Here is a 279,679-nt window from a genome sequence, read left to right on the forward strand (position 1 = left end):
CTGTGGGAGCACACTGACCACCAGGGGGCAGCTCCTGCATTGAACGTCTGCCCCTTGGTGGTCAGTGCATGTCATAGTGACCAGTTGTTCCACTGTTTGATTTGCATACTAGCCTTTTTTGGTATAGGATATACTAGAGACCTGGTGCACAGATTCATGCAACGGTGGTGTCCCTTAGCCTGGCCTGTGGCTCTCCGACATACCCAAAGGGGTCCCGGATTATGAGAGGGCGCAGGCCAGGCCGAGGGATCCTACCGGTGCACAATTGGGGCTGGGAAGGGACTGTGGGATGGCTCCAGGATGTGTCCAGCCCGTCTCACCCAGTCCCAATTGGCTGGACCCAAGCAGCAAGGTAACCTACCAGTTGGAGTGTCTACTGTCAGGTGTGGTCAGTGCACATCACAGCTACTGGTCAAACAGTTGCTTAGGCTTATATATATACTAGAGGCCCGGTGCACAAAAATTTCTGCACTCGGGGGGGAGGGGGGTCCCTCAGCCCGGCCTGTGCCCTCTCGCAGTCTGGGACCCCTCGGGAGATAACGACCTGCTGGCTTAGGCCTGCTCCCGGGTGGCAGAGGGCAGGCCCAATCCCTAGGCGAAGCCCCTGGTCGGGCTCAGAGCAGGGCCGATTGGGGAGTTGAGGCGCCGCCCCTGTCATGCACAGAGCAGGGCCCAACAGGGGGTTGGGGAGCTCCCCCTGTCACGCACAGAGTAGGGCCGATAGGGGAGTTGGGGTACCGCCCCCTGTCACACACAGAGCAGGGCAGATCAGGGGGTTTGGGTGCTGCCCCCTGTCACGCTGATCCCGGTGCCAGGAGGCCTCGCGGCTCCGCTGATCCCGGTGCTGGAAGGCATATTACCCTTTTACTATATAGGATAGAGGCCTGGTGCACGTGTGGGGGCCGGCTGGTTTGCCCTGAAGGGTGTCCTGGATCAGGGTGGGGTTCCCACTGGGGTGCCTGGCCAGCCTGGGTGAGGGGATGATGTCTGTTTGCAGCTGGTCACACACCCTTCAGGGTGGGGGTCCCCACTGGGGTGCCTGGCCAGTCTGGGTGAGGGGCTGAGGGCTGTTTTCAGGCTGGCGGGTGACGGAAGCTCCCAACCGCTCCTTTTTTTCTTTTTTTTTTTTTAATTCTGGGCCAGCTTTAGCTCTGAGGCTCCAGCTCTTAGGCCTCCGCTCCTGAAAGCAGGTATCTGGTTTGTTTCGGTTCTATAATCGAAACAATGTATACCTCCAGCTCTGAGATCCCGGCTCGCTGAAAGCAGGTTTCTGGGGTTTTGTTTAGCTTCTATATTTGTTACAATGTTTCAAACTGCAGGCTCAGAGGCCGGCAAGGCAGGCGGGGAACATTGGTTTCCTCCGTCACTGAAGCAAGGAAGCCTCATGTTAGTTTCAAGCTGCCTGGATACTGGCCGCCATCTTGGCTGGCAGTTAATTTGCATATCGCCCTGATTAGCCGATGGGAAGGGTAGCGGTCGTACGCTAATTACGTTTCTCTTTTATTAGATAGGATACACATACGTGTGTGTATGTGTGTATGTGTGTGTATATATATATATACATATACATATACATATACATATACATATACATATATATACACATATACATATATATATATGCTATATAATAAAAGGCAAATCGACCAAAGGGTGGAATAACTGGTCTCTATGACGCACACTGACCACTAGGGGGCAGATGCTCAATGCAGGAGCTGCCCCCTGGTGATCAGTGCACTCCCACAGGGGGATTGCTGCTCAGCCAGAAGTTGGGCTCATGGCTGGTGAGCGCAGTGGTGGTGGTGGGAGCCTCTCCTGCCTCCGCAGCAGCGCTAAGGATGTCCGACTGCTGGCTTAGGCCTACTCCCACACCTAAGCTGTCAGTCAGACATCCCCCGAGGGCTCCTGGACTGTGAGAGGGTACAGGCTGGGCTGAGGGACGCCACCCCCCCCAGTACATGAATTTTGTGCACCAGGCCTTTAGTATATATCTATGTCTACTATATACTATATATATCTATAAAGATTATTTATTTTTAGAGAGAGGAAGGGAGAGAGAGACAGAAACAATGAAAGATGTGTGAGCAAAACATCTGGGAGTTAACTGGTACCCTTCTGGTGCACAGACCAATGCTCAACCAACTGAGACACACTGGCGAGGGTGCCACTTATATTTGAGCTTCAGTTTCCTTTTTTGAAAGTTGGGAATAATAAAATAAATAATAAATAGGAATAATAATGGCACAAAGCAATGCATAGTGGGGGTGGGGGTGGGGGTGGGAGTGGTCCTTTTAAGTCCTTAATCCTCTATGACCAGAGAGCATTTTACAATGTATTCTCCGCCTGCTTTTCCTGGTGCTCACACTGTGCCAGGTACATGGGGACTGAGGCCGGAGTGTAGTAACCACGTCACTTCTCAGCCCACAATGAATGCCTCCAGACATGAACTTGTTGACTAGAAAGGCAGATGGGAGCCTGCATTTTTAAGAACTTTGATACATTTTAAAAGGTGGAATTCACAATAAAATCACCCAATTTTAAAGGGAATGGTTCAGTGTGGCATTTAGTATTCACAATGTTGTGCAACCATTATCTCTAGTTCTAAAACATTCCCATCACTCCAAAACGAGCCACTTACTAGTTTTCCCATCACTCTTCTCCCAGCCTCCACCAACCACCAATCTGCTTTCTATTTTCTTCAGTATTTGTGAAAATTAAGACTAATTTACATTCGGTAAAATGCACACTTTTCGTTCTTGGCCGTGAGTTTTGACAAATGCGAACAGTTGTATAAACACCACCGCAATCACAATATAAAGTTCCCTCCTCCCCGGTGTTCCCGCAGCTTCCTTTGTGGTCCACCCAGCTCCTGGGAACCATCCATCTATTCCTACAGGTTTGCCTTTTCCAAAATGTTGTAAATAGAATCATATAATATTTAGCCTTTTGAATCTGGATTCTTAACATTGCAACTGAATGTGGGGGTTCATCTAACTAAATTTACATAAGTTGACTACGTGTCTGAAGAGAGGGACTTAGCTGGAATCTGTGCGGGGACGCCCCTTCCCAAGGCCAGTCCAGCGGCCCCAGGGGCTCTGTGCAGTTCCTAAGAGAGTCAACAGAGGGCGCTGCGGACCCGGAACACCTGGTTCCGTGGCTACAGGCCAGAGGCGGGGCTTAGGATGGGGCCAGGAAAGGCCTCCTCCCCGGACTTGCCTGGAGGCCGCAGGCGGTCTCACCAGCGGGCAGCGGAAGTCGGGGTACCGCCCCTGGCCCCGCCTCCTCGCCTCGCCCCGCTGGGCGCTTCGGTGCGCATGCTCTTTGGCACCCTGGCCGGCTAGCGCGCTGGTCGGCCCCGCCTCCGCACCCGCGACGGACGGACGGCGCGCGCTCACGCACGCCCGGAGCCCAAGTGCCGCAGAAGTGCGGCTCCGGCGTGTCTTCCGCGCGGAGGCGCTCGCCGACTTCCTTCCGCAGCTGCCAGCCCACCCGGAAGATGTGCTGTGTAGCGCCGGCCGGTGGGGCCTGCGCTGTGGGACGGAAGTCCGGCGCACACGTGACTTACCACGGTTTTAGAGGCCGCGGAATAAGTGACAATTTCAGTAACTGTTAGGGTTGCCGAAAGGGGAATGCAGGAGGCCGAAGGTGGTAAAGAATTATAAATTTACTTCTAAGAACAGAAGGGCTGAGATCAAAATGGCATCAACGGGGCAGAGCAGGGGAGCGGGATATCTATGTCTCTTGCAAAGGTCGGTCAGACTAACCGGTGGGTCCCGGTGCAGGTGGGGCCCGGGTGCAGGTGGGGGCCCAGGTGCAGGTGGGGGCCCAGGTGCAGGTGGGGGCCCAGGTGCAGGTGGGGGCCCAGGTGCAGGTGGGGCCCAGGTGGAGGTGGGGGCCCAGGTGCAGGTGGGGCCCAGGTGCAGGTGGGGGCCCAGGTGCAGGTGGGGCCCAGGTGCAGGTGGGGACCGGTGCAGGTGGGGCCCAGGTGGAGGTGGGGGCCGGTGCAGGTGGGGCCCAGGTGCAGGTGGGGGCCCAGGTGCAGGTGGGGCCCAGGTGCAGGTGGGGGCCCAGGTGCAGGTGGGGCCCAGGTGCAGGTGGGGGCCCAGGTGGAGGTGGGGGCCAGGTGCAGGTGGGGGCCCAGGTGCAGGTGGGGGCCGGTGCAGGTGGGGGCCGGTGCAGGTGGGGCCCAGGTGCAGGTGGGGGCCCAGGTGCAGGTGGGGCCCAGGTGGAGGTGGGGGCCGGTGCAGGTGGGGCCCAGGTGCAGGTGGGGGCCCAGGTGCAGGTGGGGCCCAGGTGCAGGTGGGGGCCCAGGTGCAGGTGGGGGCCGGTGCAGGTGGGGGCCGGTGCAGGTGGTCCATGGAAACTGGGAGAGGCGGTTTACTGGAAACTGAAGACCGTTAACCATGAAACAAATCTTTGGGAGTGGCAAGAGCCCCAAGTAGGGCATAATGGAGCACAAGAAGGAGCCTAGTAGTAACATTCCTTTTAACCCACACTATCGGAAACATTGTCATATCAGGACAGGTGAGGAACGTAAGAAACTACGCACAAGGTGTGTCACAAGGTGTGTCGGAGTGCGTCTTGCCCAGGCCACACCTGTCATAGGTCCAGGGTCAGGAGCCTGGTCCAGGTCAGCGGCTGCACGTGGACTAGTGCAGGTCCAGCCCTGGGAGCAAGTGGTGGTGAGAAAGTGCAGCAGTGGCCTGTAGCAGTGCAGACACTGGCCTGGGAGGAGGAAGAATGGAGAAGATGTGGGAATGTTACCAAACTCAAGGGGTTTGCTGCTTGGGTTGCGATAGTCAAAAAGGAGATGTAGTTGTCACAAGGTAGTTTTACTTGCAGCAAGTAAAGGAGACAGGAGGTTCTGCCTTCTAAAAGAGAGGCTTAGCTATTCTTATGTACACGATTTGGTCAATTACATGTTGGGTTCTTTATACTTGGCTACTTTTAATTTTAAGTTTTTAAATATATTTTTGTTGATTTCAGAGAGGAAAGGAGAGAGAGAGAGAGAGAGAGAGAGAGAGAGATGATGAGAGTGAATCATTGATTGGGTCCCTCCTGCATGCCTCACACTGGGGATTGAGCCCACAACCCAGGCATGTGCCCTGACCGGGAATCGAACTGGGACTTCCTGTTTCATAGGTTGATGCTCAATCACTGAGCCATGCCAGCTGGGCTGTACTTGGCTACTTTACTTTTTATTTTTTAAAACATATTTTATTGATTTTTTACAGAGAGGAAGGGAGAGGGATAGAGAGTTAGAAACATCGATGAGAGAGAAACACTGATCAGCTGCCTCCTGCACACTCCTCACTAGGGATGTGCCTGCAACCAAGGTACATGCCCTTGACTGGAATTGAACCTGGGACCCTTCAGTCTGCAGGCCGACGCTCTATCCACTGAGCTAAACCGGTTAAGGCATGTACTTGGCTACTTTAAAAAAAATTATTAAGTATATACTTTTATTGATTTCAGAGAGGAAGGGAGAGGGAGAGAGAGAGAAACATTAATGAATGATGAGAGAGAGTCAAGCATCAGCTGTCCCCTGCACGTTCCACACTGGAGATCGAGCCCACAACCTGGATATGTGCCCTGACCAGGAATTGAACCGTGATCTACTGGTTTATAGGTTGATGCTCAACCACTGAGCCATGCTGGCCAAGCTATACTTGGTTACTTTCATTCCTTGATTTCCTGTCAGCTCATCCAGTTTACAGCTGGATCTACAAAATACTGTGCTACATTTTAACATTTAGCAAGAAAAAACATTTAGAACCGCCCTGACCTTGAGACTCTTGTCCTATCTAACAGGAAGGGGATCAGAGAGGACTTCCAAGTCATACTAAGAAGCTTGGGCTTTATTGTTCGTTAAAGGGAGGGGGGTCTAGGAGAGACATGATCAACCCAACATTTAACAAAACCCCATTTTAAAAGCCTTTTTTTGAAGTATCTACTGTATGAAGGACACTCAGAAGAATGGGCTGTAGTTTGTGTTTAGTCCCGTGAATTTTCACCAACTGAGTACACAACCATGTAGCCAGCATCCCACCAAGCCCTCAAGTGGTTTTGCTACCGGAAAGGGGACCTGCCCTGGCGGGTCTGCCTAGGGCCGGCCGGTAATGTGTGGGTTCTTGGCTTGGTGCAGGAAAAACTTCACAACACGAGTCCAGGAGACCATGAAAGTGCTGCGCACGGTAAAAGCTGGACACAGTAAAACAAGAAAGGGCTTAGCATAGAAGCAGCAACAGGAGAGCCGAGGCTGGGCTGCCCTAGCTCTCTGGGAAGTCAGGGAAAAGGGGGCCTTGGGAACAGGTCCCGGGGTGAGCCTGAGGTGAGTTGCCGCTGCCTATTGCTCCCCTGCTTGTGAGTCTCCGTTGATTAACTGGCCTCAGACCAGCATGTAAAGCACATGCAAATCCTCCAGCTGCCTCTTAGAGCTGGCTGGCCACATGGTCCTTAGCCTCGTATTTTTGATGGCTCTGGCTTCCACCCTGTCCCACCCGAGTCCATCTCACTGCCCCTTCTTTTTTTTTTTTTTTTTTAAAAATATATTTTATTGATTTTTTACAGAGAGGAAGGGAGAGGAATAGATAGTTAGAAACATCGATGAGAGAGAAACATCGACCAGCTGCCTTCTGCACACCCCCTACTAGGGATGTGCCTGCAACCAAGGTACATGCCCTTGACCGGAATCGAACCTGGGACTCTTGCGTTCGCAGGCCGACGCTCTATCCACTGAGCCAAACCAGTCAGGGCTCATTGCCCCTTCTTGATCCAGCAGCCCCTCTGTGCTTTCCTGGATGCTCCTGTCCCTGTGTCATTTGTCTTTTTCCTCTTTTTGTTGTTAATCTTCACTTGAGGCTATTTTTTCCCCTTGATTTCTAGAGAGTGGAAGGGTGAGAGGAGGGGCGGGAGAGAGAGAGAGAAACATCTATGTGAGAGAGACACAATGATTGGTTGCCTCCTGCATGCACTCCCCACTGGGGCTGGGGAAACTGAGGTATGTCCCCTTGACCAGGAATCAAACCCACAAGCCTTCAGTCCACGGGCCGATGCTCTAACCACTGAGCCACCGGCCAGAGCCAGGAGGGTGTCTTTTTCATTTGAGTTCTGCATGCCCTCCTGTGCCCTAAAAGTCCTGGGCTGGGGTGGGGTTAGCACCAGCCCCTGCCTTGTTTCCCTCTCCTCTACTGCCCTGCTGAGTTGCAAGTTTCTTCTGTTGATTGACAAGAGCGCCTGCTGACTAGAGGAAGACCTAGGACTGGGGGCTGCAGGCCAGGACCAGCCCTAAATCTCTGTACAAAGAGAATGAGTTCCCAAACCTGCGGTCCCCTCCACGCTCCTGGTGTTAAAGGAGCTAAGAGGAGGCACAAGTCACAGGCCTCCCCGGGTGTAGCCTGTCTCGGTGATCACCCTCAGAATCAAATGAAAGAGGAAAAGGAAAGTGATTTGAGACGACTGCACGAGTACCAGAGATTAGCTTGTTGATACTTGTCTCTTTCACATTGCCTCTTGCCCTGTGAGAGATACAGATGATGCTCTGAAATATCCGGTCGCAAAGAAGATGGATGGGAATTTCATTTGCTTGTAGGTAGACGGAAATGTCAGTGGGTCTGGCCAGGCACTAGAGGTTAGTGGGGGGCTGCTTCTTTGAGATTAAGGGAGAGATGGTCTCCGTTCACCATGGGATCCTCATGGTGCGAGTCCCTGACTGTGGGAGGCAAGTTGAGGGGGCAGGTGGGGAGATCTGGAGCACTGTGGCTTGTTCTAGATGTCACATGATATTCAAAACAGTGGAGTTGGTGCTCTCTGGTAGTGAGTTCCCTGTCACTGAAGATATTCAAGCAGAGGCTGGTTATATATATCTGTCAGAGTTACCAGGGAGGAGATTCCTGCTGTGAGCGGGAATTTGGGTCCTTCTATGGTAGGTGACCTATACTTACTAAGATAAATGGAAAATGCTCTCCAAAGCGTTGCTTCATGCACTGTGTCAGTGTTGAGTGTGGGGTGGATGCAGACAGAGGCCTGCATTGTCAGGGTCCCACTTGGTTTCCCCAGCCCCTTGAGGAACTGTTTCAGGCATGGATTAATCTAGCAAGTCACTTGCCAAATGAAGGATCAAACTATAGGAACCATGTGAAGGTGGGGACCCTTAGGCTGAGGGCTCTGGCAGCTTTTATGTATGTACTAGCATGTATGTATGTATGTATGTATTCATGTATGCATGCATGCAGGAACACAGTCCCCCACTACCACAAAGTATGCAGTGGAGTTTCCCACATTGGGGGAAATCGCAGGAGGCAGCACGTCCATAGTGCAATGGATCAGCCTTGCCCCGGGAAAACGATCTTCGTGGTCATGGTAGCTCTCCTGCCAGGTAAGTGTGGCAGCTTCTGTTTATTACTGAGCCGGGGCAGGGGAGGCCTTTGCCCTGGAAGGTGGTGTGGTGGTGGTGGCTGATGTGGGATGAAACCAGCGTGGAGGTTTCATAGGCTAAGTGAGGTCTGTGTAAGAATTCATGACTTGTGTCCTGCCTGATGTTCCCAGTGGTTAGAGAATTGGCCTGCACACCAAAGGGCCGTGGATTGGATTCTGGTCAAGGGTTGCAGGTTTGATCCTCGGTCCCAGTTGGGGCGCATGTGGGGAGGCAACCAATTAATGTTTCTCTCACGTTGATGTTTCTCTCTGTCTCTCCCCCTCCCTTCCACGCTCTAAACTCAATGGCGAAAATTTCCTCAGGTGAGGATTAACAAAAATAAAAAAGTATTTATGATCTGAGGGTTTATCTTTAGTTGTGTCTACCCTCATTTTTTTTTAAAAAAATGTATTTTATTGATTTTTTACAGAGAGGAAGGGAGAGAGATAGAGAGTTAGAAACATCGATGAGAGAGAAACATCGATCAGCTGCCTCCTGCACATCTCCCACTGGGGATGTGCCCGCAACCCAGGTACATGCCCTTGACCGGAATCGAACCTGGGACCCTTCAGTCCACAGGTTGATGCTCTATCCACTGAGCCAAACCGGTTTCGGCTACCTTCATTTTTAATCTCTCTTATTTTCCTAACAGTCTTTGTTTATTCATTTAAAAATTATTATAAAAATACATATATATATAACATAAACTTTACCATTTTAACAATTTTTAATGTACAATTCAGTGTCATTAAGTATATTCACAGTGTTGTGCAACCATCACTACTTACATTCATCTTCAGAACTTTTTCATCATTCTTAGTAGAAACTCTACCCACTATACAATAACTCCTGTGACCCTTGCCCTCCAGCCCCTGGCAGCCACTGTTCTACTTTGTGTCTCTCTGAATTTGCTTATTCTAGGTACTTAATACAAATAACATAATATTTATCTACTATAGGCTGAGTTGTGTCTCCCCCAAATCCTTATGTTGAAGTCCTAATCCCCAGTACCTCGGAATGTGACTGTGCTTGGAGATAGGGTCTTCACAGAGGTACTTAAGATAAAATGAGCTCATATATATGGGTCCTAATCTGATATGACGGGTATCCATATAAGAAGAGGAGATTAGGACACACAATACAGACAGAGATAAACATGTCCGGATATAGTGAGAAGGTGGCATCTGCAAGCCAAGGAGAGCTGCTCTCCTCGGGAAAAAATAAATCTGTCCATACCTTGATCTTGGACTCCCAGCCTTCAGAGCTGTGAGAAGATAAATTTCTGCTGTTTAAGCCCACCAATCTGTGGTGTTTTGTTATGGCAGCTTGAGCCAGCTAATACCTTGTCCTTTCATAACTGGCTTTTTTTTTTTTTTTTCACTTAGCATAATATTTTCAAGGTTCATCCATCTTGTAGCATGTACTAAATTTTCTTTTTTTATTTTTTAAAGATGATCATTTTTAAAAAAACATTTTTTATTGATTTCAGAGAGGAAGGGAGAGGGAGAGAGAGAGATAGAAACTTCAATGATGAGAGAGAATCATTGATCGGCTGCCTCCTACATGCCCCACATTGGGGATCAAGCCCACAACCCGGGCATATGCCCTGACTGGGAATCAAACCGTGACCTCCTGGTTCATACATCAATGCTCAACCAAGGAGCCACGCCGGCTAGGCAACAATCATTTTTTTTTTTTAAATGGCGGAATGATACGCCACTGCATGGGTAGACCACATTCAGTTTACCCATTCATTTGCAGGTAGACACTTGGGTTCTTTCCACCTTTCCAGTCTTGTGAATAATGCTGTATTGACCACGAGTGCACGAGGATCTGTTGGAGCCCAAACAAGGTCTCTTTATTTATTTATTTTTAGAAGTCTATTTAAAAAAAATTGGGAGACCAGTGTAACAAACCTAGGCGTATTGAAAATGAAATCAGTCACTCCGACTCTGTAGCCCCATCCGGAGCCAGCACTGAGACCTCTGTTTGCCTGCCCCCTGTTCCTCACGCCCCCAAAAGGACAAGCGTGCGAGGGACCGGGGTCAGCTCAGGCCACTTTCCCACATTGTAACCACCTCCATCCCACCCTCAGCGGACACACACCCCTGGACCAGCAGGCTGGGCGTAGGCCCACGAGGGGAACAGAGAGGTTCTCCGGGTGGCAGGGAATCACAGCTACACCCCAACCGGCTCAAAATCCCAAGTTAGCAAAGGAAGGCACAGAGGGTACTGGCTGGCACTCCCCCTCCCCTCCCCCCAGCCTCCCCAGACAACAGCCTCACATCCTGGTCAGTGACGCTGTGATTCTGAGGTGCCCGTGGGGCTCCCAGTGGCTTCAACAGCCCCTAGGAGATGATTGCAGAAGGCGTGGGGCCCGGGGGGGGGGGCGCGGGGTGGCGCCGGCATTTGTCCTGCCACCTGCTCAGTATTAGCCAGATGAGCTGCTCCTCCCAGCTTGTGCCTGGGATGCGTGTGACCCCTCTCCCCTCCGGAACATCCGTGGCCGGGAACCAGCCCTCTTGCCAGAGAGAAAGCATATGTGTATACATTGAATTGTATAGGAATGTTCATAGCAGCTGATGGGTAATAGCTGAAACTGGAAAACAACCGAAATGTCTCTCAACAGTTGAACTGATAACAGTTTGTGGTACTGTAAGTCCTCAGTTACCATTGTCAATAGGTTCTGTGATTTTAAGCGAAATGACATAATGAAACCAGTTTTACCATAGGCTGTGTGTGTGTGTGTGTGAACACTGACTGGCTATTTTATAATATTAAGAAAGTAATTGGGCGGAGGGTAAGAGATCAACCAAAGGACTCGTATGCATGCATATGAACATAACCAGTGGACACAGACAGTAGGGGGGTGAGGGCATGTGCTGGGGGGTGGGAGCGGCTGGAAGAGGTCAATGGGGGAAAAAAGAGACTCATGTAATACTTTTTAATTTTTAATTTTTATTGATTTCAGAGAGGAAGGAGAGAGATAGAAACATCAGTGATAAGAAGGAGTCATTGATTGGCTGCCTCCTGCATGCTCCCTACTGGGGATCGAGTCCCCAACCTGGTATGTGCCCTTGACCGGAATCAAACCGGGGACCCTTCAGTCCATAGGCCAACACTCTATCCACTGAGCCAAACCAGCTAGGGCTGTAATACTTTAAACCAGTGGTCGCCAACCTTTTGGACCTCACGGACCACCAGTTGACGACCGCTGCTTTAAATAATAAAGAATTTAAATTAAAAAAAGTAAAAAAAAAAAAAAAAAAAAAAGAAGAAGAAATTGAGAGGCCCCAGCCCATGGCAGGGAGCAGGCTAGAAACCGTGGGCAGCATTTTTCTTTCGGACTCGGGACTTATTTGGGCTGGGATATTGAAGGAGAAGCCCTCTGGTTTGACATATGTGTAATGCTTTTACCCCCCTCGCTGAGGGTGCCAGCTGGAGGCCCTGCTTGAGGTATGGCAAAGCCAAAGCTCCCACCCCAGGACACCCTCCACCACTGGGATCGGATTAGAGTACCATAGGCTAATTGACACAAACAAGAGTTAAGTTCCTATGGCACCTCATCAACATTATAGGAGAACAACGTTGAACAAAACGACAGTATTTGCGGTTGTGCCGTATATCCACACCATGGAATACGACTCAGAACAAAAGGGAATGCACGATTAATATATGCTACAACATGAGCAAAGCTCAAAATAATTTTGCTGAGTGAAAGAAGTCAGATGAAAAGGAATCGTATGGGCATGATTCCATTTTTATAAAAATCCGCCGAAACCGGTTTGGCTCAGTGGATAGAGCGTTGGCCTGCGGACTGAAGGGTCCCGGGTTCGATTCCGGTCAAGGGCATGTACCTGGGTTGCGGGCACATCCCCCAGTGGGAGATGTGCGGGAGGCAGCTGATCGATGTTCCTCTCTCATCGATGTTTCTAACTCTCTCTCTCTCTCCCTTCCTCTCTGTGAAAAATCAATAAAATATATTTAAAAAAAAAAAAAAATCCAGGAAATGCAGACTAAGGGCAGTGACTGCAGATCGGTGGTTGCCTGGGGAGGGATACAGGGAGGGACTGTGAAGGGACAAAAGGAAAATGGGAGAGTGAGGAATCCGTTCGTTATTTTGATCGTATCCAATTAGACGTCATTAAAGCTGTTTTAGAGGAAAAGCACACAGTAGATACCTAATCGATTCTTGTTCCTTTCCAAGGTGCTGACTGCTACCCTCACAGTGACACCCTCCCCCAGACAGACGAGCCAGTGTCTGCTTTCCCTCGGCTTTATGGAACTGGCTCTCTGGGGCAGTCACATGCCCTTAGGAAAATTGCATCAAACAGCATTTGAGGAGGCGACAAAAGGCTTGGAACCCCTGCGCCACTGGAAATGGATCTCTGTCCCTCCACCCTCTGACTTACATCACATCGTCAGATGCGTCTCTTAGCTCCATCGGCATTCTGCCTCTTCCAGAGGTCTGGGAAGGTTAAACTCCGAGCCATTGACCTCAAAGGTCGGCCATAGAGGGCTTTCCTTAACTATGAGGGCTTTCTTCTCCTGACCTTTGGGGAGGGGCTGAAATGTATGTCTGTGATTCTCAAATAGGGTTCTTGTTGCTTGGCCCTGAAAACTCCCTCGTTCAGAAAACTGAGACATGTCAAGGTCATTGACTTGCTTCAGACTTTGGATCAAGTTAGTGCAAATACTGGGAAGACTCAGGTCCCAGACCTCACTCGAGGGCCGTCCCACTTCCCCCCCTGCCCTGCTGCTACCCCCGCTGCTACCCCTGCCTGTGACCCACATCATATGACCTCAGGGCCGCCGAGGGAGAGACAAGGCCCTGCCTGCTGGGGCCTGGCAGCTGGCACAGCAGCGGCAGAGCAGGCTCCCGTCAGCCTCGCAGGGTGGGTGCTGCTTCCCCATCACGCCCGCCCAGTTGCCCTAGTGACTGTGTGACCCTTCTCCCCCGCCCTCGCTGCCACCAGCCCTATAAATAGAGGCAGCGAGCAGCTGGGCTCTCTTGGCAGTCACCATGAGGGCGCTGGTTCTGCTCTGCTGCTTTGTGGCGTCTCTCCTGCTCCCAGGACAAGCAGGTATGACCCCACCCCCGTGGGCCAGGCCAGACTTCAGCTGTGCTGTGGGGGGCTTGGGCCGTAGCTGGAGAACAAGGCCTCCGTGATTCCTGGGGCTGATGGCTGGTCTCATCTTGTCCCCATTCTCTTCTCCCCCGGGGCCCAGGAGAAAGGAGTGGGTGGTGGAGAGAGCCTGATCACATTCAGGGGGCTCTCGGGGAAGTCAGAGGAAGCAGAAGCAGTGAGCTGAGAGGTACAGGCAGGGGTGAGCCTGAGCCAGCGCCAGAGAGACGGTCTGGCCAGTAGATGCTAGGGAAGAGGACCTTGAAATTCAAGACTAGAGGAGCCTCCTAATGGGACAAAATGAACCTATCTTAGAGCCGGAGGTGCCCCTGGAGGTCACTGAGTTGACCCCCCCCCCCGTGGAGATCTGGCAGGGGGCCTGGGTTGGCATGGCTGAGGACGGGGGACCATGCTGGGCAGAGGTGGGTTTGTCTGAGGAGCAGTGGGATAGAGTGGGGGTGAGTTTGGTTTAGGGCTGGAGATAGAGTTGGGGATGAGGTTGGAAACGGCATTGGACAGAGGAACAGGACTGGTCTGGAGTAGAGCTAGGCTTGGCTGGAGCTTTGTTAGAAGTGGCTGGGGTCCGGTGTGCCATGGTTTTCCTTTGACATCTCAGCACTGTGAGGCAGAGCGGCTCTGGTTACAGCACGGGGGTTATTTATAGGCGTGGAGGGGATACCAGAGCATTCTGCCACCTCTCTGTTCCCAAGATTCCTGGGGCTAGGTTCCCCCGGGGATGCTTCAGGGTGCTCTGGGGACCCCCTCAGGAATCCGGGACTCTGCTTTGTCTTTTGATGACTGCAGTCTCCATCCACACAGGGGATGTGGGGGCCAGAGCACTAGCCTTTCTGATCTCTGAGGTTCTGATTTTTGAGGGCCCAGTCTCAACCAGGAGAGCAGGTGGCTGGGGCAGCAGAAGCCATTATCTTGCAAGTTAGAGGCCAAGGTGGGGGGGCTGCAGCTTCGCATGTGCTGCTGGGCCCTGCCCTTGTCTGCCCTTGAGTTAATTTGGGCTCCGTGGGGCTGTAGCGGCTGGAGTGTCGAGGATTCCAAGCGGCTGTCAGGTGGCTAAGTATGGAAACAGCCGCGTAATTGGATCCTGAGCCCCGAGCCACTGCCACCCTCTCCCTTTCAAAACCCCTCCCCTGCTCCGCCCAGCCCCAGCTGCCACCTCTGCTTCCACACAACAGGCCCAGGAACTTTTAGCCTTTTAGGGACATCCTTTATCTTTTCTCCCAACGAGGGGTCTGGACATCTGGAATGTTCCATAGGCTTCTCAGGGGGAGTCTTGGGGTAGGGAAAGGCGGCAGTCAGGTGCTCTGTGCAAAGATCCTCTCTCTGCATGCTCCTTCCTTCCTGGACTCTGAGGTGTGCCCTGGCCCGGCTTCTAGGGAGGGGTTGTCCACCAGTGGGCAAGGTTCCCTCCTTCCTCACCCTGCTCGCACTTGGACTGTGGGTTCTTCCCCGTGTGGAATGGATCACTACTTCAGCTGTAGGTTGCATACCCCAAAAGATGGCTTCCTTCTGCACCCACTGGGAGGTTCCAACCATGAGGGTGGCTCCCCTCCACACCCATAATGACAATTTTTCCGACTGGTTGATTCTCTCCCGGAACTGTGCCACCCTGCCCAAGGCCACAGCTTTGCTCCTGGACTTCCCGCCTCACCCCTGGGGCCTCATTTCCATGCCCATGTTGTTTGCTCCTCACTGGGTGGCAGGTGTTCTCTACAACCCCCCGTTCCCGTGTCCTGGGGGAATCCTACAGAGTCTTCACGTTGCTCCCATGGCCCTCTGGGCCGGGGCAATGGCTCCACAGTCTCCTCTCCTCGTCTCTACGTGGGGGACCAAGTGCCCCTCCAGATGCCAGGACACTGATGGAGCCGCCAGGCCCCCTGACCCCAGTCCTTTGTAACCATCAGGGTCCTTCTCTTGTCTTGGGGACAGGCTTGCTCAAGGACGGGGAAAGCAACCTTGAATCGATTTACTCCGTCTCCTCATTTCTAGGTAAGGGAGCCAAAGCCAGAGGAATGAAGAGATGTGTTCAAGATTAGACAGTGAGTTAGTGACAGGCACTCCCAGCCTAGGGCTAGTCTCACCCTATCTGGGAGTTCCCGCCCTTTCTTGGCCTCCCAGAACGCCTCTGCCTGTCAGGGCACGTGAGGGTGGTGGAGAGGCTTCCCTCAGGATGCAGGACAAGAATGATGCCATTGGTCCGTTGACTTCTTGGAGGGCGGGGTGGGATGGGGGTGCTGGGTTTAAGCCGTTGGCATTTGTTAGGCTGAATATGGGACATCTTGCTTCCTGCTGCCTCCTGGAAGCAGAGAGAGATTGGGGACAGGCAGGGCGGTTTTCTGACTTGGTGCATCCCTTGTCCTCCAGCCCAGTCCTGGTTGCAGATGTGCACGTCTGCTCTGGTCTCCACCCTAAAATCCCAGGGGTTGGTGCATGCTGGGGCTGACCCACCCCTCCACGAGAGATGAGGGTCTATGGTCCCACCAGGAAGTATGCCCTCCCAAGACCCCCTCCTCACCCACCTCAGGCTGGTTATTTCTGGGGAGAAGCCCATTCACCTTCCCTCAACAGAGCCATGCAGCAGCAGCTATGATCCACCGTGGGGAGGTCTGCTGAGAGAGTCATGAGCTCGGGCATCCTGGGGAAAGAGCAGACCCCAAAGACTTTCCAGTCCCCTGCAAGCTGTGTCCCCAGTGGGCTCTCTGTTCCTAGCTCAGTGCAACTTGATGAGCCTCTAGGGAGCAGCTGGTCCACCACTTCCCTCACCGAGTCTGCGAAGTGCTAGTCTGGGATTTGCTAATGGATGCATCCTCCCAGATGTGGACGCCTTGCTCGGTGGCCTGTGAAATGGCATTTTGGAAATGCTGATTTTGCCCCATGTCTGGATGTGACGCTGAAGGTCACACAGCCTTCAGTGTTTGTGACAGGGCCAGGTCTGGAATTCAGGTTTCCTCGCTTGCCGTCCAGTGCTTTTGGCCACTTGTGCCCTCAGAAAGGAGGTCCCAGTGAGACCAGTTGCATCCACCTGGCTGTTTAGTGCTCAGTGAGGTGTAGTCGGCTGGGACAGAGCTAGACCCTGTGGACACAGGAGGAAGACGGCTGTTCCTCCTCTGACCCCGTCTGAGGGGCTGAGGACAGGGCCTAGTACTGTGCCTCCTGGCCTGGCACAGGGTGGTGACGGGGGGCGTGGGAAGGGGTGGGGTCTGCCACTGTGGGATGCTGGGCTTACCCCTCTGTTTTAGGCTCCTCCTTTGCTCCAAATTCAAATCCAGCCCGACTGATCACACAACCCCTTCATTTAAATATCGTTCGAGTATTAGAAGCCCATTCATTCAAACACCTTGCCACATTTCATCATTCATTTATCCCAGATTTATTACGTACCTTCTATCTTTTAAGTGTGGTACTGGGGGAATTCAGACAGGCCTTTTGCCCTTGGAGAGCTTACAGTTCGCTAGGGGAAACAGGGTGTCTTCTGCCTTAGGCCTGTACACGGGAAAAATCAGGCACACAGAGGTGTCATAGGGAGGAACAGATGAGTTGAGGTGGGATGCAGGGGAGTGGGGAGGTTATTTTTAACTGAGTGGATCAGGAAATGTTTTATAGATGAGGGGGCATTTGAGTTGGATCTTGAAGAAGATAGATTCAGACTGAAAAGATGGAAGGAAGAGAAGGCTAGGTTTGGGCCAAAGTGTGAAGGACCTTGAGTGTTGGGCTGAGGACCAGGACTTTGCCCTGTGGGCGGTGGATGACCACTGAGGGCTTTGGAAGAATCTATCTGGCAGTTGTTTGTAGGGAGGACTAGAACAAGGGGAGACTGATTAGATAACCGTGTCAGAAATGCAAGTGTGAAGGTGTGAGCTCAGGCGAGAGAGCGGGAGTGGAGAGGGGCGGACCCAGCAGCTGGGGCAGAATCACTGCTCAGCCTGGGAGCTGGGTGGGAAGCAGCCCTTGTGGGTTTAGTGCAGGTCATATGACCTCACCAGAAAAGGAAACCTGGAACATAAGAGAAAAGAACAGATTTTAAAGTTCAGTTTGGGTCATTTTGAATTCCAGGTGCCAGTTGGAGATATTTAGCTAGAAAGGTGGGGTTGGACTGCGGAGAGAAATCAGGCCAGGGATCCAGAAACGAGATTTGTTTGGGTAAAGGTGAGCGTGAGGCTGTGAGACTGCCGAGGGAGCTGTAGATTTGGGGAGTGGGAAGAGAAAGAAGATAAATGGACTTCAGGAAGGGACAGGGACCTGGAAGCCAAGGGAAAGGATGCTTCCTAGATGCTGAGGAAGGGGAGGCGATGGCTTTGACACGCAGGAGGTCACTGACAGATTATGGGGTGCCGTGTGTGTGTGTGTGTGTGTGTGTGTGTGTGTGTGTATATATATATATATATATATATATATATATATATATATATATATATATATTTTCAAGATTTTTAAATTGCTTTTTAGAGAGAGGGGAATGGAGAGGGAGAGAGAAAAAAAGAAACATCAGTGTAAGAGTGAAATATTGATTGGCTGCCTCCTGTACACCCTCTGCCCGGGATCGAGCCTGCAATCTGGGCAAGGGCCTGACAGAGAATCAAACTGGCAACCTTTCGGTGTACAGGATGATGCCCAACCAACTGGGCCACACTGGCCAGGGCAGGGGCCATGTGTGTTTAGTGAGGACGTGGAGGAGGCAGCATATTCAGAAGGTGAGACTTTTAACATTGAGTTTGGGAGGAATAGAGGACAGTAAGAATGAGTGGGGGTGGGTGAGTTTATGGAGGTAGAGAATTTTATTTTTAACACTAGCACAGACCAAGTGTGTTTGTGGGCCAATGGGGAAGGGTGAGGATGTGACTAAGACGCCAGATGCTTGGGGAGGGTGGATGAGGTCTGAAGGAGGTCTTCGGGGACACATGGCACAGCACTGCGGAGCCCTCAGAGAGGTACCACAAACTTGAGGTGAACTCAGTAGGCCTGGTACCAGCCAGGGACCTGACCTAGTGAGGGTCCTGGTCTACACTGGGGATTGCTACAGAGGGCCTGGAGGGCCGCAGAGGGGAGGGAACCAGACTGATCTTCCCAAGAACTCTGTGGGGTGGAAAGGGAGCCGGTTGCTCTGATTTGTTAGGTATTGAATGCAGGGCCAGGACCAGAGCCCGGCTCCCATGCTGGAGAAACACTGGGCCGAGTCTGAAAGACCTGAGGCCTGGAGATGAAGTTGGTGAGTCAGCAGTTTGGTCACAGTGAACGTTAGTCTTGTTGTTGGTGGCCTGCCCCACAAGCCAGGTGCTGCAGAGGAGAGGACAGAAGGCAGCTCAGGCATTCATTCAGCAAAGGTCCACTGGGCCTACAATGGGTAAGGTACTGGGTTTGGACTCTGTCAGGATTGGTGACTTCAGTGGAAGTTGGCGTGGAGGCAAGTGGCCCGAGTTTCCCGGGTGATGACCTCGGTTCTCCTTCCTAGTGGAATGGAAACTGCCCAGGCTCAGGTTCCCTCTGAGGTCTTTTCCTGGCTGTGAGGCCTCCCCGCACCCCCCCCCCCCCACCGGCCCCACGGCCCGTTGGAGTGGCTCATTTTGGGATGAGGGGACTGAACCAGAGGAGCAAGTTGAGTCGATGAGCTGGCTCGTGTTCTCTCACCACCTGCTCTGGGGATTCAGGCCCCTCAAAGCCTGCTCACCTGCCTTCTCAAGGGCCTTCTGAGACTTGAAAGCTAGAAGTCTGTCGTCAGGCTCCTGCATTCGCCCTGTTGGGTCCTTTTCTCCCTCTTGGCGATTCCCTTCTCTTCTTCCACACTGGCCCCCCTCCTAAGACATGCCATCAGCCAAGGCCCTGAAATTCGTTCTAATGAGGGCCAATGGCTCAACACTTAGACTGTCACTTTCCCAAATTACTTTTTTATTTTATTTTATTTTTAAGATATGAAGGGCTGTTTTTTAAAAATATGTTTTTATTGATTTCAGAGAGGAAAGGAGAGGGAGAGAGAGATAGAAACATCAATGATGAGAGAATCATAGATCGGCTGCTTCCTGCATGCCCCCTACTGGGGATCGAGCCCACAGCCTGGGCATGTGCCTTTGACTGGAATCGAACCTGGGACCCTTCAGTCCATAGGCTGACAACTCTGTCCACTGAGCACAACCGGCTAGGGCTACTTTTTATTTTAAAGGAGTCAGAATATTTTAGCTCAAAAGAATGCATATCTAAGGTGGAATGTCCCATTACTTTGATGGGCAAGGTCTTACCAAAGATCCCTAATGACAGCATTGAGGCAATAAATAGTCCACTCCATCTGAGCACAGCGGGGCTGAACTGTGGAGTGGGGCTTTCTCCATCTGTCCTGGAAGAGGGAGTAAGAGAATGAATGAACTGGAGCCATGGTGGGCACAGCTGTAGGCCTGCCAAACGACTTGCCCAGTGCTCTGGAGGCCCCAAACCTCTCTGCTGCCCCCCATCCCTGGAGTCCTCAGCAGGAGGCAAAGGGGGCAGATTTTTGGAAACTTCCCTGGTCTGCGTTGCCTGTGCTATCGTCTTTGTCTGGGATCAGGAAGTTCTGTCCTATTATTGGTTTCATACTTCTCTAGCCCCAAAGGTGGTTTTTTGCTCAGAATCAAGGTCCCAGTCACCCCTTTGCTCAAGAGACATGCCTGTGCTCTCTTCCAGAGGTCTCTGGAGCAGGAGCAGCCTTTCCGGAGCTGCCCAGCCCTCTCCAGCCTCAGGGGGAGGGCTCGGATGGCAGAATCGACACCTGCCTTTTAAGTTCCCCAGCTATTAGGAATTCAGCTATACACACCCTCATGGGCCTATAGCAGCCTCCTCTCCTCCAGCCTCCAGCTCTTCCCTAGTTGGAATAAATGGGAGGCTGCCACCCGCTGCCCAGGTGGTGCATGTGCCCAGAGGCCTGATTCTGAAGAAGACCATGAGGCTGTGGTGCTGGTGTCAGCTCCCATCTGGCCATCCCAGGAGCCTGTTTCCCCTGGGATTCTGTCATTGGGGCCACAGGGAAGCAGAGGTGCCACGGCTTCATCCAGCTCCAAATCCTGGGGCCCAGAAGGATTTGAGGTGGGATGTTGGCCCAGGTGGGACAGGCTCCCTAGGCTCATTGCAAGGGTGTTGAGGGATGACAAGAGGCTTTTCCCTCTCACTCTTGAGTGCCCCCTCCCCCCAGGTCCTTGTCTTTCACAACCTTGAGAGCCCTTGGTCCTCTAGTCCTCTGTCAGTTCAAGAGTGCCAAAGGGCACAGAATGAGTGTGGGCTGGAAGGAGGGCTCAGCACAGAGTCCTGGAGAAGTGGGAGATGTGGCCGTCCCTTGGGAGCCCTCCCTGGGTTGGGGAACCAGGATGGGGTCATGATTGGGGCAATATATGATCAGCAGGAGGCAACACAGATTGGGACGCTGCAGGATCTTAGAGGGAGAAGAGTGAGGTTGGTTAATCACACGAGGTGGGTGCTTGAAAAAAGAAGGAAAAATGAAAAGATGAGGGACCCTCTCTGAAAGGCCCAGCTCTTCAGCCCGAGGCCACACTGTGCCGCTGGCGAGGTCCTGGCCAGCCACACTGTGAGGTAGAATGGGCTATGTCTTTGCATCCAGGAGCTGACCTGCTATTTCGGGAGATGACACACGCTGAAAAAAATGTCACTAACACCCCAGCAGCTCTGGTTGGAGTTCAGAGGAGGGTTGGAAGGTCAGCCTCGTGGAGGGGCAGGGTTCCCTCTGGACTGGGTGGAAGGGGATGACCACTGGACTGTCAGCTCCAAGAGGACAGGGGCTGTGTGTTTAATTCACTTTCTGCTGCATCACCAACACTTAGCACACGCTCAGCTCATTGAATGCTCTTCACAATGTGGATGAATGAGTAGATGATTTGTGCAGGCGGAGCTGGAAGAGCATCTGAAATAGTCATCAAAGCCAGGAGTGGGGAATCACAGAGCACTGCACTGGTAGGGACAGGATGAGACCAGCTCTGGCTGGAATGCGGGGCTCCTGTTCAGGGGAGACCAAACTACCCTGACGGGTTGGGGCCCTTTGCAAAAGGTTTTGAATGCGGAGCCAAGCAGTTCTCCCCCTGGTTCTGTCCTGAGGACCTCAGCATACCTAGCCTGTTCCCCTTGTGGCTACCCCCACCCCCTTCTCCTCCCTCCTAGATATTTTTGGATCCTTCTAGAGGAGGGACTATATTCTGAGCTCAAACAGGTGCAGGCAAAGCCTGGCCTGGAGTCCTGGGCTGAAGGAAGTGGGTTGTGCTGGGAGTTCAGTCCCGAACCATGCCAGGGGAGAGCCCTGGGGCTTGGGAGCCCCCTCCCATCGTCACCTGGTCACTGCCAAAACGGTAGCCCCTAATCCTCCTTCAAGTGGCCATTCTGTTGTCAGCTCTGTTGTCTCCCATAGAATTTTCCCTGGATGGCAATAGGCAAAGACTTGACAAAGCTGTTGCTTTGGAAACGGTCTCTGATGTGCACCTGATTCCACAGCTGCCTTCGCTGGGCACCTGTATCCACCAGAGAGGCTTCTAGCCACTTTGGTGGTTACTTGTTTTCTTTTCTTTGCGTTTTCTCCTACCCCTTTATTCCAGATGTTAGGTTGTAGAAGATCACATTTCTCTACCTATCGCAGGAGGTCAAGACACCAGGGGTGCTCCCTGGGATCTGGGGAGGCACCTAGAAAAATTAGGGGAGGGTCACAGTGCTCACCGTGGCCTGGGGGAGCCCCTCCTGGCCTCAGGTGCCCAGCAGAGTGAGCTTGGATGCGAGTTGTGACAGGTGGTGAACCCACTGTCTTCCTGCCTCAGTTTCCTTTCTGAATTGGTGTTTAGGCCGCAGAGCCCCGCACTGGAGGCTGCCCATCAGGAGCAGAGCAGCCAGCAGGAGTGGGGCCAGCAGGCATACCGGGACTCCAGAACAGAGCAAGCTGGCTTTGTCATCTGTTTGCCACCAAGCCCCTTACCATCTTTGCACCTGTTTGTTCCCCTCTAAAATGGGATACGAATACGTTGTCCTATTTACAGCATGGGGTTGTTATGTGATGAAGATAAGCAAATGGCTATGGGATGCTTAAAATGTTTTCTGATATCAGATACTTTTTAAGGTTAAAAGGACTAGGACAGTAATTACAGGCTATCACTGCTGAGTACTGCTGTGGCTTGACAACTGCCACCAGTTTCCTCAAATATCATGAAATATGAACAACTGGGGGAATCTATCTACATAGCTGCGCCTTCGCAGGACTGTTGAATCCTCGGGTTTCTCTGTCCTCAAGGAGCTTACAAACCAGGAGGGGAGACAGTCGCCGCTCATAATATGAGGAGGGAACCATATAAGGCAGGTGTAATCAGGGGCTAAAAATAAGTAGCCTAAGAGTGCAGAGAAACGGGGAGCAGCTGGGGCAAGATGGGGCCTCGGCTAGTGAAAGCACCGCGTGCTTGGTGTGAGGTGGGTCGGGAAGACTCTGTAGGGCTGGCTTAGGCGTTACTTTCTATACTATTTTCTTGGCTCTGCCATAACAAATGACCACAAGCCAGGGGACTAAAACAACAGTGATTTATCCTCTCACAGTCTGGAGGCTGGAAGTCTGAAATTAAGGTGTTGGAAGGGTCACGTTTCTTTTGAAGGCTCCAGGGGAAGAGACTTCTCACCTCTTCCAGAGTCTGAGAGATCCTGGCAGTCCTTGGCTTGTAGATGTATCTCTACAATCTCTGTCCTCATGTCACCTCTTCTCTGTGTGTCGCTGTGTCCTCTCCTCTTTTCACAAGGACACCAGTCATTGGACTTAGGGCCCACCCTAACCCAGTATGACTTCATTTTAACTAATTGCATCTGCACAGAACCTATCTCCAAATAAAGCTACATTCTGAGGTTCTGGGTGTCTGTGAACCAGATATTTAAAAAAAATATTGGGGGGACACTCTTCATCCGTGATAGTTCCTTAGCCTTGGACCCAGATTGCTGAGCAGTTGCTGGCTCTGAGTATATAGCTCTCGTGTCTCTCCGGGGTGATAGTCTTCTACTGGGCACAGATGGCACCTGTTTCCTTGGTCAGCTCTGGCCCCATGGTCCATGCGATTGCCCCAGCAGCTAATTTGGAGTTCTGCTGATACACCCAGAGCAAGTGTGTTGAATGAATGGATGGACAGCTGGTCGGGGGCAGGGAATTCCAGGAGCAACCACCTAGTCTAGTGGTGAGGCTGGGGAGGACAGTGGGGAGAATTTTCCAGCTCCCTGTTGGGTGTGCTCAGGTGCAGATCGAGTTGGAGTTAGCACATCCTGAGGGCAAGGGTGTTTGGTTCCTGGCTGGTTGTGTGATGGAGAGAGCAGTGGTAAGAACCCAGAAACTCAGGCCTGGTTTTCTAGGCGACCTTAGCCCCAGCTCTCCCATGTGTGCCCTACACACCCAGCCCCAGCGCACACGGGAGGGTCAGCAGGGCACAGGTACCTCCTGAAGCTCTGCAGAAGCCGCTTGGAAGAACTTCCAAGTGAATCCTCTGCCGAGTTCATGAGAGGTTCACATCTTAGCATTGCTGCCTTTCTCTGCTCTCCTCTCCCGAAGCAGGAGCCCCCAACTGGAAGGGCAGTATGTGGGTCTCTTCATGGCAGAATTAGGGGTCCCCAACCTGGAGTCTGGGTGTTGAGGCAGCTGTGGAAGCTGGTGGCTGTGGCTTTGTGGCACACTCTGGTTTGTCCCAGTTCTAGAGGAGAACAGGGTGTCCAGGGGCTTCTAGCCTGTCCAGAAATGCTCACCAGTGAATCCAGTCTGTACTCCTTGGCCTGGTGTACACTCACTCTCCTAAGTCCGGCATGTCCCACCCTCCTGACTTCAGCCATTGTTCCCTGCATACACTTGGGTTGGCTCCTGCAGCCTCTGACCCCAAATGTCCTACATCCTCCCTGGTTCCACATCCTTGAGACTCTGCTCTTTGCTGCCAGGAGTGCTCTCTTCAGGCTGCTCCTGCCCAACCTCCAATTAGATGCTACTATCTTTAAGGAGAAGATCTTAAATGCAGGAATCCAGTTCATGATTATCACAGCAACCTTCTGAGCTGGTGGGGCAGCTACTTCTAACCCTTGGATCACATCACAAAGAAATAGGCCTGCCCTGACTGGTTTGGATCAGTGGATAGAGCGTTGGCCTGCGGACTGAAAGGTCCCAGGTTCGATTCCAGTCAAGGGCATTTACCTTGGTTGCGGGCACATCCCCAGTGGGAGGTGTGCAGGAGGCAGCTGACCGGTGTTTCTCTCTCATCGATGTTTCTAACTTTCTATCCCTCTCCCTTCCTCTCTGTAAAATATCAATAAAAATATATTTTTTAAAAAAAGAAATAGGCCTGAGCAGGTTAAGTGACTTGGCCCATGATTCTGAATCCTGGTCCTGAATCTCTTCTCTCCTGGAAAGAACTTTGCCATTAAGTTGAGAGAAGGCCTTATATTTGCCATCATCATCCATCCAGCCATCTATCCAATGGTTGTTCTGGATGCTGGGATACAAAATCCCTGATGGACAGGAAGCCAAATAAGTAAGTTGTCTAATTTATTAGATAGTTATGGGTGCAATGGAGAAAAAGACTAGGGAAGGGAGATGGAGAAGGCTTGTTGGAAGACAGCATCACCAGGTGGGTGGGGAAGGCCTGGCAGAGAAGGTTTTGGAGAAAGAAAAGAATTAAAGATACTTTGTGTGTGTGTGTGTGTGTGTGTGTGTGTGTGTTTAGCAGCTTTATTGAGATATAATTCACATACCATATAATTCATCCTTTGTAATAAGATTTAGAATATTGAGTACTGTACAATTCAATAATTTTTATTGTTTCACAAATATGTGCAATCGTCAGCAAAGTCAATTTTAGAACATTTTCATCACCTCAAAAAAGCAACCCTGTACCCACTTAGCAGTCACACCCATCCCACCCACTCCCATCCTCTAGCCCAGCCGTGGGCAAACTACGGCCCGCGAGCCGGATCCGGCCCGTTTGAAATGAATAAAACTAAAAAAAAAAAAAAAAAAAAAAAAAAAGACCGTACCCTTTTATGTAATGATGTTTACTTTGAATTTATATTAGTTCACACAAACACTCCATCCATGCTTTTGTTCCGGCCTCCGGTCCAGTTTAAGAACCCATTGTGGCCCTCGAGTCAAAAAGTTTGCCCACCCCTGGATTAGACCCTGGAAACCACTAATCTCTATAGATTTGCCTATTTTGGACATTTCATCCAAATGGAATCATCACTATGTGACCTTTTGTGACTAGCTTCTTTCACTTAACGTAATGTCTTCCAGGTTCATCCATGGTGTAGTATCAGAACTCCATTCCTCTTTATGGATGAATAATGTTCCATTGTACCACATTTTGTTTATCCATTCATCCCTTCATGGACAATCGCATTGTTTCCATCTTTGTCTATGTGAGTGGTGTTGCTGTGAACATCAGTGTATATGTTCTTTTATGTGAGATATGTTTTGGGGAGATTTTATCTATTTTTAAATTTTTATTGATTTCAGAGAGGAAGAGAAAGGGAGAGAGAGATTGAAACGTCAATGATGAGAATCACTGATTGGCTGTCACCTGCATGCCCCCTACTGGGGATAACGCTCACAATCCGGGCTTGTGCCCCAGCCAGGAATCCAACCCTGACCTGGTTCATGGGTCAACGCTCAACCACTGAGCCACGCTAGCTGGGTGGGGAGATTTTATCTTTTTTTTTTTTAAAGGATTTTTATTTTATTTTATTGATTTTTTTACAGAGAGGAAGGGAGAGGAATAGAGAGTTAGAAACATTGATGAAAGAGAACCATTGATCAGCTGCCTCCTGCACACCCCCCTACTGGGGATGTGCCCACAACTGAGGTACATGCCCTTGACCGGAATCGAACCTGGGACCCTTCAGTCCATAGGCCAACTCTCTATCCACTGAGCCAAACCGGTTAGGACAGGAGACTTTATCGTAACATTAGAAATACCTTATACTTTTCTAGGATTGTATGATTTCAGAATCCCGTCACATGTCATCTGAACATCCCACTATGTAGCACATAGTAGGTACTCCATCAATAGCAATGACATGCAGGCACAATAGACCTGGAGGTGGGCGCAGAGGGTATTTTTCTTATCTCTCCTTTTTTAAAAATATTTTTATTGATTTCAGAGAGGAATGGAGAGGAAGAGAGAGATAGAAACATCCATGATGAGAGAAAGCCATTGGTTGGCTGCCTCCTGCATGCCCCCCACTGGGGACTGAGCCCACAGTCCAGGCACGTGCCTTGACTGGGACCGACCCACGTCCTGGTTCATAGGTGGACAGACGCACAACCACTAAGCTGTGCCGGCTGGGCTCTTTCTTTTTATGTTGATGAAACAGGCACAGAAATGCTCAAGATCCCACTGCTGGTTAGGGAAACAAACTCAGATCCCTGACTCTGTTCTCCTTTTCCTTCCCCAGAGTCACAGGTCCCCAGGGCTGCCCCCTTCGGTGCCCCCAGGGCAGCTCTGCCTGACCACCAGGGGTCCATTCCATGGGCAGGTTCTGCATGGAACCAGGGCCTCCCACCACTGTCTACTCCTGTCTCTTTGTATTCTCCTTCTGGAATATCCCCTCGCAGGGTAGTAAGGCCAGCTAGACACCAGACCTATGATGTCCCTAGAGCCGATGGGCATAAGCCCCTGTTGGCTGCCTGTGGTCTTGGAGATGGACCATAGCCTGGGCTGGGGGAACTGGACCAGGCCTGGTACAGCCTCCTATGGGGTGGGGGTCCACCCTTTGCAACCAGTAGGTCTCTGGGGATGGGTAAAGTTTGACTCCATGGTCAAGGCCCAAGGATAGTGTTTCCCAGATACTAGTGTGTGTGAGAATCACTGGAGTGCTTGTTAAAAGGTCAGACTCTTGAGGCTCCACTCACCCTGAGTGTGATTACGAGGGTCTGTGGAAGGGAGCCAGGAATGGAACATTGTAAACTAAGCTCTTCTGTGATCTTTTTGCAAATGGCCTTGAGGCATACCTTGAGAAGAGATGACCCACAGTGGGAGGTTCATTACTGTCAAGTGCTCTCAGGGCATCCAGCAGATATTTCCTGTATAGGGATATTTGCCAGGCACATGCTGGACACCCTGGATCCCACTGGGGACAAGCCACAGACTCTAGACTCAGGGACCTTATTCTTCATGGGGACACAGGTTAAAAGAAAGGCTGTCATATAGGGTGATAGGTGTTGTGGGGACACAGAGCAGAAGTACCTCAGAACTGAGGGATCAGGATAGGCCCCACAGGGGATGGGCCTCAAAGCTGAGATCTGAACTAGGAGCCAGAATTAGGCCCAGGATGTGGGGGAAAGAAGAACAGAATGGTGTTGGTGCTCAAGAAAACTGATTGGAAATCCACACAGACTAATAGGATTTCTTTTTTTTTTTTTTTAAATATATTTTATTGACTTTTTACAGAGAGGAAGGGAGAGGGATAGAGAGTCAGAAACATCGATGAGAGAGAAACATCGACCAGCTGCCTCCTGCACACCACCCACTGGGGATGCGCCCGCAACCAAGGCACATGCCCCTGACTGGAATCGAACCTGGGACCCCCCCCAGTCCGCAGGCCGACGCTCTATCCACTTAGCCAAACCGGTTTGGCCTAATAGGATTTCTTAAAGAATTCTGCAGGTGATTGTCATGTGAGTTTGGATGCTCAGCATGTTGTTAGGCCCTCTGGGGACATAGAGAGGCATTGGTCCAACCTCTTGTCCTAGAGGAGATGCTGAGTTAGAAAGGAAGCTAGGACATAGGCACACCCCTCAGAAGGTCACAGCCACACAAGGCAGGGGCTGTGTCATTTGGCTCAGTGTGGAATAGTCACAGACGCTGAATCAGTGGAGGTCAGCAAGGGGACTCGTGTGACCTGGAGGTGTGAGAACCCGAAGGCATCACAAAAGGTGAGAGGGAACAGGTGAGGCTGGAGAAGCAGGAGGGCATCCTAATGCAGATGGTGGTGTGGGCCATCAGAAGGCCTGTTGTGGGTTGGATTGTGTCCCCCTAAAAGATATGTTGAAGTCCTAACCCCCAGAACCAAACCTCTGAATGTGATCTTATTGGAAATAGGGTCATCACAGATATAGTGAGCTAATCTGCTGGTGTCCTTCTGTGAAAAAGAGGAGATACAGAAAAGAGGCACAGGCCCGTCCGCTGTGGCTCAGTGGTTGAGTGTCAACCTATGAATCAGGAGGTCATGGTTCAATTCCCAGTCAGGGCACATGTCTGATTGTGGGATCGATCTCCAATGTGGGGCATGCATGAAGCAACTAACCAGTGATTCTCATCATTGAGTTTCTGTCTCTCTCTCCCTCTCCCTTCCTCTCTGAAATAAAAAATATGGTTAAAAACAAAACAAAAAAGGAAAGAGGAAAGAAAAGAAAAGAGGCATAGGGAGAAGGCCATCTACAATGGAGACAGAGATTGGAAGCATGCATTGACAAGCCAAGGATTGCTGGGAATGACCAGAAACTGGGAGAGGCAGGAGGCAGCCTTCTGGGGGGACTTGGCTCTGCTGACACCTTGATTTTGGACTTGCAGCACTCAGAACTGTCAGAGAAAATACCTTTATAGCTTTTAGTCACCAGGTTGTAATGCTTTGTTACAGCAGCCACAGGAAACTAATACCCCGCCAGGTTCAGGCTTTCATGCAAGGATTTGGGGCTCTGTCCAGCCTGGTGGTGGGGGACCCTTAGGGTAAGCGGCCTGTTGGAGCGCCTCAGATGCAGTCTGGCAGCAGCCTCTTAGGGCCCTCAGCACTGACCAGGGACGGTCACCCTGGGGACAGCAAGTGCAGAATGTACGCCTGCTCTGGCCCCACCCTCTGCCCTGCCCTTGGCTCTAACCTTCCTCTCCCCAAGGGAGCCCGTGGGAACTGAGGAGTAGATGCCTGCCCTGGCCTCTTGCGTGGCCACCAGGCTGCCAAAGGGAAAGAAAGTTCCCAGGTGTTATGAGCCTCAACTGGTTTCAGTGCTGAAGAGACAGGCAGAGAGCCCAGGCCCCAGGTCGCACTAAATTCACCCGAGAAGGAAGCTACTCTCAGTTTAATTGGTTGTAATGATTCTCCCTGGGGGTGGGGATGCCCAGAGGGGGAGCCCTCGGGCATATTTCCTGTTGTTCACCAGGGAAATGGTTGATCACATGCCTGAGGTTCAAGTGTCTAGGCTACTTGGGAATACAAACTGGAAGCAAGTCTGCCTCTAAGGGAGACATGAGCTTTCTAGAATGTTCCACTATAGAGTGGCCTGGGTGTTATAGACACTTTTGCCTGTAGCATTTTCCAAGCTTTGGAGTGATAATTGAGGGTAATGGATGGATTTGTTATGAGGCTTTGAGACTTTGTCCCGTTCATAGAGCAGCAGACAGGGAGGTGGTCTTTCATTTCTTTCATGATTCAGACTCTGAAAGGTTCTTCTGGTCCAGTCTTCTTGTGGCCTCTGCCTTCCTCAATTCAGGTAGCTAGCCGCTGATCTCACACAGGCTTAGGAACCAACTGTCCTTTGTTTCCTGGTGATGGAGACAGTGAGCCTCTCCTTGCATTCTTCTCCAGATGACACTGGGAGTACCGCAGACTAATGGCAAACTCAGGGCTGCTCGGTGCCGGTGATCTCTGGGAACTTAACCCCCATCCCAGTCTCCCCCAAATCTCTGTACAGAGCTCTGTTCAGGGACACAGCAGATGTCGGCCCTCGGCGGGCCATATTTTATAGGAACAACTAGGGGAATGGATGGGTGATCGATCCCAGGATTGCTGGGTTCCAGGGATAGGGCAAGATATGGGATAAAGCAGTGGTTCTCAACCTTCTGGCAGTTTAAATACAGTTCCTCATGTTGTGACCCAACCATAAAATTATTTTCGTGGCTACTTCATAACTGTAATGTTGCTACTGTTATGAGTCGTAATGTAAATATCTGATATGCAGGATGGTCTTAGGCGACCCCTGTGAAAGGGTCGTTCGACCACCGCCAAAGGAGTCGCGACTCACAGGTTGAGAACCGCTGGGATAAAGGATTAGAAATGTCAGGGAGAGAAGGAAGTCACGGCTGTTTGACACCCTGCACAAAAGACCAGGTGAGGGGGTCTGGAGACCTTGTGTTTTTGTCTGGTTTTGTCCCCAACTTTTGCTAGGTGACTTCCAGCACATTCTTTTTCTGCTCTGGGCCTCGGTCTCATCTGTGAAATGGAAAAGTTGAGCTAGTTAATTTCTAACTTTTTTCCCAGTTTTAAAAGAAGTCTCTAATGAAATGTAACTGTAGGGCTGCACTATAGACGAGGTTTGGGGTCAGAATGTCTGGGCCCAGAAGTGGAACCCATCTGCTGTGAACTTGGTGAAGCTCCCTGGGAGAGAAGGTGAAAAGACCTGGTGTTTTGGTGCCTGGACTGCAGTTTTTCCGGAAGGGTCTATGGATGGGAACACACAGGGCAAAATATTTGCTGTTGCTGCCTAGCCTCTGCCCTTGGCTAGACCTTCTCTGAGCAGACTTGGGGACGGGCGGCTTCTCCGGTCTTCTTGGCAGTTGGGGGTGAGATTTGCTAAGGACACCACACTGCTGACGGGTGTAGGGGGAGCTTTGTGCTGCTGACGGGGGTGAAGAGGCGCCTGGGGTTGTGCAGGCCTGTGTGTTAGGCCCTTTCAAGCCATGAAAACCTTCGCTCTGATGTCAGCCAAGCAGAGCTCCACTTGAATGGGAACTAGAGCCCCCCTCACTCCGTCTCTGTGGCGCGGTCAAAGCTCATTCTCGAGGCCCAGGTGGGTTCTGGGGGGTGTATTGTTTTGCTTCCTGTGCTCTCTTATCACAAGGACGTGAGGCCATGCTGGCACTGTGAGTGGCCTCTCTCGGGCAGTGTTGCCTTTTCTGAGAGTCGTGAAGGGCCCTCAGCGGCTCTGCCTCCAGCCAGGGCCTCTCATCCATTCTTACAGACGCCCGCTGACAGGTGGTCTGTTTAGATGTCCCCCTGAGTGTGCATTTGTGTTTGGGTGAAGTGCAGGGTCACCTCGCTTCAGTGGCCTGATGGAAGGGCTCTGGGAGGTAGAGGGGGTAGGGGAAACCATGTGAGGCCTTAGAAGTTTCTGGGTGAGTCAGTGCTGATTAAAACTGGGAGTCAGTGACTGCAGGAGTTAACTTGGGGCTCAGCAGAACAAGATCTGAGCCCGGGAGTGTTGACAGCTAAGGTCCATTTCTGTCTCAGGACAGCTGGAACCTCATGCAGGGAATAGGGCTACCCCCATGGTGCCACAGCTTCTTGTTTGAGCAGCTTCTGGCTGGGAGAAGGGGCGACAGAGTCCCAGCCAGAAAGACCTCTCTTGGCCTACTAACTGACCCTCCAGAATCAGGGGGGGTCAAAGGACTAAGAGAGGTGAGCCAGCTCGGCTTCTGTCCAAAGCTGGTTCTGTTTTGGTCCACTCAGTGAACTTGGGATTTGGCCTGGCATTGTTGCTCTTCTAGGAAATAATTATTATACCAGACATTCATAGAGTGCTTTTCAACATCGTTTGCTATTGAAAATACTCGAAGGGGATTGACCAAGCAGGTGCTATTATCTGCATTTTGTATGGGTGAGCAGAGTTGGGTATAGGAAGAGTGAAGAGCAACTCAAGGTCACATTGCTGGTTAGTAAGACAGTAAATGGGCAGGTCCCAGCTCTCCTGACTTTCAGCTGCACCCAGAAAGACCAGTTTGGCTCTGTGATGTATGGCAAAGGAAAGACCTGAGATGTGGCCCTGGCCCAGGCTGGGAAGGTGTCAGACCCATTTCCAAGCTTCCGAATCAAGCAGACTACCTCCAGCTTTCCTGGGTTGGGCATGAGATGGGTCTGGCCTCATGTTCCCTCCATCTGCTAAGCCCATGAGGGCTCTGACCTGAACCCAGGGTTGACTGGGATGTTAGGGACCAGACTTCTTTGGCTCCCGGTTGGGTCTCTCCTTGTCTGGTGCCCCAAAGTTAAACCATCAACCTCCCAGAGGGTCATCCTTGTAGAACCCAGGGAGATTCTATTTTTTGGGGGTGGGAGGCGGGAGAAAGCCAGCCACCTGCCTCAGTTTGTCTCAGAATCTAGCCTGAATCTCTCCCTACTTCCCATCCTCTCCTGCCAAGCTCAGCTCCTCTGAATGTAGGAAATACTGCCTAACAACTCCTGCAAGGATTTCTGTTCACTTGAGGCTGGTCTCTGGGAACACTTGGTGCTCCACAGGATGTCACTTTAATAATTGAGTCACACTGAGTGGTTAGGGCTTCACGTTTTGCTTCTTCCAAAGGCATTTGCCTTTTGAAAGCAATGTTCACTCTCAGTCATGAATCCCCCGGGCATCAGTGACAAGCCTGTGGATGCATAATGATGGTGGGATTGTGGGCGCTTTCTCTGTACCTCCTAAACCAAAGATTCCCAGAAATTAGAGGTGGGACAGGGAATAATCTGTCAATTCTTTAGACTTTGTGGATTGCAAACAATTGTCTTGAAGTCTTAAGCAATCCTTTTAAAGGGAGGTAGGAGAGGTTATATTAAGAAGCTACCATCCTTCTGAGGCTGACATCCCCCCCTCTTGTTTCTGGGGGGCAGTATCCTGTTGCCAGGAAAGCTCCCAGTTAGCGGTGAGCTGGGTTCTAGAACCAGCCTGCTGATAACTAACCTAGCTAGCCCTGTGGCTTTGGGACAATAATTTATCAGGGCGTTAGGATTCTCAGCATGGAAATAAAATAGTCTGTGAGGTGGTCCCTTTTGACTCAAAATCCCTTGGTTCTTTCTGATTGGTGCCTTTGTTGTTGTATCCTATCCCCTGGGTGAATCATTTTTGGGCTCGAGTCCAGCCAGGGACAAGCTGTCCTGGTGGTATGAGCCTTGGTTTTAGGAGCTTGGCCAGGAGGCCAAAGAACCTTTTGAGAGTAGCTGCCTTATTCATTGCACCTTTGTCTTCTTGTCTGGAGGAGAAGAGGTAAAGGCTAACGGAATGGTGAGAGAGAAGGTTTCAGGGGTCCTGGGAGGATGTGGGCAACCTTTGCCTCTTATACTTCCCTTCTACGGTCCTTTTTGGCATTGGCATCTGCAAAGCTGTCTGCAGGCTCATCCAAGAAGTGAAGGAACAAGGGACCCTGAGTGATGAGCATTTACTCTGTAAATAAGGTCAAGAAAAAATATGATGCCAGAAGAGGCCACTTACCATTTTCCCACTGCAGATAAGACCAGAAGTGTTCAGAGATAAGATCTAGAACATGCAAGGGTCAGTCTGCTCACTCCGGCTCTGTGAACACTGTTTCTGAGGTGTTGTCAGCTGCACTTGAGGCACAGCCGACGAGGTGTCCAAGTGTGGGTAGAGGACAGACTGGTGATAGATGTGGGGCTCCCTGAATGCCAAGACTGACTCCCTGGGACAGATATGTCCTCAGATAGAATTGGAAAGTGATTGTCCCCCTGGGACTTTATTACTAATGACTCATTTGCATAATTGTGTATGAGTAACGGTCAAACGTATTTTACTTGTGTTTGACTTTGGACTTGATAGTTTCAGTTCAAATGGATGAGAAGTAATGTGGAAGAATAACCTTGGCAGATCCTTAGAAGTACCTGCTAAGGAGACTGGGACAGGTTGGAATTGAGTTTATATTCTGTTCCTCCAGGGTGGAATAAATTCAGTGCTTAGAGGAGGACTCAAAACAGGTCAACAAAACTCTATTCTGAATAAACCTCTCTTCTCCTGACCTCAAGACAAATCCTCTGACACTTGGTACTGAGGTGGCTTAGAATCATGGTTCTCAAATGTTGGTGTTCGTTAGAATCACCTTGTGAAACACCAGACTCACACTGACCCACCTCTGGAGTCCGGGCATTTATGCTTGGAAAGCTCTCGGGTCTCAGATGCCACCTCCACGTGGGCCAGAGAGCTTTGTTTTGTTTCTTGACCTGCGTTCTAGCCCATTCTGGGAATGGCTTGTTGAGCTAATACCTTGACTCTCCTGTGTCTACTTCCTCATTTCAAGGGAGGTTAATAATCCTTGCTTTCTCTGCCTCAGAAGACTGCTAGGAAGATGAAAGAAGAACATGAAATAACTTTGGAAAGCGTGAAGTTCTATGTGGAGGCAAGACATCATCTAGCTCAATGCCTGACATGTTTGATTAAAATGAAAAGATGCTGTAAGGGGGAGCTCCTTGGAATGTTGGAGAAAATGATCAAGAGGAAGCTAGAGGACTTTTAGGGAATAAGTGGGGGAGCCAAGAGCAGTAGTTGTCAACCACCTACCCCTTCCTTAAATGGTGAGATAGACAGAGCCAGGGAGAGCTGCTGGGCAGGAAGTGCAAAGTGGGTGACTGAACCCCAGCTCCTTCTTCATCCCTCATCCTCTAGTCACTTCCATGGACCTCTCTCCCTTCATGGGACATGGTTTTCAAACTACCCGAGAGCAGAAAGAACTCTAGACTGAGAGCCATGAATTTGGGCTCTGTCTCAATTCTACCCCTGACCTTGGGCAAGTCTCCAAAGCTGCCTAGCCAGAGCTTCCTCTTCTACAGTTGGATCCACCAAGGCCTTTGGCAACTCCAGAGTTAGCTGAGTCCATGTGAAAAGTGCTTTGGAAGGAGTTAGAAGCTGGGAAATGATCAGATGTTTGGTTGGTAGAGGAAAGAGGAACTGAGCCTGAGGCTACTGGTGAGGCTATGGGTGGGGGCAGCGGCTGAGGCTGATCCCCCCAAAAGGCTGATGGCAGAAGGGGTGTTGGGAGAGAAAGCAGAACTGGTATATGCTGTGCTGTGTTCAGGGCACCAGCTTCTCAGGCATATGGACTTTCCCATGGTCTCCATGTACCTTGATGTAAGCACCCAGGTTTATGTGGAGCTGGGGCGGCAGCCTTGGCAGCAGCACATACAGTATGGTACTACATGTCCTGGGATAGACCAAGGCTCATCTTACCAGGCTCTTAACCCACCCAGGGTGTCCTGGGTCTTCTGTCCCCTACCTCCTCCTCCGGGGACCAGTGGGGGGGCTTCAGTGAGATGCTAGGGAGATCAGGGAGGGAGGGTAGGCACTGTTTGATTTTATAGCATTGAACTGAGCTTAATCAGAGACTCTTCATGCCTCTGACTGTGCCTCCCAGAGGAGAGATTGGGCCCAATGTCACAGCTGCTTCTTGGGGATCGAGCTCTGGGGTCCAATGGCACAGCTTGTTTCATTGAGAGACTTTGTGTCAGAGAAATTATTTTTAGCCCAGGAAGGAAGGTCACTGGGCATGAAGCCATCACCCTTGGCCTTTTTCATTCCAAATTGCTTAGCAGAAGGTCAGGGGCAGCTTGGCACTAAGTCATAAGAACGAGGGACGAGTCAAGTGTGTATATACATGCACACACTTGTCTTCTATTCCTGCTTAGGAATGAAAATACGCAGCAGTGTGAAGGTCATGGTAAAGTCCCAAAGTCTGGGGTCCTCATCTCCCTTGGGACTATACAGCCCTCTCATTCCCATCAGGTTCAGAGGATATTTTGAGAATATTAAAAATGTCACAAGTGGTCAGACTCATTCTTTTCTGCCCAACATCATCACGATTGCCGTCATTATCACCCTCACCACCAGCATTACCCTCACCATCACCATCATCACCACCACCACCATCACCACCACCATCATTATGGTCATTATCGTCATTGATAGGGGGCAACAGGGACCTGTGGAAAGGGATGTATTCCCCAGAGGAGAAGCCTTGACCATTGCTATTGGTCACATGCCAAGCCCCAGGCGACCCATCCAACTTGGGAGGCCCCAGTGTGCACATGAGTGGGGAGAGGCTGGGAGCAGAAGCCTCAGAGCCAAGGTTATTTGGCTGAGCAGTGGTTTACACCTTTGGCTGCACATTAGAATTACCCACGATCTTTTTTGTTAAAGTGCTGATGCTGGGGATATACCCTACTTCAATCAGAACATTTGAGGAAAGGGAGAGGAATAGGACCAAGAACCTGAGGATTTCAGTGCTGAGAACATTAGTTTAGAGGTAGTTTTACCAGGTGTTGTAGACCAGAGCTTCTCAAACTGTAATGTGAAAACTGATCGTTAAAATGCATTGGTTCAGTGGGTCTGGCTGGGGCCCGAGAGTCGGCATCTCTACCAGGCTCCCCAGGTGGTGCTGATGCTTTGAATGCTACCCTCTGAGCAGGGTCAGGCAATCTCCTCTGCAGCTCTGGAGTTAAATGGCCTCAGCCGGTTGCTAGCTGTGTAATGTTGGGCAAGGCATCCAGTGTCTCTGATTCCAGTCCTCTCATCTATAAAATGGTGCTAAGAGTAAGACTTGTTTTATGGGAGCAAGTAAGATTTAGTAAGTTGAGTAAGATCAAGTAAATTAATGTTTTGTATATAAAGTGCTTACTGCCCTGACCGGTTTGGCTCAGTGGATGGAGCGTCGGCCTGAGGACTGAAGGATCCAGGTTCGATTCTGGTCAGGGGCATGTACCTGGGTTGCGGGCACATCCCCAGTGGGGGGTGTGCAGGAGGCAGCTGATCGATGTTTCTTTCTCATCGATGTTTCTGACTCTCTATCCTTCTCTCTTCCTCTCTGTAAAAAAATCAATAAAATATATTAAAAAAAAAATAAAGTGCTTAAGCATTGCCCTAGCCGGTTTTGCTCAGTGGATAGAGCATCGGCCTGCAGACTGAAAGGTCCCGAGTTCGATTCTGGTCAAGGGCACGTGCCTCGGTTGCAGGCTCCTCCCCGGCCTGGGCCCTGGTCGGGGCTCATGTGGTTGGCAACCAGTCGATGTGTTCTCTCACATCCGTATTTCTCTCTGTCTTTCCCTCTCTCTAAAAATCAATGGAAAAATATCCTCAGGTGAGGATTAAAAAATAATAATATTAAAAATAAATAAGTAAGTGCTTAAGCATTGCCTGGTACATTGAATAGTTATACAAATGTATCTCATTTGATATATATCTTGCTGCTCAGAGACTTTCAGTCTCCTTGGGTTAAACCGAGTTCCTGCCATAGAGGGTGGTGGTGGGGGCATAGATATGCAGGTAAAGGAATCAGGATATATAGGATTTCAGGTGGTAATGAAGGAACATTTTAATGAGTAACCTTCAGGTCCCTCACTAAGGGATGAATTCTTCCTGTACCTAAATCTCACCTCTTCATAGCATTTTCCCTGGGTCAGGCAGGGTCCCAGCCTTGGGAACACAGGGAGGATTAAACCTTGCTTCCTGCAACCTAGGAGCCAGGAAGGGTCTGGAACAGCCGTGGGCAAACTACGGCCCGCGAAAAAAAAGACCGTACCCTTTTATGTAATGATGTTTACTTTGAATTTATATTAGTTCACACAAACACTCCACCCGTGCTTTTGTTCCGGCCCTCCGGTCCAGTTTAAGAACCCATTGTGGCCCTCGAGTCAAAAAGTTTGCCCACCCCTGGTCTGGAATGTGAGCCAGGAGAGAAGGTGCAGGCAGGGAAGGGTGAGATACCCGTGGGAAGGGGTAGCCCTGTGCTTCCCTACATACTGTGGCATACAAGGCCTGGACAAGGAGCAGCAGTTCTGGGTTCTAGTCACCCACTAGCCAGACACCTGGTGTCTTGGGCAAGTCAAAGTCTTTCTCTGGACCTTCGGCTCTGAAATGTGGCTGACAGTGATGAGGGAGGTTTGGATGCGGCCATCTATGTGAAAGTGCTTGGGGAAGTGTTATATCAATATATGGGGCTCCTTTATAATAAAAGGTGCCCAAACCTCCCATTCTTCTGAATTTGATAGCAGCATAGGTTGCATCTGTGGGGACTAATGAGAAAATATTTGTTCTTGGTCCCTGGAGGCTTCCCCAGCTTTCAGGGCACAAGGCGTGTGCATACCCCCAGGCAGAAGGGGTACCCCAAAAAGTGGCTTTTCTTTGTTGAGGCCAAGATGGGAAGACCAGGCTGTGGCCCAAGAGAGGGGGGTGTCTGTACTCAGCAGAGGAGAGGGGCTGCTTCCTCAGAAAGAACCTTGTGAGTCAAGGGAGCTCGGGGGCTGTCTCAGCTTCCCCAGGGCAGGGCCCCATGGTTCCTCGTCCCCACAAGCCAGCAGGGTCCCCCTACCGCAGGCCTTCTCCTTAAACAGGTCCAGTCTGGTTGGGAGGGGCAGAAGGAATAGGCTCGACCTTCACTTCTGACCCCATTTTCCACATAAATTAAACGTGTCCCTTGACAGAGGTCTTGGCAGCACAGACTAAGCCCCTACTTTGTTCTCTCCTGCTGGGTTTCCCCTGTGCCTCCAGCTTCCTGGGAAAGCTGTCAGCTTCAGAAGGGGATGCCCTCAGAAGAGGTTGGCTAAGGCCGCCGGGAAGCCCTGGCCCTTCTAGTTTTGGATATCGTCCTCTCCTCTGACCACGTCCTCTTTAATCTGAGGCAGCAAGGCCAGCAAATGCCTGCCCGTAAGGGGACAGGGTTGGATGTGTGACTTAATAAGGCTGAGAGCCACAAGTAATCCCCTAAGTACTCTGCCGTGTAACCTAAGATTATCTGGCCTGCACACACCTGTTTGCACTCCTTTGCTGATAGCAGTATAAAAAGCACGCTAGTTAATGACTCTAGGAACTGACAGGGCATCTGTCCTATCTTGGAAAGATCTCCTGGTGAGCCAGGCTACACGTGCCTTCGTGCCTGCGGCAAGGTTGAGGAAGGACTGGAAGGGCTCACCCAGTTTCCATCCCTACGCAGTCGTCAGGACCCAGCAGAGGCTGTCAGGGTCGGGGGAGGAGCTGGGGAACGGGTGTCAGCAGCTCAGTCCCGCAGTGACAGACAGTGGGGTCTGTAACTCCCCCAGCCACGGCCTCTATGTCTTGGGAGGGGGGCAGAGTAACACCCGCCCTGCTTGCTGCCCAGGGCAGTTGTGAAGACCTGGGAGGGAGATGCCACCGATACCAGGTCCACACCTCACTCCCGGAAGACAGGAGCTAGGTTGAGTTAGACTCTTTTGAGAAGTAAAGTGAGTGCCAACCCTGTGAAACTGACCAATCGTGTTCTAATCATTTAGAACTGCAAGTTTCTGCTTCGGGTGGCACAGAAGATGTTGGCAATTTGTTGGAGAATCATTTCTCTGCTGGAGATGCAAGTCTAGAGGAGAAGGAAAGGGCGCTTTATGCAGAGGCGGCCCCTCAAGAGAAGAACCTGCTCCTTCACTCCCCAGATGGCAGGGAGGCTGAGAGCTCGGAGAAGACTGCCACAGGGGCCTCCGCCACTGCCCCCAGCCCAGGCTCTGACCCTGAAGCCAGCCTTTCCAATGCCTCAGCCTCAGCTCCCCCCGGGGACCCTGTGGAGCTACCAGGAGCAAGCGCCCTCCCTCCAGAAGGGGAAGAGGGGACTGGGGAAGAAGGGAGGCCAGAGCTCAGTGCCAGAGAGGGCTCACCAGAGGAGGCGGAAGGACAGGCTGGGAATGGCGTGGTCACTGAGGAAGCCAAGGAGGTCCTAGGGGACAGCCCTACGCAGGGAGCAGCTGCGGGCACTGCAGAGCCTGAAGGCACAGGGGCCTTTCCGGTGGCAGTAGAGACAGCAGGCGAGGGCATCCCAGGGCCTGATCAGGGGCCAGAAGGGCCAGATGGAGTCATGGACGTGGACACAAAAGCCAGGGAAGGGCCTGAGGACCAGGGGGAGCCCGGCCCAGCTGTAGAGACAGGGGGCACCCAGGAGGACCGCCCCCTGGAGGGCCAGGCGCCAGGGATGTTGCAGGAGGATCTGGAAGCTGCGTCTTCTGAGGAAGAGGGTGGTGGCCTCAGCAGAGGCGAGGAAGGAGGAGTTCCATCCCAAGAAGAATCAGAAGAGGACAGCGGCTCTGGGGCTAGCTCAGAGGAATCGGGGGGCACCTCCGAGGAAGCGGGGGAGCCCCAGGAAGCAGCAGGAGCCCCAAGCCCTGGGGACGAGGGGGCCCAGCCGAGCTCGGAGGAACCGAATCCAGGGCCAGAGGGGGACGAGGCCCCGGAGGCCAAGGCAGAGGAGCCCGTGGAGGGGGCTCAGGGTAGGGGACCCCAGAATTGCTCCGGCACTTGGGCGGCTGCATTCTTCCTGGAAGTCTTGTATGTAGTGGGACAGGCAGGGACAGGGTGGGGCGGGAGAGCCCCAGCCAGTCCGGGTGTAGGGGGTGGAGGCCTGGTCCAGTGTCGCCGGCCCACGGGGTGCCTTCGGGCTGCTCATGCCTTCTTCCCAGTTTGGAGGGACTCGGTGAGAGGCCATGCCATGAAGGGCTCAGAGGAACCTGGTCGCTTCTGGGTTAGGTCCTTGGGATCCTGCCCTTTAGGATCCCTGATACAGTTTATCACCAACCAGTGCCTTAGCCTGGAGGACAAGGTGGCAGGGCTAGAGACCCTGCACAGGCTGGTGAAGAGATGTATGGGTGGGGATGTAGGTTGGGACCCCGCTCCCCACAGGGACCACATCAGTGGGCTAACACCTGGGGCCTGCCCTTGAAGACTAGGCCATGTCAGGTGGGGCTGGGGTCAGGATTGCAATAGAAATCTTAGGCTGCCGTGACACTGATGTCCCGCGGATGTCCCCCTGAAGCAGCAGCTGCTGTCTCCGGACCGGGGAATAGGGAAGGAGGAGGGCAGGGCCAAAGCCAATGGGCAACACGGAGCGGGTATCGAATCCTAGGCATGGCCAGGATGCCATGGCTGCATCCACCGGGGACGCTGGCCTGGACCAAGAGCTGGGCTTTTAGGATGGAGGAACTGGGATCAGTCTTCCCCTTCCATCCTTCCAGTGTGACTTCCCCCAGGCTTCCCTGCAGAATTCCGTTCTCATCTCTCATCAGCTGCTTGCACCCTCCATGGGGCCCTGGCAGTCAGCCAGCCCCTCCCTCATCCTGTCTTCCCTGTCCTGGGTCTGGGGTGGGGCTGCCTGGGTCCTGAGATGCTCCACAAGACACATCGATCTTCTCTGCTTCCATCCCGGGTGGGACTACTCTCCCTCTGCCCCACAGGCTCAAGGCCATCCCTCTTCATGGGCATCTCTTGCTTGGTCAGAAGCAACTGTTGAGCGCCTCTCCGCCCAGAGGCTCCTCTTGCCCATGCCTCATGGCAGCCTTATGTATCTGATCATGTGCTCATTTGATCAGGTTCTTTTGCTTAGAATCCCTCCCTGGCTTCCAGTACTTCTAGGAGGAAATGCAGACTCCCATGGTCCTCCAGGTTAGCCCAGCAGAGCTCTCCTGCCCCACAGCACGCACCCTTACCCACGGAGGCCCAGACACCCTTCCTGCTAAGCCCCTCCTGTCTCCTGTCCCTAGCTCCACCTGGTTAACTCCTCACACAGTGGAGTGTAGCTCATAAGTGGCCCTTCTGGGAAGTTATTTAATCCCCTGCTAAGACTTCCTAGACACACTTCTTAGGCCCTCACAGCTTCTGGAATCTTCCCTTCTATGGCCACATTGCTGTTTATGATGATTACATTACTTTTAAGATGATTTCTCTCCTGCCCCACTAGACTGTAGGAAATCGACACTCGGCCAGGAGCTGTGCCTGTTTTGGGCACCTCCGTATTCCCAGCACGATGCCCAGTGCTCGGCACATCACACCTGCCCAAGCGACATTTGCTGAATACATAAACTGGGCCACAGAGCTTCGCAGATGTTGAGTTGGGATTTTCAAAGTTCTTCCTAGAGACAGAACTCCATTCAGATGAACCTGGCAAACTTTCTGTCAGCACTTCCTCAGACCCCGCCCTTGTCCATGTCTAGGGGGCTTAGAGCCCAGCTGGCTCGTAGCTTTGCGCTCACCCTGCTCTCTGCTTCTGTCCGCAGAAGAGGCCGAGGATGTGAGTGAAGAAGCCCCACTGAGGGATCGCTCCCACATCGAGAAAACGCTGATGCTGGTCGAGGACAAGCCAGCGGACGATTACTCTGGTAACCAGAGGGAGAGGGCTCGGGGCCGGGGCTGGGGCTGGGAGGCCTTGGGGCGGGGGCTCTGAGGCCAGCAGGTCACCCCAGGGAGGAAAGCCTGGAGGTGGGGGGCTTCTGGAGGAGACTCTGCAAGCAGCGTCCAGGCCTGGGGGCTCTGGATTGGCAGGGAGGAGGGAAGGCAACCCAAGCAGTGGGATCAGCGAAAGGGTAAAGGATGAACCCCAGTGCCCTGTCTGAGATGGTGCGAGCTTCCACTGTGGCTGGGGAGGGGCGTTAATAGAGTTCATCACGTTTGCTTTGATTTTTTACAGTTTACAAAGCCCTTTCGTGCCCAGTATTTCATTTCACCCTCATAATAACCCAAGCTTTCCGCGGAGCTTACTGTCTCCTCTTAGTTGAGTTAGTGAAAGCTCAGAGCAGGCAGGGTCAGGCCCTCTTCCCCCGCTTTGTGCCTCACACCCCGCTTCACCACCTTTGAGCTCCCAGCCTCCCCCTGTGAGTCACCTCTCCCTGGAGTCATGGTCTTCCCAACACGGTGCTTGGGATGTCTGCATCCTCTGGGGGGAGGGTGGGGATGGGGTACTGTCCAAGGCCTTGGCGCTCTGGGTTGGCAGGAAGGAGGAAAGGCAACCCAAGCAGAGGGACCAGTGAAAGGGTAGAGGACAGGGTGGCTGTCCTGCCCTGCGGGCTGCTTAGCGCCATACCTCCCTGCCCTCTGAGTCTAAGGCAAACACAAGTAGAGGTGGAGGCAGAGAGGAGAGGGGCTCCTCTCTGCCATGGAAAGGGCCTTCAGTTACCTGAAGGCTGAGGTGGTGCTTCAGGGCACGGGACTGAAGAGGGAGGGAGGAGAGGGTTAGATTAAAACGAAAGGCAGCTCTAGGGGATGGGGAGGGCACGCCTTGGGTTTACAGATTTCTGAGGGTTGAGATGTGGACCAGCTCCTCCTTGAATGCTAATATATGGATAGTTGCTGGGCTGCAGACGTTCCCTGCTCCCCACTAGGCAGGGCTAGAGCTGCCCTGGGAAGGGACCTGGTCCACAGTGGCCAGCAGTCTGGAGTGCGCCCTACCTGACGTCCCCCTCCCTCACCCTCCTCTATCCACAGCGGTGCTGCAGCGGCTTCGAAAGATCTACCATTCGTCCATCAAGCCCCTGGAGCAGTCTTACAAATACAATGAGCTTCGGCAGCACGAGATCACAGGTACAGTGTCCCAAGTCCGGTCTGTACCTCCAGCCTGTCCACACTCCCCCATGAGGTTCCCAAGCTCTTGTGTGGCGGCTCGAGGACACTGGCCCTGAGCTCTCCTAAGATCTTCGAGACCCCAGGCATGTGACTCACCCTTTCCCTGCAAGAGTACCCCATAATTTGCCCTGACCGGTTTGGCTCAGTGGATAGAGCATCGGCCTATGGACTGAAGGGTCCCGGGCTCGATTCCAGTCAAGGGCATGTACCTTGGTTGCAGGCACATCTCCAGTAGGGGGTGTGCAGGAGGCAGCTGATCGATGTTTCTCTCTCATCGATGTTTCTCTCTCATCGATGTTTCTCTCTATCCCTCTCCCTTCCTCTCTGTAAAAAAATCAATCAAATATATTTAAAAAAGAAAAAAAAAAAGAGTACCCCATAATTTGCACAGAGTTTTCCGGAAACATTTCATTTGTAAGCACTCATGTTTCAGTAGTGCAGTTTTGGATTCCAAGGGCAGTGATGCCAGCTTCTACCCCTCATGTGCTCAAGGGCCCCCAAAGCTCCCTATTCACTTACTGAGCATGTCTTAAGTCCCCTGATTGGCCTGGAATCCTTCCCTCCTCCTGTTCACTCCTCCTGGTCAGCTTCCCTCAGGTCTGGATTATATTAAAAATTGATTTTCAAAATAATGAAATAGGGTATACTTGGTGCAAACAACAACAACAACAACTACTCCCCAAATTAAAATAGTGTAAAATAGTATACATTGAAAAACAAAATCCCTTTCTTGATTTCCAACACCTCTAATTCCACTCCCCGAAGCTCCCACTGTTATAGTTCCTCATGAATATAATTCCCTTGGATATGTGAGCATATATAAGCATGTCTTTTAAAGAAATATTTTTATTGATTTTAGAGAGGAAGGGAGAGGGGGAGAGAGATAGAAACATCAATGATGAGAAAGAATCATTGACCGGCTGCCTTCTGCATGCCCCCTACTGGGGATTGAGCTCGAAAACCTGGCATGTGCCCTGACTGGAATCAAACCGTGACCTCCTGGTTCATAGGTCGATACTCAATCACTGAGCCACACCAGCTGGATACAAGTATGTCTTTTCCTGTTTGTTTTACAAAGATGGGATCATCTCACAAAACTCTGTGTGTGTGTAGCTACTCTTGCCCTTCAGATAGTTGCATGGATGCACTGCACTGGCTGATGGAAAGCAGGGTATTTGACATTTTCAATTAAAAAAAAAATTCCAACCACTGCTATAATTGTTACATATTTCACGCAACTACATTTGTACGATAAATTTTTACAAGTAGAACAGTGGAAATTAAATATTTTGATAGTTGTTGCTAAATTGCCTTAGGTTGTACCAATTTGTACCCATAATGACAGGATATGAGAGCTCTTGTTCCCCCATAGCGATGTCTTTTTAAAGTGCTATGCATCTTTGAAAACTTTAATAATGATATCTACCTGTTGTCTCAATGGTGAGTGCCATTAAACATTTTTCTGTGTTAACTGGACACTTCTGTATATTATTAAAAAATATCTTTATTGATTTCAGAGAGGAAGGGAGAGGGAGAGAAACAGAAACATCAATGATGAGAGAGAATCATTGATCAGCTGCCTCCTGCCCGCCCCACTGGGGATCGAGCCCGCAACCCAGGCATGTGCCCTGACCTAGAACCAAACCATGACCTGCTGGTTCATAGGCTGACACTCAACCACTGAGTCATGCCTGCCGGGCTTGGCTGTTTCTGCATATGTCATGTGATGCTCTTGATGGTTATAAAGTGGATGTGATGTAGAGTATACCTTATTCCTGCTTTCCAGAAGAGGGACTGGATGCCCAGAGATCACATAGCTGGAACTAGGGGCTATAACTCTCTCCTTCTCCGAGAGAACGCCCTGTTTGCACAGTGATGTCTATTGTTTCTTTTTAAAAAATATGTTTTTTATTGCTTTTAGAGAGAGCGAGGGAGAGGAAGAGAGTGAAATATCAATCGATTGCTTCATGCACACCCCTACTGGGAATCGAACCTGAAACCTGGGAATGTGCCCTGACAGGGAATTGAACCCATGACCTGGAACATGGGACAATGCTCAACCAACTGAGCCACAATGGCCAGGCTCTATTGTTTCTTGCAAGCCTAAGAGCCAACCGATCGATCCTCTTTGGCTTCATAGAGAAAGTGCAGGTGTTGTGAGGTCACAGTCTCCCGGTTGCTTCCCTGCCCTCCACTCCTGCCTTCTCCTGCAGCCTTCAGAGCTGGCAGTTTGGCGCCCCTGCTGCCCCAGGAATAGCGCTCTGCAGGGAGGGCATCCTGACTCCTGAGCTCATTTTCCAGACTTGGCTCCCCTTCCCTCCTCTCCCACCAGGGCTGGGACTCCCCTGTGCCCCTGGGCAGTCTCCTGCACAACCTCTGCTCTCAGTGTCTCACCTGGAGCCTCCTTCATGTGCTAGTAATGCCCGCTGCTGCGGAGGGAGGGCTGAAACACCAGCCGGGGAGAGCCCTGGTGGTGGTTGGTCTCAGCTGCGGGCTGAAGGTCCCCGGCCTGGGCTGGGGTAAAATAGACTTTTTGTAGGATCTTAGGTTATCACTGGGGATTCCTGCCATCCCCTCAGCCTGCCTATCCCTTCCTGTCCCCAAGCCAGGGGTTGATGCCCACAAAGATGCCAGCAACTCATGGGGCAGGGCCATGGTGTTGCTTTCAGGCAATATATATGTGCCCACCACTTGCGAGGTACCATCTTGGTCTTCTAGGATTGGTTTCACCTTAGAGAAAGAAAACTAGTGCATCAGGTAGGAGAGGCAGCCCTGGCTGGGTGGCTCAGTTGGTAGGAGTGTCATACCACGCACCGAAAGTTTTTTTTTTTTTTTATATTTTATTGATTTTTTACAGAGAGGAAGGGAGAGAGATAGTCAGAAACATCGATGGGAGAGAAACATCGACCAGCTGCCTCCTGCACATCTCCCACTGGGGATGTGCCCGCAGCCCAGGTACATGCCCTTGACCGGAATCGAACCCGGGACCCCTCAGTCCGCAGGCCGACGCTCTATCCACTGAGCCAAACCGGTCTCGGCGCACCGAAAGTTTTTGATTTGATTTCTGGTCAGGGCGTGTATGGGAGGCAACCAATCGATGTTTCTCTCTCAAAATCAATGGAAATATATCCTCAAGTGAGAATTAAAAAAAAAAAAAGCAAGGTACAGAAAAAGAATACCCTACTCCTCTTTCTGTAAAAAAGATGAGGAATATGTTTTCTACTAGTATTGCTTATATAGGCAAGGAAATATCTGAAAGAGTATGTAAGGGGTCTAGGCCAGGGGTGGGGAACGTCTGGCCTGCGGGCCATATAAGGCCTGCAAAACAATTTGGTCTGGCCCTGCCAAGGCATTAGGGGTGAGTTAATTAAATGTTTGACCAAATATATGTAGCAGGCTGATTTTTTAAGTTGATAATTTTGTATGGCCCAAGATGATGTTATAAATATCCAAATGGCCCTTGGCAGAAAAAAGGTTCCCCACCCTGGTCTAGCCAGACTGGGGACAGGGATGTGAGACTTCTCACCTGTGTACCTTTTTATACTTTGATTTTTTAAAAAATCCTCACCTGAGGATATGCTTAGAGAGAGGAAGGAGAGAAAGAGAGAGAGAGAAAGAAAAAGAGAGAGAGAGAGAGAGAAAAAGAGAGAGAGAGGAAGAGAGAAACATTGATGTAAGAGAGAAACATCTTTTGCCTTCTGGGAATTGAACCAGCAGCCTTTTGGGGCATAGGACAATGCTCTACCAACTGAGCCACTCCAGTTGGGCTTTTTACTTTGATTTTTGAACCAAGACATTAAATAAATTAAAACAGAAAAAAATAAATGGAGTGCCTGCTGTTTGGAGGCCTATCTATCTGCAGGCTCAGGGAGATAAAGAAGTCTGGAGAATTTTAGGCACTAAATTATGCAGGGCTGACCCTCTTTGGTTCAGAGAAGGGTTGAAAGAGCTGGGGCTGGCACAGGGTGGCTGCATCCCCCGGTTTTGAAAGCATTGGAGAATTCTGCTTTTTCTTTTAGCGACTCTAATTAGAGTGGCCTGTGCAGAGTATTCTCTCCAACATCAGACACAGGACCCAAGAACCCAAGAATTGCCTAGTCAGTACTTGGTCTTGGGACCTGGCAAATATGTCATGAACTTTGGAGGCTAATATTTGAGACTGGCCCCAGAGCCCAGGGTGGGGCTGAGTCTGAGATGGGATTTCAAGAGGTGCAGCTAAAGGGAGGGAGGCTGGGGACAGGCAACGTCAGCGTCCAGGCCACCTAAGATTGTATGAACCTCTCTCATACCCTTTCTTTAAAAAAAAAATCTTTATTGTTCAGATTATTACAGTTGTTCCTCTTTTTTCCGCCCATAGCTCCCTCCACCCGGTTCCCACCCCACCCTCTGCCCTTACCGCCCCCCCCCCCAAACACACTGTCCTCATCCATAGGTGTATGATTTTTGTCCAGTCTCTTCCCGCACCTCCCACACCACTTTCCCCCTGAGAATTGTCAGTCCACTCCCTTTCTATGCCCTTGATTCTATTATATTCACCAGTTTATTCTGTTCATCAGATTATTTATTCACTTGATTTTTAGATTCACTTGTTGACAGATGTGTATTTGTTGTTCATAATTTGTATCTTTACCTTTTTCTTGTTCTTCCTCTTCTTAAAGGATACCTTTCAGCATTTCATATAATACTGGTTTAGTGGTGATGAATTCCTTTAGCTTTTCCTTATCTGTGAAGCTCTTTATCTGACCTTCAATTCAACATGATAGCTTTGCTGGGTAAAGTAATCTTGGTTGTAGGTTCTTGCTATTCATCACTTTGAATATTTCTTGCCACTCCCTTCTGGCCTGCATAGTTTCTGTTGAGAAATCAGCTGACAGTCATATGGGTACTCCATTGTAGGTAACTAATTGTTTTTCTCTTGCTGTTTTTAAGATTCTCTCTTTGTCTTTTGCTCTTGGCATTTTAATTATGATGTGTCTTGGCATGGTCCTCTTTGGATTCCTTTTGTTTGGGGTTCTCTGTGCTTCCTGGACTTGTAAGTCTATTTCTTTCACCAGGTAGAGGAAGTTTTCTGTCACTATTTCTTCAAATAGGTTTTCAATATCTTGCTCTCTCTCTTCTTCTGGCACCCCCATAATTTGGATGTTGGTACGCTTGAAGTTGTCCCAGAGGCTCCTTACACTATCTTCATATATTTGGATTCTTTTTGCTTTTCCAGTTGGGTGTTTTTTACTTCTTCATACTTCAAATCTTTGACTTGATTCTTGCGATCCTCTAGTCTGCTGTTGGATCTCTGTATAATATTCTTTATTTCAGTCAGTGTATGCTTAATTTCTAGTTGGTTCTTTTTCATGTCCTCAAAGGTCTCACTATATTGAGGGTCTCACTAAATTTATCGGTGGTTTCTAGAAAATTCTTGAAAAACCTTATAAATGTGGTTTTGAACTCTATATCCAGTAGTTTGCTTTCCTCCATTTCTGTCATTTGTGACCTGTTTCTTTGTCTCTGCATTTTGGCTGCTTCCCTGTGTTGACAGAGTGGCTTTCTGTGCGAGCTGTCCTATAGGGCCCAGTGGCTCAGCCCCCCCAATTACCTGTGGTAGACACTCTTGGTGCACCCCTTTGTGGGCTTTGTGCACAGTCTTGTTGTAGTTAAGCCTTGATTGTAGTTGGTATCACTGGGAGGAATTGACCTCCAGGCCAATTGGCTGTGAGAATCAGCTGTGTCTGCAGTGGGAGAACTTCTGTGCTAGAGACACCCTTCTGGGGCAAGACTTGCTTCAGTGGGGCTTTGGTGCTCACTGAGTCTGCCCCCTGAGTATGTCCCTTATGGATCTGAGGAGTTGTAATCTGATGGTTCCACTCTGACCACTTGGTACACTGGCTCTTGGATCTCTAAGGAGGTGCTGATTTAGCCTCTGCTTGAGGTTACCCAGCAGGAGCTCTGGAGAGATCTGCAGATTCCTCTTCTTTGTTTGGGGTTTGGAGGTGCCCAGATGAGGCCCAGCTGTGAAGCAATGCAAGTTGCTGTGGGGCTTTGGGCCTTCTTTTGGATATTCTGAGTCTCTCTGACCCAGCTGCAGTTTGTTAGGTAATTTTACATTGCAAAGGGCCCGGCCATTCATATGCAAAAGCCTCTGCACACAGCTTGGGTGGGCCGGGGTCTCAGGGAATCAACAGGGCAGAGCAAACAGCTATGGCTGATCCTCAGTCCTGCCTTAAGAGGCCCTGGGTCTCAGTGTCCCTCGGTAATTGTTGCAAGCACCTCTGAGAGAAAGCCTGATTCCAGACAGTCCAGTTTCTCCCTGTATGAGTCTGTGTCCCCAGAGACTCGCCCAGAACTGGAGTTCAGAGCCTTCGACCGTGTCCTCAGTTGCCAGCCCTTTCCACGTGTGCCTCCGTACTTCTGCACTTTACTTCCGTACCTCCTCTGAGTCTCAGTGTGCTTTTCTCTTTCCTTCTAGTTGTAGAATTTCCACTCAGCCAGCCTTCCTGTGGTTCTGGATGATGTCCGTTTTGTCTTTTAGTTGTATTTTTGAAGTGATTGTGCGAGGCAGCAATTTCAGGTGTTTACCTATGCCGCCGTCTTAGTTTCTCCTCTCATACCCTTTCTTCTGTTACCAATCCAGAGAGCAGAGTTTTCACAGCTCCCTGCTCTGTGGCAGCTCTCTGCTCTCCTTTTATGAACCCTTCTCTCCCAGACCGAAACCAGGAGGCCTCATGCAGAGTAAGCTCTGCGTCCGTGTCTGTTGACTTCACTTGGTGCCTCCTTCCGGTGCTAGTGCGCCAAGCATCTGGGCAAGGCCCAAATGGTATCTTCTGGTATCTTTTAACTGGGTGATTGCACTTACATAGCAAGCAATGTACTACTAATTGCTACATGCTGACTGGTCCAACGTAGAATTCCACAACCCAATTAGATGGACTGTCCGGGATGCAGTGTGAAGAACTGTGTTGCTCCTGTAGTGAGAAACTTGTTAGCTCACTTCCACCTCTAACTCCTGCTGCCCACAGATGGGGAAATCACTTCCAAACCAATGGTGCTGTTCTTGGGACCGTGGAGTGTTGGCAAATCCACCATGATAAACTACCTCCTCGGGTTGGAAGACACTCGCTACCAGCTTTATACAGGTGGGATTTTCTTGTGTGATTCTTGTATTTCAATGTCATATGTAAAATCGCTATGAAAACAAAACAAAATATTTGTATGTTTTTATGTGTCATCAGTAATAATGAAAATCACATACAAGAAACCAGCAGCTACACTCATGTTGGTAGCAGCATTATTCACAATACACAAGAGGTGGATACAACCAAATATCCATCGATGTATGAATGGATAAACAAAATGTTATTCAGCCTTAACAAATAATAAAGTTCTGATACATACTACAACATGGGTGAAACGTGGGGACCATTTTTTTATTAATATATTTTTATTGATACTAGAGAGAGAGGAAGGGAGAGGAAGAGAGAGAGAAAAACATCTGTGTGAAAGAGAAATGTTGATTAGTTGCCTCCCATACGTGTTCCAATGGGGAATTGCACCCACAACCTGGGTATGTGCCCTGACCAGGAATTGAACCCGTGACCCTTTGGTACATGGGACAACGCTCCAATCAACTGGGCCACACCAGCCAGGGCAAAATAAACCAAATTGTCATATAATTCCATTTAATGAGGCACCTAGAGTCATCAAATTCATAGAGACAGAAAGTAGAATGGTGGTTGTTGCCAGGGGCTGGGGAAGTTAAAAATGGGGAGTTAGTGTTTAATGGATACAGTTCAGTTTGGGGTAATGAAAAAGTTCTAGAGATAGATGGTGGTCATAATGCTACTGAACTGTACACGTAAAATGGTTAAAGTGGTAAATTTTAATATATATATCCATCCACATTTAACAAAAGGGAAGTCACTGGCTTAGTAAACATAGTAGCTGATTCTTGTGGCAAACCCTCCCTGAAATACCTTGCTTACCCACCTACTTTGCAGTAGGTCTCTTCCTAGGAGATGACTGTTCCTACTAACCTTGTGCCTATGTGTGCAGGTGCTGAGCCTACCACCTCTGAGTTCACGGTCATCATGCATGGGCCCAAGCTAAAAACCATTGAGGGTATTGTCATGGCAGCTGACAGTACCCGGTCCTTCTCACCCCTCGAGAAGTTTGGCCAGAATTTCCTGGAAAAGCTGATTGGCATCGAAGTTCCCCACAAACTTCTAGAGCGGGTCACTTTTGTGGATACACCAGGCATCATTGAGAACCGCAAACAGCAAGAAAGAGGTAATTCAGCACTCATTTCTGACACAGGGTGAGCCTTGGACAGTGGGTGGTAGGCAGGCAGAGGGGAGGAAATGTGGCCAGCATTGCCCAACACCAGGGGATGTGTTCTCTGCCTCCAGCCCCTACTTGTTTTACTGTGGTGCCACTTAGGTGTGGAGTACCTTGTCCTTTTACCTCCCCAAGGACTGCTCTGGTTTGGAGGTGATCATTATTTTCCCAAGAGGAAGCTGATCTTCTCTGTAAGTAGCTCCTCAAGGTCCATGCTGGGGCTGAGCTGTCATTTAGGAGGCCCGGGCTGTCCTGACTGATCAAGGGCCTGGATTAATTGGGTCTCAGTCCAGGTGTACTTGACCTCTGGCTAACCTGGGGCTGGGTTGAAACTGACCTTTAATTCTTCCTGCTTTACCAGGCCTGCTTCGACATAAGCCTGTATCAAAAGCCCTACCTACCTTCAAGTGACAGGGGAGTGCCACTTTGGGCCCAGCAGGCACTAGGCTGTACATAGGCCACTGAGTATCGTCATGACTCAGGGTTATCTGCAGAGATGAGTCATAACAGGCATTTGTAGAATATATGACCAGATGATAGATCTCAGTTTAAGGCTCTCACTCCTGTTTTGGTTATAACCAGACCCTGTTTTATGACTAGTAATAATATTATCACTAATATTGACCTTTATTTATTTTTTTTTGATTTTTTTTTGTTTGTTTTTTGACCTTTATTTTACTCCTAGTATATATTAGGTAATTTTATGCATTATTGGCTGATTGTTGTAAAATAATTTCAAGACAGGTATTCCTAGCCTCCTCATTTTGAAAATAAGAAGGTGAAGGAATGAAAAGATATTAAGCACCTACCTTGTGACTGGAAGTTTTAGTTAGGTGCTTTCCTGTATTTGTAGCACCATGGTACTCTTGAGATCAACCTAGGCTTCATAGTTCTTCTCATTTTATAGCTGAAATGCTAAAACTTGGAAGCATTTAATATTCAGCTGTCCAGTGACAAAGCCCCAATTATAGCCCAGGTCTTATGCCAGATTCACATTTCTTTCCACTAAATGATGGATCCTCTCTCTTTTTAATTTTTATTAATTAAAATTTTTTTTACAATTACAGTTGATATACAACATTATGCTAATTTCAGGTGTAGAACGTAGACATTTATATAACTTAAGAAGTGATCACCTCAATAAGTCTAGTACAGGTAGATCCTCTCTTTCACATCCTTCTAATTCCCTGACTTTTTTTTTCCTTCAACATCTTCGCCACTGCCCCCCGGATCTTTTTAGAGAGTAGGAAAATCTCCATTTCAAAAAGAGCATTTTGCTTCCCTGGAACCTTGGATTTCACTTAGATTAAAGCAAGAATCAGGCTGGTCTTGGTTGAAGGTTGACAAAGGGCAAGAGATACACAATTAATCCTTAAAAGCCTTCAGAAGGCCAGAAAATCCTTAATGCCGGGATTTCCTTCAACCTGTGGAATGGTTTGGTTCCGGCAAGAGGCACCAGGGGCTTGGGCTGATGCTTGCTCAGCCTGACTTCTCACTCCCTCTCCCAAAGGTTACCCCTTCAACGATGTGTGCCAGTGGTTCATTGACAGAGCTGACCTCATCTTTGTCGTCTTTGACCCAACCAAGCTGGATGTGGGTCTGGAACTGGAGACGCTGTTCCGCCAGCTGAAGGGGCGTGAATCCCAGATAAGGATCATCCTGAACAAGGCCGACAACCTGGCCACTCAGATGCTCATGCGGGTCTACGGGGCTCTCTTCTGGAGCTTGGCCCCGCTCATCAACGTCACGGAGCCCCCAAGGGTCTACGTCAGCTCCTTTTGGCCGCAAGACTACAAGCCCGATACTCACCGGGACCTGTTTCTCAAGGAAGAGATCTCCCTCCTGGAAGACCTGAACCAGGTGATCGAGAACAGATTGGAGAACAAGATTGCCTTCATCCGCCAGCATGCCATCCGGGTTCGCATCCACGCCCTTTTGGTCGACCGATACCTGCAGACGTACAAGGACAAAATGACCTTCTTCAGTGACGGAGAGATGGTCTTCAAGGACATTGTGGAAGATCCTGATAAATTCTATATCTTCAAGACCATCCTGGCAAAGACCAACGTCAGCAAATTTGACCTTCCCAACCGAGAGGCCTATAAGGACTTCTTTGGGATCAACCCCATTTCTAGTTTCAAGCTCCTGTCCCAGCAGTGCTCCTACATGGGGGGCTGCTTTCTGGAGAAGATTGAGCGGGCCATCACCCACGAGCTCCCCGGCCTCCTGGGAAGCCTGGGGCTGGGGAAGAATCCAGGTGCTCTCAACTGTGACAAAACAGGGTGTGCTGAAACCCCAAAGAATCGCTATAAGAAACACTAGGTTGTTGTGTGGCCATTCTCGGGTTCCTGTTGGTGAATGAGCTTGTGTTCTAACTGTCTGAGAAGTCCTGGTTTATTAGCCCTTTGAGCCACACTGGCAAAGAATCATCACACATTGGAGATTGGGGAGTTAATTGAGGCCAGTGGTGGGGGAAGGTGTGGGTCGAGGGAGGAGAGTGGAAACTGTGAATTATAGTTTGCTTGTCTCATTGCTTCAATTAGGAGGCCTGATTGAGGCAAGTCAGGCCATACCTGCTTTTCCTGGGTTCTATCTGGGAGGGACAGAGAGCAGCTAAATTCTAGGGTATACTGAATTGATGAGCATTAAATAAGCTAAAAGCAGCTGAAGTTCCTTTCCCCCCTGTAAGCTGGGAAAAGAGAAGACTTGAGTCAGTAGGACTGTCCTGGTCCTTTGTGGCTGCCTTCCACACAGTCTTCTGTGTCCCCCGCCAGTGCTCAGCTGTCTTTTAAACTTCGGTTGACTTCACTAGGGGATACTCTCTTGGGCCTGAATTAACCTGGGTTTTGAGCCCACCCCCAGGCTCTCTTCCCAGTTTCCTCCAGGGTTGGGAGGGATGGTTTAGGGTACCCGAACACTAAGAGAGAACAAGAGTTCCCAGGCTAAGAGAAGCATCTGCCTCCCCCATGCCATTTCTCTGACGTGGTGTTCTAAGCCAGCTGGGAAGCTGAGTCCCTTTATTGGCCCAAGAGAAGGGCCAGTGTTCTATGCATTCAGGTAATTCACTGGAAGTGACTTCAGTGAAAGTACAGCTCAGAGGGTTAATTGGTTTGCAGTGTGTCTTTGTTTATTGCATGTCTTGGAAAACTTGGACCCCAAAGTCTTTGGGTTTCAGAGGGGACAATGGAGACCCAGCTCCTTTTCGTTGGGGACTTCTCTGGGCAGCCCGCCTCTTCCAAATTTAAGAGGAGGCTGTTTCCACAACTTCTCTGTGGAGACACTCTGCAGAAGGGTCGTTCCTTCCTGATTTTCATCACCATGGCTTTCCCTTTCCCTTCTTCTCATTCCCTGATGTGCTAACACTCAAAACTCACAGGAGTCAGAACCAGCACCAGTCATCAATGTCAGTGGCAACCAAGGCTCAACCTTCAGTTTTCCACCTGAACTTGATGCTGATTCCCACTGGACATACCGCAGGAAAGCCTGGGCCTTCAGACACCAATAAGTGTGGATATGTGTGTTATTATGTTGTCCAAGAGAGATTAGGGAGATAACAGATGCCAGAGGGCATAGCGAAAGACCTTGTGAGAGTTCTGCCTGGCTGGTGTGCCACCCAGAAGGGCAGCGAGGGACTGAGGATGGGGGAAGGACCCTGGAGGGAAGGAGCCATTTGACAAAAGGTGGGTCAGGGAACAGTCTGTGCAAATCCTGGAGACTGGGCCCAGGGCTGCCTGAGGGGCTCCTGCCGAGTGAGCCAGCCTCTCTTGGGAGCTTTGCCAGGAGGCATGGGTCAGGACCTGCCAGCACCAGGAAGGCATCCTGGAGCAGAAGGAAAGTGAAGATGAAGGCAGTGGGAGCAGAGCGGCACTGAGATCGGCAGTGGAAGTGAACTGGCAATCAAACCATGCGGAGAACTGCAACTTCGGAATTCCTGTTTCTCAGAATTAGTAGCACTCTGGTGCGGCTGCAACAGAGGCTGCTTCCTTTGGCTTTGTGGAGGACCTGGAACCTCCCTCAAGAAAGCCAGAGGCCCCACAGCCTTCAGGACATTGTTTCTAAGGACAGAGCCAACCAGAGAAGAAAAAGGATCGCCTAGGGGTGTCCAAGGAGCCTGGTGACAGGGCCTGATGAGCTGCTTTTCTTCTCACCAAGAACCAACCCTTGCCTCATCTCTCTGTCATTTACCCTCTCGAGAGTCTGCCCTCCCACCTTGCTCCTTAATGCCCCTAATGCACTGGAGCTCCTCGTGGCATATCTGTGTTTCTCAGTGCAGTAGGGGAAATAAAATATGCAGAATTGTATGGGCATTGTCATAGCTACTACCACCATTGCTTTGGGGGAAGAAGGTGGAATGAGGCTAATACATTCATACAATATTTATATTTTCAGGGTGGTGACCTTGTCAGTGTGATCCCCCCTTTCTTTTCTCCATCCATTTTTCTTTTCTTATTCCTAATCCTATGCTCACTCCTTGACTTACCTTTTCTCGAACTGCCCGCAGGCTTGTCTATCAGTCAGCTATTTTGTGCCTCACTCTATGGAGGTGGATTTTAAGCAGAATTCTGACTTTTATCGTGGGGGTATAGGGGGGTGGGTTGAAGGCTGGGGGGCATTTAGGATCCAGAGATCCCACAAGAGGAGTATTTGTGAGTATTTGTGCCTGAACAGTAGCTGTTTCTCTCCAAAGTGGAACCTTTCCAGTGTTCTTTCCATTCTGATTTCATCAGGTAGAAAGTCTCAATAAAGTTCCAATCTCTCTTTAACACATTGTACTTTGATTGTATCCAACCAGTTCAATCTCTTTATCTTCCGTTAAATCTAGTAGAGTGTACTAATTTTCATTAAGACTGTGTTTTAGAGTTTTACGTTCACAGCAAAATTGAGAGTAAGGCAAGAGATTTCCTATATACTCCTCCCCGCAACATGCATAGCTTCCTTCACTATCAACACCCCCCCCCCCCAGAGTAATACATTTGTTACAATTGATGAACCTACACTGACCCGTCATAGTCACCCAAAGTTCATAGCTCACATTAGGGTTCACTCTTGGTGTTGTACGTTCTATGGGTTTGTACAAATGTTTGATGACGTGTACCCACCATTATAGTGTCATACAGAATAGTTTCACTGTCCTGAAAAATCCATGTGCTCCACCTATTCATTCCTCCTGTCTGCTCTCATTCCCATGTACCAATTTTTAAATCTTGGGAATAGGTTGAAAATTTATAATTGCATCTCCTTACCCCTCCCTGTCTTCTTTTCAAGCTTCCTTCTTCTAGCCTCCCAGTGTCAAAGATGACCTGTTCCCTCAGTTGGCTATGAAACTAAGGCCTGCTGTAGTGTAATGGTAAACCTGAAGAAACACTTCCCTGAAATTGTCATTCTCCCTGCTTCTGTGGCAGTCCCATTACTAGGAGTTATTGAAAACTAACCTAGTCTCTCACAGAGGCATTTGATCCACGCCCTCAGGCACACAGCTGCCCACTTGGTGCCTGAAGGCTCTGGTGGAGGGAGCAGAAGGGTCTGCCCTGAATGTAAGGATGGCATCTCCCTTGGCTTCTACAGGAAGTGGTGCCCCCATAGCATAGCCTGGGCCTCCTGCCAATTCTTGTCTTTAAAGAAACCTGAGCCCTAACTGGTTTGGCTAAGTGAATAGAGCGTCGGCCTGCGGACTGAAGGATCCTGGGTTCGATTCCGGTCAAGGGCATGTACCTTGGTTGCGGGCACATCCCCAGTGGGGAGTGTGCAGGAGACAGCTGATCGATGTTTCTCTCTCATTGATATGTCTAACTCTCTATTCCTCTCCCTTCCTCTCTGTAAAAAAATCAATAAAATATATTAAAAAAAAGAAAGAAACCTGAACCTGTCCATGTCTCCCCAAGCCTGTGCCCTTCAGAGCAGAGGTCCCCATCCCCCCTCCCCCCACCACACACACACTTGAGAGCATGTTTCTTTAAAAATATATTTTTTTATTGATTTCAGAGAGGAAGGGAGATGGGGAGAGTGACGGAAACATCAATGATGAGAGAGACGCATTGATCGGCTCCTGCATGCCCCACACCAGGAATCTAACCATGACCTCCTGGTTCATAGGTTGATGCTCAACCAGCCAGCCATGCTGGCCAGGTGAGAGCATGTTTCTTAAAAGGGCAAGACCTGGGTCCTCGGAGTTGGTGGGAGGTTGGACTGCCAGGCCAGGGAAGATGTGGGATTCAGCGGCTTAGCCACCTGCTCTGGGCTTTCCTGTCAGAAGGGGCTGATCTCAGGGCCTGATGAGTAGGGCAATGCAGTTCATTTCCTCCCTCTCCCTTGCTCTCCTCTTGATTAGGGTCCACAGTCCACAGTCTAAGTAACTGAGCAAGCTGACCTAAGACCACTGCTGCCTACCCACACCTGCCCCAGGTCACTTCTCCCACCCCTGATTGCAACCAGCATGTTCCCAAGACTGGGAGAAATAAGGAGCTTTTCCCTGGAAAAGGGAAGGTAGGTGAGATCTGTTTTGAAGATAAATATAACATGCCAGAAACTGCTGGAGTGACCAAACTGGACTATTTTACTAGCCTCACACCTTACCATCTTTAGGTTAAGTCTGCCATTTAGACAGTAGGTAAGCAAACACAAAATGGAGGAAGCAAAATCAAAGACCATTCTAAACATCGGCCAATGATGTGAGGGGCTGAATGAAGAGTGTTTTTACAGGTATGTGTACGTACCCTCTGCATATATGGGGGTTGCATGTGGTTATATATATATATAAGGGGTGTGCAGGGACCTTCATGTAATGTCTGTGTGTGGACAAACAGCTGCGTATGTGAGTTTTTGTGGCCAAATGATGCCCCGGTACCTAGCACAGTGCCTGGCACGTAAGACTCATCACCTATGTGGCAACAGAATGAAAGAAAGAATAACTGTTTTTTTGGGGGGAGGGGGCAAAGATGGGGTCTATGCATTGCATCTTGTGTGGAGAGGGTCCAGAGGAACAGGTATGTCTGGGGTGGTGGGTGGGCATGGCCGAGAAGAAGTCATTGTATGAACGATGTGGGAACAGATTAGGGGAGCATGCGTGAGTGGAGTGAACCCGAAGCCCAACCCAGTGTGGAGACCCAGGAAAATTTTAGCCATAGAGGACACCCTGCCAGACCCTGGGCTTTTCAGGAGTTGGATGCTACTCCAGGCAACTGCCTGAAAGTTAGAGCCTTCAGAAACTCACAAGTCCTGGCAACATTTCATGCCAATTCCACTTTCTACAGCATTAGGCTGGGGCTTTTCCCAATCCAGGGAAACCCTTTCTTTAGAACAGGGATGGAGAACCTTTTTTTCTGCCCAAGGCCATTTGTATATTTATAACATCATTTTCGGGCCCTACAAAATTATCCACTTAAAAATTAGCCTGTGACATTTGGTCAAACATTTGATTAATTCACCCCTAATGCCTTGGCAGGGCCAGACCAAATGACTTCACAGGCCTTCCTCGGCCCTCGGGCCAGATGTTCCCCACCCCTGCTTAAGAAGAACATAGAGGCAATAAAAACAGGAGTATAAGAAAAAAAGTAAGTGAGAGTAGAGACACAAATTTGCCTGTAGCAAAGGTGTGTTCAACAGATTCTTAGGAATTCCCTGTACCCACCTCTCACCCAAAGGATAAAATAACATGCGCAAATGAGCATTTTTACATGTCTGCCTGCACTGTGGAACATCTTCTCTGTTTTCACATAATGACAATGGGGAAGGGAATCGATTTCTAGAGTGCTCCTTCGTGCCAGGAACTGGGCTGTAGGCGTAGAGACATCATCACACTTATACCTTAAGATAATGGGACACTTTTAAGAGCTGTGCCCCAGGCCACACGCCGAGTGCTTTAGGTGCACTATTTCATTTAATCCTTCAAGAACCCCACAGGAAGGGGCCATCCAGCCCAGCATGCTGGAGTCACATTGCTTGGGATTCAGCCTGGGCTCCACCACGTACTAGCTGGGCAGCCTTAGACAAATGTCTTAACTTCTCGGTGCTTCAGTTTCCTCATTCATAAAATGGAGATATTAATAGTCCTCTCATGGAGCTGTCAGGATTAAATGACTTAATATTTGCACCGTGCTTGAGGTAGTACACAGCCCACAGAAAGCATTCAGTACATGTTATGACTATTATTCATATTTTACTGATGAGGAGACTGATGGTCAGAGTGGTTGAGATGATGGCATGTGTAAGTGATAGGGTCAAAATCCTAGCTGCTGCCTGACTCGCCCTACAGGTTATGCTAGGTTACTTGCTTAGGGTCACGTTAGGTGACACTGGCCGCCCTGGTCCCAAAGTGGAAAAAATTCAGAACTGCCTAGTTTTTTAAGTAGTCACTCAGCATCTTGAAGCTTGGTAGTAACAAAATTTAAACCATTTAAAAGTAATTTTCTTTAGAATTGTTATTGAGGATTATTTCCTGAACAAAAAAAATACTTAAAATTGAAAAACAACAACACACACCCACTTAACTCTCTATTTCATATTTTATTTTCACCACAATCATCTTATAAAATGGATAGGTATATATATATATTGTCCCCAAATCCAAAATAAACAGGAGGAAAGCAAATCTCCAGAGAAAATGGTAAAGTTCATACAGCTGGTACATGACAAATCAAACTAAAAGGCCAAATGTCTACCCATTTCACTATTTCTGCTATATTCAATCACATCAATTTGTGTTAAACCGGAGCCTAGACCAGTACATTTTTCTGACACACTAAAAAGAGTGATTTTGTATTTGTGAAGGGTGCAAAAATATGTTTTGGATATATTTCCATTTTCTTCAAACTTCTGGACCCCCCTCCCCCCAGCTTAAAAAGATTTGGAATTTTGACATATTTATTCAGCCATAATCCCTGCTCTAGGGGAGCTAAGCACTGAATCAGGGATACCAGGCATGGAACTGGAATGACTAGGGAGGGAAGTCTTCAGGGATAAAGTGACCACATTTTCATAAGTGGGGATACATGGTCTGACAGGGGGTTTTCTCTCTCGTTTGCAAAGGCAAATAGCTGAAAAGCCTGACCAATGCATGCAGACCGTGACATTTATTTAAACATTCAATAGATTCTCTTTGTGGAGGAGAACGCACTTCCACACCATCAGGGCTCTTCTGAGAACACCGCCACACGCGGGGGTTACCAAGCTTGGGAAGAGCGTGGGATTCTAGCTACACTTTGCAGGATGGGCAGGTTCGGAAGGTCAGGGATCCGGGGAAAGATCCAGGGCCCAGACTAAGAGAAAGGGAAATAGCGGTGTGTGGCAGTGGAGGAATCAAGGTGAGATGAGGTACGTGCGGGAAAACCAGCCTTTAAATGGAAGCCCGAGGAGTCTGGGCTCCAGGCCACCGCAAAGCTCTGATAGGAGGGAGCCATGAAGAAGCAGGGAAGGTCGGGCCGCCCTGGGCTGCTGGAGAGGTGAGGGCTGGAGGCCAGGGAGCCCATTTTCGCAACATGGATAGTATCCGTTGGGCAGTGTCCCTCGGACCCCTGATCCCCGGCCTGCTGGGCGGGGGGCACTGGGTTTCTGTCCTTCCCACCCCGAGGAGCTGGGGACCGACTGCTGGAGCCCCTTAAGGAGGAGGCGGGAAGAAGCCCCATTAGTCGGGCCCTGGGCAGACCAAATCTGTGTCTCTTCTTGGACCCTTGTGACATTTCGGTCACTCCATCCCAGATGACCAGGGACTGCGGACGCACGGACACGCAGCTGGTGCGCCCAGGGCAGATAAGGATGCGGGGCTGCTCCCGCCCCCACTCCCTCCCGCTGGCTCGGGCTCCCAGCGCGGCCCGGCCCGCGTCCTCACTGCGGCTGGCGGACCTCGGCGGGTCTCTGTCCGAGTCGTGAGGGTGGGGGAATCGGGAGCCTGGCCGACTTTGGATTCGTCCCTCAAACCCGCCTCCTCGCGCACGCACACATCGGCTAGTTCTGAGGGGGGCTCATCAGCGTGACCCTGCGGACCCACCGAGGGGCGGCACCCACGCCGAATCCCCGCAGGGTCTGGCCGGAGCCCACTCTACGCATGCGCCTCCACTCGCGGCCGCGGCCCGGCCCAGCCCCCTCCAGGCCGCGCGCCTCGGAGTCACGCGCAGGCGCTCACGCATGCGCAGACGCGCGGCGGAGCTCCCTGCGCGCGGGCTCGGCCGAGTTGGGTGGGCGGTGCCTCAGCGCCGGGGCAGGGGCGGCGGGTTCCCGTCCCCCGGGGCCGGCCTGCGAGCTTCGTCCCCTCGGCTTTCACCGCCCCCAGGGCGGAGGCGCCGCGATGGCCGCTGCGCCGTGGGCTCGCCGCTCCCCTCCCTCCCGCTCGGTGCGCTGTTCGCTCCCGAACCCCCGCAGGGTTTCGGCAGTTTTGATTTGGGCCGGGCGGGCTCTGGAACCTGCTCACGCTTGTGGTGTGAGGTCACGGAGTTCGGGAGGCATTTGAGGAACGTGGAGAATGCCGGAGACAGATCGGGGCTGGTGGTTATTCTGTTGTGGTTTTCTCCTGCGGCCAGCCCTCAGGTAAAACAGGAACTGAGACTTCAGAGGTTACCCCACCGCCTCCCTCAGCCTTCAGAAACTCAGAGGAACTTGAGTGCAGACCGCCCTCCCCTCCTGCTCCTGGGGACAGAGTCCCACTTACCTCGCCCACGTTCCCCTGCTTCTGTGCCGGGAAACTCCAGATAAAGGGGACGGGAAGGGTGCTGTTCTCACTCGGATGGAAGCATGGTGGCAACCATGCGTGGGTAAAATGTTTAATATTTTAATCCTGCGGATTTGGCTTCTGTCATTTGCTTGCTAAAATAATAGAAAAGTTATTTTGATTTTTCTGAATTATATAAATCATCCCATTCGATTGAATATGCCCTGTTGATTGTAATTGGAATTCCCCATGGGCTGTGCTTGTACTGGTTTTAGAAAACACGTTCCTCTGCACCTGGAGACCAGCAGCACAATTACTCTAAATTGCCTCAGTGGCTCCAGATAACGTTGTTTCTGCGTTGACCCAGTGGTCCCGAGACCCGATGGCTCCAGATAATGTGTTTCTGTCAACTCGGTGGCCCCAAGACCCAAAACTATAATTAGTCTTTGTAGATAACAAATCGGCTCAATCTAGCTTCTGTAACAGACTGCTTTGTGCAAACCAGGTCCCTCACTTCAAACCCAAAGATGTAATCAACACCTGTGTGATTTTTGCCTCTATAAATCTGGTGTTGCGGTCATTTAACCACCATGAGGTTTGGAGAGCAAATTGCCCCCTCGTAGTCCCAGCTTCGAAATAAAGGTGACTCCTTAATTCAACTTCTTGAGGCGTCCTTGAGTGATTCGCGGCGTACGTTACAACAGGATGTCTTGCTTGTGGCCCCTGGAGTTCCCCGAGTCACTCATTGCAGGAGCTAAAAAGCACGTCACAGGTTCTGTACTATCTCATCAAGTGGGCTTAACCTCCGTTTGAAACACACCCAGTGACGGGGATAACAGTCCAGGGTGTTTGGTGTCGCCCGACAGGATGCTGGTGTCCGTGGCTCCCTCTGCCCTGCTCACCACCCGTGAGGTGGCATCATTTCCCTGTGCAGCCCTGTGGAGGAAGCACTGGCATCAAGAACTTGTGTACCTGTTTCCCTGCTTGGACTTCCCCCTCTCCCATGCCCAGCTTCTGTCATAGGACCCAGGAAGGGGCCTCTGTGGCTAAACCAGGGTTGACCAGTTGGTTATTGAAAGTCATGGGACTTTGAATCTCCTGGGTTTTCATGGCTGTTGCGTTGGAGTAGAGGTCATTTGGGCATCTGGTACCCTGGTGGCATGAGGAAAAGGAATATTCTTGGAAGGGAGTTAGGTAATTCCTGACGTAAGGCTTGGGGAAAGAATGAGCTGATGTGGGGCTTGCGGAAAGCTGCTTGGTTGGCTAACCTGCTCTCTGCACTGAGAAGCTTTATTCCCTTACTAGAGGCCTTGGTGCATGAGATTCGTGCACTGGAGGGTCCCTCAGCCAGGCCTGTGCCCTCTTGCAGTCTGGGAGCCCTTGGGGGATGTCCAGCCGAAGGCTTAGGCCCGCTCCCCCTAAGCAGGCAGTCAGACATCCTTAGCACTGTGGAGGTGGGAGAGGCTCCTGCCACTGCCGCTGCGCTCGCCAGCTGTGAGAGGGGCTTCTGGCTGAGTGGTGCTCCCCGTGGGAGTGCGCTGACCACCAGGGGCAGCTCCTGTGTTGAGCATCTGCCCCCTGGTGGTCAGTGTGCATCATAGCGACCAGTTGTTCCACTGTTCGGTCGATTTGCATATCACCCTTTTATTATATAGGATAAGCATCCCTTTCCTGGGTTTAACTTCACAGCACTCTCAGTAATGGCAGGGAATTGTAGCACAAAAGAGCCATGTGGTTCAACTCATTCTTTTTACACAAGAAGAGGCCGAGGCTTAGAAAAGGAAAGAGATTGACCCAGGGTCATAGAGAGCCAGCTTGTGGCAGAGATGGGACTTGAATTTAGGTCTCCTGATTCCCAGGTCTGTTGTTATTCTCCTACACCATGTATATTAAGGGGGCAGCAAAAAACAGATGGCATAATTTCAGTTGGGTAAATTGAGGCAGGATGTAGGGAAGCAATATGGATGGTAAAATATTCTGGTGCCAGTAACAGGGATCTCACCATCTGTATCTGGAGGCAGAGAGACGGGAAGGGAGAGGGTCATCTTTCTAGAACTGGGACTTTGGGTCAAAGTGCTCAGGAATGCAGCTGAGAGTATAAAAACCTCTTCGCTTTCTCCCTTCAGATCTGTCCAGGCTCCCCAGGGACCAAACCCAATGGGAAGTCAGAGGGCAAGGAAGTCTTGATTAGTCCATATACGTCAATTCTAGAGCACAGCACAGTGTGGGAAATAAAGACTGTACTGGGAGGGACAAATGAGAGATACTCAACATGCAATCTCACTTGTAGTATAATAATGGTTTATATTTCTTGAGTGCTTAATATGTGTCAGATTTGTCCATTGTCTCATTGCATCTTCCCATAAACTTGTTTTCACCATTTAACAGATAAAGAAATGGACTAATCACACCACTTGAGAATGGAGGTGTGAACAACAAAGCTGCCACCTCTGTCTCTGGGATCTTATCTTGTGTATAGTCATTTCTTTGTGGATGTTTGTGGAATGAATGAATGAGGAACAAACACAAATAGAATTCATTGTTAAATTTCCCTGAAAATCCTTAGCGGAGAGGCTCAATTGTAGAGTCTGGAGGCTCTTTGCAGAGGTAAGTCCCATGCCTGCTGGTATCTCCTGCTTATTTGTAATAAGTCACGTTATTCAGGTTATTCAGGTTAAAAGAGTGGATATATAGATATGACTTTTAAAAAACCTTGGACTTCTTTATTTTCCCAGTGAAGGATAGCTTTTAGAATTAAAACATTTTCTCTCTGAAGTCACCCCCTGATTTCCGATGCCCCACAATCTGGGCAGGGGCTCAGGATGCTGCCTCTCTTCTCTGCTCAACTCCTCACTACTCCACCCACAAACTTAGTTCTGCTAATTGCATCGCTGGTGCAGCTCCTGGAACACAGTGTCTTCAGGGATGGACCAACAAGTTGTTGGTGAAGAGTTTTACCAGCACAGCTAACATGGCCTGCTGTATAGCAGAAGCCTCAGCTTAAAGGCACTGAGCTCTTTCCTCTATGCTTTCTCTTCCTTTACCCCCTCCTCTCTTCAGAATCCCCTTTCATTGGCCTCTTCCTTCCTAAAGTGTCCCACAAAATATTTCGTTTGTTGTTTATCGTTCAAGCTCCTCAAGCATGGAAAAGGAACCTAATGATCACATGCTATGTTCCCAACACTGTGCCGGATGCTTCATATCTGTTATTTCATAGTGATCTGCTAGGTAGGGACCCTGCAGATGAAAAAATCAAGGCTTCTGGCGAGGTGACTTGTTCACCCTTATACATTATTAAGAGCAGAGCTGGTATTCGAACTCTGATCTAACTCCAAGGCCCATCCCAGCACACTTCTCACCTAGAATAGACCCTGCTGCTTTAATCTTTGTGCTCCTCTTGTCCCTTTGCTATTCAGAGCCTTTTCCTTGTGCAATCGCCTGTGTTCCTGGGGCTTGGACATGTCGAATATGACTGTTTCAGCCCACCCTTGTGGATCTACTTAACATTTGATTCCATCCAAGTCTGTGTGTCCTCCTTCAGTCCTTTGCTGATGATATCTCCTCCATTGGGAAGGCCATTTTACCTATTTCCAATCCATTCTCTAAAGCCCAGCTCATATTCTGCCTCCCCCATGATGTCCCTCTAAAGTCATCTACTTTCAGAGTCTCAGATTTACTTTTGTGGGCCTCCCTTAAAGGATTTATCACATTATCTCCTGTATTTACAGTAATTTGGAAATGCAACTTCTTTTCTTTGTTGAGGCAGGGAGTATACTGTAATAGTATTTGTATCTCTTCATTTTCTTACAGAGGACCTTCCACATGGTAAGCCACCAGTGAATGAGTGCATCAGAGGAGTTCTTTGTGGTGAAAAGAGTTTGTAAAGTGTAGGTTTATCCCTCAACTTCACATGTTGACTTTGCTTAAAACAAGACTCAGCTGTGAGATAAATTTGTACTGGTTAAGTTTGGGGGATGGGCGGTGAAAGGCATCTTGTGGTTTCCTTGAGGCACTTCGAATTTGGGGAAATGAAGAGACACCAGTGAGGGCAGGCAGTGGAGAACAGGATGCTTAGGTGGAAGGTCCTACACATCTGTCTGTCCATATGGGTCCCAAAAAGAAGTGGACTGTGTCCCTTGACCTTTATCATGACTGCAGCTTTTCTGAGGCCCTTTCCTGTGTTCCCTGGTCCCTTTATGTTTGCTCCGATAGACAAAACCATCACATCTGCTTTCAACACCAGTGGCGAGGGAGACTTTGGCCCCAATGGCAGCTCTCCCTCCTTGGGACCTCTGTAAGCTCAGAGCACACATTTCCCATATCACTTAAGACTGACAGATGCTGGGGTCCTTTGGCAGAGAACGGTGTGAGAGAACGGGCGTGGGCTGGGATGATGACTCACCTTCCCTGTCACTGCCTACAGCTTGCTTCAAAGCCCTTCAGAATCAAAACACTTCCCTAGGAGAGGCATAGAAGGCTGTCCTTACAGATGGCAGCTTGGGTTCCTGCTACTGCAAAAATCTGCCACTGCCTCAATGTTTCAAAGTCTAGGTCAGTGAGCAGCCATCCAACTGCATGGTCACGGAAACAGGTAGAAGTAACCCAGAAAGAAATGCCCTGATTTGGGCATCAGACAACCTAGATTTTAATTGGGCTCTGCCAGGAGCTCCCTGTGTGTCTAAAGGTAAGGGACTCATTTTTTAAAAAAAATATATTATTGATTTTTCACAGAGAGGAAGGGAGAGGATAGAGAGTTAGAAACATTGATCAGCTGCCTCCTGCACACTCCCTACTGGGGATGTGTCCGCAACCCAGGTACATGTCCTTGACCGGAATCGAACCTGGGACCCTTGAGTCTGCAGGCTGATGCTCCATCCACTGAGCCAAACCGGTTAGGGCAGGGACTCATTCTTTAAGTAAACCTATTCCTACTGTGCTAGCTAAGATCAAGGAGGGCTACAAAAAGTCAAAACCTATTCTTACCCCAGATGGGCTCTCAGTCTCTGTAAATCAGTGCAAGTCATGGTAATAAATTCTATACAGAGCAGAGTAGCAAGGGGAAATTTAAGTGAAGAGTTGACACTTGAGCTGGACCTTGCAATTGGAATTTTCCTGGCAGTTGAGAGTAAGTCTATTGCATCTTTGGAGAATATTTTGCAGTATATTGTCAGTGGAATAAGGTCAATGGAATGTAGAGAGGGGGTAAAGGTGAAGAGAGGGGATTAGACTTGAAGGTCTTATCTGGGTCTAGCATGAGGGGCCTTCACAGGCTGTGCGAACTTTGAACCTTATCTTGAAGGTAGAGGGGAGACTTTGAATCAATCTCTGTTGTAGAATGATCACTCTGGCAGCAATGTGGAGGGTTAATTAATTGGAAGGGTCAAAGATGAAGAGACACTGGGTAGAAGACACTAGGTAACCCTATAACAGGCAAGGATATTTGAGGACTTCAACTATGGGATTAGAGAAGGTTAGGTTAAAAGTAAACTGCTCTAATCCCCAAACTAAAATTCTCTGACCCTGAACACCTGGACCTTTGGTCCTTTTTTTGTACCTGCCCCTTCCACCCTACTCCTAGTTTATTACCTTTATTGTTTGCTCATACTCCATCGGGGTGGGTGGGGGTTTGGCCTGTTTGGGTTTTCTCCCTACCCATTTTCCCTGTTTTCAGTTCTGTTCACCCAGCACTTCAGATGAGACCTCAGCTCCTTGTAGACAAACTGGTAGGAAGCTTTATTCTGCCTCAGGGTCCTTCCCACTGCCCCCTCTGGCCCTGACTTTGCTCTCTCCTCTGGCATTGGACCTTGGGTCTCCAAATTGGCAATGGAAATTATGCCATCCTTCCTGTTACTCTTTCCAAGAGATAGGATGAGACACCATGTTTATTGGAAGTTGTAGACAAGCAGGAACTAGTAAAATGGATTAAAGGGAACTTGGCATCTTGGTGTAAGAGCGAGCCAAAGGTGAAATACAGGGCAGTCCCGCAGAGTGATCCAACAAGTCTGAGCCTTGATAAATTTAGATCAGATCTATAAAATGTAATCCTGAAAGTGGAAGTATGTGTCTCCTCATGATCTCTTCACTGTTATCCCAGGCTAAGTTCACAAGTATTGCCCCTTCTTGCTATACTTGTTTGTAAAACTGTCATCTTATGATTCTTGGGCCTATAGACTTCAGCAACCAGTCAACAAGTGTGCCCAGCCTCATGCTGCTGGGATAGAATATAGATGCTCCCTAGCTATGTTCTCAAGGAATCAGGAGCTGCAATTTTAGTTTAGCTAGGAAAGCAAAACACTTGTGAGAACCAACTAGAGAACAGAAAATATGAATAGTTAAGAGGGCAGTTAAGATTTGGTGTGAGTTTTGCTGCCAGTACCATAGAACTTGAGAAAAAAGGTCTAGGTTGCCTGGGTTCCCTCATGTAGGCCTAGATCTAGCTGAAGGTCCCAGCTGGATCCCAACCAGTCTCAATACAAGGTGGGGGGCCAAGCCAGCTTTATGCTGCCCTCACATGGGGCTGTATTCCTATTTCCCAGATGTTCCTGCTGTCCCCTTAGCCTGCATCTCCCCATTTGTCAAGATTCTCCATTCATTCTTCAAGGTCCAGCCCAAATACCTGCTTTTCCACAAAGACTCCTCCCTCCCACCAGTCTGAAATGTCCAAGATCCTTTACAGCCCTTTGCTTATAAGTCTGTTCTGACATGTATTCCATCCTATTATCTATTTGTTAATGTCATGGATCTTGTGATGTATTTGTGTTCCCACCAGTTCCACAACATTTTGAGTTTCTTGTTAACTGGGAATTTCTGATTTATTTCTCTAACTTCCAGTGACGAGCCTAGAGTGGTACCCTGCTCAAAAAATATCTGTTAAATGGATGAAAAATGGTTTAAAGGTTCTGTTCTCCCTGGCATATCAGTTATATAAATCCAGTTCTGTAAAAGTAGTCCTAAAATCAGAAGGGGGAGGCGCCTGTTTTCTGAGGCCAGTTTCTGGCAGGGGAAACCACAGTTGGATGAAACGCCATTGTATGTTGGGCTTCTGTGGACACACAAGAGAAGGGTATCAAATTGTTTCTTGGTCTTGACCTTTAGGATCAAAAGTACAACCATACTAATACAAGGGTAATATGCTAATTAGGGCAGACGTCTTCCGGACATCCATCTGTCATCCATCCAGACAAAGCCACAGTGGCTGCGAGGCCTGGGGCTCAGGCAGCCATGAGACCTGTTGGCTTAGAGGCCTGGGGCTCAGGCCTTGCAGCTGCCGCGGCTGGCAGTGGCAGCATCAGCAGGTTGATGGGGATGGCACCTTCCTCTGATCAGCCTGGTTGCTTCCTGCAGAGGGAGGCCAGACTGCAGCTTAGGCCTGCTCCTCGTCAATATGACATCCCGTGAGGGCTCCCACACTGTAAGAGGGGGCAGGCTGGGCTGAGGGACTCCCTCCCCCGCCCCCAGTGCATGAATTTTTGTGCACCAGGCCTCTAGTAGGGTATAAGTGGCAAGGTTGCCCTCCCTTAGCTTATGGAAAGAGTCCTGGAATCAGAAGAATTGGGACCAGTTCTGCTCCAATCTCTGGTGAGAATATACTTGCCTTATTAACCTCTTAGGATTCTTCTGTGGACCAAATGAGGTAAGACATGTGAGTTCTTGGAAAAGTATATAGTGTGACTGGAATATTAAGCATCTTTGTATTTTCTTCTTATTCCTAATCTCTAATTTTTCATTCTTTCTATAAAGAAACTCTCCCCCAGCTGGCATGGCTCAGTGGTTGAGTATCAACCTATGAACCAGGAGGTCACAGTTCGATTCCCAGTCAGGGCACATGCCTGGGTTGTGGGCTCGATCCCCACTGTGGGGCGTGCAGGAGGCAGCCAATGATTCACTCTCATCATTGATGTTTCTATCTTTCTCTCCTTCTCTGAAAAAAACCCCCACAAAAAACCAACACCTCCCCTCCCGCCCCCCCAGAAACTCTCAAATCACCAGCCACTAAGGCCAGCTTGGAAGAACTTAGCCAGTCTTTGTGTTCCCATTTAGGCCCAAAGACTATATCCAAGATGGCAGAGAGGGAAGAACATGGTTTTTTTGCTCCCAACCAGGTGATTCTGGGTAAATAACTTAAACTCTCCAGCCTCAGTTTCCTCATCTGTAAAATGGAGACAATAATCTTCACCTCATCCACCTCCTAGGGTTGTTGGGAGGATCAAATAAGACAATGAATATGACAGTGCCTTGTAAACTGTAAAAGTCTGTTCAAATGCTATAGATTTACTTTTTAATCTGTGCTGAGGGCCCTGGATGAACTTTGCCAAGGCTGTTGCACATCTAGAATGGATTAGAAAACTGTGGTACATCTACACAATGGAATACTATGCTGCTCTAAAAAGGAAGGAACTCTTACCATTTGCAACGTCATGGATGGAACTGGAGAGCATTATGCTAAGTGAAATAAGCCAGTCAATGAAGGAAAAATACCACATGATCTCACTCATTCATGGGTAATAGAGACCATTATAAACTTTTGAGCAATAATAGATACAGAGGCAGAGCTGCCTCAAACAGATTGTCAAACTGCAACGGGAAGGCCGGGGAGGGTTGGGGGGCAGGAGGTAGGGGGGTAAGAGATCAACTAAAGGACTTGTATGCATGCATATAAGCATAACCAATGGACATAAGACACTGGGGGATAGGGGAGGCTAGGGGACTGTCTAGGGCGGGGGGATAAAATGGACACATATGTAATACCCTTTGTAATACTTTAAGCAATAAAAAAAAAAAGACTGTTGCACATCTAGACAATGACATCATATACATGTTATTGGGGTGGGGCAGAGACAGCAAGCCCAGAGTCACAGGGGCAGAGTAGAATTCAGGAGGGAACCTCACCTACTGCCTGCCTGTAGAAGACCTGATTCTGTTGTCACTCATTCTTTTGATTTGAAGAAATTCAATCTTCTGGTTTTCAAACTGTTAAAGACTCTGCCATGACCTCTGTGCTCAGGGTCAGGGCCTCTCTTAGTTCTCTGTCTCCAGGGTCGCTTAGCCTAGACATGGTAGGCATTTAGGATGAGTTTGTCATTGAACAAAATACAGGTAATGTATTTTGTGAAATCTCTCATCATTATTCTCATTTCCTTTGTGTTTCTAAGTGCTGGTTGTAGGTAAACATTAAAAGAACACACCAGACTATGATTCAGAGAAATGGTAGTCCCACTCATGCTTGAAAACGTGACTAGCCAGTGTTACTGAAAGGTCAGGCTCCAGAAATGGGGTATCCCCACCTGAATGCTTTGTAAATCCCAGGAAGCGGTGGAGCCAGAGTCAAATGGGAAAGGCTGTGTGTGTGCCTGTGGCCAGAGGGCTTTTGGATCCCTTCATTAGCCTTGCTGATCACTGGAGCTGAAAGAAAATGGCTTCACCCACAAATACTTGTATTTATTGTGTGCTTGGCCCTGTCCTGGGTGCTTTGGAGAATACGATAAACGTCAAGTTATGGCTTCTGTGTTGGAAGTGCTTAGACCAGAGTTGGGAAGACAAGCTGACAATGGAGGAGCAGAGGATCCCCCTGGCAGGTGGTGTGTGTGCAGGCCAAGGGAGTGGTAGGTAATTACTGACATAGGAAGGCAGAGGATCCTCAAAAGCTCAAGAGTGTGGGTACGACTTTCTAGAGGAGGTGTGAAGAAGACAAAGTCCATCTTTGAGGCTCGTCTCTATCTTCAAAATGACTTCTTTTCTGGCCCCAATTAGGAAATTGCATTAGATTTCTATTGCTGCCTACCAACCAACCGAAAATTCAGAGCTTAAAAATTCATTCATTCATTCATTCATTCATTCATTACCATACTGTTCTATAAGTCATATGTCCAGGCAGGATGTGCTGGTTGTCAGTTGGGGGTTGCTCTCAGCTTCTAGAGGCCACTCCCTCACTTTTCCATGTAACCCTCTCCATCTTCAGTCTAGCAACAACTTCAGAGGCCCCTTGTGTTTTGAATTTATGACTTCCTTATCTGTTATCAGCTGGAGAGAACCTCTGCTTTTAAAGGACTCTTGTGATTAGGTCAGGCCTACCTGTACAATGTCCTTTTGATTTGCTTAAAGTTAACTGATTAGTAACCTTAATTGCATCTGCAAAATCCCCTTTGCCATGTGCTAACATAATCGCAGTCCTGGAGAAATCTTGGAAGTCTGTGTTAAGATTCTGCATATCACTGATATGTTAGTAGAAGGGGGACTAACGAGGGGCTAACCTCAGGCAGTATCAGGAGGGATGGAAGGGAGAAAGAACGCTCAGGTATGGCAAGAACTTGTATTATGGTAAGCACCAGTACCTGTATTTTCACAAATGTCATCTCCATCCTCACATCAAAGCTATAAAGTAGGTATTATTAATCATTTTATTAGTGGGAATACTGAGTCTCAAAGGGGAAAAAAGGCACAGCTACGGAATGGCAGCTCTAATTCCAAAGCTTTCTCTTTCTGTTCCTTCATTTTGGGAAAGAGGAGGAGGGTGATAATGACATATATTGGGGAAATAGAATCCACAGCTCTTGGCAGCTGATTTGCTGTGAGGAAAGGAAAGAGAGGAATCTAAGATGACCTAAAGCATTGAGTCTAGAGGAGGAGGATGATAGTGGTATCACTAATAGACATAAACCCAAGGGCTAATTCAGTGGTGTATGGGAAAGACACTGAGTTTCTGTGCGGATTTCAAATATTCAGTATCCCCATGTTCGGTTAATCCATACCTTTTATCTTCAGAGAATCTGGTTTTCTCAGCAAAGAGAGGCCAGGGCCCCCAGTCTTGATGCCTGGTGACCGTTTTAAGGCCTAGGCATAGCTGAGAACCCTACAGGTGCTATGTTCAAGCAGAGGGATTGTGCGAAGGTTGGGATCATCACTAGTCATTGGCAGCATCAGAGCTGAATACAGAAACCCCCTTTTCCTAAGTATCTGGGCAGCACTTGACTTTTTTGGACTTTGATGTCCGGAGCCCACAGATGGGTCCTACTGTGAAGTTGGTATGCGGATGGGGAAGTTATGGTGCCTGTCCCTGTTACTCCTCTGGACCACCATTTCTGGTAAATGAGATCACTGGCAACTCGTATTTCACTGTCCCTGTCTCTCCACATATTGTTTCAGCTGATTACAAAGATGCTTTGATGGACAATATGTGATCTCTGTAAGAGTCAGACCACTTTCTGCAAGAGAGGTTGGTGGGTTAAGTAATGCACGTATCAATGTGCTTCAGAGTCGCTCCCTCACCTCAATTTCTCTGCACTATGGGCCTTCACACTCACAGGAGGATGGCACTTCTCTGTGGCCTTGTCCTTGCTCTGTTTTTAAAGACCTACAATCTCAACAATACTAACACGCTCATAGAAACTGTAATTCAGAGCTTCAAAGGAGGTATGACTAAGTTGGATGTTTCCTCTAAGGGTCATTCCAACTGTGAGTCTCTGTGCTTTGGGAATTTAGTGGAGAGGGGAGGGTCCATCTGGAAAAGCTGGCACTGACACGGCTGATGACAGGGAAGAGGGCTCCTTCCTGGGGCATGAAAGGGTGACTGGGTTGAATTGGTTGACAGAAGAGAAGGCCTTCCAAGCTGGGGGAAGAGATGAACAGAGACCTGCAGGTTTGAATATGTGAACCCAGTGGTCTGAACCGAGGGAGGTAGTGCTACCTTAATCTGAGGAAATGACTCTGCCCTCTTCCTTCCTCCTTTCATTAAGACTTAGGACTTTTTAGCTTCCTCCTCTGCCCTGGGTGTACAGTTGGGGATAGGGAGCTATTCTTTCTGGCCTGGGCATGTCTGTAGAATACTGTTTTCCCTTGAGGTTCACTCCTGCCTCCCAGTCAGTATTCTTCCCTTGGTCCCACCTGTGTGTGTGTGTGTGTGTGTGTGTGTGTGTGTGTGTTTTCTTAAATCCTCACCTGAGGACATACTTTCATTGATTTTATTTTAAAATAGATTTTTATTGATTTCAGAGAGGAAAGGAGAGAGAAAGAGAAACATCAATGATGGGGGGGAACCGTTGATTGGCTGCCTTCTGCGTGCCCCACACTGGTGATGGAGGCCATAACCCAGGCATGTGCCCTTGACCAGAATCAAACCCAGGACCTTTTAGTCCACAGGCCGATGCTCTATCCACTGAGCAAAACTGGCTAGGGTCCACCCTGTTTTCTTTAAAAAGTCCCATTTTAACCAAGGAACTTTATTTTTTAATTTTATTTTTAATATATTTTTTATTGATTTCAGAGAGGAAGGGAGAGGGAGAGAGAGATAGAAACATCAGTGATGAGAGAGAATCATTGATTGGCTGCCTCCTGCATGCCCCACACTGGGGATCAAGCCCACAACCTAGGCATGTGCCCTGACCTGGAATCGAACCTTGACCTCCTGCTTCATAGGTCGATGCTTAACCACCAAGCCATACTAGCCAGGTTTAACCAAGGAACTTTACTTGCTTCCTTTTCATTTTTGCAGACAAATGTAGTATTAAAGTTGAATGCATTTAAATGTCATTATATAGCTTATCTAACATGACTATTTTGTGTTTTATTGTACATTTTCTAGAGGCACATAAGATGGGGCCTGTTTGTTTTTTTTGTTAATCCTCACCTGAGGACATTTTTTCTATTGATTTTTAGAGAGAGTGGAAGGGAGAGGGAGAGACAGAGAGAGAGAGAAATATCGATGTGAGAGAGACACATCGCTTGGTTGCCTCCTGCATGCACTTCGACTGGGGGCTGGGAATTGAGGCTGCAATTGAGGTACATGCCCTTGGCTGGAATCCAACTTGAGACCCTTAGTCAGTGGGTCGACACTCTAACCACTGAGCCAAACCAGCTAGGTGAGGGGGCCTATTTTTGGTCCTAATGATATGGAGAGTTTTCCTGTCAGGTGGGTGGGTAACACTGGACTGGAGATCCTTTTCTTTTCTTTGAATCTGACTACAGTAGGAATAAATAACTCCAGTGATCATACAAATCATGATGAAATGAGTTTACTACTGTAATAGCAAGGATTCTTTTATTATACACATAGAAATCAACTGGAGGTAGTTTAAGCCAAAGAGTAGAATCTATTTAAAAGACTCAGAGATATATCATGAGATCAAAGGATAGGAATACCTGTGAGGCTTAGGAAGGGACATGAACTAGGAGCTGGATAGCCATCAAGAAGCAATGTCAATAGAGTGTACTTGTTTCAATCTGTGCTATGGCAGATGGGCTGTCCTGCCTCTAGTCCACACATGAGGCAGAAAAGGACTATCCCTATCTGCCCAAACTATAATTCCCTCCATTCAAGCGATCAGCCAAGACTAAATGAGGATCTTTTAGTTCAGATTCCAACTATGTTTTGGAGAACTGCCCGAAGTCCAGTCAACAGAGACTAGTGTGGGGTCACAGAACACAAATGCTGGCTGTTGGAGGCCTGGCCTGAGGGAGGGGCCTGCTTCATCACAAGGGGTTTGCTCCAAGTGTCCCTCTGCTAAACCAGACAGATGGCCAGCAACTCATTGTTACTGGGATGATTGTCCTGTTTCACAGTGGACAAGACATTGTGCAGAGACAGTGCTGGCAGTGAGAGACCGAGTGATGGGAGAAACTACATAAAGGACTTGAATCTGGCTTGTTTCTGGTTCTCAGTTCGTCATGGTTTGTCCAGGTTCGATTCTGGTCAAGAGCACATGCCTTGGTTGCAGGCTCGATCCCTAGTAGGGGGCGTGCAGGAGGCAGCTGATCCATGATTCTCTCTCATCATTGATGTTTCTATCTCTCTCTCCTTCTCTCTCTGAAATCAATAAAAATATATTTAAGAAAAAAGAGATGCATGTCTGGGGTCTTAAATGGGGGCTAGAGATGAGGAATACATCACTCACTCCCTATCATGGAATGAGAGGCATCATGAATTTAAAGAAAAAAGCCTTGAGGATGGACAAGTCTGAATTTGTTTGAATTAGTTCCCGTACTAGTTAGCTGTGTGGACTTGAATAGTTTATTAACTCATCTAAGCCACAGTTTCTGCATCTATAAACTTGAGGTGATGGCATCTCTTGTACTTGGTTGTATGGAAGTGCCTAGTGTGGTACTTGGATCTGAGTAGGAGCTCAATGAATGCCACCTCCCTTCCTCTTCTTTTCATCACTTCCCAGAACTCCAGTCTTCATTTCGTCCAAGGCCTCCTTAGCAGCCATCCCACAGGCACACTGGTGGTCCTGCATGCCAAAGGAGTAGTCTTATTGGATGGAAAGTCTTGGTGCCTTTTAGAACTTGCAGAGGGATTCATAGACAGAGTAAGTGGCCATTTTATGCTATTTTGAGCCTGACCTGAGGAGTTGATACCTGACTCCATCTGTTACTTGTTTACTTACAACCCTGAGGTGGCCTGAATTTCCTCCCATTAGTCATTTCCATTTTTAAATTATCTTCTGGACTCAATAGATTGATATGGAGAAATAGCCCATAGGCTGGAGTATAGAAAGCCATTTTCAAGGGTTGAGAGGAAGGCCTGGTTTGTTGTCTGTCTCTCATCCAGTATCACATTGGACCCTTTAAAAATAAATTTAGTTGGCTGACACCTTGAAGTGGAGACTCTGCCATTTACCTTTTTAAATTTTTATTTTAAAATATATGTTTTTATTGATTTCAGAGAGAAAGGGAGAGGGAGAGAGAGATAGAAACATCAAACACATTACCCTAACCGGTTTGGCTCAGTGGATAGAGCGTCGGCCTGCGGACTGAAGGGTCCCAGGTTCGATTCCAGTCAAGGGCATGTACCTTGGTTGCGGGCACATCCCCGGTAGGGAGTGTGCAGGAGGAAGCTGATTGATGTTTCTCTCTCATCAATGTTTCTAACTCTCTATCCCTCTCCCTTCCTCTCTGTAAAAAATCAATAAAATAAATTTTTTAAAAAAGAAAGAAACATCAAATACAGAAGCATCAACAGACTATTGAACCTCAGAGAGAAGTCAGGGGAGGTTGGGTGGGAAGAGATCAACTGTTGAACTTGAATGCATATATGCATAACCCATGGACATAGACAATGGGGTGGTAAGGGCCTGCGGGGGTGGGGGGAGGAGGGGAGCGGGCTGGTAGAGGTTAATGAGGGTAAAAGGAGGACCTATGTAATACTTTCAACAATAAAGATTAAAAAAAAAAATCAATGATGAGAATCATTGATTGGTCGTCTCCTGAGGGATCAAGCCCACAACCCAGGCATGTGCCCTGACAGGGAATCGAACTGTGACCTCCTGGTTCATGGGCCAATGCTTAACCACTGAGCAATACTGGCTGGTTTACCGTTTATAAAAAAAAATCTGGAGTCTTGAGTGCAGGCCTTGCCTTCAGTAGGAATTATCAACATTTTTCAATGATCCAGTGAATGTCTTTTTAAAATTATATGATTCTGACACAAGCTACAACATGGTTTGACCTTGAGGGCATTATACTAAGTCCCAATCACAAAAAGATAAATACAGAATGATTCCACTTATAGGAGGTATGTAGTGTCATCAAATTCACAGAGACAGGAAGTAGAAGGGTGGATGCCAAGGGCTATGGGAAGAGGAAACAGGGAGTTGTTTAATGGGGACGGAAGTTCAGTTTGGGAAGATGAACAAGTTCTGGAGATGGATAGTGGTGATGGCTGCACAGCACTGAAAGGGAACTGAATGCCACTGATCTGTACACTTACAATGGTTAAAATAGTAAGTTTTTTGTTATATATTTTTTAGCACATTAAAAAATTATTTGTGGCTCAGTTGGTTGGAGCATAGTCCTGTACACCAAAAGGGGGTGGGTTCGATCCCTGGTCGGGGTGTGTACGGAAGGCAACAGACTAGTGTTTCTCTCTCTTTTCTCTCCCTCTTTCTAAAATCAATAAACAAAAGTGTGTGTGTGTGTGTGTGTGTGTAATCTAATGGTGTCCTAAATTTTAAAAATTGTAGTATAGTAAATTATTCCTCAAAGATAATATTATGAATTAATATGTAAAAATATTGATGGATATGCTTATTCAGCCAACACTCCTCAGCATTCTGCTCCATCCAAGCCCCTGAGCTCAGAGTGAGGATCAAAGACTCAGCCCCAGGCTTATTCTCCCAGACCTACATTTTCAGGGTAAAGCTGAAGACCTGGCCCATGAGCCCCTGATTCAATGAGTGAAGGTTGGACTAAGTCAGAGGAGACTGAGGAAGAACTGCTCAGTTTGGGGGGTGGGGTAGTAGTGGTTTAGCTGGAGTCTGTTGTGTGAGGAGGGTCTCAGAAAGAGGGAAGGGGCCTGTGCTGGTAGACCAACCTTGGGTGCAGACACAGTCGTAATGTTGTCAGGTGAGCCTGAGAAATGGCAAGAAGTTTGGTGGGCCTCAAGCGGGGCCCTTCATGTTCAGTGAAAATGAGATGGAAGGAGTACGCCACAGTGACCCCAGAGTCCTTAAATCTGGTGCCAGCCTCATTCCAGTCTCCCGTCAGCTGGCAGCTTTGGCTAAGTTAAAAAAAAGTCTCTGTAAATCTCTGTTTTCTTATCAATAAAATATTTCTTCCCAAGTTGACAGAATTAAATGAGAAAATGTGTGGAATGTTTAATTGAGCTATATCAACACCATCTATATCTACATTTATATCTGTATCTATATATCATCTGTAGATCTATATCATCTATGTTTATAACATATACACAGGGTGGGAGGACTCTGAAGATCTGGACACAAACTTTGATTATAGGTTTTGCTTCTCTATTTTCAACCAGGGCATTTGGGCTCTGGGGAGTGATGAGAACAGCTTGGGTGTGTCTGGTTCCCTTGGTCTCCCCAGCCCAGTCTCTTTGTTATAGAGTATGGCTGAGAGTGTGGGACCCAGGGTGGAGGATCTTGGTGGAGCCTGGGGTGTCAGCAAGGGTGGTTATTGAGGTTGTGGGAGCATAAGCTGACTATTTTGTTGATTACTGTGTTGGAGTCCAGATCAGAAATCTAGTCCCTTGAGTGAACCAGATTGCTTTGTTGCCATGGAGACCACTGTCTTGGTTCAGACCCATTCCTCCTACTTTCTACAGAAATAGTTTGGGAGACAGTACGGTCATTTTCATCAATGAAAGATGATGCAAGATGACGCGCGTGGATGGCAAGTATGGGTGACTTAGTTGTGATATAGCCCCCCAAAATAATTTGTCCAAGAACAGTGTAGGGAAGGGAAGGGAATGAGCACTGTGAGGCTCCATTAGCTTGAGTCAGTTTAGCAGGTCTTACACAGTCCTCTCTTAGGACCATGGAAGGTTAACTAGGGGAAGCTAAATATTGGGACCTAGAGAGGAGAGAGAGGAAGTCAACACAGAGGGACTAATGGATTAATTCTACATAATTGACTGGCAGTCCAGTAATAATTGGAGCTAACATTTATTGAACACCTACTATATGCCCCAAGCTGTACAAATTATATCCATCTTTATGGGCTTCCCCTCTACTGCAGCTAATACTCATACAAGGATATTTTCTCTATTGATCTCTAGAGAGAGTGGAAGGGGGGGGGGAGAGAGAGAGAGAGAGAGAGAGAGAGAGAGAGAGAAGAGAAGAGAAGAGAAGAGGAGGGGAGGGGAGGGGAGGGGAGGGGAGGGGAGGGGAGGGGAGGGGAGGGGAGGGGAGGGGAGGGGAGGGAAGGGAAGGGAAGGGAAGGGAGACACATCGATTGGTTGCCTGACTGGGGCTGGGGATAGAAGCTGTAACCCAGGCACATTGCCTTGACCAGAATTGAACCCATGATCCTTCAGTGCATGGGCTGGCACTCAAACAACTGAGCAACACTAGCCAGCGGTGGGCTTTTTATTTTTAAATGGGAAAATATTATGTTTTTATTTTTATTCATTCCTAATATATATTTAGTATTTCCTTCAATCATGAGTCTAGGCAACAGATCACAGTGTTATTATCAGAGTTGTGCCTTTGTCACCTTGGAAATCAAAGCTATTTAATCGAAGAGGACTGACACTGCAAATCGACGAAATGATCTAGGCTATTTTCTGGAACCTGGGGCTGTCTCAGGCTATGTGGATACAAATAGCATTCCCTCCCTCCTCCATTGCTTTATGAGCCATGTCAAGATAACGACTGAGGGAACAATATGAGCAAAATGTTCAGATTATCATTGTTGGAGATTTTTATCATGTGTCTTCAAGCCAAGAGGTCAATTTATTGGACTCATATGAAAGTCCAAAAAGGGCTCTGATTAACTAGTCAGTCTCGTTTACTTTTTTGTTTGCTAGTTTATATTTTCTCCTCTGTATTCATTCTTTTATTGAGATATAAGTTACATCTCATGAAATTCACCCAAAGAGATAAATAATGACTTACCAAAGGCAACCAGTTGGCAACTTTCAAAGCTTGGGTTTAATCTCTGGTCTGATGTCCTGTATGTATTCTGGACACAGTGGCTAAGTGCAATTGAAAAGGTACAAACTGACTTCATGTGCTTCAGTTCTGCCTAGGCCAGCCGTGGGCAAACTATGGCCCGCGGGCCGGATCCGGCCCGTTTGAAATGAATAAAACTAAAAAAAAAAAAAAAGACCGTACCCTTTTATGTAATGATGTTTACTTTGAATTTATATTAGTTCACACAAACACTCCATCCATGCTTTTGTTCCGGCCCTCCCGTCCAGTTTAAGAACCCATTGTGGCCCTCCAGTCAAAAAGTTTGCCCACCCCTGGCCTAGGCCCAGCTTTTTGTGACTTTTCTGGCCTTTCCTTTGTAGGGGGAGGGTATGTCTGGGACTGTGAGGTGATGAGCCCATACTTTGTTTTGGAATAAACCATGCATCGCCTTTCTCTGGTTTCACTCTTTTTTTTTGAAATTAGTTTTAGGTTTATTGATTTGCTTATTTAAATTAAATTTATTGAGGTAACATTGGTTATTTATGGTTACTTGGTTATATGTTACAGGTGGACAGTTTTATAAGACATCATCTGTATATTGCATTGTGGCTCACCACTCAAAGTATGGTCTCCTTCTGTCACTATATATTTGACCCCCTTTATCCTCTTTATCCTCCTCCCTCTGGAAATCACCATACTGTTGTCTGTGTCTATGAGTTTTTTTTGTTCTTCCTTTGTTGCTTTCTGTTATATTTCCCACATATGAGTGAATCATATTGCTCTTGTCTTTTCCCGTTTAAGTATTTCACTTAGCATAATACTCAAGATCCATTCATGTTGTCACAAATGGCAGTATTTCATCTTTTCTGATGGTTGAGTAGTATTCCATTGTATATATGTACCACACCTTTATCCAATCACTTATCAAAGGATGACACTTCAGTTGTTTTCATATCTTGACCACTATGAATAATGCTGCAATGAACATAGGGATGCATACATCCTTATGAATAATTGTTTTCCATTTTTTTCAGGCCGATACCCAGAAGAGGGATTGTAGCTCTATTAATTTTTTGAGGAACCTCCAAACTGTTTTCCATCGTGGCTGTACCAGTTTACCTTCCCACCAGCCGTGAATGAGGATTTCCTTTTCTCTACACCCTCTCCAACATTTGTTATTTCTTGTCTTATTGGTAACTAGAGGCCTGGTGCACAGATTCATGCACCAGTGGGGTCCCTTGAAGTAGCCTGTGGGGATCGGCCAAAACTGGCAGTCCAATGCCACCTGCTGCTCCTGCTCATCCCAGCCCCGCTGCGACTGCCGCCACTGCCGCTCAGTAGGCTCACTGCTGCTCCGCTGTGGTCTCTGGGCTGTGGCCGCCAGCTATGAGCCCTGTATCTGGCTCTGGGGTGCACTGACCACCAGGGGGCAGCTCCTGCATTGAGCTCCTGCCCCCTGGTGATCAGTGCACATCATAGCGATCGGTCGACCAGTCATTTGGTCGTTTAGGCTTTTATATATATACTAGAGGCCCAGTGCACAAAAATTGGTGCACTCGGGGGGGAGGGGGGTTCCTCAGCCAGGCCTGTGCCCTTTCATAGTCTGGGACCCCTCAGGAGATAACGACCTGCTGGCTTAGGCCTGCTCTCGGATGGCAGAGGGCAGGCCCACTCCCTAGGTGCAGCCCCTGGTCGGGCTCAGAGCAGGGCCGATTGGGGAGTTGGGGCACCGCCCCCTGTCACACTCAAGGCAGGGTCGATGGGGAGGTTGTGGCGCCACCCCCTGTCACGCACAGAGCAGGGCCCATCAGGGGGGTTGGGGCTCCATACCCTGTCACGCACAGAGCAGGGCCGATCAGGGGGTTGGGGTGCCGCCACTGTCACACTCAGGGCAGGGCTGATGGGGAGGTTATGGCTCTACCCCGTCACACACAGAGCAGGGCCCATGGGGGGGGGGGGCGTTGGGGCGCCGCACCCTGTCACACACAGAGCCGCAGGGCGATCAGGGGGTTGGGGAGCTCCCCCACTATCAGGCACAGAGCAGGGCTGATCAGGGGGTTGGGGCGCCTTCCCCTGTCATGAACAGAGCAGGGCGGATAAGGAGGTTGTGGCCCCACCCCCTGTCACACACAGAGCCGCAGGGCTATCAGGGGGTTTGGGCGCTGCCCCCTGTCACGCTGATCCCGGTGCCGGGAGGCTTCGCGGCTCCGCTGATCCCAGTGCTGGGAGGCATATTACCCTTTTACTATATAGGGTAGAGGCCTGGTGCACGGGTGGGGGCCGGCTGGTTTGCCCTGAAGGGTGTCCTGGATCAGGGTGGGGGTCCCCACTGGGGTGCCTGGCCAGTCTGGGTGAGGGGCTGATGGCTGTTTGCAGCTGGTCACACACCCTTAAGGGTTGGGGTCCCCACTGGGGTGCCTGGCCAGTCTGGGTGAGGGGCTGAGGGCTGTTTTCAGGCTGTCGGGTGACTGAAGCTCCCAACTGCTCCTTTTTTCTTTTTTTTTTTTATTCTGGGCCAGCTTTAGCTCTGAGGCTTGGCTCCAGCTCTGAAGCCTCGGCTGCTGAAAGTAGGTATCTGGTTTGTTTGGGTTCTATAATTGAAACACTATTTCAACTCCAGCTCTGAGATCCCAGCTGGCTGAAAGCAGGTTTCTGGGGTTTTGTTTAGCTTCTATATTTGTAACAATGTTTCTTAAACTGCAAGCTCAGAGGCTTACAAGGCAGATGGGGAACGTTAGCTTCCTCCGTCACTGAACCAAGCAAGCAAGTCTCATGTTCGCTTCAAGCTGCCTGGCTGCTGGCCGCCATCTTGGCTGGTAGTTAATTTGCATATTGCCCTGATTAGCCAATGGGAAGGGTAGCGGAGGTACGGCTAATTACCATGTTTCTCTTTTATTAGATAGGATATAGATAGTCTTTCTAACAAGTGTGGTTTCACTCTTTTTGTGTGTTTTCAGCCTTGATTCCAGACATGCACCTGCTGCCTAGAGGGGAGTTTTTTAGACTGAAAAGTCAGTCTTTACCTCAAGTATTATCTTCCTCTCCCTGAACACAGGTAACTCAAAGGAGTGGATGTTTCTGACAACCCAATCTTATTACATGGTAAAAGGAGAGAAAATAAAACCAAGTCCAAGTAAGTTTTCTGTTGTCCTTGACATAATTAAAAATGAATAAAAAAGCAAAACCAACTAGTTCATCCATTTTCTTTTTCTTCCCCTTCCCCCCCGCTCCATTTTCTTAAAGCCTGTGTGTATCATGATGAATGTGGCCTTTGAGCTCCAACCTTGGTGCCTGGGTCATGGGTCTTTAAAAAAAAATTGTTAAGTGCCCTAACCGGTTTGGCTCAGTGGATAGAGCATCGGCCTGCGGACTCAAAGGTGTCAGGTTCGATTCCAGTCAAGGGCATGTACCTTGTTTGCGGGCACATCCCCAGTAGGGGGTGTGCAGGAGGCAGCTGGTCGATGTTTCTCTCTCATCGATGTTTTTAACTCTCTTTCCCTCTCCCTTCCTCTCTGTAAAAAATCAATAAAATACATTTAAAAAAAATTGTTAAGTGATTTATAGCAGAGCAGACATGAAGCTCCAGTTACAGCAAATAGATGAGCACAATGAATTGCATACAACATTTGGATATAAATATGCCCATTTAAAAATAAAAGTATGATATTTTGATGTGTTAATAATATGTTGATAATCGCACAATAAGCAGACTGGTATCATGATGAGGTCTTAACTTGGTCCACAATATTCAAGCCTATAGTAGGTATTCAATAAAATAATCATTGAATAACTCTGGGAGTCAAGCTGACTGAATGAACTGATCACTGGACTTTTTTTTTTTTAATCCTCACCCGAGGATATTTTTTCCATTGATTTTTAGAGAGTGGAAGAGAGAGGGAAAAACAGAGAAACATCGATGTGAGAGAAACACATTGATTGGTTGCTTCCTGCACGAGCTCTGACCAGGGCCTGGGCCGGGGAGGAACCTGAAACCAAGGTATGTGCCTTTGACGGGAATCAAACTCAGGACCTTTGGTCAGCAGGCTGACACTCTATCCACCGAACCAATGGGTGAGAGCATGGACTTTTGACACCACAATCAGATAAACAATTGAAAAAAAATTATTGATTTTAGAGAGAGAGAGAAATACTAATTTGTTGTCTCACGTATTCATGCATTCATTGGTTGATTCTTGTATGTGCCCTGACTTGGGATCGAACCCACAACCCCGGTATATCAGGATGACGTTCTAACCAAACTGAGCTACCTGGCCACGGCCAGACAATAAACAATTTAAAAGTGCATGAATTCTGTGGTTATTCCAAAATTATTCAAAATAATTTTTTAAAATAAACCATTGTCAAAATAGTATTGTGAATTAGAGAACAAAAACCCAATTAGAATCTGCTTTCATCAAGGAAACCTTATCATTTGTTTCCCACTTTCCCTAGTGGTCTGAAGTGTGGACAGCATTTGCTGCTGACTTAAGCAAGCAGGCTGCCTGCTGTGCCCCGTTCCGCTTTTGATCAAGGCAAATTCAGGGGCTGCTCTAGCAGTTAAATGCATAGACACGGAATGTGATATGATGTGATGTGATGTGATGTGATGTGATGTGATGTGATGTGATGTGATGTGGCTGGATGTGAATTGGGAGGGAGAGTTTTAAGTGTGCCTAGTCACTCACCTTCATGGGTGCAGTGGAAGCAACCAGGATAGAGTCCCCTTTTTAGGAATGCCTTCTCCACCCTCCCTCATTCCACTTGGCAGGCTAATAATAACCTTGGAGTCATCTTGACTCCTCTTTCTTTTTCATATTCCTTATCAGATCCATGAGCAATTCCTGTTGGTTCTACCTTGAGCATATATGTGTAATCTCACCACTTTGAACTACCTCTGCTGGTACTATGCTAGGCCAAGCTACCATCATTTCAGACCGAGGCTATTGAAGTAGCCGCCTACCTGGGTGTCCTGCTTTTGCCCTGACCTTCTTATAAACTCTGCTCAACATAGTGAGCAGGGGGATTCTTTTTGAAAATAACACAAATCACATAACTCTTCTCAATTTTTCTAAAAAATTTCCAGATCCCCATTATTCTCATAGTAAATCCTTACTGGGATTTGCTAAGTCCTTACAGGGACTTATTCCCCAATGATCTCGCTGAGTTCGCCTGCCACTCTCTCCCTGGCTCACTCCACTCAGTCACACTGCCTTCTTTTCTGTTCTGGGAACATACCAGGCAGCCTCCCATCTCCATGACTGTCCAACTCCCTGATTCTTTGCTCTGCCTAGAACATTGTTCTCCAGATAGCCACGTGGTTCCCTCTCTCACATCCTTCAAACCTTTGCTTTCAAATGTCTCCTCCTTAATGAGAACTATCCTGATCACCCTCTTTAAAATTGTAACAATTCTCCCATCCTCACCAGCCCTCCTTCTGTATAATGTCAGGGTTGCCATTCCCACAGATTAGGAAGTGAATGGTGTTCCCTGAGTTTGTCTAACTCATGGCCCTGCTATTGGCTTTTATTTTTCTCCATAGAGAACTACACAATTTTCTTTACTTTGTTTATTATTTGACTTTTTCCCACCTATGATTTGAATGTAAGTTCCATAATGGTAGGGATTTTGTGTCCTCTCCCCCTCCCCCCCGCTATGTCACCAGTGTCTAGAATAGTGTTCAGCGCATAGCAGGTGCTGAATACAGATTTGTGAATGAATAACTGATAAAGAGTTGTTTCCTCCTTTTCAATCTTATACGTTTTATTTTTCCTAATTGTATTATTAGACTGACTGGAACATCCTGAATAATGTTGAATAGAAACAGTGAAAGTTGTTAATTGTTGTCCTTCCTGATTTTCAAGAGACTGCTTTTAACAGTTTAGCATTATGTATTAGGTTTGCTATAGGTATTTCTTGTATGTACTATTTATTAGGTTGATGAACTTTCTATTCATAATTTGCTAAAAGTTTAAAAAATTATTTATAGTTGTGGAATTTGATTGAATGATTTTTCTGCATCTGTCTACTGAGATTATCATGTGTCTCCTTTAATATATTAATGTGGTTAATTACATTAATAGATTTTCTAATATCAAACCAACCTTACGTTTCTGAAGTACTCAAACTGGCCAATGGGAGGAATACAAGCAGAGCATGGCAACCGTGCCAAGCTGGGAAGACAAGCATAGGCATTTGGAGAGGCTAAAGCAGTTTGAATTTGCACAGCAGAGTCCCAGAGTAGACAATCCTATGTAGAGAAAAAGTCCAGGAATCTGGAGGTTGTAACTGGATACTAAGCCACATATACTAGTACGTAGAGTGAAACTCCATGAGGCTGGTCAAAGGACATGTGGGGAACTGCAAACTGAACAGTTTCTAGAGTCATATTGGTCTGGGAAATATTCGAGTTCCAACCAGCTACAGGAGAAAGTTCTCACTGAATTCATTCAATACAGACATCATTCATAGAGACCCCGGAGGGTCAGCCTAGTAGTCAGACTAAACTATTTTTAGAGTAAAGGCTTTTAAGACTCATCCTAACAAAGCATAACAACATACCTTGAAAGAGTTAACTTAATCTGCATGTAACATAACTGCCTGTCAGAACAAAGTCTAGTACTCAGGAAAAGAAGGCAGCAAAACCTAGCACTCAACAATGTAGAATTCACATGTATAGTAAGACTCATAAATGACATAGATAATATGATTAAAAGACAAGGGCTTTAGAACATCTATTGTAAATATGCTCAGTGACGTATAGGAAATCACTTAAATAATAAGTGGAAGAAAAAAAAAAACCCAAACGGATTTGTAGAGCTAAAAAATTTAATGTGGCCCCAGCCTGTTTGGCTCAGTGGGTAGAGCGTCAGCCTGTGGACTGAAGGGTCCCGTGTTTGATCCTGGTCAAGGGCACATGCCTGGGTTGCGGGCTCGATCCCCAGTAGGGAGCGTGCAGGAGGCAGTCAATCAATGATTCCCTCTCATCATTGATGTTTCTATATTTCTCTCCCTCTCCCTTCCTCTCTGAAATTAATAAAAAATATATTAAAAAAAATTTAATGTGAAATGAAAATTTTGCCAGATTAATAGCAGATTAGACTCTACAGAAGAACAGGTCAGTAAACTTGCAAGCATAGTAATGGATATGATCCACACTAAAGCACAGAAAGAAGGAAAAATCCAGGTTGGGACAGCCCCGGTGAGGCTGAAACGGATAATAAAGACCAATATAAACTGATGAACAAAAATAGATTCAGAGGCAGAGCAGCATTGAACAGACTGTCAAACTACAGTGGGAAGCCTGGGGAGGGTTTGGGAGAGGGTGTGGTTAAGAGATCAACCGAAGGACTTGTATGCATGCATATAAGAATAACCAATGGACACAAAACACTGGGGGGTAGGGGAGGCCGGGGGAAAGTCAAGGGGGGGGAGAAGGGGGACATATGTAATACTCTTTGTAATACTTTAAGAAATAAAAATTATTAAAAAAACAAAAAACAAAAAAGAAGGAAAAGTCCCACTAGATCCACACTGTCCTGTGGGAAAATATTAAGCAGTATGTGTAACTATTTGTATGTGTAATTGTATGATTGAAGTCTCAGAAGGGAGAGGGTCAGGAAAGAAATATATTTGAGGAGATACTGGCCAAAGTTCTTTCAAATTTAATGACAACTATAAACACAGATACTCAAAAAATCACAAGCAGAATAAACATAAATAAAACCAAACCCAGCGGGGGGAGGTGGTAGGCTATAAAAGGGTCAATGTGGAGAAAAAGGGCACATCTGTATTATTTTCAACAATAAGGATAAATTTTAAAAAAGAAAGAACAGAAAACCAAATCCAGACACATCAACACCAAATTGCTGAAAACCAGTGGTAAAGAAAAAATTGTTTAAAATTTCAGAAGGCTGGGTTGATACATCTAGGTTGATGACATTTGCTCTATTCTGCAAGAAATAGTTTGTTGTTCACTCACTGACAGGGACATTTGGGTTTCTGCTTTTTGGTGATTATTAATAAAGCTGCTATAAGCATTCTCATACAGATAAAAAAAAAATCCAGAGAATAACAATACACTAAAAATAGAAGAACAAAGGTTAGAATTGCCACAGATTTCTTGTCAGAAACAAAATAAGCTAGAAGACATCAGAACATCTTTAAAGCCTAAGGACAAACATGCCGTCAGTCTAGACGTCTATATCTAGTGAAAATATTCTTCAACAAACAAACAAACAAAAAACACAAGCATTTTCAAATACTAAAGCTGAGAAAATTTGTTTCCTGCAGATATGCACTTTAAGAAATATTAGGGAATCTTCTTCAGGCAGTAGGAAAGTGACACCAGATGGAAACTTGGATGTACACAGAGGAATGAAGACCACTGGAAAAAGGAAACAGAAAAGAATTTTTCTTATTTAAAAATTTTTTTAAAGGTAATTGTTTAAAAGCAAAACAAACCTTGTATTGTGGAGTTTATAACACATCTAGATGTAAAAAGTAGGACAGAAATGGCATGAAGATTTGGAGAGGAGAAAACAAAAACCAGCATTTCCTTGACTCTTTGGCAAGTTGATTGGCTATATGACTGTGTTCTGGTCTGTGGGTTGAGCAGAAGTGGCACATGCAATTCTCCGGAGATAGAAAGAGAGAAGGCATGTCTTTTATCTCTTCCTTCTTCCTGCCTGGAATTCTGACTGGAGCTCCAGAAGCTTGGACAAAAGAGTGACCTTTGGATAGTGAACAATGACTTTTCCTTCCTTGGATAATGAAAGAGCAACAAGATCTAAGGAGCCTGGTTCCCCAACACCATGGATTGCCAGATCAAACCTGGATGGGGCCTTCTGGGTATTTTTCAGTGAGAAAATAATTTATCTTGTTAAGTTACTGTTATTTGGAGGTTTTCTTCAACCCAGAGCTGAATGCAGTTCTAACTAATATGGTTAACTATTTAAAAGAGTAATGAATGCAATTGGTAAATCTCTGACAAGATGATCTAAAAGAAAAAAAAGAAAGAAAAAAAAAGAAGAGAAAGCTCTGGCCAGGTGGCTCAGTTGGTTAGGGTGTTGTCCCGATACAACCAATCAACTGAGCCACACTGGCCAGGGCTGGCTCTGACATTCTAAAGGCCTAGGTTGTGTCTTTTGCTCTGTTATTGTTCTATCCTGGCATGGGAGAAAGAAAGGGTGCACATGTGTAATTTCATAGCAATCAACCATTAGGAAGGGCAGACATAACTTCTGTTCCAAGCAGGAAGCCTGTTAATAAAGAAGAGAGAAGCCCCTGGAACTAAATGACTCCATTTTGCTCCCAGGAAGCAAGCCCTGGCCATTTTCTCATTCACTGGCAGGTGAAGTCTGCTCAGGCTTACTAACCAAGGTCGGCTTTTAGAGCTTCTGGTGGGGCTGCCGTGCATTTGGCACCAGGCTGTGAGCAGGGCTCCCGAGTGAAAACAGCTCCCCCTGCCCGCCTTTCAGAGCCTCTGTCTGCACAGCGCTGTTCTTTCCAAGGGCCCCTGTCTCAGGATCACCTGAGACTCAGAAATTCACCAGGAATCCCTTTGCAGCATTGCGCATTCCAGATCCCTACGTAGAGCGGCCACACCCAGATTCCACATAAGAGCTGCAGCAGACCAGCTCTTTCTGTACATGCTCTCCACCTTCCTGAGTGTTCCTGCCTCATGGCTGAGCCATGTCTGCGTGTGTGAGTGACATCGTTGGTCCCATATGAGAGGTAAGATTCTTCTTTCTTTTTTTAAAAATATATTTTATTGATTTTTTTACAGAGAGGAAGTGAGGGGGATAGAGAGTTAGAAACATTGACGAGAGAGAAACATCAATCAGCTGCCTCCTGCAACCAAGGTACATGCCCTTGACCGGAATCGAACCTGGGACCTTTCAGTCCGCAGGCCGATGCTCTATCCACTGAGCCAAATCGGTTAGGGCAGATTCTTCTTTCTTAAAAAAAATTATTGATTTTTGGAGAGAGAGAAAAAGGAGGAGGGGGGGGGGAGAGAGAGACAGAGAGAAAGAGAGACAGAGAGAGAGAGAGGGGGTAGGGAGAGAGAGAGAGAGAGAGAGAGAGAGAGAGAGAGAGAGAAAGACTTGTTGTTCCACTCATTTATGTATTCATTGCTTGATTTTTGTATGTGCCCTGACCGGGATTAGAACCCATAGCCTTGCTGTATTGGGACGATGCTCTAATCAACTGAGCTACCCAGCCAGGGCCAAAGTAGGTTTCTTCATCCCAAGCACATTTCTGCAACCAGCCTGGTTCCACATTTGGAAGTAGACACAATGGTGGGAGTCTGCCAGTGTGCTCTGTGCAGTGCCTCTTCGGCAAGGGCAGCTCCAGACACCCACACTTCACCTCACAAATCTTCCAAAGGCTTCTGAGCCTCCTCTCCACATGACCACCTGCCTGACCTGCTTAATTGCCTCATATTCCCTCTGCACTGCAGCCCAGCTAGCCTGCTGGACCTCCCCGGCACAACCTACCCCCTAGCCTAGGGCCTCTGACTGGGACGTGTGTCCTTCTGGGTCCTAGCCACAGTCTGATGCCCCCTCTGTGTTAGAGTGCTCCAGGGAAACAGAGCTAATAGGATGTGTATATATAGGATGTGTATATAGTAGATAGATGGGTAGATGGACCTAGACCTATCATCTAGCTATATCGATCTACCTAGCATCTATCCACAGAGATTTATTTTAAGGAATTGGCACATATAATCATCGGGGCTGGCAGGGCAGGTGGCGGGTTGGAGATCCAGGGAAGAACTGATGTTGATATTGATTTCAGAGAGATAGAAACTTCAATGATGAGAGAGAATCATTGGTTGGCTGCCTCCTGCATGACCCTTATTGGGGATTGAGCCCACAACCTAGGCATCTGCCCTGACCGGGAATAGAGCCGTGATCTCCTGGTTCATGTGTTGACGCTCAACCACTGAGCCACACTGGCTGGCCCAAAAGATATCTTTTAATCCAATACAGTTAACCCTTTAAATAGTGCTGGGCTCACCCTTTTCTGTCCTGCTTGGGGTGAGGTTCTGTGGCTTCTCTGACCCCTAAGCCTGTGCCCTTTCTTTGTCTCCTTGACTCCCACAGAGCCCTCCCCCCCTTTTCCTGACATGCTGATTGTTCTCTTCTACTGATGGCATTCATTTGGGATGATGGGAAAGGTCATGGGTGTGTGAGTCAGGTCCGGGTTCTAGTGCAGACAGCTCCTTTCCTTGTAAGCGATATTGAAAAGGTCACTGTAGTCTACTCCTTGTGAAATGGTGATGTGCGCCCACCTCTTTTTAAAAATTTTATTATTTTTATTGGGGTGACATTGGTTAATTAAATTACATAGATTTCAAGTGTATAATTCTACAACACATCATCTGTAAATTGTACTGCAGGGGTCCTCAAACTTTTTAAACAGGGGGCCAGTTCACTGTCCCTCAGACTGTTGGAGGGCCGGACTATAGTTTAAAAAAAACCTATGAACAAATTCCTATGCACACAGTGGCGGCAAAAACACCCGGCGGGCCGGATAAATGTTTTCGGCGGGCCGCATGTGGCCCGCGGGCCGCAGTTTGAGGACCCCTGTTGTACTGTATGTTCACCACCCAAAGTCAAGCTGCCTCCTGTCACCCTTTACCCTCCTTTACCCTCTTCTAAAAAAAATATGGAATGCTTCATGAATTCGCATGTCGTCTTTGTCCAGAGGCCGTGCTAATCTCTTTATCGTTCCAATTTTAGTGCATGTGCTGCCAAAGCAAGCACATGTGCTCATCTCTTACCACATGTGAAGTACCCGGCACGGAGTGGGCGCTTCATTTACTTAACTTGTTTTTCTCTCCAAGACCAGGCGCTACCTCCTCCCCTCACATTGGCCCCTCTCCCCAGCTGGGAACGTGGATTGGAAGATTCCATATTGGTGTGTTAGTGAGGATTCTCCTGAGAAACAGAACCAATGGGATGTATACTTATAGAGAGAGGTGTGGGGCCTGGAAAGTCTGAAATCTACAGGCGAAGCTGGCAGACTGGAAATTCCAGCAAGAGTTGATATTACAGTCAAGTCTGAGGGCAGTCTGAGGTAGAATTCCTTCCTACTCATGGGAACCTCAGTCTTTTCGACTTATTGGATGAGGCTCACCATATTATGGAGGGTAATCTGTTTTACTAAAGTCTACTGACTTCAATGTTAATCACATCTAAAAATACTTCACAGCAACATCCAGACTGATGCTTGACCAAAATAAGTACCATAGCCTGGCCAAGCTGACACATAAAATGAAATTCCACACCTGCCTTCAAGGTTCACCTTTGATGTTGATGGCTTACAATGGCTGGCACTAGTGAGTGTTTACTGCAGACCAGGTACTGTGCTAAGTGCTTTCTTTGACTTGTTTGATTTAATCCTCATAACAGCTACATGAAACGGTTTCTATTTTGAATCTCAGTTTATAGAGAAGAGAGCTTAAGTTGAGAGAAGTTAAGTAACTAGCCCAAGGCTGCACAGCAAGCTGTGGAGCTGGGGTTTGAAGCCAGGCAGTCCCAATGCAGAGTCCGCTGGTGTAGCCTCACACAATGCTGCTGCCTCTTCTAGAATCTTAAAGAGACTGCCTCCTTCCCTGGGCCCTATTGGGGCTTGCAGGTCTCCGAGGCATTTTCTGTCTTCTGCCCCTGTCTTATCTCCATACCTGCTTGTTGGGAGCAGGTAGAGGGTTTGTTGAATAACTGAAGTCCAGAATTGTATGTGGTCCAGTGTCTCTGACTTCTACCTTGTGCCAATGAAGGAGGAGACCGGCCAGATTTCTGCCATGTCCCTATCCTAGCAGCCAGGGCACTCCTGCATGGCCACCTTTCCTGGCTGGGCACTGCCGGGACCACACCTCCTGCAAATGGCACTGTGACCACAGGACTCAGCTGATAAGGAGTCAGGAGGAAGCCCAGCTCTGGGCTCTGGAGTCAAATGAGGTTAGTCCCTTGTAGGGCATGGTGGCCTGCCTGCAGCAGACGCACTTAACACAACTTCCGCCTTCTTGGAATACTTGAGCGGCCCAGGAATGTGATTTTAGGCTGTCCTGGCAACACTGCCTTGACCCTTTAGGATTAATGTTCTTTCCCAACCTCCCTGAATCTCAGGAACCACTGACTTTGCCTGCCCGGCTCAGTGCTGTGCTCACTCACTGCCCTGGGAACCAGCAGGCTGGCCCTGTTTCCTGATTCCTGGATGATGGGCTTCCTGGCCTTGGCCCCGTTACCTGCCTGCTCAAGGCCTGTCCTGTTCTAGGTTGTTGCAGGAGCAGTAACCACCACACACCTGTCCCCACTGATGAACAGGTTGACACTCTAGGCCAGGGGTGGGCAAACTTTTTGACTCGAGGGCCACAATGGGTTCTTAAACTGGACCGGAGGGCCGGAACAAAAGCATGGATGGAGTGTTTGTGTGAACTAATATAAATTCAAAGTAAACATCATTACATAAAAGGGTATGGTCTTTTTTTTTTTTTAGTTTTATTCATTTCAAACGGGCCGGATCCGGCCCGCGGGCCGTAGTTTGCCCACGGCTGCTCTAGGCCTAAACCTGCCTCCTTTCTCTAGCAGTGGTTCTCAACCTTCTGGCCCTTTAAATACAGTTCCTCATGTAGTGACCCAACCATAAAATTATTTTTGTTGCTACTTCATAACTGTAATGTTGCTACTGTTATGAATCATAATGTAAATATCTGATATGCAGGATGGTCTCTTAGGCGACCCCTGTGGAAGGGTCGTTCGACCGCCAAAGGGGTCGCGACCCACAGGTTGAGAACCGCTGCTCTAGTGGGTTGAATAGTGTCTCCTCAAGAGATATTCTAACTCCTGATCCCTGATACCTGTGAATGTGACCTTATGTGGAAAAAGGGTCTTTGTAGACATGATTAACCTAATATCTTGAGATGAGAACATCCTGGATTGCCTGGGTGGGCCCTAAATCCAATGACGGCTGTCCTTATAAGAACCAGGCAGCCCGGCTGGTGTGGCTCAGTGAGCATTTACCTATGAACCAGGATGAACCAGGAGGCCATGGTTCAATTCCCTGTTAGGGCACATGCCTGGGTTGTGGGCTTGATCCCCAGTGGGGGGCGTGCAGGAGGCAGCTGATCAATGATTCTCACTCAGCATTGATGTTTCTAACTATCTCTCCCTCTCCCCTCCCCTCTGAAATAGGTAAAAATATATTTAAAAAAAGAGAAGAGAATAAGGCAGAGGGAGATTAGAGATCCTGAGATAGTGGAGGCCATGTGAGGATGGAGGCAGAGATTGAAGCCATGCAGGCCCCCAGCTAAGGACTGCCAGGAGCCCCCAGAAGCTGTAAGAGACAAGGAAGGATCCTCTCCTAGAGCCTTCAGAGGGAGCAGGCCCTGCTGACACCTTGACCTTGGACTTCTGGCCTCTAGAACTGTGAGACAATAAATTTCTGTTGTCTTAAGCCACAAAATTTGTGATAATTTTTACAGCGCAACAGCAAAGCAACACATCCCCTAATTATGGGTGTGGAATCCAGGATGCAAGACCGGCCCTACCTTGGATTGAGAGCCTGGCTCTGGCCAGCCCGTGGCCTGGCTGTGCAGCCCCTTGTATGTACCAGGAACCCAGTGCCAATGAGGGAGGGACTGGATGGAACAGGAGTAAATTGAGTGCAGCTGAGTTAAAAGGTGGCATTCAGGGACTCACCTGAGTTCAAATATTCCCTATAGTATTTGTTAGCTCAACTTTGGTTTCCTCAGAAGATAGAGACCATAGTGGGAGTTATTACTATCAGGGTGGGACAGAGAGAATAACAGGCTGGGAAACCAGGGATTCTAGAGCACTTCTGCCATGGACTGGCTCTGTGACCTCCGATGCCTGCATCTGTGTGAGGAGGCCAGTGTGGCCTGTCCCCGCACTTCACAGCACTGTCGTGAGAATTAAAGGAAGGAGTATAGGTATAAGACTCTTGCAAACTGTAAAGTATTTCACAAACTCAAGGTATTTGTATTATGATTTATAGGGTGATTATCTGTCCCAGTGCATTTATACTGCCGTGTGCGTTTGAATGTGCCTTTGTGTAACTCAATGGGGGTGGGAGGAGGTGGTTTCCAAGCTACTTAACTCAAAGGGAATCATGATTGTCACCCCAGGTGACTTCTGATAGCACAAGCCCTCACTGAACTTCCATGTGAGGCCAGTGAGGCTTTTCGAGAGCTCTTGCTGAGTTTGTATGGCTACATTCTGATTTGTGCTGTGTCTGGTGGAAGATCTGTGCACATCACAGATGGAGAGGAAACCCTCCAGATCTGGCAGCAGCCTGAGTTGGATGGTTGGAGAAGGCTGTTATATCTGTCCCGTGTCTGGCACCTTTATGCTTCCTGGGGGTGGAGGAGAAGAGACCCAGGACTCTCCAGTGACTCCCCTCCAGTTCTTGGCATTGTGAGAACGTAATTATCTTCCTCTGTATATGATTATGCACCCAGGGCCTAATGCACAGTGCCTGGCACATGGTCCCCAATCTCAGGGTTTATGGAATGACTCATGCTCTAACCTGGAGATGAAGGGAACTCTGGCAGTTTATAGGTTTCAACAGCTGGGAATGTAGCCCAACTACTTTCAGAAAACATACAAGAGAGAGGGTGTGGGGTGTATCATTACCTGTGTCTAAAAATCTGATGACTAATTAATATGTAAATGCTAAGTCACTACAAATGACAGGTGGACTGAAATGATTTGGGGAGGGGAGTTAAACTGTAGACAGGCCATCTCTCAGATTACTGAGGAAAACCATGAAATGGGGCGTTCAGGGTTGCATTAAGTGGGGGAATGAAAACCATTAGAGCTGTCTCCAAGGACTTCCTGTCCAGCTCAGTCGGGAAGTAGAAGACAGTGGGATACATGAAGGACCACCACAAGGCTTACAAAGGGTGGTGCTGGGGCCATGGGGAGTGTTGTGGCTGTAGGAGTCTGATCCGGTTTTGAATCTGAGCTCTGTCCCTAGCCTTTATGTGACTTTGGGCACCTCACTCTTCAACCTCCAGTTTCACATCTCTAAAATAGGGACAATAATATCTACCTCAGAGGGTTGTGGTAAGGACCAACTAGATCACAAGCGAAAGTGTCCGGTGGTTTACTATTATGACACTTACTGGCTTGGGCAATGCACTTTTCTGAACCTTGGTTTCTTCATCGGTAAAAATGGAATACGTGAGAGTACATGGCTCACAGCTGATGTTCAATAAAAGTTTGTTTTTATTTTTAATTTTTAAAAAAATTTTGAAACAGTTTTAGACTTAAAAAACACTAGCAAGCTTCCCTTATACTTTATAACTAAGCTTCCCTAATGTTAACATCATACGTAATCACAGTACAACGGTCAAAACCCAGGAAATTAACATTGGCACAATGCTATTAACTAAACTGCAGACCTTATTCCTTTGTCCTTTTCTGTTCCAAGTTCCAAATCAGGATCCTGTACTCCATTTAGTTGTTGTATTCCTTAATTTTCTTCAAATTGTGACAGTTCTCAGTCTTTGTCTTTCATGACCTTGACATTCTTGGTGAGTACTGGTCAATTACTTGGAAAAAATATTTCTCAACTTTGGTTCGCTTGATGTTTTCTTATGATTAGATTGAGGCTGTGAACTTTACGCAGAAATACCACAGCAATGATCTATTTTTTGTTTTGTTTTTTCCTTTATTGCAATAAATACACATAACATGAAAACTTACCATTTAGACCAGTGGTTCTCAACCTTCCTAATGCCGCGACCCTTTAATACAGTTCCTCATGTTGTGGTGAGCCCCAACCATAAAATTATTTTCGTTCCTACTTCATAACTGTAATTTTGCTACTGTTATTGAGTCGTAATGTAAATATCTGATATGCAGGATATATTTTCATTGTTACAAATTGAACATAATTAAAGCATAGTGATTAATCACAAAAACAATATGTAATTATATATGTGTTTTCCAATGGTCTTAGGCGACCCCTGTGAAAGGGTCGTTCGACCCCCAAAGGGGTCTCGACCCACAGGTTGAGAACCGCTGATTTAGACCATTTTAAAGTGGCATTTAGTACATTTACAGTGTTGTATATCTACCTTGTCCAGAACATTTCCACCCACCCAAAAATCCCTTGCCCATTAGCAGTCGCTCCCCATGCCCATCCCTCAGCCCCTGGCAATCACTAATCTGCTTTCTGTCTCTATGATTTTGCCTATTCTGGACATTGCATATAAATGGAATTTTTTGACTGGCTGTTTTCACTAAGCATCATGTTTTCAAGGTTCATCCGGGTTGCAGCATGAATCAGTACTTTATTTATTTTTATGTATGAAGAATATTTTGTGGACAGACCACATTTTACTTTATTTTCTAATTCAACAGTGAAACCTGGGGTGGGCTCCGCCTGGGGAATGAGGGAAGGAGGGAGGAGACCCCTGTGACTGGCAGGAAGTACTGTGAGGTGTGGGGAGAAGGGCCAGGATTGGCACACTGGGGAGTATAGGACTGCATTTACATGGTGCAGACAATGCTAATGGAGGCCACTTGTAGGACTGTCCACCGGGCAGCAGATTGCTTCCAAAGTCTCATTTGTGGAAAAGGAAAAACAGTTGTCTATGAGGAGGGGGAGATGACCCAAGGATGGGAAGGGAATCTCTGGGGGTGGAGAACCTGGTTCTCAGTGGCACCGATTTTCTAGGGGCAACCACGGCCCCTGGAGACCTGCCCCTCTGTCCACCAGAGGCTGGGTCCACCGGGGAGCATGCTCAGGAAGGCGCCGGTGCTGGGGGGAGGGCATGTGCTCGTTGCTTATAGGGAAGGGGCGCCTCCCTTTAGGGTAGGCAAATACAGTAGTGGCAAACTTCTATTTATAAAAAAGGTGTGCCGAGGGGGAGGGCAAACATCTCCATTTCCTCAACCTCGCACCCCAGCTGTTCCCGTGCTAGCAGGCCTCCCAGGTTTCCCCGAGCGGATGCGGGGACCGAACCGCGGGGATAGGTGGTCTCCTAGCCGGCCCCCGGGCCCGGCCAGCCCCGCTGCACCGCAGAGCTCGCGGCGGGCGCGGCGCTGCCCCGGGCGGAGGGCGGAGCCGCAGCCCGCGCCCGCCCCCGCCCCGTAGCCCCGCCGGCCTCGTCCCCCGGCGCGCGCACCGTGCGCGTCTTAGAGGCCGGCGGCGGCGGCGGCGGCGAGCGCGGGCTGCGCGTGCGCGCTGCGGCGGCGGGGCGAGGGGCGGCGCGGGCGGGAGTCTGTCAGTGACAGCGGGAGGGGGCGGGGAGGGGGCCGGAGACGGCGGCTCTTCCGACATGAGGCGGCGGCACCGCGAGGCTCGGCAGTGGCAGTGGCCGCGGCCGCGGCGGCATCTCTAGCTCGGGAGGCTGCCCCGGGCCGGCGTCCCGGGCCGGCGTCGCGGGAGCGGGCTCTGCGGCAGTGCCGCGCACGGGCCGCCGGCTGAGGGGCCCGCGCCCTGCCTTCGGTGCGGGCGGGAGGGGCCCCGGGCATCCCCGCTCGTGGGGTCGGCCTCGGGAGCGGGCGGGAGGGGCTGGCCGCAGCCGTCTCTGGACGGGTCGCGCTGACTGGGGCGGCCGGAGCGCCGCGGGCTCCGCCAGCTCGCCGCCCGCCTCCCGCGGGGCCGCCGAGCGCGGGGCGGGACAGCGGGGTCTGGCCGGCGGCCTGACGCAGTGGAGGCGCCGCGCCGCGCGCAGCATGAGGGGCCCGCCGCCGCCGCCCGGAGAGCCGTGTTCGCCCGAGCGGCCGGCGGCGTGAGAAAGCCGGGGGCTGGACTCCCCTCCGCCGCCGCGGGGGGCACAGCAGGCGAGTGTGAGCGCGGGGACACGCCGCGGGCGCGGGCGGTGCCGCGGGCGGGGTGGCCGCCGCCTGGTGGACCCGGGGCGCTCCGGCCCGCGCCGGGTGGCCGGGGTCGGCCTCGAGGTGGGGCGGTGGGAGCGCGGATGAGACATGACCGCAGTGGTGTGAGCAGATGGTGTCTTTGCAAGTAGAGCGCGGGGGCCGCCCCTGGGAACGTGGGCAGAGCCGGTGGCCTTCAGGTGCGTGTACCCCGGCCTAACTCTGCTTGTCCCGCCGACAGGTAGCGGCGATCCCGGCCGGGGGCGGCTGCGGGCGCGCGGCAACATGGCCTCCCCGCCCCACCAGCAGCTGCTGCCGCACCACGGCACCGAAGTGAGCTGCGACTCCAGCGGAGACAGCAACAGCGTGAGGGTCAGAATCAACCCCAAGCAGCTGCCGTCCAACAGCCACCCCAAACACTGCAAGTACAGCATCTCCTCCAGTTGTAGCAGCTCCGGGGACTCGGGGGGTGTCCCCCGGAGAGCGGGCGCCGGGGGCCGCCTGCGCAGGCAGAAGAAGCTGCCCCAGCTGTTCGAGAGGGCCTCCCGCCGGTGGTGGGACCCCAAGTTCGACTCGGTGAACCTGGAGGAGGCTTGTCTGGAGCGCTGCTTCCCGCAGACCCAGCGCCGCTTCCGGTACGCGCTGTTCTACATGGGCTTCGCCTGCCTGCTCTGGAGCATCTATTTTGGGGTCCACATGAGATCCAAACTGATTGTCATGGCAGCCCCCGCTCTGTGCTTCCTCGTGGTGTGTGTGGGCTTCTTCCTGTTTACCTTCACCAGGCTGTATGCCCGACATTATGTGTGGACCTCGCTGGTCTTCACCCTCCTGGTGTTCGCTCTGACCCTGGCTGCCCAGGTCCAGGTTCTGACGCCTCTCTCAGGACGTGTTGACAGCTCCAATCATACTCCCTCAGCTAAGTCCACAGTCACTTGCTTATCTCAAGTGGGGAGCTTTTCCATGTGCATCGAAGTGCTCTTTTTGCTCTACACCGTCATGCACTTACCTTTGTACTTGAGCTTGTTTTTGGGAGTGGCGTATTCTGTTCTTTTTGAGACCTTTGGCTATCATTTCCAAGATGAAGACTGCTTCCCCTCACCCGAAGCAGGGCCCGGGCACTGGGAGCTGCTGAGCCGAACCCTACTCCATGTCTGCATTCATGCCATTGGGATCCACCTCTTCATCATGTCCCAGGTGAGATCCAGGAGCACCTTCCTCAAGGTGGGACAGTCAATTATGCATGGGAAGGATCTGGAAGTGGAAAAAGCCCTGAAAGAGAGGATGATTCATTCTGTGATGCCAAGAATCATAGCTGATGACTTGATGAAACAGGGAGATGAGGAGAGTGAGAATTCTGTGAAAAGGCATGCTACCTCCAGCCCCAAGAACAGGAAGAAAAAGTCTTCCATACAGAAAGCCCCTATAGCATTCCGCCCATTTAAGATGCAGCAGATCGAAGAGGTCAGTATTTTATTTGCAGACATTGTGGGCTTCACCAAGATGAGTGCCAACAAGTCTGCTCATGCTCTGGTGGGTCTCCTCAATGATCTGTTTGGTCGCTTCGACCGGTTGTGTGAAGAGACGAAGTGTGAGAAAATCAGCACCCTGGGAGACTGCTACTACTGTGTGGCAGGGTGCCCCGAGCCCCGGACGGACCATGCCTACTGCTGCATCGAAATGGGCTTGGGCATGATAAAAGCCATCGAGCACTTCTGCCAGGAGAAGAAAGAAATGGTGAACATGCGTGTTGGGGTTCACACGGGGACTGTCTTGTGTGGCATCTTGGGCATGAGGAGGTTTAAATTCGACGTGTGGTCCAATGACGTGAACCTGGCCAATCTCATGGAGCAGCTGGGAGTGGCTGGCAAGGTTCACATTTCCGAGGCCACTGCAAAATACCTAGATGATCGGTATGAAATGGAGGATGGGAGAGTTACTGAACGCCTAGGCCCCAGCGTTGTTGTTGACCAGTTGAAAGGTACGTGTATTTCTTTGCCTAGTCATTTCCCTCCCTAATCCTGTTTGTGTTGAAAAACAAAACAAAAACACAAACCAATCTCTTTCCAGCGTCAGTATTTGTCTCGATACCTTACTGTGGGGGCATCTCAGAGCCAGTAGGACTTTCCCTCCATTGAGTCAAATATCACAGATTTGTTCACACTGTGGCAGTGCTGACCTAGGTGAGACCATAGAAGGAAGTAGAACTTTGAAAATGTATCTCCTTGCCAGTTGGCTGTTAATATTTCTGAAATTCTGGGGGCAGGCCTGATGAATGTCAGGGGACCTTCGAAGCCCTGCAGTCAGAACTTTGTAGCACTTTAAGAAGTTGCCTTTGCATTTCATTTGGTCACCCTTAAGTCCCATCAAAACGTTTTCTTGTGCCCTTTTCCAACAGTGTGAAGAATAAAACATTTCTCCTGTCTAGGCCTCCCTTTGCTGGGACAAGGAAGTCAGCTCAGCCCCGTAGGACTCTGAAAATTAGATGGAATCATGTACTCCTAGGTGTACACTCCCTTTGCCTATGTCTCTTTAAAAAAAAAAATTTGCATTTTCAGCTTTCAACTTTATTTAACGATGCTTATCATGGTATTTGTATTATCATATAGACTACAGTATTTTAGAATGTTGAACTTCTCAAACCATCAGGTGACTTGAAAGTAAGCAGTGCACTCAGAGCAATATTTAGACCCCCTACCTCCAGCCCCTCAGATTAGTATCTGGTCCCTTGTCCAAGTCTTAAGTTCCTTACTGCTATTCTTGATGTTTTCACTGGGCTTCTTTAATTTTATTATTTTCATACAGGACAAAAATATTTGAAGTCTAGGAAGTGATATTTAAGTAAATGGGAACAAAAGTAAGGATTCTAAAAAACACTTTTGAAAAATAGTCCTTATGTTTTACTAAAATCTTCCAGATTGAAGGAACATCTACTTAGGTAGTATGTAGAGAAAATCACATGGATTTTTAAAAGCCTAAATCAGTAAAGCTATATTATATGTTTTATTGTGCCCACATGTTGCATAGTCACACAGTGAAAAACCCCAGGAAAGGGAATCCTCAGAAGGAGAAGTAACAGCTCAAATCAGAGATGGGGGAAGTAATCAGAGACAGTACATGGTTGAGTTTGAGGGCCTGAATAGGTTGTCAGCCTTCAGACAATCCTATATGCTCAATTGATATTTTCTTTCTCTGCTTGTGATCAGAGTTCCCCACATCATTTAGTTATTGGTTATCTGGCCAGGGTGCTCTGTCCTTCTGATTTTTCTTTATTAGAACTTTATTAGAAGTTGTGTTTCTTGGGCAGGCCTGTAGGTAATTTTGCTAGTAGTTGAATAATGATGTAGTAGAAGAACATTTTCACCTGATAATTACCTCTACCTAGAGCAGTGGTTCTCAACGTTGGCTGCACATTAAAATCACCTGGGGATCTTGTTGAAATCCTGATTTCTGGGCCTCATTATTAGTAACAAAGAAACAGAATTTCTGGAGGATGAGGCCCAGAAATCAGGATTTTAACAAGGTTCCCAGGTGATTCTAATGTGCAGCCAAGGTTGAGAACCACTGACCTCGAGAGTTTTAAATGCTACATTGATGAGGTCAGAAACTACACTTCGCAGTTCACTTGAGAGATTCTTCCATGACAAGTGTTTTTCCCTGTAGGAGAGTGGCTCTCGCTCTCGACTCTGAAGGTGCCAGTGGAGTGGTGTGCAGATGTAATTACTGCTGGACATTTTGGCATCTTTAGGCTCTGTCCTCAGAAATAGTGGGATAGATTCCAGAGAATGGAGCTGTGCTATACTATGTAAAATTAAGTATGACAATGATAGCAATTCTGTCAGGGATACTTTGAATAGGGCATTACTTGAATTTCAAAAATAAGAACAGATGTAATCATTAAGTATGTCTGGAAATGGCCAAGTCGTTGAATTTTTGGCAGTACCCAAATTAACAAAAAGTTTTTGTTGATTGATGGGTAATTTTATTTTCAGTTTATGGACCAAGGGTCTAAAGACGCAGGCAAAAAAGTCTAGAATGGGTTTGTTGATTTTTTTTAAACTTCAAATAGTGTATGTAAATTTGGTAAATTCCCTTTTTCTCTAAATTGTGTGTATTATGTATTTATAAGGAAAAGTTTTAGTACTGGATGGAAAATAGGGAAAGACAAGGCTTAGCTAAACCGGTGATTTCTTTACATGGTATTCCCTCCTTTAACTGTTTCCCTGAGACCATGAATTTTGCTGTATTCAGCTTATTTGGAAAATCTTTGTGGACAGGACTCCACTAATAGAGGATGTCTACACAACTTCCTGCCCCTTTTTGAAATTGCACAGTTCGATTCTCCAGACGTTCAAATCTGCCAAATTGAGATGATCACATGGTGTGTAGAAAATGCTTTTCATACATGGGATTAAGGTTATATATGTAAGATTTCTTTTAGCCTGTCTTTGGATTTGTGATAGATATTATTTTATACAATGTTGGGCATTAGCCTTTCCCTCTCATCCCCTTTTCAGAATATGGGGTTAAAAATACCCAGTAGAGGGCTCTGTAGAAATGAACATGGGTAGAGTAAACTGGGGATTCCTGAACTAGCCTGGCAGCGTGAAAGGAAGCTACACAGGCTTTGTGGAAGGTGGACTTTGATTATTTATGCACATTCACTCACTCCTTGGAAATGTTTATTGTGCTCTTACAATGCACCTGGCCCTGAGGATGCACAGATGGAGTCATGACAGTTCCTCACCTCCTTGAGCTCACAGTTAGAAATGTTATAGAGTATGCAGAGTCAGGAACGCTTTAGGGAGGTGCATGAACTTGGGGTGAGTTTTGAGATTGAGCAGTGGCTCTCTAGGTAGATAGAAGCAGAACATTTGGTGCAGTGGGAATAGTATGGGCAAAGGTTTGAGGTTGTGTTACTTGGTGGGTTGGGCTATTGTAAGTAGTTCATTAGGACAAGGAAGGTTGTGGGTGACTTGGGAAGGGGTTTGGATTCAGTCCTGTAGGTAATGGGGAGCCACTGATAGGTTTTATGCAGGAGGCTTAAGTGATCTGATTTGCAGTTTTAGAAAGCTAACTCTTTCAGTTCCAGGGACTGTATTAGAAGGTATGAGACTGGAAATTAGTGAGCTGTTTCAGTAAATCCAAGCAGGACTGATGGTAGCTTGAGGCAAGGTAACAATAGTGGTGATGGAGATGATGGGAGAGATATGAGAGTAGTAAGATCAACTTGATAGACTTGGAGCCTGGTTTAAACAGACAACTGGGGGAGGCAAGGGGCTTGATGGCTTGAATGGGAAATGACATTTCAAGTTTCTGGAATTGTCCTGGGGACAGTTTTAAGTCAGGAATGGGTGAGAGGCCTTTGAAGTTTCTATGGTATGGTGGAGAATGCAGAATATGACAGGCCAGGAACCCCTGGCTTGTTCATTCATTCATTCATTCATTCATTCAACAAATAATTCATTTTGTGCTGGGCACAGTTCTAGGTGCTGGGGATACAGCAGTGAATACAGCAGACAAAAATTCTGCCTTTTGGTTGTTCCGCTCTAATACTGCAGTCAGACAGTAAACAAATAAAATATAAAGTTTGTTTTATGTTACCTTCTAAGGAGAAAATATAAAGCAGGAAAAAGGAGATGGAATATGTGTTTGTGTGTGTGTGTGTGTCATTTTAGATAGGATGGCCAATCACTGAGAGAGAAGGTAGCAAGAATTTTCAGGACTAGGAATTTGGAAATTATCCCAAAAGTGAGGAGCAGTTATTATTAAAAACAGGGAGAAATAATAAGATTTGAATGACGGGAGCAGGGTCCTTCCACACCATTTGGGGTGAACCACTGGACCCTGTTCTATTCTGCCTTGGGCCACAAGCAAAAAGATGATGTGTTTGCCTAGAACTTTTGGTTTTTCCTATTATAGGTCGAGTCACAGAGACCAAAGGTGAAACTGTCAGATAATGCTTCCAGACATCTTATTTCTCCCCTCTTAAATATTAGGAAGATAAAACAAACGTGCTCAGTCACTCCACCCACAATCATGGTTTTATAGAAGAGGGGAGAGTTTTTTGAAAACAGGAAGGGAACTGTCTAGCATGCTCTGCTGAGGTAAGAGAGGCTCATTCCCTTGGAATAGGCTGGAAGGTCAAGTTCCCCTCCCCCCAAGGCTGATGGTGGTGGCAGCAATAGTAGAACCAGAGGGTGGAAGCTGGGACAGGACAGATTTGAGAAGGTGTTGGAATTCTGGGATTGTAATGGTCAGGAGTAGCCCTGACTGGTTTATGAGTCTTTTTCCACAAGTCAGTGGTTCTTAAACTTTTTGGTCTCAGGACCCTTTTATACTTTTAAAAATTACTATGGAAGCTAAAGAACTTGTGTTTATGTAAGTTATATATTGATATTTACCTTATTAGAAATTGAAACAGAAGATTCAGAAGTCTTTCCTTGACTCATTTAAAAATAATAAGCCCATTGTACCCATTGCATGTTAATATAAATAACATATTTTTATAAAAGTAACCAGATTAAAATATTTTTTAAAGGTATATTTGTGCTTTAATTTTATTATTTTTTTGTTAATCCTCACCCAAGGATATTTTTCCATTGATTTTTAGAGAGAATGGGAGGGAGGGGGAGAGACAGAGAGAGAAAAACATCAATGTGAGAGACACATTGATTGATTGCCTCCTGCGTGCACTCCAGCTAGGGCCAGGGATTGAGCCTGCAACCAAGGTACGTGCCCTTGGCAGGAATCGACCCCAGAACCCTTCAGTCCGCAGGCTGATGCTCTATCTAACAAGCCATACCGGCTAAGGCAAAAAAATATTTTCATAAACAAAGAAATTTGGTGAGAAGAGTGGCACTATTTGACATTTCTGCAGATCTCTTTAATGTCTGTATTAATCAAAGACTGGATTTTTAAAAAACTGGTAAAATACACGTAAAATTTATTATTTTAGCCATTTTAAAATATGCCAGCTAGATTTTTTTAGCTTCTTTGGCATTGTTGCAGGTTGTTGATGAATGTGTAGAAAATTTGGCTTTACTTTGATGTAGAGGTAGTTGGAAAATGGAGGAACATTTTCATCGCCTTTTTAGATAACTGTGGATATTTTTCTTAGATACCAAACTAACACCCAACAGACAAGTGGTAGTTTCCTAAGGGTTACTTGCAAAATGGATCTGAAATCCTATTAATCAATTTCTTTATATGCTATTAAAAGCCCATTGGATTCTTGAAGCATGAATCTTTACCCAAGTGTGTTTTGTAACATCATGCATTATTTCAAAAATATTGGTGTTTTGTTATACAGATCTTCCCAGTGTCAACATAAACAAAGCCTTTAATATTGGGAAGATGTCAATTTCACAGTGGCAGATAAGAGTTTTCCAGAATTTTTGTTTTCACTTGAAAGTTTGAATTTTATCATTGGCAACAAATACTGTCAGTTGTTTTCCTTGAAGTGGCAGACTCATTTTGTTCATTTTTCAGGAACAGTCTGCCAAATACTCATTTAAATGACCATAGTTTGTCTGTAGGTCAAGTATAAAGAATATTCTACCAAAAAAGCAGCTAGTTCAGCTTGTAACCCAAACAGTTGCATGGATGCTTTTCTTGACAATCATGGTACATCTGAGTGCAATGGAAGTGCTGTAGGCACTTTTTCCCATTTGTCACAGATTATGAGAAAGACATGCATTCAAGATTGAGATTTAACACTATTATTCATTTTTACTGCTTCCTCAAAGGACATTCTTAAATGAAACTGACTTTTTTTTCCCCCCTTTTGCAAATATGTGGTGGTAAAGAACACAATGATGACTAGTACAGTTTAGTGCCATTGCTTTGATTCAGGCATCAGCAGTTTTACCCACGATTACTTTTGTACCGTCATTGCCAATGTCAACACTGCAAAAGGCAAATAACATCATAGCATTATTATGGAAAACGTTTTGACTTCACAGATACCTTGCAGAGGTCTCAGGGACCCCTAGGGGGCTACAGACCACACCTTGAGAACTGCTACCCAAACATGCATTCTCAAAGTAGATGAAACAACTCAAACTGGAATTATGATAGACATATCACATTTATTGTAGAAGTAGCTAGTGACTTTAGTTCATACATTTACTTTTTCTCAACAACAAAAAAATCCTTTTGTGATTCTGCCAAATATTTGTTGCTGGTGTTTAGGGTTTATGATGAAAACGATCAACTTGGTTCTTTTAATTTATTTTTGCAGGGCTCACCCTTTGGTGGTTGGGTGTATGGAATTTGGTTTCTGATACATTTGGACTTAATTCTGAGTTCTGTGATTTCTGAGCCATGGAACGTTGGACAAACTATATAGGGACTCTCCAGTTTAAAGGAATGACAATACCTCTGTCAGAGGGTTATGGGGAGAATCAAATGAGATGATGATTAAGTAAAGCACTAGCATAGTGACTTGATCACAACAGCTGTTCAATAAATAATAACCAACTCTTTTAGCTGGTGAGTCACATTTTGTACTGCACTCAAGGGTGTTTCTTTTTTCCTACATTCTATTCGTTGCACATCTTGTATAATTTGGGACTGAAACTCAGAACACACCAGGGACTGTGATTGTGTCAGTTTCTCGAATTAAAAAGGGCAAGTGTCCAAAATACAAAAACACTGATAGCTTGCCTTGGATAAACTGTAGTTGCCAAATTTGGCAGCTTCTTTATTGAAAACCCCAGGGAGTTCAGGCACTATTGTTCTTGGGCTGATTCTGGTCCACAGGGCTTAGAGGTACTTAACGTGATGTGACCCCCTTGATAGTTGAGGAATTATAAGGAAATCTTCAGCTTTGAAATTCTGGAGATATTGGCTGAGTTTTGAACTTGAGCAGTTATTCAGCTCTCCTGTTTTCTACTGTAAATTCATTTACTTATTCAACAAATATCAAATGAGTTTCCACTATTTATGAAGCCAGGACTAGGTTCTGGAAGTAGAGCTCTCTGGCCTCATGGAGCCTACAGCCTAGAAGGGGAAGTAGGCATTAATCAAATAATCACCTAAACAAATATGTACTAGATATGCTTATCGTATTACAAATAGGGCTGGGAGGTAAGGACACTTAACATCTCCATGTTATACACTAGGGAACTGAAGCACAGAGAAGTACTTTGGGATGGTTACACAACTAGAAAGAGCTGCTAAGTGGTGGAGCCGGTACAGTAGTTTCCCATTATCTGTGATTTCACTTTCTATTGTTTTAGTTATCTATGGTCAATTGCAGTCCAAAAGCATTCAATGGAAAATTCCAGAAATAAACAATTCATAAGTTTAAATTGTGCGCTGTTCTTAGTAGCATAATGAAATCTCAGGCCATCCCACTCCATCCCACTGGGGATGTGAATCATCTCTTTGTCCAGCATATTCATGCTATATAACTACAACCTATTAGTCATTTAGTGGCTGTCTTGGTTATCAGATCAATTGTCACCGTATCACAGTGCTTGTGTCCAAGTAACCCTTATTTTACTTAATAATGGCCCCCAAACTATTCACATAATTAAAAATTTTTTAAAAAATATATTTTTATTGATTTCAGAGAGGGAGGGAGAGAGAGAGAAACATCAATGATAAGAGAGAATCATTGATTGACTGCCTCTTGCACATCCCCTACTGGGGATGGAGCCCATAACCTGGGCATGTGCCCTTGTCTGGAATCGAACCCCGGGACCCTTCAGTCCGAAGGCTGATGCTCTATCCACTGAGCCAAACCAGCTAGGGCTACTCACATAATTATTATAACAGTGTATTGTTGTAATTGTTCTATTTTTTTTTAAATATATTTTATTGATTTTTCACAGAGAGGAAGGGAGAGAGATAGAGAGTTAGAAACATCGATGAGAGAGAAACATCGATCAGCTGCCTCCTGCACATCTCCCACTGGGGATGTGCCCGCAACCCAGGTACATGCCCTTGACCGGAATCGAACCCGGGACCTTTCAGTCCGCAGGCCGACGCTCTATCCACTGAGCCAAACCGGTTTCGGCGTAATTGTTCTATTTTATTAGCTATTGTAAATCTCTTATTGTGTCTAATTTATAAATTAAACTTTATTATTGGTTTAAACAGCAGGTCCTCAAGTAATGTCATTTTGTTCAACATCTTTTATGCTGTAGGAACTTAACTTGTTTATATCAATTAGCCTATGGTAAAATTGGTTTCAACATATGTCATTTTGCCTAAAGTCCCAGAACTTATCCATGTCGTCAAATGAGGACTTATTATATATCATTGACCCTTGAACAACTTGGGGGTTAGAGGCCTCCCTTGCAGTTCAAAATCCATGAATAACTAGGACCTCCTTTGTAGTTGAAAATCTGTGTATAACTACAGCCGTCTGCTTACGTGGATTCCCAACTATAAAGTTGACCTGTGAACATGGGTTTGAACTTCAAGGATCAAATGAAAAAAATCAGTGTATAAGTGGACCATGTAGTTCAAATCCGTGTTGTTCAAAGGTCAACTATATATAAGGCTTGGTACTATTCAAGGTTTTAGACATCCACTGAGGTCATATTTGAGGTCTTGGAATGCATTTCCTGAGGATTAGGGGCGACTACTATATTTAAACTCAAAGGACAGTATTAGAAAACACTATTTCCCACTGCATAGAATAATTGTAAGGACAAAGGAGAAAATGATGTTAAGTACTTAGAAAAGTACTTGGCACATGTCACTCTTGAGATTAGATTCATGAACTAGTGTTATTGAAAGTGGGGACAATTAGCAGCAGCAACAGCAGAAACAACTCTCCCTTTGTTTAGCTCTTTCCAGTTCAGAGTGTTTTCATGCACATTGTAATCTCAACCATTGTGAAATCTTAGGATCATGGGAACTGTGTTCAGAAGTTTATATTTTATTTACTTGGTTCTTTCCCTTTATATACTAGTTGTCAGGCTGAGTCAGTTTCTTAACATCCTCTGAAGGTGACCAGTGACTTTTTTCAAGACTTAATATAAACTTTTGGATTTTAGCTTCTTGATATATTTCACTCCATTACAGATATCTTTTTTTTTTTTTTAATGATGGTCAAATTGTTCCACCTTGGCCCTTGCTGGCATGGTTCAGTTGTTGAAGAGTGTCGGCCTGTGCACTGAAGGGTCTCCGGTTCTATTCCCAGTCAAGGGCATGTACCTGGGTTGCAGGTTCAATCCCTGGCCACGTGGGGGGCTCGTGTAGGAGGCAACCAATTGAGTGTCTCTCTCACATTGATGTTTCTCTCCCTCTCCCCCTCTCCCCCCCGCCCTCCCCCCCACTCCCCGCCTACTCCCCTTTCCTCATCCCCCCTCCCTTCCACTCTCTCTGAAAATCAATGGAGAAATATCCTCAGGTGAGGATTAAAAAAATTTTTTTTGTTCCATCTTGGGTCTGTGGAAATCCCTCCAGGTTGGCCCCTGAGTCTGTTTCATACAGCCCAGTAGTCTTTAATAGCTTTCATACTTATTTAGTAATGTTTTAAGGAGTTGAGAAATTATAGGTGTTAAAATCTCATTAATTCTGTTTGATATATTTTATTCAGAGACTGAGCTAAAGTTTACCCTTTCCTTTTTTTGAAAAGAAAATTAATAGTCTATGCATGTTTATATGAAGAACTAGGGGCCTGGTGCACGAAATTCGTGCACTGGGTGTGTGGGGGAGGGGAGAGTGTCCCTCAGCCCAGCCTGCCCCCTCTCACATACTGGGAGCCCTCAGGCGTTGACCCCCATCACCCTCCGATTGCCTGATCGGCCCCTTGCCCAGGCCTGACGCCTCCACCAGAGGTGTCAGGCTTGGACAGGGGACCCCCATCTCCCCCCGATCACTGGCTCTGGCCCCCGCCCAGGCCTGAGGCCTCTGGCCCAGGAATCATGCCTGGGCAGGGGACCCCCATCTCCCTCTGATCGCTTGCTCCACCCCCCGCCCAAGCCTGACGCCTCTGACCCAGGCTTCAGGCCTGGGCAAGGGGACCATCATATCCCCCCAATCCCCGCCTCCGCCGTCCACCCAGGCCTGATGCCTCAGCCAGAGGAGTTGACCCTCATCACCCTCCGATCACCAATCACCGGATCAGCCCCTTGACCAGGCCTGAGGCCTCCGGCAGAGGTGTCATGCCTGGGCAGGGGACCCCCAGCTCCCCGCGGTTGCAGGCTCCGCCCCTGCCCAGGCCTAACGCCTCTGGCCTAGGCGTCTGGCCCAGGCAGCGGGGACCTGCAGTGGCAGCGGGGGGCGCCGCGATCGTGGGCTTCGCTTTAGGCCCAGGCAAGGGACCCCTAGCTCCTGGGACTGCCAGCTTCGACCGTGCCCAGCTCCCATCGCTGCCTCCACCCCTACTTCCTGCTATCACTGGCCAGGGCGGCAAAGGCGCCTGATTCTCCGATCATGGCTGGGGGGCAGCCCCCCAGCTCTTAGCTCCCCCCTGGGTTTCAGATCACTGTCAGTGGCAGGGGGCTTCTTCCTGCTTTCCCTTTCGCCTCCCTGCATTGTGCCTACATATGCAAATTAGCCGCCATCTTGTTGGCAGTTAACTGCCAATCTTAGTTGGCAGTTAATTTGCATATAGCCCTGATTAGCCAATGAAAACAGTATCGCTGTATGCCAATTACCATTTTTCTCTTTTATTAGTGTAGATTAGTACCACAGACAAAACAGTTTGTGTTTCTTAAGCTTTTTGGAAGGTTTAATGTACATTTTTACAACTGACAGTTTCTTCTACAAAATTTTCTTACCAACACCTGTTTAGTGGCAAGTGCCTATGAATGTTGGTAACTAGGGATAAAGAACTATAAAATGAAAAAAAAATCCTAAACTAACATGTAGATTACCTGTTTGCAGACTAAGAGTACCCTCAGCCCAGCAAGCCCCATCCCCAAGGACAGTTGTGGAAGGTTCTAGAAGGCCTAACTTCAGAAATTTCATAGGAACCTTGCTCTGAATAGTGCTTCCTGGAATGACTGCTCTGTCACTCTCCTTTCTATTTGTATAATGTGTATTTGACGTATTTTGTTTATGATCTGTCTCTACTTTACTAGAATATGTCTTGAGAGCAGGAATTTTTGCAGATTTGTTTATGGCTGTATTCCTAGCATCAGGAACATGGCCTAGCATATAGTAGATGCTCCATAATATTTGTGGGATGAATGAATGAATATTCTAACTACTTGAGCTCCACATATGGACACTCCATTGTGTGTGAAACCACACTCCAGACATCTGAACAAACCAAGAAGGTAGAGAGCAGACAACTGGTTTTCTAGTAATGGTTGATTGGTTTATTAAGTAGATGTTATGGGCTGGGCCTTGGAAGGATCTAGGGAAGGGGATAAAAAGAGCTGCAAATATAGTGCCTGGAAATGTGAAATAAAGGCCCATGGGTGCATGAGAATGGCTAGCCTCAGGACTAAGGGTCCCAGGGCCACTACAGTGAAGGCTGTGAGGTAGGGCTGGAATTCAGGTAATTGAAAACCCAAGTGTTTGTTTAGGGCCTAGGAAATACAGTTTGAATTGCTTAGTTTAGGCAAAATGGATATTTTAAGAAGTGTATTTATTTTTAATAATACTATAGCTCTTTATAATTCTTACTTGATTTTCATGTATACACATGAAAAACAGCTTACCCTGTTTTTGGGCAAAGCTCCTGGCTAGTCCTTGTGCATAATTTCCAGGATTTTTATATAATGCTATTAAATTCTGTTCATTTTTTTCCTTCCAAAGAAAAATGTGCTAATGAAAGCAGCTTTTGAATAATTTATATTTGTGTTTGAATTGTTTGGGAAATATTAAATTAGGTTTCTTACCATTAGTTTGTAGAGAGGAAAAAAAACCATGTGATTTATTTTTTGTATATGGATATTAAAATACAATATACCATTAAAGCTTTGACATTTTAAGTAGAAGTGCATTGCATATTGATTCAGTTAGTTTTGCCCTATTAAGTGGTTAATATTCAAAGTGTAGATTACATTGCATTCTGTAATTTCATAAATGTGTTCTTTTTCCCTTGAGAAAATGATTCTTATGTTTATTAATGTTAATTTTTGTTTTGTGAATGAGCTGTCTAAAAACCGGATGGTGTGTGGATAGGGGATTTTTCTGAAAGTAAAGTACTTTTATAGAATTACCTTATTATTTGTATAAATGAATTTGTTTAGTAGATTACTTTTTCATCTTAAGATGTTTTCTTTACTAACTGGTTAAGCACTTTTGGGAAAATAATTTAATCTCTCTGGTTCTCAGTTTCCTCATATTTGTAAAATAAAAAGTTGGAATTAAATGTGCTTTAAATTTCCCATCGTTCTCTAAGACTAGCTGAGCTTCTCAGGTGATTGGGAAATAGTATGCGTTCTTAATATGAAGAAGTGGGTTTTTTTGGGTCTATTTGTTTAAAGTATGAATCCTCATTTAGTTAAATTTAGCATATGAAAACTCAGATTTACAGAATTGCTATTGCAGAACATGTGTGAGATTCTTAATTTGCCAAAGTATTTTTACTTCCTTTGAATATAAATAAATAAGATTGAGTTAAAGAAGTGTAATTTACACATGCTTTTTTTTTTATTATTATGTTTGTTGAATAAAGCAGGGTGTCATTTGATTACGAAAGTTTAAGGAACACTTTTGAAATGGCTTGGAGAAAATGCAAAGTGATTAAATTTTTAAAAAATGTGCTTCAATTTTTAAAAAAATGTGCTTGTTTGAACATTATTTCGGAGAGATTGGAAGGTTAGTTGCCAATAAAATGAATTTTACTGTGTTGGCAGTAGAACAGAGCTAATATTAGATTAATAATGTTCTTACTGATTATTCCATTTATAAAAAACTCACTTGTTCCTGATGGGCTCTTGTATCTGCTATGTGTTTAGTGTGCCTGGGTCCTATATATTTACTATCTATTTAGTGTGACTCTAGTTCAACAATTAATGCACCTGGAAAGTGGCTACCTTAGACTTTGTAATTAGAAATTAGAGGTCACTAATGATAAACAAAAACTGTTGGATTTAATTATAAAGGATTTATAAAAGATTTGAGTGGTTTTCTTATCCTTTCTTCTAAATAGCAAAGCAGCTCATGGAAAGTAATATAACATTTGCTGTGATTTGCAGTGGCTGGTGAAACAAAGTAGAAAAGGAAAAACACTATACTTTGTTCTGAAAGACAGTGCTGTCACTGGTACATATGTCATCTGACCTGAGAGAGAATTTTACCTCAACAAAGACCCAACTTGTGAAACTCTAGCTTCCCTTAGAGAAACTGTTACTCACAGTTTGCTGGAGTCATCTGTTTTCTAAGGATTAAAGTGCCTGACTCAGTGTGTAAGTAATTGCAGAAGGTTAAAAATTTTTAGAACTATCATGCAAACAAAAAAATTTCAAAGGACATTTCTCATCTCTGACAAGCATTTTATAGAGAACTTCTCAGCTGTAATAATGAGTTAACTCTGTTCTTTCTGACTCTTGAAAGAAATTGTGATAATGAACACTTTCAGAGCTGGTGATTCTAAGTTATCGACTTTGCCCCTCTGCCATTTGAAGTTCAGATGGAAATGTTTGCTTTCATAGCTCTAGTCATGTTGTTACTTTATTTAGCAGCTATTAAATTACCAATTCCATATACTCCTTTGGAGGTGTTCCAGTTTGCACTAAGGTTTCTGTTCCTTTCAGCAGCATTGCTTATGGTGTGTGGAACTTTCCTGAACAAGGAATATGAACAGTGTTCTTAGAGTGGATGATTTTAAGCTTTTCTATTTTAATAACCACCTTTTTGAGATATAATTCACATACCACACAGTTTACTCATTCCAAGTATGTGATTCAGTGATTTTTAGTATATTCTCAGGTATGTGCAGCAATCACCACAATCAATTTTAGAACATTTTTATCATCCTAAAAAGAACCCTAAACTCATTAACAGTCACTCCTCATTTCTCTCTAAACCTCCTAGCCCCTGGCAACCATGAATCTACTTCCTGTCTCTACAGATTTGCCTATTCTGTACATTTTGTATAAATGGAATCACACAATATATAGCCTGTTATGACTGGCTTCTTTCACTTAGCATATTGTTTTCAAAATTCATCCACATTATAGCATGTATCAGTACCTCATCCTTTTTTATGGTTGCATAATAGTCCATTGTATGGATAGACTATATTTTATCTATTCATTCATCAGTTGATGGAAAAGTGATTCTTTTTGAAGTTAACAATCAAGCTGATTGTTTAAATATAAGTTGAAATGATAGAAAATATTTTTTTAAAAATAAATTTTATTGATTTTTTACAGAGAGGAAGCGAGAGGGATAGAGAGTTAGAAACATCGATGAAAGAGTAACATCTATCAGCTGCCTCCTGCACACCTCCTACTGGGGATGTGCCCGCAACCAAGGTACATGCCCTTGACCGGAATCGAACCTGGGACCTTTCAGTCCGCAGGCCGATGCTCTATCCACCGAGCCAAACTGGTTAGGGCTGATAAAAAATCTTTTATTATATAATAATATATCTTGACTGCCCAGCCAGCGTGGCTCAGTGGTTGAGCAGTCGACCTATGAACCAGGAGGTCATGGTTTGATTCCCCCACTCCCACCCCGGTCAGGGCACATCCCTAGTGGGGGGGGGGGGGCATGCAGGAGGCAGCTAATCAATGATTCTCCCACATCATTAATGTTTCTATCTCTCTCTCCCCTTCCTCTCTGAAATCAATAAAAATATATATTAAAAAAATAATATACCTTGACTAAAATTTAGCATTTTATTTTCACCAGTGTGTAGAAGTTTTCTTGAAAGTCATGATTAAGTGAGATTTAATACTGACATAATTTAATTCACATAATCACTTTAGTTATTTTTTAAACAGCTATCCTCTTTTCTGAGCTTGATTCAGGTTGATTAACTATTAAATTCTCTGATCCTTTCTCTTAGTTCCTTAACAGACAGCTTTAGGGGCAGCATATGGGTGAATATGAAACCAGCTTCATTTGATACAAATATCAAATATAGAGTTGTTAGATATAAATATCAATTATAGTAAGTCTTTCTGGATGGTTGAGTTTTCTGAAGAGGTGAGGATTTTCCTTTTTAGCTTAAACATTTGGTTGTACACTTCTGAAATATATAAAACACTTTCTTACCTTCAGAATAATGAAATATGCCAAATATAATTTAATTTTCTTGAGGACTCATTTATAAATATTGGTTGTTATTTGGCTTTTACTGATATAGCAACTACTCTATAAAGAAAGGAATTTTTGCTTTATTTTAAATAGCCTGAGATTGCTTTGTTTTTCCAGTACTTATGTTTTAAAATATTTTTTTGCTTGCTCTCTTTTTATCAGCTTATGTAGCTATTAGTATGCTTTGCTGTTGGTTTTCAATTTATTACAAAACAAAACAAAACAAAACAAAAAACCAAACACATGATCAAACTTGTTAACCCTGCAAAGGTAGTTTGATTAAGAGAACTATGAATTTGGTCTTTGTGCAATTTTTGATTGTCAGCTATATTCTGAATAAGTGAGTTTGCTAGGTAGTGAGTTCAGGATGCGTAAGAGGTTATTACAGTTACTTTTAGTATATTTTTAAAGGGGAGGTGAAAGGGAAATTTGAATCAAATTTGTGTCTTAGAAAGAGGAACATGTTTTCCAAAAGACCAAAGTAGCTTTCTTTAGGGTATGTAGAAATAGAAAATGGGAACTATAGATTACTAATGAAGAATTAATTAGAATTAATAATTCTATAATTAGTTACAAAGCTACAATGTTAATGGTAACTGGGGATGTACTGATTATTGTTGAAATTTACTAGAATTTTGGGACAGAACTTTGTAGACTTTCTCAAGAAAAATCTGGTAAAAAGTTTGTGTGTTGTGTTTTCTAATATACTGCCAAGGCAGAACTGGCCATATTTCTTCCTTTTCGTAAGTTTAAACTTACAAAGATGTGCATGAATTTTCATCCTAGAAATTTATTAGTCTGGCATTCAGTAGCATTGAAACAGTGCAAATTGGTGGTGTGGTTTGTTCTTGGAAGATTTGCTCTTTCTGAAGGGTGCCAGACTGCCTCGTATATTCTGGGCAGGTTTGTAAGTTACATGATCTTCCCACTGAACCTCACTCCACAGGTATGTCTGTATGTCTGCCAAGTCTACCAAAACATTAGCCTTTCTCTTTGTGAGGTTGTTCTCTTCAACTAAATATTAAAATAGATTCAATTCTTAGGAGTGTGGGTTGTCAATGTCTCACTTTTAAAAGTGGTCAATATGTAGTTTGCTCAAAACTGGCAGTCTGAGAACTGGTTTCTCTTAGGGGAAGTGAGTCGCTTAACCTGAGGGGTTAGGGCTAGGATTAAATGAGATAATGCACATAAGAGCACCTGGTACATGGTGGGCGTTTAGAAATATTTTGGTTTTCACCCTATGCCCCTTCCCTCAAAATTTGTTTTCATCAGTGTTGAAATTCATGTAATTGATGGAAGTCCAGGAGCAGCTATGAGGAAAGGGAGGCACAAAGGGAGCATGAGCTCTGTAGTGCTGAAACCTCATTCCAGACAAGCTAGCAACAAGGAGCTTGGAGGGCCCACATTTAGATTTAAGGAAGGAGTCAAGTGCAGGCTTCCCTAATATCCAGACATAACTTGCCTTTTTGTCATTGTTGCTTGCCTGCCCTTTGCACATGCTTCCTCCAGCCCCGATAGTAATCTCCTGGGGCTGTGAGCACCAGACACAGCATGATTGCTGTAAGGGAGACCATGAAAAACAGATACACAGAAGGTGGACATAGTGTACAGAAAAATAAAGCAGGGTGAAAACACAGATACTGATATCAGTGACTTTTTATCTGGTGGGTGAAAGGTGCATTAGTATCTCAGAATAACTGTTGATTAATGTTATGGCTGATTTAAGATCATGAATGCAGCATTTGAATTCCCACTTCCCCCCTTTTGCAGATGAAGAAAAATATATTTTTGTACGTCAAGTGCTCAGTTATGCTTCTTCACAGGGAATCTTATGCCACTCATCCAGTGCCTGGACTTAGGGGGTTGACATTTCTTATGATAGCTTTTATAAGATTGTCATGAAAAATCCTTGGGTAAGGACTTAGGATTTATCAAAACCTAATTTGCCTTGCAGTCTAAACTGTAGGCCTGGTGGTGTTGTCCCAGTTGCTTTCGTAAACTTGCTCTGATACTGACTCACGGACGTCAGGTTTCTTGGACCATATCTAGAACGTTCTAAGGACTCATATTCTGCCACTTTTTCTCCATTTGTTGTTATCCTACAAGTTTCTTGATATTCTGTTCACTTTTTAAAAGTTGACATGAAATTCACATAACAGAATATTAGCCATTTAAAGCTAATTCAGTGGCATTTAGTTCTTTTACAGTGCTATACAACTGTCACTTCTAATTCTAAGACATTTTCATCACCCTAAAAGAAAACCTACCTATTAAGCAGTCAATCACCACTCCTCCCTCCTCCCAGTTCCTGATAATCACCAATATACAGTGACTTTGTTCACTTTATATTGAAGTGGTGTTGTGATTAGGATAAAATTATTAGTTTCTGTCTCTATGTTAGATATTTCATATTAATGAACCACACAGTATGTGGCCTTTTGTGTCTGGTTTCTCTCACTGAACATCCCTGGACATTTTCCAGGTTTCATCCAGGTTGTAGCATGTATCAGTGCTTCATTCCTTTTTATGACTGAATAAAATTCCATTGTTTATTCATCTGTTGAAGGAACCCAAATGTGACTATTGTGAATAATGCTGCTGTGAACATTGGTGTTTTTGTTTGGGCACAAGGTTCCAGTTATTTTGGGTATACGCCTGAGTGGAATTGCTGGGTCATATAGTAACTATGTTTGAATCTTTGATATACCTATATCACTTTTTAGGATGAGAGACTTGTAAAAAGTCGCATCTGGCAGTCAGGTATTTCAGAAAACCCCCTTCAAGTTGAGAGTCAAGTTGGTAACAAGTAGTGTTGTGAATTATGTGTCTTTTTTGAAGTGACTTTGTTCACTGTATATTGAAAAGGTGTTGTAATTAGGATAAAATTATAATGTAGATATGACATGTTTAGAGAACTTTTCATTTTGATAAATATATGGGTTTTCGGCAGTCTCCTTCAGGATTTGGCAACTTTGGAATGGTGTGTTAGATAAATAGTCACTATCTAGGGCAAGCTTTTAAAAAAATACTATTTAAATATTGACAAGAAATAATAAAAAAAAAAAAGCCCCAAACAACTCTAGAACTTTCTTGTTCAAATGAATTCAAACGGTCTAAATACAGCATGGTAAAATTAGGCTTTCGCTTCGGTTTCCGTGGGGCATGTGAGCCCATGGGCCTCTTGTGCCTGTCGGGGACACTCTCTGCTTGTTAGCTATCCTTAGAGTGCGGGAATGTGGGATACTGTCCACAGAGAGTAGTGTTCCCACAGCGCTGCCTTAATATAGAACGTTTTTCTAAAAAAATGTTGGCTACTGAAAGAGTTCCACTCCCAAACATGGTCATTGGTTCAGAGTTCATTTTTATTTGTTTTTATGTAGTTAAAGGCAAGAAAAAGTATGTAAACTTGTCAGTGTTACCAAGTATCAGAATTGCTTAGGTAGAGGAGCAGAAAGCTGAGTTTCTAATAAAAAAAACACACTGTTCCTCCTTCAGGGCAAATAAAGACAGTGGTCCCTCTGTGGCCACATGGGGGAGGTTGGAGGTTGGCCAGGCTCAGGCTGCTGCTTGCTGAGAAGATGAGTGGGTGGGAAATGTTCACTGTTATGAGGAACATGCTCCAGGGACAACCTCAGTGCTCCCCTCTGGTGAGTGGTATTGCTCCCCAACTTTGCTTATCGACCCCCCTGAAAAGTTGCCCTGGTGGGGGAGCTAGGAACACCCCATGGGGCAGCTGGATTACAATGGCCACAACTGGATGGCCACCAAAAACTGTTAGGTAGCCTTTGGGCCTATGGAGTCCTGGCAAATGTTCCCCTTTTGTTAGGATGTTTCTCAAGCAGGTAGGTGGGTAGATAAAACTATTCTGTTTGAGTGTGGTAGCTTCTCCAGGAGACGAAAAGAGCATGCGGTATATTAGGATCCCATCAGGGAGGAAATAGTTCCTTGAAAATGCCCTGTTACTCTGCTGTTGAACTACAATTTTTTTTTTCCCAAGTCAAAAATTTTATTTATTTATTTTTAAATCTTTATTGTTCAGATTATTACAGTTGTTCCTCTTTTTTCCCCCCATAGCTCCCCTCCACCCTGTTCCCACCCTATCCTCTGTCCTCATCCATAGGTGTACGATTTTTGTCCAGTCTCTTCCTGCACCCGCTACAGCCCTTTCCCCCCGAGAATGGTCAGTCCACTCCTTTTCTATGGCCCTGATTCTATTATATTCACCAGTTTATTCTGTTCATCAGATTATTTATTCACTTGATTTTTAGATTCATTTGTTGATAGATGTGTATTTGTTGTTCATAGTTTTTATCTTTACCTTTTTCTTCTTCTTCCTCTTCTTAAAGGATACCTTTCAGCATTTCATATAATACTGGTTTGGTGGTGATGAACTCCTTTAGCTTTTTCTTATCTGTGAAGCTCTTTATCTGGCCTTCACTTCTAAATGATAGCTTTGCTGGGTGAAGTAATCTTGCTTGTAGGTTCTTACTATTCATCACTTTGAATATTTCTTGCCACTCCCTTCTGGCCTGCATGGTTTCTGTTGAGAAATCAGGTACTCCCTTATAGGTAACTAACTGTTTTTCTCTTGCTGCTTTTAAGATTCTCTCTTTGTCTTTTGCTCTTGGCATTTTAATTATGATGTGTCTTGTTATGATCCTCTTTGGATTCCTTTTGTTTGGGGTTCTCTGCGCTACCTGGACTTGTAAGTCTATTTCTTTCACCAGGTAGGGGAAGTTTTCTGTCATTATTTCTTCAAATAGGTTTTCAATATCTTGCTCTCTCTCTTCTTCTGGCACCCCTATAATTCGGATGTTGGGTCGCTTGAAGTTGTCCCAGAGGCTCCTTACACTATCTTCATATTTTTGGATTCTTTTTTCTTTTTGCTTTTCTGGTTGGGTGTTTTTTACTTCTTCGTACTTCAAATCTTTGACTTGATTCTTGCAATCCTCTAGTCTGCTGTTGAATCTCTGTATAATATTCTTTATTTCAGTCCATGTATGCTTAATTTCTAGTTGGTCCTTTTTCATATCCTCGAGGGTCTCACTAGACTTATTGAGGGTCTTACTAAATTTATCAGCGATTTCCAGAAAATTCTTGAAAAACCTTATAACCGTGGTTTTGAACTCTATATCCAGTAGTTTGCTTTCCTCCATTTCTGTCATTTGTGACCTGTTTCTTTGTTTTTGCATTTTGGCTGCTTCCCTGTGTTGATAGAGTGGCTTTCTGTGCTAGGTGTCCTATAGGGCCCAGTGGCTCAGCCCCCCAATTACCTGAGGTGGGCTTTGTGCACATTCTTGTTGTAGTTGAGCCTTGATTGTAGTTGGTATCACTGGGAGGAATTGACCTCCAGGCCAATTGGCTGTGAGAATCAGCTTTGTCTACGTGGGAGAACTTCTGTGCTGGAGACACCCTTCTGGGGCAAGACTTGCTTCAGTGGGGCTTTGGTGCTCACTGAATCTGCCCCCTGAGTGTGTCCCTTATGGATCTGAGGAGTTGTAATCTGGATGGTCCCACTCTGTCCACTGGGTACACTGGCACTTGGATATCTAAGGATGTGCTAATTTAGCCTCTGCCTGAGACTACCCAGCAGGAGCTATGGAGAGATCTGCAGATTCCTCTTCTTTGTTTTGGGTTTGGAGGTGCCCAGATGAGGCCCAGCTGTGAAACAGTGCAAGCTACTGTGGGGCCTTGGGCCTTCTTTTGGATGTTCTGGATCTCTCTGACGCAGCTGCAGTTTGTTAGGTAATTTTACATTGCAAAGGGCCAGGCCATTCATATGCAAAAGCCTCTGTACACAGCTTGGGTTGGGCAGGGTCTCAGGGAATCAACAGGGCAGAGCAAACAGCTATGGCTGATCCTCAGCCCTGCCTTAAGAGGCCCCAGGTCTCAGTGTCCCGCGGTATTCGCTGCAAGCACCTCTGAGAGAAAGCCGCCCTGGTGTTCTGCCCACTGCCAGACAGTCCAGTTTCTCCCCGTATGAGTCTGGGTCCCCAAAGACTTGCCCGGAACTGGAGTTCAGAGCGGGAGCGTGTGTCTCCCTCCCGATTGAAAAAGACACCCACGTCCTCAGTTGCCAGCCCTTTCCACGTGCGCATCTGTACTTCTGCACTTTACTTCCACACCTCTTCTGAGTCTCAGTGTACTTTTCTCTTTCCTTCTAGTTGTAGAATTTCCACTCAGCCAGCCTTCTTGTGGTTCTGGATGATGTCCGTTTTGTCTTTTAGTTGTATTTTTGAAGTGGTTGTGTGAGGCAGCAATTTCAGGTGTTTACCTATGCCGCCATCTTGGTTTTCCCTCTGTTGAGCTAAAATTTGTCTTCTCTTTTTAAAGCCAACTTTTCTGGCATCCATTTGTTGAACAAAGTTTCTGACGGTATGAGGATGAATATAAATTGTAGTTGTATCTCAAAAATCTCCCGTTTACCTGCATCATGCTGGTGGGAATCTAAAGTGGAGCATTCTCAGGCTGTGGGAAACAGCCTGGCCACTCCTCAAAAGGTTAAACACAGCGTTATCATGTGACCCAGCAGTTCTACTCCTAGGTGTACACCCAATTGAATGAAAAACATACTTTCACACAAAAACTGGTAGGCGAATGTTCACAGCAGCATTGCTCATAATAGCCAAAACGTGGAAACAACCCAAATGTTCATCTAATGCAGAACAGATAAAATGTGGTCCATCCATATTATGGAATATTATTCATCCACAAAAATGAATGAATTACTGATTCATGCTACAGTCTGGATGAACCTTGAAAATTTATGCTCAGTGAAGAAGCCAATAACAAAAGGCCACATAATAAATGATTCCATTTCAAGTGTCTAGAATAGGTAAATCCATCAAAACAGAAAGTAAATTAGTGGTTGCCTAGGCATGGGGAATTGAGAGGAAATGGAGAGAGACTGCTAATGGGAACAAGGGTTTCATTTTGAGGCAATGAAAATGTTCTGAAATTGATTTGGTGATGGTTGCACAACTTTTTGAATATATTAAAAATCACTGAATTGTATGGTATGTGAATTACATCTCAACAAAGCTGTTATAGAAAACAAATAAGCCTCCCAGACTAACATTGACAGTTGGAGTTATATTGTAGTAGAAGGTAATAAGATCAGAGATAGAGATTTTGTAGTTCATATGTGTAGAACAGAGGGGGATGAGATGGATGTGTTGTTGCGGCCTCTTGGGAGAGAGAGAGTGGTCATTGGGTAATCAGTGAGCTTTGGGTGATCTGATTCACAATTTTGGAGATTCAGAATCTTCCTTTCTATCATTGTTCAGAGTATACAAAATGAGGAGGACTGATTCATGCTAACCACGAGACTGGTGTATAAACTATGCTCCAGTGTATTACTTTACATTGGGGAATATGGTATGCTTTTCCAGTGTCAAGGGCACTTCCTCTATGATATCAAGATATCTGGGAGGCCTAATTAATAGTAAAAAGATTACTTAAGTAGTGTAGTATTCAAGCAAATGATCTTAAAGCATGCGATGTATTATTTAATTATGGGGAAATTACAGTGTATATCTTACCAGGGACTGGAGTACAGATTGAGTGCCTTCTCTGAACTGTGTAACCACTGCCAAATCTTTCCTTAGAGAAGATGTTATAAAACAAATAAATATACAAAACAAAACCTTATCATAAAATAGAAAACTCCCTACTTCATAAGAAATGCAAACTTATGTAGAAATGCTTACAGATAAAGCCAATTAATTTTAAATTAATAGTATGTGAGTTAATGAAGACCTAACTAGAAGTTGCTTAATGAAAATAATTTATTATCTCACATAACAACAATTATGGCATTTCCAGGGTTAAGTCAGAGGTTGGATGACATTGTCAAGGACCCATATTTTCTGTCTTCGCTTTCTGCCATCCTTGCTATGTAGGAGATGTCTTCCCTTGTGGTACGGGTTGCTGCATCCATTCCAGTAATACAATGACATCCAACAAAGAAGAGGAACTTTTCCTCTCATGCATATCTTATTTTATTAGCAAGGAAACTTTTCCTGGACGTTCCTGAGCACATCTCCCTCAGGTCCCTTTAGCGCCAGGGATCACCAGCAAGGGGAGGGAGGCCCCTGCGGCTAGACTGACTTTCCTTTATCCATTGGGCCAGGCGGGGTGGGGTGGGGTCTTCTTGAGCAGGTGGAAGGTAGATTCCCCAAAGAGAATCAGGCTTCTGCTATTGAGGAAGATTGGAGTCTGGGGCATGAAGAGAGAAAATGGCCTGAAGGGATACCAAGCATTAAGGCTGTGACTTTAGTTAAAACATGTGATGTTTTATTTTTTTATGCTCACCCAAGGTATGTTTATGGGTTTTTTGTTTGTTTGTTTTTTGTTGAGAGAGAGAGAGAGAGAGAGAGAGAGAGAGAGAGAGAGAGAGATATTAATGTGAGAGAGAAACATTGATGTGAAAGGGAAAAATTGATCTGTTGCCTCCTGTATGTGCCCCGACAGGGGATTGAACCCGAAACTTAAGTATGTTCCCGGACCAGGAATTGAACCTGCAACCCTTGGGTGTATGGGATGACACTCCAACCAACTGAGCCGCCCAGCCAGAGGAAAACATGCCGTGTTTTTTTTTTTTTAAAAAAATATATTTTTATTGCCGAACCGGTTTGGCTCAGTGGATAGAGCGTCAGCCTGCGGACTCAAGGGTCCCGGGTTCGATTCCGGTCAAGGGCATGTGCCCTGGTTGCGGGCACATCCCCAAGTGGGGGGCGTGCAGGAGGCAGCTGATCGATCTCTCTCATTGATGTTTCTAACTCTCTATCCCTCTCCCTTCTTCTCTGTAAAAAATCAATAAAATATATTTAAAAATATATATTTTTATTGATTTTAGAAAGAGAAAGGGAGAAGGATAGATAGAAACATTAATGATGAGAGAATATCATTGATTGGCTTCCTCCTGCACATCCCCTACTAGGGATAGAGCTGCAACCTAGGCATGTGCCCTGAACTGGAATCGAACCAGCTGAATTTGCTCAAAAAGCAGCACTTTTGCAACCCTCCCCTCGCTCCTCCTCCAGATTGGACCTACTTGCATCTTCCTGCTGTCCTCCTAACCCAATGGTCGGTAAACTGCGGCCCCTTGAGTGTGGCTCTTCCACAAAATACCACGTGCAGGCGCGCATGTACAGTGCGATTGAAACTTCGTGGCCACACTCAAGGGGCCAAAGAGCCGCAGTTTGCCGACCACTGTCGTAGCCCCTTCCATTAGCTCTAGCCCCCACTGCCTCCACACACACACATCCACAGGTCTGGGGGTTTACTGCAGGTTCTCTGATGGTAACTGTGTGGATGTGTATGCATAAAAGGAAGACATTTAGACTTAATGTGGGAGGTAAAGTACTCTTAAAGGTTTTTGAACGATGCTATGACTGTCAAGATGAATGTGATTTTAATGTGTTTAAGAGATTTCTTAATAATCACCTGTTAAGTGTCTTAGATTTCACTGCTGTGCTTAAAAAAACGCTGTATTAACAATCATAATTCTTAAGCTATCATCTGGAGCTCTGAGAAGTATTGGTTGTCTTCCAGGGATGAGGAAGTGTCTAGAGCAGCAGTTGCCAACTGCTGGTGGTCCGTGAGGTCCGAAAGGTTGGCTACCATTGGTCCAGAGCATAGCCAGTTCTTCCGGAGTTGGGGAGCACTCCAGTCCTAAGGCTGGCAATAGGAGAGGTGGAGATGGGCTCATGGTCTGGTATAAGCTATTTACAGCATTTTCTTTAATGTTAAGTGAATAGAGTTCTCAAATACCCGATAATTATTGGTTCTCATTTGTTTTTCATGAGTGAAAATATGTGAAGTGCCAGCGGTTCCTGGAATATAAACACACAGTGAAAGTATTTTCTCTCCCTATGTCTCCTGTCCCTGCCCCAGGCTGTTCTATCGACATACATTAGCATGTCTGTCTTCCTTTTCCATAAAGCACAGGCCTATAAATATTTCTTAGTTTAAAAATAGTGTTTTCTCTACCGTGAGTCAAGGTTCAGTTCTCATCTATCTAATTTTAGTTCCTTGTTTTTGTGAAGGAACACAAAATGTTTTCTTTAACCAGAAAATAGAAAAAAGTGCACACAGAGACGGAGGAAACTGCTTGCTACTTTTCCCTGTAGTACAGACTTTTCTACATGAGGTTTTCTTTTTTGTCGAATAAGTATTGAAAAACAAAATTGTGAAGACAGGAGTTTACAGAAGGTACAAGCAGAACAGAGTGCTATCTATTGTCCATTTGTTGCTCTGTGGAATGTTTTTGGAAATAATGTTAGAGACATTATAGAACGCTCTAGTTCTGAAAGTGTATATTTTTTTAACTGTCTCTATTAAACTAATTATATATGAAAAGTTAATGAAACACTAAAAACAAATAATTATATTAAATCTATTACCACAAATGACCACTATTTATGATAGACTTTGAACTTCTTCACATTCTTAGGTACAAACAATATTTTTTTTCTTGGTTAAAATTGATGTCAACCAATGTGTATTTTCATTTTCTGATGCTACTTTATATATATTTTCTTTGCATCTATATAATTCACATATTTTTATTTGTAAGGAGAATATAATATTCCTTTGAATTAATGTATTACAGTTTGTTTAACCGTTCCTGTTTGAGCTTTTAGATTGCTTCAAGATTTTTTATATAAGGCTTTTAGGCTTTTTCAGTGCAGATATAATTATCTTTTAACAAAAACGGTGTCATGTTAAACATATTGTTTTAGAACCTCTTTTTTTCACCTAATAGCTTATAAACATCCTTCCACTGTTCATCTGTATATACATCTATATCATTTTAAATGACTATACTTTATTTGGGAAATATCCCTTATTGGAAATTGGGATAATTTCCAGATTTGTGTGACTATATATCATGATACTAAGATGTACTTTTTCCAGACATCAATCTCTTAAATTAGGATACATCATATAATATAATGTATGCCATAGTTTAGTTGCAGCACTTTCTTTTATTTCAATGATACATCTTATAATCACTGGCATCTTGGCTTTTTTATAATGATATGGCAGACATCCTTACTGCTACCTTAATTGTCTTTGCCCCCCATGAATTACTGGTGAGGTCAAACCCTTTTTTTCATATATGTATTAATTGCTCAATTGTATTCTTTTATGAGTTGCCTGTGGATTAAGGTGTTTGTTTTTTCCTTACTAATTTGTATTTAAATAAGTATCTTTGATCTTTATCTTCCATGTATGTTGTAAAACTTCCTCTAGTGCATGATTTGTCTTTTAATCAGGATATTTTTTGACAAGTAGAAATTTAAAATTTATATTGGATATATCTATCAGTTTTCTTTTATGGTTTCTAACTTTGGTGACATGTTTAGAAAAGTCTTCTCCACTACATGATTATGTAAAATATGAACCTATATTTTTCTCTAATGCTTTCATATTTGCTTCTTTTCCTTTTTAATTCATTTTAGAGAGGGAAGAAGAGTAAGAATGAGAGAGAGAGAGGAGAGAGAGAGAGAGAGAGAGAGAGAGAGAGAGAGAGAGAGATGTGAGAGAGATACTTCACTTGGTTGATTGCCTCCCTTACATGTCCTGACTGGAGATCAAACCTGCAAAAGTATGTGTCCTGACTGGGAATTGAACCCAAAACCTTCAGATTCATGGGAGATGCTCTAACCAACTGAGCCACAGTGGCCAGGGCTATTTTTTTTTATACTGATATCTTTAATCCATCTAATATTTATTTTAGTGTAATGTATGGGTGGTCCAAGTGGTTAGGCAGTTTTTTATACAATTTATTTGTATATACAGTTTATATATAACATTGTTATATACCATTTGTGTATAATATATAGAATTCTGATTTATATGTGAGTCTGTTCTTGCAGATCTTTTCGTTTTTCTCTTTTTATATATTTATTCTTCCAGATCAAAGTTAGACTTAAGTTGTTTCCTCACAAACTCCCTTAGGCATTTTGATTCAAGCTCTTTCAGGTTACAGATTAATTTGATGACTACAATTTTGAGTTCTCATCCATCAAGCTGATATATGTATCTCTCTATTTATATAAGTCCCTTTTATGTCACTCAGTAAGATTTTGTAGTTTTTTTCATTAGGTTGTACATGTTTATAAAATTAATTCTTAAGTTTTACTATTTTTCATTGCTACTATGAATAGGATCTTTTTTGTTTATATTTTCTAACTAGTTGCTCTGTTGGTATGTAGGAAAGCTGCCAATTTTTATAATTTGTGTAATAGTAAAACCCACCCATTTTAAGTGCACAGTTCAGTGAGTTTTAACAAATGTTTGCAGTTGTGTAACCATTACCACACTTGATATAGTGTGTTTCCATTACCCCTAAAAATTCCTTTGAGCCCCACTGCAGTCAGCCCCTCTCCTGTCCTCAGCTCATGGTGACCACTGACATGCTTTTTATCAGTATAGTTTTGCCTTCTATAGAACGTTACAGAAGTGGTATCACATAGTATGTAATCTTTGGTGACTAGTTTTTTTTCACTTAAAATAATGCTTTTGAGGTTTATCCATGTTATTGCATGTATTAGTAGTTTATTCCTTTTTATTGCTAAATAGTACTCCTTTGGAAGTAGAAGAGGGTAATAGGAGACTTGATATACAAATTATATATTGTAGAATTGTATACCTGAAACCTATATAATTTTATTAACCAATGTCATCTCAATAAATTCAATAAAAAATAAAACATTACTTTGTATAGATATACCACAATTTTTACAAATCTACTTATCAGTTGAGGGATGTTTGGGTTGTTTTCAGTTCTTGTCTATGATAAATAAAGCTGCTATGAACATTCACAAATCTTTTGTGAACATGTTTTCATTTCTCTGGTTAAATACATAGGAGTAGAATTACTGTGTTGTATGGTGAGTATATGTTTAACTTTATACAAAACTATAAAGCTGAAATGTTATTTTTATGTGTAACCAGATACTTAATTGAATGCTTATTTTAAAAAATCAGACAGCCTTAGATTTTCTTGGTAAAATATTATATAAATTTAAAATTCCTTACTTTGCAGTCTTTATATTTCTTTTTTCTTTTTATTGAGCTGAGAAGTAAAGGTCAAAAATTTTCTCTACTTGGAGTTACAATAACAATGACTAGAGTTTGTGTTTTCCCTCCTTAAAAAAAGAAAGGGTGATGTAAAGTACAGGAAATAATCATAATAAAGGAAATGCTGGCCTATTTCTTAAGTGCTCATTGCCACTAAACTGGTCATTTAATTCCTAAAGGACTTTGGTGAAGGCTGTTTGATGTACCCTCAGCCAAAAAGACCTCAGAAGCAGGCTAGAAATAAAATCTGTCCTGAATGTTCTTCCCTGTACTCAGGTAGCACTAGGAATTGGACTCATGAGGCTATGCTACTTCATTCACTTGTGATCTTGGGCTATTTCCTGTGTGAATTTTGAACAAAACTATAATTCCCTTGAATTAAGTTCTTGAAATTTTGGCCCCATTTTATATGCTGTAATCCAATAAATTGAGATAGCTTGTCCACATGCTAGCCATGGAAAGTCTATAAAGAAAGGAGAGTGAGTCTTAATTATCTCTGTCATTTGGAGCTCTTCAGGGTATTACTTAATAGATGTCTCCTTAATTTGTCAACATGCCTTAGATGAAGTTCACTGAGGGCCCATGGCAATTTCAGCTGTTGATTGGGTGCCCTTCTCATTTTCTTGTAACCATTTCAGGTATATTTTTCTCAAATCCCCAGTGTGCTGTACCTCTTGGCAATATTCACTAGACCACAGAGATGAAACTTGAACATTTTTCATCTGCACAGGTGGATTACTCATCCTTCTGTGTGTCTTGGCAGATGTTATAAACCAGTGATTTTTAACCAGAGTGCTGCGGCGCACTGGTGTACTGCAAGAAACTTTAAAATATGCAATACCTGACTACTTAGTCAAGGACACTGACCTCTTTCCCCTTAGATTGTCAAATAAAAAAATGACAACACCCAACACAACAATAGCTGTCTGGTGTGAATGAATCAAAGTTGTACCTATTTTTTTTGTCAGGTGGGCAAAAAATATATTTTTTGGTGTGGCATAGAATTTTGATAATTAGTTTATAGGTGCCGTGAGATAAAAAAGGTTGAAAATTGCTGATATAAACCCATGGAATGGGAGGTAGGAAAGTGGGACTCTTGTCATTTGGACAGAAAAGATGCAAAATCTAAATATGTTGCTTCGTTGAATTTTCCAATGGAAAGGTTTATAGATTTACCACTTTATATCCTGGATTTGACTTTTGCATTTATCTTTTTAGCTTCGATTAGCTTTTCCAGCAGAGATGTCATAGCTGAACAACTAAACCTAAACTCAAGGGACTGGGCTCCGATTTTGCTTTTGCTTTTGATTTGCCATCACTTAGTGCTTTTCTTCTCTCCTCACTAACTGTCACTTAAAGAAATAGCAGCAAAGTAAATTTCTTGTAAACACATCCAGTTTCCCTTTCTCACTCCTACCATAAATTAATAATCCTCTGTTGTGTAAAATTTTAATTTAGGCATTAAAACAAGGGATTAAAATCAAGCATTAAGAGTACTTAAAATATAATTTTTGTTTTCTTTAAATTGCATAAATAATAAAAATAAGCAACTGTGTTGCATGCTTCTCAACATTGGAGGTGTAATCTTTTGGCTCTGTTGATATTCTACAAAAAGTGGTTCTTTAAAGTTTAACGGTTTTACTAGGTTTTTTGTTACTTTAAAAATAACCTTTTTTTTCCTTACAAAGAAATATTTAACTTCTTTTTTCCCCTCTGTCATTTTTTAACCTTCTTTGTAGACAGTCTGTTAGTACATTTTCTCCTCATGTCCTTGGGCAAGAGGGCGGGTACAGGAGGCTGGGGATCAGTGCCCATCCTTGTGAGGAGGGTGCCTCCCTCTGTGTCTGGGAGATGAGTTCTCTAGCATCCAGGGAACATCTGATAGACCACCCACATGTGCCTGTGTTAACTGGTCTGTTCCCAGTCTCATGTCTTGTTTGTTCAACTGACAGCTGGGCACCTCATTAGGATGATCAGTGTACCAGAGTGTTTGGCAAAGTGCTAATCACACAGGCATTCATAATGCCAGTATCAGGGTGAAGGATTGTGTAAGACCCTTGCCCTGTTTTAGCAAGAGTTGGCTCTTAAATGAATTTGTGACTAAATTCATAAGCTCTTCAAATTCAGAATTGTATTCTATTTAGTGTAATAACTATAAGTCTGAACTTTAAGCTTAGATGAATCTGGATATAAATTGCATCCTGGCTTTATTGCTTACAAGCTTTGTGATCACCAGCAAGGGGCACCTGTACTAGTATTTGCACATGTCATGGGAATTTTGTAGTCAGTGAACAGCCCAGCATTTCTCAAATATAAAATGATTCTGTATATATAGTGAAAAAAGTATTGAGTCTTATACCTCTGTTATGGAATATTTATTTGGCTCAGTGGATAGAGCCGTCAGCATGTGGACTGAAGGGCCCTGGGTTCGATTTTGGTCAAGGGCACATGTCCGGGTCGGGTGCTTGATCCCCAGTAAGGGGTGTGAAGGAGGCAGTTGATCAATGATTCTCTCTCATCATTGATGTTTCTAACTCTGCCCCACTTTTTTCCCCTCTGAAATCAATAAAAAAATTTTTTAAAAAAAGAGTCCTAGCCAGTTAGCTCAGTGATTAGAACATTGGCCCTCAGACTGAAGGGTCACAGGTTTGATTCCAGTCAAGGGTATATTTCTTAGTTGCAGGCTCCTGGTTGCAGCATGTGCAGGAGGCAATCAATCAATGTGTCTCTCTCAAATTGAGTTTTTTCTCTTTCTGTCTCTCCTCTTCCCTTCCACTCTTTAGAAAATCAATTGAAATCGTTGGGTGAGAATTAACAACAACAACAAAATTGAAAAAGTCAGGCTCAGCCAGGTGGCTCAGTTGGTTGAGCATTGTCCTGTGCACCAAAGGGTTGTGGGTTCGATACCCAGTCAGGACACATGACTGGGTTTTGAGTTTGAACCTGGTTTGGTATGTATGGAGGCCACTGACCAATGTTTCTCTCTCATGTTGATGTTTCTCCCCCCTCTCCTCCTTTCTCTCTCTCTCTCTCTCTAAAATCAATTTAAAAAATTACAAAGTCAGGTTTGTAAGGCATAATTTGCATACACTAAAACTCAGCCTTTTTAGGTGTATAGTCTGGCTGTTGGTAACAGGTATTATGCTTGACTCTATGAGTTCTTTGTCCTTTTCCCCTCTTTTTCTCTTTCCTTTTAAATTGAGAATTTTGTTGTTGTTGTTGTTTGTTAATCCTCACGCGAGGATATTTTTTCCATTGATTTTTAGGGAGAGTGGGAGAGAGAGGGGAAGAGTGAAAGAAACATCGATGTGAAAGAAACACATCGATTAGTTGCCTCCTGCATGAGCCCTGACCAGGGCCCAGGCTGGGGAGGAGCCTGCAACCAAGGTATGTGCCCTTGACTGGAATCGAACCTGGAACCCTTTGGTCCACAGGCTGATGCTCTATCCACTGAGCCAAACTGGCTAGGATTAAATTGAGTATTTTTTTATGACTTCATTTTTGTTTCCTCTATTAACTTATTGATTGTATCTCTTTTTCTAATGTATTTTAGTGATTTCTCAGTTTACAATATAAATCTTTAACTATGTTAGTCTCTCTTCTAATATATTACTTGATCTATTGTGTAAGAATGTTGTAAGAATACTTAATGGTATTAGTGTCATAACACTATATTTTACTCCAAATTACTATACTACATCACTATACTAATACTATATTATAAACTCCAAAATACATTGTTGTTATTTTTTTACTTTAAATAGATTTTTAATTTCTATTATAGTTAACATACAATATTATATTAGTTTGAGGTATATAACCTAATGAATAGACATTACATAACTCACTAAGTGATCATCATGATAAATCTCACACCCATCTGACACCACATACATAGTCACAACAATATTATTGACCAAATTCCCTATGCTCTACTTTTCATTCCCATGGCTGTTTTGTAACTACCAATTTATACTTTCTAATGTCCTCACTTTTTTCACCCATCCCCCTAAAGCAGTGGTCGGCAAACTCATCAGTCAACAGAGCCAAATATCAACAGTACAACGATTGAAATTTCTTTTGAGAGCCAAATTTTTTAAACTTAAACTATATAGGTAGGTACATTGTTATTAACTTAATTAGGGGACTCCTAAGCTGGCCTTTGCTAAAAACGTCCTCAATCTGATTGAGGTACGTTTGCTGAGGTCGACCCCTTCCAACTCTCCCATCCACACTCATCTATCTGAAACAACTCCCCCGAGCTGTGTATCCCGCAGCCCCGCCTGAGCTGCGTCTCCCGCCACGTCTTCCGTCACCCGACCGACCGACACCCCCCCACTTCTTCTAACACCACCTTCTTCAAAATAGACTCGCCCAGGCCGAAAACCGACTTCTGCGCATGGGCCACGAAGTTTCAGTTGCACTGTATGTGCAGGCCTGCACGTGGTATTTTGTGGAAGAGCCACACTCAAGGGGCCAAAGAGCCGCATGTGGCTCGTGAGCCACGGTTTGCCGACCACTGCCCTAACGCCCCTCCCATCTGGCAATCATCAAAATGTTCTCTCTATGAGTCTGTTTCTGTTCTGCTTATTTGTTTTTTAGATTCAATTGTTGATAGATATGTATTTATTGCCATTTTTTCATATTATCTTTTTTTTTTCTTCTTAAAGAAGACTAACAATTCATGTAATACTAGTTTGGTGGTGATGAACTCCTTTAGCTTTTTCTTGTCTGGGAAGCACTTTAAATGTCTTTCAATTCTAAATGATAGCTTTGCTTGGTAGAGTAATCTTGGTTGTAGGTCCTTGCTTTCTACCACTTTGAATATCTCATGCCAATCCCTTCTGGCCTGCAGAGTTTCTGTTGAGAAATCAGCTGACAGTCTTATGGAGCTCACTTATAGGTAACTAACTGCTTTTCTCTTACTGCATTTAAGATTCTCTCTTTCTTTAACCTTTGACATTTTAATTATGATGTTTCTTGGTGTGGGCCTCTTAGACTTCATCTTGTTTGGGACTCTCTGCACTTCCTGCACTTACATTTCCTTCACCAAGTTAGGGAAGTTTTCCATCATTATTTTTTCACATAGGTTTTCAAATTCTTGCTCTCTTTCTTCTCCTTCTGATACTCACATGATGTGAATGTTGGTACACTTGAAGTTGTCCCAGAGACACCTTCTACTATCCTATATTTTTCTGATTCTTTTTTCTTTTTGCCTTCTGATTGGGTGTTTTCTGCTTCCTTAGATTCCAAATACTGATTTGATACTTTGCTTCATCTACTCTACTGTTGATTCTCTCTAATAATATATTCTTCATTTCTGTTACTGTTTTAATGTTTTTTATCTCCATTTTTATGTTTCATATCTCTTTGCTAAAGTTCTTTTTAAGTACATCTATTCTTCCCCTGGGTTCATTGAGAATCCTTATAATCAGTGTTTTAAACCAGTGGTCGCCAATCTTTTGGACCTCACAGACCACTATTGGTCCACAGACCACCAGTTGGTGACCGTTGTATTAAACTCTGCATCTGGTAGATTTCTTGTGTCCATTTTGTTTATTTATTTTAGTTTTGTTCTGTTCTTTCATTTGGTACATATTTTTTATCTCTTCATTTTCGCTGCCTCCCTGTGTTTGTTTCTATGTATCAGGTAGAGATGCTATGTCTCCTAGGCTTGGTAGAGTGGCCTTATGTAGTAGGTGTCTTGTAGGGCCCAGTGGTGCAGTCTCCCCACTCACCCACTTTGGGTGCTTAAGCTGTGTTCCCTTCCCTCACATGTGGGCTGTGTGCACCCTCCTATTGTAGTTGAGTCTTGATTGCTGTTGACACATCAGTGGGAGGGATTTACGCCCAGGCCAATTGTCCGCTGAGTCTTCCCCTTGAGTATGTTGCACATAGAGGTGATTATGTGATGTTCTGGCATGGTTTGAAGCTGTCCATCAGGTGCTCTGGCCCTGTAGCCTCCTGGGAGGTACACGCCAAGATCAGTAGCTACTGATGCCCTACCCAGGACACCCAGCATGAGCTACAGAGTCTTCTGCAGATGGCTGCTATTTGTGCTGGGCTTGGAGATGCTTGGGAGAGGCTAAGCTGTGAATCAATCAAGGCTGGCTGCCGCTATTGCTGGGCTTGGGGTCACTTAGCAAGAGTCTAGGAGTATGCTGAGGCCAGATGCTGCTTGTTTAGAGTTTGTGAACTTTTGAGAGGTTTTAGGAAAGTTTGAAACATGAGCCAAGACAGATCTTTTGTATGGAAAAGCCCCTGAAATGCACAGCCTCCCTGATAAAAGAGCAGATTAAAATGAGAATGATAAAAAATGTTTTAATCTCTTTCATTTGCAAAGATGAAAGAGATAGGTTGTAGTTGTTGTGAATGGGCAGGGAAATCAGGCACTCTGAAATACTATTGGTGTTTTAGAATAAAATTTGAGAAATCCTTTTTGGCAATATCTGTCCAAAATTTTACATGTTGCACCATTTGACCAAGCTGTTCTATTCTTAAAAATTTATGCTATGGATATACTTGCATAAGTGTGCAAAGATGTATTTAAGGGTCTTGGTAATCATGTTATTTATAATAACAGAAAACTGGAAATTGCTTGAATATCTATCAATTGTAAATTACAGTTGGTCTATCCCAGTGGTCAGCAAACTCATTAGTTAACAGAGCCAAATATCAACAGTACAATGATTGAAATTTCTTTTGAGGGCCAAATTTTTTAAACTTAAACTATATAGGTAGGTACATTGTTATTAACTTAATTAAGGTACTCCTAAGGCTTAGGAAGAGCCACACTCAAGGGGCCAAAGAGCCGCATGTGGCTCGCGAGCCGCAGTTTGCCGACCACGGGTCTATCCAAATAGTGGAATACTTGTCAATATTTGTAAGAAAATGGTAGATTCATGTGTACCAACATGAATAAAATAGCCGTCATTTTATTGTTAATTGAAAAAAGCAAGCGACTATACCATATATGAAACATGATTAAATTTTCCAGATATATTTGAGAGTATGTTTACATAGAGATGAAGGTATATGCTTTAAAGGATATACACAAATCTATAAATAGTGGTTGTCACTAGGGTGGGATTAGAGGAACTTCTAATTTTATATTTAAGTAGAGGCCCAGTGCACAAAAATTTGTGTACTCGGGTCCCTCAGCCCGGCCTGTGCCCTCTCGCAGTCTGGGACCCCTCAGGGGATATCCACCTGTTGGATTAGGCCCGCTACCCGGAGGATCAGGCCTAAGCTGGCAGTCAGACATCCCTCTGGCAGCCCGGGAGCCCTCAGGGGATGTCCACTTGCCAGCGGGGAGCAGGCCTAGGCTGCAGTCGGACATCCTTAGCGCTGCTGAGGAGGCCGGAGAGGCTCCCGCCACCACCACTGTGCTGGCAGCCGTCAGCCTGGCTTGTGGCTGAGAAGAGCTCCCCCTGTGGGAGCACACTGACCACTAGGGGGCAGCTCCTGCATTGAGCGTCTGCCCCCTGGTGGTCAGTGTGTGTCATAGTGACCAGTCATTCCTAGTCGTTCTACTGTTAGGGTCAATTTGCATATTACCCTTTTATTATATAGGATAGAGGCCTGGTGCATGGGTGTGGGTTGGCTGGTTTGCCCTGAAGGGTGTCCCGGATCAGGGTGGGGGTCCCTGGCCAGCCTGGGCGAGGGGCTGATGGCTGTTTTCAGGCTGGCACAGCCCCTTCAGGGTGGGGGTTGCCGCTGGGATGCCTGGCCAGCCTAGGATACTTTTTGTTTCATATTTTTCTTCAACAAACATGTTTTACTTTTATTAACAAAAAAATTATTAAAAGATTTAAAAAGCCATTACATGAGTTATCCTAATCAGCAGAAATGCATGTTTAAGTGATTTAAATGAGTGAATGCAAAACAAATCCTCACTCCACACTGGGTACAGATAGGATTTGGACTTGTCTTGCTGTGAGAGTATCACATTCTATACATGCTTCGTATATTAAGCTTAAATTATAGATCATAATATAGATAATAAACACTTTGTTTTCCCCATATATAGAAAAACTCTATTTAAAGACCTTCAAATCCCAAAAGTAAAAAAGGGAGAAATTGTTTGTTACCTTTTTCCCCTAGCCTATTTAATTAAAGAAGGAACCAATTTTTCACCCAAAAAATGAATTTATAGAATTAGTTCAATTCTGGAAAAAAAGGTTTAGAGTTATGATTCTCCCCCTACCTAGTGAGAATATACAAATTCACAAAGTAAATGTTTGAATGCATTAGCTCACAGTAGGACAGTGTGTCTAGGGGGATGACATTGTATCTGCTGGTAATGGAGAGCCTGTCCTCTTGGTCAGCTTGGGCTCTGACTTAACCTGCTTCTGAGGGTCACTTGGAGGCAATGTTGGTTTTGGAACTCCTCAGGGGGTCCATTCCAGTTTAAGACGGTTCATAAAATACAGCCATCTGGGATGTACAGGGTTACCCCAGAGCAGGCATTTAGCCTTGAAATTGACTTTGCTGCCGTTGTAGGATGACTCAGTTGAGCCAGAACTGTCTTAATTTGATAACTATCCTAATTTGAACCAGAAGTTGTGGATTTGACCCAGAACCATCTTGGTCTGCAGTGGAGTTGTGGTGTGTATAATGCTGTCAGATTATGTTCATTGTTGGAAGCCCGGGGAAAGGAAGTGACTTGCTTGGCCAATATAAAAATAGCCATAGAACAAGAGGAAGGATTTAAAAATTAGTCTTTTACTAAGCTTGTGAAGTAATGTTGGTTATAAATATTATTTCAATCTGTTTCATAAATCCATTAAAAAAAAAACCCACACACAACCCTGCACTTTGAGCAGGATTTCATGTTTCTAACTTGGGATGCATTTTTTCTCATCCACCTTCCGACCCCTACACCATCTTGTTTATTTTAATGGTTTTTTAAAAGTTGTCATTTCAGTTCTTAAAACTCTTTCATAAGAGCTGAGCATCAGCAACAGTTTTCTCTAGTTCTGTCTCAGATGATGATTTCCAGTTTAATTGTATAACAGACAAGGAAATTGATAGCAAAGTTGCATTTGCTTTGTAATAATAAAGAATCTTTCCAAAAGTAAGTCTTTTTTTGAACTGTATGTAAATGGGAAAGTTGGGATGAACAATTTTATGTTTAACTGGGCATTTTGAAATATTGGTAGTTCCTACAAGTGGGAATATTTTAAAGCTAAGTGTTTTGATATGAATTATTTGTTATTCTAAAGAGTAATATTCAGCTTTTTCATGGGTCTTATGGGAATGATATTGGACATATGCCTATCTCATTAAAAAGTAAAATTATTGCTCTAGACTAGGGAGAGGAGAGAGAAAATAAAATATAGTCAAGGTGTTTATAGTAGTAGATGAAATTGGAAAACCAAATGTGTTTTTTGCAAGACAAAAGACTTATGGGATATTACATATTAGAACTATGTAATACTTCTTAAAACTCTAGGGCTACATGTTTTTATATTTTGGGGGGTTCCATGATGACATGTAGATGGAACTTCCCAGCTACATCTCAGACTTTCCAGGCAAATTCTTACCCATTCCTAGAATAGGGTCCCTTATCTGTTGCTAGGAAGTACCCCTGTGCCTTGAGAGGCAGTGACAGGAAATGGAAAATACATTCCTCTTAAAGTCACGGGCCTGGCCCAGCTGGTGTGGCTCAGTGGTTGAGCATTGACCCATGAACCAAGAGGTCCCCAGTTTGATTCCTGGTCAGGGCACATGCCCAGGTTTCGGGCATGCAGGAGGCAGCCAATAGATGATGTTTTTTTCTCATTGATATTTCTATCTCTTTATCCCTCTCCCTTCCTCTCTCTCTCTCTCAAAAAATAAATCAATAAATAAAAAAATAAAATCAATAAAAAAACATTTAAAAAAAGTAATGGGCCTGGATGGAAGGCTGCATGTTGCTATGTGACATTAGACTTTCTAGCATTATTTCAGATTGAATACCTGTCTTATGTCTTGGTGGTGGTATAAGGATCTTAAGAGGAGATGAATGATGCTTTACAAATGTAAAGTATTATTCCATTAGGGAAGCAAGGAATAAAACTGGAAAGCACCAAATATTTGGAAGGAAACTAAATTGGGGTTTACTTTTTCTTTTGGCCAGTGTGCACTTGGGAATAGAAAGTGAAAGGAATGTGCAGGTGTTCCAGTCTGGATGGGAAGGGGTGGGGCAGTGAGGATGGCAACTTTAAAGACCTAGATGCTTTGATCTTAGAGCACCACTAATTTGTACTTAGCTCCCATCCAGTAAATTACTATGTAATTGACATAACAATAGAGAGGTGTTTTCTAACAGTACTCTGGTAGCTCCAGTCTGGCAGTGGGTCATTAAAGATTGACACGTGTAGTTGTGGAGTTGCTATAAAATGCCAAAATTTTAAGGCTGGTAATGGATTAGACTACAGGAAAGGCTGTGGCTAATGCTTATGATCTTTCACTTATTCTCCCTTTGTCACCCATTCAGTAGCCATGGGTACTGAACTAAGAGTGGACTCTGAGCAAGGATCAACCTGTAGTGCGTGATGTAAGTAGAGGATGAAGAGTGAGAAGTATTAAGGCAGCCCTTGAAATAGTTGTTAATTTTTTTCTTTCATCAGGTACTTTAAAAACAAACAAGAAAACAGAAAACACTTTATTCTGGACAATTTCAAATATATAAAAATCAAGAGAATAGTAGAATGAACTGTTGGTTGTCCATAACCCAGCTTCAAATAATTATCTACTTATGGCCATCCTTGTCAGTTTCTATTAAAAAAAATACACAACTTACTTGATTGTGTTGATTCTGTGGCTCTATTTGGAGAGAAATACCATCTTAACCCTATTGAGTCCTCCAACCAAAGAACATAGTATCTATCTCCTTCCAGTTATTTAGATATTATTTACTATCTTAACAATGCTATATATTTTTCAGTACAACCATCTTGCACTACTTTTGTTAAATTTATTCCTAATTTTGATGCTGTGTAAATGGAGTTGTTTCTTAGTTTCATTTTTGTATTGTTCATTGCTAGTGTATAGAAATAAAGTTGATTTTTGGATATTGATCTTTTGTCTTGTGAACTTGATAAACTCACTTATTCGACTAGGTTTTATTTTGGTAGACTCATTAGGATTTTTCTGTATATAGGATCATGTTTCCTGGGAATAAGGCGGTTTTGCTTCTTCTGTTCCAATCTGTATATTTAAAATTTTCATTTCTTGCCACACTGCACTGGCTAGAGCCTCCAGCATGGTGTTTATTAAAAGTGGTGTTTATACACACAGACCCAGGGAAAGGCCCTGAAGGACAGAAGAAAGAGGCTGGCCATTCCAATCTGGTAATCAGAGTTTATTAAGGGAAACGTACATACGTGGCATGTCTTGGGTGGCTGCTAAACAAAGTGGATATTCTCCACCCTGCTTGGCAGAAGCCAAAGAAGTATATAGGGTAAACGGGAGAGTGGGGTAGTCACAGGCACTAGGACATGAATGCTATCAGGTATGGGAAATTACATGCTTGACCAGGTCAGGACAATGACGTGTTCCAGGAGTCAGCATGTAGTGGGAGGCTGGGGAGGGGTGCTGATTTATGTCAGAATGACCATCAATTACTATCAGACAGTCTCTAAGTGGGGTTTGTGGGAAGCAACCTCCCCTTTCTGGCCCAGGTCCAGCTCATGGGTCAGGCAGCAGTCACGTCATGTAACAGGCTTTCCTCCACAGTGTTGAGAATGGACACCCTTGCCTTGATTCTGACCAAGTGAACTTTTGATTTTATTTATTTCCTATGTTTTTTCTAATTCATTGATTTCTACTCTGGTGTTTCCCCCTCCCCCTGCCCTCCTATTTATTTGGGTTTTGTTTACTTTTCTTTTTCTAGTTTCTTAAGGTAGAAGTGTAGGTTATTGACTTAAGTTTTTTTTTACCCCTACAGACTTTCTTAAGTTATAAATTTTCCTCTAAGCACATTCCATAGCTATATCCCATAATTTTGATCTGCTATGTTTATTTTCATTCAGTTTGAAGTACTTTTCCAGCTTCTCTTGTGATTTCTACTTTGATTCTTGAATTATTTAGACATGTTTTCTAATTACCAAATACTTGGGGATTCCCTTTTTTTTTCTCCTGTTCTTGATTTACAATTTAATACCATTGTTGTTGAGAACATACTTCATGTGATTTTAATCTTTTAAAATGTATTATACTTGTTTTTGGCTTAGCTAATTGTCTGTCCTGAAGAATGTTACATGTGTGTTCACAAAGATTGTGTAGTTGGCTGTTGTTGATGGGAAGTATTCTGTAGATGTTACTTAGGTCTGGTTGATTGATAGTGTTATTCAAGCCTTGTGTAGCATTGCTGATTTTCTGTTTGGTTATATTAGTTCTTTTTAAAAAATATGTATTTTTATTGATTTCAAAGAGAGGAAGGGAGAGGGAGAGAGAGATATATAGAAACATCAATGATGAGAGAGAATCACTGATTGGCTGCCTCCTGCATGCCCCACACGGGGGATCAAGCCCATAACCTGGGCATGTGCCCCCACTGGGAATCGAACTATGACCTTCCAGTTCACAGGTCATCCCTCAAACACTGAGCTGTGCGGGCTGGGCATTATAGCAGTTCTCGAAAGTGAGATAGTGAAGTCTCTAAATATTTTTGAGTTATCTATTTCCCCCTTCAGTTTTGTCTGTTTTTGCTTCATGTATTTTGGGTTTCTGTTGTTAAATGCTTAGAAGTATACTAGAGGCCCGAAGCACGAAATTCATTTCAGGGGCTTGGTCTCCACTGCCCTGGTGGCTGCCTCGGCCCCTGCTGCTGCAGTGACCGCCTCTGCCTCAGCCCCCGTGGCTTCAGTCTGGTCTAATTAGCATATTATGCTTTTATTATTATAGATAATTATTATATCTTCCTAATGAATTGACCCTTTTATCATTATAAATTTTTTTCTCTTTTTCATAGTAATAATTTTTGTCTTAAAGTTTATTTTGTTTGATGTTTGCATAGTTACTGCAGTTTTCTTATGGTCTTGTTTGCATAGAATATTTTTTTCTATCCTTTTACTTTTTATACTTCTGGTAAGGAGGTCTGTTAGCAACAAATTCTCATCCTCTGTTTATCTAGGAATGTCTTCATTTTTACTTCATCTTTGATGTATAGTTTTGTGGGTATAGGATTCTTGGTCAACAGGGTTTTTTTCATTTTTGTTAATCCTTACCTGAGAATATTTTTCCATTGGTTTTTAGAGAGAGTGGAAGGGATGGGGAGACACAGAGAGAGAGAAACATTGATGTGAGAGAGACACATTAATTGGTTGCCTCCTGCACTCACCCCGACCAGGGCTGGGGATTCATCCTGCAACTGAGGTATGTGCCCTTGACTGGAATTGTACCCGGGACCCTTCAATCCACAGGCCAGCACTTTATCCACTGAGCCAAACTGGCTAGAGTGAACAGGTTTGTTTGTTTGTTTGTTTATTTATTTATTTATTTATTTATTTATAGCATTTTGAACATGTCTCTTCTGGTTTCCATCATTTCTACTCTGAAAATCAGCTGTTAATCTTATTTTGGTTTCCCTTTATATGATGAGGTTGTTTCCTCTTGATGCGTACAAGATTTTCTCTTTGTGATTGGCTGTCAACATTTTGACTATGCTGTGTCACAGTGGGTCTCTTTATGTTTATCTGACGTGGATTTTATTGAACTTCGAGTTTGTTGAATGCAAAGATTAGTATTTTAAAATCCAATTTGGGAAGTTTTGGCCATAGTTTTTCAAATATTTTTTTTCTCCTTTCTCTCTTTCTTTTCCTTTTGGTACTTCCTTTACATGTATGTTGGTCTTCTTGATGGTATTCTTTGCATCTCCAGAGACTCTATGCCTCCCTATTCTGGTTATTCTTTATTTCTTTATCAATTTGGATAATTTCAAATTTGTTTATTGTTTCTTCTACCTTCTCAGATCTGCTGTTGAGTCCATCTAGTAAATTTTCATTATAGTTACTGTAGCTTTGAACTCCAGAATCTCCATTTTTTAAAAAAATATATACTTTATTGATTTTTTTACAGAGAGGAAGGGAGAGGGATAGAGAGTTAGAAACATAGATGAGAGAGAACCATCCATCAGCTGCCTCCTGCACACTCCCTTGCTGGGGATGTGCCCACAACCAAGGTACATGCCCTTGACTGGAATCGAACCTGGGACCTTTCAGTCTGCATGCCGATGCTCTATCCACTGAGCCAAAGCAGTTAGGGCCAGAATCTCCATTTTTTAATAACTTCTATCTTTTAATTGATATTTTCTGTCTGATGACTCATTGTCACCATACTTTCCCTTTATTCTATAAACATCGATTCCTTCAGTTCTTTGAACAATATTTATGATAGCTACTTCGAATCTTTGTTAAGTCCAATTTCTGGTCCCCTTTAGAGTTTCTATTGATGGCTCTTTCCTGAGTATAGTTTCATGAGGATGGTCCACAATACTTTTATGTCTCTTTGCATGTCTTATACTTTATTTTTTTAACTGGATATTTTAGCTCATATATTGTAACAATTCTGGATTCTGATCACCATTGGCAAAATCCAGGTGTTTTTGTTGTTGCTTTTTCTTTGTGACTTGCCTGGATTAATTTTAAGGGTCTGTCTCCCCAGCAGTGTGCAACTGCTGATGACCCTGCTTATTATTTTTTTTCTTGCTTATATATTTATTAAGCCTGGTGTCCTAAGGATCACACCTGAGTCAGCATAGCTTAGTGGTTAGCCAGTGATTATTCAGAGGTGTGTTTAAACATCTTAACTCAGTAAAGCTTCATCATTTTGTAATGGATCTGTGTGTGGGTTGAGGAACACATTATAATTCAGGCAATTTACAGATCTACCTTGGCTTTTACTTTCTGCCAGGCCTTCCTTCTACTGCTGCTTCTGTGCATTTGTTAGGCCTCACTTCAGCCAAGAATTGGTAGGTAACTTGGACCCTCTTCAGTCTCTCCTGCATGCATGCATCCTTTCAGGACACAGAGAAATGTGGGAGCTTATTACTGTGGCTTTCTTACTCTTTGCATCTGCCTGTCACATTATTTGGTTAGTCTGCTGGTCTGTTGCTTGTCTCAATTAGTATTGCAACCTAAGGCTATCTGAGATGTTGGCCATCTGTAATTTTTATTAGCATTGTTATATATGACAATATCTTTGGAAATGAAATCTACTCCATATCAAGTCAACCCCTTTAGCAGCGGAGCCACCAGTTTTCACAGCTTGTCCCTGGTGAATCTACCCCTATGATGGAGCTGGGGTGAGAGGACTCCAGGCTAAAGTGCTGCAAATTGAGACTTCTAAATCGGGGGTTTTGTAGTTATTTCAAATAAACACTTCTCAATTTATCATATGCCTTTGGTTGATTTCCATTCCTGAAGTGGTTGTTTTTGACAGATCTCTCCCATTTTACCATTGCTTTTTTGAGAATTATCTTAGTGTTTTTCTTATAAGCTTGTTGTAAAAAATTTAGCAGTATACAACACCAATTAGAAAGGATATAGCACCCCTATGTTCATAGCAGCACAATTCACCATAGCTAAGATTTGGAAACAGCTTAAGTGCCCATCAGTAGATGAGTGGATTAAAAAACTGTGGTACATCTACACAATGGAATACGACGCTGCGGTAAAGAAGAAGGAGTTCTTACCATTTGCAACAGCATGGTTGGAACTGGAGAGCATTATGCTAAGTGAAATAAGCCAGTCAGAGAAAGATAAATACCACATGTTCTCACTCATTTGTGGAATATAATAAACAACATAAACTGATGAACAAAAACAGAGACAGAGACAGAGAGGCATTGATCAGACCGTCAAACCTGAGGGAAAGTAGGGGAGGGTGGGGGTAAGTGGGCGAGAGCAACCGAAGGACTTGTGTGCAAGCATATAGGCCTAACCAATGGACACAGACAACAGGGGGGTGAGGGCATGAGTGGGGGGGATAGGGGGTAACGTGGGGATAAGGACACATATGTAATAACTTATTCTTTTAAAAAAATTTTTTTTATTGATTAAGTAAAAAAAAAGAACAGTATAGAAATGTATAAAATGAAAATGAAAAGTACTTATTACTCCTATACCTTAAAAGATAGCCACTGCTAACAGGTTAGTGAATTACTTTTCAGTCTAAAGCCTTACTTTAATTATTGTACTTTTGGTTGTATCTCCTAGGCACACAATTCTGTTACTCTTTACCTCCACAGTTTCTAATTCAGAGACTTCTTTTTAGCTCCTTGATTCAAGGAGATAAATGTAATTAGCAATAATTAATTTGGCTAACAAGACACAAGGCTAAAGTATTAATTCTGGTATGATTTATATACTTTAAATAGACTTGGTTCTGCCTACCAATTTCACAGCATCACTCTTATCTAGTCTCCTCTGCAGTTTTCGCATTCCTCTGCCCTTTATGCTACTGATAGCTCATCCCTTCCAGGTTCTCTGGGAAAGTGCCTACTCAGTCATTTTCCTTGTGATGTCATTCTGGCATGGTTGCACTTTAGAGGGTTCTCCGAAGGAGGAGGCAGTGTAGTATAGGGTTAATGGCCTGAGCTCTGGTGTCACATTGCTTGGGGTTCAAATTTCAGCTCTCCTCCTCCTGAGCCTTTGTGGCACTGGTTTCTTTGGGCCTTGGTTTTTTCATCTCTACAGCGGGGCCAAAGATAGCCCTTACTGTATTGGGTTGTGATAATGATGTAACAGGACTCTACATTATGTGCTTTAGAACAGTGCTTGGTACATTGGGAGCACACAATAAATGCTTTCTCTATTCCTCCTCCTGTCATCAACATAATTGTTAACAAGGACTCATGCCTTCACAGTGATGTTTCAGATAGGAGAGAAAATTTTGAGCGGAACCTCTTCTCTGCTAACAGACACTCTGGCATTAGTTAAACCACTGAGCAGAGTCAGGACTCTCCTACAGGCTGTGGGAAGTGGTGCTAACTGGGAGGTGGGAGGTTGAGAAGAGATGCTGGTGTTGGGAAGAAAACAGAACAGTACAGTGGCTGGACATGCACAGAATAACACAAGCTGAGATGATAGAGTGACTGCTAATGGGTGTGGAGTTTCTTTTTAGGGTGATGAAATGTTCTAAGTTGATTGTGCTGATAGTGGCACAACTCTGTGAACATATTAAAAACCACTGAATTGTACACTTTGAATGGGTAAATAGTATGGAATGTAAATTATAGCTCAATAAAGCCATTAGTAAAAAATGGTGCAAAGGAAATAAAGAAGTTAAAGAGGTAGTTAATCTCATCTTTATTTTTTCATTACACTATATTTTTGGATCTTTTAGATATTTCCAGCAAACAAGTAACATAAGTTGAAAAAAAAAGCATGTTATTGTATCTGCCAAAACCCATTATAGACGTAAAATAGTAGCTGAATAAGATTGAGGTTGGTTCCATCAGTGCAGTTTGCCTGAAAAAACTGGGCTCTTAGGCAGACCTCTGCTGGGACCAGCCATGTGTCAGTGCCAGGCTTGGTCCTCGGAGGAGAGCTTCAGTGATTTGCACTCGCCATTTCCCAGGGCTGCAGTGGGTGAAGTTGCTGTAGAGAGGCAGCTTCACAAATCACAGCCCTAGAGGACAGGCCTGCTGGGTGTGGCAGCTTGTCAGTGGGAGCTGATAATAAAAATGCACATATAAAACTCGGCATGTCTCTGGGCTTCATCATACTCGACTGTAACAACAAAGCCGGGCGTAGTGCTGTGCTGTTGATGCAGAGGTGAGGTGGAATGTCTTGGTCAGCCCCCGAAGATCATATGTTGCCTCCCGGTGTTCCCAGGAGACCAGTTTTGAGGTCAGAATTTTGCTTTTTAACAGTGAGGGCTGGTTCTGGCTCCTGGGAGGATTAATGCCCCCTTTACATTTTCTTTGAAGCCACATAATTTTTGTACAGGTATGAAAAGTCTGTGTATAAATCAGATGTGCTTTAAATGTTTTGAGGTCTGATAATAAGGAGATTATTATTATTTTTTAAGTCTTCACCTGAGGACATGCTTAGAGAGAGGGGGGTGGAGAGAGAGAGAGAGAGAGAGAGAGAGAGAGAGAGAGAGAGAGAGAGAGAGACACTAAGACATTGTTTGGTTGTCTTCCATACAACCAGGGATCAAGCCCACAACCCAGGTATGTGCCCTAACCAGGAATTGAACCAGCAACCTTTTGGTTCACAGGACGCTGCTCAACCAACTGAGCCACTCTGGCTGGGCAGAAAATTATTAGAGAATCTAAGATGTCACATATTTTTCTGAAGAACTTCTGAGAGGGGAAAAAGTCTATGGAGGAACTTGACCTGTTCCCTCTTGGTTGCAGACTTTCATATTCTGAATCCCTGGTTGATTGCTCCCAGCTTCAATGTTTCAAAAATTGCTTGTCAGTGGGGTTGAGGAAGTGGCTTCAAAACCATTTCCCAGAGGTCCTCAGTAAACCAGCCATCTCACTGTTACACCCACAACACTTTATTGCCCACTCAGGAATCTTTGATACAAAGTTACTGACATTTAAGAAGCGACGCCTTTATTCGGTTACTGAATTGTTCCAAAAAAGCATTTCTAAGGCTTCTTCACTTGTGAATTCTGCTGAGTAGATCTAGCTTTCTGAGCCTGGTTGTCCCTTTGCTGTGTGTGAGAAGGCTTTACAGAGTTTACTTGGCCAGTCCCTAACCCCGTCCCCACTTGCTCTCCTGCCTTTCTTTACTCTGTGCCTTCTTCCCTTTTATCGGGGTCCTGCTTTCTGCCTCTTTCTGACCTTTCAGAATCCCTAAGTGGTGGTTGCATCATTGAATTTTATTTACCTAAAATAATTAGTTAGGCCCTAACCAGTTTGGCTCAGTGGATAGAGCATTGGCCTGTGGACTGAAAGGTCCCAGGTTCGATTCCGCTCAAGGGCATATACCTTGGTTGTGGGCACATCCCCAGTAGTGGGTGTGCAGGAGGCAGCTGATGGATGTTTCTCTCTCATCGATGTTTCTAACTCTCTATCCCTCTCCCTTCCTCTCTGTAATAAATCAATAAAATATATATTTTAAAAATAATAATTACTTAGGGTTTCATAATCTACTGATGTAAAACTCTGGAAAAAACAACAACACAAAACAAAAAATCTCAAGAATTGTTGTACACATCCAGTATTTTTTGAGTAGCTTGATTTTTCATTATTACAGGTGCTTCCCCCATCTAATCTCCAGCAAGGCTTGTTGGCTGGACAAACAGTGACCAGAAGAATTTTAGAGATACAATTTGAATTAATATTATTTCAGAATTGAGTCTGGTGACATCTTAGTCCTTGCGTTCTGCCACAGTTTGAGAAAGTCAGGTATTTTATTAAGTCCATTTCTATTTTCACATGCCGCAAATATGTGAATAAAACCCAAATCTTTGTGTGTGGTAGGGGAAAAGGTGACAGAATTCTGGAATCTGATTCTGGTCATCAGTATTCTCATGTGTTTCCTGAAACTATTGTTTCTGCTATTTAAATTCAGTAATTCCACAAGTATGCGCTCAGTAAATTATATGTGCCAGGCATGAGTCTCAGTTCTGTGATACAACAGTGAATAAAACAGACAGAAAGCCTTGCTTTTGTGGACCATATATAGTAAAGTGGGGGAGTAAAAAATTGACACATATATTAGAAACCTATATAGTCAGTGTGCCCATGGTAAGTGCTTTGAAAAAATTCAGCATGAAAGGGCAGGGGTTTTGGGGTACTGTAGGGTGAAGGCAGTTGAGAGGCCTGGTGGTGGTGCTTACAATTGTAAATAAGATGGTGAGGGAAATCCTTGTTTCCTTGGATATTCCCTCCGAGGGAGACCCTCTGCAAATTTATAAAATACGGTTTTATTACCAGGAAGGAGTAGTTTGTGAGCTCTCTGCAGCAAGTAACTTTTGAAGTTGGCATTGGCAGGATGTTGTGCAATCAGGCTTGTTGGCTGAGTTTCAGACCCCCACATCTGAAGTGAACCACAAGTTTGCAATCATTCCCCATGTCATCCAAAAATATTTTGTGACCTTGCTGGTTGGCAGTTTTTTAAATGTTATTTTAAATCTCTCCAAAAGGGAAACATCAAAGCGCAGGCTGTCCACGGCTGCCCTCCTCGATACACACAAACAGCTGCACAATACAATCAACCATTGTAGTGACATGTGCCCAACCATTATAAATAGACACAAGGCTTGAACGTGAAAAGCTCCAGAGGAAAGGCAAGTGTCTTCTTGATGAATGAGCTCGGCTGTTCCCATCAAAAGCCCTTCTCAGACATCAACATTATTTTATGTTTCACTGACTAAGTTAAAAAACAACTGTGTTTTCTGCAGAGACACTGCATAATTTAACCATTTCCAATATTCTGATCCAAAAGTATTTTCTCTTTTTGTTAGTAATCATAGATATTTCTTGTGCTTATTTAGGCATGATTGCCTGATGACTCACATCACTGCATTTTAAATTTTTATATGATCCTATTAAGTGATAGATTTATGCATGACGTGGTATGATTTATGGCTGGAAAGGCATGCCTATTTAATATCCTGTTCATTTTCATCATTTTAGCCCCCATTACAAGAAATTTATATTGTAGTTTATTTGTGACATGCCAGAACACCTAAAACTGTGCCATTTATATAGTAGGTTGTGAGCAATTTAAAAATCAGTTTTTGCCCAACTGGTTTGGCTCAGTGGATAGAGTGTCGGCCTGCAGACTGAAGGGTCCCAGGTTCGATTCCGGTAAAGGGCATGTACCTTGGTTGCGGGCACATCCTCAGTAGAGGGTGTTCAGGAGACAGCTGATCGATGTTTCTCTCTCATCGATGTTTCTAACTCTCTGTGCCTCTCCCTTCCTCTCTGTAAAAAATCAATAAAATATCTAAAAAAAAATCAGTTTTCCTCTTAAGGAAAAAAAATTACAGTGTGCACCTTGAGTTAGTCTCTGACAGTCTCCACTGTTCATGTGTAAATTAAGAGCAGCAATGTCATAAATGATTTCTATGTAGCATGTGGCTTAAGATGCTAGGTCACATTCAGTTAGCTGAAATATGAACACATTAAAGTGCTTTGCCTTAATTAAGCTAACATGTTAAGTGAGATTTTAGTGTTATTTAAAAGGCATCCTATATAATAAAAACGTAATATGCTAAGGGTTGGACTGATCTGTTAACCGTTTGGTCGACCACTAGACCAGTTACTATGACGCACACTGACCACTGGGGGGCAGACGCTCTGACCAGTAGGTTAGCTTGCTGCTGGGTTCTGGCTGATCGGCACTGGGTGATAAGGCCGGACACGCCCTGGAGCCCTCCTGCAGTCCCTTCCCGGCTTGCCCAACCTCCCGAAGACCCTCCCTGACCAGCCGGTCCCCATTGGTGCCGATCGGGACTGGGCGAGATAGCCCCGATCAGCCCCGATTGCTGGCCAGGCCGAGGGACCCCATCTGTGCATGAATTCATGCACCAGGCCTCTATTCTTTGAGCAGTAGTATATTCATTTTCTAGGGCTACTGTAATAAAGCATAACAAACTGGATGACTTCAAACAATAGGAATTAATTGTTTCATAGTTCTGGAGGCCATAAGTCCAAAATCAAGGTGTGGATAGGGTTGGTTTCTTCTGGAAGCTCTGAGTGAGGATTCATCCCGTGCCTCTCGCCCAGCTTCTGGTGGCTGTCGGCACTCCTTAATATTACTTGACTTGTAGACACATCACTCCATTCTGCCTCCATCTTTTACGCTCCCTTCTTTGTGTCTTTGTATGTCTTTTTTTTAAATTAAATCTTTACTGTTCAAGTTATTACAGTTGTTCCTCCTTTTTCCCCCCAAAGCTCCCCTCCACCTGGTTCCCACCCCACCCTCTGCCCTTACCTCCCCCCCCCCCACTGTCCTCATCCATAGGTGTATGATTTTTGTCTAGTCTCTTCCCGCACCCCCACACCCCTTTCTCCCCAAGAATTGTCAGTCCACTCCCTTTCTATGCCCCTGATTCTGTTAAATTCACCAGTTTATTCTGTTCATCAGATTATTTATTCACTTGATTTTTAGATTCACTTGTTGATAGATATGTATTTGTTCATAATTTGTATCTTTACCTTTTTCTTCTTCTTCCTCTTCTTAAAGGATACCTTTCAGCATTTCATATAATACTGGTTTGGTGGTGATGAACTCCTTTAGCTTTTCCTTATCTGTGAAGCTCTTTATCTGACCTTCAATTCTGAATGATAGCTTTGCTGGATAAAGTAATCTTGGTTGGTGGTTCTTGCTATTCATCACCTTGAATATTTCTTGCCACTCCCTTGTGGCCTGCATAGTTTCTATTGAGAAATCAGCTGACAATCGTATGGGTACTCCCTTGTACGTAACTAACTGTTTTTCTTTTGCTGCTTTTAAGATTCTCTCTTTGTCTTTTGCTCTTGGCATTTTAATTATGATGTGTCTTGGTGTGGTCCTCTTTAGATTCCTTTTGTTTGGGGTTCTCTGTGCTTCCTGGACTTGTAAGTCTATTTCTTTCACCAGGTAGGGGAAGTTTTCTGTCATTATTTCTTCAAATAGGTTTTCAATATCTTGCTCTCTCTCTTCTTCTGGCACCCCCATAATTCGGATGTTGGTTCGCTTGAAGTTGTCCCAGAGGCTCCTTACACTATCTTCATATTTTTGGATTCTTTTTTTTTTGCTTTTCCAGTTGGGTGTTTTTTGCTTCTTCGTATTTAAAATATTTGAATTGATTCTTGCCGATCCTGTCGTCTGCTGTTGGATCTCTGTATAATATTCTTTATTTCAGTCAGTGTATGCTTAATTTCTAGTTGGTCCTTTTTCATGTCCTCAAGGGTCTCACTAGATTTATCAAGGGTCTCACCAAATTTATCGGCAGTTTCTAGAAAATTCTTGAAAAACCTTATAACTGGTTTTGAACTCCATATCCAGTAGTTTGCTTTCCTCCATTTCTGTCATTTGTGACCTGTTTCTTTGTCTCCGCATTTTGGCTGCATCCCTGTGTTGATAGAGTGGCTTTCTGTGCTAGGTGTCCTATAGGGCCCAGTGGCTCAGCCTCCCCAATTACCTGAGGTGGACACTGTTGGTGCACCCCTTTGTGGGCTTTGTGCACAGTCTTGTTGTAGTTAAGTCTTGATTGTTGTAGGTATCTCTTGGAGGAATTGACCTCCAGGCCAATTGGCTGTGAGAATCAGCTGTGTCTGCAGTGGGAGAACTTCCGTGCTGGAGACACTCTTCTTGGGCAAGACTTGCTTCAGTGGGGCTTTGGTGCTCACTGAGTCTGCCCCCTGAGTGTGTCCCTTATGGGTCTGAGGAGTTGTAATCTGGATGGTCCCACTCTGACCACTAGGTACACTGGCTCTTGGATCTCTAAGGATGTGCTAATTTAGCCTCTGCTTGAGGCTACCCAGCAGGAGCTCCGGAGAGATCTGCAGATTCCTCTTTTTTGTTTGGGGTTTGGAGGTGCCCAGATGAGGCCCAGCTGTGAAGCAATGCAAGCTACTGTGGGCCTTGGGCCTTCTTTTGGATGTTCTGGGTCTCTCTGACCCAGCTGCAGTTTGTTAGGTAATGTTAGATTGCTAAGGGCCAGGCCATTCATATGCAAAAGCCTCTGAACACAGCTTGGGTTGGGCGGGGTCTCAGGGAATTAACAGGGCGGAGCAAACAGCTATGGCTGATCCTCAGCCCTGCCTTAAGAGGCCCCGGGTCTCAGTGTCCCGAGGTAATTGCTGCAAGCACTTCTGAGAGAAAGCCGCCCTCGAGTTCTGCCTGATGCTAGACAGTCCAGTTTCTCCCTGTATGAGTCTGGTTTCCCAGAGACTCCCCCGGAACTGGAGTTCAGAACAGTCGGGAGCTTGTGTCTCCCTCCCGATTGAAAAAGACACCCGCGTCCCTAGTTGCCAGCCCTTTCCTCGAGTGCCTCTGTACCTCTGCACTTTACTTCCACACCTCCTCTGAGTCTCAGTGTACTTTTCTCTTTCCTTCTAGTTGTAGAATTTCCACTTGGCCAGCCTTCCTGTGGTTCTGGATGATGTCCGTTTTGTCTTTTAGTTGTATTTTTGAAGTGGTTGTGCGAGGCAGCAATTTCAGGTGTTTACCTATGCCGCCATCTTGGTTTCCTGCATGTCTTTTTCTGTGTCTTGTAAGGATACTTTCATTGGAATTAATGTCCACCCTAATCCAGTATGATCTCATATTGATCCTTAACTAATTACATTTGCAAAGACCCTATTTCCAAAAAAGGCCCCATTCTCAGGTTCTGGTGCACATGAATTTTGGGTGGGGGACACTATTCAACCCACTATAAGTAGCTTGCATTCAACATGTATTTATTGAGTACCGTATTTGAGCACTTAAAAAGCACTAAATGTGGTGTGGGTGTGGGGATTCAGAGATAAATGACAGCTTTTCCCTTATGGAATTTATGGCATCCTATTCTACACTCAGAATTAATGATCAGATGCCATTTATTATTTAAAGTAAGAGAGGCACTACTAACATGCCTTTCTGTCTAGCCATCCAGACCAAGCAGATTGTTTTAAGAGCTGCCCCCTGGTGGGTGTGACCAGAACTGTGTAGTTGGGGTACCCACTAATTTTGTGCCAATCCTTCACCCAGATTCCCTAAATTGTTAATGTCCTACCACATTCATCTCTCTCTTTGTCTCTACAATACAAACACATGCACACACACAGACACTTACTTTTCTCCCCTGGAACCATTCAAGAATAGATTGTAGACAGTGTCCCTAAGTACTTCTGTGTATGTTTCTTAAAAACAAGGACACGGTGAGGGGGATGGAGGTAATGTGGGGATAAGGACACATATGTAATAACTTAATCAATAAAGAAAACAAAAAACAAAACAAAAACAAAAAAACAAAAACAAAACAAAACAAAAAACAACAAAACAAGGACACGTTCCCGTGTAGCCACCATATACCCACCCAAATCTCAGGATAGTAACATGGTCATTACACATCTTCTAATCCATAGACCACCTTTACGTTTTGCCAGTTGTCCCAGTAATGTCCTTCACAGGCCCAGGAGCCAATCCAGGGTCACAATTTGCATTAGTCATCATGGCTATTTAGTCTCCTTCAGTCCGTAACAGTTCCTTAGTCTTCATGTTTCATGGCCTTCTCGTTTTTTGAAGAGAACAGGTCAGTTACTTTGTAGAATGTCCATCAGTTAGGGGTTGTCTGATGTTCCCTCACAATTAGATAAGGTTACACATTTTTGACAGGAGGACTGAAGAAGTGGGGTTGTGCCCTTCTAGGTGCATCGTAACAGGAAGGCGTACAATTTTGACTCGTCCCATTTCCAGAGATGTTAACTTTTATCATTGGTTGAGAAAGTGTCTACCAGGTTTCTTCACTGATAAGTTAGCATTTCCTAATTATTAAATATTTTGAGACTATAAATACCTTGCTTCTCATTAAACTTTTACCTACTAGTTGTAGCATATTTTGATGATGCTTACCTGAATTAAAACATATGGTGGTTGGGTTTAGACGGATGTGTCAGTGCCTTGTCCCGGAGCAGATAAGGGCAACATACAGCCCAAATAAGCAGAGGAGATTCAGCTGAGAGACAGTCTGCAGCCAGGAAAGACAGAGAACTCCTAGAGAAAGGGAACGGTTAGAGATTGAGGCTGAAACCTCACCCAGAGCGCTGGCTCAGCCGTGGAGACCGCGCCATCTTGAGTGGCTGTTACCGGCATCCAGAGATTGGCTACTAACCTGGAAGCAATGGCTCTCAAGCCGCGCAACTACATGAACTCAGAGGAGCCCTGCTTCTCCTCACAGAAAGATCCAAGCAACAGCGGCCTCCTGATCACCACACCCTCTGTCTGAGGAACAGTTGCTGTGTGTGAAGCCTCCCTCCACCAGCTATAAGAGCCACCACAGCTGTGAACAGCACCCACCAGAGAACCTGCTACCAACGGAGGAGCAGCTGCTACCACAACCGCCCAAGGAGCAACCACAGCCCGAGGAGCCACTGCCACCCAGGGAGCAGCCACTGAACGACTCAACAACTAGATAGGTCAGTGAGATCAAACATAGGTAGACAAAGAAACCACCAAAGGAAAGAAAAGGAGGGCTCGCCAGAAAAGCAGCTAAGAGATACAGAGGCATGCAACATGACAGAAAAAGAATTCAGAATAAGGGTCCTAGAGAGCATAAACCAGATGGAGGAAAAAATCAACAACTTATGCAAGAAGCAAGAAGAAACAGATGAAAAGATGAATAACTTATATAAGACCCAAGAAGAAATGAAGAGCGATATAGCTTCAATAAAAAACACCATTGAAAGTATCAAGAGTAGACTAGGAGAAGCGGAGGACCAAATTAGTGAATTAGAAGACATGAAGCAAAACACACCCAAACTGTACTTCAATTGGAGAAAAAAAATTAAAAGACAGGAGGAGAGCCTAAGGGAGCTTTGGGACAACATGAAACGAAACAACATACGAATAATAGGGGTGCCAGAACAACAGAAAGAGGAACAAGGATTAGAAAACCTATTCGAAGAAATAATATCAGAAAATTTCGCTGAGGTGGGGAAGAAAAAAGTCACAATAGCCCAGAGAGTCCCAAACAAGGTGAACCCGAAAAGACCCACACCAAGACACATCATAATTACCATGGCAAATGTTCAGGACAAAGAGAGAATCTTACAGGCTGCAAGAGAGAGACGGAAGGTTACATACAAGGGATCTCCCATTAGATTATCAAATGATTTCTCAACAGAAACACATTAGGCCAGAAAAGAATGGATGGAAATTTACAAAGTGATGCAAAGCAAAGGACTGAATCCAAGAATACTCTATCCAGCCAGGCTATCATTCAGAATTGAGGGGGTAATAAGAAGCTTCACAGACAAAAACATATGGTGGTTGTCAGACAGTGGTTTTGTAATTGCATCATTTACTTTATATTTACTAGTTGGTATCCCACTGTAAGGTAGCACTTTTTCCCTTTTCCCTCCTTCTCTCCTAGCAGTAGCCTCATAGATTCCTATTTTATTCATTAGGCTATAATCCATTGCTATCATTCTCTACTTTGATGCTCAGATTGTCCCAGATTTGGCCATCAGGAGTCATTTCAAGCTGGCTCTTGTGTCCTTTTGACATGTCTACATCATTCTTGGAGTACTTCCTTACTTTTTGGCACAACACATTCAGGATTATCTTGAATTTTCCTTGCCAAGTCCTGGAATAGTAATTTCTCCAATAAGTCCTGGTTCCTTTTAGTGGAGAATGGTTTTTAGAAACCAAGATCTAAGTGCTAGATGTGTCCATTGTTATTGGGACATCTTGGCTAGTAGGCCTTCTCGGTGGACGTAGTTATGAAACTAAATATATGTATGTACTCTTCTACACATATGTGCACGCACACTCAAGTATGTACATATATGCAGGTATGCACACATACATTTATATTCTCTATCCACCCAGTGAGCTATAAAAGCCGTGATGTGTCCAAGTATAGTCAGATCACATAGTTCATCCTAGCTTTCCAGGCTACCCCTGGTCGTACCTCTCTTCTCTAACAATAAGACTGTCACATGGCTCCATCATCTGTGATATTTATTTGTCAGCCAATTTTCCCATCCACAGGCCCTCTAGACCTTGGTACATTCCCCAGCCCTAGGAGCATTCCCTACTTGTACTGGGACCCCAGTGGTGGGCAGACTCCTTTCAGCCTGTGCCAGTGAGCAATACATACACTTCTGAATCTATGCTGCTGCCTTAAAAAGGCATTTAGTGCCCTGGCCTGTGTTGTTCTGTGGTTAGAGTGTCCACCCGAGCACCAAGGGTTGCAGATTCAATTCCCAGTCAAGAGCGTATACCTGGGTTGCAGGTTTGATCCCTGGATCCAGTCAGGGTGTGTGAGGAAGGCAGCCAATCGATGTGTCTTTCTCACATTGATGTTTCTCTCTCTTCCCCGCCCCCTGCTCTTCCTCTCTCCTACCCTCTCTATAAAAAAAAAAAAAAAAAAAAGGGAAAAATATCTAGGGTGAGGAGTGAAAAAAAAAAAAGCCTTTAGTCAGTCTAGGGATAGTTCTTTATAGTAACAGCCTAAGTGGAACAGTGTATCCAGGCAGAAAGTGTTCAGTGTTTTGTTAGTGGATAACCTTGGTCATGGCTTGGGTCTGTTGGGGTCCAAGAATGCTGGGGTTGGGCCAGAGGGGAGTTGTGTTCAGCATCAGCAGAGCAGCTGTGCCTGGTTGTTGGGGCCAGCTAGACCTTGCCTTCTTTGGACTTCCCTTCATCACAGGGAAAACCTTCATCTGTATTTCCCCAGCCTTTCCTGTGTGGTCCCAGGTTAGGTTCTGCTCAGCTGTGGAAGGCAGGGAGAAGTTGCTGTGTTGTCCATGGTGTTTGAGGCAGACACACCACAGGTGCTCTGCAGTGGCTCTCCTAGAAGTTCCTCTCGTAACTCCTCCTGTTGAATGCTCTGAGCTACTTGCTTCAGTCATGGTCTCCAGACCTGTGTGTCCCCAGCCCTCTGCTTCCCTATTTTTAAAACTTTCTAACCTGGGAATACTATTTCCTTTTTGGAGTTGTGACTGACACAGGACCTTTGATCATTGCAAGTCTTGATGACCCCAGAAACTTTCTGGCCACTTGCTTGGGCTTTGAGTCATGGTGTGGAGACTGGGGGTTTCATTTGATGGCGACATTATTGGGTTTTCTTCAGTGAATGATCAGAGGCCCTGCCTGGGTGACTCCTTTAGAGCCCAGGGTTCCTGGTGTTCTGGGAGCTGGAGTGGCCCTGCTAGAGGGTTGTCAGGGGGAACACTCAGTAATGTTGACATTACTGAACACCAGCTGAGTGCAGGACACTAAGTCAGGCTCTGTGGAAGAGAGAGGGGTGGATAATGACACATGTTCCTAACTTCAACAAATTTCCATGTAATGTAGAAAGGGCAGACATGGGCAGTCCTTAGGAAAGTAGAGAATTGGAGGTGGTCCTGTTCTCTGTCTTTACTGCTCTGATCTTCCTCTAGAGGTAGACTGGGTGGTTCTTGAAGGTATACTGATTTTTCTTTTTACCTCATCCATGCCCTTTCAAATAGTGGAGTTGTAGAATCTTGCTATTTTTAGGTAGGCTTTAATGGATCCATTTTCATAATAAACTCCATCTTGACATTATACTGCCATTTGTTGAACAAAGAGAAATTATATAAACTGCAGAAGGGAGAAAACATGACAAGGGGATGAACTGCTGTGTTTCATAGTAAGTGTGTGTAACTAATGGAGGATGATTTTTCATTGTCGAACAAAAAAGTAATCAAAATTTGAACAATATGCAGTCACTTTCTTTTAACAGAGACTTCATCTTAATGTTATTAGTGTTATCCTCGTTAAAAATGGTTGTGCAAATAAGAATTCAAAATAGTATTTATGATTAATTGAATCTTTTTTACATCTGCCTGACAATTCCTGATGGTTGGGTGTTTTCTTTTCCCCACAAAATGACAGGGAACGAAAACGAATGAAAAGGTCTCTATTGGCGTCCTTCCCAGTCTCAGACCTCTTTCCACCTAGGACAAGAGCAGTGGAGAACTGGGTCCTCTCCTGGGGCTGAAGGGAGGATGGCATTACAAGTCCAAGTGGGTCAGGGTGTGGCCCCAGTCAGAACAGAAGTGCAGCTCGAGAGCCACTCCCATTGAGAGGCCTTGTTGCTCCCTGGGTAACACGGGTTCAGGGGAAAGTTAGAAGATATCTGCAATTTAAGCAATAGCAGACATTTGAGGGGATGCAAGGTCATCCAAAACAAAGATCATTCCTCTTGTATTCTTGGAATATACTGCAGTTTTCAGGCCCTGTCAGCAAAGTCTGTGGGCAACCTTGGACCAGTCCTACCGCTTACTGTACAGGAAAACATGCTGTCTGCACAGTGTTGGAAGCAAAGAATGAAAGATATCCAAAATTCTATTTATTTAAAAAAGGAGTGGCTAGAACTGTGATCATTTAGCTGCCATCACAGTGAAATGTTTCAACCAAAAGCAGCTTCCTGGTGACATATAGGCAAAGCTTTAAAGTCTGTCTTTGTAGGCATCCATGTTATGTTGCTTTCCATCCTGAATGAACACCAGCAGGTATCTTAGGGTCCACACATAAGTGAATTGGTTGCAAAAGAAGCCTCTTTGTCAATTCAGTACCCCGACTCCCAAAAAACTAAAGATTTTTTAACATAATGACTTTGTAACAAATACATAAATCCCCAGTCATTAACTAGAGAGAAATGTTACCTTCTTGATAAGGGAGAAAATGTTGGTTTAAGATTATCTACATTGAGGTTCCTGTCAAGATGGTTGTGTAAGTAGACTCAGTACTTGGAACTTTCTGCAACAACATCAACATTGCAACTATATTACAGAACAACCATCATTCATAACTACCTGAAATCATGCTGAGCAGAAGTCCTACAACTAAGGATATAAAGAAGAAGCCACAATGAGACAGCTAGGAGCGGCAGAAACAAGGAACGGGCTGGTCTCACACCCACCTGTGGCAGTTAAAAATTGGGAGGGCTATCTTAGCTGTGGAGGTCCCGCTAAAGAGTGAGAGATTCCGGTCCAGCCCAGGGTTCTAGTGCCAGGAAGAAAAGTCCCCATAACTTCTGACGGTGAAAACCAGTGTGGATTGTGGCTGAGTGAGACTGCTGGAGAGCTGCTGGAGTCCTAGGCACTTCTCTTGAAGGAACCAGGCACCGACTTACTCATATTTACTCTCTCTGAGTTCCAGCACTGGGGCAGTAGCTCAAAAGATGCCAGGGACATAAGGAACTGAATTGTCTGGCTGTAGGGCAGACTGGAGGGGCAGCTTTCTCCCAGACAGAGGTGCTGGCAGAGGCCATTGTTTCTCTGCTGATTCCTTCCCCACAGAGCTGGCAGGTGAGCAATATACCTTTGTCTCATCCAACTTGCAGGCCCACCCAAGCTGTTCTTGGTGGCTTTTCTATGCAAATGGACTATCTTGCCTCAGGATACAGACTTTTCTAAAATTTCTCAAACAAGCAGGATCTGGCTTCTGTGTACCCCAGTAACCTGGACCTCTGGCTAATTGGCCCTAGAACCAGCACCAGCTGGCCTTGGTTGGCAGCTTGACTTCTCCTGGGCACCTCCAAGCCCAGCACGAGTAGCAGCCATCTGCAGTTTGCTCTGTAGCTCATATTGGGTGGCCCCAGGCAGGACACAGACAGTGGCTGATTTTGTATCTCCTGGGAGGCCCCAGAGCCAGTGCACCTAATAGGCAGCTGTAGACCATGCCAGATTACCATCCTACCACCTTCACGAGCTACACACTCAAGTAGTGGACTTGGTGGGCACCAAAGCCCCACTGAAGCAAGTTCTGTTCTTTAGAGTAAGCCCCTGTAGAGCAGCACCTCCTCTATAGTTGCAGCTGGTCCTTGCAGTCAGTTGGCCTCAGGATCAGTCCCTCCCAGTGATGAGCCAACAGCAATCAAGGCTCAACTACAACAGGAGGGTATACACAGCCCACACAGGGAGCACACCTGGAGCATCCAGCTCAGGTGACTGGGGAGGCTGCACCACTGGGCCCTTCAGGACACCTACTACAATAAAGCCACTCTACCAACTATGGGAGACTTAGCAACTCTACCTCATTCATAGAAACAAACACAGCCAAATGAAACAAAGAAACAGGTTCTAAATGAAAAAACAGGAGAAATCTCCAGAAAAAGAACTAAATGAATGGAGGCAAGCAACCTACTAGTTACAGAGTTGAAAACAATGGTTATAAGGATGCTCAAGGAACTTAGTGAGAACTTCAACAGTATATAAAAGGATATGGATCCATAAAAAAGAACCAGTCAGAGATGAAAGATACACTAACTGAAACGAAGAATAAATTATAGGAAATCAACAGTAAAGTGGATGAAGCAAAGAATCAAATCAGTGATTTGGAAGAGAAGGAAGCAGTAAACACCTAATCAGAACAGCAAAAAGATGCTCAAACACTGAGCTATGCCAGCCGGGCAAGAAAAAAGAATTTAATAAAATGAGGGTAGTAGAAGGAGCCTCTGGGACAACTTCAAACATATCAACATTCACATCATGGGAATGCTGGAAGGAGAAGAGAGAGTGTAAGAAATTGAAAACCTAATTGAAAAATAATGTTAGAAAACTGGTGAAGGAAATAGACATACAAGTCCAAGAAGTGCAGAGTCCAAAACAAGATGAAGCCAAAGGGATCCACACTAAGGCACATCATAATTACAGTGCCAACAGTGAAAGACAAAGACTCTTAAAGGCATCAAGAGAAAAGCAGTTAGTTACCTACAAGGGAGCTCCCATAAGACCATCAGCCTATTTCTCAACAGAAACTTTGCAGCCTAGAAAGGATTAGCACAAAGTGATGAAAAGCAAGGACTTACAACCAAGTTTACTCTACCAAGCAAAGATATCATTTAGAATTGAAAGGACATATAAAGTGCTTCCAAGACAAGAAAAAGCTAAAGGAGTTCATCGTCACCAAACTAGTATTACAAGAAATGTTAAAGGGCATTTTTTAAGAAGAAGGGGAAAATAGATAAAAAATATGAATAATAAATGGCCATAAAGATGAATAAAACCTTACCTTTTGCAACAGGAGGGATGGACCTAAAGGGTATTATATGCTAAGTGAAATTAGTCAGTCAGAGAAAGAGAAATACCATAGAATTTCACTTATGTGGAATCTAAAGAACAATATAAATGAACAAACAGAAACAGACTTCACCCTTTCTCTATAATAGAAGTGTCAATTAAATTCATGATTGACAATGACAGATCGAAACACACGCATATGCTTGGTGCCAGTGAGATCTTTATATGTACCACACACGCACGAGTCAACTTAGCCTTTTATATATATAGATTTAGAATAAACTTGCTTAATTAGACCTGCTTTCTGATATAGCTAAACTTTTTCCAGCCCAGTGAAGCACCCCAACTTCTCTTTCAGGTAAGTGTCAGTAACACAGCAGTAAATATCAACATGAAGCAGATTATTATTGTAGATCACACAGGGAGAACAAAGGGTAAAATATTTAACTGCAGCAGTGTTTGACTATATTCTGAGCAGTGAGGAAACCTGAAGCCCTTTTCAATTCCACTATTTCTTACTTCTTTTCAGTCAGGTCAAGTTTCTAAACTTTCTAAATCTCTGTTTTCTGGCTAATGAAAAGAAAAAAAGATTCTACCAAGTCTCCTATCTACCTACTCCAGGACTTCTGTGAGGATCAAATGAGAAGAGGCACATGAAAACGCTTCACAAACATTTAGTTAAACTGTAAAATGTTTGCACCTGGTTATAAAGCAAGTTGGGTTCCTAGGCTGAAGAAACTCCAAGGAGGCTAGTCACTAGGGAGAGGAAGCCGGGCGCTGCTATGTGACGTCATTACCCGGTGCCCACTCTCCCTGGAAATTTCTCAATCATCCAAACCAGAGGACCCCATGTAACTTTGTTTGAGCTGGGTTGTGGGCCGCATTTTGTGCTTTGGGGTCTTGGCAGCATTGGCTGCAATTTGGTGGGGTGTCACTCTGGGGTGGTGGTAGGGCCTGTGTCCCACTTGGGGGAAGCCGAGTGTTGGTTTGTTGGCGCCAGGTCCGTGGTGCCATTTATTTTTAAATGGCCAGTGCGCGTCATGGCAGCTCCTGCATTGAGCGTCTACCCCATGGTGGTCAGTGTGTGTCATAGCTACCAGTTGGATGGATGGACACTTAGCCTTTTATATATATAGATGTTGTGTTCACACAAATTTTAGACCAGATTAAAGTTGTAATTGGAGTTACAGTTGTATGACAACATATTAAGTTCAGTTGTTTCATTTAGTAAAAGTTAAATTTTAATTTCAAGCATGAAATTCTGTACTCAAATTATTTTCAAGTATAATTGGAACACTTAAAAAGACAAGATTTACAGCATTAGTGGAACACATAAAAAAGGCAAAAAGGCAGCACAAGAGCATGTAAATGTGCCAACGTGTGAGATGTTTGAGAAATTGCGCTGGAAGTACATGGAGAAGAGGTGAAGATAGTGGACATGGGAGATGGGGTTGGGATGGCAATCTGTGCTGCATCGGAGTATGTATTTTATTGTTACCAGTAATTTATAATAGTACCGACTTCATAGGACTGGTGTGGGTTACATGTGTTAATAATGTATGTAAGTGCTTAGCTCAGTATTTGACACACAAGCATTAAGAAACAGCTATAGGAGGTTTTAAAGCAAGATATGTTGGGTGACAGTCGCAGCGGTTCTCAACCTGTGGGTCACAACCCCTGAAAATACATCCTGCATATCAGATACTAGTAGCCCGGTGCACAAAATTAGTGCACATTAAAAGGGAATTAATTGCCCTAACTGGTTTGGCTCAGTGGATAGAGCATCGGCCTGTGGACTCAAGGGTCCCAGGTTCAATTCTGGTCACAGGCATGTACCTTGGTTTCGGGTACATCCCCAGGGGGTGTGCAGGAGGCAGCTGATCAATGTTTCTCTCTCATCGATGTTTCTAACTCTCTATCCCTCTTCCTTCCTCTCTGTAAAAAATCAATAAAATATATTTTTTTTAAAAAGGAATTAATTAGCAGAGATATTTTAATATTGCTATTTGCCCTTTCTCTATAATAGAAGTATGAGAGATGAAAGGAGGTTAGTAAAATGTATATGAAAATCATAGAAATTTATTAATAAATAAACAGTAACAAAAGGATATAACAACAACAGAGGCATGATATAAAAACGACAAAAACATGACATGAAAACAACAAAAACATGATATAAAAACAACAGTGATGCAAACAATGACTGATAAAGTGATTAAACTTATTCTAATATCTCCCTGTACACCACATTAAGAGTAAAAACACTTTCAGAGTGCTTGACTAATTTCCCTTGTGATGAAGTACTTAGAACTTTAACTGTAACATCACATGCTCTTCAAACTCGAGAGAAAGCAACATATAACTGACCATGTGCAAAAACGGGTTCAGGTAGGAACATGCCTACTCTGTCTAGAGCAGGGATGGGCAAACTTTTTGACTCGAGGGCCGCAATGGGTTCTTAAACTGGACTGGAGGGCCGGAACAAAAGCATGGATGGAGTGTTTGTGTGAACTAATATAAATTCAAAGTAAACATCATTACATAAAAGGGTACGGTCTTTTTTTTCAATAGTTTTGTTCATTTCAAACGGGCCGGATCCAGCCCGCGGGCCGTAGTTTACCCACAGCTGCTTGTCCTTGTGATTTATTAATAGTCATCACAATGCTGGCATCTCGGAACCATCGTGGAATCAATTTAAATGGGAGGCCAGTGTCAGATGGGGACAAATTAATTCTTGGAATCATAACAGCCTCTCTCTCTGCAGATCCTGTTAATACTTCAGCTTCGATAATGTTAGGTCGTAATATTTTGATAATAAATCTGGTACCATTACAAAGACCCCATTTACTGTTGAGATTTCTCAATAGCATGATGATTGCACCACTTTCAATTTTAATTTATGACACAGCATTCCCAAAGGAGAAATACTATTCAGAAATTTGATGTGGAAATTTTCCTTTGTTTCTTATTATGGGGTGGGGCCACAATATCAGTAACAAACAGAATTAAAACTTTATTGTTTGAGCTGCTACAGTATTTTGGACAGGTTCAAGCCTTGGACTGATGAGAGGGCACAGTCCACTCATTGCCACGTGCAAGTCCCAGCTTGGAGGGCAGGGCCCTCCTAGCACAATTATAGCCAACAGCTATGGTTGTAAGCTTGAACCTATGGTCCGAACATGTGGCCCCATGTGCCTGAGTGATGTGGGCTTGATAGAGTTCAGGTGCATGTAGTTGAGTAGGATTGAAACCCAGGAGAATGTTTGTAAACATCTTGGTCACACCCTTACTTTGCCTTGTAGCATCTGCTATAAAATAAAGGTGTGGCTGTGGGTGTGGTCGCTGACTCTCAGAGAAGCAGCGTCCCACTGAGACCCGGCTTTCATTCTCTTGTCTGTCTTTTTTAAACCTTTCAGCTGCCCCACTCAGTTTCACCCGTGCTGGGGCGGCACACTTCAGAAAGATCTGCCTCCATGCTCCCAGGGCGGGTTCCTGCCTCAAACTCCGCCCTTACAGGAAACAGCTTTGGGAAACAGCTTGGGGGAGGGCGCAGCTGTTGCCAAGACAACCCATGTAGGACTGACTTCCGCTCGGTCGCTGGCTGTTCGTCTGTATGTGATGAACACCACCCATGGTTTTTATATAAGTAGATTTACATTACGATTCATAACAGTAGCAAAATTACAGTTATGAAGTAGCAACGAAAATAATTTTATGGTTGGGTCACAACATGAGGAACTGTATTTAAAGGGTCGCGGCATTAGGAAGGTTGAGAACCACTGGTAGGGGGTGATTTGAAAGAAGAGAAATTGGAAGGCAGTAGGATTGATTAGGAAGCTATTTTCCAGTATCCAAGAGATATGAAGGTTCAGGCAGTGGATGGAGCTAAGATGATAGATTCAGCAGGGAGACCTGATAGGGCTTGATGGTAAGGGAGAAGAAAGAGAACAAAGTTACATGGGGTCCGCTGGTTTGGATGTTGAGGAATGTCCTAGAGAACAGGGGAGAAAAGCAGCCCTGTGGATAAGACCCAACTATACTGCTCATCCTTTCCAAAATGATACTAGGAGACTTCATATAGTAAAGATTGTATACTTACGTAGGTTTTTCTTTTCTTTTTCTTAACACCTCACCTAAAGATATTTTTTCTATTGATTTCTAGAGAGAGTGCAAGGGAGGGAGGAGGGAGAGAGAGAGAGAGAGAGAGAGAGAGAGAGAGAGAAAGAGAAACATCTATGTGAGAGAGACACATCAATTTGTTGCCTCCTGCACAAATCTCTACTGGTCTGGGGAACCTACAACCGAGGAATGTGCCCTTGACTGGGAATTGAACCCTCGACCCTTTGGCCCTCAGGATGACGCTCTAACCACTGAGCAAACAAGCCAGGGTTAGGTTTTTAAAATGTAGATTTTTAAAATGAAGGAAAACCTTACACTGATTATTTCTTTTCCAGAGCCAGTTGGTAGTCCTGATGTCTGTTCTCTTGCATTCTGATACATACTTCTCTTCAATGTTGTGTGATCCCCTGTAGTACAGGTCTCTACTTTAAGACAGTTGATAGATGTGGTCTACGTTAGTCAAAAGCATTTGCACAAAACTCGCAAGGATGTGTGGCATGTTTGAATTCTCAAAGAAGTTAGAGAGGACTAGAGTTTACCACTGCATGATCATGAGAAACACCATCTCCTGGGTTGTGTTCCAAGGTTGTCTGTTCATCTGAGGATGAAAACCAAACTACTGGAAGGTGTGGAACATACAGGGTGCTCGTCCTGTGTACTGAGAGGAGGTCAAAGCTCTAATCCTGACATCATGGATTAGGAGGAGCTAGCTTGTATTTGGTGAACGCCAAAGGGCTGGGTCCCTTGGCTTCTTTAAGGCCAAGACCTGGGGAGTTGGAGATCTAGTGAGGCAATCATGAAATGAAGTCAGAAGAAGCCAGGAGAAGTGAGCCTCCCTGAGAAGGAAGAAGGAAATGAGGGTCCCATGAGAATAAAGCTGCTCAGTGTTTCTTTCTTCCTCATGCATGTGGCTGTCTTCTTATGCACACAGGGGTCACAGGTTAATCTGAGGATACACCAGTATGTATGTATGTTTTGTGTTTTTATGTGTAATGAATGAGTATGGCCAACTTTTAAGTGAGCATGCATAATCAAGTATTCAGTATTATACTTATGTCAATTTACTGTCTTCAATTTCAGAGTAATTACTAACATTATTTAGTATCCACACATGATTGCGTATTATATATTAAGTAATTAGTAAGACATCATCACCTATCCTGTGGGTCTTTCTTAAGTTCTAGAATACATTACTGAAATACACATACTCAGCAACTGGCAGAATTCTGACATTGATTCCCTGGGATGATGGCTGTTATGGTATGAAAGGCCAAGTGGAAGCTACTAGAACTGCCTCGACCTATAAGATAGTACACCAGAAACAATATTCCTGGAAGGGTGGCAGAGACTAGTGCCACCATCTAGGATTTGAAAGATGCAAGGGTGGTGATTCTCACCACATCTCCCACCTACTTGGCCTGTGTAGAAGATGGATGGATCTTGGAGAATGACAGTGGGTTAGCATAAACTTAACTAGGTGGGCGCTTCTGTTGTGGCTGCTGTGCCAGCTGTGGTTTTGTTGTTGGAACAAATCTGCATCCTTCCTGGCACTTGAATGTTGCTTTCTTCTGTACCTGGCAGGGTCTGCAGTGTACCTTCACAGTTATACCTTAGGGTTCTAGCAGCTCTCCAGCCTCATGGCAGAACACTGGTCACACTCTTCATTCCACAGTCTATCAAAAGGGAAATGACTCAGCTAGAGGAGAAAGGAGCATACAGGGACTTTGAATCCTCTTTTGGAGAGAGAGGTAGCATGTTTTTGGTTGTAAGATGGAGGGTTGCATTTTATTAGGTGGGAGCCTGATTTTATTTGGAAGTTAAGTATGGACGAAAAGAGGTTTATATATGTACCAAGTGGACAGGACTGGACTGTGGTGGACTCATATTCTGTCCCTTTGGCCAAATGGGGACTCTGTAGCTTGAGCCACAGGAGACAATTTACATGAAATACAGAAGTGAAGTAGCAGCCACATCCTTTTCACACTCAGAAAGTCCGTGCAGCGGCATTGGGAACTACTGCAGCTTGAGCACATTGTGTCTGATCTGCTGGCTCACCTTGTTGGCATGGGGAAGCTGTCAGGCCTGCAGCCCCTTCCAACATCTTTGCTGCATATGTGACAAACAGCTTTTCTGTATCTTCCTCCAAACCAGCGGTTCTCAACCTGTGGGTCGCGACCCCTTTGGAAGTCAAACGACCCTTTCACAGGGGTCGCCTAAGACCATTGGAAAACACATATATAATTACATATTGTTTTTGTGATTAATCACTATGCTTTAATTATGTTCAATTTGTAACAATGAAATTGGGGGTCACCACAACGTGAGGAACTATATATTAAAGGGTCGCGGCATTAGGAAAGTTGAGAACCACTGCTCTAAACTATTGCCCAAATGCTGATATAATATTTGAACAGGCCAGAATCAGGTACACAGTCCTATATTATAGGGCAGCATATCACAAATATACTGGGATAGTAGTAAACATTTATTGAATGCTTCCTATGTGCCAGGCATTTTTCTTATATTATTTAATTCTCACAGCAATCCTGTAAGCTAGGAATTTTCATTGCTCCAATTTTACAAATGAGTAAACTAGGGTAGAGAGAGTGTTCAATAACAGCCAGTTTTAAGGTGGTAAAATTGGTACCTAAAGCCAGACTGCCTGACACTAAAATCTGTGTTCTTAAATTCTAGAGTTGTTTGTTTCTCTCTGGACCTCGTTCCTTCCAAGTAGTCTTTAATCCTTGCCAACCACGTTCTCTGAGTGTGGTTGTTCAGCCAGATTATTTCCATGTACCACCACTTCCTTCATTTGTTTGAATATTGACTTGTAAGAAATACTTATAAAATGCTTACATGTGCCAGGCACAGTTCTGAGCACTTTATGAATATTTACTCATGTAATCCTGATAATAACCCTGTAAGGCAGGTGATGTTAATCATGTCCTTTCAGATTAAGAAACTGAGCCACAAAGAGGGTAAGTAATTTTCTTAATGTTACACAGGCTATGGGTACAAGAGTTGGGGTCTGAACGCAGGCAGTTTGGCTCTGGATTCCATGAGCTGACTGTTGTCAGCTTGTTAAGAATGACTTCAATAAGAGGTTGTTAAGGCTTCCTCCATCCTGTATATGCAGAGAATTTGTCTTCAACTTGGAATCTTGTATATTTAGTTCTGCAATAAATGAGTCTACTGACCAAGTCCTTTGGAATTAAATTCCAAGCAGCTGTAAACAATAAATATTTTGTTTCAGTTATCTTTGTAGCAATAGCAGGAGAAAAGAATTAAGGACCAAAAGCTATGGGAGTTTTAAATATTTTTTTTGTGAGTGTTTATATGTGACTTATGGGAATAACATCCTGGAAAACAACTTTGTTTAATGAAAAACAACGCTCTTGCAACACCTTTAATAAATCAGTCTGCCATGTAAGTTAGGTATGTTTTTGTAGCAAGCAAATTGTGAGAACATTTGGCAGCTAAGAGGTAGCAGCCTTGTCATAATTGTGTAACCACGCCAGAAGTTAAGCAGCGGGGCTGGCAAAGTGTGGTGGCAAACCTGTGGCAGCCTGGAGTTCAGTGGTGGGGCTGCTCTCTTCCTCCTGCAGCACTGCCATGCAACTGTACTTTGCAGTCTGTTCTTTTGCAAAACCACAATTTTTTAAAAATTGTGAAATAGATACAGAAACAGAAGGCCACATAAACAAATATACAATCAAACAAACGCAGGCAGTTTGGCTCTGGAGTCCATGAGCTGACTGTTGTCAACTTGTTAAGAATGACTTCAAAACACCAGGCCCTAGCCAGTTTGGCTCAGTGGAATCTTGTGTATTTAGAGCGTTGGCCTGTGGACTGAAGGGTCCCGGGTTTGATTCCGGTCAAGGGCATGTACCTTGGTTGCAGGCTCCCCGCCCTGGTTGGGGTGCATGTGGGAGGCAACCAATCAATGTGTCTTTCTTACATCGATGTTTTTCTTTGTCTCTCCCTCTCCCTTCCACTTTCTCTAAAAATCAATGGAAAACTATCCTCAGGTGAGGATTAAAAACAAAAACAGAACAAAACAAAAAAAACCCCACAAAAAACCAGAACACCAGCCACTCAGATGCCCCCCTCCTTGGTCTTGCCTTGACCTGGAGAAACATCTTCCTTATCCTTCTCTTACGGTGTTCTTACCCAAGTGTGTTTCTTTAAACACTTTCTAAGATTATTTGGTTTTGCTAGATTTGGGGTTGCTTTTGCTCCCAACTTTTTTTTTTTTTTTGAAAAATTTCAGACCTATAGAAAACTTGAAAGCATAGTGTAATAAACACTAGTATGTGATGTGTGTGTGTGGGTATCTCCTCTTTTTTCTTTCCTCAGCCATTGAACCAAGCATCATGGACTTGCACCCTTAAATTCTTCAGCATGTTTCTCCTAAGAACAGGACATTCTCCTGTACAGACAGAATAAATAATCACACTCAAGAAATTTAATATTTAAAAAAATACTCTTATCAAATATATAGTTCATATTCACATTTCCCCCGCTGTCCAATAGTATCCTTTACAGCTTTTCTTCTTTTCATACAGGCTCTAATCATGGATTGTTTATTGCATTTAAGTTATCAGATCTGTGTCGACTATTCCACAGCCTTTTTTGTCTTTAATGATGTTGGCATTTTTGAAGACTTTGGATGCCTGTTTTTTAAAATAGACTTTTGCATTGACATATAATGCACATAAACAAAAAATGCATGAATTATAAGTGTACATTTGAAGAATTTTCACAAAATGAACACATCTACATATCCAGGACCCAAATGAAATAGAGCATTGCCAGCATTCCAGATTAGTTGGGATTTCATATCAGTGGACTCTGAAATTATTTATTTACTTGGAGCTGCTTCTGTTACTCAGTGTTGTGCTTGTAAGATTCATCCCTATTGCTTATAGTTGGAGTTTGTCCATTTTCATTGATGTAACATATTCTCTGTATGACTGTATGTCAATCTACTGTTGATGAACATGTGGCTTGTTCTCATCTTGGCTTCTACAGAATTCCTACGAATCTGTATGTACTGTATCCTGGTGCATACTTGCCTGCAATTCTGTTGGGTAAATAAATGGTTAGAAGTGGAATTGTTGGGTCAATAGAATATGAGTATCTTCAACACTAACAGATAATACCAAATTGTTTACCAGTGACTTTACCCGTTTTTCTTTTCACCAGCAGTGTATGAATAAGAATTGTTGTTCTACATCCTCACCAGTGCTTGTCCAGTCTGTCTGATTTTAGACACTCTGGTGGGTATGTGGAGGTTCTTTTGGCAGCTTTAATTTTTGATTCCTTAATTTTACTTGCATTTCCCTGGTTGAGTGCCTTTTCTTAGTCTGTTGACCACCTGAATTTGTTTTTTTGTTAAGTGCCTGTTCAAGTTCTTGCACATTTTTCTGCCGAGTGGTCTGTTTTTATTTTGTTTTGCTTTCTTACTGATTTTTAGGAGCTCTTTATAATCAGGCTACCAGCCCTGTTAGTTATATGTGAAGCAAATTCATTTTCCCTCTCTAATCTTGCTTTCTAACTATGAAATTGCACTTTTTGTAGAGGGAATGGTCAAATATTGGCAGTTTCATATGGTTCAACTTAGTATGTTATAATCTTTTCCTTTGTTAGGTTAATGCTTTTTGTGTCCTATTTAGGACACTTTCATCTACCTATGCCCTGTAATGTTGCTTCTGTCATAAATTGTGTCCATACATGTGTCTATTTCTGATCTCTTTGCTCTTTATTTATTTGTCCTTCCTTATGTCAGTACTCCACTGTCTTAGCCACTATAGCTTTGTAAGAGTATTGGAATCTTGTAACACAAGTCTTCCAGGATATTTCGTAGAAATGGAATTATGCAGTATGTGATCTTTCGTGCCTGGCTTTTTTCATTTAGCATAAGGTTCAAAGTTTATCCATGTTTTTAGCATGAATTGAAACTACATTTGTTTCCATAGAAACTTCCCTTATTAAATGCCTGATTGCTTACACCGTTGTTAAAAAAGAAACAGGCCCCAAATGGAGTCACTTGTGCTAATAAGCCCGTGTCACCAAACCAAGACTTAAATACCTGACCTAACTGTAGTTTCAGCCTCTCCGAGGGATGTGATCTTAACCAGTCTGGAATTATCTGGTTGGCCTAGTAAGGTAATATGCCTGCTAGATCCCCACCTTCCTCCAAGGAAGATGATCTTGCCAGAAACAATTCACTCTTTGCTAGAATAACTTCCTGGCCCTGCCTCATTCTGCCTATAAACGTCTTTCATTTTGTACATCTCCTCAGAGTTCCTTTTTATTTGCTAGATGGAGTGCTGCCCAATTCATGACTCATTGAATAAATCTAATTAGACCTTCAAAAAAACACTTCATTCGTTTTTCTGGCTGAATACTATTTCATTGTATGGATAGATAATCAGTTGATGGACCTTTGGGGTGTTTCCACTTTTGGGCTGTTATGAATAATGCTGTTATGAATATCAGTGTACAAATTATTGTGTGGACATATGTGTTCATTTCTCTTGGATATATACCTAGCAGTAGAATCATTGGCAACCCATATTATAACTCTGTGTTTAACATTTTGAAGAACTGCCAGAGTGTTTTCTCTAGTGGCTACAGCACCATTTTACATTCCCACCAGCAGTATATGAAGATTGTATTTCTCTTCACCCCTGCTCACACTTGTTATTGTCTGTCTTTTTAATTATAGCCATCTTAGTGGGTGTGAAGTCGTATCTCATTGTGGTTTTTATTTGCATTTCCCTGATAGCTAAGGATGTTAAGTATCTTTTCATGTGCTTTATTGGCCATTTGTAATTCTTGAGAGAACTGTCTATTCATACTACTCTTTGCCTTTTTAAAAATTGGGTTATTTGATGTTTTATTGTTCACCATAAGAGTCCACTATATACTTCATCTCCAGACATTCACAGCATATCACATCACTTCACTCTCCTGTCTTCTCTGGCTTTTCCTTCATAACAGGCTTTAATTTGTGAGTTGATTAATTGGTGCATCAACTTACCTACTCATTTATATATTTATTCAACAGATATTTGATTGCCTTAGTTGTGCCTTTGCTATTTCTTTGCCTTCTTAGTGCTATTCTGGAAGAGCTAGCTCCTACTGCCATGTTTGGCTGGTAGTTAATTGTTAGAGGTGGGTTTATTTTGTTAATCCTCACCCGAGGATATTTTTTCCATTGATTTTTACATCTTCTTGAAGACTCTAGGTACTTTACTTTGAGAGCACAGTCTGAACCTCACATCACCTGACGTGGCACCTTCTCAGAGACAGGCATACCTCACGAGTCCTATATTCCTGCCCTCACTCCCCTAAAGTCTATAAGTAGGTGTGTCTATCTTTTCTTCTTTACAGAAGTTTGCCTCCTTTTGGTAATGTCCAGTCTCTTCACTTGAGTTATGGGTTTTCTCTTCTCTCTTCAGCAACTTTGTTCCTTTAGCTACCTTCCTTTTTGCACATCTTTTCTTTTTCTTAAAATACTCACCCAAAGATATGTTTTTATTGATTTTTGAGAGAGGTGAAGGGGAGAGAGAGAGAGAGAGAGAGAGAGAGAATCAATGTGAGAGAGAAACATCAATCAGTTGCCTCCTTTATGCACCCCACTGAGGATCGACCCTGCAACCTAGGTATGTGCCCCGACTGGGAGTCAAACCCTAAACCTTTTGGTGTATGGGACGATGCTCCAACTGAACCACCAGGCCCGAGCTTCCTGCATCTTTAATCCTTCACCTCTCCTGGACCATTCCGTCAGGCCACAACGTTCCCTAGCATCTCTGCCCTGCAGAAGTCCTCCAAGGTGCCACATTACCCCATTTCTCTGCCATACTCATGTCTAGACTTCTCTAAAGAATTAACCACAATCCTTTTCTTGACTTCACCACTCACATGTCAGCCCACCCAGGGTGGCCTGTGCCACCACCACCCCAATGCATCACTACTTGGCATTGCACTGACGGCCTTCATCCTGTTTGTGTGACTGTTGTCTCACCTCCCTTGTCCTCGCACGTCTTTATTTGATTCCCCTTCCCCACTGTTTTTGACAGTGAAGATCCTCAGGCTTATTTCCTGGCTCTCTCCTTTATCATCCTTTTCGTGGGTGGTGGTAGTGACATCCCATCTCTCTGAGTGGGATGATGTGGCTGCCTCACTGAAATCTTCACTTAGTAATTTCACAGGCATCTTATCTCAAAGGGCCCAAAACTAAGCTTCCCATTTTGTTCTCCAAACCTTTACCTCCCTGGTCTTACCCCGTAAATGTATCGTCATCCATTTACTGAAGGCAGAATCTGAGGAGTTACCCTTGTTCCCTTATCTCACCCCCACATCAAGTCTATGGGCACATCCTGTCGGTTCTGTCTGGATGTTATATCCTGAATCTGCCTGCTTCTATCCTGTTGTCTTTCTAGGCAGGGCCACTCTTACCCTTGGCCTGAACCACAGCCACAACCTTGGATTGAGTCCCTGACACTACTTTTGAAGCCTCCCAAACCATTTACCACCTACAATTGAGTGGGTTTTTTAAAAAGCAAGCCAGCCATGTGGGACCGTGAGTAAGATCCTGGAACTGAAATCAGACCCCCCTCCCCCCGCCCCCAAAAAAGGGTGAAATTTGAATAAAGTCTATAGTTGAGTTAATAATATTGTATTAGTGTGAATTTCCTGTTCTTGATTATTTTTCTATGCTTGATGTAGTACCGTACGACATTAACATTAGGACACGTTGGGTGAGGAATATGAAGGAATTCCTTGCATAATATTTGCAACTTTTCTGTATGTCTAAGTTTAGTTCAAATTTAAAAGTTCTTAAAAATTAAAATGTAAAAAAAGAAGGTAGGATTGTGTGTACTCCCATGCTTAAAACTCTACTGAGGCCTTCCACAAGCCTAGCACATAACAGAGTGTTCTTGATGTCGAATGCCACACTTAACTTCTTTACTTTGCTTCAGCAACAGTGGCCCTTTCAGCCAGGTGACGACATGACGATCTTTTCCACACACACTGATCCCTCCATCCAGTGTTGACCTCCTCAGACCCACAACCAAGATCAGCTCCTTCTCACCAATGACGTCTCCACTTCAACACCATTTTTTCTTCAGGGTCTTCCCTAACTCCCGTATCCAGACTAGCTCCCCACTGACTATTGTTCTCCATTGCAGAAACCTTTAATTTTCTTTATGGTCCTTATCCAAAGCTGGTGACTAGTGCAGTTGTTTATGCTAGTTTCATGGAGTCAGTGATGGTGAATGTCACACTCGTAGTTTTATCTTAGTGTCTAGCCTGGCATGTAGCAGGTGCTCAGATTGAATCAATAAACAATTCCTTGTTCTGTGTTGCGTAAGAAAAGTTTACTGTATAATTCGTTCTCCAGAGAAGTTCCAGTACTTGTAGTGCTTCATTCTGCCCTTCCTTGATGTTAATGCTGTTTGCAAATGGACCACTACTGCAGAGATGTGACTCAGTTCTTCACCTATTTGAATGCCCTTTGTGCTAGGTGTTCATCTAGGTACTGTGGGTACTAAGATTAATAAGACACAGTCAAATAGAAGGTATTATTAGCATTTATAATAGGCTACCCTCAATGTAGGCAGATTTCAGGAGCTCATCTGTTGAAAGAATGAATAGAATATGTTAAGAAATCATTTTCTTTTAAATTGCTGCAGATATACACACCTCATATGTTATATTTACCATTACGCCATAGATACACACATACAACCTTGGGGAATCTTCAGTCTTTCAGATAGCCTCAGACTGTTTCTCCCTTGGGAAGGAAAAGGATGGGCAGGAAAAGGATGAGCAGAGGACGATGGGATTTATGACCTCTCTTAGAGCATGGGGCTCTGTTCCTGCCCTGCCTTTGACAGGTACCCACTGGAGTATCCTGAGGTGGCTTGATGAAAGGCTACACAGAGGGGTGTTTGGGAAATTGTTAGAGGTGGGTTTATTTTGTTAATCCTCACCCAAGGATATTTTTTCCATTGATTTTTAGAGAGAGTAGAAGGGAGGGGGGAGTAGGAGAGAGAGCGAAAGAGAGAGAAAAAAAACATCAATGTGAAAGAGACACATCGATTGATTGCCTCTGGCACACATCCCCACTGAGGCCCAGGGACTGAACCTGCAACTCAGGTACATGACTTTGACTGGGAATCAAACCTGCAACCCTCTGGTGCGCAGGCCTACGCTCTAGCCACTGAAGCAAGCTGACCAGGGCATTAGAGGTGTTTTTTATGGTCTCAGTGATTAAGGATTATATTTTGTCCATGAATTTAATTTTATTCAAGATGGTACAGAAGACATTACAAATTAAGTAGGTAATAAAAATGCAATAAAAAAGAGCCATTGGATCTGATGAGGTTGAGAACTCATGGTTCACCCTCTGGTTTCCTTAAGGCAGTGGTTCTCAACCTGTGGGTCGCGGCCCCTTTGGCGGTCGAATGACCCTTTCACAGGGGTCGCCTAAGACCATTCTGCATATCAGATATTTACATTAAGATTCATAACAGTAGCAACATTACAGTTATGAAGTAGCAACGAAAATAATTTTATGGTTGGGTCACAATATGAGGAACTGTATTTAAAGGGCTAGAAGGTTGAGAAACACTGCCTTAAGGTGTTATAATTCCTCAGGGAAAGGAATTAAAAAGAACCAACAGGAAAAAAAAAAGAACCAACAGGAATGTCATGATTTATGATGGTCCCCAGATGAGGTAGAGCCTGCTACTGGGCCTGCCACTTTGGCAGGGAGGCACCATCAGGCAGTGCTTTGCAGAAACTTTGGGTGTTGATGATACAGGAATTTCTGGGATATGAGTAGGGGACCAGATGTTGTTATCTGTATTTATGTTAGGAAGGCACAATATGCAAATCAGTCGGCTGCAGGGGTGAATTCCTTGACCACTGGTAGCTTGATAGCAGTGGGCAGGGTGTGGTCCCTGGTGCTCTCAGCAACAACACATCATGTGTGATTTCACAGTGCTCAAGAGATCTGAAGTCACATAGACTGCTGTGGATGTTCCGACAGTAATTGGCAGGAGAGAGGAGACCCTGGAGTAAATGGGATCTTTGAGGGGAGAAGGAGAAATGAAGTTGGCCGAGGTGACTAGAGCCGTGGTCGGCAAACTGCGGCTCGCGAGCCACATGCGGCTCTTTGGCCCCTTGAGTGTGGCTCTTCCACAAAATACCACGTGCGGGTGCACGTACAGCAGGATTGAAACTTCGTGGCCCATGTGCACAAGTCAGTTTTTGGCCTGGGCGAGTCTATTTTGAAGAAGTACTGTTGATATTTGGCTCTGTTGACTAATGAGTTTGCCGACCACTGGGCTAGAGTGAGTTTACCCGCTTCTTGAATTTGCCTATGGCTGAGGCCTCAGCAGAAGAGACTGTACAGCAACACTGCTCCTGAAACACCTTCACCCGCCCTGTTCTCGATGGTTTGTGCCAAATCTTATTAGCATAGTGGCTGTGTGCCTAGTTAAACATTCAAGCCCCAAGGAGTCAGAGAAAACCTCCCCCGCCCTCTCCCTCCTCCCCCCAAATGGTAATTTGTTCAGTCGTGTGTTTTACTACATGTAATGGGTGTGAAAGATCAGAGAGTTTGGTGTCCGGTTTACAAACTGCTTTTAAGTATCATGTAAAATTTAAAGGGCATTAAAAAGTGGAAAATACGGCATATCTTATAAATACTCACATTAAAAACATTTTTAGGAATAATATATGTCAAGCAAGATTGATCTTTATATAGCTGAGCTCTGAATTAGATTTTTGAACCAATTTTTCAACCCACATTTGTTGCTAATTCATTCCTTTCCTCCACTAAGGAAGGATCTAGATCGTCATTGTTCAACATGGCAGCAGCTAGCCATATGTAGCTATTTCAAATTTAAGTTACAATTCAAACTATTAGAAATTTGGTTCTTCACTCATACTAGCCATATTTCAAGTCCTCAGTAGCCATGCGTGGCTAGGGGCCACTGAACTAATAACTAGTATTATTACACATTTCCATTTTTGCAGAAAGTTCTCTTGACAATCTGGGTCTAGATTCTTTATACACTCCATAACCCACTTCCTGTGTTATCTCATCACTTGCAGTTGCTTTCAGGGGTTTGATGAAAGCTTCTCCAGTTTTCTGGAACCATCTGGAACTCTCTTCCAAATCCACCTCTCATATTCCTTGAAGCCCAGCTCTATATAGCTGAAATGTTAGGGCCAAGCCATATTGCTGAGTGGGCCAATGTCTGTTCCTCACCTGGCTATGAGTCAATCTGGTTCTGATCTATTCCTTGGGACCCCCTGTCCAATTATTTACTTGCAAGAAGTGGCAGGCATATTGGCCTAAACCTATAGCAGTCATGAGGATTTCCTTAACCAGGGATAATGAAGTTGTCACCTCTCAGCCTGGTTAACTTATAATTTGAAGACCTCTTCTTATATTATGTACTAGTGGCCCGGTGCACAAAATTCGTGCAAGGGGGGGGTGTCCCTCAGTCCGGCCTTCACCTTCTCCAATCTGGGACCGCTGGCTCCTAACCGCTCACCTGCCTGCCTCCCTGATCACCCCAACCACTCTGCATGCCAGCTTGATCGCTCCTAACTGCCCCACCCCTGCCGGCCTGCTCACCCCCAACTGCTCCCCCTGCTGGCCTGCTCGCCCCCAACTGCCCCCCCCTGCTGGCCTGCTCGCCCCCAACTGCCGCCCCCTGCCGGTCTGCTCACCCCCAACTGTCCCCTGCTGCTGGCCTGCTTGCCTCCAACTTCCCCCCTCTGCTGGCCTACTCACTCCCAACTGCACCCCCCTGCTGGCCTGCTCACCCCCAATTGCCCCCCCTGCCGGCCAGCTCATCCCCAACTGCCCCCCCCATGCTTGCCCCCAACTACCCCCCCTGCCGGCCTACTCACCCCCAACTGCACTCCTGTGTCAGCCTGATCACCCTAACCGCCTCTGCCTCAGCCCCGCCACCATGGCTTTGTCTGGAAGGATGTCTGGAAAGTCTCCTGGAAGGTCTCCCAATCTAATTAGCATATTACCCTTTTATTAGTATAAATACTTTGAATATCTTACAATTTTATTTGTCAATGATACCTCAATAAAACTGAAAATTAAGCTATAAAAAGAAACATACAAAAATATACTAAAATATTAACAGGACAGTAGAATTATGGAAAACATTCACTTTCTATACTTCTGATGAGGACTCAAAGTATGCCTTTTTTTATTTCTCTATTTTGGTTTTTCCATTTTAATATGTTTTTGTGGTGCCTAGCCTGTCACCTTCCCTGACTTTGATTTCTTTGACTTTTTTTCAGCAACTTTTCTTCCATCCTTGAGCTCCATTTCTGATTTCTTTTTTTACTGGTTTCCACAAATTCAGTTTCTTTCTTACATTTAATTTATGACATATTCTTTGAATCAATGGTATTTTATGTTAAGTATAATTTTACCCTATTTATTTATAACATTTCTCTCTTATTTTAAATAAAACACAGAGTTAATAGTTGGTGTTAACTAACCTAATACTTGAAGCTTTTCTTTTTTGAATTGTGGTATAATTGTGGAAAACTTAAAGAGTTTTAAAAATAAATGTCTGAAGATCATGCATATGGATGACTATGGATTAATCTCAAACATATTGCTGGACCAAAAAAAGCAACTTTCAGAAGAATACTTGTAAAATGATGTCATGTATGTAAATTAAAAAAGCATATTGATACTTTTTTTTTAAATTTTTATGTTTTTTGAAAACCTAAAGCAGTGCATGGGGATGAGCACCATGGCAGTGGCATTCCGGGTCGCACATGGCAAGCCTGGATGGCAGCTAGCAGCGGGGCAGGCCGCAGATTGCACTGTCCCACCCTGCCTGCAGTATGCAAATTTAACGGCCATCTTTGTTGGGTTAATTTGCATACTCTTCTGATTGGCTGATGGGTATAGTGAAGGTACGGTCAATTAGCATCTTTGTCTTTTATTAGTGTAGACTAGAGGCCCGGTGCACAAAATTTGTGCATGGATAGGGTCCCAGGCCTGTCCAGCAATCAGGGCTGATGGGGGCTTTCCGGCTGCCAGCTGGGCCCTCCCTTCCCCAGCTGCTAGCTGCTGGCCGGGGCCTTCCTTCATTCTGTGCTGCCCCCTGGTGGTCAGTGTACATCATAGCGAACGATCAAACTCCCGGTCTCTGGGTCAAACTCCCGAGGGGAGACTTTGCATATTAGCCTTTTATATATATAGATGTTTCTATGTCTAAAATAATTTGTCATCAATTCAGAAATTCATGCTTATTTTAAACACAAAGTAAATAATATCTGATATAGAAAGTGAAAATAAATGAGAAAAATTTCTATTATAGAAAGTGAATGTTTTTCATAATCCTACTAGAGGCCCGGTACACGAAATCTGTGCACTGGGAGAGGGGTTCCCCTCAGCCCGGTCTGTGCCCTATCGCAGTCTGGTAGCCCTTGGGGGATTCTGACTGACGGGCATCCTTAGAGCTGCCACAGAGGTGAGAGAGGCTCCCGCCCCTGCCTCTGTGCTTGCCAGCCGTGAGCCCGGCTCAGGGCTTCTGGCTGATGGCACAACCCCTGTGGGAGCACACTGACCACCAGGGGGCAGCTCCTTCATTGAGCATCTGCCCCCTGGTGGTCAGTGCACGTCATAGTGACCGGTTGTTTCGCCATTCAGTCGATTTGCATATTAGCCTTTTATTATATAGGATTATCCTGTTAATATTTTGGTGTATTTCTTTCTATCTTTTTTTTTTTTTAAGATAATGGCTTTTTTATTGGAAAAAGAAATAAATAAAAAGACTAGCATTTAGAACTTGGAATGGACGTAAATATTTCTTGAACAGGAATGCTGATGATTGTGGTAAAGTTCACAGCCACAGATTACCTCTGCTGGCTCCAAGTCATGGCTCAGAAGGTTTTGAAAACAGAGTCTAAAAATGCTCCCTTGGTAAAAGTTTCTTTTAAAAAATTTGTGTGAATGGTGACAGCCTGATACCCATTTCAGTCTAGTACAATGTAGACAACACTAAACCAATACACGTGGGAATGCCACCAGGTTGTGTCACATGGTTGGGGCACATGGAATTGCAAGAGGACCATCCTGCTACTGGGGCTACGTCTCAGACAGTTTTTTCTTCACCCATTTTTCTACACACATCCTGAGCTAAACAATTTTAAATGTGTTTGTTTTCAGTAAGCCAGCTATAACAATTTATACTAACAAAATGAACTAGAACCCATTTGAATAGGTTTTGTTTTTTCACTTTTTGTTTTTAATACAAATGCCTACCTGTGCTCAATTGTCAAGCTGCATGCATGAAAAACTGGCCAGCCCAAACAGTGTATTAATCATTAACAAATGGAACTGCAAGGAGTCCACTACATGCTTCCTTATGATTAAGGGAGTACAAGTATTTATATTGTAAAACTGGTGGGTAGCTTGATCTTTAGGAGACATGACCACCAACCAACACATGCAGATAATTTTGTGTATGTGGACAGAAGGTACTTTTGACATTTAGTTTTGCTATGTAGAAACAAAATAAGTAAATGATTTTTTTTTTTTTGTAAGAGGTAAGTAAAATACTCAATTTGATTTTTCTGGGGGCAGGAAGTGAAAGTAGGTTTTCATTTTTCAGTCATCATCTGTATGAATTCTTTATAGTTGATTTGCCCACCTCCATCAATATCTCCTTCTCTGATCATTTCATCTACTTCTTCAATTTTTCTCCTATGTTTGTCATAACATGATGTAGTTCTGCCACACTGATGTAACCATTGCCATCCCTGTCAAATACTAGAAATGTCCTGTGGATTTTTTCTTCATTGTCTGTATCTTTCCTTTTTCTAGCCATCATAGTAAAAAATTCTGGAAAGTCAGTGATGCCATTACCGTTGCATCCACTTTATTGATTATATCCTGCAATTTGGCTTCTGTTAGGTTCTGACCCAGTAACCTCAGGACAGTACCAAGTTCCTTTGTTGTGATGGTAACATCACTATCTTTGTCAAATAGGGAGAAAGCTTCCTTGAATTCCAGCAATCTGTTCTTTGGTCAGCTGATCTGCCATGTTGCTAGTGAAGGGAGGAAGAACAGAGGGATCGAGGATGGCTGCACCAGCTCAGGGTCCGTGACGGGGTGGGTGGGGGTGCCTCTGCTGCTGCTGCTGATGCTAAGGCGTGGTGTGTGCTGAGCACTGTGCCCTGCCGCTGGCACCTCCCTCTGCACCACTGTCCTACTGCAAGTAGGTGTCACAGTCTGCAAAACTCCCAGCACAAATGCCCTGGTGTATTTTTGTATATATATATTTTTTAACTAAAATTTCCAGCTTTATTGAGGTATAAATATATATATTTATCTGTATATATATAAAACCCAAATACGCAAATAGACCAAACAGTGGAACAACTGAACAACCGAACAACTGGTTGCTATGACATGCGCTGACCACCCGGGGGTGTGCGCGGAACATGGCAGGCGATGGCAGCAGGCGGCAGAGCGTGGAACATGGTGGGCATCGGCTGCGGCGGTATGGTGGAGCAGGTGAGCAGGGACGCCAAACCAAGGCAGGGCGCCGGTCACTGCCATCGGGGTGAGCCTCTGGTGGTTACTGAAAATTGTTTGCTCCCGTGCGCCACGGTCCTGCCCAGTGCTCACACCCGCTGCCGGCGCCGGCCCTGCTCACACCCACTGCCAGCGCCAGCCCCCCCTTGCACCTGCTTCCAGCACCGGAACTGCCGCTCGCACCTTCTGCCAGCGCTCGGCGCCAGCCCTGATTGTTCAGTGCCGTCACCAGGTGCAAGCTGAGGGCTTCTCCACCTCCCCCTGCTCCTGAGGGGCGATTGGGGCAGCAGATGCTGCACCCACTGATGGCACCGGCCCCAATTGCTCCGTGCCATCAGCGGGTGCGAGCCGAGCCAGCGCAGTCAGCACGTGGGAATGGCGGTGGCAGAAGTGGGGCTGCTGGCAGACGGGACCAGGGGCTCCTGCAGGAGGGGCTGGGCGGGGTCATGGAGGATAGGCTGAGACCTGCCCCTGTGCCCACCGCAGCCTCGCCGTGGCCCACAGTTCTTTCAAGGTGCATGAATTTGTGTACTGGGCCCCTAGTTGACAAATAAAAGTCTAAGATATTTAAAGTGTACATTGTGATTTGATACACATGTACATTGTGTAAGGATTCTCCCATCTAGTTAACACTTATGCAAAACACTCATCAAAAGAGAAAATCTTTCTAAAATATATTTTATTGAGATAGAGAGTTAGAAACATCGATGAGCTGCCTCCTGCACACCTCCCACTGGGGATGTGCCCGCAACCAAGGTACATGCCCTTAACTGGAATCGGACCTGGGACCTTTCAGTCCGCAGGCCGACGCTCTATCCACTGAGCCAAACCAGTTACGGCAAAAGAGAAAATCTTGATGTGAGTTAAAAACTGATTGACTTGAAAAGTGAGGAAATGCACATCCATCACCTCACTTCACACCTCTTCTTTTGTGTGTATGAGAATTTAAGCTCTATACCAGGGGTGGGCAAACTTTTTGACTCGAGGGCCACAATGGGTTCTTAAACTGGACCGGAGGGCCGGAACAAAAGCATGGATGGAGTGTTTGTGTGAACTAATATAAATTCAAAGTAAACATCATTACATTAAAGGGTACGGTCTTTTTTTTTTTTTTAGTTTTATTCATTTCAAACGGGCCGGATCCGGCCCGCGGGCTGTAGTTTGCCCATGGCTGCTCTATACTCTTAGCAAATTTCAATCGTATAATACAGAGTTATCAACCATAGTCATCATGTCTTATGTTACATCCTCAGACCTTGTATTTTTGTGTTCTTTTTAAAAAATATATATATATTTTATTGGTTTTTTACAGAGAGGAAGGGAGAGGGATAGAGTTAGAAACATCGATGAGAGAGAAACATCGATCAGCTGCCTCCTGCACACCCCCTACTGACGATGTGCCCACAACCAAGGTACATGCCCTTGACCGGAATCGAACCTGGGACCCTTCAGTCCGCAGGCTGACGCTCTGTCCACTGAGCCAAACCGGTCAGGGCTATTTCTGTGTTCTTAATGTAGTCAGAGTAACACTTCGTTTCTTTCCCAGATGTTAGCTGCTCTTCATGTCTTCCTTTCTCCAAATACTCATCAGCACGTTTGGGACCTGCTTGCTGGAGGGTTTGGAACCTTCCTTCCCAGGGAGTCTGAATGCCTGGGCCTTCTTCTGCCCACTTCCATCTGTCCTTCAGATTTGTAGCAGAGCCCCACTTTCCATTCTAAGACAAGGGAGCTTCTGGAAACTCATCCCCCTTTTTGTGAGAGGCTGTAGACTGCAGCTCCAGGTCATGTTTCGTACAAGTCACACCTCTGCATGTCGATGTGCCCCAGAGCCCCCATCCCTTGTCCTCTGCTCATAAATGGGTACTCACCATTCAGTGCCTTGGTTTTGCTTTCAGTTTTGCTTCTTTGAGGGTCTACACCATAGCTGTGATTTTCTTGAGGCATAAATTACAGCCACATGCCATGCAAATTCAGAAAGCCTTAATTTGAGTTGGAAACTGGTCGACTTGAAAAGTGAAATCCACAGCAAGCATGTGACTGTGCTGGAAATGTGATTCCTCTCTGAAGCTGGCGTGGGAGAGCGAATCACCTAGCCAGTGACCTCTGGAGTGGCAGAGCGGCCCCACTCTTGACTTCTCTCCTCTATTGCCCAGCAACACTTTTAAGGCTTTTAGAAACATACCACACAAACAAAACGAATTCTTCTGAGGAAGGTGTAAAATAGAAAGACTGCCTCCAGTGCTGAAGTGAATTGAGAGACATTGGAGATATCTAAGAAGATACTGTTTCTTTTTAACAGTTTTTTGTTATTGTTGTCCTTACCTGGGTATATGTTTATTGATTCTAGAGAGGGGAGGGAGGGAGGGAGGGAGGGAGAGAGGTTAGGGGGGGAGAGAGAGAGAGAGAGAGAGAGAGAGAGAGAGAGAGAGAGAGAGAGAGAGAGAGAGAGAAAGAAAGAAAGAAAGAAAGAAAGAAAGAAAGAAAGAAAGAAAGAAAGAAAGAAAGAAAGAAAGAAAGAATCAAAAGAAAGAAACATTAGTGGGTACACACCCTGACCGGGCATTGAACCCGCAACCTTTTGATGTACAGGACAATGCTCCAACCAACTGAAAATATTGTTTCTTGATGAGAAAATAGAGGTTTTAGGTTTCTTAGTTATTTGGCTTGAGCAAGTCTGCCATGTGCTCTTTGGGAACACGAAATGCAGTTTGGGGAACTGTTTCAATCAGTGCTCCAGCCATTGTCAAATCACTCATCCAAAGAGAGAAAGCCTTGATTTGAGTTGAAAACTGGTCGACTTGAAAAGTGAAATCCACAGCAAGCATGTGACTGTGCTGGAAATGTGATTTGGGAACAAGCCAGAAGCCAGGATAAACATTTCCACGAAGTAACAGGGTGCTGGTGTGGCTACTCCCAGGAAAAGCCCATCAGGAATGATGAGAATTGTGTATTTTGCTTTGCATAATATGTTTCCAGGTGAGGTAGGGTGAGCTTGGCTAGGTTGCCTTTCTTTTCAGCTGAAGATCCTCACAGGAAGTGTCAGTGTGGGTAGCATTGCCCCTGCATCAGAAGAAGATGCCTTTTCAAATAAATGTCCTCGTGGATGAAAAGGAGACAACGGTGTTCAAGCCAGCCAGGGAAGCCTGAGCCTTCTGCTTTGTGGAGGCAGAGGCAGGCGTGACGTGACGCTCAGGCCGCCTTGCTGTGCTGTGCGGGGAGCCCTTTCTGTCGTGGGGGAAAGGGTTGGCAATCTAAGAGGAAAGCTTGGGTGTCAGCCCAGCTTTTCTGGACTAGACTGCAGCAGTGAGAGTTGCAAATTTGATGATTCTTGGAGATACCGTGTGAAGGTCAAGCTTTTGTTTTGTTTTGTTTAATTCCTCCCAGGCTTCTAAACTCTGGTCATGTTGAATTTTTAGTTCTTCAAGGTTATTTAGCCTTAGTTATTTGATTTTCCATCCTAGCTCTCCCACGTTATCTATTTTGAAGCCTTTATTTTTAATATTTTTCTTTTACCTGACACTGCCCACTCATTTTCCTTGAATTCCCAATGATGTTTCTTACTGGCTTTATTTTATTTCTTCTCTGAATCTGGGAACTATTGTTGCTTCTAGCTGAAGTTCACATAGCTTTATTTTTTCTCTTTTTTAAAAAAACAGCTTGATTGAGGTATAATTTACATACTATATAATTCATTCCTCTGAAGTATACAATTCAGTGGTTTTTAGTATGTTCACAAAGTTGTGAAAGTATTACCACAATCTAATTTTAGAACATTTTCATCCCCCCAAAAAGAAACCCTGTACCCATTAACAGTTGCTTCCCACCTCTCTCTTTACCTTCCACACCTCTGGCAACTACTAGTCTACTTTCTGTCTCTATAGATTTGCCTATTCCAGTGGTCGGCAAACCACAGCTCGCAAGCCACATGCAGCTCTTTGGCCCCTTGAGTGTGGCTCTTCCACAAAATACCACATGTGGGCGCGCACGTACAGTGCGATTGAAACTTCGTGGCCCATGCGCAGAAGTCGGTTTTCGGAAAGGAGATAGACAAACAGTATACAAGACGAGTGTGGATGGGAGAGTTGGAAGGGGTCGACCTCAGCGAACGTGCCTCAATCAGATTGAGGCCATCTTAGGAGTACCCTAATTAAGTTAATAACAATGTACCTACCTATATAGTTTAAGTTTAAAAAATTTGGCTCTCAAAAGAAATTTCAGTCATTGTACTGTTGATATTTGGCTCTGTTGACTAATGAGTTTGCCGACCACTGGCCTATATTATGGACATTTCATATAAATGGAAACATAAAGTATGTGTCCTTTTGTGACTGGGTTTTTACTTAGCATCCTATGGCTTTATTTCTATTTTCAATGTATTCTGATTTTTGGTTTTATTTTTCAATTATTTAGCTCCCACCTATTCTCAGATTTTAAGTTGAGTCTTTCATTTATCTTTTTCCTAGAATCTATTTTCCATTGTCTGTGTTATGTACTTAAAACTTTAATTCTTAAAAGTAAATATTACTAGTAATTTTTAAACTCTTAGTTTAACTAGTAAAATCTTTAACAATTCTTTCTCAGTTCTCAGGGGAAAAGACTACAGTCTGTGACTCTTCTTGTATTTGCTTCAGGAGTAACCCGACATACTCTCTTCTGTGTGACGGCATTCCATGTTATCATTTGGTGAATAACAATGTATTAGTTGTTAGTCTGTTTTAGTTCCCATCACCTTTCCTTCTAGCTCTCTTGTTTTATAGCCTCTTCTGATTATTTAAACTCTATTATATTACAATATTCCAAGATAGTTATCATAGATCTTCGTTTTTCTCTCTTCTCACCATAAAATGCCTTTTGTCACTTCTGAACTGCCTGTCAGCCCATAGAGTTGAATTCATGTAATTATTTCTTCTTGTAGATGTGTGTCATCACCTCCTTATTATCCTCACGTTCACTGCCACCCTCCCACTCTCCGATTTAATTTTTATGAGCATTACTTCATGCCCTTTCTTCACTTGCTTTGAGTTACTCCTGAGTATTCCTGAAGACTCTCTAAGGAAAAGCACCGCCTTTCCCTTTTTATGTGCATTAACACATGTAACCTCACAATATCCCGTTGAGATGATTTTGTTATTAGTGTTTCACTTTGTAGATGAGGGAACTGAAGTTGCGTGTTTAAGTCACAGTTTTCAACTGCACTCGGTCTCTGAAGTCAGGGTACTCTTTTTTTCTTATCCGTTTCTTTCAACACTTAGCCCAGGTCCTAACCCTCAGTAAATACTCAATAAATATTTAATTGGTTGGATAAATGAATTAGTGAATGAGCAAATGAATGAATGATATACTACTTGGTAAGCTGTTCATGGGTATGTGAAATGTTATCTTTCAGAGGTTTTGTTTCTGTAGCCTTTGTGAAGGCTAATATTAAGTCATAATTCAGGAATCTTTTAGAGGTGGGAGGAATGGGACTCGCACAATGTTAATACCCAGCAACATAGCATTTAACAGAGTAGCATTTATTAATGCCAAGTATGGAGGGTGAGAGGAAGACAGTGCATGGGAACATGGTCACGAAGTGGTTGTCTGGCCACTCATATTTGGCCATGATGGTAGCTTATTTACCCATTACTGGTAGAGAGAGGGAGCTGAGCGCAGAAAGCACCCGATTCAGTAGCAGGATAGAGGGAGAGGGAGAGGAAGTATGTTCTTCTAAAAGTTTGTTTTTTTGCCCTGGCTGGACGACTCCGTTGGACATCATCATGTACACTAAAAAGTTGTGGGTTCAATTCCCAGTCAGGGCACATTCTTAGGTTGTGGATTCAATCCCCAATTGCAGCGCATATGGGAGGCACTCGGTTGATGTTTCCCCTCTCTCTTTCTTTCTCCTCTTCATCCTCCTTCTCCCACCCTCTCTCCCTCTTTCCCTCCCTCCCTACCTTCCTCTCTCTAAAAATCAACAAAACCATACCCTCAGGTAAGGATTAAAAATTTGATTTGTTCTGCTTAAGATTAAGTCAAGATCAGGTTACCCAGGCATGGTACCTACCTTTGGTTTCTTTCACCTGCTTGGAAAAATCTGCCTCATATTTTATTGCTTGGGACTTCAGTTTTTAGAAAGAGGTTAAGTTTCACTGCTAGTCATTTGCTGTAGGAACTTGTGGTTTATTGTCAAGTGTTGGAACAACCAGGATGAATCAATTCTTGTGATTAGTTGTTTTACGTAAGAGTAGAAAGGACTTAGACCCACCCAGAGTATTGTAATGTCAACAAAATGAAAAACGTTATTGTTGTTTTTCCACCAAAACTTTTGGTCTTCTTAAGCAGGAGCTGTAGGTAATTATGAAATAACCTACCTATAATTTTGTACGCCTGAGTTATTTGGTAGATTAATATTAAGAGCACTTTTAATCTTTATTTTTCTTATTGACTAACTAGATTTTAGCTTCAGTAATCTTCATGCTACTCAGCCGTTACAGACCTAGTTATGAGGAAAACTGCAATACAAAATGAAGTAACTTTTTAGATTGTGTATGAACTAACCCAATCTGATTGCCTCTCTTATGTTTATTGTTTCAAATCACTGGTGATGCAAGCTTCTAGGCGCTTGTTATATTATGCTGCTAGTTTCCAGGGCTGCATCTCCAAACATTCTTTTCTTCCTGATTATTCTCTTCTTCTTGTTGAGTTGACAGTCAGGTCCTTAATTCTTTGTGATTCAGGATATCTCACTCCAAAGCAAGTGTCCCACAGCAAAGGATCAAGATACAGAAAAGAGGCCAGAATAGTCTTTCTTTTCCAAACTGAACTATGGCGTTCACTCAAATTACCCTCAGTTCACCAAAACTAAGCACCAGCTGTGTGTGCAAGGCAGCTCTTGTCCTGAAAGACTTGATGATATACTTAAGGCTTAAGAATGTTAACCACGCCACTCTCCTCGAAACAAGCAGCCAGAGACAAGCTCCTCCGTCAGACAGGAGCCCAGTGGGGACCGTGTAACCCCACCCTTCAGCCTCTGTAAAATTAGGCTGATGAAAACCATAAATGCTGGTGAGGTTTAAAATCAATTACCAGGAAGGAATATAAGAAATCTTATTAATTACTTTCCTGTTTCATTATACTTAATAAAAATCATTTAGCTGCCTTATTTTGACCTTCTGCTCATGAAGAACCATTCTTATGAACTTGGACCTCAGGATTCACGTGTGTGGTTACTCATTAAATCCTTATCTTTTATAAACTCTATCAGACTTGACAAGGCTGGAACTCAGTCACTCAGACCTAATACATTTCCTGGGTATTTCACATCAGGCAGCTAAGCTCTGCCTTACTGTATCATGCTGATGTCCCTCTAGTTTTGGCAAAAGGTTTCACTTTAAATTTAGCTTTATATTGAAACATAAATAAAAAGATACTTAATTTGTTCACCAATTTTGCTTGCCGTGGACACATATATATGTTTGACCTTGGGAACACGAGGGGTAGTGTGTCATCACTACAAGTTGGCCATTGGGGGGCTTCCTAAAGAAAAATTCAAGTTAGAAACAAATTTGGAGCAATTATTGATTTAACCATTTTGCATATGCTTTTGTACATAGGAGCATGAAAAAGACTCCAGTGATGAGCAGGTCAAACATCCACATCTATATATATATAAAAGGCTAATATGCTAAGTGTCCAACCATCTGACTGGTCACTATGATGCACACTGACCACCAGGGGGCAGATACTCAGCGCAGGAGCTGACATGACATGCACTGGCCATTTAAAGAGAAATGGCACTGCAGACCTGGTGCCCACAAAGCAACACTCAGCTTCCCCCAAGTGGGACACAGGCCCTGCCACCACCCCGGAATGACAGCCCATCAAACCGCAGCCAACGCTGCTGAGACCCCATGGCGCAAAATGCAGCCCACAGCCCAGCCCAACCCAGAAACGGTCGCTGTGGGCGCCGGGTAATGACATCACATAGCAACACCCAGCTTTCTCTCCCTAGTGACTAGCCTCCTGGAGTTTCTTCAGCCCAGAAACACAACTTGCTTTATAGCCAGGTGCAAACATTTTACACTTTAACCAAATGTCTGTGAAGTGTTTTCCCATGTCCATCTCATGATCCTCACAGAAGTCCTGGAGAAGGTAGATAGGAGACTTAGTGGAATCCTATTTTCTTTTCATTAGCCAGAAAGTGGAAATTAAGAAAGCTGAGAAACTTGACCTGACTGAAAAGAAGTAAGAAATGGTGGACATTGAAAATGACTTCAGGTTTTCTCACTGTGCAGAATATAGTCAAACACTGCTGCAGTTAAATATTTTACCCTTTGTTCTGCCTGTGTGATCTACAATAATAATCTGCTTCATGTTGCTATTTACTGCTGTGTTACTGACACTTACCTGAAAGAGAAGTTGGGGTGCTTCACTGGGCTGGAAAAAGTTTAGCTACATCAGAAAGCAGGTCTAATTAAGCAAGTTTATTCTAAATCTGTATATATAAAAGGCTAAGTTGACTTACACACGCACGATACATATAAAGCTCTCGCTGGTGCCCATCGTATGTGTGTGTTTCAATCTGTCATTGTCGATTGTGAATTTGGTTGACACTTCTATTATAGAGAAAGGGTGAATAGCGATATTAAAATATTTCTTTTAATTAATTTCCTTTCAATGTGCATGAATTCATGCACTGGGCCACTAGTTGATAATAATAGTTAAGGTTACTGAGTTCTTACTATGTGCCAGGCACTGTTGTAAAGCCTCCATGTGTGTTAATTGTTTAATCCTCACGTGAGCCGGGTGGGATGAATCCTGTTTTTAGCCTCACCTCAGGAGGAAACCGAGATGCAGAGGGCTGGGGTATCTCACTCCAGGTCATGCAGTGAAGAGGTGGTGGGGACTGAATCTGAAGTTACTCTGCAGAAGCCACGCCCTTACCCATCTCTCTAGGGCCTGCTGTAGAAGCGTTGTGCTGTCACCACCACATTTGGGGGGAGTAGGTTCCTGTTCCCACAATTAACTTTCTGACTCCCATATTCCCTACCTGCTTCCCACCCACTGTGACTGGCAGTTCCACAGCTCCCTGGCCTTTCCTAAGCCTTGTGCCTGCTCCCCACCCTCCCCATTGCCCCCAGCATGAAGACTCTTGGAGCTGGTCTACACCCCACCTGCCTGGTCCCAGGTCATCTCTGGCCATTCACCCACACTCATTCTCCTGTGCCAGTCCCACTCAATTTACTTCCATCCCTCGACTCTATCTGCCAAAAGCTCTCTTTCTGGAGGGCCTGTTCATGAACTGTTGCAGTAGCAACCACGGCCTGACAACAGTACCTCAGCACCTGGCCCTGCTGGCTTTCATCGAGCTGACCTCTCTTTGTCTTGCAGTTCTTAACGTGAAGGGCACTTCATCTAGGAGGCCTTCCCTAACCTCCAAGTCTTTGCAAGGTTTCCCTCCTGGGCTTTCCAGAGCACCATCACGTCCTCATCCTGCCTGCTGACTAGATCCCTCTTCAGGTGATAGCCCCGTACAGATAGGGGTCATAGCTGATGTGTTCTAGCTTGTTCTCCCAGTACTCATCACAGTGCATGGTACAGAATAGGTGCTCAGTAAGTGATGAATGAGTGATGAATGAGCAGTATCACAACAGTCACAATTCATAGTAGTAACAACAAACCTCAGGGATATGCTCCCCAAGGCAGCGTCAGAGCTTGTGACTGCAGACCTGGGCGCTAATGCTGCACCCTCCCTGGGGGTGGGCGTGTTCCTGCTTTGAAGCGCTTCAGCATCATGCATGTCTCAGTGGGACTCAGGCGGCTGCCCTTCAGGTCTGCTGGCTCAGCCTTTTCCCTGCTTTAGCTGTTACACCCCCAGGAAAGGCGTCCTTCACTGGCGCTTGCAAGGTCTGGAGCTGCACTGGCTCTTACAGGTCTGGAGTTACCAAGGACACTTGGTGGGTTTGAATGCTGACAGCAGGGCCTCTTTGGCTTCCTTGCCTTTATGCTCGGTGGCGTTCCTCAGGGAGCAGCAGCTTCAACCATAGCAGCCCCGAGCCAGCAGCATCTCGAAGGGAACACTCTTCTGGGGTCAGGACCAGCTGCTGGCATAAAGGAAAACCTCTCCCTTCAGTGGCAGCTTCTCACTCTCTGCAATAAAAAAAATGTCCCTCCTTCTGGTCTCCCAGGTTGCCGTGTGCAGTGGCAGCACATGCTCCCTCGGGAGTCAGGGGAGGGACCATTAGAGCAGCTCCACAGACTGGCCTTGTCATGCACTTCTGTGATGACCAGGACTCAGCCCTGCCAGCCCAGGACTCTAAGGCCAGAAACAGGACTTTTCTCTGATTAGCCCACAAAGGTTGAGTTTTTCAACTCTCCCAAGGGGAAATAACAAGATCAATTCAGTGTTGTCTGTGACAAGAGCCTGAGAAATTCATATAAAGTTGCTTTTACACTTCCGTTGTATTCTAGTTCATGTTCCCAATTCAAGATTATGCATGTAATTAGTTATAACTGTAATTGGGATGCGCATTTTTGTTTGAGGGAAAAAAGGAAGACCATAGTTAACAGTGAGCATGTTAACTATCTCCTTTGGGGTTAATTAGCATCTAAAATTACTTATCTAAGTCTTCTGATTCCCACCTGGGATTTAGCTATACTCAAGGATGTCTCTAGGTGTCTTAAAGGACGCTTGCCAAATTCTTAGAAAGTTGACTTAAAAACATACCGTAGAGTATTTTTTATGAGGAGGGAGGAAATGAACAAAGATTAAGTGATTAAATGGTGGTGTAATTATAAAATGATTAAGGATTATTGATTAAATAGTCCCTAGGTTATTTGATTAATTGACTTTAAAGCATTTATTAAATATATACGGAGTGTAAGAAAGCATGCAGGTTCAGCAGTGTAGACATGTCACCTCTTGATGCAGTGTTTCCATGATGGCTTTTCATTACCACCTTATGCTGGAGCTTAAACTCTCCAAGACAGGCCCCTGTTTTGTTCTTAGTATAGGGTGGGCCAAAAATGGGTTTACATTTGTTCATATGGAAAATAATACAATAATAATACAAGAATAAGCTCTGTGTTTTCCATACTCACAAATGTAAGCCTACTTTTGCCCATACTGTATAACATGCACCAGGCCTAAAATAAACATTTATTGAATAAATTATAGTTACCCCCTTCAATACATTTGCAGTCTGGTTAAATTCTAGTAAGGACTTCTGCCCTGGCTGGGTGGCTCAGTTCCTGGGAGTATCGTCCCAGACACCAAAAGGTTGCAGGTTTGATTCCCAGTCAGGGCACTTACCTAGGTTGGGGATTTGATTTCCAGTCAGGGCATGTTACTGGAGGCAACAGATAGATATTTCTTTCTGACATCAATGTCTGTCTCTCCCTTCCTCTCTCTAAAATCAATAAAACTTATCCTTGGGTGGGGATTTTTTAAAAAATGTTTTAAATAAGATTTGCTTCTTTTTCAGAAATTTGTTGATTGCGGCCTGGACAAGCTCCTCATTATTTCCCCAGCAGATAGTTCTGACTACCAAGAGCAGGGACCTACACGCCTGTTACAGCTGCTTAACAGTGTAGCGTACATTAATGTGTTATTTCAGCCTTCAGTGAGAATTGAAAGATGTAGGTTAATTGTCCGCTTAACCAATTTTTTATTTTTAAATGAGGATTTTAGGAGAGGATAAAATTTGCGTAGACTGCAGCTGGATGAAAGCTGAATGTTTTTGCTATGAATATCTGGATCCAACAGAAAATAGTTGATACATTTTAATCAAGGGAGGTTTTAATTACTCCTGTGGGTACATATTATGGTCTCACTTTTCATAGTAGCTTTGCCTATGTCAGGGGACATAGGTAAAATGGTCCATCCTCTAAATCCCTTACAACTAACTAGACCTACTATTGTATATGTCAGTGACTGGTATTGAGAGATGAAAACAAACCCAAGAAATGCAGAGGGGCCACCATCATTTGGCTCTGCTGCTGTCACAGAGGAGGAATTTTTTAATGCTCATTTCAGCCCTCAAAGGTAAAATGTGCAGCCATCATTTAAAGAAAACATAATGTGAGTAAACGGTGTTGCTTGGAGGCCAGTGTCCCCCTGAGGCTGCGCATCTCTGAAAAGATGGAAGTCAGTAGTAAAATATGACATATTCACATTTTCACTTTACTTTCAGCTTTTCAGGAGCAGGTCCTGCATGGAGAGCAAGAATGGAGCTGTATTTCAACCCAAGGCGGTTTCAACCTGTGCTGACTGTAATTTTTATCCATAGGTTTGAAGACATACCTGATAGCGGGTAAGAGAGCGAAGGAGTCTCATTGCACCTGTTCAGAGGCCTTGCTTTCTGGCTTTGAGGTCATTGACGGCTCACAGGTGTCCTCAGGTCCTAGGGGACAGGGGACAGCATCACCAGGGAGTGTCAGTGACTTGGCGCAGACTGTCAAAACCTTTGATAACCTTAAGGTTAGTTTTTTTTCCTACTTCTAAAATTTTATAATAATCTGTAGTACAACGTGTAAAATAATAAGCAGCCTTTGGGTCTCTTGCAGATGACTTGGGGTGCCCTTCCATTTGGTTTTGTGATTTTTTCATGTAGTATGAAAGAAGCAGCATTTTGCATTTTTAATCTTTTCTTTTTTGACATATTCTGCACTTCCATTTTCTTTCTGCATTGCATAAAGATGCTTCTCACTTGAGTTATTATCCCCTATTTCTGTGACCTATGATGTCGTTGGGGATTTCCAAAAGCTAATGATAAATGATAGTGAAGGTGATTCTCCTCACGTTTTGCTGGAGAGCTAGTTGGTCTCTCATTTCAGAGACCACTTTCTCAAGTATTTCTGTGTCTCCTGATATCGAATGTTTTCTAATTATTTTACGTTTTGTTGGTGTGGGTGAACCTTACGACGTAGCTAGCGGAAGGAGTGCAGGCTTGCCACGAATATCGTAGGACTCCATCACTGGGACAGAGATGCCCTGGCGGCTGCCGGGAAGTCCCCGTCTCCGCCGTGGCGAACCAGGGAATGAGTGTGCGGGCCGCGGGCACGTGGGCTCCGTCCGCCTCGGCTACGGGCTGGCCTTCGGTTTTCACATTTGACTCAGTTCTCCCGCTCGCACCTCGTGTTTGTTTTTACAGTGTGAGTATTGGCCATTCCCGTATTTTTTAAAAAGAGACAGTTAAGCCCTAACCGGTTTGGCTCAGTGGATAGAGCATCGGCCTGCGGAGTGAAGGGTCCGGGTTCGATTCCGGTCAGGGGCATGTACCTGGGTTGCGGGCACATCCCCAGTAGGGGGTGTGCGGGAGGCAGCTGATCGATGTTTCTCTCTCATCGATGTTTCTAACTCGCTATCCCTCTCCCTTCCTCTCTGTAAAGAATCAATAAAATATATTTTTTTAAAAAAGAGAGAGACGGTTAAAACATATATCCACTTCACTGTTTTGTGCTCTCAAATATTAACCTTAATGATATATTGGTCAGGATGATGGCCTCTTGTTATGGCTTTAATCCAGTCTGTTCCTTCTTATCCACATTCATTGACAGGTTTGAAATCTAGCTATGTTGGCATTTAAGCCTAACAGGCACCACACTGTGACAACCAGCCAGAGTATCCAGGTTATTTCCCTGTGTCAGAATCCACCAGTTACTTTGTGTGATTATTACATTCAGGTTTATTGACAGCACTCATATATCATTTCATTGTGTGCTTTGTTAACTTAGTGCAGGGTTTCTCAGCCTCAACACTATCAACATTTTGGGCCAGATAACTGTGACAGAGGCTGTCCTGTGCGCTGTGAAATGTTGAACAGTGTCCCTGGCTTCTACCCACTAGGTGCCTGAGCTCCCCCTCCTCCCATGGTGACAACTAAGACTGTCTCCAGCCATTGCCCAGTGTCCTTGAGGGGGCGGAAGGGGGGGCGTAAAATCACCCCAGCTATAGAGCCAGTAAGGTAGGTATTAGATCTTGTCTTCCCCATACTCTCTGTGACACATGCATAACAGCGAATGTATCTGAAATTTCCTTGATGCCTGTACACTTTCAAAACAGCCTCTTTGCTGGGCTGACGCCGTGCAGCAGTCAGAAAGGAGCTCTGGGTGCATCGAGTGTCAGTGAGTGTGGCAGGGAAGAGTCACGTCAGGGAGGAGCATAAGTACGGTTTCATTATCTGGGCAGAAACAGTTTCCTCCAGGCTTCAACCTGAACTGTATTTAAGTAAATAAATAGAGCTCAAAGCCAAAATAAGTGATTTGTTGTATTTGCTGCCATTTTAGATTTTGTGCATGTGAGTTTCAATCCATTAGGGAGTGCATTTGCTGACTTTGATTCTTTAAAAAAAATCTGGGTGGACAAAAACAATATATTTAACATATTCTATTACCTTGTATAAGTTTTCCAAATCATGATTTAAAGTTTTCTGAAAATCTTGTGATCTATTAAAGTTGACCATGTTTGCCAAAGGAATTTGAACCAAAAAAAAAAAAAAAAAATCTTTGGGCCCCTTCTGGAAGGGATAGATGAATTGGATCTTGAAATATAATTTCTGGGGTATTTTGATGGTGTTGGGGGGGGTGGGGGGGTCATAGGACACCATGACTAGGGTTGTCCCAGAAAGTTTGAATTACAGTTGGAGTGGAAGGAGCAGGAAGAGATAGAAGACCTGGTCTTCTCTTCAGGCTTCACTTTGGGAAGCCTTTGCCACACTCTTGCCTTCTCTGCTTCTAGTGCCTGAGGTGAGGATCAGGTGAGAGCAGGCGTCTGTGAGTGCTTTATAAATTACTAGAAGCCCGGTGCACAGTGGGGTCCCTCGGCCTGGCCTGCACCCTCTCACAATCCAGGACCCCTTGGGGGATGTCAGATAGCAGATCCAGACAGGAGGGAGCCCAATCCTGTACGTTGAGCATCTGTCCCCTGGTGGTCAGCGTGCATCGTAGTGACTGGTCATTTGGTTGCTTAGGCTTTTATATATATAGTCTAGAGGCCGGGTGCATGATTCGTGCACCAGTGGGGTCCCTCAGCCTGGCCTGCGGGATTGGGCTGAAACCAGCTCTCTGACATCCCCCAAGGGGTCCCGGGTTGTGAGAGGGTGCAGGCCAGGCTGAGGGACCCCACCGGTGCATGATAGGGGCTGGGGAGGGACACAGGAGGTTGGCCAGTGGGGAGGGACTGCAGGCAATTGGCTGGACCCCAGCAGCAAGCTAACATACCAGTTGGAGTGTCTACCCCCTGGTGGTCAGTGCATGTCATAGTGAGCGGTTGAGTGGTCTTAGCATAACATTAGCATATTATGCTTTGATTGGTTGAACAGACGACTGGACAGATACTTAGCATGTTAGGCTTTTATTATCCTATATAATAAAAGCATAATATGCAAATTGACCAAACTGAGGAATGACCAGTTGGCAGAGGGGTGGGGCCGGTGAGCAGGTGGTGCCAGGCCAGCCAAGGTGCATGCCACTGGGCAGAGGGAGGAGACAGGTGATTGGGGGGGTGGTGAGTTGGCAGCAACCAGTAGTGGTGGAGGGACGGTTGGGGGAGCAGGGCCGGCCGCTCACCTGCCAGCACCGTCTCCTGATCAGCCTGCCCGGTCACCTCCCACAGAGGGAGGCCACTGATGGTGGTGGTGGAGTAATGGTGGGCAGGGCTGGCTGCTCGCCAGCTGGCACCGTACCCTGGTCAGCCTGCTGGGTCGCCTCCAGCAGGGGGAGGCCAGACTGCAGCTTAGGCCTGCTCCCCCTGGGGATTGGGCCTAATCTGTCAGTCAGACATCCCCTGAGGGTTCCCAGACTGCGAGAGGGTGCAGGCTGGGCTGAGGGACCCCCGAGTGCATGAATTTTTGTGCACTGGGCCTCTAGTATAGGATAAGCACTGAGTAACTGAGTGAACCAATATGAGCTATTAGCCTAAACTTGAAAGGCAGAAAATTGAGGTCTGCCTTAAAGATTATATAGATTATAATCTGACATATAAGATGATTCCCTCAAGTAACAGTTTCTAAACAATAGAAATGTGAAATACCAGTTGCTTGCTCATTCATTTTTTGAGAAGGTTTTTCCTCTAAACTTGTTACTGCCTCATACATATGTCATTGACTTGTTGCCTTATATTGTCTGTTCTATGGTTAGTTCTTCTCATTAGCTGGAATCACAGACTAGCTCCTCCTAATCCTTTTCCAGGGTCTGTTGACTCTTCCTGCCAACAGGCTTTGATCTCCTATCACCTCATCTCGCCAGAGTTAGCTCTCATGTAGGTTTGTCACAGACCCCACATTTTCCTCCTACTTTGGTATAAGGCAGTGTTTCCTCTGTGTTCCCTTGAGCAGTACTTTCTCTGGATGGAAATAGGTGTCAAGTGTTAAAAAAAGTGTTCTGTGGTCAGGTAAATTTCGGAAGTTCCAGATTAAACAACATTGAAAAGGTGTCTTTACTGCGGGACTTCTCAGTGCCTTTAGTATGCTAATATGCATACAGTACTTCTGTCTCCAGAGATGGATGTGGTGTGCAGCATTCTCAGGCCTTGTAGACCACAGATTTCTTTTTTTAAGCTGCACCTTTTGGAAAAATGCTTGTCTAGTAGAAGGAGTTTCATGCAAGAAACAAGAAATTAGAGAAAAGGTGTTCAGTAAATATTCATCAAATGAATACATGCAGTCTTGGTCCTGTTGCTCCTCTTACCTGCAGTGCTCACCACTTCCCTTTCCCTAAAAACTCCTCTTTTCCTTTCATGGGTCACCTTCATTGCAGGTTTTTATGACTCCTCTACCTAATAATGCTATAACATTATAGCTACAAAATACACAATATTTAATATTTGCCTTATGTTTTTGTTATACGCCTTCCTGTGAATTCTTTGAATGCAGGCAGGGCCCATGTGTTTAAAAAAACTTATATTTTCCCCAAGTGTCCAGCATAATGCCTGGCATGTAGTAGATAATGACCATTTTCTTTTGGCTTAAATTTTTAATTCTTAAGTGACACACAGGAAGATAGAACTCTGTAGAGGTAGCCTAGAAGGCCTAAACTGAGAAGCTTGAGCAGAACTAAGTAGAACCAAGGTAATGTCTAGGAGTCATTTGTTTTCCCTCCTGGCACACCTGTGCTATGTGTCAGTAAGTTATTTCTCAGTACATACCTGGGGAATTCTTATCTAATATTTCATAAAATAGTCTGAGTATTATGATATCCTACCAAGAAACTAATCACGTCAAAGGACAAGGGCTTTGGTCCTGAGGTCGTAGGTCAGAGAGAACCCTCTCACAACCAAGCATTGGCTTCTTGACTGGCAGTGAAAGTTTTTCATCAGGAAGCCTTGGCATTGCAAAATGGGGGGCTGTGAGGTACACTGCTAGCACCGTGGCACTCGGCTCTCTGAGCCTGAGCTTCCAAAAATAGCCCTGGGATTTGGGATGGGGGAAGGAGGAGTCAAGAAGGGAGCCAGGCCCTGGCTGGTGTGGCTCAAGTGTTGTCCCATGCACTGACAAGTTGCCCGTTCGATTCCTACACAGGGCACATGCCCAGGTTGTGGGCTTGATCCCTGGTGGAAGGCATGCAGGAGATAACTGATCAATGTTTCTTTCTCACATAGATGTTTCTCTCTCCCTCTCCCTTCCTCTCAAAAAAAAAAAAAAAAAAAGTGAGCCCAGGAAGGAGAGTAGGACTCTTCATGTCACAATCATGGAAGGCAGCTTTAGTGCCATGGGAAGGGCCAGAACTCAAAGTCAAGGTTGTTCTCAAATCTTTGGCTTTGGTTAATGTGAGCAAGTCACTTAACTTCTCTAAGTCACAGTGAAATGATGATGATGAGGCAGTCTCTCAGGAAGTAATGCCCATGAATGCTAGGATTGTAGTAGATGCTCACTTAACACCAGGATGTGCATTCATTCACTCCATGTGGAGACATGGACAGTGACCACGGTAGGAGTAAAGGACAGGAGACATAGATACTGTGTTGATTTGCCCACAATGAGTCATTGTCTTGGGAAGATCTTGCCTTTTCAGCTTGTTCTGACTTGAGAGAGATTTTTCTGTTATTGCCCTTGATGGTTGCTGTGGGGGATGTAACCACGCTGTTACAGAATTTACCAGGCAACTGAAAAATACACAGGAGTACCGGAGGCACAGGAAAAACCCATTTATTTCCAGACGTTTCACATGTACTGGTACAGTGACTCAGGGGAGTCTGTTTCTCTTCAAATCCTAAGCAAACCAATATGGAGGAAGCTTTCCCTTTATACCCCTTTGGTTTCTTTGTCCCCCAAATATGGATCATACTTCCGGACCTTTTGCGGGCTTTGCAAAAAAGCCCCATGTGCTGGGATGGGGGAAGTGAGATCACATCTTAAGGCCTGGCCTAGTGCCAGCACTGATAACTCCATCTGGGGGTTATGTTATTGTTCATGGTTTATGGCCTCTAAAATGGGAGTAGTAATTTAGGTAAACAGGTCTTGCAGGACAAGATAATTAAAGAAGGGGCAGTGAAGACTATAGGCTAACAAGAATGTGCATTAGGTTACTGGCACAGGTTCAGATTGCTAGCCCCCCGAAAATGTCTCATTTTCCCCATCAACGTCACAAATATGTAATTGGTGTAGGGACACTTGGCCTGCTTAGTGTGATCTCAGCTCTACAGTGGTGGCCTGCTGCTCATTCACGAAACTGTGGATGATAGATCAAAACTACACATGCCAATCACAATAGCTGCTCTAATGTCTTTGTGAAGAACCAAGAAATAAAAACCAAATGTGTGGGTGGTTTCTTTTTTATCACATCAGTCCTAAACAGTGAACCGTGTGAGCTGTGACAGCATCTTAGTGCATCTCTGAAAGACCTCACTGGCAATGCACCTGCTTGGCTATCATTGTGAGTTTACCTTAATCTATTCCAAACCCCAGGCCTGTGTGCTCACCAAGTGAAAGTTTCTACATGTTTACAGTCAGTAATGAGGCTGATGGTATGGATTTGTCCACATAGGGAAATTTAGAGAGACCTGTCCTATTTTCAAAAGGTTTGTACTTTTCCTAGGAACCATCCTTCTGTGATAGTTGCTGTGACTTTGTAATGACTCTAAGTGATCACTTCTTTTATCTCCTTGTCATTTGTATTATTTGTATGTAAAATCATTATGAATAGGGTTAGCTGACTCAATGAGGAAGCAGAAGGCCTCTACTTTTCATTTTAATTCATTATAGGAATGGCAAAGGTAGTAGATATCTCCCTCTCCCTCTCTCTCTCTCTCTCTCTCTCTCTCTCTCTCTCTATATATATATATATATATATATATATATATATATATATATATACACACACACACACACACACATATATACACACATACACATATATAGCTTATAAATTATTATAAAGGATGGTCTGAATTGATAGTGGTGATGGTTGAACAATTCTGTGAATATACTTTAACCATTGAATTATGCACTTTAGATGGGTGAATTGTATGGCATGTTAATTATATCTCAGTAAAGCAGTTATAAGAGTAAATAGTAGTTTAACTGCTGGCTTTGAAATATGGATATAATGTAAGTTTTTTTAAAGGACTTTTCAAGTTTTATCTATATTTTTAGTTGTGTGTGTGTTTCCTTCAGTTAGGAGAAAGCACATCACATATAAATGGACAGAATACATGTAGAAGGAATGAGTGAAAGAGAGTCCCATTAGAACATCACAGTAATAAATGCTGCAGGCAAGATCCATCAATGAACTCTGAAATTAGTGGGTATAAGTTTAAGGAGAAAAGGGATATATGCATAGCCCCCAAACATCTCCTCCCTCCACCCTCCACCAGATATTTATTCATTATAAAGGGAAGAATAGTAATTTACAGTGGAAAACCTGATAGCCACCCCCCCTTTCATCACATGATGAAGGTAGCATCGTGATTAATAAGATGAGTGGTACCTTGTGCCCCCTGATGTGAGAAGGGCACATCACCTCTTTGGAGTTCTTCCTCAAATCCTAAACCTCAGTCAACCATGTGAAAGCATCAGACAAATCCAAATTCAGGGGCAATCTACAAAATAATTGACCAAGGTACTTCAAAAGTGACAAGGTCATCGATGACAAGGGAAGATAGGACCTGCCACAGACCAGAGGCAACTAAGGAGAAATAAAAACTAAACGCCTCCAGTACTCTCAGGCTGTCCGCTTCCTGTTCCTAAAGCTTCTGGGTTGCCTTTCTTTTTTTGTAACAGTTACTGCTTCTATTTCCCTCTAATATTTTGCAGCTATTTTTCTCTGGTATTTTATTAGCAGAAATCATCTCTGCGCCGGCTCACCAGTGGCATGTCGTAGCTCAGATTACAGGTGTTTCTGTTCGCTTGGAGATGTCATATATGCATGGCTGGGATTAAGGCTGCTGCTACCTGCCCTGAAACTCCTGCTATCATTTTCTAACGGTGTGACTTTGGCCAGTCCCTTCTCTTCTCTGCCTCAGTTTCCTCCTGTATAAAATGGGCTAATCATAGTGTCGGCTTCATAGGTGCTCATGAGGACTAAAATAAAGTGATATGGGCCTCGGTAAGCTGTATTTGCTATTAGTATTGCATGTTCCTGTCTGTCATGTTCAACCTGAACTTATTTTTTTAAATCCTCACCTGAGGATTTTTTTTTTCCATTGCTTTTTTAGAGAGAGTGGAAGGAAGGAAGGGAGGGAGAGAGAAAGGGAGAGAGAGACATTGATGTGAGAAAGACATATTGACTGGTTGCCTCCTGCATGAGCCCTTACTGGGGCTGGGGATTGAACCTGCAACCCAGGTACATGCCCTTGGCCAGGAATTGAACCCATAACCCTTTAGTGCATGGGCCGACGCTCTAACCACTTAGCAACACCAACCAGGGCTCAAACAGAATTTTGAGTTTGGAGAGTAAGGGGTGCCTCTGGTCACAGGACAGTTTGCCAAATAGTCATACTCAGCAGACTAAACAGGTAAAGCCAGGGCTTTTCTGATGTTTCCTCCTCGGTTCTCAGAAAAGAGGTTTCCCTGTTCCCTCCCTTGACAGTTATGAAAAAGAACAGCTGTTAGCTTAGAAATGATTTATCTTTTGAAGAGAGATAGCCTTGAAGAAAAAAACGATTTTATAGCTCTGTGCCATATACTCTGAACAGATTGTAGGGTACATGCATTGAAATGTGTTAAAAAAACAAATGCAAATGCACCCAAGTGTGTTAGAAAAATAGTTATAATCTTCCCTTTGAGCCTACGTCCACATTGGGGGAAGGAACACAGATAATCTGGGAAAATGCAGAGCTTGCTCTTGGGTGTTCTCCAAAGGGATCTCGGGTTTCCCAGGCAATAGCCAGCCTACTCTTTGGCCCATGAGGTGCTCTGTGTGGGGACCTTAGCTGCTCTTGATGAAGCTTCCCTTGGTGCTAGTGCGCCAACAGTGCCACTTAAAAGAACCAGGATGTGGCCCTAACTGCCTTGGTCACTTCAGAGAATGAGGCAGAGGAGATCAGAGTGCTAGGATTATTCCTCGGTCCTCCCTGTGCCAGGAAAGGAGACCAGAGAGAGGCTGATGGTGGTCGGGTCACAGAACCGCACTCTGGCCCCCGCTGTTGGCAAACCTTTGAGCATTATGAGGATTAATTGAGATCAAGTGCACGAGGCTGCAGACATGACCTGGATAAGGGCCTGGTTATCATTCACTGGCGTGCCCTCTGCACGTTGGCGTTTCTAAATCATAGCATCTGCTATCATGACAACTGTGCTCTTTATCTAATGTGCTTGCCACCATGCTTCCTTGTGAGTCAGTTTCTCAAATGTGCCTCCCAAGGCGCAGGATATCTCTGGTAGTTAGTTTCCCAACTCCTCTGAAATGCTGCCCTGTGAGGGCTTCTCAGGGATGGAGTTACTGGCAGCAGCAAAGGGGGAGAGCTGGACATTTAATGGGTTGGCAGACATTTCACAGAGGTGTCTGGGTGCTTAGCAAAAAGCAGTTTGTGAGATGCTTTAACCCAATTAAAATGAACCTGAAAATACTTAAAGGAAAACAGCTGTTGCCGATGAAGGGAGGCAACCCCACATACCCGTTCATGGGGGAGGCCTCCTCATGCAGAAGGCGCTCTCCTCACAGAGCAGAAGGGGCTGTTGAGATATGAGAATGTCTCCGTCAGGACAGATGGATTTCTTGAAGATTTTTCGTTTCATTTCTTTTAAAGTGTTAAACCCCCTTCCCCAAAGGAAAGCAGCTGAAGAAAAAGTAGAAAGACAAAGAGCAACATTTTCAAAGCAAGTGCAAAACTGGTTCTCCTGCCCAACCCCAGTCCCACTTTGTGGGCAGAGCTGCTGTGGGAAGGCAGAGTGAGCAGTGAGCACTGTTTGGGCCATTCGGAGCCCAGTCACAGGCCCTACTCTACTGCTTCACACGTGACCCCGACGGGCCGCCAGACCTCCCTGAGTGCAGACTCCTAGACCATTTATGAACATTTGGTCTGACAGTGTATGTCTGTGCCTTTGCTCCCCGAGGTTCTTTTGTGGGCAGCTCTACAAGACCTTATCTCCGTATTAGAACATTTTATCACAGCACAGTACAGGCCACAGATCCTCTCTTTGTCACAGGGATTTAACTTTGACTTGCCTATCTGTGAAGACCACTGCTCCAGGCTCCCTGGAGATTAGCTGGTCCCCATGGGCACTCCCAGTTTCCACTAGCCTCCCAATCCCTTTGCAGCCAAGGCCTTCATAGGAAGGGTGCAGAATCTGAGTTGTGTGGCCTTGATTCCTATCAAGGGGATCCTTTGTGAAGGGCGTGTGCCCTCTGCTGTCCAACAGGTTCGATGGTCCCTGTTGTATAAATGCATAAAACATCTTATATATGTAACACTAGTGTACTGTGGGAATTCCTAAGAAACAGATGGCCTGTTTTAAAGTGCATCAGGTGTGTGAATGTTCCCCACATCTCACGTGGTTCAGGGTTCAGGATCTGGAAGAGGGACTGTACACAAATGAAAGAGATGAGACAAGAAATAATAATTTGGGCTGAAACCGGTTTGGCTCAGTGGATAGAGCGTCGGCTTGCGGACTGGGGGTCCCGGGTTCGATTCCGATCAGGGGCATGTGCCTGGGTTGCGGGCATATCCCCGGTGGGAGATGTGCAGGAGGCAGCTGATCGATGTTTCTCTCTCATAGATGTTTCTAACTCTCTATCTCTCTCCCTTCTTCTCTGTAAAAAATCAATAAAATATATTTAAAAAAAAAAAAAAAGAAAGAAATAATAATTTGGAAATTGGGGGGCCAGGCCATAGCCCATCCCAAGAGGATGGACTCCACTTGTGCTCAGGCCTTGTCATCCTTTTATTTACTTTGGGATACACCTATAGCCCTTAGGCAGGCAAGTTCCAGTAACAGACAGACTATCTTATCAGTAAGGATTTACATGACTATCTGGTGGGGAAGTTGCTTCAGCTACCATTGTCTGGACTAAACAGTGGGTGCATAGCCCTGACCTTTGCCGGGGATCAAAGGCCACCAGCCTTCTGGGTCCACACCTCTCTGCTAGTGAAGGTAATGGGCGGCTTCCCGCAAGGTGTACTTGAGGAGGGAAAAATACTAGAAATGACTACGCAAGAGCAGATACCAAGGATGGCTGTTTATGATCAAGGACATTAAATTACCAGACGAACTGTCTTTATAACCAGAAAGGATAGTGACCAGAAGTTTTAATATTAAGTACCAACATTTATTGAATACTCACAAACACATCAAGCATTGTGAAGAGCCAAGTTGTGATAAATGCATGCATATCTCCACTTGCCAAACCCTCGCCCATGGCAGACATCACAAGTCAATCTCAGTTCTCCTCCTGTTGGGCCAGCACGTGGCCTCATCATCCTCAATTCACTGTTCTAGGAAGTCAGTCTCATGGGATTAGAGTCAGTGCACAAAAACCAAGCTGATTTAAAATACCGCTGACATGCTTTACTTGTATTGACTCATTTTGCCCTGATAATAATTCTTCAGGGTAGATACAATCCCTTTTACCAAGGAGGAAAATGAGACTTGGAGAGGATCTCTATTAAGTGGTAGAAGCAGGATTCAGTGAATTAAGCAGGATTCAGTTTAATTTCAAAGCCAGTGCCTTTAATCACTGTTACACTACTTCTCTAGTCTTAATGTTTAAACAGTGGTCAGAGAGGTAGCTGTTTATACTCTTTCATCATGTCTTTACGAGATTGGTGAATCCCTGGACCTTAAGGGTTTGACTCATTCTCTCAAACCATTCCCATACTCCAAGCTGTATCCACTCCACCCCTAGGCCTGCTTGGCTCCTGAAAAGGCCGATATTTCCCTAGAGAAGCAAGCCTACCACCACCAAAGTCAATTACTTCCAATACCCGCTAGGAGGCACCCATAGGACCATGCTGCACATGTCTTGGGCACATTTACTTCATTCCTCCTTTGGGGGCTGGGAGGAGGGGAGGAGGGTGTTGGGGGGAGATTGGATTTTGTTATATGAGAAGATCAATGGCCCCACTGGTAAAATGTTTTGAAGTTTAACTCAGATGATACCGAGATGTGCTTTAAAATAATTTTATTGATAAGTATTGACAATTAGAACATTTTACCCCCGTTAATAATGTCAGTTTTTAAAGAGCTATAAGCAGTTTTACCTAGGTGCTACTGTTTGTTCAGGTATGTTAGTTAATGGTTTGGCCAGCTCTTTTGGCATGTATATTTTCATTTTTTGAGGAATACAAATGTCCAAACTTAGCTTGTGCATTATATAAGATTCCCAAATTACACACCTCTTTAGCATCTTTGTTTCTTTTATTTAATATAGTGTGGGCCTGAACTCTAACTTGAGATGTGATGACACTTATTTTTAATTTTTGAAATAATATCTAGCCTCCTACAATGTTTTCCAATGCTATGCAAGGACATTTTTATAGTCCTAATAAATCTTTGCTGCTAAGTCTATCTCCTCTACTGGAAACAGTTAGTTGCTATCTCAATGACACTTCCTAGTTTAATGGATCACATCCTAAATAATAAAAGGCTAATATGCAAATTGACCAAACCACAGAATGACCGGTCGCTATGATGCACACTGACCACCAGAGGGCAGATGCTCAGTGCAGGAGCTGCCCCCTGGTGGTCAGTGCGCTCCCACAGGGGGAGCGCTGCTCAGCCAGAGCCTGGGCTCACGACTGGTGAGCACAGCAGCCGTGGTGGGAGCCTCTCCTGCCTCCGCAGCAGTGCTAATTATGTCCGACTGCTGGCTTAGGATGTCCGACATCCCCCAAGGGCTCCCGGATTGCAAGAGGGCACAGGCCAGGCTGAGAGACTCCCCTCTCCCCCCAAGTGTACGAATTTCATGCACTAGTTAATAATAATAGTAAATTTATTGAGAGCCAGAGATGATGTTAGGCTAACTATATACATATCCATTAAATCCTTACCACGTATCTTCAAGAAAAGTGTTATCATGCTTTTTTTATAGATGAGATAACTGAGGTGAGTGATTTGAACAAGGCCATCCAAAACAATAAGAATTCGAGGTGGGATTTGAACCCTGGTTTATGAGAGATGAAAGCCTTGCTGCCCTTTCACTCTATCTGTCAGGATTGTCTTGCCTTTCCTTTTCCAGGTCAGCTAATTTCTGTAAGCTTTTAAGAATCCTAGGTCTATACACAGGTCCCTCTGATTATTCAGCCTATTTTATAGGAACTGTCACATAGAGCTCATAGACCTTGGCGTAGTACCCTCACATAGGATAATGGCAGGTTGTTTGTTCAATAGCAGCTTTATTGAGGTATGATCCACATACCAAGAAAGTTACCCTTTGAGGTGTACAATTTGGTGCTCTTTAGTATATTTGCAAAGTTGTACACCATTACCACAATCAAGTTTAGAACGTTTTCATCACCTCCTAAAAGAAACCTCATGTCTATTAGATCACTGCCCGTTCCTTTATCCCTCTCCCCCTGTCAGTGCCCAATCTCCTTTGCATCTCTGAGGATTTGCCTTTTCTGAACATTTTATATGGATGGAATCATACAATATGTGGCTTTTTGTGTCTGCCTTCTTTCACTGAGTGTAATGTTTTCAAGGTTCATCACGTTGTAGCCTGAATCAGTACTTCATCCCTTTTTTGTTGTTTTTGTTTAATCCTCACCCAAGGATATTTTTTCTATTTGATTTTTAGGGAGAGTGGAAGGGAGGGAAGGAGGAGGAGAGAGAAACAACTATGTGAGAGAGACACATTGATTGGTTGCATTCTACATGCACCCCAACAGGGGCCTGGGATTGAACCTGCATCCCAGGTACATGCCCTTGACTGAGAATCGAACCCATGGCCCTTTGATGCGAGGGCCAGTGCTCCAACCACTGAGCAGCACCTGCCAGGACAATACCTCATTCCTTTTGATGGCTGAACAATATTCCATTGTATGGGTAGACCACATTTTATTGATCCATTCATCTGTTAATGGGCATTTGAGTTGTTTGTACCTCTTGGCTGTTATGGAACATTCATGTGCAGGTCCTTGTGTAGATGTGTTTCCATTTTCACTTTGTCAGTTTGTCTTTAACTCATCCTGGTGTGGTTCAGTAAGCCTTCCGTTTGGTTACAACCATTCTGTGTCAGTTTGTCTTTAACTCATCCTGGTGTGGTTCAGTAAGCCTTCCGTTTGGTTACAACAATAGAGGACTGTTTGAATTATATATTGTGGTCATCTTTTCTTGGTGAGTTCCTATGGTCTGTTTTTTCTTGTAGACCTGCCCTTCATGCAAAATTACATTTGCTCCCAAATTGGAAGCTGGTGCAGAAGAAGGAGCAATGCAAAATGGCTGTCAGGAGGAGCATAAAAATAAAAACAAGGTAACAAGCTCCTGGCTGTCATACCTGTCAGTTCTTCTCTGGCGCATTCATCTGAGATGACACTCCTGTTGTCAACTTCTCGGTTCTGGGAATACTTCCTTTTAGGTGACCCATTCCATACCTCTAGTCCTTTTGTGTTTTGAGCAGACCAGTAAAGAACAGGAATGAGTCAGAACTAATCCCTGAGAAGTAATGCTGAACTGAATGGGATCCCTAATGGGCAATAAGGGTTTAAAGACATGTGGATTGTAGACCTAGAAGTTGGATTCAACATATGGTGGACGGTGGGTTTGCAGAGAGAAGAGGGGACTTCAGGATAAGAGACACATCATGGAGAGGGGCTTGGGATTAGGGACAGCAGCAAGGAAGCTGCCAGAGAAACCTCACTTGGAACCAGAGCCAGGACTGGAGTGGAAAGCAGATTAAATAGCTGGGAAGGCTGGCCCTCCAGGAAACCTACTCCGGCACCCTCCACCCTCCACCCTCATGTCATCTGCCCATGGATTGTGCGACACAAGGTCCGCCTGTGTTGCGGACAAGCAGTCACCCTTTCCTAAGCTACAGCCCATATAGGTTTTCTTTCTCTGGATCCACTCTTGCACTTCTCCCAAACCTTCCCCATAGCCCTCTGGAACCCTGGTTCTGTGGTCAGCAATCTGAGAGCCTCAACCTCCCTGGTTGCCTGAACGCCTGGAGTTGCGATTTGACAAATCAGGGGGATAGGGAGAAGCAGGTGGGCGGCGAGGTTGAGAGTTTGGATTGGGACCGAGATTTGAAGGTGCAGCGTGCAGTGCAGTGGGACCCCAGCGGAGCAGAGGGGTTGGGTGGAATAGCTTGCTGCACACCCACGGGTCACCTCTGTGTCTGCTTCCCTCTGGCGTGAGGCAGGTTTCTGGAGGTCATAATTCCAAAACACAGAACGGACTCCTCAGCCCTCCCCAAGAGGAGAAGCTCACCAACAGCCAGACCTCTCTGTGTGAGATGTTACAGGAAAAGGGAAAGTGGGCAGGTGTCAGCTTGGACCAGTCTGCTCTCCTTCCACTGAGACTCAAGAACATCCGGGAGAAAACAGACGCCCACTTTGTTGATGTTATCAAAGAAGACAGGTAAGAGGGAGCTATGGGAATTGAAGTAAAATTTGCAGATAGAAGCCTCTCCCTTTCTCTAAATTACCTTATCTATCGTGTTGTCAATATATCACTTTACTTTGAAGTAATTTGAAACTTACAGAAACATTGCATGAATAATACAAAGAATTCTCTTTATACCCTTTGCCTGATTTTTCTAACTTTTAACATTTTACTGTTTGTTTTAGTCTCCTCTCTCTCTCCCTCTTTCTCTATAAAATTTATAATTTTTTTCTGGACCACTTGACAGTAAGTTGAATATGTCATTCTCTTTACTCTTTAATACTATATTTCCTAAATATAAAGATGTCCTTCATATAATCATAGTTATCAAATTTGGTAAATTTGGCATTGTTGTGATATTTTATATCTGTAGCACATATTCCAGGTTTTGCTTTTTTTTTAATCAAAACAAGCTTTATGACAGAGGGAGGGGAAGAAGAAGAGAGGGAGGGAGGGAGAGAGAGAGAGAGAGAGAGAGAGAAACATTGATTGTACATGCCCCAACTGGGGATCAAACTTGCAACCTAGGTATGACCCTGACCAGAAGTAGAACTCACAACCTTTTGGTATACAGGACGGCACTCCAACTAACTGAGCCACCTGGCCAGGGCTCCAGTTTTGTCCATTGCTAGTACTTCCTTTTTCTTCAGCGCAGGATTCTGCCCTGGGTCACAGGTTTCATTATGCAGTGGCATGCCTCTTTAGTCTTTTTAAATCTCAGGCAGTTCCTCTGCCATTCGGTGTCGTTTATGATGTTGGCTTTTTTGAAAAGTGCAGGCCTGGTTCTTTTATAAAATATTCCAAAAGTTGAATTTGTGTGACGTTTCTTCATGCTTACATTCAGGCTGGGCAGATATTACAGAAGGGGTGTGTCCTTCTCAGATATCATATCTAAAGGCTCCCCGTGTCCATTGGTCCCTCATTTGCATAGTAATTTTGATCAACCAGACAAGTATGTTTTAGACTTTTCCAATTATAGTTATGATTTTCTTCTTGTGCCTAATGAGCTGTCTGTGGGAAGACGCTTTATGATCATGTAAATATCACATTCCTCATCAAACTCCCCTAGTTTAATCTCCATGGATGGTTCTTGCCTAAACAGCCTTTCTGTGCTGGTTTAGAAGAGTGATTTCCCTGCTCCAGCACCAACTGCACAGTTATCATTTGGTGTCTAGCATTCCACTGTAAAGAGCCCCTCCCACTTATTCCTTCATCTACCCCTATATTATCAACCTGGACTCATGGAGTTCTGTTCTGTTTGACAGGATATAGTTTATCACTGTCCTGATTCTAGTTTGATGCTCTGGTTGTACCAAATCTGGCCTTGTGGGAACCCCCCTTTTGGCATGACTCCATCATTTATTTTGAGCAATTTCTTACATTCTATCTACCACAGCAATTTTCAACTAGTGTGCTGTGAGAATTTTTAAAACATGCAGTACCTGACTATTGAGTCAGGAGCACTGACCTCTTTTCCCTGAGGTTGTCAAATAAAATTTTTTTTAAAAAAACGAGAACCCCAACACAATAGCCGTCCAGTGTGAATGAATCAAAGTTATACCTTTTTATTTGTCAGATTGGCAAAACTATGATGTATTTTTTTGGTGTGCTGCAGAATTATAGTAATTAGTTTATGTGTGCCTGAGATGAGAAAGGTTGAAAATCGCTGGCCTAGCACAGTAGGATATATTCCAGGCTTGTTTTGTATCTTCCCTGCCCCCACTCAGGAATCAGATGTTTCTCAAAAGAGCCCTCACTCCTTTTAGTGAAGAATGGTATTTAGATGTGTTAGTTATCAATGCCTAACGTAATGTCATCATGGTCAAAGACATACTTTATGTGATTTCAGTACTTTACATTTATTGATTCTTGGTTTATAGCCTCACATGTGGCCTTTTTTTTTGGCGAACGTATCTTTGCACTTGAAAAGAATTGGAAAATATAAATAGACCGATCAGCAGTGAGGAAATTGAAACAACCATCAAAAACCTCCCGAGCCCTAACCGGTTTGGCTCAGTGGATAGAGCGTCGGCCTGCGGACACAGGGGTCCCAGGTTCGATTCCGGTCAAGGGCATGTACCTTGGTTGCGGGCACATCCCTTTGGGGAGTGTGCAGGAGGCAGCTGATCGATGTTTCTCTGTCATTGATGTTTCTGACTCTCTATCCCTCTGCCTTCCTCTCTATAAAAAATCAATAAAATATATTTTTAAAAAAATTAAAAGAAAAACAAAAGTCCAGGAACAGATGGCTTCACTAGTGAATTCTACCAAATGTTCAAAGAAGATTTAAAACCTATCCGTTTCAAATTCTCCCAAAAAATTGAAGAAGAGGCAATACTTCCTAACACATTCTATGAGGCCAGTATAACCCTGATATCAAAACCTTGCAAAGATGACACACACAAAAAAGAAAATTACAGACCAATATCTCTGATGAACACAGATGCAAAAATCCTAAACAAAATACTAGCAAATCTAATATAACAGTACATAAAAAAATAATACATCATGATCAAGTGGGGTTCATTCCAGGGGCACAAGGATGGTTCAAGATGTCCAAATCAATCAATGTAATACACCATATTAACAAAAGAAAGGATAAAAATCATATGATCTTATCAATAGATGCCGAAAAGCATTTGGTAAGATACAACATCCATTTATGATTAAAACACTCAATAAAATAGCAAAGTACCTCAAAATGATAAAGGCCATACATGAGAAACCCTCAGCTAATATCATACTCAATGATGAAAAACTGAAAGTTTTTCCTCTAAAATCAAGAACAAGACAAGGATGCCCACTCTCACCACTCTAATTCAACACAGTGCTGGAAGTCGTAGCCGAGCAATAAGGCAAGAGAAAGAAAGAAAAGGCATCCAAATAGGTAAGGAGGAAGTCAAACTGTCACTTTTTGCAGACGACATGATTCTGTATATAGAAAACTCTAAGGATTCCACCAAAAAACTATTAGAAACAATAAACAAATACAGCCAAGTTGCAGGATACAAATTCGATGTGCAAAAATCCATTGACTTTCTGTATACTAACAACAAAACTTCAGAAAAAAAAAATGGAAAAACCATGTTTTTCTCACATCGATGTTTCTCTTGGTCTTTCCCTTTCTCTTTCACTCTCCCTAAAAATCCATGGGAAAATATCCTCAAGTGAAGATTAACAACAACAAAAACAACAAAAAGAAAGCCTTAGCTGGTTTGGCTCAGTGGATAGAGTGTTGGCCTGGGGACCAACGGGTCCCTGATTCGATTCTGGTCAGGGGCATGTACCTTGGTTGCAGGCTCCTCTCTGGCCTGGGCCCTGGTCTGTGCTCATCCAGGAGGCTACCAATCAATGTGTTTCTCTAAGATCAAAGTTTCTGTCTTTCTATCTCTCTTCCACTCCCTCTAAAAATGAATGGGAAAAAACAATTCCTTTTGCAATTGCAACCAAAAGAATAAAATACCTGGGAATAAACTTAACAAAAAATGTGAAAGACCTATATGCTGAAAATTACAAATCATTATTTAAAGAGACAGAAAAACACACAACAAAATGGAAAAATATTCTGTGTTCATGGATTGGAAGAATCAACATAGTTAAAATGGCCATATTACCCAAATCAATATACCGAGTTAATGCAATCCCCATCAAAATCCCAATGTCATGTAAAAGAAATAGAACGAGAAATCATCAGACTTGTATGGAACCAGCAAAGACCCCAAATAACCAAAGCAATCCTGAGAAAAAAGAACGAGGCTGGCGGTATCACACTACCTGACTTCAAATTATACTACAGAGCTACGATAATCAAAACAGCTTGGTATTGGCAGAGAAACAGACACACAGATCAATAGAATAGAATAGAAAGCCCAGCTATAAAACCACATGTATATGGATAGATAATTTTTGACAAAGAAGTTAGGAACACACATAGAATAAAGATAGTCCCTTCCATAAATGGTGCTGTGAAAACTGGAAAGCTTCATGCAAACAAATGAAACTGGATTACAGGTTGTCCCCATGTACAAAAGTTAATTTAAAATGGAGCAAAAGCTCAGACCCAAAACAGTAAGTTACATAGAAGAAAATATAGATACCAAACTTATAGACCTGGGTCTTAGAGAACATTTTATGAACTTGACCCCAAAGCAAGGGAAGTAAAGGCAAAAATAAATGAATGGGACCATATCAAACTAAAAAGCTCCTGCACAGCAAAAGAAACTGACAACAAAACGAAGAGGCAGCCAAAAGGTGGGAAATGATATTTGCAGAGCATAGCTCCGACAAAGGTTTAATTTCCAAAATGTATAAAGAATTCAATTTGGTGTAAAACTCAACACCAAACAAAAAGCAACCTAATCAACAAGTGGGTAGAGGACCTGAAAATACACCTCTCCCACGAATACATATGAACAACCAGTAGATATATGAAAAGATGTTCAACCTCACTGGCAGTTAGGAAAATGCAAATCAAAACTACAGTAAGACACCACCTTGCCCCCGTTAGAATGGCCATTTTCAACAGGACAAGCAATAACAAGTGTTGGAGAGGTTGTGGAAAAAGGGGAGCCATCATTCACTGCTGGTGGGAATGTAGACTGGTACAACCACTATGGAAAGTAGTCTGTCAGTTCCTCAAAAGATTAAAGTCTAGAGCTACCATATGACCCAGCAATCCCTCTTCTGGGTATATACTTGGAAAACTCACAATCATGTATTTGCAAAGATATATGCACCCATGTATTCAATGCAGCATTATTCATAGTGGCCAAGACATGGAAACAACCGAAGTGCCCTATGATAGAGGACTGAGTAAAGAAGATGTGGTACATAATGGAATACTACTCAGCCATAAGAAAGGATGAACTGGCGCCATTTGCAACAACATGGATGGACCTTGAGAACATTATGCTAAGTGAAATAAGTCCATCAGAAAAAGCTAAGAACTACGTGATTTCACTCTCATGTGGGATACAAAACTGAAACTCGTAAACACAAACAGCAGTGTGGTGATTGCAGAGGGAAGGGGTGGGGGGAATGGGGTGGTCTTAATATAACAGGAGAAGATTTGACTTTGGGTGGTGGGCACACGGTGCAATATACAGATCTTGCAACATAGAAACCCACACCTGAAACCTATATATTCATGTCGACCAATGTCACCTCAGTCAATTCAATAAATTTTTTTTAAAGGCAAAAAAGAGAGTCCACTCTGTTGCAAAGGAAGGAGGAGGCAGATGTACAGTGAACTCTGCTGTGTGACAGGCACATGCTAGGCACTTCACCTAGTCCATCTGATTTAATTCTAGTAGTTATATATAAGGGAGAGAGACTACAGCCCCTAGCTGTGTTTGCCTTCTGAAACCATGCTAACATTTTTAAAAAATTTATAGCAATTTTCTGCAATAGAAAAAGGATATTAACTATTTGCTGGCAATCCATAAAAGAACCAGTTACATAAAGCAGGTTTCATTTCTGTGCTATCAGAGCCATTGAGTGTTATCGTTTTTCAGGTTTCACACACAATCTGCATTTGTGACAGTAGCATCAAAATTACACTAACTGTAATCACAATTTTGTGATAACATTCTGTTAGCTTTCTTTGAATGACAGGACAGGCGGCTCCGAATTACATTTTCATTGTTAGCCTTCAAATCGACCTAAGTGCTGTCAGTACAGGGATTTGCTGGTCCTTCAGAAGATGGTGTCCTAGAACAAAAAAGCCGCCTTCCTCTCATCCTGGATATCGGGAAGGTGTTTTCAAAAGCAGGGTTCTGCTGATGTGTGCTGTAATTATGGTGAATGGTCATTCTTTAGTGGGGGGAAACATAAAATGGCATTATGTTTAGCATCGCTTTCCAGAGATATATCCTAAAAGGGGTGGTCGAACCATGTCTGAAAAAGTCAAGTAGTGACTTTTAGATACAGCTTTTGTGATATGCTTAATGAGTGACGTTTTGGTAAATAATTGCAGTCTGCTGATAAAATAAATATGATTGTGCTTCATGTTGATCAGTTGCGTTTTTCATCTCTTCCAGCCTGATGAAAGATTATTTTTTTAAGCCACCCATTAATCAGTTCAGCTTGAACTTCCTGGACCAGGAGCTAGAGCAAGCCTACAGGACCAGCTATCAAGAAGAGGTGCATGTTCCTTATAATTTTACTGAAGAAACGTGTTGTTGTTACTGGACAGTTCCCAATTTGTTTTGTGCTTTGGAAATCTTCCTTGTTTTCCTGGGTGACAGGAAAAGGAAGGCTAATACTGATTTCCCACAATCTGCAAGCTCTGAATTGCATCTTTATGTGAATTTATCTGCACAAGGGAGAAAACTCCAAATCTTTCTGTGCTCTTGAGTCTGGCGACCAAGACTTGTCATTTCCCAGTCCCTCTCCTCTGCAGCTGGTGCATCCACCATTAGTGCTCCCCTAGGACCTTGTTTCATGTCTATCCCAGCACCCAGCACAGAGCCAGGCCCTGTGTGAAGGCATGAGCCTCTCTTACTGTCACTTGACATGCCTGTATTTTCATCTGCTGCTGCTTCAGTCCCCACCTGTTACTTCTGTCATGAAACAAGCTTTTACCCACCCTGAACCTGGGACCCAGACATTCAGTGGAAGCTCCCAGCACATGGCTTTTGTGCTTTACAGACAGAATCAGTGACTTTACCAGTCAGTACTCATTTTCAGGGTCAGTAGGTAAGGTGCCTGTGAGAACTTACTGGTGTGCAGTCAGTTGCTGTGTGACCTTGGGCAAGTTCCTGAACTTCTCTTTTCTTAGTTTCCTCATTGTTAAGCAGAGAAATAGTCGGGAGATGGCCCACCTAAAGCTCTTACCACCCTGTAACTGGTTGGGGATAGGCAAATGTTTGTGTTTTCCCACCTAAGCTATACTCCATGACCATCTGTCACAGCATCTATTCATGTACCGCCACCTTTCTCTTACTCCAAACAGGTTATGAAGAATTCTCCCGTGAAGACTTTTGCCAGTGCCACCTTCAGCTCCCTTCTGGATGTGTTTCTTTCAACAACAGTGTTTCTGATTCTCTCCATCACCTGCTTCCTGAAGTACGGGGCTGCCACCACGCCTCCCCAGCCAGTCACCCTGGTGGTCTTCGGGGTGGCCCTGCTCCTGGAGGTGCTGTCCCTCATGGTCTCCGTCAGGTAAAGGCTCACCTGCAGGGCGGTTCTCCAGCTTTTAGTCTCTGGCTCCCTCTGCTGGCTCCACAGTTTATGACTGAACAGTCTGCGGCACAGCTGACCAGCGGACTGAAGCGGGCTGCCTCTGCAAGCTCATTTCAGGTGAAGGGTCCTCTTCCCTTCCTTCCTCCAGCCCTACTCACAGGTTTCTCCCTTGAAGACCCTGGCCCTGGGCACAGGTGGGCACTCTCCTTACCAGAGAGTCAGTGTCCTCTGCAGCCCTGATGCCGCCGGCCAGTCCTGTATCTTCCAAATCAGAGATTTTAAAAAAAGAGAAGGTGGGAAGCTAGGGCATAAGAAAGGAAAGGAAAAGGACGTGTACAGGGTGCAAATGATAGGAGGCTGCCAGCAGATGGGCAGACGCCTCTCCTAGAGAAAAGAGCGAAACTATAAAACCCTTAGGAGACATCATAGGTGTAAGTCTGTGAGCTTGGATCAAGCAATGGTTTCTTAGACTTCACACAAAAAGCACAAGCAACCAAAGAGAAAATAGTTGGACTTCACCAAAATTCAAAATTTTTAAGTTGAAAGACCACCATCAAAAAAGTCAGAGAGAACCTGCGGAATTGGAGAGACTACTTACAGATCTTATCTATGACCAGGGTCTAATATCTAGAATGTAAACTCAATAATAAAAAGATAACCCATTTAAAAATGGACAGAGGGCCCTAACCGGTTTGGCTCAGTGGATAGAGCGTTGGCCTGCAGACACAAGGGTCCCAGGTTCAATTCCGATCAAGGGCATATACCTTGGTTGCGGGCACATACCCAGTACGGAGTGTGCAGGAGGCAGCTGATCGATGTTTTTCTCTCTCATCGATGTTTCTAACTCTCTATCCCTCTCCCTTCCTCTCTGTAAAAAATCAATAAAATATATTAAAAAATAATACTAAAAATAAAAATGGACAGAGGGTCTGAATAGACAACAGTGGCCCCTCAGAAGCTGGGCCCTCAGGACCTGCCCAGCTTGATGTCAGGGTTCAGTTTAACACTGAGGAAGCCCACAGCTGCTCTGTACATTTCTGACTAGATGTGAGTGCACGGGGCATTCTGTTCACAAGCACCCAGACTGCCTGTGCCATCTGCCTCCTGGGCACTATGACACTGGGTCCTTGCACCACAACCATGTCCTCTGTTCAGCCCTGTCACTCCCAACAGGGCAGCCTGTCAGCCTAGTAGACTCCCAAGCTGGGGGTAAAACAGAAACAGGGAGAAGGGCCCTGACCATAGGTTTCTGCTCCTCTTCCCCAACATCCCAGGACAGGAAGCAATAGCTTCAGATCTGCCCCTGAGTGAGTGCCCCCCTCCCTTCCACACTCACTGTCATCCTGCTCCCCTCTGAAGTCCCCGGGAGGGGCCATTTGCTGAGGACTGCTAGAGGCCACACGCTCATCTCCTGGCCCTGGTTGAGGTAACTCGGGTGTATCCTTGCTGTCTCCCCAAATTCCCTCCAGCTGAGTGGAGCTGTGTTACCTATAAGTGACTCCTCTATTACACAGCCCTCCCTGTGGGCCTGCCCCTCTGGTCCTGGCTCTGCACCCCTCACTGAGCTGCCTGGGACATAAGTCAGCTCTGCTTCTGGGGAACCCAAACTAAGTCATCCTCGGGCCCCTAGTTTGGTTTTTTCCTTTTTAAACTTAGATTTTTAGTTTTTTTTAAAATACATTTATTGATTTCAGAGAGGAAGGGAGAGGGAGAGAGAGATAGAAACATCAATGATGAGACAGAATCATTAATTGGCTGCCTCCTGTACGCCCCGTACTGGGGATCAAGCCCTCAACCGGGGCATGTGCCCTGACCAGGAATCGAACCATGACCTCCTTGTTCATAGGTCAATGCTCAACCACTGAGCCACACTAGCCGGGCTAAACTTGGTTTTCTTATATGATTCACATGTAATGAATCCACTTATTTCAGTCATCACCATATAATTTTACAGCTCTTCTATCTCCCCAAAGAAAACACATATCCATTTGCAGTTACTGTACTCCCCTCCCTTCCCCAGCTCCAGGTTCCCTTCTGGCACCGACCTACAGCTCGATACACTCTTGGTCTCTCTGAGGCTAGCATTGTCTCCATACATTTTTTAAAAACCCTTTATACCCTGTTCCTTGGACCCAATTCTGCAGGGTCGGGGCTAAGCCACACTTGGAGACTGCAGCGGGCTGCATGTCAGACAGACGCCAGGCCTGGGTGTGCCCGTTGCCGAGGTGCTGGGCCGGGTGGATGTGGCAGCCACTGTGCCCATGAAAAACCTCTGGTGTGACTTTAAAAGTTCACTTTACCTGGGCCGTCAAAGCCTGGGAGAGGTTCCGACCCTGAAGGACACATTTATATTTAGGATCCAAGGCTAGCAAGAACCTACACTGAGGAATATGCAGGTTCCCCAGGGAGGCCGGTTCTGTGGCTGCTTCAGCGGCTGGCCCGGGCCGGGCACCTCATCTGGAAGGCTGTCTAGTCTCAGCTCAGGACTTGTCCTTCCAGACATTTGTGCTGTGCCTTCGACAGGCAAGCGAACCGGGGTCTTGTCCTTGGAATTCTGCAGCCCTGAGACCTTTGTGAAGGGCTTCCCAGGCTGCCTTCCCTGGCTGGGGCTCAGCTCCCTCTGTCTCCTTGTAGGGCTTATGTATTCTGTCTTTGAGCATATTTGTGGTTATCCTCGGAAATATTCCAAGGATTCCATTAACCTTTTAAATATCTGGAGGCCAGAATAGTCCTGGACTTGAAAGGGTCAGATGGGTCCTAACTGGTTTGGCTCAGTGGATAAAGCGTTGGGCTGAGGGGTCCTGGGTTCAATTCTGGTCAAGGGCACATGCCCAGGTTGTGGGCTCGATCTCCAGTAAGGGGCGTGCAGGAGGCAGCCGATCAATGATTCTTTCTAATCATTGATGTTTCTACTCTCTCTCCCTCTCCTTTCCTCTCTGAAATCAATAAAAAAAAATATTTTTTTAAAAAAGGGTGGTCAGATGGGGCCTGGCTCTGTGTGGAGATAGCTGAAATTTGGGGGTTCCTCATGGAGGCTGAACATAGTGCTGTAGGTGTCAAGGCCTGAAGGTGCAGGTGCCTGGGTGCATGTGTGAAGTCCTGATGGGTCTTTGTGCACTCAAAGTTCAGCAGCGGCTCCTGGCCCCTTCACAAGCGAGGACAGTGGGCCTGTCCCCCCTTCACCTTTGCCAGGGGCTGACTTCAGAGAGGGACTGTGTGTGGGGGTCTCCCTTCTGAGGCAGAGCCCCACGGCCCTCTCTTCCATTTCCCACTGCTGGAGTCCAGGCACTCCTGACTCTAGGATCCCTCACTTAACCAAGGCCATTCTTACCTTCAGAACCACAGTTCTCAGCCCCACATACTCAGCTCCCTTCTTTATGAAAAATATTTTATGATGTTCACATCACTCTCCTGAAATATAGCCCACCTGTACACACAACTTCTAAAAGATTCAGTGAAATGCTGTCACTCCAATATGAAGGAGAAACAACAAAAAAGCCATTTAAAATGAAATATGTAGTGCTTCACCTCAAATATGCGAGGGCACCACCATATGTAATTCTAACAGAATTGTCAGCTGTCTGCCCCCCTGTGCACAATCCCTGCCAATGTGGCAGCTCCAAATGTGGATCGTTGGGGGCGTGCAGGTTTGGTGGCACAAGCACCATGGGCTGAGTTGCAGCCTGAGATTTCTGAAACGTTGACCGACTCTTGGTGACGTCCCAGACAAGACAGAAGGTAATCTTGCTTGGTTTACATACTAATTCATTCCCAGAAAAGGTCTGTTAACAACTCGCAGAAACCACTTTCTGTTTGTAAACGAAATGCCACTAGGCTGTAAGGCTGAGGTCATTGTCAGCAGGCTTTTCATCTCCACATGTGTCCGGAGGCGTGTGGCAGTCGTGTGGGGTGCAGGGCAGAGCTTCACTGCACATTGCAGAATGCTTCTCTAGATGTCAGTAGAACCCCTCAATCATTGGGGCAACCAATGGGGCGCCACAAAATTCCCTGACAGCCCCTGAACCACCCACTCGAGACCTCCTGCCCTAGAAGCGGATGACAGTGAAGTGGGCACTTTCACAGGAACTGTTAATGTCTGTGTGTCCAGTTCTTCCCTGCTCTGTTAGCCCCACAGAGGCTGGCTTGGCTCTTTATCAGCACATCTCATCTGAAGGCATCAAGTGAATCGGGTGTGCTGAGCCGAGCACGGCCAGTGTACCCTCTCCCACGCTGAGGGGTGTGGGGGCTCTGCCTGTGGTTCACGCAGCGGCACCAGCGTGGGTGAGAGGGGGCAGCGGTGCCGGCTGTGGATCCTCCATCCCCTCTTCTCTGGCAGGCCTGCCCACCCACAGACACCCTGTCTCCTTTCTCTCCTCCCTGTTACAGGATGGTGTTTTTCCTGGAGGATGCGATGGCTTGTACCAAACACCTGCTGGAGTGGATAGCTGGCTGGCTCCCACGCCATTTCATTGGGGCCATCCTGGTGTCACTTCCCGCTCTCGCAGTCTATTCACACATCACTTCCGAATTTGAGACAAACATACATGTAAGTAAAGACTTGGCAATTTTATTTCTGTGCTCTCTGGACTCCTTCATCACTTAAAAAAAAAAAAAGCCTGATGGCTTGGGACACCAATTTAATCTAGGCCCTTAAAGAAGTACAAACTCTGTCGTTCTGTGAGCTGGTCTTTTGAAAAGACTTGCCTGGGATGGAGGAGCAGGCAGGACGGTGATCACGAAGCCTGCCCAGATGCTCAAGCCTGGCATTGGCCACACTCACGAATGCTGGATAAGATGCTGCCCTGCCCTGGGGAGAGTGCCCAGTAGATACATGTGCTGTCCGCCAAGGTCCAAATCTGTTATTTTTTTAAATATGTTTTTACAACATAAAGAAACATTGAAAGCAATACAAGATCGTGTGGTAATGTGCTGGTCTGCAGGACTGGCGCAGGTCATTGACTGATCTGATCTGTTGCTGGTGATCAGGGCAAGTGAGAGCTTCTGAATTAACCCCCATGAAGAATGAATTTTTTTTTAATATATTTTTTATTGATTAAGATATTACATATGTGTCCTTGTCCCCACGTTACCCTCTACCCCCCCCCATGTCCTCGCCCCCCCCCCCCGTTGTCCGTGTCCATTGGTTAGGCCTATATGCTTGCATGTAAGTCCTTTGGTTGATCTTTCCCCCTTACCCCCACCCTCCCCTACCTTCCCTCCAAGGCCCGACAGTCCAATCAATGCCTCTCCGTCTCTGGATCAGTCCTTGTTCATCAGTTTATGTTGTTCATTATATTTCACAAATGAGTGAGATCATGTGGTATTTATCCGCTCTCCAGTTCCATCCATGCTGTGCCAAATGGTAAGAGTTCCTTTTTCTTCTTCCTCTTCTTAAAGAATACCTTTCAGCATTTCATATAATGCTGGTTTGGTGGTGACGAACTCCTTTAGCTTTTTCTTATCCGTGAAGCTCTTTATCTGGCCTTCTATTCTGAATGATAGCTTTGCTGGATAAAGTAATCTTGGTTGCAGGTTCTTGCTATTCATCACTTTGAATATTTCTTGCCACTCTCTTCTGGCCTGCATGGTTTCTGTTGAGAAATCAGCTGACAGTCGGATGGGTACTCCCTTGTAGGTAACTGACTGTCTTTCTCTTGCTGCTTTTAAGATTCTCTCTTTGTCTTTTGCTCTTGGCATTTTAATTATGATGTGTCTTGGTGTGGTCCTCTTTGGATTCCTTTTGTGTGGGGTTCTCTGTGCTTCCTGGACTTGTAAGTCTATTTCTTTCACCAGGTAGGGGAAGTTTTCTGTCATTATTTCTTCAAATAGGTTTTCAATATCTTGCCCTCTCTCTTCTTCTGGTACCCCTATAATTCTGATGTTGGTATGCTTGAAGTTGTCCCAGAGGCTCCTTACACTATCTTCATATTTTTGGAATCTCTTTTTTTTCTTTTTCGGTTGGGTATTTTTTGTTTCTTTGTATTTCAAATCTTTGACTTGATTCTTGGGATCCTCTTGTCTGCTGTTGGATCTCTGTAAATTATTCTTTATTTCAGTCAGTGTATGCTTAATTTCTATTTGGTCCTTTTTTATGTCCTCCAGGGTCTCACTATACTTATTGAGGGACTCACTAAATTTATTGGCCGTTTCCATAAAATTCTTGAAAAACCTTATAAACGTGGTTTTGAACTCTATATCCAGTCGTTTGCTTTCCTCCATTTCTGCCATTTGTGACCTGTTTCTTTGTCTCCGCATTTTGGCTGCTTCCCTGTGTTGATAGAGTGGCTTTGTGTGCTAGGTGTCCTGTAGGGCCCAGTGTCTCAGCCTCCCCAGTTATCGGAGGTGGACACTCTTGGTGCACCCCCTTGTGGGCTTTGTGCACAGTCTTGCAGTTATGCCTTGGTTGTTGTAGGATCACTGGGAGGAATTGACCTCCAGGCCAATTGGCAGTGAGAATCAGCTGTGTCTGCAGTGGGAGAACTTCTGTGCTGGAGACACCCTTCTGGGGCAAGACTTGCTTCAGTGGGGTTTTGGTGCTCACTGAGTCTGCACCGTGAGTGTGTCCCTTATGGATCTGAGGAGTTGTGATCTGGATGGTCCCCCTCTGACCACTGGGTACACTGGCTCTTGGATCTAAGGAGGTGCTAATTTAGCCTCTGCCTGCGGTTACACAGCAGGAGCTACGAAGAGAACTGCAGATTCCCCTTCCTTTTTTGGAGTTTGGAGGTGCCCTGATGAGGCTCAGCTGTGAAGCAATGCAAGCTGCTTGGGGCCTTGGGCCTTCTCTTGGAAGTTCTGGGTCTGTCTGGCCCGGCTGCAGTTAGGTAATTATCAGGTTACAAAGGGCCGGGGCATTCATATGCAAAAGCCTCTGCCGCAGCCTGGGTGGGGCGGGGTCTCAAGGAATCAAAGGACGGAGCAAGCAGCTATGGCGGATCCTTAGCCCTGCCCTAAGGAGTCGCGCGTCTCAGTGTCCCGGTAACGGCTGCAAGCACCTCTGAGGGAAAGCCGCCCTCAAGTTCGCCCACTTCCAGACAGTCCAGTTTCTCCCCGTATGAGTCCTGGGTCCCCAGAGACTTCCCGGAACCGGAGTTCAGAGGCGTCGGGAGCTTGTGACTCCCTCCCGATTCAAAAAGACAGCCGCGTCCTCAGGTGCCAGCCCCTTTCCGTGCGTGCGAGCCCCCGTACCTCTGCACTTTACTTCCGCAGCTCCTCTGGCTCTCAGTGTGCTTTTCTTTCCTTCTAGTTGTAGAATTTATGCTCAGCCAGCCTTCCTATAGTTCTGGATGATGTCCATTTTGTGTTCCTAGTAGATTTTTCAATTGTTGTGGGAAGCAGCAGTTTCCCGGTGTTTATCTATGCTGCCATCTTAGTTTCTCTCCTCCCCATGAAGAATGAATTAATGCTCTTGTGGAAGATTATATTTTGGGTGAAAGTGACTGTAACATGAACTACCAGGTGGGCTGACTGCGTTTGATGCTTTAACACTAAATTACATTTCCACTGATAGGCAGCAGGTACCTGAAGGAAAGGCTTTTTGAAGGTAACTGATTACACGGTAATTCTCAGAGGGTGTGGCCCACTTTCCCTTTTCTCCAAAGTGCAATCTCCAACCACCTGGAGAATTTTTTTTTTTCATGCAAACATTTTAAAAAATATTTTTTAATTGATTTCAGAGAGAAATGGACAGGGGAGAGAGAGATAGAAACATCAATGATGAGAGAGAATCATTGACCAGCTGCCTCCTACTGGGGATCGAGCACACAGCCTAGGCGAGTGCCCTGATCGAGAATCGAACTGTGACCTCCTGGTTCATAGGTCAGCACTCAATCACTGGGCCACACCAGCTGGGCTGGAGAAGAACTTTAGGGCCTCATGAACTTGTACCCTGAAGCTTTCTGTAATTAGCCTAATGATTCATGCTCTGTCCCTAAAACTACTGGATATTTTATGATAACTTCAATATCAAAGACACAGATAAATGAGCAAATCATGTGATCTTGTGGTGGTCAGGTGGTAAGTGGGCCATGAGGTGAGGAGGTGGATGGATTCCTAACTGAGCACCTGCCCCTCGTTGCAGTTCACCGTGTTCATGGACTCAGCCATCCTCATCGCCGTCGTGCACTACTGTAACTTCTGCCAGTTCAGCTCCTGGATGCGGTCCTCCTTAGCCACTGTCGTCGGGGCTGGGCCCCTGTTTCTGCTCTACATCTCCCTGTGCCCAGACAGGTACGTGTGCCACCATGGCTCATGTCTGGCACTCTCGATGGCAGGGCCACCTTTCCCAGCGTCATTGATGTCTCTCTCACCTCAGTTTCACATCAGCGCTAACACCGTCAGCTCTAACAGATAGTGACTGTCACAGCGTGAGATACCATTCAACACGCATATTGTCAACAAGTGGCGAAATGCCCAAAAAGTAGTATGCAAAAGTAAATAAATTTAATTATGTGTTTGCATTTAGACACTCCTGGCTGACTACCCCTGGGAGAGAGAATGCAGTAGTCACATGTTTGAACTTATTTATAATGGAGAAGTTTGAATTTAGGAAGGTCAGACCAGGTGCTGTTTCATACAAGACAAATGAAGGAATAAAGGTACAGGTGGACACAAAAATGAAAATCGAAAGCGGGTTCTAACCTAATTTGAAGTAGGGTTAATGTTCCAAGACAGATTGCAGACTGCTGAAGGAGAGGAAATGATGAGGTATGACTGTGCAAGTGACCTGAGCATTATTCATAAATATTGTGTCAAAACAGCTCCCCACACTATCGCATGAAGCATTAGAGTCATCACGAACCACTATAAATATGTTCTTATTTGATATCCCTCCACATGTCGAAGAATATATTGAGTCCCTGGTACTCAAATAGCCTTCAAAACCATATCACTGGTTAGTGCTGAGGATAGAGTAGGCAGGGTGGGAAAAGAAACAGGAGCTATGTGAGAGATCCCTGGGGACAGGATCAGTTCTTCGTGCTGTACTGCAAAAATAAAAATAGGATGGGTTCTGGCTGGTGTGTTAAGTGGTTAGAGCCTCGGCCCCAGGGGACATGGGGGAGGCTTACCAATGGATGTGTCTCTCACACATTGATGTTCCTCTCTCTCCCCCACTCCCACAAACCCTCCCTTCCACTCTCTCTAAAAATCAATGGAAAAAATATCCTTGGGTGAGGATTAACAACAACAGAAAATACATTGGATGGCAATATATGTGCTGTATTTAAAATATCCTATATTAATGAAATCCTTTTCACATGTTCTAATAATTGAATAATGTTTGGTTCTTAGTTTGTTACAATGTGTTTAAAATTGCCTGTTGCATATTTGCAACTGGTTTTGTGGCTTTTAATCATTTTCAAATTAAGATGTAGTTGAAAATACAATGATACTTTGGATAGCAGGATGCACACAAGTGAGGAATTTATTCAAAAATTGCATGATAAGGTCTTGAACCCAATAAGCTTCCTTTTCTGTAACATACTTCTAAATTGTTGACTTTTTGTGTAACTACTTATAAAAACAGTTTACCATCAGCATGCATGGAAGAACCACTTATTTACAGTTACACTCGGTTTAGGCTAGCAGGACATTTCAGTTACATGAAACATTTCTTCATTGTACTTTGTAGGATATCTAATATTCATGGCTCCCAGATTATTATGATAAGCAGAGAGACCCCTAGCATTTCCAAAACGCCCCCTAGAAATGGTATGGTTGCTGAGAACCATTGCTTTAGTAAGTTCAAAAGTAGGTTATCCAGCCCTAGCTGGTTTGCTCAGTAGTTAGAGCATTGGCCCATGGACTTGAAGAATCGCAGGTTCAATTCCAGTCGAGGGCATGTACCTCGGTTGCAGGCTCAATCCCCAGCCTGGGTCGGGGTGCACGTAGGAGGCAACCAATTGATGTGTCTATCTCACATCAACGTTTCTCTCTCTTCCTCCCTTTCACTTTCTCTAAAAATCAATGGAAAAAATTTCCTCAGGTGAGGATTAGCAGGAAAAAAAGGTAGGTTATCCAGTTTGTCACGATATCTAATGAAATCGCCATAGTGTATCTTTGGGTAAAACCAAAGCAGTGGTTAGTAATGGACAGAGTAAGTGTCCTTCCTCAATTTACTTTAATAACAACATGAAGGATACTCAAGTTCTGTGCAAATTAAGATTAACGGGAATATAGAGTAGAACTGTCATTCAGTGTCTGAAAGGAAACTGTAATGAGTAGTTAATTACTTTAAGCAAAACAAAGCCTACATCTTCTTTTCTGAAGTTGCGGCCATCTGGAATTATGGTCATTATGAAGCTCTTAAGAGCCTGAAATTCCGCAAACTGCCTTTTATCCTTTTAGATCCCTCACCAACCACCTCGTCAGTTATTTACACTGTCATTCAGTCACTGGTGTGCGGCTTTTCCACGTGGGTCCAGAGAGCCATTGTAATGGGGACCCCTCATCACCTCTTTGCCCAGAATTTAAAGAAGAGATCTTGGGTATGGCTGGCAGTTGAATCTCCCCTTGACCCAGTACTTCTCCACACACACAAGATCACTGAGCCCATTTAGCCACCGTCACTGCTAAGTCTTTCCAGGGCAGGAAATATATGGGGTGGTAAACAAAAATATAAACTCATCTCCTATAAAGGGGAGGGGACTCTGAGAACTGTGGCCAGCTTTTCAGGGACACAGACACGTGGATACAGTGATGTCACAGTCATGTCTGGACAGTGTGAGACGAGGACTTGAAGTCTTATAATTCATACCTGTGATGTAGCTCTTGCTTTTCTTTCCTTTTCTGTAAAGTCATTTAACACCTCACGTAATTATGAAAGCCACTCGTGAGCCCTCACCTGGCCCTTACTGCCCAGGAGAGCTGCTCACAGATGCTGTGCCATGTCCTCCTTTGAAATGAGCTGGGCTCCCTGGATGGGGAGTTTGCAGTTGATTTCAGGACTGGGTGGGTTCTGGGTGTAACACAATTCCAAAAGACATTGCTAAGAATGTGGAGAAATTAAGAGCTGCATGTGTGTACCTTCCCTAACCAAAAGAGTTCTTTAAGTATGAATGGTTTCAGTGCAATAGCAAAGTCTGGCTTCTCCCTAAGATGTAATCTGCCAACACCTCTAGCAATTCCTTTCAAAATTGGTCCTTTGTCAGTAGACATTGCTTTTTGAACATGACTGAAGTTTCTATTCTATAGATACCATGATTAAATCCTAATTACAAAATTCTAGTAGCCTGGTGCACAAATTCGTGCACATTGAAAGGAAATTAATTAGAAGAAATACTTTAATATCACTGTTCACCCTTTCTCTATAATAGAAGTGTCAGCCAAATTCACAATCGACAATGACTGAAACATACGTGTGCGATTGGCACCAGCGAGAGCTTTATATGTATCACTCATGCACAAGTCAACTTAGCCTTTTATAGATATAGAATAAACTTGCTTAATTAGACCTGCTTTCTGATGTAGCTAAACTTTTTCCAGCCCAGTGAAGCACCCCAACTTCTCTTTCAGGTAATTGCCAGCAACACAGCAGTAAATAGCAACATGAAGCAGATTATTATTGTAGATCACACAGGCAGAACAAAGGGTAAAATATTTAACTGCAGCAGTGTTTGACTATATTCTGCACAGTGAGAAAACCTGAAGTCATTTTCAAGGTCCACCATTTCTTACTTCTTTTCAGTCAGGTCAAGTTTCTCAGCTTTCTTAATCTCCACTTTCTGGCTAATGAAAAGAAAATAGGATTCCACTAAGTCTCCTATCTACCTTCTCCAGGACTTCTGTGAGGATCAAATGAGATGAGGCACATGAAAACACTTCACAGACATTTGGTTAAAGTGTAAAATGTTTCCACCTGGTTATAAAGCAAGTCGTGTTCCTGGGCTGAAGAAACTGCAAGGAGGCTAGTCGCTCGGGAGAGGAAGCTGGACGTTGCTATGTGACGTCATTACCCGGACGGACACTTATTAGCATATTAGCCTTTTATATATATATAGATGTGCCTTTGAGAGTTTTCCTGTTTTATTTTGTTTGGTGATTTGCCTATTCTCCATAGCTGATGTAAAGGCTTTATAGCTATATTATTGCCTTTACCTTGTATTATTCTTACTCAACATACAGTATCAAATTATGATAAAAAAATTAACTGTCTAACTTGATCTCCACATAAAAAAGAGAAATTGTTCATTTAAAGTCTTCTCAGATTGCTTTATACAATGCCTTTTATAATATTTTTTAATTTATTTTAATTTCAGTTCCATAGTAATTTCACACCATGGTGCAGTACAGAATTTCAGGTAAGCTTTTAACATTGTGCTTAAATCTGAATCGATGAGAGAAACTATATTATTACTGCTTATTCCTAAACTTCCTAAATCCAGTTGTATCTTAAATAAGAAGAACAATATATACATTCTTAAAAGAATAAAGGAAAATATCTGCTTGTTGAAATATCAGATCATAGTTATATTTTATTGGGAAAGTGAAATGATAGTTAAGGCATATGTTAGCCCTGGCCTGGTAGGTCAGTTGTTTAGAGCATCATCCCAATACACCAGGGTTTCGGGTTCCATCCCTAATTAGTACACATACAAGAATCAACCAATAAATGCATAGCTAAGTGGAACAACAAATCGATGTTCTACTCTCTCTCTCCCTATCCCCCTCCCTCCCTCCTTCTCTCTCCCTTTCTCTCTCTCTAAGCTAAAAAATTTTTTAAAACCATACGTTAAATTTGGTTTAATTTTATATAAGACTTTAAGAGATCTCACCAATTAAAAGTACTTTATTCTGTAAAATATTTTGAGATAAATGACTAGAAATTTGAAATAATAAACCCTTGCTTTACTATAAACAGTGAAAAAAAGGGGGTGTACAGTCAAATTGATTAGAGGGGATCAAAACAGACTGAGAAAAACATTTGTGGGACTTGTTTTTACTTTTGGGGGGTGCGGGGGGGTACTGTTTTAAAAAAGAGCAAATTAAGACCTGCATAAGTAGCCAAAACCGGTTTGGCTCAGTGGATAGAGCGTCGGTCTGTGGACTGAAAGGTCCCAGGTTCGATTCCGGTCAAGGGCATATACCTGGGTTGCGGGCACATCCCAGTAGGAGATGTGCAGGAGGCAGCTGATCGATGTTTCTCTCTCATCGATGTTTCTAACTCTCTATCTCTCTCCCTTCCTCTCTGTAAAAAATCAATAAAATATATTTAAAAAAAAAAAAAGACCTGCATAAGTAAAAGACAGAAAAAAACCCAAAATATTCACAAGAGGGCAATGTAGGTGGTAAATATATTACTGCTAAAGTCATTGCACATTTAAATAACTACAGAATTCTTTTTGGGCTTTTAAATGGGATCTTTTAAAAGTGAAGACAAAAATACCCAACACAGGCAAGGTTGTGGCACATTTATAAATCCTGGTGGTGGTTAATTTTGTGTAGCTACCAGGCACTTATAAAATATAAGTTTGTTTAAGAACTTTACACATTAGGTGACCTTGTCCCCATTTTCCAGATGAGGAAGCTGCAGATCAGAGAAGTTATGAGCCTGCCTGTGGTCACGCAGCTGGTCATTGGCAGTGTGTAAACCCTGGCCTCTCGTGACGAGGCCATGCTCTATCTGCCATGCCTCACCACTCCTCAGAATGGTACAGTTGTTTTAGAAAGTACTTTGACAATCTATAAAAATGCTCATAGCCTTTACGTAAATAATTCTTTTTGTTTATCTGCTGAGGAGATAATTCAGTGTATGGTAAAGGCTGCATGCCCAAAAATCTCAATTTCAATGATTGATAATATTGAAAATTCATCATCAACCTCAGTTGTCAATAAAAAATTAATTAATTATGACATACATACTCAAATTTTATAACTGTTAAAAATGCAGCAACACAGGAAACGTGTATGGTTTTCATTTATTATGTGAAGTTACATATGTTCTGTAGCTACAGCTAGGCAGTTCATTGTATATGAAAAGTGTAAGATGTAATAGTTATGATCTAGTAATGAATGATCTAGTGGTGAATGATGATATTTTTCTCTTTTTGTAATTAAAAAATTAAATATCTGTGAACATTTAGATCTTGGAATGAGAATTAAAGTAACTATGGAACAAAGGCAGAATGCGAATGTGTTTCTATATATGATGACAACCATAGTACTTAAAAGCAAAACAGCAGCTTTTTAAAGTCAATTTTTATTGAAGTATATTATATAAAAATAAAAGTACCCAGATCATAAGAATACAGCTCAATGAATTTTCACAATTACCAATACCACTCAGAACAAGAAGAAAAAACCACATTTCCCCATCTCCAGAAACCCCCGTGTCCCATCCTGGTGGCCCCCCACCCCTGCATCCGAGGCATAGATTTTAAATGGCACTGAAGTCCACGAAAATGTTAACAAATCCTGTATTTACCTGCTTAGAACTATGAGTGACCTTTGTTTTCTGTTTTTCTCTGTTTTTTAATCTTCCTACTCCGTGATTATGAATTACTAGGGGCCCGGTGCACAAAATTCGTGCACTGGGTTGGAGGGGGGGGGAGTGTCCCTCAGTCCAGCCTGCCCCCTCTCACATACTGGGAGCCCTCAGGCGTTGACCCCCATTCACCCTCCGATCGACTGATCAGCCCCTTGCCCAGGCCTGACGCCTCCACCAGAGGTGTCAGGCTTGGACAGGGGACCCCCATCTCCCCCCGATCACTGGCTCTGGCCCCCGCCCAGGCCTGAGGCCTCTGGCCCAGGAATCATGCCTGGGCAGGGGACCCCCATCTCCCTCTGATCGCTTGCTCCACCCCCCGCCCAAGCCTGACGCCTCTGACCCAGGCTTCAGGCCTGGGCAAGGGGACCATCATATCCCCCCAATCCCCGGCTCCGCCCCCCACCCAGGCCTGATGCCTCGGCCAGAGGAGTTGACCCTCATCACCCTCCGATCACCAATCACCGGATCGGCCCCTTGACCAGGCCTGAGGCCTCCAGCAGAGGTGTCATGCCTGGGCAGGGGACCCCCAGCTCCCCGCGGTTGCAGGCTCCGCCCCTGCCCAGGCCTAACACCTCTGGCCTAGGCGTCCTGCCCAGGCAGCGGGGACCTGCAGTGGCAGCGGGGGGCGCCGCGATCGTGGGCTTCGCTTTAGGCCCAGGCAAGGGACCCCTAGCTCCTGGGACTGCCAGCTTCGACTGTGTCCAGCTCCCATCGCTGGCTCCACCCCTACTTCCTGCTATCACTGGCCAGGGCGGCAAAGGCGCCTGATTCTCTGATCATGGCTGGGGGGCAGGGCAAAGGTGGCCCCAGGGCCGCCTTTGCCCTGCCCCCCAGCTCTTAGCTCCCCCCTGGGTTTCAGATCACTGTCAGTGGCAGGGGGCTTCTTCCTGCTTTCCCTTTCGCCTCCCTGCATTGTGCCTACATATGCAAATTAGCCGCCATCTTGTTGGCAGTTAACTGCCAATCTTAGTTGGCAGTTAATTTGCATATAGCCCTGATTAGCCAATGAAAAAGGTATCGCCGTACGCCAATTACCATTTTTCTCTTTTATTAGTGTAGATACTGTATGTTACTCTAAATTTTATTTATGACCTAATGTCCAACTATTAAGTCATGAATTGATCCTTGCATTTAGTCACATAGAATTCCTCCTTTTGAAATGGCCTTTGCTAAATGAAGTTAGGAATTGGGCCATTGCCTTTGTTCCTTCTGTAATAGAATAAGAAATGGGGGTTATAGATCGGAAGTAATTCTCCCATCTGTGTTACAAATCTCTTCTGTTACAGGGCAGCCCTTGGGTACTAACTGTAAATCTGTGTATTAGGACTCTTCCTTTTGAGGCTTAAAATTTAAGCGAAGGTAAAAGCAAACATTGTCTTCTGTTCCTCTTTCCCTGCCACCCCGGTCCACACTCCACTGTTCCCCATCCAAAGGGAGCTGGCCTGTGCCTTCACCAGAGTTAGGCCACGCTGCTGGCTTTGTCACAGCACAGCAAGAAAAGCAACAAAACCGGTAGAATGATGGAGGAAACCTAGACACCTCACCACAGGGTTCCTCCCACAGGGTTCCTCCCACAGGGTTCCTCCCACAGGGTTTCTCCCACAGGGTTCCTCCCACAGGGTTTCTCCCACAGGGTTCCTCCCACAGGGTTTCTCCCACAGGGTTCCTCCCACAGGGTTTCTCCCACAGGGTTCCTCCCACAGGGTTCCCGTGCCGGCCGTGCTGTTAGGATGACATTAAGCCTTGGTGCTGTCACCCCAAAAAGAGGCTGTTCCTTTGTGTCTCCACTGTGGAGACGCAGAAAGAAGCCGATGAGACGGGCTCACTCACAGAGAGGAGGTTTCCTTCTCCTCTCCCTACTCTAAAGCCAGCCGGAGGTTTGAGGGGCTAGAGTAGACAAATCTGTTTTAGTCCTCTAAAATAGTTGTTCTGTCCAGTGCTTGAGATTCAGAATAGGTACTGCCCTTCACACTGGGGAACCAGAGAACAGCCCCTGACAGCAGGCGCGGTTATTGGCAGGAGGAGAAACTAAAAGGACAAGTTGGAGATTTCCAGTGGAATTGTAAGGGCACAGTATTTCAATGGCAGCAATTCCACTCCCAGGAGTTTACCCCACAGACACACTCATTCTTATGCCCAGTGACACAGAGCAGGACCATCACTGCAACATGGTTCCCCGTAGTAAAAGAAGGACACAGCCTAACGCCTGCAGGAGGGAGTCTGGGCGTTACTGTACATCAAGCATGTCAAACTCGAAGGCCAACACGGGCCAGATAAGCAAGGTTTAAGTTTATGTGGACCCCCCCAAAAAACAAAAGCTTCAATTTTCATAGAAACCTAGGTTTATTTTGATAGAGACATGCTGAATACAAAGGGCTAAAATAGAACATTTTAATGAAAATTAATATTTTTTCTTGAACATTAACTTACCAGACACTGAATAACTGCACAAACTAATAAGCGTAACGCAAATAAACCTATTTTTCTTGTTCTCCAAAAGTGAAATATTTCCTGTTTGCACACCAAACAAGTCAGTCCAAGACTAATGATGTGGCCGGCAGCTAAAATATTTGCTGCTAGTATTAGTGGAGAGAAATGGTGCACCTACATGTAAGGCGTGTAAGGAAAATGAATGCAACACGATTATAGTAATCAGTCATTAGCAAATGTTGTAGTTCATTATTAATAACTAGAGAACCGGTGCACAGAATTAGTGCATGAGTAGGACCCCTAGGCCTGGTTCGTGACCAGGGCCGATTGGGGCCTTTCTTTGTTCCATGCTGCCCCCTGGTGATCAGCACACATCATAGCAAGTGGTTGGTCTCCCGGTCAAACTCCCACAGGGACAGTTTGCATATTAGGCTTTTATATATAGAGGTTATGTATAACAGGATATAGTAAAAATTAAGTTACGAAATTTTTATTGAAACATTTCTTACATACCATTATATTGACTGGGCCACAAAAATATTCATTGCAGGCTGCGAGTTTGACACACTTGCTGTGCATCCGTGCATTAGAATAGCATACAACCTCAAGAAAATGACACTGTTGGTTATCTTGAAGGAAGGACACATATTTTTCATTGTTTATATAGTTTGAGATTCTTATAATGTGTAACTCTTAAAAGTATACATTTTACACTTTTTTTAAAATGTTAAGTTATCTTGAATGACTGGCAAAACAGAACTAACTCAGAGTGGGGGATGGTATTTATACATTTATACAGGTAGAGAGTAGAGAACTTATAAATTTTCTTTGTAAAATTACAAGTCTTTCAAAACGAAAGTTGGATTAGAAATCTAAAAAGTGAATATTTCAGAGAATGTTAAATTTCTTGGGTCCGATAATGGTGTGGTTATGTAGGGAGATATCCTCATTCGCAGGAGATACACACTGAAACATTCAGGTATGAAGTGTCAGTGTTTACAACTTACTCTCAGAATGTTCAGCAACAAGTGTGTGAGTGTGCGCGCATGTTGACAGAGAGAAAAAGGAAAGTGGCAAAACGTTAACAACTGTTGAATCCCGGAGAAGGATGTGTGAGGTTTGTTTTGCTAGTCTCTTAACATTTCTATAAAGTTGACATTTTTCAAAATTGAAAGTTGGGGAAAAAGAAAAGATTTTTTAAAACCAAAGAGCTTCTGAAAAGCAAAGCAATGACAGGACACTTATGAAAGAAATCAGTTACAAAAGTCAGTCTTTATCTCTCCATGTCTTTAGCTAGCCAACTAAGCAGAAATGGCTTCTGCAGCTGCAGTCGTTGGAGGCTTGAGCTCAGAACATTTTATGCAGGATGCCGGCTAGCTGGGCTAGTTCAGAACCTGGAAGTACAGAGAGTAACCTTTCCTTTAAGAGATGCATGTAAGAAGAGACCTCTTTCTCTTCTCTTTCCTCTCCAGTTCCGAGAGAAACCCGTGCAGTAGTTCATTGCTGCATGACAGCAGGAGACCGGTCAGCCTGATTGGCCAGGAGGTGATTCTCGCCTTCTTTCTCCTGCTCTTGTTGGTCTGGTTCCTGAATCGAGAATTCGAAGTCAGCTACCGCCTTCACTACCACGGGGACGTGGAGGCGGACCTTCACCGCACCAAGATCCAGAGCATGAGGGACCAGGCAGACTGGCTGCTGAGGAACATCATCCCCTACCATGTGGCTGAGCAGCTGAAGGTTTCCCAGACCTACTCCAAGAACCACGACAACGGGGGAGTCATCTTTGCCAGCATCGTCAACTTCAGCGAGTTCTACGAGGAGAACTACGAGGGAGGCAAGGAGTGCTACCGGGTCCTCAACGAGCTGATCGGGGACTTTGACGAACTCCTGAGCAAGCCGGACTACAGCAGCATTGAGAAGATTAAGACCATTGGGGCCACGTACATGGCCGCATCGGGGCTGAATGCCACACAGTGCCAGGATGGCAGCCACCCGCAGGAACACCTGCAAATTCTGTTTGAGTTCGCCAAGGAGATGATGCGTGTGGTGGATGACTTCAACAACAACATGCTGTGGTTCAACTTTAAGCTCCGCGTCGGCTTCAACCACGGACCCCTGACGGCGGGGGTCATCGGCACGACCAAGCTGCTGTACGACATCTGGGGAGACACCGTCAACATTGCCAGCAGGATGGACACCACGGGAGTGGAGTGCCGCATCCAGGTGAGTGAAGAAAGCTACCGTGTCCTCAGCAAGATGGGCTACGACTTTGACTACAGGGGCACGGTGAATGTCAAGGGCAAAGGTCAGATGAAGACCTACCTTTACCCAAAGTGCACAGACAATGGGGTGGTGCCTCAGCACCAGCTGTCCATCTCCCCAGACATCCGCGTGCAGGTGGATGGCAGCATCGGACGGTCTCCCACAGACGAGATTGCCAACCTGGTGCCTTCTGTACAGAACTTGGACAAGCCATCTCTGGGTTCCGAGAATAACACACAGGCCAAGGACCCTCACCTGTCTTCTAAGAGACCCTGGAAAGAGCCTGTCAAAGCTGAAGAAAGGTGTCGATTTGGCAAAGCCATAGAAAAAACTGACTGTGAAGATACGGGGATGGAAGAAGCCAATGAACTCACCAAGCTCAACGTCTCCAAGAGTGTGTGACGCAGCCCCTGACCGCTGCCCACGGTGCTCTGTTCCTCGAAACACAATAATATTTGTATTTGGCTGTTGTGCGCTCCAAGCACCACAGTTTCCATCCCCAGGCGTGGCGTCACGTGGTCATCGCAGCCCTAACTTCTGTGTAGATCACAGTTATTCAGGGTTCATTTCCATCCATTTCGTTCCCTTTCTCCCCCGGAACGCCCTCCCCTTGGTGTAACCGTTCAGCAGTGTGGAGAACAAGTGCCTTCAGGAGCTGGCTGTGGCTGCAGAGTCGAGGGACAGAGACCACAGGGTAGAGGTCATGGCATTGGGTATTGTTGGACTTTTAAGACAAAAGCTGTGGTTAAGATACCATTTTTATTGCTTTTTCTCACGAGACACTTTTCTTTGCTAATGCCATGTTTTTGAGGCTTGTTTTTCTCTATATAATGAATAGTGTTTTCCTGTGACCGGACCGTTCTCTGTAAATACACACACGCACACACACTTGCATTTATGAATCTGAGCTCAAGTGCCAGTCACTCACCGAGGGGAGGTCAAGGGAGGCGGTGGGCCGAGAGCAGCGGTCAGCCGGACAGCCCGACGCCCCTCTTGCCCTGCGCCTTCCCGAGCGCCCGGCCCTTGTGGGCTGCGGGCGCCCCGCTCCCCGTACCCCCACACGCAGGCCAGGGCTCCACACGCAAGCCCGTAACTAAGCTGGGGAAGCAGGCCTCAGGAATTTACAAGCTGTTTTCGTTCTGCCCTCGTGCGGTGCCGAGGGGTCTCCCAGCGGGGAGTGCAGGGGTTTGTCCTTGAGGCTGACTCGTCTGAGAGGAAAATGAAAATAAATGCCTGAGGGTTGCATTTATTTATTTATTTATTTATCAGGAAATGTGTTTTCAGGGAGGGGACGCCAGGCCGTTCTGCTGCAGGCACACAGCGGAGGGTGAGACGTGGTCTGTCAGTGCTTTCGCCGCTCTGGCCACCTGCCCTGCAAGGGGGCCAGGCAGGACCCAGGGGCACGGCCCGCGCTCAGGTCAGAGCAGCTCTCCGTCGCCACGTTTCACGCCGAGTGCCGCTCCTTCTGCCCTGCGTGACGCGGGGCGGGTAGGAACCGGCGGGGTATGAAGCCCGGGCCTGGGCTGAGCGCGGGGGCAGCAGGCAGTGCGGGCACTGTCTTGGCCTTCACCCATTCAAGAAGTTTCTCTATCCTTCCCACTGCCAGCCTGTGCTGGGCCTGTTTGGGGCAGGACTGGGCCTGGTGAATGAAGGCCAGCCCTCTCCAGATGGAGGTCTTGCACTGTGTATTGGGGCAGAATCGTCTGGACGCAAATGGGGTGTTAATCCAGGACAGTGTAGAAAACAATTCTGTGCCCTTTGTTGCCAATCCTCCTTGTAATTACATTTTGCCACATGAAGTCTGAACTTTATGTAGAACTGAACTCGGGCTACAGTTGCCTTGTCATAGTCATAGTTATTGTTAAGGTGACACTGGCACACGGCTCCTGGGATCATTTGAGAACTAGCTCCTTCTCTGTTTAAGGTCTTCACCGACATGCCCTGTGCATTTGCTTTTCACCGGTAAATCTGTGTGTAATTTCACAGCTGCGTTAAGTTATCACTCCTCCTCCCCAAATTTGTACAGAATCTGTCATTTCCAGCATCATGACATATTGATTCTGATCAGCCATCTATCTCCCCAGGGGACAGCCACCCGGCTGTTCAGCCATAGCCAGGACCACGCCATCCTGGGGAACTGAGCATGCTCAGTAACTACGATCTTCCTTCAGGTTTCACTGTCACTTTGTTGTTCTTCCAATGCCGGAGAAAGGATGGTTGTGACAATACCTCTTGCTTCTAAAGAATGTATTCTTATAAAATATTGCAGAATTTTTATTTTTATTTTTATTTAAAAAAACACTACCTAATGCTCTCCTTGTCTGTAAGGATTGTGGGCGTGTTCGGGGTTTCTTCCACCCGTATGCAGGCGTGTGTGTGAGTGCAGTCTGTTCCTTTGCCTGCTTGCTTCAGGCTCTGGAGCTGTGGCGGCACCTAAGGGGCTGGGCAGTTGCCTACTTGTTACGTGTCTCTGTTGTTGCGCCCAAAACGTACTCTGCAAAGTTCATCTCTGCACCCACTTCCTTCCTATTGAACTCTTTTTCCCCTTCCCCACCTGCAAAGGTGTTTATGATTCCTGGCCCTGGGAGTCCGAGAGGCTGCAAACCACCGGGAGAGGCAGACCGCATGGTGGTCTGGCTCAGCGTTGTGCAAACCGGAGCCTGTGATGGACAGCTCACCCTGAGCCTTCCTAAACAGCCAGTTCAGATGTGCTCTCTAGTCCTTCCCAGTTCCCTGCTCTGAAGCATACCTCATCACGGAGCCACAGAATCCCTGCAGCGGAACTGCTGTGTGTCCCACCGAGCTGGCACTGAACAGATAGTTGCTGAAGACAGATGGGTTTCCAAGCAGCAGGTTCAAGCACTCCCGGCATGAGGATGCATTCTTCAGAGTGGCAATACCTCTCCTGAACTTAGGGCAGGAAGCAATACTTCAGAAATGAATGTGTGTAAATAGTTGCTTTGAGTTGCAATTGCTATTTTCTTCTTGGCCCCAGGTCAGATCAAATTATATATATGTATAAACAAGCACATAATTTTATCCAATGCAAACAAACGTAGAGCATCAGTTATTAAACCCTTAAGTAGCTTGAAGAGTCGCACAGATTATGCAACACCTGCACACGACTCCGTTAACACTGACTTCGCTTGTGGAGGCACCTGCACATTTGCACATGACACTGAGAGCCAAGGCCACGTGCTCCTGTGACATGGTCTGTAATAATCTGTAGTTTCCAAAGATCGGTCTGCATTTGCATTTCTAAATTTTTGAGGTAAACATTTTTTTGGTTGGTGGTTTCAGAAAATCTCATGCCTGGAATCTGAAATTAAATTAGCAAGGACCAACTGTTTGCATTTTCCACCTTTCCTTTGCTTTATTCTTGGTAAATTGTTAATTTTAATAATTTCAGAATGCATCCACTAAAGAAATGGACATTAAAATATTCTAAAATCTAAATATTTGATGCCTGGTATTCTCATTGGAAAGGTCAGTACCACTTCAGAGATTGGGGCACCCCTTGTCTCCTGCAATTTGTGGCTTGAAATAGGAAGATTTGCTTTTCTTTTGCATCATGACTTTGAAAACAAGGCAACTAAAAAAAATCCCTATATGTCCTGTGGGGTTTTTTTATGGACGTATTTGCTACAGTTAACTTTGGTTGAGAAGTATTTATTTTTACATGGAACTTTAAACACACACACACACGCACGCACACACGCACATACACACAGAGAAAAGCAGGTTGTAGGACTAATTTTGCTTGTGATGACAACCCCATTTTATTGGGCCTCCTAATCGTTTTTTCCTGCATTATCTTAAGAGAAGGGATTGACTAGGAAAGGACAGTAGCCTCTCCCTTGCAGAGTTCCTGGGGGTGCCCGTACCACAGGGAAGTCACAAAACCACTTCAGAATCTGAAGTCCCAGTGTTGTATGAAAGGAGAGAAGGTTAGAATCTGAAGTCCCAGAGACCTTCCCCAGATAAACACACATGCCATTTATACATCTCAGGGGTTCACGACACCTCCAACTATGGAGCCAAATAGAACCTGCTGGGATTGAGACTCTTGTCGACTCAGTGAGAGGAGATGGAGATGTGGGCCTGTCCGTCCTTGCGCATCAGCTTGCAGGGGTCAAGCTTCTAGGTGAGTCTCTGCTGGAACCTGGTGCCAATGAGGACACTACTCCTTGATGAGGACACTCTTTCCCCCTGAAGCTGCTGCAGGCTTCCCTCGGAGCCTTTCAGAGCTTAGGGAGCCAGGGTCTTCGCTGCTCAGAAGGTCTGGGTCTTTTCCAGGAACGTAAAGGATTTCTCACACAGTCCAGAAAGACAGCCTCTAATGTTTGCAATGAGTCTCAAAATTTAGCCTTTGTGATTTCTCTTGTGTTTAAAAGCTCTTCACACGTGGTTCTGTTGTGGGAATCCGTCATTGTGGCCACCTGGAAAAAGTCCCAAGTTCCAGGAAAAGGAAGCTAACTGGGGAAAGAGATAAATGAGAGGAAGTGATTAAGAAAAAGTATGCACTTGCACACCATATACATGTAAATTTAAAATCTCCCCAAGTGTCTATTTTTATACAGTTCCTTTGCAAAAAAAAAAAAAAAAAAATGTTTTTTTTTTTAATAACATGACTTCAAAGAATTGTTACTGTTATTAGAGTAATTTAAGCTTGGGGAATTCTCATATTCCTGCTGGGCCTGAAAGTTGGAAGGAGATGTGAATTAAGCAATCATCTATTGAGCAATCTGAGTGCCTCCTGATATCTGTCATCAACAGCATCTATTATTAACCATTTCTCTGGCTCACAAAGCCTTTGATAATTTGATGAAGGTTGTGGCTCCTTTCTCCAGAAAATGCACATAAGAATAAGCTCTCTTAATGTTGCATACAATTTCAGGAGTTCCTGGAAATAAATAAAATACCCCTGATTTGAAATAACTAGAGGAATGATGGTTTTTAATTATAGCTATCTGCAAATCCGGTTTCTAGGCATTTATGGACTCTCCATTGGGAACTTGATTAAAAGTGTTAATGCTGCTTATTTATATATGCGTTTCCAGTCAAAACTATATTTTACATTTTATGTCTGAGTTACCTAAATATATTTGAAAAGCTACTCAAAGAGCTTTTCTTTTCTTTTTTTTCAAAGAGCTTTTCAATATATAAACATAAAGTTAGTCAAATACTTTCCAACAGTTAAGTAACATTCAGCCAGTATTTACTGACAACCTACTATGTGCCCTATAATACCAAAGCTCCCTTTATGTAGGTTGTTCAACTTGCTGCAGTACTTGAGAATATTTGAGTAACAGCTGTGATTAGAAACTGTGCTTTTCATGATGGCTCTACCACTATGAATTCCACCAGTACACTGAAGGGAGGTTCCCGACACCTGGGGTCACGTGGTGACATCCCTTTCCGTATTGACAGTATTAAACAGTGGCTCCTTAGTATCTTCTGTAAACGATTAGATTACTTTTGTGTTTATGGTCTATGGATTGCTTAGCCTCTCAAGAAGGAGCAACAGATGAGAAACATTCAGAGAAAACAACGACACCAATATTGTGTTGGATCCACAGTGAGAGAGGGGCCATTCCACATGCTACTCATAAGGTCATGCATTTTGTTTTAAAACAATCCTCTCCTGATGGCAATTCAGTCCCAACATGAGGGGCTCAGAGCTGGATGGAGCAAAGCCCTGGCGTGGACTGATTTGGCTGGTGGCAGCCTTTCAGGAATAACCACCAGGGAAGGGTGTTCCGCTCTCTGAGGAGCGTGGTGGGTGGAAATCTCTGCCAACCCCATCGCCACCCTATGCCTGGTCGTGAGGCGAGGCAGCCCAGCGTCCAGCAGTCTTTTGAAAGGATTGCTCTTTCCCCGTCTTCCTCTGACCTTGATCTCAGAAAAGTCTTGCCTTCTAGGTTGGAGGGTGAGGAATGGTATCAGGAAAGAGGAGTTATTTGGAAACTTGTCCATGTGATTCTGGGAAAAGGAAGCAGATTGGGAAAGGGGAGTGATGGCGACTTGTAGACTCTGCTTGGACTCCCCTGGGCATAGACACCCTGAGCCTGAGGCAAACTTCAGTGGCTCAGCATGCCCTTCCTTCTTGGGACTGGCTCTCATTCTCCCAGCTTCTGAGGTCTCCCAAACTGACCTCTGGAAGTCTTCTCATCATGGCGCAGCCCTACCCAGTTCTGTCTCTGTGTGTCATGGGTGGCCATTCCTCTCCAAGGACATGTCCCCACCCCCATTCCCACCATCTTTGACCTCCCAAGTAGGTTTCAGTGCCATGCCATCCTCATTCCCCAACTTCAGGAATATAGATTCAACTACAGCAACATGATTTAGCAGACACTTTATTTATTTAAGGAAAGTAATTCCTTCTCACATATGCAAATATGCCTCTATATGTAAATTCAGCTCTCACATATGCAAATATGCTTCTATATGTAAAACAGTCTCTCATTATATGATGCATTCCCACCAAGGAACTCGAAATGCCTGGAATCCTTTTTATCCCCATGATGTCTCATCCAAGTGGGTAGGCAGGGGTGTTTTCTCTGTACAACAGATTTGAAAGCTCAGGTTCAGAGCTGCTCAGTGGCTTGCCCAGGTTCAGCTTGTTGTTCACCATTTCCAGTTACACGGCCAGAAAACAGAGCATGCTGCAAATCCAAGTGATATAACTTCTTGGCCTCCCCCTTCCTGTGCCAGGAAAGAACAGAGACTCCAGGTGGTGGAATGGGACAGTGTGCAGTTAAATGGTGACAGTACCCAGGAGTCGGCAAGTGGCCGACAAGGTACAACACATCTTCCCTTGTCTCTCTCTACTCTTCTTTTTGTAAGACTGGCTACTTGAATTACGTGTCAGATATTTAAATTATTATCTAATGTATGCTTGGAATGGAGAAGTTTTAAAATTATTCAAGTGTCCATGTGCTATCAAAGACCATCAGGGAAGAGAGGCAAAGTTTGCAACACGCTGGTGCCTTCAGAAAGATTAGTGTAAAACACAGATTATTTTGGTGTCCTGTGCTACCTTCCAATTTAACAGCAATAGATCATGTACCTTTAACACAAAATTGTTTTTTCTAACTATTTATTGCACAATAATTTTTTTTATTATAGTGTTAGATCATTTTAAAAATACCTTATCCTATATCTATACATCTCCAATATTTCAGGAACGTATTAGAGAAAGGGAACGAAACAACAAATACCACTGGGCCTTTAACTTGAAATAGCATAGAACATAATTTGTAATTTTGACACCAATTTGGAGATCTTGGATTTAAAAAAACTGTTGACTGTTTACAGAGGACTGAGAACACCAAGAGTTTACTTTTTAGAAGCAAGTTTTGTAACATGGTGTGTTGAGGGAACTTTTCTTGGGTAATTTTGTTTGGCCAGGATGACATCTCTTCTTCCTCAAGAATAAAGGCTGCTGGTGGTATCACAGCTACATTTAGAGTATTCATTTAGCACAGAAGAATATGGCTGAATAATGTCCTCGTTCTCCTGCTTATATTAATTGCATGACAAGTTGTACTTTCCAAAATCTTCAGGCAAGGACTTCCATAGACTTCTCACCCTAACCTACCGTGACACTGGGAGAATGTTCAGATTTGTTTGTATGTTTTTTAATTTTGAAGAATGTTATTTATATGAACTTTCAGGAAATTAATACAATAAAGCCTAAGAAGATACGATAAAACTATTTTTAAAAAGAGATTAGAAGCAGTTATGCAGATAATTGAGGGTAAAAGCATCCTTTTTCCTAAAATGTTTCAAATGGGTCAACATTTATTGAACGAATTTCTTGCATGAATCACATGGATAGTGATTCAAATTCTTCCATTTCTTATGTAGCCAATACAGTGGGCCACTTCAGCCCGTTCAGAATCTTATTTCCAAATTTCCTCTTCTTCACCTGTCCATTTTGTTGGCAGAATTACAATAGGCTCAGACCTGCATGCTTTGAAAGAAAACCAAGTGTGAGCCATTCAACAGTTTCCAGAACTCCAAGAGTTTGTCTGTGCTCCTCACAGGTGGCTTCTGTCACCACCCAAGACCTGGTGCACCTGTGCCCGTAGCAACGGCCCTGTGGATGACTTGGAGCAGGAGCTGTGCCAGTGCCGGGAGAGTGTCCGCCGTGCGTGAGACCGGCTGGCAGAGTGGAGGAGACTGGCTCTGCAGGTCCTCGGGAGGTGAGAAAGCAGCCTCCACGCCCCAGCACGGTGCCAACCCTCCTGCTGTCGCTCTGGCTCCTGGGTGAACAGTGATGACTTCATGTTCTGCTTGTAACACTTTTCCTGGTCTGTACCTCATGCACTGGCCCAGCTTGAGATGCTCCAGGACCTGGCACCCACCACCCTTCGGAAAATCATCTGCACGCCCCCATGGTGAACTGGGCGTTGTGGGCCCGATTCGGGCTTAGAAAGAGGATCTTCATGCCTCAGCTCCTGGGCTGGCCCAGCAGCAGGGAACCAGGCTCTCAGGCCTGCATGGAACCCATAGAGACCCCAGCCAATCTCACCAATGGTTCTGGGGTCCCAAGCTGTCTTTGGACTTGGGGGAGTGCAGGGACAGAGCGGAGGACCAGCTGGGGATCCCGGAAAAGTGGTTGTAAAAGAAGTGCAGTTTACCAACATCCGGTGCAGCCGTGCTGGGCTCCCAGGCAGCCCTTAGCCACCTCTGCGCCCCTCAAGTGCCGCAGCTGCCGGCGCCATAAGCCATTAGTTGGGGGGTGCCAGCAGGGCCTCCTGGTGCACCCTCCTCACGCGCCAGCATTAAACCGAAGCACCAATAACGCACGGATGAGCACCGAGCGGAAAACCCAAAGCCTTAGCATCCTCTCGGGGATCCTGTGTCAGCTGCACCCTTTGTAACAGGCGGCATTCTAGGATGTACCGTCCCTGAGATGATCTAATTGCTAAAAGCAGCTTCCACTGTCTCCAACCGTGCAGTCATCCTCATTCCAAAACCGATGCTATGAGGCGCTCCAGCGGCGATGTAACCCGACCCGACCGGTCACGGTCACACGGTCACGGTCACGGCGCCCCAGCCAGCCCCGCCTCGCCGGTCACGGAGCAAGTCTCCGTGGTTCATGGGGTAGAATCACTGTCAAGAGGCAACGCGGTCTGTTGCCGCCGCCTTTTGACTTGTGGGTGGTTTATGTTCTGTCCTAACACTGACCTTCTCTCCCACACCCCGGCTCGGGCTCCCTGTGCATGGCCCTGAATCCTGCTCCTCATGAAATACAGAAAGAAATACGGAACATTGTCATCATCTTTCCATTCCGAAGCATGGGTAGTTTTCTTTTCTCCTCAATGTATGTCCTAAGACACTGCTTGTGGGTCTCTCTTTCCTCCCCTCCAACCTTCTACTCATCCGCACTTTCCTCTCTTCTCTTTTCCAGAAGATAAAAACACAGAGAGGGGAGCTTAACCTTCCCTTTCCGTTGGAAAGGAGCCGAATTGTAAATAAAAAATAAGAAACTGTTTATGGTCGGTCAACAACCAAACCCAGGAAGAACTGTATCTGTGAGATATACATATGTCTCTCTATATAGATAAAAGCACATTATCTTTCATTCACTACTACAGACTTGTAATCTATTGTATATTAAAATGTTTTGCTGTATCAGAGAAAACTTTACGCGGTAGACCGAGAAAAGCTGTGGGGGGAAAAATTCAAAATATAGTATAATTGACTCAAATGTTGTTGTCTATTCTGGGCTTGGCACAATTTCAAGGGAAAAAATGTACTCGATATAAATTAACCAGAAAATTAATTTATATGGAAGGTTAAAGAAACTGCTTTTTAACACAACCCCGATCCATAGAGCCTACCCACGCGTGTGCTCTGTGCAGTCCACGTGGGCCGGAAGCTGGTCGCTGCATTTTAATCCAGATGCAGGCGCTGCAGGGAGAAGGTGCTGCAGCCCTAGATCTAGCCTGGCCTCCACGGGGCCACGGGCAGCTCCTCTTAGCTTGAGGAGGGGTGTCCAAAGCAACACACGGTGCAGCTGCAAGTTTCCAAGGCCTTGAACGCCACTCTTGGGATTGGAAGTTTCAGTGGCCCCTTTCCCCCAGCAGGAACGTAAGCAGACAGAAAAATAAAGAAAGAGAGCAGAGAAGTGCCCTCCCCTGGAGGGTCCCTGTCCTGGAGCAGAACGGGGAAATGAGGCCTCTGCAGTCAGCAGTGCAGGTGGATGCACTGCTCTATCCCAGGTCTGGTGCCAGCTCTCACTGTGACTTCCCTGGAGTTGGTTCAACACTGAGCTGAGCTCACAGACCGGAGGGAACCAACACTTGTTTTCTTTGGACTGCTTTGAGCAAAAATAGAAGAAAAGGAGCTCATTTTTTCCCAAAGATTTTTGGGGCAATCCAATAGTACAGATCCAAAGTAAGTAAGTATTCGCTGGCCCAGTTTCCCCGTCTTTTAAGACACAAGTGTGACTTCCAGTTCCTGGACTGTGAGAATATGCTGAAGCCGAGCCCACAAGTGTAGCACCAGGAGTCAGGGTGCACTCTGCATGGTTGGGTGAGGTTTCCTGTAGGGAGTGTTCTGGGTGCAGTTCTCCACTCTGAGTCTGGCTTTTGTAGCGGGTGTTAGGTAAACAGGTGTGCGAAGCTGGTCAGCAAACCCAGGAGATTGGACGTTTTTAATTTTGTTTTTGTTTTTTTTAATTCAGCCCAACTATCTAGAAAAAAAGACATTCTTGCTCTCCTAGCCACTGAGCGGTGTGCAGGGAAGTGAGGAGGAAGGTCATTCGATGTGCAAATGCCCTGATGGCCACATTTTCTTTTGTCCATGAAGGAAACGCTGTTCACCTCCTCCTTTTTCCAGTCATCAAGCTCCTGTGAAAATAAGAAAGCATCTCTTTAAATGCAGTCATGGCCTGGAAGGGCCCCCTTTGCAGCCCAGTGGCTCTCCTGAGATTGAATCGTCATCCCAGGTGGGCCCTGGGACCTGCCCCGTGTGATTGGAGACATCACGTCCTTTGGTAAAACAAGAGAGGATCCTGTATAATAAACTCCTGTAGCCAAAGGGGTCTGTGAGCAAATGTTAAACCTCGAGGATATCATTCTCAGTTTTTAGTTTTGATTTATCAGTTGGTTTTTCCAGAGGGCTTCCCCCCGCCCCTCCCCCCAATTAAATTAGTCACTCTGGTGCTGTTGTGAGGCGGTCGTTTAATTTCATGGCTTTCATAAGTTTACAGGAACAAAAAAATGGGATGCCCATGAAATTCATTACAATTCTCCATTATCTTGTGGATTTAGTGCCCATCTGTCTTGCATATGTTTCAGCGGTGGCTTACAATGGCCCTTGCCATACAGTGGCCATATGCCTATTCACTACGCACATGTGGAAACGTGCATGCATCTAGGCCAGCAGTTCTCAACCTTTTCCATCGCATGGCAACATAAACTAATTATTAAAATTCTGCGGCACACCAAAAAATATATTTTTTTGCTATTATGACAAAAAGAATAGGTATAATTTTTACTCATTCATACCAGAGGGCTATTGTTGTGTTGGCTGTTGGCTTTTTTCTTTCTTTCTTTCTTTTTTTTGGACAATCTAAGGGAAAGGAGGTCAACCACGCACACTGGTTGAAAATCGCTGATCTAGACCCAAGACTAGTGGTAAACTAAGGCTGTCTCTGACTTGGATTCTAAACCCCCATGAAGGAAAGTCCCCCCCAGAAAAGCACACAAGCATTGGTGTATTCGTGAGAATAGATTTAGAAACAGTCCTTCCAGCCCAGCAAATGTCATTTTGTTTCTGTCTGCTCACTTGTTCATCTGCAATAAACCTGACAAAAATTTCCAGAATGAAAATGTGCATATTTGGAGGAAACGTTGGCAGGCAGCCACAGACGCAAAGGATGCAAACTAATTTTGCTCTTGTTTTTCTGCCAGTAACTGCTTGGCGGCCCACACTCCAGAGCTCCAAGGGGGATTCTGATGGGTCAGGTGCACACAGGCCACGGAGAAGGTGATAGGTCAGTGGTTCTCAACCTTCCTAATGCCCCGACCCTTTAATACAGTTCCTCATGTTGTGATGACCCCAACCATAAAATCATTTTCGTTGCTACTTCATAACTGTAATTTTGCTACTGTTATGAATCGTAATGTAAATATCTGATATGCAGGATGTATTTTCATTGTTACAAATTGAACATAATTAAAGCATAGTGATTAATCACAAAAACAATATGTAATTATATATGTGTTTTCCGATGGTCTTAGGCGACCCCTGTGAAAGGGTCGTTCAACCCCCAAAGGGGTCGCGACTCACAGGTTGAGAACTGCTGTGATAGGTCATAGCCAAGTGAACTTCTCTGCTCCGGAACACTGTTTAGCCTCATTACCCCACCTCTCAGTCCATAGAGATGGGGCAGTCCCACTGCCTTGGACGGTCAACTCGCTCAGCTTGTCTGTTACACAAAGAACGTGGACCTTACGCATTGCACCAATGCAATGAAATCCATTTAAATCTGTACCCAACCTTCCTCCGTAGTCAGAGGGATCCTTCGCTTTACCAAGGAAGGAAAGGAAGGAGGGAGGCGGGTAGGAAGGAAGGAAAGGGCAAACAGGCAAAGCCTTTACTACTTTTAGATCATGTTTTCAGGTCCTATCTCCTACAATAAGCACCCTTCCTCTGGTAACACAGAAGAGCTGAAGTTCTATACCTTGTTCCCAGGGGATGGGCTTCCCCACAGAGTTTTTAGCGGAACCATGAAAGCAGGGAGTTTGGTTCCTTCCCTCGGGCTGGGGAGGTGGGTAGCAAACCACCCTTTTGATTCGGGGGTGGGTGGGAGTGTCCTGATTTTCTGAAATGAGGAACAAGACTAACTTGGACCCAGCCAGTGTGTCTCAGTGGTTGAGGGTTGACCTATAAACCAGCGGGTCACAGTTCAATTCCCGGTCAGAGCACATGTCCCGGTTGTGGGCTCAGTCCCCAGTCGGGGACGTGCAGGAAGTAGCCAATCAATGATTTCTTTCTCATCATTGATGTTTCTATCTCTCTCTTCCTCTTCCTTCCTCTCTAAAATCAATAAGAATATATTTTAAAAAAAGAAATGCTAAAAAAAGGGACTAACTTGGTGCCAAAGGGAACTTAGAAAAAAGATTCCAGGCTCCCGAAGGATGCTTCCATCTGTCCCACTAGAACAGGGGGTGGGGATGAGAGCAGAGTTGAGCCCCTTGCTAAACTGTCCTGGAGGGGGTTGGACTCCGAACCAGAAGCTCCCACAGGATGGGGCAGGCAGGGGAGTGCCCGGTCTCCGGGAGGCCTGCACCAGGCAAAGGAGGAGCGTGATGGACAGAGCCTGGCTGGCCCCTTCAGCTAAGAAGGCCCAGACCCTGAGGAGGAGAGGCCAGGGCCACCGTCATGCTGCCCGGGAAGGAACTGAACCCTCCTGCTGAGCCTCTGAGTGGATGTGACTTCACCCGGGAGACGGGAGACAGCATGGCAGCCGAGTGCCCAAGACCAGGCCTAGCCCGAGTCTGGTGGGAAATTAGCTCTTTCATCTCATTCAAGGTCACTTCAAGGAGAGTCCTACAGATGAGCCCCAGGAATCAGCTCTGCAGGGCAGCCCCCTCATCACAGAAACACACAGCTCAGCAGTGGGACCTGGAACGTTCCAGGAACAGGAAAGCTTGGGGGTGGGGTTTGGGGAGTGAGGAGTGGGGGGTGGTGTGAGAAGGGCTCAGGATCAGGGTCCATGGCAGGAGAAAGAGCTGCTGAACCAGGCTCCTTTCATGCAGAGCCCCCAGGCTATAAATAACCAGGCAGCTGCGCAACAGCTGGTGCAGAGAATGGTCTGGGCAGGGGCAGCGTTGGGGAGGAGTTCGATAAGGGAGCACCCAACTGGGTGCACCTTTGAGTGTGCGGGAGGAACCCTAGCCGGCCCAGAGGAAGCTACAGACCTCCCCCACCTTACAACCAGAACCCACAGCTGGTTTGAGACTGGACAAAAGAGACACAGGGTCGGCCGTGTGACCCTTTGTGGATATGGAGACTGCCTGCTGCCCTGACCATGTTGTTAGCACATTAGTGTTTGCTTTTAAAGGAAAAAAAAAAAAGCCTTTTAAAAAAATTGAGCCATAGCTTACACATAGCTTCATGAGCATTTACCTATTGATACACCTATGTAACTATCAGCTAGGTCAAGGGGTAGGACATTTTGAGCACCTCGGGGGACTGTCTTGTGCCTGTGTAGTCAATAACCCCACCATCCAAGGCTAACCACTGTTTTTATCTCTGTCACCTTAGGAAGATGTCTTCTTCCTTGTAACTGCGTAATTGATTCATCTCGCTGGAATCCCACAGTGAGTCCTGGTTTCTTTCACTCACTGACATGCCTGTGAGGTCCCTCCACATTGTGGGTAGCAGAACTTTGTTCTTCTTCATTGCTATGTAATATTCCATTTATGATAAGACCATGATTTATTTATCCATTCTCCTGTTGAGTATCATTGGGCTGTTTCTAGTTCGAAGCTATTATGAGTCACACTGCAATGAGCAGTCTTGTTAGTGTTGGCATATTTCAGAGTGGGTTTGGAAATAAATCCTGGCAGAAATCTAAACTGGTGCACCCTCAATGGAGGGCAACTTGGCAAGAGCTGTCAAAATTAGAGAAGCACCTGGCCTTCTGAGAATTTATTCTACAGATCTGCTCAAACACGCAAAATGATTTCTGCACAGGCTTCTTCATTACAGCATTTTTTTGTAAAAGCTAAAGTTTTGCCATTTTGTTGTTGAGTTGTCAGTGTTCTTTATATATTCTGGATACTAGAACCTTATTAGGTATACTAGAGGCCTGGTGCATGAAATTCATGCACTTGGCGGGGGTGGGGAGGGGGTCCCTCAGCCTGACCTGCACCCTCTCACAGTCCGGGAGCCCTCGGGGGATGTCTGACTGACAGCTTAGGCTCGCTCCCTGTGGCAGTCGGACATCCTTAGTGCTGCTGCAGAGGATGTGAGCCTGGCTTCTGGCTGAGGTGTGCTCCTCCTGTGGGAGTGCACTGACCATCAGGGGGCAGCTCCTGCATTGAGCATCTGCCCCCTGGTGGTCAGTGTGCATCATAGCAACCAGTTGCTCCACCGTTCAATCTATTTGCATATTAGCCTTTTATTATATAGGATAATTTGCAAATATTTTCTCCTATTCTGTAGGCTGTGTTTTCACTTTCTTGATAATATCCTCTGATAACAGAAGTTTTGAGTTTTTATGAACTCCAATTTATCTATTTTCTATTTTGTTGCTGTGCTTTTAGTGTCATATCTGAGATTCTATTGCCAAAACTAAGGACATGAAGATTTACCCTATGTTTCTTCCAAGGGTTTTATGGAACATAATCCCCATTCCTTAAGTGTGGACTGCACATCATGATTTCTACTCTACGTGGAAAAACCAGCGGAGAAACCTGACAAACACACCTCAGCCGGTGATCAAGGTCAACATCAACATCATTATGATAATAGCATGGACCCTTGATCTGATGAGAATGGCACCCTTATGGACTGAATGATGCCCCACCCCAAATTGATATGTTCAGTCTTAACTCCCATCACCTTAATGTGACTGTATTTGAAGATAGGATCTTTAAAGAGGTAATTGAGGTTAAATGAGGTCATTGAGTTGGAGCCTAATCCAATATGACTGGTGTCCTTATATGAGAGGAGAGTAGGACACAGGCAGGTAGAGGGAAAACCATGTGAGGACACAGGGAGAAGAGAACCATCTACAAACCAAGGAGAGAAGCCTTAGGAGAAACCAACCCTGCTGACACATTGATCTTGGACTTCCAGCCTCCAGATTGTGGGAGAACAGATTTTGTTGTTTAAGTTGCCAGTCTATGGTGTTTGCTATGGCAGCCCCATGCAGACTAATACAGGCACTTTACCTCTGAAGTGTTCCTCTCAAAAACCCGTAACCCCATCCCAATCACAAGAAAAATATCCCACAAATCCCAATGAAGGGACATTCTACAAAATACCTGACCAATCCTCCTCAAAACTGCTAAGGTTATCAAAGGTCAAGGTAAAAAAAAAAAAAGTCTGAGAAACGCTAAACAGCCAAGAGGAGCCTAAGGGGACATGACAACTATTTGTAATGTGCTGTCCCAGATGGGATCCTGGAACAGAAAAAGGGCCTTCAGTAAAAACTAAGGAAATCTGAGCAAAGTGTGGACTTCAGTTAATTGTGACAAATGTACCACACTCTAATGTTAACAACAGGGCAAGTGAGTGTGAGGAATATGGACAGTCTGTATTCTCTTCACAATTTTTCTATAAATCTAAAGCCATAATAAAATTAAAAGTTCTTTTTTTTAATGAGCAAAAGGTTTGAATGGACATTTTAACCAAGATATACAAATGGCCAATAAGCATATGGAAAGATGCTCAACATTATCATTCATTAGGGAAATGTAAATTAAAACTACAATTAGATGTCACTTCATACCAATTAGAATGGCTATAATCAAAAAGAAATAAGTGTTGACAAGGACCTGGAGAAATTAGAGTCTTTTTCCTGAGGGAAATTTAAAATGGAACAGCCACTTTGGGGGGGAAATTGGCAGTTTCTTAAAATGTTAAGTATAAAGTTACCATAAATATCCAGTAATTCCACTCTAATATACCTACAAAAAGACATGAAAGTGAATATCCATAGACGTGTTATTCATAATAGCCAAAAAGTGGAAATAACCCAAATGTATCATCAACTAATAACAGATAAGTAAAATGTGGTATATTCATACAGTGGAATATTATTCAGCAATAAGAAAGGAATGAAGTTCTGATACATGTTACAATATGGATGGACCTTGAAAACATGCTCAGTGAAAGCGACCAGATGCAAAAAAACACATATTATTAATTTCCGTTAATATGAAATATCCATCAAAGGCAAATCAATAGCGACAGAAAGAAGATCAATGGTTGTGTATGGCTAGGGATGAGAATGAAGATTGACTTCAAATAGGCATGGGCAAAATTGGGGGAATAGTAGAAATGATCAAAAGTTGGATTGTGTCAGAAAGGATATATGCACCCCTTGGTTCATAGCAGCACAATTTACAATAGCTAAGATTTGGAAACAGCCTAAGTGCCCATCAGCAGATGAGTGGATTAAAAAACTGTGGTACACCTACACAATGGAATACTACACTGAAGTAAAAACGAAAGAACTCTTACCATTTGCAACAGCATTATGCTAAGTGAAATAAGCCAGTCAGAAAAAGATAAATATCACATGACCTCACTCATTTGTGGAATATAATGAACAACATAAATTGATGAACAAAAACAGATCCAGAGATATAGGATATAGAAGCATCGAACAGATTGTCAAACCTCAGAAGGAAGGCAGGTGAGGATGGAGGGGGTAAGAGATCAACCAATAGACTGTATGCATGCATATAAGTATAACCAATGGACACAGACAGTAGGGGGGAGGGCATGTGCTGGGAGGTGGGAAGGGCTGGGGAGAGGTCAATGAGGGAAAAAGGAGACATATGTAATAATTTCAACAATAAAGAATTTAAATTTTTAAAATGTTGGATTGTGATGATTGCACAACTGTAAACTCATTAAAATTATTGATTTATACATTTATAGTGGGTGAATTTTATGGTATGAGTTTTATATTACTTTAATAACACTGTAAAAATAATTAGCAAGATGGTGAGGCATAGATTAAACAAAATTGGCAAAATGTTGATAATTTTGTTAGTTGGGTGACAAGCAGAGCAGATTCATTATACTATTCCTTTTCTTTTGTTTATGTTTGAAATTTTCATAATACAAAGTTTAAAAATTTAATGAAGCGCTCCCCTAAACACACAGGCTTTCATAAAGTCCCTGAGCACACAGTGTTGGTGTTATTTACATATCATCCTTTCTCCCCACTAGATGGTGAGTTTTCTAGGGATAGAGAGAGTTTCTTATTACTATTACTATTATTGTTGTTGTTGTTGTTGTTATATATTTCCAGGGTCTGACCCAGACACTGGCAAATAAAAGTTAGTTGCCAAAATCTTTCAAATAAAATGGGGAGGGAGTAGAGAAATAATTGGTAACAATGGGAAAGACTACTTTGCAAAGCAAACTCAAGTTTCCCAAAAGGAAATATTTTAAGCATTCAGAACTGCACGATGACACTTCACTTCAAAAGGGCTTGGCTGTTGGGCTTTCTGTGACATTCTGTGCATCCGGGAGGGCTAACATTAGTAGCAACCCATCAGTGACGGGTCCCTGCTTCCAATATTGTTATAAAATGTTTAAAGATTTAAAGCACTCGACATGAAATAACACTGAACAAAACCGGATCCTTTTAACGTCGGGATTTTATGGTGACTCCGGGTCCTCGTAGTGACTTACTTTCCTTACCAATTACATGAGTGTAGAAAATGTGTTCTTTGACCTTATTTTGATAAATTCCCTGTTTTTAAAAAATGTGATTTTCTTGCCAATCGACTGTATTGTGAGCAAGAAAACTTTGAAAACTCTTCCAGATTTGCTAATAAAAAAGTGCAACTCACCTGGTAAAACAGGCCTCCCTGGTGAGAGAAGGCAAACAGGTAAGTGCCTTCCATTCCATACCCTCTAGGGGCCAGGCAAGGGCTAGGTCTTGAGAAGTGATCGTACTAACCCGCCCGACAGGCCCATGAAAGAGGTGAGGAAACGGGGCCTCACGAGGGGTGATTCTCTGCTACCGAGAGCAGCAGACCCCCCCCCCCCCGCCCCCAGCTGCTGCTAAGAGTTACTCCGTCTTTACTTCCGTGTAGCACCCCCAGCGCCCCCACAGCCCCAGGGCGCAGGGAGCTCAGCAGGCCCGGCTCTCGGGCGCCACCTAGCGTTGGCCGCGCCCAGAGCCGGCCCCTTGCGGCGGGGCTCAGCCCACCGCCTGCCTCAGGCGCACAGGTGTCTGGCGCCGGGATCAGCAAAGCAGAAGGAACACCTGGATCCCGCAGCCCCTCGCGCGGAGTCCTGCAGGCACCGAGGCAAGCTCGCTCTGGGGTTCCCGGCGCCGCGGCGCCCGGGGCGGGGATGGCTGGCCTGGGGGCAGGGACAGGGTCCTAGTCCCGCGTCCCGCCTGAATCTCCCCGCATCCGTTTACGCTTGTGTAAACGCGGGCGAGAGCGGCCCTGAGCACAGGAGGGGCGGGAGGGGTTGCGGGGGAGGGGCATCAGTGGTTTCCACGTGCGGGATGACTCTATAGCGTACAGTACCGCTGCGGGTCAAGAACAGAGTCTTACACTCCGAGCGAGCCCGGTTCCCGTTCGCATCCCTCTCACTGCTTCTGGTGCCATACCTACTTACACCTTCCTCCCGAATGTCACCTCTTTGAGCTAACTCACCCTGCGAAGCCTAGACGGATGTCCCCTCCCGTGGTTCCCGTCACCCTGGACACCGGCAGGCAGGAGGGAGGACAGAGAAGCAGGAACCTGCCTTTGCACGGGCTGAACACGGGCAGGCAGGACTGGAGGGTGAAGGGCAGAGAGCAGCAGTGGCCACCGGGCAGGGGTAGCCCAGGGCACCAGTGGGTCGGGCACGGGCTGTGGAGAACCGGTTTCAGGGAGGCAGAGAGGTGAGATCACAGCTGTGCTGAGCCTCCGAGCCCCCAGGACACATCACTTAGGAAACATGAGTTCGGAGATAAAGCTAGGAAGAATTTCCACCTGTCCCCAGCAGAGCTTTGAACCAAGCTCTGGTTGGACGCGGCTGGCAAGGCCCCACGCCCATGGTGCCGGCCCTGCCTGGGAGCCTGGCTAAACATGTGGGTTCCTGGGTCCTGCCCCAGACGCAGGAATCAGACTCCCCAGATAATGTGTTCAGGAATCTCTCACTCAAAGAATTCCCGGGGAGGTTTCTATCAGGCAGTTGGGAAAGTGGTTCTAAATTTCCAACCCTGGCTACTCATTGGATTGCTGGTCCCCTTCCCTGTAGACGCAAATGGGAAATTCCTAAATGCCTCTCTTCTCCTTCCCCCACCGCATGGAATGCTGCTAGATTTTTGGAACCACTCTGGGTTCAAATCTCACCTCCACCATCCATTAGGTCGTGTGATTACCAATAAGCTTCTTAACCTGTGGCTCACTTTTCTCGGCTGTAAAATGGGGTGGTTGTGAGGATTCAGTGAGTTAATATACACAAAGTGCTTAGAATAGCGGCTGCTACATTAAAGACAAAATAATAGCGTAGCCCTTATTATTATCAATTGTTTTTAGCCCTGGGCTGCAGATGAGAAAAATCTTTGTTTTCAGTTTGTTTTTAAACACAAACACCAATTAATTCAGTTAGAACAATTCCGTTAGAATCCCCAGTGACTCTGGAGCCTGAATTGAAATCTGCTTTGCTAATTCAGTTATGTATCTTGGAGCTTCTTCATAGGCAGATATCCAGGCCTGCTGTCACTCTTTTAAACTTTTTATTTTGAGATAATTAACCCATCATCTCAACTGTTGTGTTATTCCAGGGCACAGGCATGGCCTAATCTAGTTAATCCCATGTTAATGTGCTCTTCCCAATAACCCTATGAGACTATATCTCCTTTTAATGTGGTCAAGTTTGTAGATAAGTGTCACAGGCAAGGTCCTGTAGCTATAAGATGGCAAAACAGACAACTGATCTGATCTGTCGACTGTTCTGAGCTACCTCTCTACTCACTAGATCAAATCTGGATTCATCATGTTATGCCCCTGCCCCAAATTCATACATTGAAGTCCTAACCCCCTAGATCTCAGATTGTGGCTACACTTAGAGATAGGGTCTTTAAGTAGGTGATTGATTTAAAAGGAGGCCCTTAAGGTGGGCCCTAATCCAATCTGACGTGGGTCCTTAGAAGAGAGAGACTCAAACAGAAGAAAGACCATGTGTGTACACAGCAAGAAGAGCCATCTATGAGCCGAGGGAAGATGCCTTGGAAAAAACCAAACCTTCACCTTGAACTTCCAGCCCCCAGAACTGAGATGATAAATTTCTGTTGTTTAAAGCCCTCCACTTGCAGTAATTTGTGTGGCAGCCCTAGCAAACAAATACATTCCCCACCATACCCCCACTCCTGGAGTTCAAGGGTAAAAAGAAGGAGCCGAGGAACCCACCATGCCCATCTTTTTTCCCATCCAATTGGTTGCCCTTTTGTGCAAACTGCTCGGCCCAGTGCCTGGCACATAGCACAGAGCCGTTTTTGACACACACACACAACACCTGGATACAACAGTGTATTCCCTCTCTCGAATCTGAGTGGCATCCCCATTCTTCAGATGAGGAAACTGAGGTTTAAAAAGGATAGGTGACTTGTCCAAGTCATACAGCTTTTAAACGGTGGAGCCAGGACAGAAGACTCAACCCCAGGTAGTTTGTTTCCAGATCTCATGCTCTTTTAAATTTGTTTAAGTTTGCTGAGATATAACTGATATATATTAAAATGCATCGATTTTAACTCTACAGTCTGATGAGTTTGGCAAATGTGTGCCCTCACAGAACTACGATTACAATCAGGATATAGAACATCATCTATCCAGAAAGTTCCCTCATCTCCCATATAGTCAATTCCCCAACCCCTACCTCTGCTCCAACCAACTACTGATCTGATTCCTATTGCCTGTTCTAGAACTTTGTATAACTGGAATCATTCATTGCATACTCTTTTGGGTCTGGCTTCTTTTGTTCAACATAATGTCTCTGAAATCCAGTCATGTTTTTCCTGTACCAACCATTCTTTCCTTTTTATTGCTAAACTAGAGGCCCAGTGCACAAAAATTTGTGCACTCGGGGGGAAGGGGGGGTCCCTCAGCCCAGCCTGTGCCCTCTCGCAGTCTGGGACCCCTCGGGAGATAACGACCTGCTGGCTTAGGCCTGCTCCCGGGTGGCAGAGGGCAGGCCCAATCCCTAGGTGCAGCCCCTGGTCGGGCTCAGAGCAGGGCCGATTGGGGAGTTGGGGCACTGCCCCCTGTCATACACAGAGCAGGGTGATCGGGAGGTTGATTCCACCCTCAGTCATGCTCAAGGTAGGGCCGATTGGGGGGTTGGGGCACCATCCCCTGTCACACTCAAGGCAGGGTTGATGGGGAGGTTGCGGCGCCACCCCCTATCATGCACAGAGCAGGGCCAATCAGGGGGTTGGGGCATTTCCCCCTGTCACTCACAGAGCAGGGCCCATCAGGGGTTTGGGGCGCCACACCCTGTCACACACAGAGCCGCAGGGCGATCAGGGGGTTTGGGCGCTGCCCCCTGTCATGCTGATCCTGGTGCCGGGAGGCCTCGCGGCTCTGCTGATCCTGGTGCTGGGAGGCATATTACCCTTTTACTATATAGGGTAGAGGCCTGGTGCATGGGTGGGTGCCAGCTGGTTTGCCCTGAAGGGTGTCCTGGATCAGGGTGGGGGTCCCCACTGGGGTGCCTGGACAGCCTGGGTGAGGGATGATGGCTGTTTGCAGCTGGTCACACACCCTTCAGGGTGGGGGTCCCCCTTGGGGTGCCTGGCCAGTCTGGGTGAGGAGCTGAGGGCTGTTTTCAGGCTGGGGGTGACTGAAGCTCCCAACTGCTCCTTTTTTTCTTTTTTTTCTTTTTATTCTGGGCCAGCTTTAGCTTTGAGGCTTGGCTCCAGCTCTTAGGCCTCCGCTGCTGAAAGTAGATTTCTGGCCTTTGCTTACAATGTTGCGATCCTGCTGGCTGAAGCCCTGCAGGTTTCTGGGCTTTTGTTTAGCTTCTGTGTTTGTTATATAGTTGCTTGCAGCTCACAGGCCTGCAGCGGCAGGCGGGGAACGTTGGAGTCCTCCGTCACTGAAGCAAGCAAGCCTCATGTTAGTTTCAAGCTGCCTGGCTGCCGGCTGCCATCTTGGCTGACAGTTAATTTGCATATCACCCTGATTAGCCAATGGGAAGGGTAGCGGTCTTACGCCAATTACCATGTTTCTCTTTTATTAGATAGGATAGAATCCTGTTGTATGGCTATATCACAATTAGCTTATCCGTTCTTCAGTTGATGGCCTTTTGGGCTGTTTCCACTATTCAGCTATTATGAATAATGCTGCTGTGAACATTTGTGTACAAATCTCTCTGCAGAACATATTTTTATTTCTCTTGGGTAAATACCTAGTAGTGGAATTGCTGGTCATGGATGGGTGTGTTTAATATTATAAGAAACTCCAAACTGTTCAAGGGGTTGTACCAGTTTACATTCCTACTAACTGTGCTGGAGAGTTGCCGCCACTACACATCATCTACCACTTGGGATTGTAATTTTTAAAAACTTTTAATCATTCTAGTGGGTGTGAAGAGGTACTCATTGTGGTTTTAATTTACATTTCCCTAGTCCTAATGACTAATTACCTTAAACGTCTTCTCATATGCATATTAGCTATTCATATTTCTTCTTTTGGGGATTGTCTGTTCAAGTTTCTTGCCCATTTTTAGGGTGTTTTTTTTTGTTTGTTTTTTTTATTGCTTAAAGTATTACAAAAAGTATTACATATGTCTCCTTTTTTTTCCCCCCACCCTTGACAATCCCCTGGCCTCCCCTACCCCCCAGTGTCTTATGTCCATTGGTTATGCTTATATGCATGCATACAAGTCCTTTGGTTGATCTCTTACCCACCCCCCTCCTGCCCTCCCACCCTCCCCGGCCTTCCTGCTGTAGTTTGACAGTCTGTTTGAGGCAGCTCTGCCTCTGTATCTATTTTTGTTCATAAGTTTATAATGGTCTTTATTATCCAGAAATGAGTGACATCATGTGGTATTTTTCCTTCATTGACTGGCTTATTTCACTTGGCATAATGCTCTCCAGTTCCATCCATGACGTTGCAAATGGTAAGAGTTCCTTCTTTTTTATAGCAGCATAGTATTCCATCGTGTAGATGTACCACAGTTTTCTAATCCATTCATCTACTGATGGGCACTTAGGCTGTTTCCAGATCTTAGCTATGGTGAATTGTGCTGCTATGAACATAGGGGTGCATATATCCTTTCTGATTGGTGTTTCTGGTTTCCTGGGATATAGTCCTAGAAGTGGGATCACAGGGTCAAATGGGAGTTCCATTTGTAGTTTTTTGAGGAAACTCCATACTGTCTTCCATAGTGGCTGCACCAGTCTGCATTCCCACCAGCAGTGCACAAGTGTTCCTTTTTCTCCACATCCTCTCCAGCACTTGTCGTTTGTTGATTTGTTGATGATAGCCAGTCTGACAGGTGTGAGATGGTACCTCATTGTTGTTTTGATTTGCATTTCTCGGATGATTAATGACTTTGAGCATGTTTTCATATGTCTCTTGGCTTTCTGAATGTCCTCTTTTGAAAGGTGTCTATTTAGGTCCTTTGCCCATTTTTTGATTGGATTGTTTATCTTCCTTTTGTTAAGTTGTATGAGTTCCCTATAAATTTTGGAGATTAGGCCCTTATCAGATATGACATTGGCAAATATGTTTTCCCACACAGTGGGTTTTCTTGTTGTTTTGTTGATAGTTTCTTTTGCTGTGCAGAAGCTTTTTATTTTGATGTAGTCCCATTTATTTATTTTCTCTTTAGTTTCCAATGTCCTAGGAGCTGTATCGGTGAAGAAATTGCTTCGGCATATGTCTGAGATTTTGTTGCCTTTGGATTCTTCTAGTATTTGTATGGTTTCCCGTCGTATATTTAAGTCCTTTATCCATTTTGAGTTTATTTTTGTGTATGGTGTAAGTTGGTGGTCCAGTTTCATTTTCTTGCATGTATCTGTCCAATTTTCCCAACACCATTTATTGAAGAGACTATCTTGACTCCATTGTATGTTCTTGCCTCCTTTGTCAAATATTAATTGAGCATATTGGTTGGGGCTGATTTCTGGGCTCTCTATTCTATTCCATTGATCTATATATCTGTTCTTGTGCCAGTACCAGGCAGTTTTGAGAACAGTGGCTTTGTAATACAGCTTGATATCTGGTATTGAGATCCCACCTACTTTGTTCTTTCTCAGGATCGCTGCAGCTATTCGGGGTCATTTTTCATTCCAGATGAATTTTTGGAGAGTACGTTCTAGGTCTGTGAAATATGCCATTGGTATTTTAATGGGAAGTGCGTTGAATTTATAGATTGCTTTGGGCAGTATGGACATTTTAATGATGTTGATTCTACCAATCCAAGAACATGGTATGTTCTTCCATCTCTTTATGTCTTCCTCTATCTCTTTTTCCAATGTCCTGTAGTTTTCTGAGAAGAGGTCTTTTACCTCTTTAGTTAAGTTTATTCCTAGGTAGCTTAATTTTTTTGGTGCGATGGTAAATGGGATTGCTTTTTTAGTCTCTCTTTCTGCACATTTACTATTGGTGTATAGAAATGCCATAGATTTCTTGGCATTAATTTTGTATCCTGCTACATTGCTGAATTCTTTTATTAAGTCTAATAGTTTATTGATGGAGTCTTTAGGGTTTTGTATGTATAATATCATGTCATCTGCAAATAAGGACAGTTTTACTTCTTCTTTTCCAATTTGGATGCCTTTTATTTCTTCTTCTTGCCTAATTGCAATGGCTAACACTTCCAGTACTATGTCGAATAGGAGTGGTGAGAGTGGGCATCCCTGTCTTGTTCCTGTTCTTAGGGGAAATGGTGTTAGTTTTTGTCCATTGAGTATGATGTTGGCTGTGGGTTTGTCATATATGGTTTTTATTATGTTATTATGTCAATTCCCACCTTGCTGAGAGTTTTTATCAAAAATGGGTGTTGAATTTTGTCAAACGCTTTTTCTGCATCAATTGATATGACTATGTGGTTTTTTTCTTTCAATTTATTTATGTGATGTATCACGTTTATTGATTTGCAGATATTGTACCATCCTTGCATCCCTGGGATAAATCCTACTTGGTCGTGGTGTATGATCTTTCTGATGTACTGCTGGATCCGATTTGCTAAGATTTTGTTGAGGATTTTGGCATCTATGTTCATGAGGGATATTGGCCTGTAATTCTCTTTCATTGTGTTGTCTTTACCTGGTTTTGGTATTAGGGTGATGCTGGCTTCATAGAATGAGCTTGGAAGTGTTCCTTCCTCTTGGATTTTTTGTAGTAGTCTGAGGAGGATAGGTTTTAGTTCTTTCTTGAATGTTTGGTAAAACTCCCCTGTGAAGCCATCTGGTCCTGGGCTTTTGTTTGCTGGAAGCTTTTTGATGACTGCTTCAAATTCTTCCATAGTTATTGGCCTATTGAGATTTTTAGATTCTTCCTGATCAAGTTTTGGAATGTTGTATTTTTCTAGGAATATGTCCATTTCCTCCAAGTTGTCTAGTTTGTTGGAGTAGAGTTGTCCATAGTATTTATTAACAATCATTTGTATTTCTGTGGGATCTGTTGTTTTTTCGCCTCTATCATTTCTGATTTTGTTGATTTGGGTCCTTTCTCTTTGCTTCTTGGTGAGCCTGGCTAGAGGTTTGTCAATCTTGTTTATCCTTTCAAAGAACCAGCTCTTTGTTTCATTGATTTTCTGTATTGTTTTTTTGGTCTCTATGTCATTTATTTCTGCTCTAATCTTTATTATCTCCTTCCTTCTGCTCACTCTGGGCTTTTCTTGTTGCTCTCTTTCTAATTCATTGAGCTGTAGATTTAGATGATTTACTACCATTTTTTCTTGTTTGTTGAGATAGGCCTGTAGAGCTATAAACTTCCCTCTCAGGACTGCTTTCATTGCGTTCCAAAGGTTTTGGATTGTTGTGTTTTCATTGTCATTAGTTTCCAGGATGTTTTTAATTTCTTCTTTGATCTCATTGGTAACCCAATCAATATTTAATAACGTGCTGTTCAGCTTCCAAGTGTTTGAGTATTTTGAGTTGTTTTTGTTGTAGTTTATTTCTAATATTATGGCCTTGTGGTCTGAGAAGATGCTTGGTATGATTTCAATCTTCTTGAATTTGGGGAGACTTTGTTTGTGACCCAATATGTGGGCTATTTTTGAAGACGTCCCATGAGCACTTGAGATGAACGTATATTTTGTGGCTTTGGGGTGAAGTGTTCTGAAGATGTCAATTAAGTCCATCTGATCTAGTGAGTCATTTAGGATTGCTGTTTCTTTGCTGAGTTTTTGTCTAGTGGATTTATCCAGTGATGTCAGTGGTGTATTAAAGTCCCCTACTATGATTGTATTGTTGTCGATCTCTCCTTTGATATCTTCCAGGAGTTTTCTTATGTATGTGGGTGCTCCTGCATTGGGTGCATATATGTTTATTAGGGTTATATCCTCTTGTTGTATTGATCCCTTTAGTATTATGAAGTGGCCTTTCTTATCTCTTGTTATGACCTTCACTTTGAGGTCTATTTTGTCTGATATAAGTATTGCTACCCCAGCTTTTTTTTCATTTCCATTTGCCTGAAAGATATTTTTCCATCCCTTCACTTTCAGTCTGTGTGAGTCCCTTCTAATGAGGTGGGTCTCTTGTAGACAGCAAATATATGGGTCATGTTTTTTTATCCATTCAGCCACTTGATGTCTTTTGTTTGGAGCATTTAGTCCATTTACGTTTAAAGTTATTATTGAAAGGTACTTGTTTGTAGCCATTTCTATTTTTTTTGTGTGGCTGTTTTCTTTCTGGGCTTTGTAGTTCTTCTTTTTATACCATTCCCTTTAGCATTTCTTGCATTGCTGGCTTGGTGGTGATAAACTCCCTTAGCCTTTTTTTGTCTGTGAAGCTCCTTATTTCCCCTTCAATTTTGAATGATAGCCTTGCTGGATAGAGTATTCTTGGATTCAGTCCTTTGCTTTGCATCACTTTGTAAATTTCTGTCCATTCTTTTCTGGCCTGATGTGTTTCTGTTGAGAAATCATTTGATAATCTGATGGGGGATCCTTTGTAGGTAACTCTCTGTTTCTCTCTTGCAGCCTTTAAGATTCTGTCTTTGTCTTGTACATTTGCCATCGTTATTATGATGTGTCTTGGTGTGGGTCTTTTGGGGTTCATCTTGCCTGGGACTCTCTGTACTTGTGTAACTTTTTTCTTCCCCATATCTGGGAAGTTTTCTGACATTATTTCTTCAAATAGATTTTCTATTCCTTGCTGCTCTTCTTGTCCTTCTTGCAGCCCTATTATGCGTATGTTACTTCATTTCATGTTGTCCCGAAGCTCCCTTAGGCTCTCCTCCTGCTTTTTAATTCTTTTCTCCAGTTGCTGTTCAGATTGAGCTTGTTTCTCTGCCTTATCTTCTAATTCACTAATTCGGTCCTCTGCTTCTTTTAGTCTGCTGTTGAAACTTTCCATGGTGTTTTTGATTGTAGCTATATCACTTTTCATTTCTTCCTGATTCTTGCATAGGTTGTTGATTTTCTCATCCATCCGGTGAATGAATTGTACAACCATTATTCTGAATTCTTTTTCTGTCATGTTGCATGCTTCAACTTCATTAATGTCCTTCCTTGGTGACTCCTCATTGTCTTTTCTCTGGGTGTTGTTTCGTCTCTTCATTCTGATTATCTCCCGATGGTTCAAACATCGAGTTGCGTGGGCCTGGGCCTTGTGCAGTGGGAGCCTCCCACCACCCTAGTGTCACTGAAGAGCTCTGACACTAAGATGTGTGGTTGTTGTGGGTTGGTGGGAACCAGGCTCGCTCAGAGTCAGTGTTGTCAGCGCTCAATGTGGCCTCGTACGCGCCCTTAGAATCAGGGACCCTGCCTGCACCGTGCTGAAACAGAGACCCCCCTGAAGTGTGTTGAAAACCAGAGCCCCCTAGCGTTCGCCAGGAGTCAGAGTTCCCCATAATCCAGTATCAGAGTTTCTGTTGCTTGCGACCTTGCCTTGAGAATCAGGGTCCCTGTGTGCCCTTGCACCAGGAATTGGAGTCACTGGCTCTTAGTATGAATGCACAGGAAATCAGGATCTCAGGCGCAGATGAAAAGAAACACAGACAAGTCACTGGTGTTTGGTGCTGCCACCTGCCCAGAGAATCGGGGTCCCTGGGCCTGTGATATGTGGGACAAATTCCCGATGTTCGCACGATTGCTCCCAGCCCAGGGCTCAGAAGCCAGCAGTGCACCTAGGCTCAGTTCCTGGAGTTCGCGCGTTTGCTTCCAGCCCAGGGCTCAGAAATTGGCAGTGCACGTAGGATCAGTTCCAAGGTGCTCTCGCACTTCCAGGCTAAAGTTCCTGGAGCGCTGAGGCCCCGGCAAGGGGTGGGTCTATCAGTTAGTTACTCTGGCGCTGCCCGAAAGCCTGCGGGAAGGGGGGATGGGCTCTGTTACTCACGGATCTGCCTGGAGGGATTTCTGAACTTTTGGTGTCTGCAGGTCTATAGCTGTGGTCACAGGTTTCTGTCCCTGGTGGCTGCAGGGTCCTGGTATGCATCTGAGATCAGACTGGGTGGTGCTGAGGCCAGGATCCTAGTCTCAAGCAGCTCTGTTTCCCAAGATGACGTGGTCGCTGTGCCTGTGCTGGCCGCCCAGGAGTGTCCGCACAGGGAGCGGGACTCCGCCGCCTAAGACTGCCCGGTTTAGCAGCCCCTTAGAAGACCTGCAGAATCTAACTGTCCCTAGCTCATACACACACACCACACGCGTCCACACACTCCTCTATCACTTCCTTGCGCTCTCACACTCTCTCCCTCCCTACCTTCCTGCTGGTCGCCATTTTGGAACTCTAGAGTGCTTTTTTAAAATTGAGATATACTTCACATAACAAAATTCACCATTTTAAAGTGTACTTTTCAGTGTTTTTTAGTATTTCACTGCTAATTCCAGAACATTTTCATTACTCCAAAAAGAAACCCCATACCTATTAACTTTTGTTCATTTTCTAATTGGGTTGTTCATACTTTGAGTTACAAAGGATTTTATACACTCTGGACACTATTCCTCTGTTAGATATATGTGTTAGAAATTTTTTCTCCCAGTTTATGGCTTGCCTTTTGTTTTTATTTTTAATAGTTTTTTATTGATTTCAAAGAGGAAGGAAGGGGAGAGAGAGAAACATCCATGATGAGAGAGAATCATTGATTGGCTGCCTCCTGCATGCCCCCTACTGGGAATTGAGACTGCAAACCAGGCATGTGCCCTTGACTGGAATCGAACCCGGGACCCTTCAGTCTGCAGCCCAGGTGCCTTTTCATTTTTTTAATGGTGCCTTTTGAAGAGCAAGAGGTTAAAATTTTAAGTCTATTTTATCATTTTTATTATTTTATAGTGAGTGCTTTCTTGTGTCCTAAGAAATCTTTATTAACCCCAAGGTCATGAAGATTTTTTCCTATAAGTTATATAGTTTTAGCTTTTATGTTTATGTCTATAATCCATTTTAAATTAATTTTTGTGTCAGCTTTATTCTTTCCATTCTGATAGCTAGTTGATCCAGCACTATTTGTTGAAAGCACAAATGAATTGCTCCATTGAATTGCCTTGGTACATTGGTCAAAAATCAGTTTACTAACATTATACCAATGCCAGCTTCCTGGTTTTTATATGTTGTATAAAATGTTACCATTGGGGAAAACTGGGTAAAATATATACAGGACCTCTCTGTATTAGCTTTGTGACTTTCTTACCAATTTGAATTTATAGTATTGATTTTTCATGCCTATTGTAATGGCTAGGACTTGCAACATTGACAAGAAGTAATTAAAGTGAACAACCTCACCCTGATCCAAGTTGTAGGAAAAAAAGATTCAGTCTTTCACCCTTAAATTTTATGTTCACTGTAGGTTTATCCTTTTGAGGAAGTTCCTTCTATTCTTAGTTTGCTGGGAATTTTTCTCATGAATGGATGTTGAATCTTATTAAATGCTTTTCTCTGACTCTATAGTATTGAGATGATCATATGATTTCTCTCTTTAATTCTATTGCTATGGGTTATATTAATTGCTTTTCAAATGTTGAACTAGCCTTATATTCCTGGGATAAACCCCACATGGTCATGATTCTTTGAATATATTTCTAGATTTTATTTGCTATCGTTCTCTTGAGGATATTTGTATTAGTGTTCATGAGGGATATGAGTCTGTAGGTTTCTTTTTTATAATGTCTTTATTACCGAGCCCAACTTCCTTCTTAAATAAAATGTGAGGGTTAGGGAAGTCCTCCCCACAGAGATTATTTCCAAGTCAAAATTCTCCCCAGGCAGGGGCCTCCTCCCAGACATACCCTTGGTGATAACCAGGCGTTTTTGTTTTTGTTTTTTTTTTTAATATATTTTATTGACTTTTTACAGAGAGGAAGGAAGAGGGATAGAGAGTTAGAAACATCGATGAGAGAGAAGCATCGATCAGCTGCCTAGTGGGGGATGTGCCTGCAACCAATGTACATGCCCTTGACCAGAATCGAACCTGGGACTCTTCAGTCCCCAGGCCGACGCTCTATCCAGTGAGCCAAACCAGCTAGGGCATCCAGGCGGTTTTGATGAGATGAGATAAGCTGGCTAAGAGTTCACCTGAGTCTCTTGTGAGACTTTGACGGGTAAAAGCTGGGACTAAGGTCTGAGCTTCTGCTTTACAGGTTCAAGAACTCAATTTTATCAGATCACCCAAAGGCTATAATTTCCTAGGGAATTACAACATACTGTACAAGCCTGTAGAGAGTAAACAGTTAAATCAGAGTATCGTTTTATTAATATATAACAGAAGTATATTTCTCCTGAAATCTGAATATTCATGCCTTTAATTCATTTTTTTAATGGTGCCTTTTGAAGAGCAAGAGGAATAAATACTGTATTGGTCTCTACTAGTAAATACTCAAGAAACCAAATTAGTCATGTGAAGGCTTCTTAGCATGCCCAGAGGCAGAGCACAGGGAGCCAGTAATTCTGTTTGTTTTGTCCGGCTGAGGTGGAACAAGGCGTCATCCCTGTTCCTGGCTGGTGATCCTCCAGTCACAGTGTCCCTCTGCCATTGTTAGTGCTGAATAAACAACAGCAAATTCTTAGCCTTTGGCAGTCTTTTTCCTAGACTCAGTCCAAGCCGCTACCTTCCCTATGGACTTTGTCACGCTACAGTTCATTAAACAGCTGTTTCTTTTACATTCTCTTTCGTTTTGTCTCTCTGATGAAGGCTTAAGACACCGTGGTTCTAAGTGTGGAAAGCAAACATTCTTTGTCTTTCAAAAGCCATTGTGAAACATGGCACCCATACGGGAAAGTGCACAGAACAGAAAAGTACTACCCACTGGTTGGTTATGAAGCAAATACCTGTACAACCACTACCGAAGTCAAGAAATAGAACACTGTTGGCACCCCAGAACCTACTGTGTGCCCTTTCCTGTTCAAATCTTCTCCACTCCTATCCGGCTTTTGTTGTTGTTGTTGTTGATCCTCACCTGAGGATATTTTTTCATTGATTTTTAGAGAAGAGTGGAAGAAAAGGAGGGAGGGAGGATGGGAGGGAGGGAGGGAGGATGGGAGGGAGGGAGGGAGGGAGGGAGAGAGAGAGAGAGAGAGAGACATCGATGTGAGAGAGACACACCCATTGGTTGCCTGCCACTCACACTTGGATCCTAGGTATTTGCCCTTGACCAGAATTGAACCCGGGACCTTCGGTCCCAGGGCCAACTCTCTATCCACTGAGCCAAACTGGCTAGGGCCCATCCAACTTTTTAATCACTACCTATAATTTCTCATCAACACATACATTTTTAAATCCTGTGGCTGTGTGTGTTCATATGCGTGCATCTGGCTTCTTTTCAAGAGTCATTCATATTGTTGCACATAGTTAACTTATTTTCACTCCATCTTCTAGATATGCCACAATTTATTTATCCATTCTATTGTTGGTAGACTTTTGAATCATTTCCATTTTTTTGTAAACAGTTTGTCAAGTTCTATTTTTTTATCTTTATTATTCAGATTATTACAGTTGTTCCTCTTTTTTCCCCCCATAACTCCCCTCCTCCTGGTTCCCACCCCACCCTCTGCCCTTCCCCCTCCCCCACTGTCCTCATCCATAGGTATAGGATTTTTGTCCAGTCTCTTCCTGCACCCCACACACCCCTTTCCCCCCGAGAATTGTCAGTCCACTCCCTTTATTTGCCCCTATATTCACCAGTTTATTCTGTTCATCAGATTTTTTATTCACTTGATTTTTAGATTCATTTGTTGATATATGTATATTTGTTGTTCATAATTTTTACCTTTACCTTTTTCTTCTTCTTCCTCTTCTTAAAGAATACCTTTCAGCATTTCATATAATACTGGTTTGGTGGTGATGAACTCCTTTAGCTTTCTCTTATCTGTGAAGCTCTTTATCTGACCTTCAGTTCTGAATGATAGCTTTGCTGGGTAAAGTAATCTTGCTTGTTGGTTCTTGGTATTCATCACTTTGAATATTTCTTGCCACTCCCTTCTGGCCTGCAAAGTTTCTGTTGAGAAATCAGCTGACAATTGTATGGGTACTCCCTTGTAGGTAACTGTTTTTCTCTTGCTGCTTTTAAGATTCTCTCTTTGTCTTTTGCTCTTGGCATTTTAATTATGATGTGTCTTGGTGTGGTCCTCTTTGGATTGCTTTTGTTTGGGGTTCTCTGTGCTTCCTGGACTTGTAAGTCTATTTCTTTCACCAGGTAGGGGAAGTTTTCTGTCATGATTTCTTCAAATAGATTTTCAATATCTTGCTCTCTCTCTTCTTCTGGCACCCCCATAATTCGGATGTTGGTTCGCTTAAAGTTATCCCAGAGGCTCCTTACACTATCTTCATATTTTTGGATTCTTTTTTCTTTTTGCTTTTCTGGTTGGGTGTTTTTTACTTCTTCGTATTTCAAAACTTTGACTTGATTCTTGGGATCCTCTAGTCTGCTGTTGGATCTCTGTATAATATTCTTTATTTCAGTCAGTGTATGCTTAATTTCTATTTGGTCCTTTTTCATATCCTCGAGGGTCTCACTAGATTTATTGAGGGTCTCACTAAATTTATTGGTGGTTTCTAGAAAATTCTTGAAAAACCTTATAACCGTGGTTTTGAACTCTATATCCAGTAGTTTGCTTTCCTCCATTTCTGTCATTTATGTCCTTTTTCTTTGTCTCCGCATTTTTTATGCTTCCCTGTGTTGATAGAGTGGCTTTCTGTTCTAGGTGTCCTATTGGGCCCAGTTGTTCAGCCTCCCCAATTACCTGAGGTGGACACTCTTGGTGCACCCCTTTGTGGGCTGTGTGCACAGTCTTGTTGTAGTTAAGCCTTGATTGTAGTTGGTATCACTGGGAGGAATTGACCTCCAGGCCAATTGGCTGTGAGAATCAGCTGTGTCTACATGGGAGAACTTCTGTGCTGGAGACACCCTTCTGGGGCAAGACTTGCTTCAGTGGGGCTTTGGTGCTCACTGAGTCTGCCCCCTGAGTGTGTCCCTTATGGGTCTGAGGAGTTGTAATCTGGATGGTCCCACTCTGACCACTAGGTACACTGGCTCTTGGATCTCTAAGGATGTGCTAATTTAGCCTCTGCTTGAGGCTACCCAGCAGGAGCTATGGAGAGATCTGCAGATTCCTCTTCTTTGTTTGGGGTTTGGAGGTGCCCAGATGAGGCCCAACTGTGAAGCAATGCAAGCTGCTGTGGGGCCTTGGGCCTTCTTTTGGATGTTCTGAGTCTCTCTGACCCAGCTGCAGTTTGTTAGGTAATTTTAGATTGCAAAGGGTCAGGCCATTCATATGCAAAAGTCTCTGCGCACAGCCTGGGTGGGGCGGGGTCTCAGGGGACCAACAGGGTGGAGCAAACAGCTATGGCTGATCCTCAGTCCTGCCCTAAGAGGCCCCGGGTCTCAGTGTCCCAGTAATCGCTGCAAGCACCTCTGAGGGAAAGCCGCTCTCGAGTTCTGCCCGCTGCCAGACAGTCCAGTTTCTCCCTGTATGAGTCTGGGTCCCCAGAGACTTGCCCGGAACTGGATTTCAGAGCAGTCGGGAGCTTGTATCTCCCTCCCAATTGAAAAAGACACCCAAGTCCTCAGTTGCCAGCCCTTTTCATGTGCGCCTCCATACCTCTGCACTTTACTTCCGCACCTCCTCTGAGTCTCAGTGTGCTTTTCTCTTTCCTTCTAGTTGTAGAATTTTCACTCAGCCAGCCTTCCTGTGGTTCTGGATAATGTCCGTTTTGTTTTTTAGTTGTATTTTTGAAGTGGTTGTGCGAGGCAGCAATTTCAGGTGTTTACCTATGCCACCATCTTGGTTTCTCTCTATTTTTTTAAAAATATATGTTTTTTTTTTATTGATTTCAGAGACGAAGGGAGTGGAATAGATAGATAGAAACATCAATGATGAGAGGGAATCATTAATCGGCTGCCTCCTGCATGCCCCCTAATGGGGTTTGAGCCTGCAACCCAGGCATGTGCCTTTGACTGGAATCGAACCCAGGACCCGTCAGTCCACAGGTTGACATTCTATCCACTGAGCCAAATCAGCTAGGGTTCAATACTATTTTTTAAAAGCCTTTGAAATTTTTATTAGGATTTTAGATCAGTTTTATTGTTGATGTACTTACATTATTAAGTCTTCTTATCCATGGATATATTATATCTCTCTATTTATTTGGGTCTTTTAAAAACTTCTTGCAATAATTTTTTTAGTTTCCTATTTAGAGGTCTTTGCATGTTTTTCTAATGTTATTCTTTAGGCACTGATATTTTTTAAAGCTATTTTTAATGTATTTTTAAATTTTATTTTTCTGTTTACTGCTGGGACACTGTTGATCTTTGTATATTGATACTATATCCAGTAACATTGTTAAAATCTTTTATTAATTCTAACATTTATCAGTAGAGTCTTTTGGATTGTCTTCATATAGAATCCTTATCTAAGAACTAGAGGCCTTGTGCAAAGGTGGGGTCCCTCGGCCTGGCTTATGGGGATTGGGCTGAAACCGGCTCTCTGACATCCCCCAAAGGGTCCTGGATTGCAAGAGGGCGGTTCTCAGGTGATGCACCCCAGAATCAGGCTCCCTCCTCTCTGGTTCCTGGTGCATCGCCCGAGAACCACAGCTGCAAAGTCACTGCAGCTCAGCAGCTCCTGCGTTGAGTGTCTGCCCCCTAGTGGTCAGTAGGCATCATAGCTACTGGTTGGACGGTCAGCCAGTCAGCCAGTCACTTAGGCTTTTATATATATACTATAATATACTATTTATATATATATTTATATATATATATTGATATATTAGAGTCCCGGTGCATGAAATTCATGCATGGGGGGAAGGGTACCCTCAGCCCAGCCTGCACCCTCTCCAATCCGGGACCCCTTGGAGGATGTCTGACTGCCGGTTTAGGCCCAATCCTGGCCTAAACCAGCAGTCAGTCATCCCTCTCACAATCCTGGACTGCTGGCTCCTAATCGCTCACCTGACTGCCTGGTCGCCCCTAACTGCCCCCCCCCCCCTGCCAGCCTGATAGCCCCTCACTGCCTTTGTGTGCTGGCCTGATTGCCCCTAACTGCCCCCTCTGCTGGCCTGGTCACCCCCAACTGCCCCCCCCCCCCCCGCTGGCCTGGTTGCCCCTCACTAACGCCCCTGCCAGCCTGGTTGTAGGCAGCCATCTTGTGAGGGCGTGAGGGTTAATTTGCATATTACCTCTTTATTATATGGGATATAGATAATGACTGTCTTAGGTTTCCCCCCTTCCAACCCTTATACCATTTACCAGTATATCACTTCCTTACCTACTACACTGGCTAAATGCTAACTAGAAATTATAGTAGTGAGCTTCCTTATCTCATCCAAAATCTTAAGCTGAAAGCTTTCAGCTCTAGTCTTTTATTGGCATCCTTTATGAGATTCAGGAAGTTTCATTCTTTCCTATGAGTTTTTATGATACATGAATGTTGAGTTTTATCAAACACACTTTCTGTAAGACCTGACATGACCATGACTTTTCTTTTAATTTATTAATGTGATGAATTCTATTTATTGATTTTCTAATGTTAAATCAATGTGCATTCCTAGGATAAATTTAATTTGATCATGGTATGTTATCCTTTAATATATTGCTTGATCCACATTGTTTTATTTTATGATTATTACACTCATATCCATGAATAAAATTGGCCTGTGTCTTCTTTTTCTAGTACTGTTTTGTTGGGTGTTAGTATAAAAGTTATGCTAGTTTCCCAAAGTTAGGTGGAAAAGCTTTTTCTACTTTCTCAAAGAGGTATATAAGTATTTTTTCTTTCTTTAATTTTGGTAGAATTCACTAGTGAAGCAATTTGGGTCTTGAATTTTTATCAGACATTTTTAAATTACAGATTTAATTTCTTGAATAGTTATAGGACTAAGGTTTTCTATTTCTTTTTATGTCATGTTATATTTTTCTATAAATCTTTCCATTTTGCCTAATTTTTCAAATTTATTGGCATAAAGTTGTTCATAATATCCTCTTATTTTTGTAGTTAAGTCCCTTTTCATTTCTTATACTTGCTATTCATGCCTTCTCTTTTCTCATTCTCACTAGGGATTTATCAATTTGTTAGTATTTTCAGTTTTGGCTTTGTTGGTTCTGTTATGTTTTTTCTTTTACATTTATTTATGCTTTTAAATTATTTCCTCCCACGACTTTTGTTGGGTTTCTTTTATTTTCCTAACCTGTAGAAATGAATGCTTAGCTAATTTATTTTAGCCTTTTTCTTCCTTAAAATATGCAATTATGGCTATAATTTTTTCTTCAAGCACGGCCTTAGCTTTATAAATTTTGTTGTTACATTTTTCATTATATATAATTCAGTTCAAAATAATTTTATGAAAAATATATTTTTCCATCCCCTTATTTTTAGTCCATGTCTTTTAATCTGAAGTGAGTCTCTTGTAGAAAACAAACATATGTAAGAGTCTTGTTATATATTCAGCTACCATAAGTCTTTTGATTAGAGCATTTAAGCCATTTGCATTTAAAGTAATTATTGATAGATAAGTATTTATTGTTGTTTTACTATTCATACTTTGTTGTTGTTGTTGTTAATCCTCAACCAATATTTTTTCCATTGATTTTAGAGAGAATGGAGGGGTGGGGGACAGAGAAGGAAGACATTGTTGGGGATTCATTCCACAAAGTAGCTGCTATTCTTGTTTTGTACATTGAGCCTTTGCTCGTCCACCTCCCTCATCTGCTGTCCACAGAAGACAGCAGCCATGGTGAGGTATGGGCCGTGGCAGGGGTCACAGGCAGCCATCATGATCTTGGCATTAAATACCTGCTGGATGAGTTTGGGTACAGTGAGGGCCCGATGCTGCCTCCATGGCTGGTTAGAGAGGCAAAGCCAGGCATGAAGGAGTGGAGGCCTGGGAAGGGCACCGTGTTGACTTCCCGCTTGCAGAGGTCAGCAGGGAGCTGGCTAGGAAAGCAGAGGCAGGTGGTGACACTGCTCATGGCAGCTGAGGTGAGGTGGTTCGGGTCCTGGCAGGTTGGCATGGTCAGCTTGAGGGTGTGGAAGCAGATGTCGTAAAGGGCCTTGTTATCAATGCAGTAGGTCTCATCAGTATTCTCTACCAACTGATGGACAAAGGAGGTGGCATTGTAGGGCTCAATCAGTGTCGGACACTGGGGGAAGGTGCCACACCGAAGGTGTTCATGATGCAGTCAGGATACTCTCTATGGATCTTGCTGGTGAGGAAGGTGCCCATTCCAGAGCCTGTGCCCCAGCCCAGTGAGTGGGTCAGCTGGAGCCCTGCAGGTAGTCACAGCTCTCCGCTTCCTTCCACACCACATACTGAACTGAGTCAACCAACTCGGCCCCTGCTATGTAGTGGCCCTGGGCCCCGTCGCCTGCTCCAGGCTGACCAAAAATGTGTGCTCTGAAGATCTGGCCAGAAGGACCTGAGCAAACAGAGTCCATGGTCCCAGGTTTTGGATCCACCAAGATAGCAAGAGGAGCATATTTTCAACCCACGGCTTCATTGTAATACATGGAGATGCGATCCAGCTGCAGGTTGCTGTCCCCATGGTAGGTGCTGGTGGGATTAATGCCATGTTCATCACTGATCACCTCCCAGAACTTGGCACCGATCTGGTTGCCACACTGGCCAGCCTGGATGTACACAATTTCCCTCATGGTTAAAATGTTTTTCTCACCTCAAAGTGTGTACAGGGCAGGAAAATACATAACTTTTTTCTCTGCTGCTGCTCACAGGCTGGTAGAATGGGACATGCCCCAGAGGGTGGAGCAGCTACTCCAAACATACAGGAAGGTTCAAGGTTGAGTTGCTTATGTTTCATTTTTTTCCTCTATTAGTTTGATAGTTATTCAGGCTTTTATTATTTTTAGTGATTATATTCTAGAAATTATAATATGCTACCTTGAGTTATCACTATCAAATGGGAATTATTACCTTTACTCATCTCCTAGAAAAATCAAGAAATTTAGACTATTTAACTCTCTCCCATATAAGGTGCATTTATTGTTTTGAATTTTATATATATATATATATATATATATATATATATATATATATATATCATAATCCCAACAATATATTATTTTATAAAGTCACTATTCATTTGGATTTGCCCTTGCATTTAACATTTCATTTCTTCTTCTATCCCCAATCTCCTCCCTTGGACAACTTTTCTTCTACTTGAAGAACATTCTAAAATACGCTTTAATGTAAGATTTTTCACTATGTAGAATTTTTTCCCCAACACATTAAAGATAATTCTACTACTTCTGGCTTCCATTGTTGAAGCTGAAAAGTCAGCAAACCTTGCACTTAAGTCATCTCTTGTTTTTCTCTTCATACTTCACTCTTGAATTTTTTTAAGTATATTTTTATTGATTTTAGAGAGGAAGGGAGAGGGAGAGAGAAATAGAAATATCAATGATGAGAATCATTGATCGGCTGCTTTCTGCACATCCCTCACAGGGGACTGAACCTGAAACCTGAGCATGTGCCCTGACTTGGAATCGAACCAGACTTCCTGAGCTCAACTACTGGGCACACCAGCTGGGCACTCTTGAATGTTTTATTCAGAATATCAACTCAAGGTTAACCATAAAACTTAAGTCCTATATGTCAAAGCTTACACAATACTAAGGGAAGTTACTGATCACACACACATACTTCACACCTTCACCTAAGAAGGGAGCAAGTCTGTGGGGAATAGGCAAGCATGCATGACCTTATCAGAATCACTCAGCCACTAGTGACTCTCACCTGGTACATCAGTGGCTCTGCTAACAATACTTCCTTCCTCTAGCTATGGGGTTGGAGTATCCCAGCCGTGGGCAAACTACGGCCCGCGGGCTGGATCTGGCCCATTTGAAATGAATAAAACTAAAAAAAAAAAAGACCGTACCCTTTTATGTAATGATGTTTACTTTGAATTTATATTAGTTCACACAAACACTCCATCCATGCTTTTGTTCCGGCCCTCTGGTCCAGTTTAAGAACCCATTGTGGCCCTCGAGTCAAAAAGTTTGCCCACCCCTGGAGTATCCTCACAGTCTGTGTTGTGGTCTGGAAAATACCCAGTTCAGTATTCTCCAGAGAGATGCAGGGAAAAGATTGCTCAGTGGCATTAGAGTGGGCCAAGGCTTTATGCTAAAATATCTGCTAGTATTAGAGATTCTATTAACCAGGAGTATTCACATTGATTTTTTTTTTCTTCTTCTTTTTCCTTGGCTTCATCTCAAATGCAAAACACTTTTTTACCACTTAATTCTTTTTTAAAAGCGTTTTCACAAGAACATCATGTTGGGGAAAAGGGCCTTTTGTGAGAACTAAGTGTTTACAATGTAACAAAGTGAGGAGAAAACACACTATCAAAGTAAGTTTACTTGTGGGGGTGAAATAAGACATCCCTCACAAATTTTTACACCACACATAGAACTTCCATTTTACTAATTCTCTCTTTAGCTGTGTTTAATTTCCTATTAGACCCTTCCATGGAGTTTTTTAATTTGATCATGATATATTCTTTTAGTTCTAAAATTTCTATTTCTTTTTTAAAACTTTCCATAACTTTTCTGAATATCCCTCCTTCCTGCCAAAATTTTCAAGCTTGGTTTTAATCTTGAATATAACAACCAGAATTATCTTCATAATCTATGTCTGATTCTAATATCTGGGAGCCCTGTGGATCTATTTTAGTGGTCTGTTTTCCTATTAGCTCTTGATTTTAGAGAGAGTGGAGGGGAGAGGGAGAGACAGACCAGCTTATGAGCCTGATTACCTCTGTGCTGGTCATTGTTTTTGAAAAATTATTTGTAGGATAATCGGGCTGAGGATGATGCTATGATGCTATCTTACTCCAGAGAGGATTTTATTTTATTTTATTTTATTTTATTTTATTTTATTTTATTTTATTTTATTGTCAGATGCCTGGGGCATTGTCAATGTGGGACCTCCTTAATACTATTTCAGGATTGGGTATTGATTGGGCTACTTGATGTAGCTGGGCTACAGCCATGCAGCAACTTTTTTCCATAGCACATGAACTTGAAAAACATTCAACTCAGATTCTTGGCTCACTCTTCAGATCAGCAAACAGTCCTTATGCTGCTGGACAGAGAACATCAAAATGTTGGATTGCCCTAGCTGGTTTGGCTGAGTGAATAGAGCGTCAGCCTGTGGACTGAAGGGTCCCAGGTTTGATTCCAGTCAAGGGCACATGCCTGGGTTGTGGGCTTGATCCCCAGTGGGGGGCATGCAGGAGGCAGCCAATCAGTGATTCTCTCTCATCATTGATGTTTCTCTCTCTCTCTCTCTCTCTCCCTCTCCCTTCCTTTCTGAAATCAATAAAGATATATATATATATATATATATATATATATATATATATATATATTAAGATATATTTTTTTAAATGTGGGATTCACTGTAGATCTTTGTCCTGCTTGGATGTTGGCCCAGGTCTATTTGCACTTTTTTAATATTGTGTCCAACTTTTTTGGTTGTTCCACTGGCCAGGTTAATACCGATTATTTATACCATTGTTACTGGAAGTAAAAGTGCCCACCTCACAAAATTTTTTGTGCTTATTATATGTAAGTTACTATTTTAGAAACATCAGGTATATAAAGAGAAATAAACAAG

General features: G+C 44.8%; 2 protein-coding genes and 2 pseudogenes across 6 annotated transcripts; 2 read left to right on the forward strand and 2 right to left on the reverse strand.

Moving 5' to 3' along the window:
• Nucleotides 1–13,439: 13,439 nt before the first annotated feature.
• On the forward strand, nt 13,440–54,259 carry SRL (sarcalumenin; the record flags this gene model as incomplete). 3 transcript variants are annotated; one of them, XM_081089216.1, is made up of 7 exons in its annotated part: nt 13,440–13,500; nt 39,514–40,491; nt 42,271–42,372; nt 43,475–43,570; nt 50,623–50,739; nt 51,656–51,889; nt 53,448–54,259. In XM_081089216.1, 7 exons carry the CDS (start codon nt 13,440–13,442, stop codon nt 54,257–54,259), a joined length of 2,400 nt encoding a protein of 799 aa, XP_080945342.1. The 3 variants fall into 3 exon arrangements, with proteins under 3 accessions (XP_080945342.1, XP_080945343.1, XP_080945344.1); XM_081089217.1 differs by lacking the exon at nt 39,514–40,491; XM_081089218.1 differs by lacking the exon at nt 39,514–40,491 and having other exon boundaries at nt 42,274–42,372.
• A 45,821-nt stretch (nt 54,260–100,080) lies between these two features.
• On the forward strand, nt 100,081–241,198 carry ADCY9 (adenylate cyclase 9; the record flags this gene model as incomplete). Its single annotated transcript, XM_081088768.1, has 10 exons — nt 100,081–101,773; nt 195,695–195,885; nt 210,147–210,251; nt 211,140–211,357; nt 217,420–217,522; nt 218,334–218,542; nt 222,950–223,109; nt 226,644–226,792; nt 230,821–230,862; nt 236,951–241,198. The coding sequence occupies 10 exons, from the start codon at nt 100,081–100,083 to the stop codon at nt 238,140–238,142; spliced, it is 4,062 nt and encodes a 1,353-aa protein (XP_080944894.1). The 3' UTR covers nt 238,143–241,198.
• On the reverse strand, nt 182,492–182,934 carry LOC308517563 (calmodulin-like; annotated as a pseudogene). Its single transcript has one exon. The product of its transcript is annotated as a calmodulin-like (transcript).
• Nucleotides 241,199–275,637: 34,439 nt separating the features above from the next.
• On the reverse strand, nt 275,638–276,699 carry LOC308518557 (tubulin beta-5 chain-like; annotated as a pseudogene). Its single transcript has one exon. The product of its transcript is annotated as a tubulin beta-5 chain-like (transcript).
• Nucleotides 276,700–279,679: the final 2,980 nt, after the last annotated feature.

This window comes from Myotis nattereri (assembly GCF_964212035.1).
Source record: "Myotis nattereri genome assembly, chromosome: 4".
Taxonomy (NCBI): Eukaryota; Metazoa; Chordata; class Mammalia; order Chiroptera; family Vespertilionidae; genus Myotis; species Myotis nattereri.